This window comes from Dermacentor silvarum, chromosome 4, assembly GCF_013339745.2.
Source record: "Dermacentor silvarum isolate Dsil-2018 chromosome 4, BIME_Dsil_1.4, whole genome shotgun sequence".
Classification (NCBI taxonomy): Eukaryota; Metazoa; Arthropoda; class Arachnida; order Ixodida; family Ixodidae; genus Dermacentor; species Dermacentor silvarum.
In genome coordinates this window covers 229,993,403-230,228,273 of record NC_051157.2, presented here as the reverse complement: position 1 = coordinate 230,228,273, position 234,871 = coordinate 229,993,403, and the positions used below count along the sequence as shown (strand labels likewise).

The window sequence follows — 234,871 nt, the reverse complement described above, 5'->3', positions numbered from 1 at the left end:
GATGTCCCTTGCAGGACGCCTATTGTCAGCCTATCCCAGGAAGATTTTCAAGGGCAAATGGTAACATACAAAGAATTGTTACAGTATTTACCCAATTCTACTGTGCACCTTTCTTCCCAAGCAAATTCGTCCGTAAATTGCCTTGGGCAGTACAATTCAATGCGAAACCAAAACCATGTTTGCGGCGTTCAACCATCAGAGCAAGCCTAGTCAGACACTGCCATCACAAGATGGCGGCCATGGATAGAGACAAAATGAGTTTTCTCGCATGGCATAATGACGACAACACGCTGCTCTCAGTCTGATTACGAAAGCACATTCAATAGACAAGTTATTTTAAATGTTCATTTAGCAGCAACGAGTTGTGTCATTTGTTCTTGGCGCAGGACAAAGTAGCTAATGGCGTGGGCTACAAATTTTGTGATTGTTGCAGAGTCACTTGATAAATGCAGACTATCAAGCGCGTTGTACGAAGGCCGGCAAGTTGTGGCTCTTAATAGACAAGGATGAAGGGCTGTCTGAAAGTGAAGACAGTGCACATTAGGTAAATAAATTTCCATTTTGTGAATGTAAAGTTTGCTGGTTTGTCTTTCTTTATTGCCAGAATTGGAGGCATGCTACGATTTTCTTGCTTATATATCAGGTGCGCGCTTGATTTGCATTTTGTTTAGGAGCAGTAACGTCATTTTTTAACGTCAGTTCTACCTTACCGCAAGGTTATACTTTGGATTAATAAAAAGTGGGTGAGCGTTTGAGTCTGGGGCGTTTTAGAATCGGGGCAATTACTGCCAAACGCAAACTAAGCAGCAAAAGCACAGTGCACACGAAGCTATCGGCACACGTGTCCCCCATCACAGATTGCTTTCAAGATAAGGCCTACTCAGCCACGCCATATGCAGCAGCCGCCAGAGTTGAATGCCCCCTTCCCCCCCGGTGCCTTGCGCGCGACGGAAAACAGCTCACTTCCTCTCTTGTGCACGAGATTGAGCCGCCATCATAAGTCCACCGTCGCCTGCTTTCACTCGCATATACAGCATACGGTGCGTGGGGATGCTTTTATCGCCCTTGGACTTTATACGAAATATCACGGCGATGCTGACTTCACCAGAGTGGCAAGATGGGCTTGTTGGTTCATCATGAAGGCTGTATTTCAGCGCTTAGTAAGGACGAGGACAAAGAAGGAGACGTACGGACACACATGCGCTACTCACAACAATGAAGTTTATTGCCTTGACCACGCTGAACAATATAGTGCCATGGAAGTACGTCACCGACCACGTGAGCCACATTGCTCGCGGGGAGCAGGGTGACAAAAAAAACAGGGCGTGCAAACAGCAATGAAAATTTACTTGTACATGCGCAAAAAAGCAAGTTCCTTGTCACTCAACGCTAGGGAAGTCTTACTAATACAAGAGTCACCATGATAGTTTATCTGCTCAGATAAACTATGATTTATCATAGTTTATCTGAGCAGATAACTATCATGGTGACTATCTATCATGGTGACTCTATCTATCTGCTCAGATAAACTATGATTTATCATAGTTTATCTGAGCAGATAAACTATCATGGTGACTCTTGTATTAGTAAGACTTCCCTAGCGTTGAGTGACAAGGAACTTGCTTTTTTGCGCATGTACAAGTAAATTTTCATTGCTGTTTGCACGCCCTGTTTTTTTGTCACCCTGCTCCCCGCGAGCAATGTGGCTCACGTGGTCGGTGACGTACTTCCATGGCACTATATTGTTCAGCGTGGTCAAGGCAATAAACTTCATTGTTGTGAGTAGCGCATGTGTGTCCGTACGTCTCCTTCTTTGTCCTCGTCCTTACTAAGCGCTGAAATACAGCCTTCATGCTGACTTCACGGCGATGCTGAATTCGGGATGTCAGAAAGAAATTATGGCAAAGCGCATCACAGGAAAAGAATAATGGTGATAAAGTTAAGCTGGTTTTTGATAAGTTAAGCATTAACGGTGATATGTTTGGATGGGATAATGCAAACTACAAACGATATAAAATCCCGAAGTACAATAAATGACACCAGAATGAGACCAGTCCGGCATTCAAAATCCTTAACATAAATTGTCGAAGCGTCGTCAATAAAGCTGCAAAACATGAGGGCATGCTTTTCTCACATGATGCAGACGTTGCCATGCTTACGGAGATGTGGTTGAGCAGTGAAATATTTGACAGTGAATTTGTTCCTAAGGGCTATAAGGTCTTTCGGTGTGACCGCGACAGAAGAGGTGGAGGAGTGGCCATTTTGTATAACTTGGCAATACAACTTTTTAGAATGCCCGATGCGCAAGATATTGAAGCTGTCTTTTGCAAAGCATACATCAACAAGGTCCGCTTCATCCTTGGCGTTTTTTATAGGCCTCCAAACTCTTCTGCTGTGATACTTGAAAACTTTAGGGAATATATGCACTGCCATGTAAAATCGGATGACAGAATACTACTTGCAGGGGACTTTAATTTACCAAACATCGATTGGCACACCTTTTCATTGTATTCTGCCCACAGTGTTGATAACACAATCTTTGATATTGTATTCACGTTTGACTTGCTGCAAATGGTAAATAATTTCACGAGAGTACAAGGAGCCGTAGGCTCAATTCTAGACTTATTTTTTGTAAGTGGTACTATCTGAAATGCGATAACCTGTGAAGTCACAAATGGGATTTCGGATCACAAAGCTGTCCTGTTGAGCTTGTCAAATGTCTACCCTGATCGCCAAAGCTGTGTTCACTTATTTCCCAATTTTTCTCGTGCTGATGATGAATCTATTCTAGATATGCTTGCATTCTACTTCGATTACTTCAGAAACAGCACTTGTAATATAAATGAGTTATGGCTTTCCTTTAGGGAAATTGTCTCTGAATGTGTTCACCGTTTTGTTCCCAAAATTGCAAAACCCTCTGTGCACCGTAACCCATGGATTTCTCGTGAGACGCGCTTACAGCGAAGGCTTAAAAGGTTAAAAACGAAATCAAGAACAAACGTAACTTTAAAATCTATTGTGGAAGACACTTCTGAACAACTAAAACAGAAAATAATTTGCGACAAAGAAAAATATTACGGAACGATTCTGCCTTCATTTATTAAAACATCTCCCGAGAGATTCTGGCGCCAAATCACACCTAAATCTTCTTCCACCAGTGGTTTCATGATAGACGGCAAATGTGTAAGTGATGAGACTGTCGTTTGTTCTGCTTTTAACAAATTTTTCCAGTCGGTATTTACCAAAGATAATGGTTGCCTTCCCAACTTTTCTACATCGCTTCCTGCTATATCTGAGGTTGTTATTTCTGAGAGCGGTGTTTTTAATTTGCTCTTGAACGATGATACTAAAAAGCCACCAGGACCAGATAATATACCAAATGCGTTTTTAAAGCGTTATGCAGAATGGTGTGCTAAGTACCTGTATGTCATATTCACCAGATCATTACGCGATGGTTCCCTACCGGATGACTGGAGGACGACCGAAATCAAACCTTTGCATAAATCCGGGAAAAAAACACACATAGAGAATTACCGACCAGTATCTCTTACATCTACATCATGCAAAATTTTAGAGCATATAATTCATAAACATATAATAGGTTTCTTAGAAGAGCACAAGGTACTTACAGATGTCCACCATGGTTTCAGACATAGGTTTTCTACATGTACTCAATTAGTTGAGACTGTGCACGATCTCACTCAGGCGATTGATGAAGGGAAGCAAACAGATATTGTGTTCATGGATTTTCGCAAAGCATTTGACAAGGTGTCACATAACAAATTAATGCATAAATTAGGGTATTATATAAAAAATGACCAGTTACTTACTTGGATCAGAGCCTACCTTACTAACAGACACCAGTTCGTCACCTTAAACAATACTTCTTCTAACAATGCGGAGGTTGGGTCTGGCGTCCCCCAGGGATCTGTTTTGGGACCACTTTTTTTTTCATTATTTATTAATGACATTGTAGCAGATCTTTCAGTTTCCGTGAAACTTTACGCAGATGACTGTATTTTGTATGAAAAGATATCTTCTGTTGATGATCAGGTGCATCTAAATAATGCCATGGCAAAGGTCGTTGCTTGGTGCGAACAATGGCAAATGTCTATTAATTTTGAAAAAAACTGTTTTTATTAGAATCACACATAAGAAAAAACCTCTTCAATTTGCATATAGTGTTGACAACATATCTCTATTAGAGGTAACAGAGTACAAATATTTGGGGCTATGGATAACCAATGAGCTTTCCTGGACGAAGCACATAGATACTGTTATTGCAAATTCTTTGCGTAAACTGTTTTTCTTGAGGCGTTCACTAAAATCATCTACGTTTATTGCAAATTCTTTGCGTAAACTGTTTTTCTTGAGGCGTTCACTAAAATCATCTACGTCTAGTGTTCGTTTATTGGCGTACAATTTCTACATTCGTCCGTTGTTGGAATATGCCGTAATTATTTGGGACCCATTCACTTTAACCAATATTAAAAAACTGGAACGTGTACAGCATAAGGTAGTTAGGTTTGTTTTTAATTCATATGGCCGTGCGTCTGTTAGTGAGCTCGTAAGACGCAGTGGATTACCCCCGGTGACTGTGTGCAACCGTATCTGCCGATTAAAGTTCCTCTTTCAACTTGTAAACGGCCATTATAACATTAACACTTCCAAGTTCTTCACTTACTTATCAGGCTATAACACAAGACGAAGGCACGCTTTATCAATAACCCCCTTGAATGCACGGAATAACGTTTTCAAATATTCTTTTTTTCCTAGGACAATAACAGGCTGGAATAATCTTAATTCTGAGATTGTTACGCAGAATTCCTTATCAATGTTTGAAAAATGCTTGCAAATGTTATGAATTTATGTGAGTTATTTGCTTGTATATTCACTTGTATGTTTTTTTTTGTATTCTTCACCAGTGTTTGAAAAATGCCTGCATATTTGATGAATTTTGTATGTGTTTACATGCTTCCATATTTCTATGTATAGCCACCCTGCTATGATCTGATTTCAGATCGCAGTATCTATAAATAAAATAAAAAATAAATAAAAAAACACCGCCTTGGAGTTCCCACCCTGGCTTGCCGGAATGTCATAGATTTTGACGGCAGCTGCTCGAGCCTAGTTGATGTTTTATCTTGAAAGATAGATTTATTCTAAAGGAGCCAAAGTGCGAACTTGACAAATTTCAAAACCTTTTACCGGCCGAAATACGAAAAAGTACTTTGAAATCCTTGACCTCATGCTGGCGCTCCTATTTCGGCGCAAGATTTAAAAAGGGACTGTGACCTACATTTGCTCATCTAACTCTTTCCTTACCGTTCCCACCCATTGGGCATTGTTAGCCTGCTATCGATGGTTTGAAACGTTGCTTTCGAGACCTTGCGCACTGCTCACGGACACACTGCGCTATCGGACGTGAAGGAGGAGAACTGTATTTCAGTTTTCTAAGCAGTTCACTCTTTTCGCACGAGGTGGTGATTTTTGAACGTGGTCCGAAGTTTCGTGATCGTTGAAGTAAAAAGCAAAAATGACCGCCCGTTATCGATGGTATGAAACACCGCTTTTGAGACCTTCCCCACCGCTCACAGACACACTGCGCCATCGGACATAAAGGAGAACAATAATTTTGTTTTCTAAGCAGTCTGCTTTTTTTCCGCCAGGCGGTAATTTTTGAACGTGCTCTGAAGTTTTGTGATTATCAAAGTAGATAGCAAAAATTGTCGCCTCCAAAACCGGCGCGCATGCTCTGAAAGATCGCTTCTCGTGATTCCGCTGCATCTGCGGCTGATTTGATCGATGAATCTTGCAGCAGCGAGTCTGAGGATGCTGCTTTTTCAGAGGACTTTGACTCTGAGAGCGACGAAAATGCAAACCAGCCCGGAACATCGGCAGCCGCATCCTGGCATGCTCAACTGTAGGGCTTGCAGTTAAATATTTGCAGCAGAATACCCGTTGAATGAAAAATTTTGATTTTTTTTTTCGGAAATAGTGCCTATTAGATGGCAATACATTTTGTATATCTCATAATTTTCGTTACACTTTTTTTTTGGTAGATACCAAGTATGTCTTTACAAACGATGTTCAATTTTATCCCACAATCTTGATTTTGGCAATTTATATCTTTTTATGAAATACATCTCGCTAATAAAACTTTTATGTGTGAAAAGTGCATTCATTTTGCTTTTTGCTTATGTACAGTTGAACCCACTTATATCAACAATATTCAAGTGCCACGAAAATTCTATTGTTATAACCAATAATTGTTATAACTGGGTTGCATGAAAAAAATGGGGAATGGCAGAGCTGTTGTGAGAAAACTACATTGGCTGGGGGAGGCCTCTCCCCACCACCTTCCTCCATCCGGCTGCCGATTGTGTTGACTCGTTTCACTCTGCTTCCTGCGCGCTCTGATTGCGTGTAACAAGTCGCGGCGTTCAAGAATGGCACTGCTATAATAAAACCTCGTTATTTTAGATTTCGCGGCACCAAAAAAATGTTCGAATTAACCGAATGTCAAATTATCGAGGGATCAAGAAAACAATAAACAGATGTTTTTTACGTCAACACGCTTTTACCTAACACATGAATCAGCAGAATCCTGTTTCTATTTTGCACAAAAGCACTGCGGAAGCTGCAATTCTTGTCATCTCGTGACTGATTAGCGCTCGCAGTGGCAAAAGCCTCGCGACTTCCGTCACAGCGCGGCTGCGGTGTGTGTCTTCATCTGAGACACGCTTTTCACTACCGCACACACATCCCGATTATTTTTTTGTCCGTGTCGCCATGCCGCCGCCCATCGTGATAGACGGTGCTCTTCATCCTCGACAGCTTTGCACTGAGTGAAAACGAAACTATTGTTTGCCGCATCCGCGGCCGCTGTCGATGCGATCATGGATGGTGACTACTCAGCTATGCAGGCATGTGGGCAACGCACGTACCGAGTCAAAACCAAACTACTGTTTGCCGCAACCGCTGTGGACGAAATCGCAGCCGCTATTGACGTGATCATGGATGGTGACTACGCAGTCACGAAGACACGTGGTGCTATGTGCGGCGGTAAACGCAAGAACAAAGGCTTTAAAGGCACAGATAGGCACAAAGCATTCCATTGTTGCTGTCATTCCAGTACGATTATTGCGCAGTGTTGCCAACCAATTTTTGGAAAATACCCTATGTCATAGTCAAAATTACCCTACTTTACCCTACACAATTTTTTTATTGCCCTACATTTTACCCTACGCCTAAAATAACACAAGTGTGATAAGAAAAAGGTACATACTATGCTTTACAGTACGACGTGATTGACGTGCGGTGGCGCTGAAGTCGGTAGCGACTGTCATCGAAATAGCTAGCAAAAAAAGCGCATATCAAAAGCGAGCGTACGCGCCTTAGAGCACATCGTCACCCAGAAGTGGAAGGGGCACAGAGATTAAAGTCTTTATTGAGCAAGAGATTGCGGTGTGGCTTGCTAGTATGGTGTGGGTTGTTGTGTTGCATATAGAAAGTGGCCAGAACAAAAACAAAATGTCGCAAATCAAAGTAATCAACACAATACCACAGGATCGGCGCTCCCTGCGGTGCCGTCGCAGACAACAGCTGTGATTCTGACTGCTCCTAAACTGCATATAGGAAAATTATTGAAAGATGGGCTAAGTGGTTTGGATTCCTGATGTAAAAGACAGTGCAAGAAAACCAGGTACAGTACAGTCTTTTCAGACTCCTGTTAATTTTCCCATAGCATTCCATGTATACGCATACCGCTTACAGTGCAGCCGCGTGAGACGAAATACCGGTTACAATGCGGCTTCCGCGGGAAAATGGCCGACAAGGGCGGCAGCGAGCACGCATCTCAACAAGGTGCGTGCTGCTGGCCGGCGTATGCATTATTCACTGCAATCAAACTCGTTAATTCGGACTTATTTGGCCGCACATCGGTTAATTCTGACTACTTTCGGGGCTCGGTGAGCGAGGAGCGACGCAAATGTGCAACACAAAAGAGCAAGAACGGCGCTAGCGACCAACCGAAACGAAGCGGCGGAGTCCGCATCGCCACAGCCATCAGTTAAAATCTTACGTGAATGACAGCAACGCCGGAACACTTCGAGCCTTGTGTCTTTAAAGCCTGTATTCTTGCGTTTACCGCTGCGCATAACACTGCGTTGGCCGCGGGCTTTCGTAACTGCGTAGTCGTCATCCACGATCGCGTCGATAGCGGCCGCGGTTTTCTGCGCAGCGGTTGCGGCGAACAGTAGTTTCGTTTTTACTCGGTACGCGCGTCGGCCGTGTGCCTAAAAAGCTGCGTAGTCGCCATCGATGATTGCATAGATAGCGACTGCGGTTTCGACTGCAGTTGTTGCAGTGAATGGTAGTTAATTCGACCAGACTTGGTGCGTGCGTCGGGCGCGTGCCTTCAGCACCGCAAAGCCGCCATTCATAATCGCGTCGATAGCAGTCAAGTTTTTTTTCCGCAGCGGTTGCGGCAAACAGTTGTTTCGTTTTGACTCGGTGCAAAGCTGTCGAGCTTGAAGAGCACCGGCTACATCGCGATTATGTTTTCGCCAGCTCACTGGTGAAAACGTAATCGCGATGTGCGCGCGATAGTACAAAGCGTGTCTACATGCTTGGTCTACATGTGTTGCACACATGCAGGGCTTGAAAATCATTATATTGGTTATAGTGCGGTACCGCTTATAGTGCATATATTCGCGACTCCAGCGACTTACGTTATAAGCGGTCTACACTGTACCAAGGGAAGATCCAGACAATAAAATGCAGTTGCGAGCTTAGCAGCCCGTCTTGATCTTTGCCCAACGTTTGCTTGCACTGTATTTTACACCATTAACTGTATATAGGCATTTTGGTGGCGAATGCCTATATACATTTAGAACAAAAGGCTGTTTTTTTATTCAACATGTGATGTTTAATTAGGATGTTTATTTTACATTTCGATGGTACATAATCAGTAATGTTAAATATTTAGTACATTTTCTTGCAATTAAGTTGCAGATGCTGCGCTTCCATGCTCATGTTGACGCAGTTGCGACCCCTGGCTGCAAATGCCAATTTCACTACCAGAACGGCGTTCAGGTTTACGGTGCCCAACCTATTCCGCTTCTTGGTTTTCACGTCGCTCAGGTTTTAAAAAATTCTCCCTGCAGCGGCGTTAGTGTGGCAACGCTAGTATGAGCTGGGCAAGGGCGGCAGTGTTTTGAAGTTCAATGTTGTCCCCGAAACTTTTCAGTTCCCCGATGTCTGCCCAGAAAGATGCGGTTGACTTCGCCTCTAGGGCCGAGTTTTCGTCCTTCCTTAAGTACGAGGGCAGCATTCTCCACTCCTGCCCAACTTCGTTTGCAGCAGCTGATTGTAGCAAGCTGATTGTAGAGGATAAGATCTCGCTTCATAGAAGGCGCTCATACACGTGGCACGAGAAGGTAATAATGTGGGCCGGCCCCCCTTTTCTGTTGCCGCTCAACCATGTGCGACCGACTGTCGCAACCGCCCGCCGACCAGTGCTCTCGATGCTTGGGGCCGAGTGACAAGTTTTTGGATAGCAGGAAAATGCGCGACGCTACAAGCGCGCACCAACAATTATAGTGGGGAATGCCCCCATTCACTGCGGCCGGCCGGTCCTATGGTCAATGCTTAACATGATTAACTGGTAATGCGAGCATCAGTTAAACGCTAGAACTGATGGCCGTCGCAAAATTCAAAAGCCTCTCCGCACGCAACCAACGTATAGGAGATGGCGGAGAGAAAAAAAAGAAACGTACTAGCACAGAGATATGTGTGACGTCTGATCTTTCGGCTCTGCCCTATGCTGGTGAGATGGGAATTAAAACAGTACTAATTTTATTCAAAGAAAGATTTTGTTTTCAGATCTCTTTAGAAGTGTCGAAAATAGCACCCTCGGAGATGTCGCGTCGATCGGCTAGTTTTTAATATCACTCGTTAAGTGTTCATTTTTCGCTAATCGATGACGAGCAAAAAGTGGAAATTACCCTATGTCTGGTAAAAAAATCGTATTACTGCCCTACTACCCTACGCTGCCCCAAAAAATTCCGAAAAGACCCTACAAGTAGGGTAATTACCCTACGTTTGGCAACACTATTGCGTCGCACATTTGCGGCGTTCCGCTAGCCCAGCACTATCAGCGCAGTTGGTGCGGTCCATTTGTGTTTCGTAGGGTGGTGCGGCATAGAGCTATGGGTGCAGTCCATTCGTGTTTGGAGAGGTGGAAGTGCAACGGAACAGAGGCACGCGAGGCTGGTGATACGGAGAAGGATTTAAAAAAGCGTGCAAAGGCTCAAATTTCTTTTCTTTTTTCTTTTCAAGGAGTTTGCATTGCATTCCCTTTCGGCACAGACACCCAGTAGCCAGACTTTGTTATAATCGATAATGCAGCATGGGGGCATTGTAGAAAGCGGGTTATTTCACCATAGAAAACATACAAAAGTTGATGGTACAACAGCTTCTCATTGTTATAACCGATATTATTGTTAAAACCAGTATCGTTATAAGTGGGTTCAACTGTATTACTGTATTTACTCGAAAATAGGTCGAGCACAAATATCGGTCGACCTCTATATATATTGTGCTCTCTGAGAAATTAGAAAAAATAAAGAAAAATACCGAATAGTAGATTTCAAATTGAATATCGAATTGAATCAAGAAAAAAAAGCCGAATATCATATTGAATATCAGAAAATTTAACGCAAGCTTTTATGCTTCCAAATTTTGTACAAAAAAGCACAGTGCTGCACATGCTCAGGAGGCTCATCACATTACTTGATAAGAACCTTGCTAGCTGTCAGCAACTTAGCTACCTATGAAGCAAGATTCATAGTGTATAATCTACTGTTAATAAAGGGTACACTAAATTAGTATGCCAGCAGTGAATACAACCAAGTTCGTATCCGAAAGTCTGAAAAATATATTAAATCGATGGACTGTCTTGCAAGTGCTTTTGTCACCTCTGAAGCTGAAGAAATAGAGAAGTTGTCCGAATACCAATGGGGTTTTCAGTTTAATAGTGGGCCATACTGTGCTTAAATCAGTAAGAAGAAAGCTTGGCATAGGACAAGGCAAGATGTGTGCACTGAAAGATAAGCATGGTAATATCATCAGCAATTTCGATGACATAGTAAAAGCAGTGGAAGAATTCTATACTGACCTGTACAGTGCCCAAAACAGCCAAGCTACTTTCATTCAAAATAGTGATGAACCAGATACAGAGGCTCCTTCTATAACTAGCGCTGAAGTTAGAAGGGCCTTGAAAGACATGACCAGGGGAAAAGCTGCTGGAGAAGATGGAATAACAGTAGATTTAATCAAAGATGGAGGAGATATCATGCTTGAAAAGCTTGCGGCCCTTTATACGCAATGCCTCACAACTTCATGTGTACCAGAGAGCTGGAAGAACGCCAACATTATACTAATCCATAAGAAGGTAGACGTTAAAGAACTGAAGAATTATAGACCCATTAGCTTGCTTTCAGTATTGTATAAAATATTCACCAAGATAATTTCCAATAGAATCAGGGCAACACTTTGCTTCAGCCAACCAAGAGAACAGGCTGGCTTCAGGAAGGGATATTCTACGATGGATCATATCCATGTCATAAATCAGGTAATCGAGAAATCTGCGGAGTACAATCAACCTCTCTACATGGCTTTCATAGATTATGAAAAGGCATTTGATTCCGTAGAGATACCAGCAGTCATAGAGGCATTGCGTAATGAAGGAGTACAGGAGGCATACGTGAATATCTTAGCAAACATCTACAAGGATTCCACAGCCACCTTGGTTCTCCACAAGAAAAGTAGAAAGTTACCTATCAAGAAAGGAGTCAGGCAAGGAGACACAATCTCTCCAATGCTATTCACTGCATGCTTAGAAGAAGTATTCAAGCTTTTAGACTGGGAAGGCTTAGGAGTGAGGATCAACGGCGAATATCTCAGCAACCTTCGGTTTGCAGATGACATTGTCCTATTCAGCAACAATGGAGACGAATTACAACAAATGATTGAGGACCTTAATCGAGAAAGTGTAAGAATTGGGTTGAAGATGAATATGCAGAAGACAAAGATAATGTTCAATAGCCTGGCAAGGGAACAAGAATTCAGGATCGCCAGTCAGCCTCTAGAGTCTGTAAAGGAGTACATTTATCTAGGTCAATTACTCACAGGGGACCCTGATCACGAGAAAGAAATTTACAGAAGAATAAAATTGGGTTGGGGTGCATACGGCAGGCATTACCAAATCCTGACTGGGAGCTTACCACTGTCGTTGAGAGCGGTGTGGATCAGAGAACAAACGGGGATAGCTGATATTCTAGTTGACATTAAGCGGAAGAAATGAAGCTGGGCAGGCCATGTAATGCGTAGGATGGATAACCGGTGGACCATTAGGGTTACAGAATGGATACCAAGAGAAGGGAAGCGCAGTCGAGGTCGGCAGAAAACCAGATGGGATGATGAAGTTAGGAAATTGCGCAAGTTAGAATACGCTAGCGCAAGACAGGGGTAATTGGAGATCGCAGGGAGAGGCCTTCGTCCTGCAGTGGACATATAGGCTGATGATGATGATGATGACTGTGCTTAATGGCAACCTACTATTGCTTAAAAAGTATTGCTTTCCAGTTTTCTTCCAGGAAACACGAGAGTTTTTCCATCTTTATGGCAGGTGGCTTCTGTGGGTGATTGTCAGCTTATTATAAGGCCAATCTGTGGGACAGACAAAATTGGGGAATGCACATCAGGTCTCACCGCACAACTTTGCGTGGTCATTGGCACTGCACACACGTAGTTGTCGGCGCCGACGGTAAAGAGTTCTCAAATCGGGAGGCCCAAGGCAAGTTCGTGCGACATCCCCGATTTAAAATCGAATATTCCAGTATTCGCACACCCCTAAACCAGCGGCCTAACCCCCTTTGAGCATTCCATCGTTGTCACCATTAGAACACCCTCTCATTTAGTTTTCATTGTGGGTGGGTGTTTAATAATGGTGGGCAAGGAAAAAAAAAATCACCAACAGATACAATACTCCCTAATGCGAAATTTGGCACAGCTCTATATGTGTTTTCATTTCACGATATATTCGGTGGCGCTGACAATCGGTCTCGTGCGGCGCATTGCAGACGGAGCGAAGTGTGGCGCAATTGCCTCGCTAGTCGGGAGATCGTCAGAAGCAGTGCGTGAGTGACGTGTGGGTGCGATTCACAGCAGCCACCGTAGACAGACCTCCCTGGCGACGCGCGCCAGATGGGTCTGTCTGCGTAGCCATCTCGTAGCCATTGTCGCCGCCATGTGCGTCTTGCGCGGCACTACGCTTTTCTTCTCACGCTTTTGCCATACCCTCCCTCTGCTTTCTGCCTCATGCTTCTGCTGCATCCTCCTCCTCCGCTATCCTCCTCGCACTCTCTTCACTCTTGCCACTTTTTTTATTAGCCGTTGTGCTCCACGTTTGCTCTTTCATCTGCTGCGCTTGTTCGCTTGGTTACGCCAACGCTCAACACAGGAACGGGTGCCTATGAATTGAGCTCCAAAACAGTCCTGACAAAGACAAGTCCCCTTGTTGGCTCCAGAGACATTCCTTGTCACAAGCAGAGGAGTGCTCACTAGCATCTTTCACTGCTGTTACACCTGCATGACCATTGCAAATGATGCCAAAAAGAATGTCCACTGAAATTATGCATATGGCAGTAGTCATGTTTTTCTTTGCAGTAGGGGCCAGCTTTTGGAGGCAAGGCTATATATAGGGAGCACAAAGGTGATTGATGCACGTGTGTTGTCTGTCAACCTTGTGCTGTCTTCAGCCATGCATCTGTATTCCAGCAATTGCAGTTTTTGTTACTGATAAGATGGACTGAGTTCCGGTGTGTGTTTGTGTGCAGACTGCTCTTTTGGACGGACTGGGGCGACGTGCCCAAGATTGAACGGGCCAGCATGGACGGTAACCTGACCACCCGGAAAGTCATCGTGCGTGAGGACATCTTCTGGCCCAATGGGCTCACCGTGGACTACGAGGCACGGAGGTCAGCCATTGCTACTCATATTGGCGCTGCGCTGCCCCAATCCACAACCACTAGACAGCTGCCGTGCATGCTGTGTAACCTAGATAAAACGAAATCACAATCAGCAGAGCTCCCACTCCTGCGTCAAATGCGCCAGATTGCGCCATACGAGATTTCCTGCGCCATCCTGATAAAAATACATGATTTTGCGCCGAAGTGCGCCAAAATTAACGACTGCGCATTACGTGTGGCCCGCAGACGTTCATAGCGCGCATGACTAAAGTGGCTTCATAAATCAAACTTCACGTTATCTATACGTTGGCGACCGATAATTCGGGCTCGATGGCGACCGCCTAAAAGTCCAAATAATTGGGAGTAGGAAATATTCAAATTCGCCAGAAAATAACTGAATTTATTCCGCCAGTGGCTAAAAAAGACATTATTCTCGGTTGACCACTTTCTGGGACACGTTCACTTTCGTGGGATTTTGCGTCACTAGCGTCAGCGTCTGCATACTTGGTAGTGCGCCAGGAATGCTATCATCCGTTGACGTGTCCAGTGCTAGTCGCGCGAAATGTCTTGAAAGTGAAAGTATGCCGGAAAGGGATCGTCCAAACATAAAGCCGAAGTTTGTCAACGCGGTCCTGCTCGCCCGTAAGCTTGCCTACGATCTGGTCAGTCCGTATCTCTACCATTGTTATGCTGTCGCCACAAAAAGATGAAAGTACAATTAATGCATGCACCGAATCTTCAACCTTTGGCAACAGGACCCCAATTTGTAGCGATGTCTTTTCTGCTGTCGCTCCTTGCGATTCGTCAGTGGTATAAAAGCTGCGCTCTGCCTGCATTATATGGGCAGAGAACAGTAGATGAAAAGGGCAGCATGTTGAATCGAGCGGAATCCGTCGCTACAAAGTCGCCGCGCAAGAGTGGACCGTGTTGGCAGAGACATCAAGGGTGTAGTCGGTGCCGCTTAAACAACTTGAGTTGCCGCGACCATGTCGCTAGTTCACCCGTCAACGAATAAACGCTGGACGCACGGAGCCAACCCGAATGGCTTGCTGAAGTTCGCTTCCGCGACGGTTTGGGCGCGGTCGGTGCTTGATTAACTAGGCTTTGCTAGATTCGGTTTCCAGGTGGTGTCGGCGACATGGCCGACCTCCATGCTACGGCGATGCCAGCGACGTATCAACTGCAAAATATTGCTATTCCGGCTCAACTCGGTGGTCAAATTAGCGCGCAGTTGTGCAGTCGGAGTCCGAATTATATACAGTCAAGTCCCACTACAACGAAATTCACGGGACACGCGAAAAATTTAGTTGTGGAGGAACTTCGTTGACGCATAATTAGTATGTATATACATACGCCAAACGGCAAAGCCGCGAACAAAACCGAAACCATCGTCCGGGAAATCTTCGCGATGGCGTCAGGGCAAAGGTTGAGGCGTATCGAAGGCGGTCAATAAAGTGTCAACTTCACGAGAGAATGCATTTCGCGCCGCTGTTAAAGCATTTCTCGAACATTGCGGCCGACGCCCAACCCAACGCGCGTGCCTGGCCGACCGCGAAACACTCATTTTGTGGCACATGCACCTTAACAATGAATCGGTTTGAATTATCACAATTTCATTGCATATTTATGACGAAGTCAGCAAACTTGGCAAGCTTGCGCGTACCGGAAGTTTAATTTCCAGAAGTCGGTCAGCCTGGATTTCTTAAGCTTCACGGCAAGCAAAGCTGTTACGCGAGTCTCTCAGTCCGTTAAAAAAGCCATCGCAATGTCATTGTCGTGGGCTCTGATAACATTTAAGACGAGGTCAAAAGGATCGATTACTTTCAAAGCAGTCGCCGGAGTCGGTGTGTCTAGCGGGTTGTCATTTTCCCCACACGACGAGACGTTGGCATCATGTTGACAACAGTGGCTGCGGCGCGGCCGCCGTATCTTGAAAGCAATCTGCGCCGTGCACAAAGTGCGCACCCGGGCGGGCCTCATCGTCAAAGCGATCTGCGATGTGGGCAAAGTGCAGCTAGTGCCGGTAGAGTCAGTGTGCGCTGTGCTTTCGACATTTATTTGGTGTTGAAGCGAGAGACGGCATGGAGGTCAATTCGCTCGCTGCTGTTGCCGCGCCTTCTCGAGAATTCTAGCGTGTTGACACACCGAGTTTCCGCGGTCATCGAGTGCAATGTTTTTATGTTTACCTGTGCGCGCTTGACACCGTGCTTGGTAATTTAGTTCGTAAGCGAATGTTTACAAGTTTATACGGCCGATAACACTACGATCCTTAGTTCATATAGCTGTCTACTTGTCTGCTATCGCAATCGATGCTTCGCCTTTCTGGTGAAACTGCGAAATTTTCTCCTTCCACTTTCTGCCTTGGCAATCACATGTGCCTTCTCGAGAGAGCGAAATTTTCGCTTCTTCGTTGGCGTAATAGCCATTTCGACTGGACACACACCACGAAAAAGGGCAGCAATTGTGGTGACCACGCAGGCGCGTGATGACCACGCGTGGCTATGAATTGCAGTGGCGTAAATCGGTACTTTTAACTTGATTTCGTTCGCGAAAACCTCGTTCAAGCAGACATACGATCGTCACAGTTTTGGAAGGACCTTCTAATTTGACTACTTGGCAGTTCCAACTTCAATTCAATCCCAGTTTCGTTCTCGAAAAGTTCGTTGAAGCGGAAATACCGAATAAAACGCCTTCGTTTTGGAGAGATTTTTTTTCTATTACTTTCTATGGGCAGCAGACGGGCAATTGTAAAATCTTCGTTGTAGCGGAAATTTCGTTGTTGCGGCATTCGTTGTCGAGGGTTTCGACTGTAGCATACCTTAGGGTGTCTGAAATTTCGGTCGTATTTGTACTTTAGATTTATGGGCCAGTGATGGTGCCTCAAAGTAGTCCGAATAATCGTGCTTGTTTGAATTGCTGGAGTCGAAATAATCGGTCGACGCCAGCAGGGGTGCAACAGCTGCGCCAGTTGCGCCATTTTGATACAATTTCGTATTTTTGCGCCTAGCTGCGCCAAAACCGTGATATATGTCGAAATTCCGTCACGCTGCGCCAAAACGCCCGACCAGCCACGAAATTTCTCGGTTGCAATGACATTGCGATGCTCTTTTAAAGGGCAACTCCGGCGATTTTTCGATGTCTACGGATGTCGATGAAATTCGCTGGGTCTGTTCCTCTGAATACCTCCGTCATCTCCTAAAAAAAGCAGGCTTGAGAGTTGCTCAGTTTTTTTTACAAATGAATTTAATTTATTGCCTCGAGCACCCTACCTTACCCCCTCCTCAGTTATAGGCCACATTGTGCATGACGTCAGGAATGGTCCACGCAGAGCATGCCGGGATCATGCAGACGACAGCGACAAGAGCGTGCAGGAGATGGCAGGAGTTGACGATCGTGAGCTAGTGCTTGGCGTGAGATGTTGCTGTCGCGAGAAGTTGCATTCCCTGTGGACGGGCAAGTGATGCGGGGTGGCAAGCGGTGTTGCGTTGTTCGCTGCACTAACTTCAGCCCTCGCCTTCCGCAAACACAGTTTGAGCCGATGCCGATCGCGTTCAGCCGAGGTTAAGCCTATCACAGTGGCCGAGTTCGTGCGTCTGCTGCTGGCGGACTAGACCCACTGATATGAAGCTAATTAAGCTATTAGGATGAGGAAAGCTGCTTCTGTAGTTCAGTTTTGACCATACGGATTTGAAATAAACCATTCCTCATTTCATACAGTGCACACGCAAAAAGCTAAAGCGACAACACGTCGCGCAATCAACATCAGTATATGTTGCCGTTCTCGAATGCGGCCAGTCGCACTCGCCGGCGCTTCCCTAAATGAAATGTGACTACGCAAATCCATGGGTGTATTATTACCTATTGTTATGCTGACTCATTATTTAGCTTACGAGGTGCACTGTTTGCCTCGTATCCCAAGTGGGCAGCAAGCGGAGGCCCCTTCGATACAGCATGCGTAAACAACCGTCTCGTTCAGCTGCCAACGATGTCATACTTCATAACATCGGCGTTTCTGCGAGAAAACTATACATTCTATAAATGAACGATCATACGAGCAATGTCCCAATCTATGTCTACTTTACAGAACACTAATTGTGTGCATGAAGAGAATACGATCGAAGAATGATAAGCAGGCTGCACAACGCTTCCCTACTACGGTCTCCCGCTCGCTGTTTCCGAAGGTGTGTGGTCGCACGTATCAGCTCGACCCAGAGTGATGTAACGGTGCCTACATGCACAAAATCTACGTGTTTTGATATGTTCTGACATTAATTGATGTCACTGATGAGCGGCTATCTCAAGCGAACGACGTACGAGTGGTCGCTGTACCTGCCGATGTAAACAAATGCACCGGTCGGTGCTTTGGACTGTTAGCGGCGTTCTTGTGGGATACAAATGCGGAAAGTCGTGCTCCACATCTTACAGTGAGCATGCGAAGCGGTTTCATGAGAGGGGTAAAACACCTAAAATACCAAGCAGCACGTATATCAGTGGTTAGGGCTACCCTTGGTCTTCATGTCGCAGCGCGTTATGTTGCGCATGGGTGCTGGCTCTAGTGGTGGCTCTAGTGGTGGAGAACGGCGATTCGTGGCTATTGAATTCTTCTGAATCATAACTGTCACTGTTTGACAGATACGAATAGGTGGTGCAACTTACATGCAATGTCACCCGAAGGTCCGGCGCGGTCTCGAATAAGCTGAGCGTCTGCTCTTCGCCGGTTTCGTTCACCCCGCGGGCGAGACCGGCATGCGTTGCGCGCCTTCCCCGCCGGTGATACATTCGTGACGTCACACGCAGAGGTTCGCTTGGCTGCTTGCTCAGGTTTCGGTTTCGTTTTTGCGCTTTTTTGGATATTTAAAATTATTTTCCAATTTGCAGAACAATTCTCCTATCAGGTGAGTCACAGGAGGGTCTCAGGAACCTAAATATTTTATTAGCTCGACATGGTCAAAAAATCGCCGGAGTTGCCCTTTAACGGACTGTGGGACTCGCGTAACGCCTTTGCTTGCCGTGAAGCGTAAGAAATCCAGGCTTACCGACTTCTGGAAATAAAACTTCCGGTAATCGCAAGCTTGCCAAGCTTGCCGACTTTGTCATAAATATGCAATGAGATTGAGATAATTCAAACTGCTTCATTGCAACGGTGCATGTGCCGCGAAGCGAGTGTTTCGCGATAGGCCGGGCATGTGCTTTGAGTTAGGCGTCGGCCGCAATGCACGAAAAAGGCTGTAACTGCAGCGTGAAATGCATTCTCTCGTAAAGTTGACACTTCATTTACCGCCTTTAGTACGTCTCAACCGTTGCCCCTCCGCCACCGCAAAGATTTCCTAGATGATGGTTTCGGTTTCGTTCGCGGATTTCGTTCGCTATATTACACTGTACCCGTATTTTGCGGGCTGTAACTCGCACCTTTGTAAAGGTTGCACCCTCTTAAAAACATAAGTCGTACTGGTGTACAAGACGCACCTGTTCTTTCGGTATACAATTTTAAAAAATTAGTCACGTTTCACTCCGTAAACGCGGGTCACGTGCAAGCGTATGGGTGTCATTCCTACATAATTGCGATAGCAATGATAAGGCACATCAGGTGCATTACTGCAAGCTAGGTCGCCGCGATGTTCCGTATAAAGTCCAAAGGCGATAACATTGTCTTCGTGCGCCATATGCCTTATGTGCGAGTGAAAGCGTGCGACGGTGAGCCGAATCGCGCACAGAGGAAAGCGGGATGGTATTGCGGGAGGGTATCGCGGGCGGGAGGGGGGTTGCTGCTCCGTCCTCGCACGCGTGCGGGAACTCGATAGCGCGCACAGAACCCATAGCAATTAAGTGGCAGAGGAGGTCAACCCAGCGTGCTTTGCGTGTCCCATGATTTTCGTTGTAGCGGTACTCGACCATGTGTGTGTGTGTGTGTATATATATATAACACAAGACGTGGGATGCCATCCTCCGTACGTGACCTTCGCATACAACACGGCCGTCCAAGAAACGACGCACATGGCGCCGTTCAACCTGGTCTACGGAAGGAACCCGGCAACGACGCTTGACGCCATGCTACCAGACGTCGCTGACGAAGAAAATCTCGACGTTGCCACTTATTTGCAGCGTGCCGAAGAAGGTCGACAGCTCGCCCGCCTGCGCATCAAGAACCAGCAGAGGACCGACAGCCGACACTACAATCTACGACGACGCTACGTCGAGTACCAGCCCGACGACCGTGTTTGGGTCTGGACTCCGATACGCCGACGAGGACTTAGCGAGAAACTGTTGCCTCGCTATTTCGGACCATATAAGATAATCCGACGTATTGGCGCACTGGACTATGAGGTCGTGCCAGACGGCATTTCGCAATCACAGCGGCGCCGGGCACGACCAGAAGTCATCCATGTGGTGTGTCTTAAACCTTTCTAGACCCGCTGACGACGTTAGGTACTTTGTTACTTTGTTTCTTTTTTTGTTTTTTTGTTTATTACGCATGGTTTTGTTTTCGCTTTCGTGTTTGTAGCATCGGGACGATGCTTTTTTAAGGGGACGGTATTGACACATATACATGTTTTTCTTTCACCGGTGGCCGCTTTCCAGCGGCTAACAAATTTTGAACGTTATCGCTCTGCGCAGGACGTGCCTGTATCGGAAGTTTCTAAAACGTTAACGATGCTTCTTTCCGTTGCCTGTTTTCACCCACGCTTATGTTATCTGATTGTATGACCGACGCGAATCGTCTAGAACTTTCTGGAAGACACGCGGGCATCAGGGATTAATCTGGAATCTTCGATGACTCAGGTATAAAAGCCGACGCGCTTCGCCGCTGATCAGATTTTCGACGATCGCCGACTGTGTTCGCCGCTATCGTTGTGCTTTGAGTGTAGCTTGCTTTTGTGGGCACTGGTTCGCCCAATAAACAACCAGTTTCGTCATACACAGTTTTGCGACTGTTTTCTCTACCGTCACTACTACGTGACAATATATATATATATATATATATATATACACACACACACACACACACACACACACACACACACACACACACACACACATGGTATATATATATATATATATATATATATATATATATATAGTCGACTCTCATTACAATGGACCCTGATAATCCGAAAAAAAAAATGATGTTTTATCCGAAGTCCATAGTATCCGAAACTGGAGGCCACCGCCGAAATACCAAAAGATTGTCAAACAGTCGCTGCATGTTTCGACTACCACCGGAACGTCTCAACACGTCGTCAGAAAAAAAACCGATAGGGAACCACTCACGAAGAAATGCATGTGTACTTTCCACATGTTTGGCGGAAAAAGTTGTGTGCAGTGCACTGCTGGGGCGCGATCGAGGTCGTTGTTCGGAGCATGCGTTCAATTTCGCCAGGCGCGGCATAAATCAACCGTGCACGGTGAAACTGAACGCGCGCTCCAAACAGCGATCTCCGATCGTGCCCCTGCACTCACCTACGCTGCTGATGTGAATTACCGTATATATTCCCAGAAATTCAATGCAAAGTTGGGTGGTGTGTTTAATTATGCAGGGTAAATTTTAGGGTGTTTTATGAGTAAGCGTTCTTTGTGAAACTGCTCTAAATTTGGAATTTACTGCTCCAAAACAGAGGTTTTTTGTCCTCGTAACCTGCTCCAAATTTGGATTTTCCTGCTCCAAAAATTGCTCCAAATCCTATTTTGGCTGTTGCACCACTGCGCCAGTTGTGAATCGGCCTGTTGCTGAACAGAGGCTTCAGCTTTATAAGGAAAAACAGACCGTTGAAAAGTACCTGGTGTTGTCTGAAGCAATGACTGAGCGTTACGAGGGGCTCATCAATGCTGGCCTGGCTCAGAAAAGCTTTGATAACATTGAGTCTGGCCAGGTGTTTCTGACTGATGCTAGAGCCTTGTTGAAAACATAACAAAGTGTCAGCTGTCAATGAAAAAAAAAATCATACGATGTAAAAGACATCTGAGCAACTTCACTCAACCTGAAATAAACTAATTACAGCACACTGTGTGAACGGGTTTGTTGTCTTCATTTAAATTAAAGGCAAACTCGTGTATTTAGAGGCATCTTCTTCGTTCTGGGGGTTTTACATGCCAAAACCAGTACTGATTATGAGGCACGCCGTAGTGGAGGGCTCTGGATTAATTTTGACCACCTGGGGTTCTTTAACGTGCACTACAACGCAAGCACACTGGCGTTTTTGCATTTAACCTTCATTGACATGCGGCCGCCGTGGCCGGGATTCGATCCCGCGACCTCATGCTCAGCTCTTAGCTGACTGAGCCACCCCGACGGGTATATTTAGAGGCAGATCAACATTATTTTACAGCAAGCAAATACTTTCTGGAATAACGCTTGTCAATTTTAAGTGTTTGAAATAGCTTAGGACGTGTCTAGCAGCTGGCATTTATTAGCTCCAAAGTGCTCCGAAATCTGTATCTGGGTGCTTCAAACTGCTCCAAATTTAAGATTTTGCTGCTCTGAAAATTGCTCCAAATCTCAATAAATCAGTGGCACCACTGGGTAAGCATAGAAAGGCTTATGCATTTAAAATAAAAACATACCAGAGATATACTAGCTCCGTTTCGCAGTACTGCAATTTTAAAGTGCAAAAAAAAAAAAAAACTGCGTAAGGCTTTGCGGTAGCACTTAGACTTAGGAAAGGCATCCTCGAGTTGCTTCACACATTGCATGAGCCGATTGTTCCCGCCGCTGCACTCTGCTTTATTTCACATCAAGCGAAGCATGTTTCTTGTTTCGGCTGTTGTTGGCACCTCTCGAGACCCTTCGTCGTCGTTGCCATCATCGTCACCGTTGCCTCTGTTTGTAGCCTTCTCAGCGATCTCGGTGTCATTAAATTCACCTGTCACCGGTACATCCTGCTTGCATAGCGCGTACTTGTGCTGCGTGCGTTGCATAAAGCGAACAAAAACTGCGTCAAGCGTGCTATTTTGCAGGACCTGCCTTTCCGCACGCATGTGCGCAAGTCCCTCCCGTCACATGACGTGGCACATGGTTGCTTGACCTAGTTATGCCGCTAGGTTCCGACGTCAGGTTAGGGGAAAGCATCCGTTTTGTTGTAGGCGCGGCCGCCTCGCGTGAAGCTTGTTCAAATGGTCCGGCGGTGGAGTTTTTTGTTCCACTGTCAGTCAAGATTTCTAGGTATCCGCAACTTGTCCAAAAATACTTAGCACGTATGGGAAATGGTTCGGTGCCACGGAGAATTTCGACTTAGCTAATTTTTCAAGATACGCGAGTTCGAGTTGACGAGGTATTACTGCATATTGCCACTGCTGACATGCGTCATGGCCTGTCCTGCAGTCAGCTCCTCCTTTGCTCTTCCCTTCATTGAAGAGCAGCGCTTTACCCAGTGACCCAAGTCAGCTTGAAAGGAAGTAACAATGCATTCGAATGAAAATGTCAAGTGCTTTAAAGAATGTCTAGTGAGCGTGCAGGCTTTCGCCTGCATCCTCTTTAGCATGTGCTAAAGTGACTGTCAACTTTTTCTGAATACAGCAGGGTAAGTGTGGTATTGCGCACTGAGAGTGGTTTAGTGAGACAACATTTGATAGAGGCTTAACTGAGGTTTTGATGCAGGATCTACTGGGTGGATGCAAAGCTGAAGCTGATCTCATCCATGGACTATGACGGTGAAAACCGCGCAGTCGTCATCCATGGCTCCCTGTCGCTGCCCTTTGCCTTGACGGTAGGTGCCTGGAATGTGGAAGGCATGTTACGAATAATTTTGCTTGAATAATACAATTTGCATATAGAAAGTGTACTACAGTCGAATCTCGTTAATTCGAACACGCTTAATTCGAACTGCCGCTTTATTCGAACTGACGCTCTGGTCCCGTCAAAGTTATGTGTATTTCAATGGGCGAAAACGCTCGGTAATTCGAACGCGAAAGCATTTGCGACAATTAATTCGAACATACTGCGGACCGACAATGCTCTCAGCAGCGAGCCGAATAACGCGGCGGCGCCTCCGACCGGCATTGCACCGACACCGCCATAGAGCAAAAGCTTAGGAGAGACCTCATCATGCAGCGGCGGAGGCCCAGTCCGGCCAACGAACTGCCCTCGCCGGCAAACGCTTGCTTCCCGATAACAGCAGAAAACGAAACTTCAGGGAGCGGCCTAAGGGTACGGCCACGCTAGCGGTAAAAACGCACGGCAACGCATGATGCCACGGGCGGCAAAAGCGGCAGGAATCGGGAGTTTTGCAGCGTGCCGCGCGATATGGGTTCGAGACCCATTTCTGCGGCAAATGCCACGTGCCGCGAGATGAAGAACCAATCAAGAGCGACGAGGGTGTCACCTTTACTTGGGAGTGTGGAGAGTTGCGTGCATGCGCTACTCTCGATGGAGGAGAGACACGACCGGCGGCACAGCAAACGAGGATTTTTAATATGTACAGGGATGGTGATCTCACGCGGCACACAACACTAAAACCGAAAGTCAAAACTAAAGGCATGCGAAACTAGACATAACTCAACAAAAAATACTTGCTCAATACAAAATACAAAACTCTGGCTAAATGCCAAGACTACCCGAAAATAATCTATCTCTGTCTAGGAGCCTAACTCCGTCTTAGAGTTTCTACGTCAGTCTGAGCGCTGACTCGTCAAAGTCTGACCACCTTGGCCCCGGCCTAACTGCGTCGTGAACAAAACGTGATTGTCTCTTACGGATCGTCGTCTCGAAGTTCTAGTCGCACACGTGTCGGGCTCGTCGGAAGCGTTGAGAGTGCCGTAGGTGCCGACGCCTCGCGTTGTCTCTTTATCGGCGGTGAGCTCGTCGGCTCGTCGGCGATGGCGTTCGGCGTTGCTTAGGCCCACCTGCCTAGGCCTAGCGTCGGGGTGCGTCGCAACTTCTTCAGGAGTGCCGACGTGGCGTCCCGAGGAGAATCAAACGTGCCGGTCTGCCGCAGAAGGGGGATCCTCTCTGGGGTGCCTGGTCCTGCCGAGAGAAGCTGCAGCCCGTCCAGGAGCCTCGCCCGAACTTGCCGAGGTCGACGGCCACACCTTGGACGGCCAGCGTCACGGACTCAACCAGACCCCCAAGTCTCCCGTCGCCAGAACGTAGCTGGAGATGCGACCTTCCTGACCCGGTGCCACGTTGAAACTCAACGGACAGCGCCGTTCATCCCTCGACTATGCCTCGGTTCGTGCGCCTCGCGCGCTCGCGCCGTTCGGAACGCTCCGCCAACTTCTTCGTCCTCTTCTTTGCCACGGGTGACCTCTTAAATGTGACAGAGGGTGACGTCATGGAGCCATCACAACCGGACCGCCGCCGGTCCGCGCCGGGTTTTGAATCGACGATCGTCGTCTCTCGCATGAAACAACGAGCGCTTGCGGTGTTGCTCGTGCATTCGGAGAGCGCGGGAGATCTTATCGCGCTGCCGCGTGGCGAGGCGCGCGTGCCACAGTGGCCTCACGGCAAGGCGTTGACGCGCGCGTTTTTTGCCGCTAGCGTGGCCGTACCCTAAGCTGGCGCCGGGCCGGCTGGACCGGCGGCGTCGGCACCCACGCCGGCAAACGCTCGCTTCCCGATAACGGCAGAAAATGAAACTTCAAGGAAGCTAATCTGCGCCGAACCAGCTGTACCGGCGGTGCCAGCGGGTACGCACGGAGACAGTCGAAGGTGAGGGAGCTGCGAGGGAGTTGAGAAAGAGAGTGAGGGGAGCCACCAAAGCCACTGCCGTCGAAGCGGTGGAGTTGCCGGTGGAGTTGCCGAGGCCAAATCCACTTTCCTGCCGCCCTCCTCCCTCACCTGCGACGGTCTCCGCGCGCGCGTGCGCCCGTCGCCATGTCGGCGCCGTCCGCTCCCTGAAGTTTCGTTTTCTGCCGTTATCGGAAACCGAGCGTTGGCCGGCGTGGGCGCAACTTGCTATGCGCTTGCGTGCCGCGAAATTTCACGACTCGCTCCGTTCATTCATCGTGCTATGGTGCTCGAATACTTTAAAAATACATCCTTCCGTTAATTCGAACTTCTTTTAATTCGAACAAATTTTCGGGCCCCTTCGAGTTCGAATTATCGAGATTCGACTGTATTTGGTTGCTCGAATGTTGAGTACATTTGCCTATAAAGCATAATGTTTCTTTTTGTTTGTTTTTCACATTCCTTGCTGTGAACACTTTCTGTATTGCTTGAGGCAGACACCTGAACTATTCCAAAGTTCAAGTGCGTGTAAACAACACGATCCAGAAAGTGCAACCGTGTGGCATCCCCGCGAGCACGGAGGTTCCATTTCTCCGCGCGAGTAGCTGGTACCGCCGCAGAAAGAAGGAAGAGACGTGACCCCGTTGCTAGGCGACACTTGTCTGGGCAGAGCATGCGCTTGCAGAACTTGATGCGTCATTGCCTCCACAATAAAAAAACAGAAAGAAAAAAGAAGTTTCCTCTCTAACACTCTCCCTACCTCCTCCTTGAACTGTTGTTGCTGTTGCGGGTGAGCATGGAGGCAAGCGCAACAGCTCCTGCAATGCTTTTGCGGGGGGTCGCGTCTAATAATGACGTCCAGAGGGCATTGTTGCGTCCCCCAGGGAGCTTCAGAAGGCATTTTGCCATCCTTCAGGGCGCGTCAGAGGGCATTAGAGAGGTTTAGCTTGTCCGGTAATCGGGTAAACGTGGGTGGACTGGGTGTTGGGGCGTTGTAGCGGAACCGTAAACGTGAGCGGCCTGTATGGTGCTGCCACCTGGTAGCAGCACCATACAGGCCGCTCTCGTTTACGGTTCCGCCACAACGCCCGCTCTACCCGCGTTTACCATATTGCCGGACAAGCTAAACCTCTCTATTGTGGCTCCGCTCTACCGAAATATCGCTGACGTCTCCTATCGCGTCTCCCGCTTCTACCTCCGTCCCCTCTGGACTTGCATGTTAGTTGAAAGGTAAGGGCTGCAGTTTCTGCAGTGCTTTTAAAGGGGTTCACAGATAATTACAGCTGTCAAGAGGTTAATGTGGCGACACCCAGAGAGCTCCAGAAGGCATTGTGCACATGCCACGCGATGAAAATGTTCAAACGAGTTTCTCGCGTCGACTTTCTGCTCCGTGGCGCTCCTGCAATATATATATACACGCCCTGAACCACCCCCGACGTGGCGTGCAAGGAAACAGCAGCAGCAGCAGCGCAAAAGTCGAAGGAAGTGGCAAAGAAAGCTTCGCTTTAAAGAAGTCTCCTCTCTGCATTTTTTTCCTCCGTTATCTGCACGAATGCGCCGCGGCGTCGGCTGTCGTCTACTAGCCTATTGTTCTGGCTGCTGTAAAAGATACATGCAAATCAAGGAATCCCGAGATTTCGAAATATTAGTTTGTACTAATGGGGCGTTGTTAATGTGACATGGAAACTGAGTAATGATTGGTTCGCTGAAAAGTTTGGTATTCTGAAGTTTGTAGCACTGAAATATTTTTGCATTGAAACTACAGTTGAAGCCACTTATAACGATCCTAGATATAACAATCTATTGGTTATAACGACCACATTTCAGTGCAGTTACGATTTTCTGCCCCTCCCTATGGAAACTGCTTACAGATATAACAAACTTTTTATAAATAGCCGTAGTGCTACAAAGAACGCTTTCCCGGGCACGGTAAAAAGAAGGCCTATGCGAAATACCAAAGCACAGAAGCGCGACCAAACTGGGCACACGGCAGCGCATGCCCCGCTTCAGTCCAACCGTGATGATGACGCGGCCTTCGAGATGAGTGAGCGACTGCGTTGCACAAATTTCAGAAGTCATGAAGAAGGTCACGCGTGGTCACACATTTTCAGGGCACGCCTCCAGGGTGGAGGCATACCAAGTGCAGTGCAAACAGCATGGTGCGGGGTGTGTATGCTGATGCGGTATCGAATGCCATGACAGCGTCACTCTCGTTTTTGCGCAATTGTCCATGTGGCACCATGTGCATTATAGGTGCTATTCTCGACACGCATGCGGCCGCCATTATCCGCCATCTTGGCTGTCTTATTGTCTGTCCAGAGGTCACGCAATTTGCGTTTTTATCAGAATGACGAAACATGACGTGGAGCTGCAGATATTATCGACTAATACTGACTAACGCTGCACCACATGCTGCACCCGAGATTTGTGACAATCTCGGAGGCCACGCAGTGCTGCCAGCTCTTGCGGCACACCGCAGGGAGAGGGAGAAGTGAGTGCACGGTCTGAGTGTGACCCACGAGATTGCGCTGGGGAGGACTCTGAGAACAGGTCCAGCTGCAGCTGCTTTCGTGGCGCACCGTAGAGAAAGAAGTTAATGCAGTACTTTTTCGCAGCTGCGCATAGCTGCCTTGCATGGTGTGTCTCCCCCCCCTCCGAGATTGCACTGGGGAAATCTCGGAGGCTACGCCTAGCTAGGCCAGCCTGCGCAGTGCACTGTGCAGAAGTGATGACATTCATTTTTCGCACTGGCGCGTGTAGCCGCGCCGTGTGGCACAGCTCGTGCAGCCAAGCACGCACAAGAGCAGGTCAGTGGAGAAGTGCGATAATAAGCTGCAGTTTGTGCGCAGGTGTGCAGCTATGCACGGCAGTGAGAAAGACCAGTGTTGCTTGATGATGTATTCGACGTGGGGTCGCAGGAATGGGTTGAACTGCTGCGGCGAACGAGTGCCGAACCCCACGGAAAGTTATGTACTTGGTGCGCAACGGTTGGGCATTTTTTGGTTTCGGAGATGAATTTAGTTCGTTAAATCCATTCGCAGAACAATTTCACTTCGTTAAGACGAGGTTGTAAATACATGGATCGCTATAAGAATTTCCAGGGGAGTTTAATTTACTTTGTTATATCCATTATTTTGTTATATTCTGTTGCGTTATAACAAGGATCGAGTGTATTTGGAATGACCATCTATGTCTTTCCACCATGGGAACAATGGCCACTCAAGTGTTCCCGTCAACGTGGCCCTTCGCAGCCCGAGTAGTGAGAACGCTGCACCACATGCTGCCGTCATGCAATGATGCAAAGAATTAGTGGTTACTGTGCCGTTATCAGGATATCACAGTTAAGCGGCACTTCGTTTATATGTTGCTGATTGCTGATAATGGTTCCCTGTGATGTCTCGAATAACGCATTTTAACAGCGAAGCTGTTCTAGCTTATCGTAAAAAGTGCCGCTTGCTCCCGCAAAACCTCACCGAGCTATGATGTTACTGCGTTGCCTAGCAACCACCTCGCAGAGCGGCATGTGTCTCGCCTCCTCTCCGTGCCATGCATATGTTGCCTTGACATGGGACGTTAAGGAGAGTGAAGGAGAGCATGCTCGGGAGAGGGAAATAGAAAATGAGAGTGAGAGAGAGAAAGAAATTATAGCAGCTGTGGGGTCTCACACATGCTCTTGGGACAAAGGAGCGACAACACATGTGGGGATGCGCGACTCTCACGTGTCTCCTGTGGTCCGGCTTCACCGCGCGGCTGGGTGCCGGAGGCGGTCGTAGTGGTCGCGGCGCGTTGCGAGAGATGGCGCGAGTGTCGCGATGCTAACGCCACCGAACGGCAGAGTGACTTGGGAGAAAAAGGTCGAAGGCGCTCTCTCTTTGGCTGGGGATCGGTGGCCAACACGCACGAACGCTTCGCGCGTGCGCTGGCCCGCTTCGTGCGACCGTCGCGCGAGGCTAAGAGCAGGACACCGGTATGGACGAACACGGATCGTTCGAGCGCCACCGTTCGCGTGACTGTACACGTGAACGACTAGGCGATGGTGTTATAGCAAGGGGCGAACGTATTCGCTCGCTATCGGGTCGCGGTGAGTCGGACTTCCTTGATTTGTCGCGCGCCCGTGTGAATGTTCAATTGGTTGTAATTCGGCTAGTGTGCATTAGTGTATGAAAGGTGCAAAAAATGCCCTTTTGATTGTTTGCACTACTGTGTTGTCTTTCCTTTGTCCCAAGAGCATGTGTGAGACCCCACACACAGTAGTGCAAACAGTCAAAAGGGCATTTATTGCACCTTTCATACACTAATGCATGCTACCCGAATTACTACGCATAGAACATTCACATGGGCGCGCGACAAATCAAAGAAGTCAGACTCACCGTGACCGGATAGCGAGCGAATATGTTCGCCCCATGCTATGACACCATCGCCTAATTGTTCAAGTGTACCGTCACGCGAAGGGTGGCACATTCGAACGATCCGGGTTCGTCCATACCGGTGCCCTGCTCTTAGCCACGCGAGACGGTCTTGCGAAGTGTGGATCGGCGCACGCGTGGGACGTCCGCATCGCTCACCGACCCCAACCCGAAGAGGAACAGCCTTCTCCTTTTTGCACCCGCATAACCCCCCTGCCGTCCGGTGGCGCTAGCAGCGCAAAGCACTACACTAGCGCCATCTCTCGTAGTACGCTGCAACTCCGGCGCCATAAAGCTACGCGGCGAATCCAGATTACAGGACACGGGAGCCATGCGGGCAAAACAACATCAGGGGACGCGTGAGAGTCGCGCATCCCCACATCCCCCCCAACCTTAAATCACTGCATACTCCGGCGAAACATGTCAACACTGTATAACATCAATGCGTGCTTCGCGAACAAGAGGTAGTACATGCAGCAGTGGCCACACTGAGGACTCACGCGCTTTCCGTAACATGCGAGCCGACATTGTCTCAGGGTTTCACCGCTGGCGTCCGTTGGTCACAGCACCAGCTCGCAGATTCTACGGCACGACTCCAGCCTAGGACTCCGGAAACGGCGACGCAGAAGTCGGCATGAGCAAGCGTCGCTCCAGCCGACGCGCCCTGCTGGCGAGAGCCGCAGTAGTCGTCGGTGACTGCCGGCTATTTTCCCAGCCGCCGAGGGTTGCGAGCCGGACATCCGGGCCACCGAAGTCGCTGCGCCGAACTGGCCACGGGCATCTCCATCGCCTGTGGTAGCTCGATTGTAGTCCGGGTCAGCAGTGCAGACGATGTGCAGGTGACAGCAAACCAGGGGTGACTCTGCTCAAGCTGCGTACACTCCAATGCACTCGACATACAATATAGTAGTGCAAGGGAGAGGAATTCGGCATACGCATCGCCCACGTGGTATGATGTTCAATTCGGCTAGCAGAATCTCGGGCGGCATTTCAGATGCTAAGTTCACGTGAACAAAGCTTACTTTCTTGAGTCGAACGAGTAATTTCAATTCGTGCGAGGCGAACTAATGAGGAAAGCAATGTGCGACACCTCAACAGCACGGTCCACCAGGTTGTGTCCCTCAACGTGCGACAGGCGGCTTTGTAAAGTCTTAGGCCTAATGCGTCGCTACTTTGACAACAACCGGCATTCCCCCCCAAAAAGAAAACATCACCCAAAATGGGCACAACAGGCAGCCGCGAAGAGACGTTAGCTCTGTGAGGTGGTCCTAACCCTGCTCGGTGCACACAGCATCCGAGTTGACGGCGCCCACCGTCCCAGACAGTGTTGGAGTGCCCGGTGCCAGGCCGCAATACCAGTCGGCCCCGAACGGCACCCGTGGCTCACGGCCACCTGGCTCCCAAAGCCGCGACTTCCAAAGTCAAAGAGATAGAAGAAGCTATTTACATAAGAAATTCGGACCACGCACGAGGCTTCCGTACGCACTCGATTCAGGCTTGCCAATACTTCGCGGGCGCTATGCCTCGTTATTCCAAGATGCAGACCACGTGGCTCTCGTACCGACGAGTGTTCTTCGAAACACTCGCGAAAAGGCTTAGCATGTTGAAAAGTTCAAACATGCTACAGCAACCGTCGCCTTGCTCAAGAAAGCACACCGCCGACGCTAGCGATCAAAATCCACGCTAAGAATACGCTTCGGTTCAAACAAAGGTTGTCTCGAAACCGAGCAAAACTCAAAATTATCGTCCGATGTCCCAAGAGGTCCACGTTGGGCAGCCAGATGTGGGGTCTTACACATGCTCTTGGGACAAAGGAACGACAACACAGTGCTGTAATGCAGTGATTTGGGCTTGTTGGTATGACATCGTGAGGCTTATAGCGCATGAAAAAGACAAGGACGAAGAAAGAGGTAACACACACAGGCCCTAACGAAGGAAGAGGTGACACACACAGGCACAGTAACCGCGACCGGATTGCGAGCGAATATGTTCGCCCCATGCTATGACACCATCGCCTACCGTAAAATTCCGAGCAAGCGCCCCTACCTATGCAAGAGCCCCCCCCCCCCCCCCCGCCCCTAACTTCACTGCCAACGTCAAATTTTCGCGCCGTTCCGGGAAAGCGCCTCCCCCCAACCTGCTCCTCACCAACACTGGCCTGCCACATCCAGTCCACGAAAATAATGGCAAATTCGGCAAATTGCTCCGGTGCGCATCGCGGTGCCCCAATGAGCCATTTCATTGAATCATGGTCGCACCCGGCGCCCCTAAAGTCCCTAGATATTTTTTTCCAGGGACTTTAGACGCCCCAGTGGGCACACTCGCGCATTGGGGCGAACTGCGGCTGGCGGTCTGTAGTTCACGGACCGCCGGCCGACGGCGAGATCTGCCTCTCACACGGCACAGAGGATTTCCCTGTGGCACAGCAGTGTGACCACTCGGCGACAGAGGAGTTCTCGCGGCTATGCTGTGGCGTCGCCGCTGCTAATCACTCGCCACCGATATCGTCGCTAGGCCTTTTCCAGTTCATTTCGAATCTGTAGCAGACGGCGCTTCAGAATGAACCGCCGACACTCCCAAGCAGAAATATTTTGTTACCGTCGTTGCCGCTTTACCCTCTCCTCGCAATAATTTCATACGATGGAGAAAACATGCTGATATTTGCAGTGCCACCAGCTGCGATGAGAGCATGGCCGAGCCGCAGTTCGCTGTCCGCCGTCGGTAGCCATGCACTGCAGCTGAGCTTGACTTGTATCGGAACTCTCATTAGTGCGAAACGTTTCACCATGGGCATGGTTATTAATAAAGTGAACATTACGCGTCACTTTACTCTTGCGGACATAATTTTGCCTGGAGTAGAAGCTCCATAACCAATGTGCGTTTCGCCGGTTGCGGCGACGCGTTGGCGCAACGTCAATGCGCTCTTTCTGTAGTTCTTTCGGTGGTTCTGAGAGTGATAAACACGAGTAACAAAACTTAAAAGTTCATGTTCAATAAAATTTTAATGCGATTCCCACTGCGCTTCTTTTTTTTTTTTTGGCGGGAAAATTTTGTCGTTGCCATCTTGAATTTTAGTGCCGTTCTGGGATAGCGCCCCCCTAACTTTGCCGATAATTTCGACTTGCTTGAGGGGGGGCGCTTGCTCGGAATTTTACGGTAGTCGTTCACGTGTACGGTCACGCGAGCGGTGGTACGTGCGAATGATCCTTGTTCGTCCATACCGGTGCCCTGCTCCTAGCCACGCGAGACGGTCTCGCGAAGCGTGCATCGGCGCACGCGTGGGACGTCCGCATCGCTCACCGACCCCAACCCGAAGAGGAACAACAGCCTTCTCCCTTTTGCGCCCAATTTGGTATTTGCACAACCTTAGATTACAGAATTCTTTTTAAGAAGAAGCTTTAGCTCAGGCCCAACTTTGATGCCGCCTATTCAAATACATGTAAAACGAAGAAACAATTTTTTGAGATAACCATTGGGCTGATTTTAATTAAGTTTGGTGCATTTGAGGGGAAAATATAAATTGTAGTGACTGTCGGTAGTGGAATTTTGATTTAGGGCCAGAACTTTTTAAAAGGAATTTTCGAAAATTGGCAAGGTTGCCAATAGAAGAAAGGAGTTTACAAATTCGTAACTCTGGACCAAGAACAAATATCGCAGTTCTGTAAACTGCATCCCTTAGAACATCCAAAGTGCACAAATTTGATATACATGAATTTGTTACATTGTTTACAAAGATTTTGCAACAGTCCTACTGACATATTACAGCTTAGACCACTTATAATGTAACCGTTAACAGTGCAGAACTGGCTACAACGCAGCCTTTTCTGACTGACTCCCATTTACCCTCCCATAGAACTCCATGTATACGCATACTGCTCACAGTGCAGCTGTGAAAGAGAAATGCCGGTTTTACTGCGGCTTCCATGGGAAAATCCCGCCGACAAGCGCAGTAGCGAGCACGCTTCTCAACGAGGTAAGCCGGCCGATGGGAGGGGAGAGCAACGAGGGTGATGCGGAGGAGGAGCATGAGATGCAGAGCGAGGAACCCCCCCGCCCCTCAAGTGAGATGCTAGGCATAGCGCGCAACAACGTTTGGGGCCAACGGTGGTGATGGACAGGCTATTTGGATGGTGACGTGCAACCCATGTGGTGCAAACTTGATGCAGTTGTCATGAGCCAAGGCAAGACATAATCGCAGCCACGGCAGACCGAGAAAGAATGAGAGTTTTCAGTGCATATTGCACGAGGAGCAATTGCACCTGTCATCATAAGAGGTCTTAGAATTACTGCCGACTCTACTTCGAGTACTGTAAAACCTTGTTAATTCGGATTTCACGGGGAAAAAAAATTTCTGAATTAACTGAATGTCGAATTATCAAAGGTTTTAAAAAACAAACAAATGCTTACCACGTCAACACGCGTTTATTTACTGAGTGGATCAGCAAATGCTGTTTCTGTTTTGCATAAAAGCAGTGCGGAAGCTGCGATTCCCATCTTGGTTGCTCAGTGGCTATGGTGTTGGGCTGCTGAGCACGAGGTCGCGGGATCGAATCCCGATCACGGCGGCTGCATTTCGATGGGGGTGAAATGCGAGAACTCCCGTGTACTTAGATTTAGGTGCACGTTATAGAACCCCAGGTGGTCCAAATTTGTGGAGTCCCCCCACTACGGCATGCCTCATAATCAGATCGTGGTTTTGGCACGTAAAACCCCATAATATTTTTTAAATCTTGGGACTGATAAGTGCTCGCAGCGGTGAAGGCCTGCGACTTCCTTCGCAGCACGGACGCGGCACATGTCTTCATATGAGATACGCTTTTCACTACCGCACGCACATCCAGATTATTGTTTCACCAGTGAGCAGGTTGCCATCCAATCGTCTGTCCATCTCAATTTAGACGGTGCTCTTCATCCTCGACATATTTGCACTGAGTCAAAGTGAAGCTACTGTTTGCCGCAACCGCTGCGGACGAAACCTGCGGCCGCTGTCGACGTCATGATGGATGTCGATTATGCATTTTTGAAGGCACGCGGACACGCATGTAAAGCCCATCCATACAACTAGAGTTTTGCGGCGCTGGTTGGTGAAACTCTAGTTGTAGGGGCTTTAGACGTGTGCACCGAGTCAAAATAAAACTGCTGTCTGCCGCAACCGCTGCGGATGAAACTGTGGTGGCTATTGACGACGCGATCATGGATGGCGACTATGCAGTGTTATGCGCGGCAATAAATGCAAGACTAAAGGTTTTAAAGGCACAATTAGGCACAAAGCGTTCTGGCGTTGCTGTCATTTACGTATTACATATGATTTTCACTGACTGTGGCAATGCGGACTCCGCCACTCAGTTTCGGTTAAGTGTTAATGCCGTCTTTGCTCTTTTGCGTCGCACATTTGCAGCGCTCGCCAAGCTACCGTACTAGAACCAAATGTGTTGCGCTGGTTCGTGCATTTTTCACCTATCTTAAAACTGGAGAAATGTGTATGAAGGTTATTTACGGCCTCCGAGATTTATGTACAAAAGCTTAGGTGCGCTGTTCGTGTTTGGAAGCTGGCTGGCGACAAACTGCTGGCGGATTTATTATGCAGCTCGTGTGTTTCACTTACGTACTCTAATGTGCTTTTTGACAGTCGGGCATGATGGAGGCTCCTTGGATTGAGCGCACCTCGTGTTCACCGTCTTAAAAGCTTTGCGAGCACACAGACGGAGACGGAGTGAAGAAACAACAGGCGCTGGTGACAGTGTCCTTCGCTCGGTCCCTGTCTGTGTGTGCTGTCACCCCCTTAGAATGCTTTACAAACTAGCCCACCAAGCCATCCTTGTGAATTTCAGGGAATATTTATCAGCAGCTCACGGAACCCCAAGGAGGGGCCTGTGGAACTCCTTGAGAACTCACGGTCTACGGGTACGAACATATTAAGGGCGAGCTTCCTGCGACGGCATGCTGCTCGACAACCCTGCTGGCTAGGCCTAACCAGCGCGCCTCGTCAGCGACCAAAGTTGCGCTTTGGTGTCAAGTCAACGAAATGTGTTGCAATGGCTGTATGGCACATGTAAAGCGGAGAAACGCCACCTTAATAACGAAACTGTTCACTCATGTAACGTCCAACTAAATGCACCAGGAAACCGAGCAGGGAATAGTGGGTTGTCCATCCATGCTAAACACACCTCATGAGTTTATGTGGAAACACTTCCAAGACTATGTCTATTCTCAGCACATACAAGGCAACTAAACGCCCATTTTTTTTAGTTTGAATTTCACGGAGAAAAGTATTTAAAGAAAAAACATTCTTGGGACTTTTCTGAAGAAGGATATAGACATTTTTGTGCGTTGCTGTCAGATGTTCTTGGATTATTGATAAAGCATTGTTTTCAAGGTACCATTTTCTTTGATTTCTTTATGTGTCTTCACTGGCTTTCTAGCCAGTGGGAACAAGCAAGTAATAAGAGGAACAACTTTTGGGATTCTTAATAAAGGCTTATGCTGTCTACAGGGGCTTGCCTGAAGGGATGAGATTTCTCTTGGAGAGAAGGCAGATGAGCGGTCAAAACATTTCGCAGCTAGCTAAAGGAGACAAGTGGACGAGAAAAATTGTTTAGTCGTAAATATAGTGTATTGCCTCATGCTTCCTCACATATTGCATAGTGAGGTGGTCCAGGTAAAAGCATAAAATGCAGCACGCTCATTCGTCAAGAACAACATTAGTTAAAACCCTTTGAGGCAAGCGAATAAATTGTGACCCTGCTGTGCTGACCTCGTGCAGGTTGTGGGTGACACCTTGTACTGGACAGACTGGCAGCTGCGGGCAGTGCTGTCATGTTCCAAGCAGACCGGTGGCCAGAAGCGCACGGTGCTTGTTGGGGAGCTGGACCCCATGGACATCCAGGCCTACAGCCCTGTGCGCCAACCCAAGGGTAGGTTGGCGACAACTGTGCTGTCCTTATGGCAGTATCACTGAGCCAGAACCTTGCAGGTGAGGGCTCCCAGTGCAGCTACAACAACGGTGGCTGCTCGCACCTGTGCCTGGTGTCGTCCGAGGCCCCCTTTTACAGCTGTGCCTGCCCGACGGGTGTGCGACTGCTCAACGACTCGCGCACCTGTGCCAAAGGTGCGCCTTTACTTGCATTCAGGCTGGCTTACACGGGACAAAGAGGCAGGGCGGAGGCTACATGGGGCCAAGTGGAGAGAGTGTCTATGTTGGCAGTGACACCCGCCTCCTGAAATTATGGGTTCGCAGCAGTGAAATATTAACGCGATAGCGTTTAGGGCCCCGTGTTGCAGAAAATCCGGCGTCGGCATTGGTGCCCACGGCCGAGAAAATCATCCCCAACCACGTTTAGGTATGCCATACCATTCTATCATTAATGTTGCTCATACATTCTTGGCAAAGCTATTCCTCGGGATTTTGAGAATGACAATCCACAAACAAATATCATGAAACAACACCCAGAGCGCATGCCTTTTATGTTAAATCTTCTCAGAGTGAAGTATTAAAAGTACAAAACAAAAACGGAAACCTGAAAATTATGCAGATTTTTTTTGGCGGGGTTGTGCACTATCTCCGGGATTGGCCCAAGCAAGAGGCCGCGTTTCCACCAGAAAGCTTGCCTACGTACATAGCGTTCGCTGCCAGTGTTTGCCAGTAACCATTACGGCTGCTTAAGCTGCAGTTGTCGGGAACCATGAGTAGCAACCGGGGATCTTTGAATGCTATCGCGTTCCTCTCTTAAAAGCGAAGCTTAAGCGTCCTCCCAATTTTTTCTATCCCAGCTATTAATGAACTAATTTGAAAAATCTTGCCGTAGAACATCCCTAGATGGCACGTAACAACTTCCAGCATATAACCAAAAGTTGCTATGTGGCCTTGTGAGGGGCCCTTTAAAGTGAAGTCAGAAGCACTAATGCTCAAAAGGCTTTATTCGCATGTCCAAGGATTCCGCGCGCGAAGTGCTTGGTCGTTAAGTCCATAGCGCTGATGCTGGGATTGCTTAGCCGTGCCTCTGAGACGTCCAGTAAATAGGGATTGGCCACACTTGGACCACTGTGATCTCGATACTTGTCGAGATCACAGTGGTCGCGTCGGGAGTTCGTGAGGTTCAAAGGCCAGACGACGCCAATGCGGAGCGAGCGCCAGACCAGTGGCGAAGCGTGCTGTAGTCTCCAGATTTGCTTTTCGTGTACTTCTATGGAGGAGAAGTGGCATATTTGAAGATGGAAAAAAAATGCGCTGTCCAACGAGATGGTGGCACTTTGTTGCCCTGTACTGGAGATATTTTTGGCTTTGTGATCTCTGCGAAATATTTTGCCACCTTGGCTGATACAACAAATTTTTTAGAGCACTTCTACGTAGTGTTCAGTGTAGATATTTGGAATCAGATGGAAAAAGAGGAAACTATTTTCAAAATATAGATTTTTGGCCATTTCTCACGCTGCGAAAGCCGCATCACCCCTTAACCTCTCTGCTTTACGTTAAGGGTTTTCTCTGTAACTAGTGACCACAGCCGTCTTCACTGCAGGTGCAGAACAGATCCTACTTCTGGCACGTCGCAAGGATCTGCGGCGCATCTCTCTGGACACACTGGACTACACAGATGTGGTGTTGCCTCTGCGAGGCCTGAAACATGCCATTGCACTGGATTATGACCCCGTAGAGGGCCGCGTTTACTGGACGGATGACGAGCTGTGCCTGATCCAGCGGGCATTTCTCAATGGCACAGGCCAGGAGGCCGTTGTTACGCTGGAAGTGCAGCACCCCGATGGCCTGGCCGTTGATGTAGTGGCACGCAACCTCTACTGGACGGACACGGGTACTGACCGCATAGAGGTGGCCCGACTCAATGGCACTGCCCGCAAGGTCCTCATTGCCGAGGGCCTCGCTGAGCCTCGAGCCATTGTGCTTGACCCTCCGCAGGGGTGAGTCGGCTGGAACGAACTAAAATACTTGCCATGATTGTTCGCTAATTACTTAGGCTTGGTTTGCACGAGTGTATTTTTGACATGTTTAAACGCCGACACCATTTAGCCCATAGTTGCTGCTGCCAAAGAGGACTAATATACACTAGAACCTTGTTCTAACGAAACGGGATATAACCAAGTAAATGCAATTGCCCTTGAAATTTCCTTAGACATCTGTGTATTTAAAATCTCCTTTTAACCAACTAAAATTGTTCTGCATTGGATATATCGAACTACATTCATCTAGGAAGCAAGAAATACCGACGGCGACGGTTGTGCACCGAGCATATCGCTTTCTGCCAGGCTTGGCACTCGTCGGGTGCAGCAGTTAACATTGCTGCGTCAAGTAGCTGCCCGCACGGTGGCCACGCACAAGCAGTGCTTTTCATCATATTGCACCTCTCTTGCGCTGTGGTGCAGCGAAGCTAGGTGCGCAGGCGTGCCTGCCTAGGTAGCAATCTCGTAGGCTGCCACGCCTAAGCTGTGCTGCACCACATGTCGATGATGATGCTTGCGCGCATTGTGTTAAAAGCCAGTTCCTCCACTTCTCTCTCTCACTGCGGTGTTCTACACTGGCTGATGCAGCAAGGCATGACCTCCGAGATTGTGTCAGTGCAATCTCGGAGGCCACAAGCCGACCAAACCAAGCTGGCGCGCTCATTCAGCAGGGCCGCGAGAAGGCAGCGAATCAGATGGTTTCACTTTTACGGGCCGAACGCGTCCTCATATATGGCCAACAGTGTTTCTGGCGCTGTTGCCAAGCTCTGTCGTCCATATACTTCGATGGGTTCGTGAAATCTTGCGAAAGTGAAACTAGGTATCGCCGAAAGTCATGGAGGTCGCCCAAGAGTACTACCCCAGTTGCGTAGCCGGTGCACCATATTCTGTGCCACGTGCTGCTCAAACACAATTGACTTGGTTCGCATTGCAGCATGCTAGCGGTTTCCTTGCACCTTATCGCTTTTCACCGATTTCACGACAATATGAATGAGCCAAGTGTAAAGCGGAAGCAAAACACCATCACATTGGAGCAGAAGGAGGCTATCATAAAGCCTGTCGCGTCAGGTGCTAAAAAGTTTCACCAAATTAGTACTTGCCTCTCTGGCAACTTCGGGGTACACTTGCACTCTTTGCAATGCAAGGCAAGATTAGAGCATAGGAAAGACTTGAAACTGTTGCTGTGCTGGCTCAGCCTAGTGTTAATGAAGTGACCTGTTTGGCCGGGCCTGCCAGGGGAATGCAGTACACAGCACTGTGTGGCAGGCCCACATAGGCCAAGGGCAGTGCAGTAATAAGGCATTTTGTTTTGTAGCGGCACACATGTTTGGACTAGCAATGGCAGAACAAGAAATTTAGTAATTGTGTGAGTACAGTATAGACCACATATAACGTAACCGCTTATAGTGCAGGACCGGATATAATACGGTCTTTTCAGACTCCCGTTAATTTTCCCATAGCACTCTATGTACAGTAGAACCTCGTTCATACGTTTTCAAAGAATACGTGAAAAATAAACGTACGATCCGGGAAAACGTACGATCCGAATTCGTAAAAATTGAAGCTGACAAGCCCATATTGAGGTGCAAAGGCAGAAAACATTTATTTCTTGCAAAACATAGTTAAAGTCGAATCTCGTTAATTCGAACTGACGCTGTGTTAAAGTTATGTGTATTCCAATGGGCGAGAACGCTCGGTAATTTGAACGCGAAAGCATTTGTGGCGGTTAATTCGAACATAACCACGCACCGACAATGCTCTCAGCAGCATGCCAAATCACGTGGAGGCACCTCCGACTGGCAATGCTCTGACACCGCCATAAAGCAAAAGCTTATAAGAGACCCCTCAACGCCGTGCGGAGAAATAAAAAAAGAAAAAAAATACCGCGGCGAAAATGTCCTCTCTCAAATGGTAAGGTCGCCGTTTCAGCGTCGCGCCGGAACACGCGTGTATGCGCCGACGTCTCGGCCAACGCAGCAGCTGCGGCGCAGAGGGAAGCAACGCGGAGGGCCAGTCTGGCCAACAAAACTGCCCATGCCGGCCAACGCTCGCTTCAACGGCAGAAAACGAAACTTAGGGGTGCGGGTTAAGCTGGCGTTGGGCCGGCGGGCACGCACGGAGAGTTGAAGGTGAGGGAGCTACAAGGGAGTTGAGAGGGAGGGCGAGGGGAGCCACCGAAGCGACGGGGTTGCCGAGGCCAAATGCGCTTCCCTGCCGCCCTCCTCCCTCGCCTTCGATGCTGTCGCCGCGCGCGCGGCCCGCTCCCTGAAGTTTTGTTCACTGTCGTTATCGGGATGCGAGAGAGAGATTGTGGTTGTGAAGAGGAAGAGGCGCTATCGGGATGCAAGTGTTGGCCGGCGTGGGCAGTTCCGTGGCCCTTGCTCGCTATGTGCTTGCGCGCCGTGATATTTCACGACTCACACCATTCGTACGTAGCGCTATGGTGCACACATATGTCAAAAATAAGTCCTTTTAATTCGATCAAATTTTTGGGCCCCTTCGAGTTCGAATTATCGACATTCGACTATATTATTACGATAGCATCGAAAGATGTTGAAGAGACGAGCCGCCGCGCGAAAGACAATGAAGTGTGTCTGTGCTTTGGTGCGAGCGAGTGTGGGCCTGGCTGTCTGGCTTCAGTGTAAATAGCCTGTAAATAGCCTCTTTCGTCAGTGTCCTTCCACACGTAACATTCTGGTGGAGGTTAGCGATCCCCGTCCTCACCACGGAACTCTGAAGTGGTCGGTAAATCGAGCTTGTCACCATGCCCCCCAGGTGACGAGACCGCCTCTGCAACGGCTTCGGCTCGCCCGACTACGCCTATCGTCACGGTTGCCCAACATCGCGACCCTGGTGTGTTCTCTGGCCTGGAGGGACAGGATGTTGACGAGTGGATCAAGCTCTATGAACACGCCAGTGCTAATAACAGGTGGGACCCAACGATTATGCTCGCCAATGTCATCTTTTATCTCGGCGGCACCCCACGCGTGTGGCACCAAACGCATGACGATGAGTTCACCAGTTGGGACACTTTCAAAGAACAGCTTCGGGACCTGTTCGGCGACCCTCTTGGGCGCAAGGTTGCCGCGAGGAAGGCTCTTGCGTCTCGTGTGCAGACCTCTACAGAGCCGTATGTTTCATACATCCTCGACGTCTTGGCTCTATGCCGCAAAGCTGACGATACTATGTCCGAAGCAGATAAAGTGGCCCATGTGCTAAAAGGAATTGCCGACGACGCTTTCAATTTGCTTGTTTTCGGCAACGTCTCGACTGTCGACGCCATCATAAAAGAATGCCGTCTCTTTGAACACGCTAAGAGCCACCGTATCACACCCCACATCACGCGGCTACCCAACACTGCTGCTACGTCGACATGTGAGGGTCGACCGCGTCAGGCCACCACCTGTGACGACGTGACCCGTATTGTTCGTCGCGAGCTCGAGGCTGCCTGTTCCTCAGCTTTCTCCGCGACGCCTCCTGATCCGCCAGCTACCATGATTGCGATGATTCAGGCCGTCGTCAGACAGGAATTTGAAAACATGGGTCTGAACTCCGTGTGTTCAATGTCTCCACCTAGCGTTCCCCAGTTCTCTAGTGGCCCTCCTTGCCCTCGCTAGTCCCTTTCTGCCTCATCTCGCCGTAACCCGTCCGAATGGCGTACCCCTGATGACAGGCCGATCTGCTTCCACTGCTGTCGCATCGGCCACGTCGCTCGTCACTGCCGCAACCGATGGCCACCTCCTCCTGGGACATACGCCGCCGCTTATCCCCGCACCTTCGGACCTTCTGTTCCCTATGCCTCCCGCCATGAACCCACTGTCGCTGATGCCCCTGCTCCGAACCTTCGCTACAGCCGCTCGCCCTCACCTCGACGCCACCAGTCTCGTTCGCCCCAACCCCGTCGATTTTCGTCGCCGCCTATCGCCTCCCGGATGCCGCCGGAAAACTAGACACTGCAGCTTCTGGAGGTGAAGCTGCGTTGTCGACCCTGCCCTCAAATCCTCTGCTCACGTTGCCTACGAACCAAAACCTTCTTGACGTTGACGTCGACGGCTATCCTGTCACTGCACTGATCGATACAGGGGCCCATATTTCAGTTATGAATGCTGCCTTCCGACGACGACTCAGAAAGCTCCTCACCCCAGCGTCGGCACGCGTCGTCCGCGTCGCGGATGGCGGTACTGTCCCTATCGTCGGCATGTGTACGGCACGTGTCAGCATCGCCGGCCGCCACACTCCTGTCCTCTTCACCGTGCTTGCTCATTGCCCCCACGACCTAATTCTCGGACTCGATTTTCTTTCTGCACATTCTGCTCTTATTGACTGCTCTGCCAGCATCCTTCGCCTTGAGTTGCCGATTCTCGCAGAACCTGCTGATGAACCCCAATGCCGCTTACGCCCCAAAGGCTTTATTCGCCTACCACCAAAGTCAATAGCCTATATTGAACTGTTGTCTTCCCCACCTGTTCCTGATGGCGAGTACCTCGTCACTCCTCTGCCCGACATTCCACTACAGTATGACGTCACCGTGCCTCACAGTATTCTTACCATTACTAATAACTGCACTCGCATGCCTATCTTCAACTTTGGATTCGCAAAACAAATTCTCCCGCAAGGTATTTGCCTTGCCAACGTTGACTGCCTCGGCGACCATCAAGTGGCAGCTTTATCAACCGATGGTTCTTCCGAGCTTGGCGTTCCCCTCGCGCCAGCCTCGGGCACCGATCCCAACATAAAGAAAATGGTTGCGGCGGACCTGTCCTCTACTCAGGCTGAAGACCTTTCTAAAGTCTTATCGGCCTACAGAGATATTTTCGACTTCGACGATCGCCCTTTAGGCCAGACGCTCGCGGTCAAGCATCGGATTCTTACTGGCGATGCTACGCCTATTCACCGACGACCATATCGCGTTTCTGCGTCGGAACGCCGGGTAATTCAAAATGAAGTAACCAAAATGCTAGATAAAGACATCATTGAGCCTTCTTCGAGTCCCTGGGCGTCACCTGTGGTGTTGGTTAAGAAGAAGGACGGCACGTGGCGCTTCTGTGTAGACTACCGTCATTTGAACAAAATTACTAAGAAGGACGTCTACCCGCTCCCACGAATCGACGACGCCCTTGACTGCCTTCACGGTTCCAGCTATTTTTCTTCTATTGATCTTCGCTCTGGATACTGGCAGATTGCTGTCGACGACATGGACAGAGAAAAAACCGCGTTCGTAACACCTGATGGCCTATACCAATTTAAAGTAATGATGTTTGGGTTATGCAATGCCCCGGCCGCCTTTGAGCGTATGATGGACTCCTTGCTCCAAGGTTTTAAATGGTCAACGTGTCTCTGTTACCTCGACGACGTCATCGTCTTCTCGCCGACGTTCGACTCTCACCTTGAGCGTCTAACAGCTATACTTGATGTATTTCGAAAGGCGAAGCTGCAACTCAACTCGTCCAAATGTCGTTTTGGCCGCCGCCAAATTACTGTTCTGGGCCATCTCGTCGACGCTTCCGGAGTGCAGCCTGATCCCGACAAAACTCGCGCCGTCCGAGACTTTCCGGTTCCGAAGACAGCTGCAGACGTTCGCAGTTTTGTTGGGCTATGCTCGTACTTTCGTCGTTTTGTTCAGGATTTCGCGGCAATTGCTAGACCCCTCACTAATCTTCTGAAGAAAGGCGTACAATTTTCGTGGGGTACTTCAGAAGCCACCGCCTTCTCTCGTCTCGTCACTCTTCTCACATCACCGCCCATTCTCGCCCACTTCGACCCTGATGTCCCTACAGAATTGCGTACAGATGCCAGCGGTCATGGTGTAGGTGCCGTCTTAGCCCAGCGTCAACGTGGCCAGGATCGCGTTATTGCTTACGCAAGCCGCCTCCTATCACCATCGGAGCGCAACTATTCCATTACGGAAAGAGAATGCCTTGCTGTTGTCTGGGCAGTTGCGAAGTTCCGCCCTTACCTTTACGGTCGCCCTTTCTCTGTCGTCACTGACCATCATGCTCTCTGCTGGCTCTCATCGCTAAAAGATCCTACAGGCCGGCTTGGTCGATGGGCTTTGCGGCTACAAGAATTTTCATATTCCGTGGTGTACAAGTCTGGCCGCCTGCACCAAGACGCTGACAGCTTGTCGCGTTACCCTGTTGACGACTCTGACTCCTCCAATACTGACAGTGCTGCTTCCGTTTTCTCAGTATCCCAGCTCCTTCATTTCGCCGACGAGCAACGTCGTGATGCCTACACCAGAGCACTCATCGACCGTTTGGAACACTCTCCGGCCGATACTACTCTATGCCTCTTCGTACTCCGCGACGGTACTCTATACCATCGTAACCTTCATCCGGACGGCTCCGAGTTCCTACTTGTAGTCCCTAAACACCTCCGCTCAACCGTTCTAGACGAGCTTCACGACGCCCCAACGGCAGGACACCTCGGCGTCTCTCGAACCTATGAACGAGTACGTCGCCGTTTTTTCTGGCCGGGTCTTGCCCGTTCCGTACGGCGTTACGTCGCCGCTTGTGAACTTTGCCAACGACGCAAGAAGCCTTCCCAGCTCCCCGCTGGTTACCTGCAGCCGCTCGACATCCCTGCCGAGCCCTTTCATCGTGTTGGCTTAGACCTTCTCGGCCCCTTTCCGGAATCTACATCAGGAAACAAGTGGATTGCCGTCGCTGCGGACTACGCGACCCGCTACACCGTCACACGCGCTCTTCCGACCAGTTGCGGTACTGACGTCGCGGACTTCCTCCTACACGATATCATTTTGATGCATGGTGCTCCGCGTCAAATGCTCATCGACCGTGGCCGTACGTTCTTGTCCAAAGTCATTGACGACATCATGCGTGCCTGCTCAATACAGCACAAAATTACCACCTCCTACCACCCACAAACGAACGGCCTCACTGAGCGTTTGAACCGCACGCTTACGGACATGCTATCGAAGTACGTTTCCGCCGACCACCGTGACTGGGACCTGGCTCTACCTTACATTACCTTTGCATACAACTCTTCCCGTCTCGAAACTGCTGGCTTTTCCCCGTTTTACCTCTTGTATGGCCGAGAACCGACGTTACCACTAGACACTGTGCTTCCGTCCCCCAAAGCTTCAACTAGCGATTATGCCCGTGATGCAATCGCCCGTGCTGACCATGCTCGCCAACTTGCGCGTGCTCGTCTGCAAGTGTCTCAAGAAAAACAGAAAGAGCGCTACGACCTCCGTCACCGTGATGTGCATTTTGCGCCCGGCACCCTCGTGTTGCTTTGGTCACCATCGCATAAAGTTGGCCTTTGTGAAAAACTGCTCTCCTGTTACACAGGCCCATATCGCGTGCTCCGCCAAGTGACCGATGTCACCTACGAAATCGTTCTAGCCACGCCCACTACGTCCTCCGCTGTGACAACCAGTGATATTGTCCACGTCGCCCGGCTCAAACCCTACACCTCTCCAAGCACCTTGGATATTTAACAGCACCGTGACGGCGCTTTTGCCGCCGGGGGGGTAGTATTACGATAGCATCGAAAGATGTTGAAGAGACGAGCCGCCGCGCGAAAGACGATGAAGTGTGTCTGTGCTTTGGTGTGAGCGAGTGTGGGCCTGGCTGTCTGGCTTCAGTGTAAATAGCCTGTAAATAGCCTCTTTCGTCTGTGTCCTTCCACACGTAACAATATTTTCTGCTGGTGCGTCACACCCTTGGACAGGAACAACTCCTTTTGTGCACATTGCAGACCCTTGTCCGCATTTTCATTGTCTTTCGTGCGAAAGAAGCTTTGTAAGGCTTCCAGGCCAGCAAAGGCTTCGGCGAAGGTAGCCGGTGGGCGCAAGCCTTCGTTCTCGCCGCCGTCTTCAGGCGCCTCGTCCACCACCACCTCCGCTACGATCTCGCCAAGTCGTAGTCCGCCTGTTTTCGCTGCTTAGTAGTTCGTGTTGAAGTGAGGGGCGAGGTAGCGCAAAGGTCAATTCGCTCGCCGCTGCTGCCGCGCTTCATCACTTTGGGCGAACGAGCAATGCGGAGAAGTCGCGGAGGGGGGGGTGGGGTGGGGGGGGCGGATGGAGCACTGCGAGAAGTCGCGCGGCGGCTGTTTGCCACTTAGGGCTTCACAAGCACATGAGAGCGGCCTTTTTTGCACACCTGAATGATAATTTTTCACTGCAGAACGTATCATACCACCGCAGTTTGCCGCAATGCTGAACGCTGCTGCCGAATAATCGTATTTTATTGCGATAGCAATTATATGGACACTCAAAAGCAGATTTCTGTCGTCGGCGTCGCCGTCGCCGTGAGGTTCCGTATGACGTCAATGGAGATGAAATCGTCGCCGCGCGCCGAACGCTGTATGTGCGAGTGAAAGGGCGCGAGGGACGCGCGCTTTCACGGGGAGTGAACGCACGGCGGAGAACAAACGCGCGTTCTGCGCTGTGCTCCCTTAAGGGCTGCAGAAGCAGGCGTCTCTTTCCTCCTCTACAATCACCATATATGTAGAGCAAACGTGCCTTCTTCCAACGCGCGAAAGGCCGTGGGGGAGAGGAGGGGTGGGAGAGGGAAGGGAGGCGATGTTTAGCTGCGGCACCAAGTGCCTATTTATATCAGAGGCTCCGGCAACAGTCACCAACGCCGAACGCATTTTGAGCGAACGCGGGCAAAACGCCGACGGCGTCGACAACAGTTCTGCGTGTTGCCGGTGCTGCTGCATGTCCAAGTTTATACAGCTGATAAAGCTGCTATCATTACTCCGTATAGCTCTCTTCAAATTTGCTGTCGCAATTGATGCTTCGCCTTTCAGGTGAAACTGCGACTTTTTTTTTCGGGAACATATTAACCGGAACATATTAACACATTCTTCTATGGGGTTATGTTTATTTTTCGCAATTGCGAATGTAGGAGCCGAGAAATCGTATTAAGCGGGAACTTATCAGCGAGGTTCTACTGTATACGCATATTGCTTATAGTGCAGTTGTGGGACACGAAATACCGTTTGCAGTGTGGCTGCCTGGAAGTTTGGCAGTCAACCTAGACAGCAAATGCTCTCCTCAAGCCACAAATACCGTGTTTACTTGAATCTAACGCGCACTTTTTTTCAGATAAAACGGGTCCAAAAATTGCATGCGCATTAGAATCGAGTACGACCCTAAATCTGCGTTACCATATAGCCGTCGGCATTTGTAAATGGCCGCCTCGCACGTGTGTTGAGCCTAGCTACTCTAGCGTAGCTACCGTAGCTTCCTCCGTGTGCTGCAGTGCAGTGCTTAGGCAGTAGTCTACCGTCTGTCTTCACATTCTCTATCAGCATGAAGTACCAAGTTTATCATGATGCCGCATTTAAAAGGAAAGTGATCGTGTGTTTGGAGACGTACGGAAATCAGGCCGCACCACAAGTGTTTGGACAATGTGAAACTTGCGTTCGGGACTGGCGGAAACAGAAGGAGAGGATTTTCACCAGCAGAGCAATGCGGAACGGTTTCAGTGGACCGAAACAGGACGATCGTTGGCGATACGATCGCCTTGGCCCTATCTTGAAAGCAATCTGCGACGGGGAAAGTCCGCCGTGCGCCGTGTTTTCGCCGCTTATAGGTTGCGTTGAAGCAAGAGGCATGATAGCACGGAGGTCAATTGGCTCGCCGTGCTTTGTCACTCGAGCGTTTTGACAGCTCGTTTCCGCGGTCAACGAGCGAGATGTGTTCATGTTTGCTTGTGCGCGCGTGACACCGTGCTTGTTAATTTATTTAGTAAGCGAATACGGAACCTAAAGCACCATGACAGCGGCGGCAGAAATGCGCCTGGAGTGTCCATTGTCGCAATAAAATAGTTGTTTTGGTTTAGTGCATTACTGCTTATAGTGTGGATATTCGCGACTCCGGCAACTTACGTTATAAGCGGACTACACTCTACATTAACGAAGAGAGTTGGGCTAGTTGGTGTTGATTCAATTGCTGTGACATAGTTACTAGGCGCAAACAAAGCTACCGTAAATGAGGTTGGATAGGACCGAGCGCTGGACTTCAACTGACAAATTTTATTCAGATAATAATGCAAAGAGACCATCGTACGTTCAAATAAATGCACAGACAGTGCCATCGATCGGCCATGCTTCTCAAAGAACGCCGACAAAACAGTGGTGTGCTCATAACCATTGCCTTATGAATAGGTACAGCTGCAACGGAAAAATTTTACCACAAGTGACCGCTGACCCGAGCTGTTGCAGCACGCGCTTTTGGGCTAACAATGGCAGAAGAAATTTGCTGATTGAGTGCAGTGGCTTGAATCACTGCGACAACAGGTGAAACACGCACAGTGAATTATAATAAGTCATTGATGGACCATGCTTCTCATAGAATGCTGATAAAACAGGGGTGTGCTCATAACCACTGCCTTCGGAACAGGTACAGTTGCAAAGGATAAAGATTCGTACAAGTGACATTGTTGTGTGTCAGTGTTGTAGTTTAGTCTGCTTGAAATTTCATGATGGTCGAGGCCCACAGGGGCATTTTTCATTTGCCTGTGACACAGCTTGATGTGTATCACACGTCACAGCAATGCTGCCCAAATGCTAGCCGAATTCACTTTGCAAGTTTCGCTGACTACAGCACTTGCTGCCCACAGACTTCAACGCTGCTTAGAATGGATTGCCAACCAGGCCAGTCACACGCCTTCCATTTGAATGCTGCTTCTGAGGCCTTCAGTCTAGCCCATGTACATGATCTCAGGCCCGATCACCGATGAGTCACTCGTACGAACATATGAGCATAGTGGCAAACTTCTCGTGGTGATTTGTCGCTGGCCACCAAGCTAGACAGCAGTGAATTTTCATCACAGCCACACTGCTGCTAAGCATAACAAGCGCTGCTTTGTCACTTGTCAGCAGCCAAAGAAATGGTTTGGTGCGAAGTCAAAGCTATTCGCAACGCCCATATGGCTCTCGGAAAGCCAAGAAACCACCTCGCAAATGAAAGCGAGTGCAGAGGACAACCTTGAATGGCACCAAATTTGTTCACAGGCACCATTTTACCGATGTCGTGCGCGTGAATCATGTCTGGAAAATTGAGTGAGACACTGTACAGCGTTGAAGACTTGGGTCGCCTATGTGCACTGGTTCAGTAGAGAAAGTAATGGTGCTGCAGGCATGTCAAGCAGGTCCGAAAAACTGGTTGGCAACTGTAAGCAGGTTCTTTATCCTTGGATTGTCTTCGTCTGAGCCATCTCAATGGTAATGTGACTTGCGTATCTAAACCAAATCGTCTATTTTACTTGTTTTAGAATTTCTATTGGTTTGTATTGAATACTGAAATCGGAGCCTGTCATCAAGCTACACTGACTAATCCACATGCTCGTGCTCTCAGTGACAGTTTCTGCAGAGTAATGAAAGTTATGAGGCATGCAATATCTTGCTCGTGTGAGGTGGTGACCAAGTGGTACAGTCGAATCTCGTTAATTTGAACACGCTTAATTCGAAATTCCGGTTTATTCGAACTGACGCTATGGTCCCGTCAAAGTTATGTGTATTCCAATGGGCGAAAACGGCCGGTAATTCGAACGCAAAAGCATTTGCGATGGTTAATTCGAACATACCGCGCACCGACATTGCTCTGAGCAGTGCGCCAAATCACGTGGCGGCGCTGCCGACCGGCATTGCTCCGACACCGCCGTAGAGCAAAAGGTTAGGGGAGACCCCTCAACGCCGCGCGGAGAAAAAAAAGATAGAGAGAGAAAATGGCAAGGGTCACCGTTCCTACGTCGCGCCGGAACATGCGTGCTGACGTCTCAGCCAACGCTGCGTTTGCGGCGCAGAGGGAAGCAACGGCAAAGGCCCAGTCCGGCCAACGAAACTGCCCACGCAGGCCAATGCTCGCTTCAAAGGCAGAAAACGAAACTTCAGGTAGCGGGCTAAGCTGGTGCCGGGCTGGCGGGAGCGGCGGCACCGGCACGGTGGCGAGCGCGCACGGAGACAGTCGAAGGTGAGGGAGTTGAGAGGGAGGGCGAGGGGAGCCACCGAAGTGACGGGGTTGCCGAGGCCAAATGCACTTTTCGTTTTCTGCCGTTATCGGAAAGCGAACGTTGGTGGACGTGGGCAGTTTCATGGCCCTTGCTCGCTATGTGCTTGCGCGCCACAATATTTCACCACTCGCACCGTTCGTACGTCGTGCTATGGTGCACGAATACGTCAAAAATAAGTCCTCCTTTTAATTTGAACTACTTTTAATTTGAACAGATTGTCGGGCCCCTTCGAGTTGGAATTATTGAGATTCGACTGTATCATATGGCCTCTCTGACCAGGTGGATGTATTGGACTGACTGGGGCCAGTCGGCCAAGATTGAGCGGGCTGCCCTGGATGGGAGTGATCGGCGTGTGCTGGTCTCCACTGACCTGGGCTGGCCCAATGGCCTTGCACTGGATGCACGGGATGGCCGGCTGTACTGGGCAGACGCACGTACCGACCGCATCGAGAGCACCCGCCTGGATGGGTCCGACCGGAGGGTGCTGCTCGACAACCAGCTGCCACATGTCTTTGGCTTCACACTGCTTGGTGAGGCTGCGTTCTGCTATTTCAGCTTAAGTAAATTCATGTGGTCTTGATAGCCTTTCTTTTTCTCACTACGCACTGAAGAATACATTGTTGTAGTCACGAGGGCATCCCAAGAAATGCATTTCTATCACTTGCTGTCAAGTCACTGGGGAGCAGCAGGGCAATGGAAATGGATTGTCACAGTGTGATGAGTAACTAGTGATGCAAACAGAACTATTTGAGCTGGAGTGCTAGCTGTTTAGCAACTGCGCCTATCCGCCAGGATCACAAGCTTGAGAACTGCTAGGACAGGCAATAGTGGTGTGCTAAGGTTATATAAAGCCAGCTGCTGCGCTGTTTGCTATTGCATTCATTGTTTTCTCATTAACCAATGCCTGGACCACCTACAGCATCGTTGTGTTTAAGGGGGCACGCAGCACATAAAGATAGAAAATCACCCCACAAATCGTATTGTCAGTTTCGTCATTTTCGCACTCCGCGACCCTTCTGCACAGAGCTACAAATTTAGGCTTCGAAATTCCATCTATTTCCCATCTTATAACAATCAACAATAACAACCCCGACCACACGCAGACCTTTAAATTGAGGTCTAAAATTGCCCTTTTTCTGGCACCAGCTAATCGGAAACTATGCACTCCCCACAAGGGCCATTTTGGTATTGTTTGAAAGCTTGCATCTCCAGCTTTCCCCACAGAACTCTCGCTTGCCGGAAAAAAAAAAAAAAAAAAAAAAACACACATTCCGCAGCTAGCTTCTGCGGCTGTGAACATCCCAGCCAAATTTTGCAGTTGTGTGTGACCCATAGAGTTGGGTCGCACACAACTGCCAAACGCGAAGTTACCTTTTTCTCAAACACCCTCTTTTCCCACAGAGGCATTCTCCTCACCCATTTCGAAGCTGCCGGCATATGTTGCATATGGTATTGGCCGATAGCTGACATAGTCAAGAAGGGCGTCTGGATCCGTGCTTCCTTTTGCTGTTGCTGTGTACAGTTGAACCCATATATATAGAACTCTAAAAAAAGCGTGAATTAGTTTGATATATTGTATAATTCTGTGGATTGCGCAGACCAACTGTATAGGCTGTGGTCGTCCGATTGCTCTGGCCATCGTACAATGATACGGAAGAAATTGGTAATTCGTTTGGTGAATGACCAATTGTGCATCTGCTCACTCCATTCCAGGGTTTAATCTAGCCTTCCCTTAGTGAGGCGAGAAATTGTCATGACATGCTAAATGATCTTAAGCACCCTTGCTGGCTAATGCATGCCACGCAACATAACACAGAAGCCTAACTTTTACAAAATGTTTGGCACATACTTGATGAACTGGTATTAGAATCATTTACCGTGGCAGCCCATTGTCTACAACAATTTTCATCAACAGGAGACCTATGAAAACTTAACCCACCACGAAGCAGCTTGCCGGCATACTACGTTTCCATCTCTTTTAAAATTGTGATCCGTGTACGCACCCGAAAAAACCCAGCGTCAACTGAGATAGGATCACCAGATCTGCAGCAGAGTGCCTACAGTGCGAAAATCATTCCCGACGACAGCGCCACTGCATCTTCGTGATGTAGTGTCGTGGTGTAGGCAGGGTTCGCACAGCCCCTTGAAATCCTTGAATATCCTTGATATTGACAGTATAAGTTCAAGGGCCCTTGAAACTACTTGAATACCCGTGGGCTCCTTGTAATCCTTCAAAATCCCGTGGGATTTGTTCCGCTACAGGAAATTAACGATGTACCTCCGCAAGTCATGCTGATATTTAAGGCCCTTTCGCTTACGAATGCCCATGAAAACAAGCTGTGTTGACTAAAGGGCAACATCAGGAAGTTTCGGTTTTAAATCTCGCAGCCCCTACGTCGTCTGGCAACGTGATGCATCTTGGAAATCCAATCCAATGCGAGACATGTCGCTCGCTCGGCTTGCGTATAGTGCCTAGAATATACTCTAGTGTGCCGTCCACCGAGAGTCTCCAACGCGGGACGGTGGCGCGGGCTGTGATGCCTGCCGCCGCGGGCCACCAGACGGCGATGCCTGTCGGCACCATGCTAAATCCTGCGGTGTTCGACTTGCGTTCGTTTGCGATGCGTTGATTGCTACGCGTCGATTGCAATGCTTAGTTCATTTCTCGCCTTGCTGCCGCTTTCGTTGCAGTCTTTTCTTATTGTGAGTGGGTCTTTTGCATCTATGTGTGCACTCGTCTGTCTAAAGAAACTTTGAACAGGTCGCAAAACCGCGATTTCCCAGAGATGCGGAAAGAAACGGCTCATCTCATTACCCAGTGCGTCCGCAGACCCCGAACGTATTGCGGATTGGGACAAGAACATAAAAGGCAGATTGCCGGGCAAATGGGGAGACTCGCGTCGTGTCTTGCCTGAAGTCCGCCCATGTCTCAGCATGGTCCGGCACAGTCTCGAAGTGCAGCGCACCAAGCGGCCGGCGGCGGCAGGCATCACACTCGGTGCTACCGCGACACCCGCTATCGGCACACTAGTATGTGTCTTTTAGGTACTATAGTCGGGCCGTTTGTCGGCCTCGTGCGCACCATTTCAGTGAAGTTCGCGTTTGCGTTGTGTGTTTACTTTGACAAGATGCCAGGCGGGAAGTGCAAGTTTCAGCCTGCGTGGCTGCAACATACGGACTATCGTCACTGGGTGAGACCGGAACCAAGCGATCCTTATCGAGCAATGTGCGCATTATGTCAGAAGACGGTCGACATTGCAACGATGGGGGAATCTGCCTTGAAGAGCCACCAGAAAGGCGAAAGGTGACGAAGTTTCCGTCGAACAGCCAAAGAAAAAGAAGCGGAGATAACAGCTCTTGAAAGAGAAATTAATGCGAAAATAGGGCTCCTTTCCTAAGTCATGTGAGGAAATAAAATTACGCTAACACTCCTTGAATTCTGCCTTTTTGCATCCTTGAAATCCTTGAAATGTCCTTGAATTTCCAGCCAAATATTGTGTACGAACCCTGTGTAGGTCTATACAGTCCTGCCTCAACAATTCAATCCCAGTTTATTTATTTGAAAATTCAGTTAACTTGTAGAATTCGTGCAGTCCCATATTTTACAATGCGAATTATACAGTCAAATCACGTTAATTCGAAGATGCTTAATTCGAACTGCCGGTTTATTCGAACTGACGCTGTGGTCCCGTCAAAGTTATGTGTATTTCAATGGGCGAAAACGCTCGGTAATTCGAACGCGAAAGCATTTGCTACAGTTCATTTGAACATACCGCGGACCGACAATGCTCTCAGCAGTGTGCCAAATAACGCGGCGGCGCCTCCGACCGGCATTGCTCCGACACCGCCATAGAGCAAAAGCTTAGGAGAGACCCCTTAATGCAGCAGCGGAGGCCCAGTCCGCCAACGAAACTTCCCACGCCGGCAAACGCTCGCTTCCCGATAACGGCAGAAAGCGAAACTTCAGGGAGTGGGCTAATCTGTGCCGGGCCGGCTGTACCAGCGGCTGGCGCGCACGGAGACAGTCGAAGGTGAGGGAGCTGCGAGGGAGTTGAGAGAGAGGGCGAGGGGAGCCTCCAAAGCCCCTGCCGCAGAAGCGGCGGAGTTGCCGAGGCCAAATCGGCTTCCCTGCCGTCCTCCTCCCTCACCTTCGACGGTCTCCGCGTGCACCCGCCCGTCGCCATGGTGGTGCCGTCCGCTCCCAGAAGTTTCGTTTTCTGCCATTATCGGGAACCAAGCGTTGGCCGGCGTAGACGGTTAAGCTTGCTATGCGCTTGCGCGCCACGATATTTCACGACTCACACTGTTTGTGCATCGTGCTATAGTGCTAGAATACTTCAAAAATACCTCATTCCTTAAATTCGAACTTCTTTTAATTCTAACAAAAATTTCGGGCCCCTTCGAGTTCGAATTATTGAGATTCGACTGTACTGGATAGTTAGAAAAGCCTGCGCGCATCCAACCAGTTAATTCAAAGTTTCCAGTCGAGGCCTCTACTGGCATGCTGCAATGTGCTTCCAGCTCTGCACATCTGAAAGGCAGTGTCATAAATGTGGTATGTGGCCATGACGTGCTTCCGGCTCCTGCAATTGCTTCCACCGCATGCAAGAACAGGTAAGGAAGCTAAACCGAACACGCCGGAAAGCAGTGGTGGGCACATCATCGATGGTCATGAAAGGGCTACCACTGACGTGCTAACAAAGTGAAGGCGAAGACAACAAAGCAAAGGTTGAGGATAAGACAGGAGAGGGGGGCATTGCTGCCCCAGGTGCAGCTTTTGGCGTTGAGAAAAAAAAGTCGCAGTTCCTCCCAAAAGGCGAAGCATCAATTGCAATAGCAAATTAGTAGAGAGAGCTATACACAGTAAGGGTAGTAGTTTTATAGCTCTGTATCGGCTGTATTAACTTGGACACATTCGGTTACTAACTGAATTAACAAGCATGGTGTCAGCACGCACAAGCAAACATGTATAGATCACACTTGATGACCGCAGACGACCACTGTCAAAAAAATGCTGGCGTGAGCAAGCGCGGCGGTAGCAGCGAGTTAAGGTTCGTGCGGTCTATTGCTTCAATGGAAACTGAGCAGCGAAAGCACAGCGCATACAAAGGTAGGAGCACGAGCCGTGTGCAGGTCGCTTTCAAGATACGGTGCGCACGATCGCCTGCAGCCGCGCAAAGTAGAATTACGCAGTTGCTGGCATAGTAGAAGCCGCAGCCCCCTCCTTCCCGCACTGCCTTCCAGCTTTCCTCCTTGCGCGTGCATGATTGAGTCTTCAGTTACCCTTGCACCCGGTCGCAAGATGCGCTGTGGGTGCTGCAGCACAACGTCGCCTCCATCCCTCCCTTTCATCCCACCACGGCCTTTCGCGCTACGGAAGATGTCGCATTTGCTCTCCGCCGTGCGTTTGCTCTCCGTGAAAACGCCCGTCCCACACGTGCTTTCACTCGCACATACAGCATATGGCATGCGGCGACGATTTCAGCGCCCTTGGACTTTATACGGAACCTTACGGCGGTGGCGACGGCAGAAATCCGCTTGAAGTGTCCATATAATTGCTATCGCAATAAAAAAAAAAATGCGCTACAATCCACGCTGTGAAGATGGTTGGCCAGCGAAGCTGTGGTATCACTTGATCCGATGGACCAATTTGACGTAGCCTTGAACTGGGTCCTGCCAAGCCTGAGCACGACGTCATTGTGCATATTCACATTGCTGTTTCTTTCGTCGCTCATCATATTCGCGCTGCTCTTCGGCAGTCCTAGCTATGCGTGGCCTTTCCATAGCACTATCAGAACACAAATGTCACTTCCTGCTTTGTATGCTACAGATGCCCCTTCCCAGCAATTGCAGCTTATGCAACCGTAATCTTTACCAGGAAACACTTGCAATGAACGCTATGTGCGAAGACGAGCTCTTGTTTTTCTTTCCCCTGCACGGCTGGCGCCGCCACTGTGCGGCTGCTTCCGTGGCCTAGTTGTAGAGCGCCCGCTTTGTTTGCGGGAGGTGGTGGGTTGATTTCCACCACCGCCGGGCACCCACTGCTTCAAATGAGTACAACTGTACCCCAGCCTGGCATTCTGCTTCCTTTAGGTGTTATACCCCTGTCACACTGGACGATTTAATGTCATTCGAACTGAATGGCATTAGCCTCGAATGACATTATTCAGCTGCTACACAGCGATATTTAATGCCATTCGAATCGAATGACTTCCGCAATCAAATGAGTTCGAAAAACTCATTCGGCTTCGCACTCGAAGCGAATGTGTACTCTCTGCCCCAGAGAAAAGGTAAAATTACATTGAGCATTCATAATTTGAGAAGTGTTTATGTAAAAAAGGCAATTATTTTGTGTGTTTTAAGGCATCTGTAATTTTAATGAGAGAAAAGCTGTAGGGCAGGCTATCACAAAGTGTTTTTACTCTCCACCTCCTGGCTGCAGTCGCTTTACGAGTTGGCCGTACTGTAAACAAACGGGCGCCTGTGTGCACGCACAAAGCAAGGTACATAGCAACTATCCGCTTCATCTTGTGGGGTCTCACACGTGCTCTTGGGACAAAGGAACGACAACACAGTTGCGCAAACAATCAAAAGGGCATTTATTGCACCTTTCATACACTAATACATGATAGCCGAATTACTACCCATAGAACATTCATATGGGCACGCGACAAATCAAGGAAGTTCGACTCACCGTGACCAGATAGCGAGCGAATATGTTTGCCCCATGCTATGACACCATCGCCTAGTCGTTCACATGTACGGTCACGCGAACAGTGGCGTGTTCGAATGATCCGTGTTCGTCCATACCGGCGCCCTGCTCCTAGCCACGCGAGACGGTCTCGCGAAGCGTGGATCGGTCTCGCGAAGCGTGGAGCGTGGATCGTGGACGTCCACATCGTTCACAGATCCCAACCCGAAGAGAGAGTGCCTTCGACCTTTTGCTCGCAAGTCACCCCGCCGTTCGGTGGCGTTAGCATCGCAACACTCTCGCCATATCTTGCAAAGCGCCGCAACCACTACGACCGCCGCCGGCGCTTAGCCACGCAGAGAAGCCGGACTACAGGAGACGCGAGCTATGCGGGGAAAACAACATTAGGTGACGCGGGAGAGTCGCGCATCTCCACATCTCCCGAACCTTAAATCACTACACATACTCCGGCAAAACATGTTACAAGGTCTGTCAACGCGCGCATCGCGAACAGTACATGCGACAGTGGCCATGCCGAGGAAATGTCCACACGTTATCCACAACATGCGAGCCGACATTGTCTCTGGGGTTCACCGCTGGCGTCCGTTGGTCACAGCACCATCTCTGCAGATTCGATGGCACGCCTCCAGCCCAGGACTCTGAAAATGGCGACGCAGAAGTCGGCACGAGCAAGTGTCGCTCGCGCCAACGCACCCTGCCGGTGAGAGCCGCTGCAGCCGTTGGTGACTGCCGGCTCTTTTCCCAGCCGCCGAGGGTTGCGAGCCGGACACACGCGGCCGCCGAAATCGCTGCGCTGAACCGGCCACAGGCATCTGCATCGCCTGGGGTAGCTCGATTGTAGTCAGGGGCAGCAGTGCTGACGATGTGCAGGTGACAGCAAACCAGGGGTGACTCTGCTCAAGCTGCGTACACTCCAATGCACTCGACAAACAATATAGTAATGCAAGGGAGAGGAATTCTGCATGCGCATCGCCCACGTGGTACGATGTTCAATTCGGCTAGCAAAATTTCAGGCAGAATTTCAGATGCTAAGTTCACGTGAACAAAGCTCGCTTTCTTGAATTGAACGAGTAATTTGAATTTGTGCGAGGCTAACTAGAATGAAGGAAGCAAAGTGCGACACCTCAACACCACGGTCCACCAGGTTGTGTCCCTCCACGTGCGACAGGTGGCTTTGTAAAGCCTTAGGCCTTATGCGTCGCTACCCTGACAACAACCGGCATCCAAAAAAAAAAAAAAACATCACCCAAAATGGGCACAACAGGCAGCCGCAAGGAGACGTTGGCTCTGTGAGGTGCTCCTACCCCGCTCGGTACACACAGCATTCGAGTTGACGGCGCCCACCGTCTCAGACGGTGTCGGAGCACCCGGTGGCAGGCTGCAATACCAGTCAGCCCGTAGCGGCACCCGTGGGATGTGGCCACCCGGCTCTCTGAGCCGCGACTTCCGAAATCAAAGATATAGAAGAAGCTGTTTACATAAGAAATTTGGACCACCCACGAGGCTTCCGTACTCACTCGCTTCAGGCTTGCCAGTGCTTCGCGGGCGCTAGGCCACGCTTTCCCACGATGCAGAACACATGGCTCTCGAGCCGACGAGTGTACTTCAAAACACTCGCGAAAAGGCTTAGCATGTTGAAAAGGTCAAACAATCTACAGCAACCGTCGCCTCGCTCAATAAAATCACGCCGCCGACGCTGGCGATCAAAATCCACGCTAAGAATACGCTTCGGTTCAAACAAAGGTTGTCTCGAACCGAGCAAAACTCAAAATTATCGTCCGATGCCCCAAGAGGTCCACGTTGGGCAGTCAGATGTGGGGTCTCACACATGCTCTTGGGACAAAGGAACGACAGCACAGTAGTACAAACAGTCAAAAGAGCGTTTATTGCACCTTTCATACACTAATGCATGCTGGCCGAATTACTATGCATAGAACATTCACATAGGTGCACCGACAAGTGAAGGAAGTCACTGCGACCGGATAGCAAGCGAATATGTTCGCCCCATGCTATGAAACCATCGCCTAGTCGTTCACGCGTACGGTCACGCGAACGGTGCCGCGTTCGAACGATCCGTGTTCGTCCATACCGTGCCCTGCTCCTAGCCACGCGAGACGGTCTCGCAAAGCGTGGTTTGGCACACACGCGGGACGTCCGCATCGCTCACCGATCCCAACAAGAGAGAGCGCCTTCGACCTTTTGCTCCCAAGTCACCCCGCCGTTCGGTGGCGTTTGCGTCGCGACACTCTCGACATCTCTCGCAATGCGCCGCAACCACTATGACCGCCGCCAGCGCTTAGTCACGTGGAGAAGCCGGACTACAGGAGACGCGAGCTATGCAGGGAAAACAACATTAGGGTACGCGTGAGAGTCGCGCATCCGTACAACCTGCTAAAACTGAGCGTCGTCGTTCAGCACCGCCATGTCAGTCCTATCGTTTGTGTTCAATATATCGGCTATGGCTACTAAGCTGGCTAAGCCTTGTCTTGGCTTATTGTGGCCAGACATGCTGAAATAGAAGTTTAAATGCGTGTTGTTTCAGTGAAATGACACCTCATATTTATTTTTAAATGAATAGATTGACTTTTCAAACACTCATTAATGCCTTGTACTGTTCTTGCCAATTGTATTGGAAATATCGCTATTGATATCATGACCAATTGACATTATTTTTTTCTGCGTAGCACCACCACGGGTTGAATGGCATTTGCTGCTCTGAATGTCATTCGAATCTGATGACATTAATATGCCCAGTGTGACAGGGGTATAATACCCCTGTCACACGACAGATCTAATGTCTTTTCCAACGAATGACATTTGTTGGGGTTTTTTGTCATTTTCACCGTGTGCTGTCACACAGCGAGAACTAATGTCATTTGAAAATGATGACAATGACGATAGTAAAAAAAGAGACGCAATAATAGCGTCATACCTAATTTTGTGATATGATTATTTTCTAGTATGCTAAACTCCGTTGCAATGAGTGACCCTCCCTTTCACACCGTTTTTTTTTTTTATCACTAACTCGTCGACACTGGCAACTGAGTCAAGTCAAGCCAAGCCGAAGATCAGGCAAACAACATGTTGGAAAGCATGACGGGCACTACCGCTACGGTGGCTAGAACTACCACTGTGTCTGCTGAAGAAGCACGAGAACGGCAGTTGTGTGTAATCGCTGCTTTGATTTGCATGCAGGCCAGACATCGCAACGACGAAAGGAAGCTGAACCTCGAGTTGGAAGCGCAAGAAGCGATTTCGAGGGAGTACGAAGAGTGGCTGTGCGCAAACTCATTCACATAGCTGAGTGTGTGGGTTTCCCCTTCGGACCACTGAGCGCAGCTCGTAATGTCCACATCACAGTCTTATTGGTTTGGTGTCATCGCAAAACATGCACGTGTTTAACCAAGTGGCTCCTGCGAAGTGCGCGCTGCTGGCTACGGCTGGCATGAACTAACACGACTGCCACAGTGCCACAGCCAAAGCCAAAGACGGCCGCCTAGTCACTGGATTGAGAGTAGCTTTCGGCAATTATGCACTGTGGTGTACTTAAATGCCATGGAAGTAAAACATTATGCAATAAAAGTTGACAAAACAAGAGTTATTTTTGTTAAACAATAAAAAAACATGCACTGTTTGCGAAGCTGATTGGTAGGCTCCTGGTGTTGACACTACACATTTGGTTCCAAAACGAATGCGAATGAGTTCGGCGAACTTATTCGTTTGCAAATGTCATTTTCAACTAATGCCATTACATTTTCCCGTGTGACAGCAAACGAATGACATTACGAGCGAATGTCATTCGGTGGAACTGACATTAGATCTGACGTGTGACAGGGGTATTACATGCTTAGGAAAGGAGCCTGCGCCCTGAATTCCCGTCGAAACCCTCGTGAGCACAAAAAAAAAGAAGGAAAGGCCGTTTGGGCCGCTCCCATGGGAATAGGGTGAGCTTTCTTTGATTTCCCATGTGGCGCCCCAAGTGCACCTATTGAGGTGGGGATGGCTTCGGGTTGTTGACAGACACATCTTTCCAAGCGTTGAGATCCCATAATGGCCGAGGACCAGGCCGGGAGCGCGCTTGTACCTATTTTACCGGTAGCTACCCGGCGAATTACTTTCAATAGTTCTGCCCCGTGGCTACATAAATTGCAGGATTGCTCATAATGAGTCAGAAATAGCCATGCAAGCAATAAATCTCTAGAGTAGCCAACATCCCAGTTGAGCCAGTGAAGCGTCGTGCAATGCATGCCAAAGGCCACAGTCGAGCATGACAGCTGACCTTATGGCTTTCTGCAGGGCCCTACATATACTGGACAGACTGGCAGGGCCGCTCAATTGAGAGGTTGCACAAGCGTACGGGTGAGCGGCAGGTAATCCTGGACCAGCTGCCGGACCTGATGGGCCTGAAGGCAGTAAGCGTGCATGCCCGGCCGGGCGAGAACGAGTGTAGCCGGGCCAACGGCGGCTGCTCCCACCTGTGCCTGCAACGGCCCCAAGGCCGCGTGTGCGCCTGCCCGACGGGGCTGGAGCTGCGTGCCGACCTGCGTGGCTGCACGGCAGCCGAGGCCTTTCTGCTGTATGCGCAGCACAGTGACATCCGGCGCATCTCACTGCAGTCACGCCGCACCGACCAGATTCCATTGGCTGGGGTCCGTGAGGCAGCTGCCCTCGACTATGACGGCAATGACGGGCGCCTGTACTGGTCAGACACGGCACTCAAGGTGAGTACCCGTACATGGTTGAAATTGAAATTAGTCAACCTGTTACCAACTTGCTTGATTGCACCTAATATTACAGCAAACACATTCAAGTCATTATGAAGCACAGAGTAACTTAGATTAAGAGCTGTTTTTTTTTTGTTTTTTTTTTAGGAGGGGGGGGGGGGGGAATGGGCGTTCTTTTGCGGCAGCGGACAATGGGACCAGTGTCACAGTGGAGTACAATGCAGTAATACCTCTGTCACCCTGGATGTTTTAAGGGGGGACGCGGCTTTCGCATCGCGAAAAATGGCAAAAAAATTGATTTTTTTTGAAAATCACATTCTCAGTTTCTGTAACTCTTATTCTATCTGATTCCGAAATATCATCACTGAAAACCTAGTAGAAGTGCTCTAAAGAAATTGTTGTATCTGCCAAGGTGCCGAAAAATTGCGCGGAAATTGCGAAAGAACGGCGTTTTTCAAGCCACGATATCTCCGAAACGGCGCAGCGAGCGCCGCCATCTTGGTTTCGTTGGAAAGCTCATTTCTCCGTCTTCAAATCTGCCGCTTCAGCTATCTCCTCCATACAGAAACAAGCACACAAAAAGCAAATGATTGAAGGTCGTGCCGGAGCCAACGATTGGCCGCGCTCGCCACGTGACTCCAGCGCGGTTCACCATTGGTCCGGTGCTCGCTCCGTGATGGTGTCGTCTGCTCCGCTTGTTGGGGTCTCCTCGCGAGCTCCGGGCAGTTTCCGTAATCTCGACGAGTGCGTGGACATCGCAGTAGCATGGCCGATCCCGCTTTTTGTGGACATCTCAGACCCGCGGCTAAGCATTCCGAGCATCGGTGACGCGGACTTCGCGACCGAGCTTCGGGCACGGAATGCTCCGACACGCAGCTAAGCCTCTCGCGCGTAGGCGTCTCCGACTCGGCGATGAAGCACATCGCACGCGCACTTCTCGGATCCTTGCCTAAGCATTTCGTGCGTTGGTGCCTCCGACTGTGCGACTAAGCAAATCGTGCGTCAACTCGTCGAGCCCGCGGCTACGCATTTCGCGCATCGGCACATCGCTCAACAAGTGTCGACTCCTCGGATCCGCGGCTACGCACTTTGCGCGTCGGCACCTCGACCGTCGAATCCTCGAGCCCGCGGCTAGGCATTACGCGTGTCGGCACATCACTCATGGAGTGTCGACACCTCGGGCGTCTATTCCTCGGACCCGCGGCTAGGCATTTCGCGCGTCGGCACCTCGGACTGCGCGACTAAGCTCGTCGAGCATCTATTCCGCGGAGCCGCGACCAGGCATTTCGCACATCGGCACCTCGGACCCGCGACTTGGCACATCGCGCGCCGACTCTATTATCGTAATGCCACGATATCTCGTAACCATACAAAGAGAATCTCATCATGAGCTCTGTTCACTAGGCCACTTGGGCTAGCACAGACAACTGGCTGCAGAAGTGAGGCATGATACAAAAGTACAGGCTGGAAAGTACCTAGCAGCTGCATTGCTGCCTATCTATCAGTGGCTCCCCTAACCTCCATAGCCATTGTCAATGGAAGATGATTCAGAAGGCTGCTGAGAGCCTTCATTCAGTAACATGGTCGATTATACCAAAAGAAAACAATGCCTCACTGACTGCACTAAAGACTGCTATCAATGAGGCAGTCTGCAGGTACAACGCTAGAACTACTGTATATTTATGCCCACATAGTTCTGCACCTCATTTGGTTTGAAACCCAGGCACCATGCTCTTTGTAGAGCAGCGGTAAAGAATGCCATACAAACACGAAAAAGGCAGAACGAAGGCTCAGCAGACCAGAGGCCACATGTCCGAGAAGCCCCACATCACAAAACACATCAAAGATTACAACTTTGGTGCGTTTTAGAGAACTGAAGAGAAGGTGCAACTTTGAGAGCCGTTTTCTCAAAAGTGTTTTTTCGCCTTTCTGCTCAGTTTCTGGAGCTGATTGCTTCGTTACCGTTTAGCCTATTTTGATTCTGTTTTTTTTTTGTCACGTTCCTTGGACTACAGTGCAGGTCGAGACAGTCTCGCATTCTTATCTTGACCTTTTATAAATTTATGGCGTGGCTATTCGTTCACCCCGAAAGTGTGCTTGGTGCGAAGGTAACTTGAAAAATGACTTTCTAAAAAATTTGTGTTGTGAAAAAAAAAGTAAGACTGTCACGACCTTCAGCACGCATTCAGCTATGCAATCAATACTCAACGAGCCTTCCATCATGTTTTTTAAGCTCCCCAGGCCCTCCAGAAAGTTCAAGAGAGAAAAATTCTGCTCAATAAAATGTTCTCAAGGTATCACTCTGAAACTTTTATGGAAGTATCAGGGAGACATTCTAAACATTTGTGCCAATTTTCATCAAAATCCATGAAGAAGTCAGGAAGTTGATTTTCAAAGCCACGTCCCCCCTTAATGTCATTAGAATCTAATGGTATTAGCATCGAGTGGCACCGAATGGCAGAATCGAATGAGTTTAAGGTACTCATTGTGCTTCGCACTCAAAGCGAATGTATACTCTTTACCCCATAGACAAAGGAAAACAACACATAGGGCGTTTGTGATTTGAGAAGTGTGCATTAAAGAGATGATTATTTTTGCATGTTTTTGGCATTTATTTTAACAAGAAATAAACTGTACGGCAGGCTGTCACAAAATGCGGTGATAGGCTTGCGAGTCGGCCTAGTTGGAACAGATCCATTTTTGAAAAACTTTTTGTGCGCCAAACAAACAAGGACGAAGAAAAGGAGCAACACAAGGACAAGCACTTTCTAACATCTGGTTTTATTTTCGAAGATCGGTTTGCTTGAAAACCCACAGATCTGCGTGATCCAGTGAACAGAACAAATCAATAGCGCATATAACAACACTTGTGATAAGGATGCCACGGATCAGCGCGACCCGGTCAACATAAAAAGCAATGCGCATAAAACAAGCACTTAAGACGAAAATGCATTAAAGATATGATGACAGGAGCGAATTCTCTTTATCTAGTAATGAAACAGAAGGATGACTGACACATTTTTCCTTTAGTTTTGCAATCCAGTGCGCTTCCACAATTTCCCTCGCGGTTTGATTTCAATGCCTGAACAATATGCCAGTGCTTCTAAGACAAGGTAAGCACGCATGTTCTTGCATACTAGGGCGACCTTTCAGACTGGTCAAGTGTTCCCTTAGTCTCGTGTTAATGCATCTCGCAGTCTGCCCTACGTACACATGACAACATGTCATAGGAATCTGATACATACCATTCTACGCGGTTCTTACGCGGATGTTTAATACTACATTCTTTCTTTGCATCATCCTTACTTTTTAACTTACTTTCTATCCTAGAACACACACTACCTATTTTGTTTTTAGCCGAAAACACCACTTTTACTTTGTAAACTCCCAGCCACCTTTTCAAGTCTGTGTGAAAGGCCATGCACATATGGAATCACTTAAACCTTGGAAGCTAAATCTTTCTGCCTCTGATTTTTTGTGCATAGTTCTTTATCCTGTTTAAGTTTTTCCATTAGTCTAGCGCATGACAGCGAGCGGGTACCCAGCCTTTCCCAACCGATCAACTTGCTCAAGAAACGCAATGTTTACAGTGTGGTAATTAACATGACTTCAACAACGCAGACTGGAAACACGAAATGACTATACCATTCTTCACAAGCCTAGAATGGTTTAAGGCATAGTTCATTAGCGGTTTTCCAGCTCGGGGCGAGAATGACCAACACACATGTTCCGGTAGAAATTCTAACTTGACATCTAGAAACTGTAGCTTATTATCTACTGGTACTTCAGAAGTGAATGTCAAGCCTTTGCCCAGAGAATTAAAGGCTTTTACTACCCTATTTATGAAAACATCTTTGTCTACATGACAGCCCAAAATCAAGTAGTCGTCTACATATCTGTATACCTTATATACTACACCTTCTAACTCTTTTGCCAGCTCTCTGTCTATGCTTCCCAGAAAAATGCTACTAAGGATGGGAGCTACCTTCGACCCGATGCACACACCCCCTGCCTGTATATACGTTTCATCACATAATCCTACGTGTGTATTCGCTAAATAAAAATGCAGAAGTTCAAGAAAGGATTCAACAGCTGTGCCGCACGTATTGCAGAATGACACCTCGTCGTTCTCATTTGTGATGCAATCATTAACACTGCACATTAGGGGCCCATGCGGCAAGGAATAATGTGCTATTGTGGCAAGCGAATAATGCGCTATCATGTGCTATTGATTCGTTCTGTTGACTGGATCGCGCAGATCTGTGGGTTTTTAAACAAATGGGTCTTCGAAAATAAAACCACTTGTTAGAAAGCGCTCCTCCTTGTGTTGCTCCTTTTTTTCATCCTTGTTTCTTTTGCGCACAAAAAGTTTTTTAAAAAGATAGGCGCAGCACGAGGTGGGAATCAGAGGTGAAATTTGTTATTTTTGTAGTAGAGCAATGAAATATGGCAAGCTTATTATAAGGAAGTGCGCTGAATGACTAAGTACTTTGTTTCATTTAGATATCTCCAGTAGTTTTGACATTATAAATTTTTATTTGCATCATTGTTGTACCAAAGTTGCAGAAAGCCTGGCTTGACAAAAAAAAACGTGGTAGAAGTTGCTCTTTTATTTTAGCCATAGAAGTGGTTCATGCAGTGGCATTCTCAAAATATTTTTATCACCCCGATTTCTTTTTTTTACACAAAACATTACATCCATGTATGTATAATGCAGTTATCGTTATTTCAAATTAGCTAAAGAGTAAAAAAATGAGGTAGTAATTCAAAAACATAGGAATGTCACTGTGTAGAGAATTTACTAAGGAATACAATGCAACAGACCTCATGAAAATCAATCAAGCCACAGTCGTGCTGTGCTTTCTGCAAGCAGGACAGTTCGGCCGACTATTCGTTCGGTGAATCTTCGGTTATCACAGCGTAGCTCGTCGACGGCTGGGGCTCGCTCACAGGCTGCGTGTCCGTGTCGCACGATGCATCAGAAACTGAGTACACCGTCTTTGCCGACGATGGTGACCTTTGACCTGCGTCACCTCCAACGATGCAATCTTGGCTGCTGATTCGCGCAGCCGTTACGCCGAGGCGTGGGAGCCTCCGTTGGCGTGTCTTCCGTCAACTACGTTATAGGTTCTGATGGCATAGGGTGATTGTTGGCTTCCTGCTGGAGTCACACGTTGCAAGATAGCGTGGCACGTAAACCACGGTGCAAGGTGACCCGTTCAGTCGGGTGCTCCTCCCCTTCTCCGGCCAGTTGCCGTATTTTTCTCGCCATAGGAGGCTTGCGCTTCCGTATTCCGACTGCGTGCTTCGTCCAAAATTTCTTCTCAAACGAACAACGATCCATCACTAACCTGGGAGCTCTCAGAAACCCGAATTCTGCGTGTCAAGCCGGCGTGGTTTGCGAAGCAGACAAAAACTGTTTCCATCTTGCCCGTTGCCACAGCTGCAACCAATGGGGAGACTGCCGACTCGATTGGCTGCCGTGCCTTTCAGCACGGCAGCCAATCGGAGGCCCACTTTCATCGGAGGGGCCCGTGTGGCTACCTCCAGCAGAACCGCGCTTTTTTAGGGGCGAAGCTCCTTAGGGTGTGGGTCTGTCCCTCCTCTGTAGTATGTAGTAGTAGTAGTCGTCGTAGTAGGTAGCCACGTCTACTTTTATGAAAAAAAAATTCCGAAAGTTGTGTCCGTAGCGCGGAATCGAACCAGGGACCCCTCGCTTCCGAACGCGCGGCGCTAGCCACTACGCCACGAAGCGCACATGGACACACGCACCACGATGACAATGAAAACCCAACTTTAACGGAAGACTGCGCGTTTCTAACGCGTTTGTGCTAGCGCGTTACGGCCCGTGTAAGAAGCTGGTGTAAGACGCTGTGGCCTCTCCGCCTTACCCCCGTATTCATAAACGCTCCTCGACTTGAACTTGACTTGTTACCGCCTTGGGCAGCGCGTTCGAAACGCGTTGAAGGCGGTGGCAAGTCAAGTTCAAGTCGAGGAGCGTTTATGAATGCGGGGGTTATACTCTCTCAGCAGTCATGTGATGGCGTCGGCAAACGCGGTGCAAGTTCCGGCATGTGTAAATGGCTGCGTAAGACGCTGTGGCCTCTCCCCCTTACTAGAGAGTACTGCACGTTTCTAACGCGTTTGTGCTAGCGTCCCCTTAAGCGGGAGATGGTGCAATTATAATGAAGGGCGCTGTTATAAAATAGGAATGACGTCACATATGGCGCGTGTCATTGGTGGAAGTCAATCGTTCGATTTAGTGGGGCGAGACTGGGCGAATTACACGGAAGATTCACGGTTTACCGATGATTCCCTCCGGAGCTTCGCCCACTCATCATCATTCACCCCGTGGATATGCGGTGTTTTTTTTTTTGTGTTTGTTACAAGATGGCGACGACCGACGAAATTAGAAGGGGAACAGGGAAACTTTGACCTTCCGAACTATACCAAGATGGCGGCGCTCGGTGGCGGGAAAGACTAAATATGGCTCTGTGAACTGTGGTGATTTTGCGTTATTGAAAGCTGTTTTCTTGCCCTGCGCATAGACCAATTAATTTTTTTCAGACACTTTTAGTGGGTTTTCAGACAAACTATTTTGATATATCGTAAATTAGGCGTTGCAGATAGCGAAACGCGTGGTTTCTAAAAATAGATTTTTCTCGCGATTTTCACTATCTTCGCACTTCGATTCTCAGATACCCATGGCTGCTTGGTCTACATGCTTTGCATATGTGCAGGCCTTGAATATCATTGTTTTGGTTATAGTGCAGTACCACTCATAGTGCGGATATTCGAGACTTCTGCGACTTACGTTATAAGCAGTGTTATAAGTACCGAAAATTATTCTGCAACAAATGGATCACTGTTTCAGTCACTTTCTGCCTACCATGTCCTACTTTAAAGTGCAGGTTTTTCCTTTTTTTTTCTTCTTTTTTTAATTCACGCTATTGGCATTGCGACCAAATGAGAATAATTTTCTGAACAATTGAATCCAAGTTTACGTTCAGTGACCACTCCCAAAAATGTTTAAGTTATTCATCAGGAAAGCTTTCTAGCCCATCATTCATTTATGGCTTGAAGACTTGCTTCGTTATAATTGCGGATTACTTCATGCTTTGAAATGATGGTAGCATAATGAACCCAGGTGAAAACTTTAGTGATAACATGCAGCGGAGAATTTGTCAGTACAAGGTATCGAGTAGGAGTTGACAAAGGTTACCACACTGGTGAATCGTGGGTACATTGCCGTTTATGAATGTTTTCTCAATAAGAACATTCATGGAACATGAAAACGTGTCTATAAGGCATTGTGGTTAGACAGGATGTCACTACCAGCGTCCGATAACTGTGTAGTATGTAAACGCAATGGCGTATACCGGACACACTAAACTCTCTAATGTGCCGGCCAGTTGCATTCATTGTAGTCTCGCGAGCAATGACAGTCATTGTGCGCAGCGCATCAGCCGTGCTTTCCTTAACGGGAGCCAGCTGGAGACAATTGTTGAGTTTGGACTGGAGCTGCCGGAGAGCCTGGCGGTGGACTGGGTGGGCCGCAACCTGTACTGGGCTGACCTTGGCCTCAAGCGCATCGAGGTGTCACGGCTAGACGGCCGGGCACGCCGGGTGCTGCTGTGGCGAGGCCTTGACGACCCCCGGGCGCTTGCGCTGGAGCCCAACCACCGGTGGATGTTCTGGAGTGACTGGGGCAAGGGGCGTCGCATTGAGCGGGCTGCCCTAGATGGCAGCCAGCGCATGCGCCTGCCCACTCAGGTCGGTCACAGTGCTTAGCAGTACAACACGTTTTGTGGGCTGGATGGCCTAAGTTGGACTGTTTTTTGTGCAATATACGTAGGGTCCTTCGTTTTCGCTTAAAGCCCAGTAAATTCAAATTTTTGCATGCCAAATAAAATTTATGAAAATCAGATTAAACCCAATTTCTCCCTGAAGTTTGGCCCTTCTTAAAGGAAATAAATGCAGGTGTTACAAAAGTAATGAACACTTAGCATCATGTGAGCAAGTGGTCGAGGTATATCATGTTAGTAATACAGTAGCCGACGGATTTTTCGAATGCCAAAATATTGCTATTTCCGCTCAACTCGGCAGTGATATTAGCAGGCAGTCGTGCAGGCGGACTCCGAATTATATAGAATTTAGTACCTTAAGGTGTCCGAAATTTCTGCCGTACGTATACTTTAAGTTTATTGGCCAGTGATGGTGCCTCAAAGTAGTCCGAATAATCGAGCTTGTTTGAATTCCTGGTGTCGAAATAATTGGTCGACGCCAGTTGAGAATCGGCCAGTTGATGAACAGAGGCTTCAGCTTCACGAGGAAAAACAGATCGTTGAAGAGTACCTGGTGTCTGAAGCAATGAGTGAGCCTTACGAGGGGCTTATCAAGGCTGGCCTGGCTCAGAAAAGCATTGATGACATTGAGTCTGGCCAGGTGTTTCTGACTGATGCTAGAGCCTTGCTGAAAACATAACAAACTGTCAGCTGTCACTGAAAAAATCATACGACGTAGAAGGCAACATCTGAGCAGCCTCACTCAACTTGCAATAAACTATAACTACATACGGCAGGCATACGGCAGGCATTGCCAAATCCTGACTGGGAGCTTACCACTGTCGCTGAAAAGAAAAGTGTACAATCATTGCATTCCACCGGTGCTAACATATGGGGCAGAAACTTGGAGGTTAACAAAGAAGCTCGAGAACAAGTTAAGGACCGCACAAAGAGCGATGGAACGAAAAATCTTAGGACTAACGTTAAGAGACAGGAAGAGAGCAGTGTGGATCAGAGAACAAACGGGGATAGCCGATATTCTAGTTGACATTAAGTGCAAGAAATGGAGCTGGGCAGGCCATGTAATGTGTAGGATGGATAACCGGTGGACCATTAGGGTTACAGAATGGATGCCAAGAGAAGGGAAGTGCAGTCGAGGTCGGCAGAAAACCAGATGGGATGATGAAGTTAGGAAATTTGCAGGCGCAAGTTGGAATACGCTAGCGCAAGAAAGGGGTAATTGGAGATCGCAGGGAGAGGCCTTTGTCCTGCAGTGGACATAAAATATTGGCTGATGATGATGATAACTACAGCACACTGTGTGAACAGGTTTGTTGTCTTCATTTAAATTAAAGGGAAACTCGTGTATTTAGAGGCAAAGCAACATTGTTTTACAGCATGTAAATACTTTCCGAAGTAACGCTTGTCAATTTTAAGTGTTTCAAATAGCTTAGGACGTGTCCAGCAGCTGCGATTTATTAGCTCCAAAGTGCTCTGAAATCTGTATCTGGATGCTCCAAACTGCTCCAAAATTAAGATTTTCCTGCTCCAAAAATTGCTCCAAATCTCAGTTCGTCAGTGGCACCACTGCAATCGGCAACAGCTGTACGAGCAGGAAATACGTCATGGTGGCCATGTTGTAAGTTCACTATCACTGGTGACGGTTGTCCGGGCGTCGCAACTCGAGAATTGCACGTCTGCGCACATGAGACTTTGCCGATTTTGTGCCTGTGCATGTAGAACAAGAAAAATAGTACGCACTAACCGTTTGGTGGGCAATGAGCCACTATGGCTTAAGCGGTCAGCCAATACATGGGGTTCAATGGGGGCTGGGTGGGGGAATCTTCGTGACTACGTTTAAACTGCAGTTACGCATTAAGCGGGTACGTATTGACACGTATACATGTTTATCTTTCACCGGTGGCCGCTTTCCACCGGCTAACAAATGTTAAACGTTATCGCTCGGCGCAGGACGCGCTTGTATCGGAAGTTTCTAGAACGTTATCGATGCTTCTTTCCATTGCCTGTTTTCACCGACGCTTCTGTTATCTGATTGCATGACTGAGGCGAATTGTCTAGAACTTTCTGGAAGACAGGCGGGCATCAGGGATTAATCTAGAACCTCCGATGACTCAGGTATAAAAGCCGACGCGTTTCGCCGCTGATCAGATTTTCGACGATCGCCGACTGTGTTCGCCGCTATCGTTGTGCTTTGAGTGTAGCTTGCTTTTGTGGGCACAGGTTCGCCCAATAAACAACCAGTTTCGTCATACACAGTTTTGCGACTGTTTTATTTACCGTCACTACTACGTGACATCTGGTGGAGGTGCTAGTTCGTTCATGCACCGAACGCCCCCGCAAAGCCGCGACCCAAGCCCCAAACCGGAGGACGAGACCAACGTCGCCAAGGACCAGCGAGCTAGCCGTAGGCAGCAAGGACTTGTGCCGGAGTTCGGACTTCTTCCCGAAAAGACCCCGCAATCAAGGCCAAGTCAACGACCAGAATGGCAGCACCAGCGTCCCCCATCCTGCTGCAGCAACCCCGGGAGCCACCGACTTTTCGTGGATCATCGGCTGAAGACCCTGAAACCTGGCTGGAGACATATGAGAGGACCGTGACGTTCAACAAATGGAGCGACGACGACAAGCTGCGCCATGTTTATTTTTCATTGGATGATGCTGCTCGGACCTGGTTTGAGAACAGAGAGACCACCCTGGTGACGTGGGACCTATTTCGTGAGAACTTCGTGAGGACCTTCACGAATGTCGTGCGAAAAGAAAGGGCCGAAGTTTTATTAGAAACCAGAGTGCAATTGCCCAACGAGAACATCGCGATCTTCATGGAGGAGATGACTCGCCTCTTCCGCCACGCCGACCCCGATATGTCTGAGGAAAAGAAAGTTCGGTTCTTGATGCGGGGTGTCAAAGAGCAAATATTCGTCGGATTGATGCGCAACCCGCCCAAGAGTGTCGCCGAATTTCTTTCCGAGGCCACAACGATCGAGAAGACGCTTGAAATGCGCGCCAGGCAATACAACCGCCGTGCCCTGACCAACTACGCCGATGCTCAAGCACTAGGCGCCGACGACCTGCGCGAGACCATCCGAGCAGTCGTTCGCGAGGAGCTGCAGAAGCTCTTTCCCGGGTCGCAGCCTCAAGTGGCATCTATCGCCGACGTCGTCAAAGAAGAAGTTCAGCGCTCACTTGGAAATCCCGATGTGCAGCCGCAATCGCCACAACCCCAGCCGGAAGCGCTGACCTACGCCGCCGCTGCCCGTCGTCAAGGCCCCCCTTCACGCTCGCACCAGGGCGCCGTAACGCCGCAGTTCCGTTGTCCACCGCCGCCGCCGCCGCCAGCACGCCCGCCCGTCGCCCAGCGTAGCTACCCAAGAAAGACAGATATTTGGCGCGCCCCCGACCACCGCCCGCTCTGCTATCACTGCGGGGAAGCCGGACATGTCTACCGCCGATGCCCATACCGCGAGATGGGCCTACGAGGGTTCACCGTCAACGCCCCGCGTCCACAGCTTGGCGAGCGACCACGTGACATTGCCGACTACCTCGCCGGAGCCCAGTGGCAACCACGACGACCCTCACGCTCGCCGTCACCGGGCCGCTACGTCTCGCCGCATCGCCGTCAGTACACCGGTCCCACCCGGGGCCGATCTCCGAGCCCTTACCCGGGAAACTAAAGGCAGCAACCGATGGAGGTGCGGTTGCTGTACGACGCAATGCCGAAGATCCTCCGCCGCCGCCGACGACGACGACGATTCGCGAATCATCACGACGAGATATCAGCATGCCGCCTAGCAACAGCCTTGACAGCACTTCGCCGCAGAAAGAAGACCGTCCGACGCAACGTAGCAGGAGCAGAGCAAGCCGACGCAGCCGTGATCCGACGCCACGAATTAACCGCAACGCCAGACGCCGGTCTACCGATCTAGACGTGCTCATCGATGGCCATAACGTCACCGCTCTCGTCGACACTGGAGCCGGCTATTCCGTCTTCAGTGGCGCGTTCGCCGTTAAGTTGAAGAAGGTGAAAACAGCCTGGCAAGGACCCGATATCCGGACAGCGGGAGGCCACCTAATAACGCCGACTGGAATCTGCACAGCGCGAGTCACGGTAAACAACCGCACTTACCCGGCGAGCTTCGTAATCCTGCAGCACTGCTCCAGGGATGTCATCCTAGGCATGGACTTTCTAAATCAACACGGTGCAGTCATCGACTTAAGGTCCAAGTCAATAACGCTTTCAACGCACAGCGCGATACCACCGGCTACAAGCATAAGTTACCATGCCTTGAATGTGCTTGAAGAACAAGTCACCGTTCCGCCTCGCTCCAGCGTAATGATTTCCGTCGGTACCGAAGTGCCTGCAGACATGGAGGGCGTCATCGAGGGCGATCATCACTTACTGCTCTACCGTGAAATTTGCGTCGCTAGAGGCATAGCTCAGCTACGTGCAGGGAAAGCAACGGTGATGCTCACGAACTTCAGCCCCGAATACAAGCACATTAACAAAGGCACCACGGTCGCCTACATCGACGAAATAGTACAAGCCAGCAGTGCTTTCGTCTTCACGGATTCCAGTGCACCCGCAACGACGACTATAATACCTGAACCAACTTTCGACGTCAATCAGAACCTTCCCAGGCATAAGAAAGAACAACTAAAAGCTCTGCTCCTGCAATACAAGGATTGCTTCTCGTCGTCGTCAAAAGTTCGACAAACCCCTGTCGCCAAGCACCGCATCATAACCGACGAAAATGTCCGCCCACTGCGTCAGAGCCCGTACCGAGTTTCGGCGCGCGAATGCGAGGCCATAAGGCAACAAGTCGACGAAATGCTACGCGACGACATCATCCAGCCGTCCAAGAGTCCGTGGGCGTCCCCCGTGGTGTTAGTGAAGAAGAAGGATGGAACCTTACGTTTCTGCGTCGATTATCGTCGCCTCAACAAGATCACGAAGAAGGACGTATACCCCCTCCCACGGATTGACGATGCCTTGGATCGACTATACAACGCAAACTATTTTTCGTCGATGGACCTCAAAACCGGCTACTGGCAAATCGAAGTCGACGAGAGGGACCGCGAGAAGACGGCCTTTATAACACCAGACGGACTGTTCGAGTTCAAGATCATGCCGTTTGGTCTTTGCTCGGCACCTGCGACTTTCCAACGCGTCATGGATACAGTACTGGCAGGCTTGAAGTGGCAGACTTGCCTCGTCTATTTGGACGACGTCGTTGTGTTTGCCTCAAGCTTCGAAGAACACCTGCGGCGCCTTGAAACAGTTCTTCAAGCAATCAAAACCTCCGGACTCACGTTAAAGCCAGAAAAGTGCCACTTCGCATATGAGGAGCTCTTGGGCCACGTCATCAACAAGTCTGGAGTGCGCCCCGACCCTCAGAAAACTGCGGCCATCTCCAACTTTCCTCTGCCCGCTGACAAGAAGGCAGTGCGTAGATTTCTTGGACTGTGCGCCTATTACAGGCGCTTCGTCAAGGATTTTTCACGGATCGCAGAGCCACTGACGTATCTCACGAAGGCTGACGTCGAGTTCAAGTGGGAGACGCCGCAACTCGAAGCATTTGAAGAACTGAAGCGACGCCTGCAATCGCCGCCAATACTTGCGCATTTCGACGAAAACGCCGATACCGAGGTCCACACCGACGCAAGCAGCGTAGGACTCGGCGCCGTGCTTGTGCAGAGGACTCATGGACTAGAAAGGGTTGTAAGTTACGCTAGCCGGTCGCTATCGAAGGCGGAAGCAAATTATTCCACAACAGAAAAGGAGTGCCTCGCCATCATCTGGGCTACATCAAAGTTTGGCCCCTACCTCTATGGCAGGCCCTTTAAAGTTGTGAGCGACCACCACGCCTTGTGTTGGCTAGCTAACTTGAAGGATCCTTCAGGTCGCCTCGCACGATGGAGTCTGAGACTTCAAGAATTCGACATCACTGTCGTTTACAAGTCCGGGCGAAAGCACTCTGACGCCGACTGCTTGTCTCGCGCCCCCGTCGAACCGCCGCCACAGGACGACTAGGATGACGATACTTTCTTGGGACCAATCAGTGCCGACGAATTCGCTGAACAACAGCGAGCCGACCCGGAACTAAGGAGCCTTGTAGACTACCTGGAAGGCAAGACCGTCATTGTGCCGAAGGTGTTCAGGCGAGGATTGGCGTCGTTTTTCTTGCAAAACGACATTCTCCTTAAGAAGAACTTCTCGCCTCTCCGAGCCAACTACCTCCTCGTGGTACCCTCAGCATTGCGTCCAGAGGTTCTGCAAGCTCTCCATGACGACACAACGGCTGGACATCTCGGTTTTTCACGCACTCTCGCGAGGATACAAGAAAAATACTACTGGCCTCGCCTCTCTGCCGACGTCGCCCATTACGTAAGGACATGCCGAGACTGTCAGCGACGCAAAACACCGCCGACAAGGCCAGCCGGACTTCTACAGCCAATCGAGCCACCTCGCCGACCGTTCCAGCAGATCGGGATGGACTTACTGGGGCCTTTTCTGACGTCGACGTCCGGGAATAAATGGATCGTCGTCGCTACGGACTACCTCACCCGCTACGGCAAAACAAAAGCCTTGCCCAAAGGCAGTGCTGCCGAGGTAGCCCGATTCTTCGTTGAGAACATTCTCCTGCGTCACAGTGCCCCAGAAGTCCTCATCACCGACAGAGGCACGGCCTTTACGGCAGAACTAACTCAAGCCATCCTGCGGTACAGCCAGACAAGCCATCGCTGCACCACCGCCTACCACCCGCAGACGAATGGCCTCACCGAGCGCCTAAATAAGACCATCGCCGACATGCTGGCAATGTACGTCGACGTCGAACACAAGACGTGGGATGCCATCCTTCCGTACGTGGCCTTCGCATACAACACGGCCCGTGTTGTATGCGAAGGTCACGTACGTGCATACAACACATGGCGCCGTTCAACCTGGTCTACGGAAGGAACCCGGCAACGACGCTTGACGCCATGCTACCGGACGTCGCTGACGAAGAAAATCTCGACGTTGCCACCTATTTGCAGCGTGCCGAAGAAGGTCGACAGCTCGCCCGCCTGCGCAACAAGAACCAGCAGAGAACCGACAGCCGACACTACAATCTTCGACGACGCTACGTCGAGTGCCAGCCCGGAGACCGTGTTTGGGTCTGGACTCCGATACGCCGACGAGGACTTAGCGAGAAACTCTTACGTCACTATTTCGGACCATATAAGATCATCCGACGTATTGGCGCACTGGACTATGAGGTCGTGCCAGACGGCATTTCGCAATCACAGCGGTGCCGCGCACGACCCGAAGTCATCCATGTGGTGCGTCTTAAGCCTTTTTACGCCCGCTGACGAACTTAGGTACTTTGTTAGTTTATTTTTTTTTCTTTATTACGCGTGGTTTTGTTTACGCTTTCACATTTGTTTGTAGCATCGGGACGATGCTTTTTAAGGGGAGGGTATTGACACGTATACATGTTTATCTTTCACTGGTGGCCGCTTTCCACCGGCTAACAAATGTTAAACGTTATCGCTCGGCGCAGGACGCGCCTGTATCGGAAGTTTCTAGAACGTTATCGATGCTTCTTTCCATTGCCTGTTTTCACCGATGCTTCTGTTATCTGATTGCATGACTGAGGCGAATTGTCTAGAACTTTCAGGAAAACACGCGGGCATCAGGGATTAATCTAGAACCTCCGATGACTCAGGTATAAAAGCCGACGCGTTTCGCCGCTGATCAGATTTTCGACGATCGCCGACTGTGTTCGCCGCTATCGTTGTGCTTTGAGTGTAGCTTGCTTTTGTGGGCACAGGTTCGCCCAATAAACAACCAGTTTCGTCATACACAGTTTTGCGACTGTTTTATTTACCGTCACTACTACGTGACAGTATTAACGAGGTTTGACTGTCCTTATTCTGTATATTAATCGATGTCCCAGTTTCACCCTCTCGGGTGAAACTGGGACTTTTTTGTTCATCGCAACTTTAGTGTTTTGGGAGTAAATCTGGAGCGATAGTACATACGATAAGCGTTTATTTTTCAAATTTTTGTGCAGAACCTGCATATAACGAAATCCTCTTTATAAAGAAGTTTTTGGGAAATTAGTCAATTTCATTATATCCAGGTTTAACTGTACAAAGAAAAAGGGGGGGGGGGGGTGAAGGCACACCAGACCAGAAGCCACATGTCCTAGAAGCCCCACATCACAAAACACACCAAAGACTACAAATTTGGTGCCTTTTAGAGATCTGAAGAGGAGGTGAAACCTTGAGAGCCGTTTTCTAAAAACATTTCTTTCTTTCTTTCCCCCCTTTCTGCTGTTTCTGGAGCTGATTTCTTTGTTACTGTTTAGCCTATTTTGACAGTTTAAAAAACTTTTTTTAAAGCAAGACTCTCACGATCTTCAGCATGCATTTGGCTATGCAGTCAATACTCCACGAGCTTTCCATCGTGTTTTTAGGCTCCCCAGGCCCTCCAGAAAGCTCAAGAGAGAAAAATTCTGCTCAATAAAATGTTCTGAAGGTATCACGCCGAAATTTTATGAAAGTATCAGGGAGACATTCTAAACATGTGTGCCAATTCTCATCAAAATCCACGAAGAAATAAGGAAGTTGATTTTCAAAGCCCTTGTTGGGGTCTGGCCGTGCACCGATACATTAACCCCAAGGAAGGAAACTTCTTTCTGGCGAAAGCAGTGTGCCCGACTGTGCCTTCGAGACCTTCCAGAATTGTTGAAATTTGCTTCCGAAAAAAAAAAAAATCTGGTGCTGATGTGATACCGCAGGGCATCCGATGAAACCACTAGCGCCCAAACAGCGTGGTGAACGTTGTGAGCTCTTGCGATTCTTCCGCAAGCTTGACTTGATAAAAACCAAGCGTTGCATCCAATTTTCTGAATATCTTCGCATCTCCAAGAAGGCCAATGACTTAGTCTACTGTCGACAGATCATAGTGTTTCCACAAGACGACTTTGTTCTACTTTTTGAGGTTGACACACCGTCCGTGGCCCTTGAAAGCTTTTGGGACACCCACTAGACCTGCGCACCATTGCGTTGGTTTGTGTACCTTGTGTACCATTCCCTCTTGTTCCAGCTTCTGAAGCTCTGCCTTCTCGGAGTGGAATGCTTCATGGCACGCTGAGGGAAAACGGACTTGCATCCAGTTGAAGGTTTATCTTGTACTCCTGTGAAAGAGTGCAGAGTCCTCTAAACAGAGTGTTGGACAGCTTGGCAGAGACCTTGTCTACGAACTTCACAACTTCCAGAACACACAGCACCGGAAAGCCCAGTAACAGCACTGCGACATGCAAAAATAGACTTGCCTTTCCATAGCAAAGTCGCAGTGAAGGATCCCAGGATGTTGAGTGGCGGTTTGCCCGGTCCTGAGAGGATGCTGTCAACTGTGTCGAGGGCTTGTGAAGGATCCCAGGATGTTGAGTGGCTGTTTGCCCGGTCCTGAGAGGATGCTGTCAACTTTGTCGAGGGCTTGTGGGAGGTATGGGAAGGTATCTGAAGCGGCAGAAACCTCTGCACCCGAGTCGACTTTGAAGACTTCTGTGTAGTCAACGGTGATTTCAACGAACTTGGCAATGGGCCGATCCGTGAACTGTGTGGGGATTGAGGGAGGCGCCGGCGCCATTGCGCGGTCTTTACCTGTTCTGCCGTCCCTTGCCTTTCCCCGTCCGCTCCCAACTGGTTCTAGCGGTGGTGCTCCACTCGCGGTGGTTTGCGGTGAAGGCGGGGCACTGACGTCACGGCGGCCGGTTTTCGGCTGCTAGCGGCGGAGCGTGGCTCTCTTATCTCCGGGACCGGCGCAGGGTACGTAAATGCTTTCTTCTCATCCGCCGACACCTTTGTGACTAGGACTGGAGCTCGCGCACGGTGCCTTTGCCCGTGCGGGGAGCGCGTACTTTGTGCTGATCCTTTCCCGAAGCTAAGCCGACGAGCGGTGTCTAGTGCTCGCGCGAGGCCGTACCACGTCGAGCCGCTCTTGCCGAAAGCCCTAGCCGGAGGAGATTGCCCGAGCTCTCGTGAGTTGACCCATTGGTTATCGGCAGAGCAGTAGCACAGCCGCCGGGACTTTTTTAGCGGGGTGTCCCAGCTTGAGCCTGTGCTCTCGTAGCAACGTGCTATAGGCGCCTGTTATTGTATTTCTGCCCTGGTGCGGGACCCCTTTGGTTCCCCGCCGCGCGGGCTATTGTGCAGTGCTGGTGCCGACGGATTCAATAAGCGGTTTCCGTTTACTCAGGGCTTTACTGTGTTTTTGCGTGCGTCGCTCGGTAGCCCCTTGCGGTCTCTGAGCTTGCACGTGAGCGGTGCTGGAGGCGACGGCTGACGCGGCCCTGTGGCTCGCTAAGCTCGAACCCGCGGTGGTTGGTCTCCTGTGAGACACCCAAGACCTCACAATTGTATCCAGCCGGATTGCGGATACTTTATCCTACCTTGCTTTCAGAGCCCACAAAGATCAGCAAAATAGCGTTCTTAAACAGGCAAAGCTCTATAGGCTCACTTTTGTCGGGGTCAGTGTATGCGTACGCGGTATCATCATCAGCATTGGCTCGAGCGTCGTCGTCTTCTGCAGCTGGCTCGTTGGCGCCCCTCAGGTTGCGCTCATGCTCATGCTTGGCACGCACTCATGCCACTCCTCCAACGTTCGTTGTCGTCTTCTGCCACAGCTGGCACTGTTGCCACTCATCATTCCAGCATTCACTTCTCTTCTGTCGTCGTAATTGGGAGGCCGTGTTTACGGGGATATGAGCCATTGCTTAAGGGGTATGAGGACAGATTTAATTTGGAAGCAATTTAATTTAGAAGAATCGGAAGTGGCAAACGCGGGCGAATGCTGCTAAACACGCTGTTGAGAAAACTCGAGACATTGAACGCAAGCGACAACAGCGATGAGCAGAGAATCGTACAACGCAATAGAAGGAAAAGTTGCACAAAAGGGAAGGAAAAGTACAAGGAAAGGGAAGGACAAGTTGTATGAAAGGGAAGGAAAAATAGTTGGTCAGGTACACACACGACAAGCTTCGCGTACCGTCATTTTCTCGACAGGGGAAGGGCCGGGGATTTTTTCTTACAGTAGTTGCACTGCAAGTTGCGCATGCTGGGCACTCGGAGCGAGTTTGTCGGTTGCAACCGCAGAAATCGCACAAATTCTGGCTAGCAGCTCTCTGCCTTGCTGGCGTCACCTTGGCATGTCTATCACGTCTCGGCTGGAACCAACGGTGCTTGGCCACATCGAGATTCAGTGCTAGGTGCACTGTTGTGTGTGCCCCAAGCTTACTCTTCTGTTTTTCAGTGCCTTCCGCTTGCCTCGCTTGATTCCATGCCTCCCTGAGGCTCAGCTGAGGGTACCTGTAGAGCTTATTGGCAGGCAAGGAATTCCGCAGTCCCACTAGGAATCGGTCGCGGACAAGGTGTTCTTCAACTTGAGCGGAAGGGTAGTTGCACCTTTTGCACAGTTTGCAGAGTTCCGCATAGTAGCTGTCCGCCGTTTCACCCAGTTGCTAGACTCCTCGATGAAACTGCACTGACTTGTAAACTTCATTGAGGCGATGGAAGAAATGTGCTGGGAACTAATTCACTACGACCGAGGTAGCCGTTCAGAGATGTATCTATGCCGAAAGTTGCAAGAAGCGGCCGAGCTTCTGGGCACATGCAATACAGCAAAGTACAAACTTTATCTACCGGTGCATGGGGAGGCATGAAGCAAACGCACTCCTCGAATTGGTTGAACCAGGTCAACCAGGAACTGGCATTTTCGAAGTCGAAACAATCAGGATGTCGCAAGGAAAGACTGGCCTATGATGTGGTTGCCGTTGCGGGCGCAGTGGCTGGTTGCAACGAATCGGTATGTGGAGCGGCCGTCTTCGCCAAGCACATGTGTCACAGCTGTCCCCGATTTGTCGTCGGCGCGAAGTCGATCGACGGGGTAGACAAGCCGGTTGGTCGTTCCGTACTCGAGCGAACACAGTGAAAAGAGTCAGAGTTGGGAGTAAACAAAAAAACAAGATATTTATCGGCTGATAAATGTACACAAATTAATAAAATAAAATAATAATAAAAAAAACACAAGACAGACTTACACACCTGAACTTATTATAACACAATGATGAAGACAAATAAATACGAACTATAAGGATGTTTATTGGATGGCACTCGAAGCAGCGCAAGGGCGACTGTCCAAAAAGCGCAGCACGGACTCTCAGCACGAGCGGCGTTTGAGAGCTGAAGGAAACGACCCACTAGAAGGTACTGGCGAGGGAGACCCGCTTCAAGGCGCTGGAGCGAACGACCCACTACAGAGTTCCAACGCTTCACTACAGAACAATTAACAGTAAATATCAAAATGAAACAGTGCGAGGATCAAATACACAAGAATACACTTAACAGTATTTCACTAAAGCAAAGTTCAAAAGAAGTCAAAGTTCAAAAGAAAACAAACGATGTCATACGCGTGGCCGGGCAGCAGCAGCAAGTCCATAACCGTGAAGTCGATGCACAAAGCTTTCCCGAAGAATGCTCGCGGTTCCGATCTTGTCGAGGTGGATGCGAATTGCTGGGCTGGATTTCCCGGGAGTCTAGATCTGACGACTTCCCTCAAGCAGGTTGAGCTAACTTGAGGTGAACTACTGTGAGCTTCGTTGCAGACGCTGGTTTGACGTCTCGTACGTCAACAAGTTCCTCGGAGTTCCGACGTGGCCAGGCGGCCCAGGCGATACTGGACGGCACTAGCCCCCCAACGGCTTCTCAGCAGCGCATAGGTTCAGCTTCTTGACTAATCAGCAGGGCCCAAAACCTGCGCTTAAATAGCCTCTCCTTTCCCTAGTTCCCTATGTAGGGAAACTGCCGGTATGTAGAGTTCTCCAAATTCACGGCTCCTAGCTCCCAAAAGTCTTGGCCGCGCCCTTTTCACCATAGACGAAAAATGGCCGATTCTCCTCTCTCCCAAGGTCAAGGGCCAAGGTCGAGCCCTGTCACGTGCTCTACCACGCGGACGCGCACGCACACCTCGGTGTTCGTATTCAGCGTGTCGCGTCTCGAATCAAGATGGCACCCCGTGAGGCCACGGCACTTTTGAGACCCGTAATTCGGCTTGTCGATGTCGAGTAAATTATACGCTGCACAGTCGGGAGCCCACGTTTTTGACGCCCGTAATTCGACGTGTCGTTAATCAGCGTCCAAACCACTCGAAAATATGCTGCTCCGTGACAACATGATAGCTGCCGAGTGCGGCGGCTATGACTTTGAGGCAACTGACTTGCATGTAGCAGGCCAGCTGGCGATGGTGAGCATTGGCGAGGCAGACGAGGGCAACTACATAGTTGCTGGCTGGAGAATTATGCTTCGTAAATGGTGGATGAAGGTGCTGCCCTCACAGTTGCTGACGGGAGGGGCCTTGTTTATTTCTGACACCATGTTGTGCTCGCTACAAGCCAGATGCATGACTCACAGCAGCGTAGGCTGAGCCAAACACAACACACCCAGCATACACCAACCTTATATGCAAGACACAACCAGTATATACACCGCTCGCAGCACAGGGTTGCTAGACGCCTGTGTTGGTTGAGGTGCTGCGCCCTCTACAATGACGTGTGTTCAACGCATTCGCTTTCCCCAAAGTTCTGCCGAGACATGCTGCCACTAAAGAGATTTTGAGTCACCTAGGGGCCAGGCATGTGAGTGCTGACTGGACAAGTTTGAATTATTCAGCGAAGGCCAATTTTAAGATCGAAATAGCAGAAGCTTAGGCCCATAGAAATGCATGTGTGCTGGCTGGGACCGTCGGTAGGGTCGAAATAAATGAAAAATTGAATTAGCCGGAGTTGAATTAATGGAAGTTTAATGTATTCGAAAATACCGGAAATTTGTGCAAGCCTACTCACTGGTAATATCTGAGGCAGGCTAAAGTAGATAACTAAATAAAAAAAGTGTTTTGTCTTGATAACAGTGCTAAGTTTACTAGCCTCCTTTTTGCACGTGCTATAGCTCGGCCGAACCTCTGTATTTCCTCTGTTGTTCAAAAACAATTAGAACAACAGTGAGCTGCTAGTACGCCTCTTTCTTTCCCTTCGTGAGGTTGAGAATATTCAGGTGTAGCATCAGGTGCGTGAGTTCATAGTAACCGGCAAGGGAAAAAAAAACAATGTTTGAACTGTTGCTCCTGAGCAACACTGGCCATCAAAGGGCTTATTATATATTCCAGGTGGGACGTGTGAACAGTCTCACCATTGACCATGCCGAACAACGCCTGTACTGGACCGACATTGATGCCAACCACATTGAGTCCTGCGACATGGCTGGTGAGTGCCCTGTATCTTGTATAGGGCAATCGGCTTGCAGTGCTGTATTACTTGTTGTTAGTCTGTGCTGCTTTCACCTGTATGTGACATCACATACAGCACCGTGTCTAGTTAGGGAAAGCCTCTGTGGTGATCATGCCTTGATATTGATACACCTCAAAGCAACAGACAGAGCTTTAATGTTTGATTACATGTTCGTGTATTGAATTTGTGTTGTGCAATATCATCTCTTATGTACCCTATGCACAATCGTAGTACAATGAAGAAAAAGAGATGCCATAGTGTAAGACTGTGAAATAATTTTGCCCACGTGGGACTTGTTATGCGCACCCAAACTTTTGCATGTTGGAACGTTGGTTGGCTCAGAGCAGCAGACACTGCCAACCTGTTGCTGCTGACGCAGGCGAGCGTCGCCGAGTGGCCGTTCCAGCTGCAGCAACTCAACGGCCCTTTGGGTTGACCCAGTACCAAGAGTACCTGTACTGGACTGACCTGGAAGGGAAAAGCATTGAGCGTGCCCTCAAGAGCACAGGTGCCAACCGCAGCCGCCTGCTAGGCCAGCTGAAGTACATCGACGACCTGCTGGTGTTCCACACCTCCCGTCAAGCTGGTCAGTTGGTTACCCTGGTTGCCCTATTCTAATGCGTACCCAGCTTTCGCAGGCTTAAGTGAGAAAGTGCACCTTCATGTAACATGCCGCTGGTTTATTTTAAAAAATGTAGCATGCCTCCCATGTTCACTATTGGAGAAAAGGGAGACGTGCAGGAGTTACCTTCACAGAGGAGTGAGCGAGTGAGTGAAATAACTTTATTTAGGTCCAGAGAAGACGCAAGGGAGACCCCGCGTCACCCGGCTAGTCCCACGTAGAGAACTTCTTTTTAATGTGCTTTCATAATGAAAGCGGCGCGTCATGGTCGCCATTTGCGCTTCGTTGGCCACAGCTACCAAGCACACAGGGGTGGTATTCTTGAGCAATCACATGTAGAATACTACCATCACTTTAACAAGGCTCTGCATCAGACACGACAACGTACGTGTCCGGCAGCGTTACTGGCACTATGCCAGAAATGCTAAGGCAGATTACACCAACACATCCAGTGCCGAGTCGTATGAAAACTCGCGAAAGTGATAGTATCTTCAAAAGTTCTTGGCTGAAAATACCACTCAAGATCGTCGTTGAGCGCAAGAACAGCAACCTTCACAGAACATACTCCAAGGTATATATGTACACATGGTAGCGAAACTCCCATTGAAGCGTCCTGCAATGGCGGCTTGATGATGATGATTTAGTGGCATCCCTTTTGAAACGGGGTGGTGCCAAATATTCACCTAGCCTGCTTGATTTAATCAGGTATGCTATACATGTTTTCCTTTCTAGCATTTTTATATACATTCTTTTAATCCTCCCCCCCCCCCCCCTCCTCGCTTTCTTCAAAACTTCTCTACCTTGTACCGCTACCTATGCCTATAACAGATCTGGTCTGCACGCTGATTGCCAATCCTCCAATACTGTAAATGTCTGTTGTCTCGACTGCTGACCGGTTGATGCTTCCGTCTACCGTAAAAACCCGCGTATAATACGGACCCGCATATAATACGAGGTGTTATTTGGGGATAGCAATAACGAAAAAAAAGTTTTCACCCGCATATAGTGCGAGCGAGGAAAACCCACAGAAAGCATTGACAATCTAATTCTCGTTAATTCGAACACGCTTAATTCGAACTGACGCTGTGGTCCCGCCAAAGTTATGTGTATTGCTATGGGCAAAAGCGCCCGGTAATTTGAACGCGAAAGCATTTGTGATGGTTAATTCGAACATACGGCGCACCGACAATGCCCTGAGCAGCGCTCCAAATCACGCGGCGGCGCCTCCGACCAGCATTGCTCCGACACCGCCATAGAGCAAAAGCTTAGGATAGACCCCTCAACACCACGCGGAGAAAAAGAAAACGAAAAAAAAAAAAAAACGCGCGGCGGCAATTTCACTCTCAAATTGCAAGGTCGCCGTTTCACCTTCGCGCCGGAACACGCTTGTACAAGCCGACGTCTCGGCTAACTTCCCGATAACGACAGAAAACGAAACTTCAGGGAAAGGGCTAAGTTGGCGCCGCGCCTCGTATTATACGCGGGTTTTTACGGTATTTAAAGGGCCCCTAAGCCACCCAGAGGTTGAAATTTGTTGTGGTGTTGCAGTTGTGCACGAGTCTACAACGAACACGTAGCTGCGAGAATTTTTCGAAATGGTGCTGCAATAGCAGAGTTGCGCCATTGATCGTGATGGCATTCTGAACTCGATGCGTGTGTTTACTTGAAATCGTTAAAAAATATCGGAGGTGGTTTAGGGGCCCTTTAAATCCAAGCGCTTCTGGAAGGCGTACGTTACCCACGGGTCTCACTGGGTCAATCCCTTCGCATTGCATTAGGATGTACTGAGTGGTCTCCAGATTTTTGCTGCAGCGTACACATGCCTCATCTAGTTGCGAATATTTGCTCTGGTCATGTCCTTACTATAGTGAACTAGAATACTCTCCTAGAGCATGCCCTCCCGCGCCTACGAGCACGGGAGGGCTTGCTCGTAGGCGTAGAAGCCACCAGATGGCGCCACTACAACTTTTTTCAGCAGTACCATCGCTGTTGCTTCGGGTGCTTGTGTGTATTTCTTCGAGTCGTTGTTCTGGAGTGGTGCACTTTTACACCTTTAATAAAGAAACCTACATGCTACGAACTTTTTTTTCTCACCTCTCCCTTTTGAGCAGTTAGGCAATGAAAATCATCTGTTACCAAGCAAGAGCGATGCCAGATGGTTTTCATCGTTTTGCTTGTGGATGTCAGTTGTTTAGATGCACATCCTATAGGTAGATTTTATTAACCTGCGATTCATCTGTCAGTGTGACTACGTGTGGTCTTCTTTTAAAAGTTGACTGCCACTTTAGCATAAAAATAGGAAATAAAGAAATAAGACTTAAAGATTTGATAAATTCTTAGAATTGTGGTTCAAAGGCTTAGAAAAATGCGCACACGGGAATATTTCGCAAGTCTCAAAATTTCCTGCTCTTACACTATTTCTTAAGTGTCCATAGCATAATCGAACTGCGTAGGTGAGCGCTCTCAAGAAAACTGTGTGGGTGTGCGCCCATCAGAAAAGCAAAACGTGTGATAAACTTCTCCTAATCCTTCATCTTATCGCCAACCAGAGGCAATTAGTTTTTGCAGTCTCCAAAAAAGGAAACGCATGCACGGCGGTATCCTTTGCGGCGGTATCCTTTGCGTGCGCACCCCTGTGAGCTGTAAGCAAGCGAGTAACAGGTGGTCACCCTTTGAGAGATTAGTAATGAGATAGCCATCAGTTTTGCGAGCACAAGAAGCCGAAGCGGCAGGAAGCTGCCGTGCGCCAATGCGCGAGCGGTAGGTAGTAGACGCACCAGAGCAAAAAAAAAAAAAAAAACGTACAACGAAACTCGGAAGGGAGAGGTGGGAGAAAAAAAATTCTTGTATTCCCGCATACTGGCAGCACATGCCATGCAAAAAAAAGTAGGAAATTGGCGCGCTTTTTAAACGTACAGACGGCGCCATAGATATACGGCATCGACCATTTGGGACTTGTTAGCGGCGCCATATATTTACGTCATTGACCCTGAAAGGGTTAATTTGATTCATTATTATAATTGATATATTGTTATACAGTAGAACCCCGCTGATGCGTTTTTCACGGGACCGTAAAAAAACCAAAAAAAATACGTGGGAGCCGGGAAACGCAAGAGACGAGAAATAGGAAAAATTGAGCAATGGCGAGTAGCGTTGAACTGCGCACAATAATATTTTAATTCTTACATGTGAAAAAAAGTTGTACTTTCACCCGAAAGCCAAAGCATCGATTGCGATAGCAAATTAGTAGATAGCTATACAATGTAAGGACAGTAGTTTTATCATCCGTATAAAGTCGTAAACATTCGCTTATTAAGTATACAGTCGACGTCCGATTTCCCGGACGCCCGAAATTCCGGACATGCCTGATTTCCCGGACTCATCTGTGGCACCGTCAAGTTCCCCATAGAGTCAATGTATTAAAAAGTCCGAAATTCCGGACGCTTATAGCCTTCGCCATCCGATTTCCCGGACTTTTTACTGTTAACCGCCGACCGAAAGTCACTACCGACGCCGCCATTTTGGCTGTTTTCATATCCTCGAACCCATCATACTCGCATCGCAGGTGTGGCCAGCAGCACCGCCGCACCGCGCCGCGGCTGCCGTAACCTCGAAACCGCACGTGTCAATCCGTTGCCAGCCGTAGCTTAGCCAAGCCAAACCTCACTGTGTTCGTTCGCGTGTTGTTTTGTCAGCTCTGCCAGCTCTGCGGTCGTGTCTGCGGTTGATCGTTTGCTGCTGCGCGCTATCTTCAGTGATCACGTTTCCCGACCTTCAGCATCCACCGAGTTCCTAGCTGTTTCGTGCTGCGCTTTTCGTCGAGCGGATTCGCCGTTTACAGCGATGGCACCGACTGCTCCTTCGTCTTCGTCCGCGCCTTCGAACGAACTGCCAACCGCGAACTGCCCTCCGTGGACGAACTGCCATCCGCGGACGTTGCCTTCGACGATCTGCGCGCTGCCGGCGTGTCGATTCCAGCCGGGATAACCTTTGAGGGCTTCGCCGACGCTGACAAAGACCTCGAGCTATGTGCGGAGTTGACCGATGACGAAATCATTCGTCAAGTTACGGAGGATTCCGACGACTCCGACACCGAGAACAAAGAGCCAGCTCCTACACAGCCAACGAGCTCGGAGTTGACGCGAGCACTGATGACACTGTCATCGGTGTACAGCGGCAACACGACGTTGACTGAAATTGAGGCAGACATGATCGCGGGCAAGCGGACCGTGCAAAATAAAATAAGCGACTTCTTTGCGCCCAAGTGCTGACCTATGAGGTAGCGCCGGCCACGTCGTATTTTTTTTTTTTTTTAACGGCTCTTTTCAGAGCCACCTAAACGATGCATTGGCTGAATAGCAATGAGAATCTTGTACTCCGGCCGTGACCCTCTCCGTCAGCGAAAAATACCTACCAAAAAGGTACGTTTTCACGTGCATTCGTTTTTCCGGACTGCCCGATTTCCCGGACGTTTTCGCGGTCCCTTGAGGGTCCGGGAAATCGGACGTCGACTGTATTAACAAGCATGGTGTCAGCGTTGTTACGTTCGGCGACCAGCGGGAGGCTAAAAAGCCGTCCCGCCGGGAAAAGATCAGCGGCGCCACCATGTCTCTACACCTTACAAAGAGTACGTGTCTCGACACTATAGGAAGAGGAGACTCTTGGAAAAGTAGACGCGTTCTCACGGCCGCTCGACAGACCAGCTGGCCCATTCCAGGAACAGAGGCGTCAGTTCAAGTCAGGTGCGAAGCCACCTGTCCACGAGTTTCCCCTCCTTTATATGGGGAAGCGAGCAGTAGTGTGCCCGAGGGGACTTCTCCGAATGTGGTCGGGCAACGAAGGCGCCGGGGGATTATGCGCACCCTCGCCCTCTACGCAGACCATCGGTGACTTTCGACGCTCCGATTGGAGGATGGTGGGACCGCAGCTTGGACAGAGGGGTTTTAAGGGAGACTTTGGGGGTCATCGAGAGTGCTCTCCCATCTGCCGAGTGGTCTCCGATCTGCCGAGTGCTCTCCCATCGGCCCCGAGATGTAGCCAGTGCTTCGATGTAGTATGCTCCGACCCAGTCAAGCTAGACTGATGAGACGTACCGTCTCGTTCTCATACTCGTGATGTAAATAGTGTAAATAAACCCAATACTCTCCGTTCTCAATGAGAACATGTTCCTGCCTTCAAGTCCGTCCTCAAAACCAACAACTGGTAGCAGCGGCTGCGTAGGCAAGACCCGCAGTTTGACGTCGAACTCGGATAGACCACGACACCCCAAACCCAACAGCGTCCACAGGCAAACGTAAACACATCACACTCGATGAGCGCGGACACGCACTGTCAAACGCTTGCGTGAGGAAGCGCCGCTGCAGCAGCGAGCGAAGTGACCTCCGTGCTGTTGTCTATTGCCTCAACGCAAACTGAGCACCGAGAACACACAGCACGCACAAAGCTACGAGCCGGCGATGCACCTATACTGTCGAGACTTCCCTCAACATGGATCGCTTTCAAGATACGGCCCGCGTGCCGCCGCACAGTATGCAGTGCATGCTAGAGTAGAACGCCGCTCGCTATCCCTCCCTCCCCTTCCCCCCTTGCTCCCTCGCCGGTGCCTCGAGCGCAACGGCAGAAGCGCTCCCTTCCTGCTTTTCTTTCTTGCGCGTGCAAATTTAGATGCGGTCGTTGGCTCCCCTCGCACACTTTCACTCGCACATACAGCATACGGCGCGCGGCGATGGAGTTATTGCCCTTGGACTTTACATGGAACATCTATGCGCCAGAAATAATTTTAGGGCCCCAACGCGTCATAGACACCATCTTTAGATAGCAAATACGGATCCAAGAGCCACGTCGATAATGCTGCTTCGCCTTCCTTCTGCCTTGACCACACCTCGGTTAGCGAGCCTCGAGCGCTCGCACCGTTCAGAACGCTCCGTGATGTTCATCGTCTTCTTTTTCGTGTACCGCCGGCGTCCGAATCATGACATGGGCTCCTGTTTTGAAGAGTTTTTTGCTTCAAAAAAACTGCTTGCTCCCGATCTGTGGGGGGGGGGGGGGGGGGCTTTCGAGTGATGACTGTGACTTTGCGTAGTGACATCGGTGCTGGTTCTTGTGAAGTCTTGATGCACCACACAACACCACACTGTTGCGCACAATTCACCAGATGCACTGTTCACCGCGTTCACTTTATGCACATTTCACCATGTAATGCACTTCACTCAACTCTTCGCAACGTTCACTAGTTTAATGTTCTGAAACACTCTACATGAATAAACTTTGCATCTAAACATATTTTACAATATTTTACAATGCATAGGTAGTGTTTGAGTGCTTTTCTCTCTATACACATTTCCGAACACTACAGTCTTCCGCATGCCATTCCTAAACGGTACAGTGGAACCTCGATGATACGAATCTCACGGGGTCACGAAAAATATTCGTATTAGCCGAAATTCGTATCATCGAAACACAATTAAAACTAGCTAAATTAAAGAGTCAGAGGTGAACTCACTCAGGCACATGCACGTAAAAAGCATTTACAGTATAGATCACTTACAACGTAACTGTTTATAGTGAAGAACTGGCTACAATGCGGCCTTTTCCGACTCCCGTTTACCCTCCCATAGAACTCCATGTATACGCATACCGCTTACAGTGCAGCCGCGTTAGACGAAATACTGGTTATAATGCGGCTTCCGCGGTAAAATATCGCCGACAAGGGCGGTAGCGAGCACGCTTCTCAACGAGGTGCGCCCACCGATGGAAGAGGAGATGAACGAGGGCGATGCGGAGGAGGAGCATGAGACGTGGAGCATGAGTCCAAGGGCGATAAAATCGTCGCTGCGCGCCGTATGTGCCAGTAAAAGCGCGTGGGGGATGCGCGCCTTCACAGAGAGCGAACGCACAGCGGAGAGAAAACGCGACTTCCGTGGCGCGAGAGGCCATGGGGGTAAGGGAGGGGGGGCGTGGCGACGCTGTGCTACGTCACCAAATGCGTATCTTGCAACCGAGCGCAAGGGTAACTGGCGAGGCAATCTCCCACGTGAAAGGAGCAAAGCGGAAAGGTAGCGTGGGAGGGACGGAGTGGGTGGGGGGGGGGGGGGGAAAGCCGGAAGGTAGCGCGGGAGGGAGGGAGTGGGGGGGGGGGGGGGCTTTTACTCTGCCAACAAATGCGTTCTTGTACTTTGCGCCTGTGCCGGCTGTCGGTGTTGTCGCGCGCACCGTGTCTTGAAAGCTATCTCCACACGGCTCTGACCTTTGTATGCGCCCTGCTTACGCCTAAAGCCGCTCAGTTTCCGTTGAAGCGATAGACCGCACGAGCCTTCGCTTGCTGCGGCGGCCGCGCGTGGGGAAGAGCGGCCGCCGCAGCGAGCGAAGAGACAAAAGGAAAAAGCGCAAAAGCAACAAAAGCGCCGCCGCTTCAAACTCTTCGCGCCCAGTCGCGGCTTCCGCGCTGTCCAGCGCCGCGTCCGCACCTCCGTACCAAAACACAAAGGGAAAACGCGCGTGACTACTCGCTGTTCTCTTTCGCGGCCGTCGGTGGGGCGGCGTTTATTCGTATCAACCGACGCGGGTCGAAAATCGATTCGTAACAACCGTTCTCTAGCACGTTGCAAAGTAATGGGGCTCGGCCGGTTCCTCAGAAAAATTTGTATCATCCGGAAATTCGTATTAGCCGTGATCGTATCATCGAGATTCCACTGTATTTCTTTTGTATCCTACCGGTTAAACTTGTTCACTTTTTCCTTTGTTTCCTAAGCTCCCATGCATGCCTACTTTATTTCAGCTTCCTTCTCTCTCCTACTCTGGCACATTTCTCACGCAGCTGGGAATGTCTCTGCCTTAACTTTAACTTCTTTTTCTTTCTCATCGACCAGCCCATCTTAGCCAGCACACGCATTTTCTTACGCCGTCTTGCTTTCAACATCCTGTGCATGCTTATCCTACCCTTACACCTTCCGTTCAAGTTCTTCCTACCCTTACTAGTTGCCCCTTTTAGACAACTCGGGAACCCATCACCTTTCTCATTGCTCTCGAGGTTTACTCGCACATCATTTCTGATGCTTGGTTATCCCTGACCCAGGCTTCAATCACTAACGCTCTGTCGTCCCAAGGTGGCGCTACTTTTCCTTCTACTACCTTCTGCTTCTCGTTTACGCAAACCTCAATCTGTATATCAGCCTTCCGCTCATCTTGGTCACTATGCTTCAAGGACTCCTCAGTGGGGCGCTTCTCCACTAAGACGTCACGGGCGCAATCTAATCTGCTTGTGTCTTCTGACATCCCTCCGCTGTCAGGCTGCTCTACTTCGCTAACATGCCTGCTTTCCATCTTTTTGTCTGCCTCATCCTCTTTCATTTTTGATGTCTGTGCTCTCTCATTTAGCATCTTGATTTTTCTCTCTAGGAACTGTTTCCTTCGTATTGTGACGTCACAGTAAGGGCGGACCTTTATTGAGCCCGAGAGACGACACGGCGAAGAAGGGCGGCGTCCACAACCAGCCTGAACAGCCTTCAACACAGTCCACGCTGATGATGATGCGCCTGCACGCGCGATGAAGATGAGGGGCACACGCATGATGATGATAATGTACAGATGATGAAGAAGTGCACAATAAATGCCCACACTAATTTCCCTCGCGCGAAAGCGGCCATTCTGGCCGCTGCCTAAAGGTACGGGGAACGCCGCGTGAAGGGCTTCATACGAGAAACGTGGACCACTTCGGTAGAGCGGCAACAGAGGTCAGTTGAGGAAACAACAGGGTTCACTCGATAATTAACTGGAGAAGTCATTTCCAGGACCGTGTAGGGGCCAATAAACTGACACTGAAACTTCTCGCACAACCCAGGAGTGCAAACTGGTGTCGAGAGCAGCACTTCATTGCCAGGCTGGTTAAATACTACGCGATGATATGCATCATAATGATCCTTGCGGTCCCGCTGTCTGGCTGCGGTGTTGACGCGGGCATGCTGGCGACAATGGACGAGGCGGGAAAAATATTCTTCGCAGGAAGATCGAGATGGACTGACAGGGGCACAGAAGAAAGAAACATCATCGCGAAAGGAACTGGGTGAACGGCCATAAACAAGGTAGAAAGGCGAGTAACCGGTTGTGCGTTGAACGGCGGTGTTATACGCGAAGGTGAGGACTGGCAAAATTGTGTCCCAGTTTCTGTGATCGGGTTGAATATAGGCGGCTATTATGTCAGAGAGTGTACGATGAAACCGCTCAGTCAGGCCGTTAGTCTGAGGATGATAACTTGATGTAGTCTTGTGAGTGGTGCCAGAGGCTTTGAGCGCTTCGCCTACTAGTTGGGAAAGGAATGTCTATCCGCGGTCGCTTAGAAGGACACGAGGGGCGCCATGGCGCAGGATGATGGATTGAAGAATAAAGGCAGCGACTTCGGAAGTCGATGTTGAACTTACACAGGCTGTTTCGGCATAGCGCGTCAGGTGGTCGATGGCTGTCACTATCCATCGACTACCGGTGGGAGTCATGGGAAGTGGCCCATAGAGGTCGATGCCAACAGCCTCAAATGGTTCCGCAGAACATGAGACTGGTAGTAGTTGTCCGGCAGGAGCTGATGTTGGACGTTTGCGACGCTGACAAATGGCGCAGGAAGCGACGTATCTAGCAACACTGGTAGACAGGCCAGGCCAGTAGAAGCGACTTCTTATGCGGTCGTAAGTTTTCTGGATGCCAAGGTGGCCAGCAGTCAAATCGTCATGAAAGGCCTGAAGGACATGCGCACGAAGGCAACGAGGTAGCATGGGCAACCAGCGTCGTCCATCAGGATGGTGGATGTGGCGGTACAGCACGGAGTTTTCAAGCTTAAATTGTGTTAGCTGTCGACGAAGCCGGGCGTTAGGCGGGCGCGAGGCTCCACGAAGGTGGTCTATAATACGACGACAGTACGTGTCAGCGAGTTGTTGAGACGACAATGATTCATGGTCGTGCGAAGTGAGATGATCAAGAGCGGCGAAGGCCAAAACCGCCGTAGAAGAGACGTCAGTGAGTGCGTCACTGGAGGCGGTGGCGGAACCATTGATGAGCGGGCAGTGAGAAAGAGCGTCTGCGTCTTGGTGCTTCTTACCAGACTTGTAGATGATTTCAAAGTCATATTCTTGCAGACGAAGAATCCAGCGTCCAAGGCGCCCTGACAAGTTGTTGAGCGTGGAAAGCCAGCATAAGGAGTGGTGATCCGTCACTATGGTAAAATGGCAACTGTGGAGATAAGGGCGAAATTTCTGGATGGACAAAACGACAGCGAGGCACTCCTGCTCGGTGATGGTATAGTTCTTCTCGGCAGGTGTGAGCACATGGCTGGCATACGCAATGACTCTCTCACGCGAAGAGTTGTCTCGCTGGAGGAGCACAGCACCGATGCCATGGCTGCTAGCATCCGTGTGCAAGAGTGTGGGAGCAGTCTCATCAAAATGACACAGGACAGGTTCAGATGTGAGGGCGCCCTTTAGCTGGTCATAGGCAGATTCACATTCAGGTGACCACACGAAGGGAGCACCGGAACGAAGTAAGTAGTGTAAAGGTTCAGCTATAAAGGCGAAATCGCGAATAAATCGGCGAAAATAGGAAGTGATGCCGAGGAAACTGCGTAGGTCCTTGGTTTTTTCTGGACGAGGAAAGTGAAGCACCGCCGAAGTCTTGTCAGGATCAGGTCGAATACCATCCTTGCTTACAATATGACCCAAGACCTTGATCATCTTGCTTGCAAAATGACACTTTTTAGTGTTGAGCTGAAGACCAGCGTTGGCTATGCACGTAAGAACCTCGTCGAGACGTTGCAGGTGCTGTGCAAATGTCGACGAGAAAATAATGATATCATCCAGATAGCACAAGCAGGTCTTCCACTTCAGGCCACGCAGAACGGTGTCGATCATGCGCTCAAAAGTTGCGGGAGCATTGCAGAGGCCGAAGGGCATGACGTTGAACTCGTAAAGATCATCTGGGGTTGCAAACGCTGTTTTTTCTTTGTCGGGTTCGTGCATCGGAATTTGCCAGTAACCTGAACGCAGATCAAGACTGGAGAAGTACTCGGCACCTTGCAGGGAATCGAGGGTATCGTCAATGCGAGGCATGGGGTACACGTCCTTGTGCGTGATCTTGTTGAGCGCTCGGTAATCTACACAGAAACGCATGGAGCCATCTTTTTTTCGGACCAAAATAATGGGAGACGACCAAGGGCTAGCAGAGGGGCGAATTATTTCACGTTGTAGCATGTCGGCGACGTTTTGCTCAATAATTTTGCGCTCAGCTAGAGACATGTGATACGGCCGGCGACGCACGATGGATCTACCGTCTGAATCCGATGCACTGTGACGGTCGTCTGTCCCAATGTCGAAGAATGGGCGTCACATGAACCTTCATGCTTCTTCAACAAGGCAAGGAGCGCTTGCGTCTGCGAAGGGGTCAAGTCCGAGCTGATTAGAGCAGCAAGAGCGGAGGTAGAGGCAGAATGTCCAGCAGGAGGGATTTCAGAGGGAGCAGCCTTGAGGGGAACGACAGAGAGAGACTCTGAATCAGCAACGCAAGCCAAAGTGGTGCCTTTAGGAATTAGAATTTTCTCAGATGTTGTGTTCCTTGCTTCGAGAAGTGTAGAACCATTATCAAACATAACTAGGCCTGAAACAATGGCTATCCCTTTTGTGAGCCAACGCGCACAAGGTTTGGCACATCGCCATGGTTGATGGCGTCAGACGTGATGGTCAGAATTTGCTGACAGCCTGGAGGTAGTTCAGTATCTTTTGCAACGAGTAGACGAAGTGGCTGGTACGGTTCATAGCCAAGCGAATAGTCGGTGTCGGTCATATGTACGACACCTTGCCCACAACATATAGCAGCATAAGCAGAGGCAAGAAAATCCCATCCTAAAATGAGCTGGTGGGAGCAGGGCGACAGCACAGCAAATTTATATGTAGTGGACGATACCATCGATGGATACACGCACTGTACAAAATGCGGAAGGGCGGATTGTTTTCCCTTGAGCTACAACAAGCGCGGGTCCATCATAAGGCGTCGTAACTTTCCTGAGACGCCTACACAAATCGGAATGCATAACAGATAAAGTTGCACCGGTGTCCACCAAAGCTTCAACGTGCACACCTTCAACAAACACGGACATCATATTACAAGGGCGCGCTGGAGGAATTTTAGTGCTGTCGGTGAATGCAGTTTTTCCTCCGAAAACTGCATTACTTAGTTTTCCGGGCGGCGGTCAGAGGTGAAAGAGGCAGGCCGAAGCGGTGATGAGGAGCGGCGGAAGGGCGAAGGTGATCGGGCGTCTGGTGGTACGGTAACCATTCGGCGTCTCGGTCGTTGCGGCCGGAGATGGGGAACGGCGCGAAGGGGAAGCGTAAAGACGGCTTTGGTAAGAGGCCCCACCAGAATATGCATCGCGTTCACACAGGTCGTACCCGCGACGCTCATCTTGTTGGCGCTTGCGGAAAAAACGTGATATATGGCTGCGATCTTCATCGTGGAAGTCGGTGGCTTTGATCACCGCATCGTCAGAGTCGGGAGCACATACGATGTGGTTGCGATGTACGATGTACATCTTCGATGTACGATGTGTAGGACTCGCCGGAGTGTTGTTTGCGAGCATCCAGAGTTTTCTTCGCAAGGGCGGATGGAACCGCCGGCGTGCCAAAAACTTGCCGAAGCTGCTGCTTGAAGTTCGTCCAATCGGTGAAATCAATCTCATGGTTGAAAAACCAGGTCTTTGCCATACCGGTCAGGTAGAACGAGACATGGCGGAGCTTGTGGGGATCATCCCACTGATTAGCAGAGCTTACGCGCTCGTAATCATCCAGCCAGTCCTCAGCATCTTCACCGCGAAGACCAGCGAAGAGATGGGGATCACGCTGGTGGCCGCTGATGATCACAGAAGATGCGGCTTGTGGAGACGGAATGGTTAGGGTAGAAGCGCCAGGCTGCTCGTCCTGCGACATGGTGACGGAAAGTGGGCACAAGGGGCGACCCTAACGAAGCTCCAGGGAGTAGGCCAGGGGCGTAGAGGACGGGGAACCAAGAAGCACCTCCACCACTTGTGACGTCACAGTAAGGGCGGACCTTTATTGAGCCCGATAGACGACGCGGCAAAGAAGGGCGGAATCCACAACCAGCCTGAACAGCTTTCAACACAGTCCACGCTGATGATGATGCGCCCGCACGCGCGATGAAGATGAGGGGCACACGCATGATGATGATAATGTACAGATGATGAAGAAGTGCACAATAAATGCCCACAGTATGCCTTCTTAGCTGCAGCGAGTTCCGCTAATCTGGCCGCCTCACCTACTAGACACTGGTTTAAGGCGCTAGCCCACTCATTCCTTGCCCAGCCTTGCCCGACGGCTATTCTCTCAAAGCGATGCAAATACGCATCTAAATCATCTCTACGCTCATTACACGGAGCCATCAATTTCCTGGGGCAAATCTGTTTTAGCCTGGGCGAAGTCGAGTCGGATGACGCCGACCTGGGTGAAATCGACCTCTCGTGAGACCTGGCGTTCATCTCTGCCAACTTTAGCTTCAATTCTAAAATTTCCTTCTCCCTTTTGTGCTGTTAGCGTGCTCGTTCGTGCTCCTCACATGCTCGTTCGTGTTTGTTTTCTTTCTCTTGTCGAGTGTACTCGAAAAACGTCGTCGTCTCGTCCTTTGGCAGGTTTAAATCCTTCGCTACCGTCGCCAAGCGTTCCCACTCCCTCTTTGCATCTCCCGAGTATCGGTGACTGGGCCGTATCCTGGCAAGCTCGCCAATTTTTGTCACCTACTCTTTGAGAGCCGTAGGGTTGCGCACAGGCATTACCCTCGAGGGAGGAGAGATACGACTGGCAGCACAGCAAACAAGGATTTAATATGTACAAGGACGGTAAAAGCATGAAGCATGCAAAACTAAAGCCATAATTTAACAAAGATGCTCGCTCAATGTAAAATACACAACTCGGACTAACTACAAACTACTAACAAACAACACTCCCTCTCGGTTTCGGAGTCTAGCTCCGTCTTAAAGTCTCGAAGTGAGTCCTAGCCCTGACTCATCAAAGCCTGGCCACCCTAGCCCCGGCCTAACTGCGTCACAAAGCAGAAATGTGGGCTCTTAGGGACCGTCGGTTTGAAGATCTTGTCGTTGAGTCTACGTCGTGCTCGTTTGGAGTGTTGCTGGTGCCACAAGTGCCGACGATTCGCGGTTCCGTTGACCTGACCGAATACGTGACTGGTGCCCTGGTAGCCGCCGCTGACGTGTCACTTGCCTGGTTAGGCTTGGCGAAGCGTTCTTTGCCCTGCGTCGATCGGCATGGCGGCCCGATGTCCCGGTGATTATCGGTTGATCGGGCTCGGCCGAGGAAGAGGGATTCTGGAGAAGAGGACCGGAACCACCATGAACAGCAGCAGCTAGTCCCAGGAGCTTCGCCCGGACGTCTCCGAGGTCTACAGCCACGCCTGGGCCTTGCCAGCGTCACGAGATTCGTGGTCGGGCTCTCCGCTCTCCCGTCGTCAGAGCATAGCTGATGAAGCGACCTTCCAGCCCAAGAGCCACGTCGATAATGCTGCTTCGCCTTGTTTCTGCCTCGACCACACCTCGGTTCGCGAGCCTCGAGCGCTCGCGCCGTTTGGAACGCTCCGCGATCTTCGTCGTCTTCTTTTTCGTGTACCGCTGGCGTCCAACTCATGACACATAGGTGTCGCCCCCGGCACTTTGGGTGGCCAATGTCATCGTCAAGCCACCAAGCCAAGCGACATAAAAAGTCAAAATGGCCGCTTGGGCCGGCGCGGGGTGGCAGTTCGCAACGTATGATGCGGGAACGGTCCCACAGTTGCAACACAACAGCGGGGTTACCAATGCATTGGGTTCTGTGGGAGCTGTGCCGGGAGCGGCCGAAAACAGCCGGGAAAACGCAGCACCCGGGAACGTAACAGCGGGGTTCTGCTGTGGTATCGTTATAAGTGGACTGCACTGTAGCACCTTGTCGTGTCTGACGGAAGGACACCGCAACGGTGGAGCGAAAACGATACGGCTTTATTTAGCCATCAACTTAACAGCGACGGGTGAACTGCCCTGTTCAATGTTACAGGAATGAAAAGCACACACCAGCTTGAATGCCGGCACTTTTAAGCACAACCAAATAGTGATAACGCTGTGCCGCCACCACAGCGCATGCCTAGCTGTGACGCTTTATCGCCTAGGCGCGCGACATATCATCTCCCCCACACTTGTTTATTTTCCCGTAGTAGGATTAGGTGTCGTAGCGGTAGGGAGGTCTGCGCTGACGTAGTGGGTAGCGGTGACCCTGCTCGGCGGCTTCCATGGGTGTCGACGGCTGTTTTACAGGCTCGGTGGTGCTGCTAGCGCTTGTGCTAGCTGCGATGTGGTCTTCATCATGGAAGTCGGTGGCTTTGATCACCGCATCGTCAGAGTCAGGAGCACATACGATGTGGTTGCGATAACGCACCCACTCACACACACCCCGAGGGGTCACAACACTAACACGATACGACACTGGGCCAGTGCGGGCAAGAACGGTAGCACTGAACCACCTTGGTCCGTGGCAAAAATTGCGGTAACGCACGGTCTCCTTCGCTGAACGTAGTTGCACGGTGCCTGACGCGACTGGTGTCCTGAAACTGTTTGCGGGCGATCCGCACCTCAACGGAGGGTCTGGCGAGGTCTAGCCTAGTCCTGAGGCGCCTCTCCAACAGCAAAAGAGAGGGTGCCTCTGCAGTAGTCACTTGCGGAGTGTTGCGGTACAAGAGGAGGAAGTCTGCGAGCTCCGACGATGATGTGGGTCGGCTGGACTTCCGAAGTGCACCCTTCAGCGTCTGGATGAACATTCTGCCAGACCGTTGCTGCTGGGATGATACGGAGCTGTTCTCACGTGTCTGGTCCCTACTTGCTGCAGGTACTCCTGGAAATCAGCAGAAGTGAACTGAGTGCCGTTGTCAGACACTAAAGTCTCGGAGAATCTGAATCTGCAAAACAGTTCATGTAGGGATGAAATGGTTGCTTCAGTGGTGGTTGTCCGCATTGGAAACACTTCTGGCCATTTTGAATGTGCATCAACCACCACAAGGTACGTTACTCCGTTCATCGGGCCAGCAAAATCGACATGCAACCGTTGCCAAGGGCGCGTAGGCCATGCCCAAGGGTGTAAGGGCACTTTAGGTGGCAGATTGCGATTAGACGCGCAAGCGGTGCAAGATGCGGTGAAACGCTCTATGTCGCTATCGATATTAGGCCACCAAACGTAGCTCCTTGCTAGTACTTTGGTGCGAGCAACACCTGGTGACTGACCTTGGTGCAACTCGTCCAAAATGAACCTGCGGAATTTTTCGGGAACAAGTACGTGCATTCCCTGCATAAGTGCATCCTCGATGTATGGACAGTTGTAGTCTTCTATGAAAGAACGGTTTGATCTCATCCGGGACACTACGCGGCCAGCCTGACAGGATATGATGGGTCACAGTATGCAAAGTGGCATCACGTGAAGTTTCACGAGCAATATCATTGCTGTTGATCAACATAGTGTCAAAGTGTAGGTCATAGAAAGATTCTTCCTGCTCTTCAACCGTCGACTGTGTTATTGGCAGCTTAGACAAGCAATTTGCATCAGCGTTCTGTGCAGAAGGCCGGAACATTAATGAAAAAGAATAGGCTGATAAACCAACTGCCCATTGTTGTAGTCTTGCGGCGGCAATTGCTGGTATGCCAGTCTTCGGACCAAAAATTGTAGCCAACGCTTGTGGTCCGTGAGCAAAACAAAATGTCTTGCATACAAGAATGCAAGAATGCAAGGTTCACTCGTATGTAATGGAATTTTTTAATGCCGAACACAAGAGCCAAGGCTTCTTTTTCTAATTGACTATAGCCTTTCTCAGCACGACTCAAGGTGCGTGAGGCATAGGCTATTGGCCTTATCTGACCATCGGGAAAAAATGTGCGACAACACTGCAGCTACCCCGTAGGCGGACGCATCACAGGGGCAGGCCTGGATCATAGTGTGCCAAGATCAGAGCTGACGAAAACGGCTGCTTGATGTACTGAAAGGCGTGATCGCAAGCCTTGTTCCAATCACAGGCAACGTCTTTCTGCAAAAACCTGTTTGGGGAAAAGAACAGTGCATAAGTTTGGAATGAACTTTCCATAGTAGTTGATGAGGCCCAGCAGTGATTGAAGTTGGTGCTTATCAGTTGGCGCCGGTGCATTGGTTATCGTGGCCAGTTTTTCGTCCGTTCGGTGGATGCTGTGTTTGTTGATTACATGGCCCAGATAAGTCAGCTCGTCACGAAAAAATTCGCACTTCGAATACCTGACGCGAATTCCACGTTCTGACAGTCTTCTGAGAACTGCGTCAAGGTTCTGCAAGTGTTCTTCCCTTGAGCGACCTGTAATTAGGATATCGTCAATGTAGCAAAACACAAAGTTGAGGCCCTTCAAGACATTATCCATTATTTTCTGGAATATTGCGGGTGCCGAAGCAATTCCAAAGGGTAGGCGATTTACGACCCTTGTGGGTATTAAGCGTAAGTTACTGTTTTGACTCTTGATTCATTTCTACTTGCTGGTACGCCCTGTTAAGATCAATTTTTGAAAATTGCTGTCCGCCAGCGAGGGCTGCAAACAGCTCGTCGGGCTTGGGTAACGGGTAATGTTCTACGTCAAGTATGGGGTTCAGTGTCAGCTTATAATCGCCGCATACTCTTATTGACCCGTCCCGCTTCAAAACTGGCACCATCGGAGTGGCGTACTCACCACTCATTACTGGTGTTAAGATGCCCATCTGTTCTTGTCTAGACAACTCTTGCCCAACTGTACTTTTTAGAGAAAACGGAACGCTTCGAGCTTTGAAAAATTGTGGTGTCTTGCCGTCTTTGAAAACAAGAGTTGCCTTCTCACCTCGGATGGTGCCTAGCTCATTCTTGAAGAGGTCCTTATGGCGGTCAAGCAAGGATTTTAGCTTGGGAAGTCGTTGAGCACTTGGTGATCTCTCACACTGTAGCTGTTGCAGGCCGCGAACTTGACTCCAATCGACGCGCACTTGCTGAAGCCAGTTGTGCCTGAACAGCGCTGGACCGCTCTGGAGAAGCACGTACAGCGGCAAGCGCTGGCACTGATCGTTATGCTCAACTTTAAGAAAGCAAACACCGCATGGCTTCACAGGTAACACCGCATGGCTTCACAGGTTCACTCGTATGTCCTGAGCGTCAACTTAGTTTCCTTCCGAGGTACTGTCGAAAAAGTGAGCGGAACTGACCCAGGGAGACATTACCGAAACGGCAGCTCCCGTATCAAGCTCCATTTGCAAGGAAACACTCTCGACAATTAGGCTGAGCATGATGGGGTCTCCTGTCTCTACCTTTTTCGTTGCAACACTTTGCAAGGGTGGTTCTGACGGTTGTATGATTAGAACATTCTGTACTGCTCGCTTTCGCTTCGGCTGCAATTTTCCTTGCCACCTTAGGCAGGCTTTCTGAATGTGCCCTTTCCTGTTGTAGAAAAAAACAAGTCGCATTGACTTGCGGACAGGCATTGGCAGTGTGAGTTGAGTTACAGCGGAAGCATTTCGTTGTTCCCCTGGTAGGCCAACTGATGCACCCCGAACTCGCTTTCAGGCTTCGAATGAGCAGCTGTTGCGTTAGCGAGCGCAGCTTCCAAAGCTGTTGCGCGGTGAACGGTGTCGGGATACGGGGGGCATGCCCACGGCTCCCTGCCTCGGCACACCGAACCCAACGGTTGGCGCATGCCTGCCCATCAACCGCGGTCCGGTACAAGCTCGAGGAAACAATAGACGACAACCACGTGTACACTCAGAAAGCATTTATTACGACTGCAACTAACACTTCGAGCAGGCCAGCTAGCTATAGTTGACATCGCTGAGGGTTCCCTCGAAGAGAATAATACACTAGGTAAAGAAGGGCTTCCGACTTACCAACTGGAGAATACGGGGGTCCGAGGCGTTTGCCGCGGCAAGAACGTGGTTGACTAACCACGTGCGGGAATACGGGAGCGGCGGCGGATACTTCCGCCATCGCCGCTTGCTGGGGACCAAAGAGACCCGGGCGATGTCAGCAGGATCTCACGTGACTCACCCGGTGGCGCTGATAGCGCTTGCGATTCCCGTGCGCCGCCCACGGAAGGAAAGTTTCCCCTCTCCCAACTCTCCCAGGCGCGCATGCGCGCTTGCGTCTGCCGCGACGTTCGCTGCGCGTGCGGCGGTCATGGGACCCAAGGGTTCCCACCACGGCTCGATGAAACATTAGGTTCTGGTCTTCTGAAAACAAGTGTCTTTGAATGTCGACTTTGAGCAAACCACAGACAAGTCTGTCTCGAAGCGACTCGTCAAGAAGTGTACCAAACTCGCATGTTTGCGCCAATGCCCGAAACTCCGCCACATACTGTGGTATCGTTTCATGTTCCGTCTGCCCTTGGCGATGAAACTTCACTCGCTCCCCTATGACTGACCGTTCAGGGGCCAAATGCTTGCGTAGCAGCTCGCACAAGCTTTCCAGGGACTTAGAGGACGGCTTATCTGGAGCGGCGAGCGACTTGAGGAGCGAATACGTCTGTGGACCCAATATGCTGATGAATGCGTCTAGCTTCCGCTCCTCCGGGACATTATTGGCTCGAAGGTACGCGTGCACGCGCTCTTCGTAGCTAGTCTAATCGCTCGTAAAATTGTCGAAATGTACTACTTGCCCCAGCTGCAGACTTGTGGTCGCCTTCGCCATACTGTCCCAACCGGCTGCTTCTTGGCTGTCTGTGTGTAATCCGTCAGCAAGGGAATTCCGTTGCTGTCAGGCAGGAGCTTGTTCCTTGCTTGCACCATCCCACCCTCGTCGCCATTCTATGTCGTGTCTGACGGAAGGACAGCGCAACGGTGGAGCGAAAACAATACGGCTTTATTTAGCCATCAACTTAACAGCGACGGGCGAACTGCCCGATTCAATGTTACAGGAATGAAAAGCACACGCCAGCTTAAATGCCAGCGCTTTTAAGCACAACGAAAGAGTGATAACGCTGCACCGCCACCACAGCGCATGCCTAGTTGTGACACCTTATCGCCTAGGCGTGCAACATATCACACCTATTGCTCCGAATGAAAAAAACAAAAAACAAAATGATATTCACACAAGTCTCCTTTTTTGTCTCAACAACAGCTTGCAAGTTCTGTCATCTGAATAGCTTTCTGTCATCTAAATAGATGTCATCTCGATAGATGCAGGCTTGCATCTTTACCAGCCACACAAATTAACATGCATAGCTGTATAATGTATGTTTTTTTTTCTGCTCAAAAGCTGTCGCAGGAGTCCAAAAGGGTAGCATGACTTGTGAATGACGTCTTTCTAGTTTTGCATGCGAAAACCTAACGAAGCTGGCAGTGCATACTTGACAGTTGACGTTCCCAATGCACGTGAAAACTTGCTCATTGTTTCGGCAGCAGAGGCTAGCTTTGCGACTCCTGAAATGCCTGTTGTTCAAAGATCAGTGTGGCTGCACCATGACAGCTAACATTCATGGTGATATCACCGAGCCGCATGTAGTAATGGTGAGACAGTGCCAGCGCTCTCTTTTGTCCACTGAATGATGGGCAGATGGGTGATTTATGAATTCCGGAGGCTAGAAGCACTGAGAGTGTGCTGCTCTTCTTCTTCAGGCTGGAACCAGTGTGCGGTGTACAACGGGGGCTGCTCCCACCTATGCTTGGGCGTGCCGGGCATCCGGGGCTACCAGTGCGCATGCCCTACCCACCACCCTCTGGGGCCCAACAACCGCACCTGTCAGCGTGAGTGTGGCTCCTTTTTTTGCAGAGTGTCCACCCAACACCACACAAGACGGCACCCTGGTGCTGCTGTCCTTCCACCAGCCTTCCTTTTTCACTTGTACCCTTGGCTCAGATATCCATGAGGTTGGCCATCCTGTCTAGTGCCGGCAACCTAGTGCTGTCCTACTTATCATCATCAGCCTATTTTTATGTCCACTGCAGGACAAAGGCCTCTCCCTGCAATCTCCAATTACCCCTGTCTTGCGCTAGCTGATTCCAACTTGCGCCTGCAAATTGTTGCACCTAGTTTCAGCCGTCCTCGACTGCTCTTCCCTTCTCTTGGTGCCCATTCTCTAACTCCAATGGTCCACCTGTTATCCTTCCTACGCATTACATGGCCTGCCCAGCTCTATTTTTTCCTCTTAATTTCAACTAGAATACGAGCTATCCCCGTTTGTTCTCTGATCCACACCGCTCTCTTCCCATCTCTTAACGTAAGGCCTAACATTTTTCGTTCCATCGCTCTTTGTGCAGTCCTTAACTTGTTCTCGGGCTTCTTTGTTAACCTCCAAGTTTCTGCCCCATATGTTAGCAGCAGTAGAATGCAGTGATTGTACTTTTCTTTTTAACGACAGTGGTAAGCTCCCAGTCAGGATTTGGCAATGCCTGCCGTATGCACTCCAACCCAAATTTATTCTATAAATTTGCTTGTCATGATCAGGGTCCTCTGTGAGCAATTGACCTAGATAAATGTACTCCTTTACAGGCTCTAGAGTCTGACTGGTAATCCTGAATTCTTGTTTCTTTACCAGAGGCTATTGAGCATTATCTTTGTCTTCTGCATAATAATCTTCAACCCTACTCATTACACTTTCTTGGTTAAGTTACTCAATCATTTTTTTAATTGGTCCCCATGGTTGCTCAACAGGACAATGTCATCTGCAACCCGAAGGTTGCTGAGGTATTGACCGTTGATCCTCACAAGAGATTTAGTATGCGTCCTGTACTCCTTGGTTATGCAACGTCTTTATGACTGCTGGTATTGCTACTGAATCAAATGCCTTTGCATAATCTATGAAAGCCATATACAGTATACACCACTTTTAACGTAACCGCTTATATTGCAGGACAGGATATAATACGGTCTTTTCAGAGTCCCATTAATTTTCCCATAGCAATGTATGTATGCGCGTATCGCTTAGAGTGAAGTTGCAGGGGACGAAATACCAGTTACAGTGCGGCTGCCTGGGAGTATCGAAGTCAGCTGAGACTGCGAACACTCCCCTCAAACGGGCACCAGAATTCTTCGTGCATCATTGCATGATGCATGAACGGTGCGAGTCGTGAAATATCGTGGCTCGCAAGCGCAAAGCAAGCGAGGGCCACGAAACTGCCCACACTGGCCACCGCTTGCTTCCCAATAATGGCAGTAAACGAAACTTCAAGGAGCGGGCGGCACCGGCATGGCGACAGGCGCACTCGGAGACCCTGGAAGGTGAGGGAGGAGGGCGGCAGGGAAGCGGATTCGGCCTCGGCAACTCCGCCGCTTTGGTGGCTCCCCTCCCTCTCAACTCCCTCGTAGCTCCCTCACCTTCGACTGTCACCGTGCGCGCCCGCCGCCGTGCCGGCGCCACCACTCCAGCCAGCCCATCGCCAGCTGACTGAAGTTTCGTTTTCTGCCGTTATCGGGAAGCGGGTGTTTGCCGGCGTGGGGGGGGCAGTTTCATTGGCCGGAGTGGGACAGCTAACGCTGGTTCCCTCTGCGCCGCAGCCGCAGTGTGCAAGGTCAACACGTGACTAGAAAGTAGAGGAAGCATAAAGGAGAAGGGTTCACTGCCATTTTCTACACGTGGCTACGGTAGCGCTGCTGAGACGTCAGCATGTCTCAGCAGCGCTACCAGAATGCAGAATCGCAATGCAGAATCGGCGGCCTTGCCATTTGAGAGAGGGTAATATTTCGCTGCATTTTTTTTTCTTTTTTTTTTTGGTTTTGTTCGCGAGCGACATTGAAGGGTCTCTCCTAAGCTTTTTCACTATGGCGGTGCTGGAGCAATGCCGGTCGGAGGCGCCACCGCGTGATTTGGCGCGCTGCTGAGAGCATTGTCGGTGCGTGGTATGTTTGAATTAACCGTCGCAAATGATTTCGCATTCGAATTACCTGGCGTTTTTGCCCATTGGAATACACATAACTTTGACGGGACTACAGCGTCAGTTCAATTAAATCGGAAGTTCTAATTAAGCTTGTTCGAATTAACAAGATTCGACTGTAAATTGAATGCAATTCGAGGAATGCAGCCGCATTCCTTGACTGTCGCATATGCGTGGCGGCTCGGTGCACATGCTATGCATATGACTCAGGGTTCGTAGCGGTCCTTGAAACCCTTGAAAACCCTGATATAAAAAATAGCATTTTCAAGGCCTTGAAAACCCTTAATTATTTTGAAGTCCTTAAATATACTTGAATTTCGTCAATAGGCTTTCATTCAGCCGGTTTTTAGTGGATGCCTCTTGAACGCCTGGCAGCTACGTTCTCGAGCCAACCAAAGCATCCAATCCAATCCGTTTCTGTAGCCTCAATGCAGTAGTGTGGTTACACAACGCGTTGGGTTACAGTGGCGGCAACGACCGCAGCTAAGCCTACCTTCGATATGGGAAAGCATGGTGCGCGAATAATCGCTGTCGCGTCTTTCGTAGGTGCAATATGCCGGGAAAGTGCAATTTCCCGCAGTTGTGGTTAAGCAGTGCTGCTTATAGGGAGTGGATTTCTCCGGATACGTCAAACTTTCATCGGGCAAAGTGCAAGTCATGCGGGAAAACTTTCGATGTATTATCAATGGGTGAGTTGGCCCTCAAAAGTCATGTGAAGAGCCCAAAACACATTGTGAACAGGAGAGCAACTATGGCGCATAGTACCATGCGGAGCTACTTGACGGCAACTGTTCATGAGCAACGCATCGAGCCAGCTCCATCAACGTCGTCGGACGTGAGCAGCCTGTGCAAAGCGCACGAGTGTGTGACCGACGCGGAGATACAGTGTAGACCGCTTATAACGTAAGCAAATGTGCGACGCAGAAGAGCAAGAACGGTGCTAGCGTCCAACCGAAACGAAGCGGCGGAGTCCGCATCGCCACAGCCATCAGTTGAAATCGTACGTGAATGACAGCAACACCGGAACGCTTCGAGCCTATTTGTCTCTTTAAAGCCTGTGTTCTTGCGCTTACTGCCGCGAATAACATTGCGTTGGCCGCGGGCTTTCGTAACTGTGTATTCGTCATCCACGAGCACGTCAATAGCGGCCGCAGTTTTCTCCGCAGCGTTTGCGACGAACAGTAGTTTCGTTTTTACTCGGTACGCGCGTTGGCCGCGTGCCTAAAAAACTGCGTAGTCGCCATCAATGATGGCATAGATAGCGACCACGGTTTCGACTGCAGGTGTTGCAGTGAATGGTAGTTAATTCGTCCAGACTCGGTGCGTGCGTCGGGCGCGTGCCTTCAGCACCGCAAAGTCGCCGTTCATAATCACGTCGACAGCGGTCACGGTTTTTTCCGCACCGGTTGCGGCAAACAGTTGTTTGGTTTTGACTCGGTGCAAAGCTCTCGAGCTTGAAGAGCACCAGCGACATCGCGATTATGTTTTCGCCAGCTCACTGGCGAAAATGTAATCGCGATGTGCGCGTGCGCGATAGTACAAAGCGTGTCTACATGCCTGGTCTACATGTTTTGCATACGTGCAGGGCTTGAAAATAGTTGTTTTGGTTATAGTGTGGTACGTTATAAGCGGTCTACACTGTAGTGCGGTACCGCTTATAGTGCGGGTATTCGTGGCTCCGGGGACTTAAGTTATAAGCGGTCTACACTGTAGAGAGGTTTATTGCACTCTGCAGATTTCTTGATTGCCTGATTGATGACATGGATGTGATTCATTGTAGAATATCCCTTCCTGAAGCCGGCCTGTTCTCTTGGTTGACTGAAGTCAAGTATTGCCCTGATTCTATTGGAAATTATCTTGGTGAATATTTTATGCAATACTGAAAGTAAGCTTATGGGCCTATAAACCTTTAATTCTCTAACAGTCCTACTTATGGTGCTTCACATATCCCCTTATTCTTTCTCTCAAGAGGTGTGGCGAAGGTGCATTTGCACACATATCTATTTTCTCTAGTAGGATAAGTTTTCACTATTTTTTTAGCGTTGTATTCTTGCTTTCCCCATGATGGATTCCTCACTCAAGTTGGCCGGATCAGGGGGGATGCCCACGGTGCTATGCCTCGGCACACCGAGCCCCGTAGTTGGTCCACGCCTGCCCATCAACTGCGGTCCGCTACAAGCTCGAAGAAACAATAGATGACAAACACGTGTACACTTGGAAAGCATTTATTACGACTGCAACGAACACTTCAAGCAGGATAGCTAGCTATAGTCGACGTCACTGAGGATTCCCTCAAAGAGAATAATACGCTAGGTAAAGAAGGGCTCTTCCAACTTATCAACTGGGGATACGGGTGGCCACAGTGATTGCCGCGGCAAAAATGCTGTCGACTAATCACATGCGGGAAAACAGGAGCGGAGGCGGAGACTTCCACACTCACTGCTTGCTGGTGACAATAGAGGGATGTGTCAGAGGGATCTCACGTGACACACCCAGTGGCGCTGATAGTGCTTGCGATTCCCATGCGCCACCCACAAAAGGCAGGTTTCCTCTCATCCCAACCTGCTTGGCGCATGCGACGGTCATAGGACTCGAGGATTCCCACAAAGTGCAGGAGCACCCACACCTCTCTCAACCAAGATGTTAACCGAAACAAAAATACCGGTTCGGTTCGGGTTCAATGCACTTTGATTTTTTTTCTGGGTCAGTTCCGGTTCCAAGAAAAACATAACAGTTCACGGCGCAGACCATTTTATCCTGCCCCATGGCAATATGTTGCATAGTACTGTGGAACCTCGATTATACGTCCCCCGGTTATGCAACGACCTGCATTTTACGACGACTTGGCTTGATCTGTGGAATCTCACACGTCCTGTTGGGACAAAGGAATGACAACACAGTAGTGCAAGCAATCAAAAGGGCATTTATTGCACCTTTCATACACTAATACACGCTAGCCGAATTACTATGCATAGAACATTCACATGGGCACGCGACAAATCAAGGAAGTCCGACTCACCGCGACCGGATAGCGAGCGAACATGTTCGCCCCATGCTGTGACACCATCGCCTAGTCGTTCAACGGTCACGTGAATGGTGGCATGTTCGAACGCTCCGTGTTCGTCCATGCCAGGGCCCTGCTCCTAGCCATGCGAGACGGTCTCGCGAAGCGTGGGTCGGCGCAGGCGCGGGACATCCCCGTACCGCTCACCGACCCCAACCCGAAAAGGAACAGCCTTCTCCCTTTTTCGCCCAAGTAACCCTGCCATTAGGTGGTGTCAGCTGCGCAACACTAGTGCCATCTCCCGCAATACGCCGCAACCACACCGACCGTTTAGCCACGCATCGAAGCCAGATTACAGGAGACGGGAGCCATGTGGAGAAAACATCAGGGGATGCGTGAGAGTCGCTCATCCCCACAAGTTTCCTATAATTACTAGAGGTAACTCTTGCGTTGCGACCATTCAGCCACCATGGGGATGATGGGTAGTACATGGATTTGTTTCATCCTCGTGCTTGGAGCTTCAGACGTTCTGGCTTCGTTTATTACGCTTTATCGGGGCCTAAATTAGACTAAATGTTAAAGCAATTCGTACAGTCAAACCTCGATATAACGAAGTTGTACTTGCATCGAAAAACTTCATTATATCGAGAATTTCGTTATATCGAGGTTTTATTAATTCAATAGAGCTAAGATGGGGAAATAAGAATAGTTGGTTACATCGAGAATTTCGTTAAATCGAGGTTCATTGTATCGATGTTTGACTGTACTTGTTTTAATGCAGAAGGTAATAAGACTCTGCAAGCATTCATGATCGCTACTAATTGCAGTGGTTCCGTTTGTCCGTGGCGTAATGGTTTCAATATTGGGCTTCTGTGCTGTAGGTCTTGTGTCCGAATCCTTTTTAACAATTTTTATGTAATTATTTATAACGCAGTACTTTCTTAAAACTGATCACTTGGGAAAGTCATGAAGCATTTAAAGCCAGAAGGACTCATGTTCATGTTCTACCAATGTTCACAAATTCATGTTCTACCCATGATTCCCATGCTGGCTGAGCTGCACTGCTTGCAGCTGCCATAGACAGTAGCGCCGTAGTTCCCTCTAGTAATTGTATGCAATTCTATAGCGCAGACAGGTGCTGCTGGGCATGGCCTCCGAGATCTCCCCGGCACAGTTTTGGATGTCATGCACATGCCTGCACGGCTACACGTGGCAATGCGAAAAATTAGTGCATTCACTTTTTTTTTTTTTCAGCGTAGCACGCAGGCAGCCGCAGCTGGGCTTGGCCTCCGTGATTTCCCCTACGCTATCTCGGGGCTCGCGCCCAGACCGTGCTTGCACCTGGCTGCCTGTAGCAGATTTCGCATGCTGCTGTAGTCTGTTGTCAAACTGTAGTCTGTTGTCGAACTGAGCATTGCTTTTTAGCCTACGCCGCCGGTGCGTCACGTAACGGGTAGCTGGCCTACGCGACCGGGGCGTCATACGGAGGCTTAGCGGGTCCACGCCGTCACCCGAGCAGACTTGACGAGGGTTGCTTTGTTCGTGAAGAGTACGAGGTCGAAAGGTAGGGTAAACGGAACAGGGGGTTTATTTACATAGGAAAGGAAAACTTATTTACATTACAAAGGAATACTCATACTGGCCGGGGTACAGAGCGCAGTACATCGTAGCATGTCAGTGCTACTACATCTGAGTAGACTTCATTGTTCTGGGAAAGCACTATCTGCATGTCAGAGCAGATGGGAGAGCACTCCAGATGAGCCGCAAAAGTCTGCTTAAATGGCTTTTGTGCTCCGTAGATCCCTAGGCCAGGGAAACCTGCGGTCACACCTTCCTCCAACCGAAGCGTCCAAAGTCGCCGAAGGCTCTGCCTTGAGGACGAGGGTGCGCATACATTCCGGCACCTTTATTGACGAAACACGACCAGAGAAGTACCCGCCTTGGGCACACACGGCTCACTGCCCCAGAGAAAGGTGGGGACACTTGTTGATCGGAAGGTTCACACTTGTCTCAATCTGGTGAGCCTTGGTTGCCGGGATGGCCCAGCCATTCGCGGGTTCTTCTGTTGAATGGCCTTGGCGGCTAGCTGCATCCGTGGGGAAGCGTCGCAGAATGCCCTTTTCTAAGGGTTTCTTGGTCTCAGCGTCATGGTTGGTGGCCGGGTGACATCCAGCAACCACGTATTCTTTGGAATGTGTCTTGCCATGGTGTCGCCGCTGGTCTTTCCCGTGGGACGTATTTTCAGCTTCCCACGGGAAAGACCAGCGGCGACACCATTCGTTGCAGGAAATCAGAAGTGGCTCGAAGGTCACTGCCCCCGCTTCTAGATCGTAACACTGCGTACAGCCACGGTTACCGCTCCCTGAGGAGGTGATGGTATTCCGTTGCAACCGCAGTGTTATGGTCACATTAAGTCATGCATGCAGCCGAACTCATTACCGCTAATACCGACCCAGTAAGCGTCCCAGCAGAGTGAAAGTGAGTGCTTAGCAGCTGACCTGCTGCACACAAATTGCACGGAGAGATCGGCAGCACGCAGCACATCAGGTATTACATTTCAGTGAAGTGGTTCCGGTTTTCTAAGTCACAGACTACTATACGAAAGCACACTTATGCGTCCAGGAAAGCCGGACGAGTAGGCTGCTGATTTACTTGTCAAAGTTTCGAAATGCTCCTTTGGTATCACTACTTTGGTGTATTATTGCCTTTGTGCTTTCACACGGTTGTGCAAGTGAGCCGAATGTTTTTCAGCACTTCGAAAAAAATTAAGAAAAAAACTTCGTAGTGCATATCTTGGCTTACGTTTACTGCAGCGTCACATTTATTTCTTTGGTGGTAGCGGCAGCACACAAGAGGAGATCCAAATTTCTACTTGGCAGTTAGGGTGTACCACCGTTTAGTGCACAGCTATGCCGTGTTACCGCCAATTATGCATTAACGAAGTTTCACTGTACAGGGCCCTGAATATTTCGTGGCACCTGTTCGAAAAAAGATTTTGCGCTCACCGCTGCACTGTTCTTGCTCAAATTTTGCAGAACCATCGCTTTTTGAGGTCGACTTCGTTTAGTATTGCACTTACAACAGTTAATTGCCTGGCATTTAAGAAAAAAGTGCAAATTTGCCTTCATTTATGGGGATGCGAGCTGCTGTAGCGACGGCGCTAGCATAAACTTGTTGTGGCCTGCCGGCAGCTGCAGAGAAGCCGGTCAGGGACATTTGCCACATGTTCCAGGAGTGGGCAACACGCGGCAAACGCCCGTGATGCGGCCCGATTTTCGCCCGTCTCCGCACACACGATCACTTTCCTTTTAAATGCGGCATCATGATAAACTTGGTACTTCATGCTGATAGAGCAGACGCAGAGAACGTGAAGACAGACGGTAGACTATGACTATTGACTAAGCACTGTACTGCAGCACGCGGAGGAAGCTACGGTAGCTAGGCTAGAGTAGCTAGGCTCAACACGCGTGCGAGGCAGCCATTTTGAGTAAATACGGTATTCGTTAGAAAGCGGCACTGTAGTGGCATCGCTTGTTTGGTGCCATTACGATAATGCCACGCTGCGCGCCGATGCTACACCACACCGATACTACCGATATTAGACAGGTTAAAATGGCGACGTCCCTCCTGTACTTCAGTTGGCTACTGGCGCGGCTAGTAGCGGCTGCGATACTGACTTTTCTAGATGGCGCTAACTGTGCACCTTATTTATCAGTGTCAGTTAAAAACTGGCGCATTTTTTAAAATCCTCAAATCTAAGCCGACCCTAGAGTTTCGTATATGATTATTTGAAAAAAAGTATCGGCCTAGATTCGAATAAACACAGTGTGTATATACGTACGCCAAACGGCAAAATACTGAATAAAACGCCTTCGTTATGGAGAGACTTTTTTTGTATTACTTTCTATGGGCAGCTGACGGGAAATCGTAAAATCTTCGATGTGGCAGAAATATTGTTGTAGCTGCATTCCGTTGTAGGGGGATCCGAGTGTATCTATAATTGTGCTGATCCAAAAACTATATGTGGAATAAAAGCCGTGGTTATGTGCAGGCCCACCCAGCTTCCTGCTGTTCAGCCAGAAGTTCAGCATCAGCCGGCTTGGCTTAGATGCAGAAGATTCCCCAGATGTGATGCTGCCCATTCAAGGCCTGAAGAACATTCGTGCCCTGGAATTTGACCCCGTTTCAGATTTCCTCTACTGGATAGATGGCAAGTCACACGTCATCCGCCGAAGCCGGGACAATGGAACTCAGGTGAATCTCAATCATCACAAAACTGGCAACCACTGGAGCAGGCTTTTCCAAGTGTCTGTTTACAGATGAATTCTTGTGATAAGGAGTGGATGGTTGGTTGAAACTTTTCAGCATTACTTTTCTTCCATTGAGCAGTTTGTACTACATCCAGGAAGGTTTACATTTGGGCAAATTGGTGTGGATCCATGATGAAGGTAGCACAAAACGAAGACGGACAAGAATGGACAGCACAAGCGCTTACTCGCCACTAACCGTTTATGTGCAGTCATATGCAATATGAGCTGCAACACAGTGCCCCCGTGTTTAAAATGGGCCTAACACTGCAGGCCACACTGACATAGGATTAATTGAACTAACCAGCGTTACAATTACTGGCATTTATTACACCGTTTTTTCATATGTCAGCGCCGCAGTGCAGTCTTGGAGTGTTTTTGAACAGGAGCTCATATTGCACGTGATTGTACATCTGTTGTATCAGCACTCATAATGGAACATATCATGTTACCTGCAAAAGTAGCTTTGTGGCTATGACGTTGTGCTTCTAAGCTCGAGGTCACGAACGCTCGTATACTTGCATTTAGTTGCATGTTAATGCGGGGCACACAGGTGTCTCGGTGCAATTGGTTTCTTGAAAATCGCATTGTCAGTTTCTGTAACTATTTTTCTATCTGGTTTTGAAATAACCTTCACTGAAAAGCACGTACAAGTGCTCTAAAAAATTTTTACCAGGCATTTTGCAGAAATCACAGAAAAACTGCGTTTTTCAAGCCACAGTATTCTCCGGAATGGAGCAACCGAGCTCTTGGTCGTTTCAGCTATCTCCTCCACGCAGAAACAAGCGCACAAAATGCAAATGATTGAAGGTCATTCCGAAGTAACCGATTGGCCCATGCGACGCCAGCACCCTTCGCCATTGGTTCGGCGCTGTTGGATTTGGGAGTTGTGGTCTTGAAGTCTGGCATCACACTGAGTGTTGCACTCTAGATTGCGCTGCCGCTGCATCTCAAAAGGGTAGCGCGCCTATGCCATCGCCCGTACCTTTCTCGACGAGGGTTGCTAACTTGGTGATGAATACGAGGTCGGGAGGTTGGAGGAACGAAACTGGGCGTTTATTCACATGGGAGAAATAGGGCAAACTTATTTACAGAGAAAGACATACTTGTACTGGCAGAAGTAGAGCACAGTACCAGGGGCGAAGCCAGGGGGGGGGGGGGCTGATGGGGCTCCAGCTCCCTCCCCCCCCCCCCCTCAAGTTTTTTCATGCTGGCATGCACCGCCGACCAAAACAACCACCAGCGCCGCGAACCACTCTAGATTTTGTCTACAATGTCTTTTTCACGCTCGAAAAGAGATCTCAGCACGAACATTGCGAACTCAAGCTGGATTTTGTGGCAACGCCCTTGCGCAAACCTGGAGTTACATAACGCAGGGAGCCCCGTCCGAGCACAAACTTTCAAGGACTTTTCGATAGCGAGCAGGCGTGTTGCGGCATCTCGCTGTGACTGCGGAATCTACGGAGCGTGTGGATATCAATTGCGAAATTTAATGGGTATAAATTTCTCATAAACTTTTGACGCGAAAGGTGCACTGACATTTCCAAAGGTGTGCTTTAGATTTTCAATTCTGGAACTTTATGGGTTTAATGTTCTTATAAATTTGGGCCAACATGCGTGCACTGGAGCCTTCGTGTCCAATCTTTTCCAGAAATGGAAGCATGCGCTCGCAATCTTCCACATACACGAAAATACTAATTATCGCCGTGACTGTCAGCTGGAAGCTATTTAGGAAGTGCACCCAATCTGATCGATCAGCTGGACCAGGGCAGGCGAAGTAAAATAAGAGAAAACAGAAGAAAGTAAACGGCCTATTATTGAGGCAGTTCTTTTTTGCCGGTGGCAAGGTCTGCCTCTCCATGGCCATAGGGACATTGGTCCTATGGATTTATGCAAAGCCCCAACTGAAAATAATGGTATTATGAGAACGCTTCTTCGCATGCGAGCTGATTGTGGAGATACATATCTGAAGAACCATTTGGAAAGTTGCCCCAGTAATGCCTCGTATTTAAAGCCAGATGTACAACACCAAATTATAGAAATTCGTGGTGAAATTATCAAAGAAAGCCCAGATGCAAAAGTAAACGCTGCAGGTTGCTTCTGCATACTTGCTGACGAAACGATGGATATTGCTGGAATCGAACAGCTTACTGTTCGTGCAAGGTGCCTAAACAAGGATGCCAAAAACATTGAAGGAGTGGTTTTAGGTTTTAGAACCGGAATAGATGCCCTCTCTCATTGCGACTGGAGGTTCTATGTAAATGTGTAAAAACTGCAGCAGATTCTAGTCACCCTTCCAGTGACCACTGCCAGAGCAAAGAGAATATTTTTTAACATGAGATTAGTAAAAATACTACTTCCGCTCTACAATGTCTGAGGAACTCATGGTTAGGCTGGCGCTTCTACACTCCCACAGAGACGTCGGCATCAACGTGTCTGAAATCATTGACCGCTTTGGTAAACTTCCCCGCTGAGTGAAGTTTGTCCTTTAGATAGCGAAGCAGGAAAAATCAATGCAAGTAAAAAGTTATCTTCCTTCAGGTCCATAAACACGTAATTATGACAACGTATGACTGTTCAAGAGCTTTTAAAACCTCCGAAAATTTTGCCGTTTATTCTAACAGTTAGCATCATGGTCAAAATTATTATGCAAATACGAAAATTACGAGGACCTCAATAAACAATCTTGACCGACCTTGCTCATTGAAAGCCCAGCCTATGAGGCGTTTCCAACAAACTCACTCGGATATTGGGTAGTTAAACTTACCGCATCATCTGTGGCTTTCGTTTGGCCTTTTCTTTCCTATTTAGCTACCTGCTTTTTTGAACTGCAGCAATACCCTTCTTTAATTTTGGGTGCAGAATATTTGTTGCTGCTCTGCAGGCAGCTAAATTACACATTTTCGTACTGATTTCTGCATTATTCCTCCATTATTCTACCCATAAGGTGCTGTCGCGACCGCTGCATGGCCCAAGTACATATCAGGATTTCTGCGATCATAGTTTTGTTCTTGCCTGGATCGTCTGTCTTTCTGTGCATAAAGTTTACTATCTGTGACTGCGCAACATGTTTATTTGTCTTGTTTGACGCATTATATACAGTGACGTTTGCTTAAATACATAGATTTATTGGAGACTTATACGTATGTTTAAATGTCTTGTTAGGTTTTGTGTATACAAGCAGTGAACCTTGTTTCCAGTGATACTTTTTTGCACTTTATCAAGTTGTATCTTCGCATTTGTATATTCCATTCTATCTTTGCATTTCTAATGTACATTTTGCAGATGAAGAAGAACGTAAACTTTATTTTCAAATCAATGAGATTCGAGTCCAGCGTCCTTTTAGTAGGTCTGGGCAACCGTCGTGGACGCGGTTCCGAGACCTTGTCTCAAAGCGCTTCAGTGCATAGCGTTCAATATTTTGCAGAACTCCTGCTTTTTATGTGTACTCACTCTTGCGACTATAATCTCGGTGTAATCACAATACACGACCGGTAACAGCTGCTCCTGCGCAATCAATTGCGACAAAAGACAGCGTCATTGAAGTTTTTCCCTGGCCGTTGCATATGTGCAAAAATGTAAACAAGGTTCTTGAATGACAAAGATTCATCAAAATATTTGTCCTGAACTTGTTCATTTCATGGCCTTTATGTTTTTCATATCAGCTGCATGCACTGCTTTACTGGTTTTGAACTGATATAGTTCTAAAGTTCGTGTGATATTTTCTTTACTTATTAAATAGACAAAAAAAAAATTGCGGAAGCATTGGATATCAGCTATTTCTGCCACAATTTTTGGGACATACAAATATATTCTTTTATGAAAAAAATACATATTTTACTTGACAGTGCATAGCGTTCAATAATTCGTTTGCAGAATCTAATATACAATGGCATTGGCAATGGCAATGCAGGTATTATTCATGTATTTGATCCCTCGACAAATTCTATAAGGAGGAGGCCACACTGCAACGTGAGCCCTCCCCCCCCCCCCCCCCGAACAAAATTTCTGGCTACGCCACTGCACAGTACATATCAACATTGTAGCCCACAGCTACATCGTTCTCGTAGCATGAGCTACTTGTCAGAGCACACTACGTTGTCCTGGAAGAGCACACACAACACACTCGGGATGTCTCATAAAGACGTGTCATCTCCGCAAGATCACTCGTTAGGGAAATGGGTAATGGCCAGTGCTTCGTATTGGCGCAGCACTTCCCCTTTGAAAAGGAGAAGGTTGACACAAAGCACACTTGCACGAGCACACGCGCCGCCCCCAATCTGATCCTGGAAAGGGGGAAGCAAACACACCAGACAGTGTTTCATTGAAAACCGGGAAGAGGTCATTGATCCAAGCTCGCCAGAAGCCACTCCGGGTCCTGGCGTCATTTACCGAAGCCTTCTATCATCCCGTTCTCACACCGACCTCCACCAATTTGCCATCACTGTCGGCATCTGAGTGTCCACATTGATTTGGTATAATGTTGTTTGATGTTGGTACCACAATGACCCCAGCCTCAGCTGTTCGGCGAATACAACAAACATAACAACGCTTGCTCTATAGCGGCATCGTCCGCTCTTCACCTCGTGAGCTCTCGACATCTCAACCATCGTAATCTCGATGAGTGTCAAAACGGCCGCTCTGCGGACATCGCAGAAGTGTTGTCGATCCCTCCATTTGTGGACATCTCAGACCAGCGTCTCAGCATTCCGAGCTTTGGTGATGCAAGCTATACAACCAAGCTTTTTACGCAGAGTCTTCGGTCATGCTGCTAAGCCTTTCGAGCAACAGTGTTTGGGAATTCACAACCTAGCATTTTGCACATCGTGTGCGGACTCCTTAGAGACCTGCAGCTAAGCATTTTGCGCATCGGCACCTCGAACTGTGCAACTAAAGACATTGAGCGTCATCTCTTCAGACCCGCGGCTAAGCATTTTGTGCGTCGACACCTTGGACTGTGCACACATCAAGTGTCGACTCCTCCGACTCTTTGCAAGACATTTGGCACAGCGGCATTTCAGACTGTGTGGCTAAGCACATTGAGTGTCGACTCCTCGGACCAGTGGCTAAGCACTTGGCGCATCGACACCTCAGACTATGCGACTAAACAGATCGAGCGTCGACTCCTTGGACCCACAGCTAGGCATTTCGCTCATCCACACCTCTGTATGCGACTAAGCAAATTGATTGTTGACTCGTCAGCCCCACGGCTAGGCATTTTGCACATCTACACCTCGGCCTGTGCGACTAAGCACATTTAGTGTCGCTCCAGAGATAATGTGGATTGAAAAACACAGTTATTTCGTGACTTCCACGAAATTTACGCACCCCCCAAATAAGAGAAAGTTATATGTCTGTGTGAAAGCATGAAGTGCGCGGTACTGTGTAAAGGAATTTTTTTTTTTGGTCATGGAAAACGGGTGCGCGTTATAATCGAGGGCGCGTTAGAATCGAGGAAATACGGTAAGACCCCAGAATTTCATTTTGGTTTAATTGACTTATTTTTTAGTGAAGGATTGGAACGGTACAGTGGATCGTCCTCTTCAGCGCTTCGCTTGGGAATGCCGCTCGTCCTTGGAGTCCATGCCTGCCTGGACTGTCGCCGCTGTGCTGCTCCTAGTTTGTACAGCCGCCACCCGTTGCACACAATTGACATAATCCTTCCATACAAGCCGGATGCATCTGCGTGTGCGCCTATTTCTGCCACTGCCCGACATGTCGAAGAGTGTCACGATCTTCCACGGGCCTTCAAATGACCAAGAGCGCCAGAAGAACATTCGCGGTGACACCACTTCTGCGCCCACATTCCTCCCTGAAGCGTTTGTGTGACTCTCGGTCCCTTCCACTGCACCTGATCTCTCTTCGAAACTACTGCCCAAGTATGAAGGCTCCTTCCGTGTCGTCGAACGCACATCTCTGGTCAACTACGTGATCGAACCAGTTGAACCGTCTTTTCGGACATGCGTCGTCGTGGACGAGACATTGTCAACATCGAGCGCCTCAAGACCTATTATGACCCACTCATAGTGACGAGCTGTAAGGTCACTGGGTGGCTCCCTTTTTGTTCCCGGGGGTAATTGTAGTGAAGGATTGGAACGGTATAGTGGGTCGTCCTCTTTAGCACTTTGCTCGGAAACGCCGCTCGTGCTCGGAGTTCGTGCGGATTGAGTTTGTGGGGATTGAGGGTTGCGCCGGCGCCATTGCGCCGCTTCACCTGTTCTGCTGTCACCCACCTTTTCCCCGTCCTGCTTCCAACCGGTTTCCGCGGTGGCGCTCCACTCGCGGTGGTTTGCGGTGAGGTCGGGGCGCTCACGTCATTACGCGGCCGCGTCGGCTGCGAGTTACTGAGCGTGGCTATCTTATCTCAGGGACTGGCGCAAGGTACGTACATGCTTTCCTCACGTCCGCCGACACCTTTGTGACTAGGGGCGCGATCTTGTACGCGTTCCAAAATGGAACGGAGGCGTTTCGTTCCATCGAGCCGCACACGATTGGTCAATTTGAACGTCGCGGTTGAAATTGACCAATCGTGTGCGGCTCGATGGAACGGAACGCCTCCGTTCCATTTTGGAACGCGTACAAGATCGCGCCCTAGGACTTGAGCTCGCGCAGGGTGCTTTTGCCCGGGCAGGGAGCGCGTACTTTGTGCTGATCCTTTCCCGACGCTAAGCCGACGAGCGGTGTCTAGTGCTCGCGCGAGGTCGTGCCACGCTGAGCCGCACTTGCCGAAAGCCCAAGCCGAAGGAGATTGCCTGAGCTCTCGTTAGTTGACCCATTGGTTATCGGCAGAGCAAGTAGCACAGCCGCCGGGACTTTTTTAGCGGCATGTCCCAGCTTGAGCCTGTGCTCTCGTAGCGACGTGCTATAGGCGCCTGTTATTGTATTTCCGCTCTGGTGCGGGACCCCTTTGGTTCCCCGCCGCGCGGGCTATTGTGCAGTGCTGGTGCCGACGGATTCAATAAACGGTTTCCGTCTACTCGGGGCTTTACTGTGTTTTTGCGTGCGTCGCTCGGTAGCCCCTTGTGGCCTCTGAGCTTGCACGTGAGCGGTGCTGGAGGCGACGGCTGACGCGGCCCTGTGGCTCGCTAAGCTCGAACCCACGGTGGTTGGTCTCCTGTGAGACACCAAGAAACCACAAGTTCTATCAAATAAACACCTTAACAATTTATTTATTTATAGTTTAGAATCTTTATGTCTCGGCTGAAGACGTGGGTCTTGTGCCGGGGCTGTGCTGTCAAGGAAGTTGTGAGGCCTTTGCTGCTGCAAGCTCTAATTACAGTTGAACACCCTTACAACAAACACCTCTACAGGGAAATGACCTATCTAACGAAGGTTTTAACGAAGGTGGTTGTGTAAAGCGAACGCCGCGACGAAACGGGTGAATAAGGACCTTTCGTTCATGGCAGCTTTGCATACATGGGGCGATCGTGGGAGAAGGGAAAAGTGCCATCAGAAAGCATGCTTCGTTTGGGGTCTCTTCAATTGTTAAATGTTTACAGTTGCAGACAAACTGTAACTGTAAACATTTATTATTAATGATTATAATTTAAGGTATGGCACAGCACATTTCTTCTATTTCTGAAAAATAACGCCGTGCAAATTTGACCATGCCGACAACTGATGCAGGGCGTGCAGACGCAAAGCCGCATTAAACCACATTGGCGTCAAAACGACAATACACAAGTAGTGGTCCAGCATAATGAACACTTCAGCCAACATGTCAGTGGCTGTAGTGGCTGACCAGCGGGCACTGGTCCGTTGGGCATAGGACGTGGCAGTAGCTATTTCTCCTAAGGCAGAAGGGTTTCTGTATCTCACCCACTATGCGATGCGCCGTCTGAGGGAATGACAGTGCCAACGTTCTCGTAAGGTACGGACAATGGCGCACAACAACGCCTCGAGCAAACACGTGTCGCTGTACGCTGTGTACTATACTTAGACAAACGCAAGTAGTGCATGCAAGGTAACATTTAACACTGTCGTATGCCACCAAAAGCACCTACAAATACCATCAATGAACACAAACGGCACGGAAAGTTGTCGGGATGAGGGGGGCATGCGCATGGCGCCATGCCTCGGCACACCAAGCCCCGCGGTTGGCGCACGCCTGTTCATCAACCGTGGTCTGGTACAAGCTCGAAGAAACAATAGTTGACAACCACGTGTACACTCGGGAAGCATCTATTACGATTGCCACTAACACTTAGAGCAGGCCAGCTAGCTATAGTTGACGTCACTGAGGGTTCCCTCAAAGAGAATAATACTCTAGGTAAAGAAGGGCTTATGACTTGCGACTTACCAGCTGGGGATACGGGCGGCCATGGCGATTGCCATGGCAAAAATGCAGTCCACTAATCACATGCGGGAAAACAGGAGCGGAAACAGAGACCAAAGAGACTTGGGCTATGTCAGAGGGATCTCGCGTGACACACCCGGTGGCACTGATAATGCTTGCGATTCCCGTGCGCCACCCGCGAAAGGAAGGTTTCCTCTCTTCCCAACCTGCTTGGTGCACGCGTGCCCGACGCGACGTTCGCCACGCGTGCGACAGTCATGGGACCCGAGGATTCCCACAAAGTTTCGCTTACATCAATGCCCACAGTGCGTGGGATCTGCATATTTTACATCGACGAGTCTAAACCGAGACGTCCTGATGGAAATGCTCTTGAACACAGTGTGCCAACATCCGATTCTGTACAACCAGACGGACCTTGAATACAGTCAACGTCCAATTTTTAGGACTTCCTAGGGCCGCAAGAATGTCAAAAAAAAAAAAAAAAAATTGGGCAGTCCGAAAAAATGACTGCAGGCCTTTTACTACAAGGGCTCAAATCACCACAGGCACGTCTAAAATAACTCTGAAGACCTGCCAGTACACTTATTAGGTGTATTGGTGCTTGTACTGTACAGAAGTGGGGGGGGGGGGGTTCTTGTGTGTAATCAAAGAATACATCCTGTGACAGTGGCCCCCTTCTAATTTTGGTACGCTTCATCGTGTAACACCGCTGTTTAACGTCGCAGCCAACATTTGGGAACTGGCATTGTATAACTCGTAACCCTTGCCGTGCTTTCTACACTTCAAAGCCATCGGCAAGTATGACAAAGCCGGAGTTGGCGCCATTGCTGACATCGATGATTTCTTTCAATGATATACACGGCACCGTACTGCAGGAAGCTTGGTAGCAAACTTCGAAGCATTAGAAGGCCTAGTGTTGCCACGACGGCTATTGTTGCCAGCGGCATGCAAGAGTGGTTCTAGGTTGCAGCTTAATCCAAATAGCGACGGTGGCTTTGATCAATGATATTCCGGAACTGTGGTCATGGCAAGAAGTCCGGAAAATCGGACAGCAAAGAGTTTTAGTGTCCAAAGTTTCAGACGTTCTTATAGATTGGATTTATGGAGTACGAGGAGGTGCCGCGAAGGCGTGCGAAATTGTGTGCATGTCCGAAAAGTCAGGCGTTCGAAAAATCGGTTGTTGACTGTACAAGTACGTGGAGACAACACCCAGTACCTCATTCTCCTTGTCCTTTGACACCATAACTGAAGGGCGCGCACCAACATGATTATGATCACAGTGTCAACGACGTCGTCATTATCGCCTGGCATGCGTTAAGAACGAAGAACGTAAGTGCAGCTTCGATTCATCAGCAGACAGAGGAAAAAAAGTGCACATCTCGCACCTACATGCAGAGAGGGGAGGCGCGATTCTCTCCTGTGATTGCCACATGCGTTTTCCCTTTAGTGTGGCTGGGGCTCAAGAAAGAGCTCAGTGAAAGGAACAGTGTCAGTGCTAGGAGGATGAAGCCATGCTGTGGCTTGCTTGCATTAGAGGGGTTCTCATCGAAATCCCACAGGTTGCCACAGCATATATATTTTTTTGCTGCTGGCACATTACAATGGAGTGATGTTAATTCAGGTGACAGCCATGGCTGCCAGTGTGGGGGCCCACCCGTACGCTCTGGCCCTGGACCCGTATGCGCGGCAGCTGTTCTGGAGCTGCAGCCAAGGCAACCTGATCAACATCAGCTCACTGGACGGCGGGCGCCCGCTGGGCATCTTGCTGGCGTCAGGCGATGACCGCCCAAGACACCTTGCCTTGCACCCACAGCTGGGGTAAGCCACCCTTTTGGTCTCATTCTGCCAGAGTGCAGGCAGTTGTAGGAAAATGCCGCTCACAAGAACATCGGATTGATCAATTTTCTATGGTGCAGCAGGCAAAATGTCAGTGAGCATAGTGCAGGCAATAGTTCGTGTCACCTAATAGATCGACTGTGTAAACGAAAACGAAAAGAAAAAATTTTTTACTACAGTGCAAAGCAACAGAGCCTGCATATCTACATCACTCGCAGCTTTAGCAGCATCACTGTTAGGCTTTGGCTTCCAGCTGGTTCGTTCCATTAAAAAAAGGTTCGGCCGAAGCTGAGCGTGAAGCTAGTGCTTGCCCACTGGCCACTATCTTGCTTGTCATTGTTTTTAGTGGGAATTTGTCAGTGTTTTCCGTTCAAATGAATTTTTATTGGCATGTATCGTATAGTGAATCATACGAATTGGTACATACGAAAGTGGTACAAAACTCTCGGGACATGTGAGAAACAGGAGGGAGACATTTCATCTCTGACAGAGCATGTCCTCAACAGTGTGTCCTTGTGCTAATACAGAAAGTTAAAAACAACAAGAAAGGCATCCTTGTCACCGAAATAATGCATGATGCCTTCAAGCTTCTAGGATAACATGGTAGCAACACCAAGAGTCCCTGTGATAGCTGTACCGAATACAGCAACACCGTGCTGTACCTAAAAGGGGCAGCTGAAATAGCCAGAAATATTTCCTGACTATGCCACTGGCTACAGGCACCGACTTCACACAGCTTCTATTCCTCTTGGGCAGATGTCATGCGCGAAGACCCTTCCTACCATAAAAGGACCTATCGTCCATTCCCTGCCGAAAAACGAGGCACTTTCCTGGCTTTTAAACCACAAGTTTCTACAGCCATTGAGTGCCACAAACGCTGTATGTCGCGAATTCGCGACATATTGTAGCCAAAGCAGTCATGCAAAAATTAACTGCATTCTCAAGCTCCCCACATACCCGTCAAATCTCTCGGATGTGAACAATACAAATAAAGTATGGGAAGCATGAACCAACTTTCTTTGTGTTCACAAAACCCGTAGAAAATAGTTGGCGTTGCATGTGACGCCAAATAGTGTAAACCAGTTTTCTGCTATTGTTCCTAGCTGGCATCACATGTCAGCGCTGGAAAACATCGTTTGTTGGGAATGCGTGACAACCTGCAGTTGAGCCGGAAAACATACTCCCAGGGCATAGGCTGCATTTATTCAGTATGTCGCGAATTCGTGACAACGGGTGCTAAAAAATCAAGAAAAGGAAAGCCGTATATCGAATTGAATACGAAATACCCCAAAATTTTTCACCAATTTTGGGCAAGAAAATATGGTGCTGCACATGCTTCGGAGTCTCCTGGCATTGCATAACAAGAATGTTGCTAGCTATCAGTAATTTGGATGCATCAAGATACACAGTACGACCAATACTCTCATTATTATAGGGAACACCAAATTAGTCTGCCAGCACTGACAGGAGAAGGATGAACATGTTGTCTGCATACTTGTAATACCTTCCACACACATATTTTAACTTTAAATACATTATTCTGCAACTGCATCCCTCAAACCACACTGTAGCCATTTGCTTCTTCGCCATTCTCTCTGTGAGTGCAATTACTTGAGGAACAAGCAAGCATGCATAATGGTATAGTTGAGGTAGAACGTAGTGAATATGTGGGTTTTTGATATGTTAATGTTATTGACGGGCAAAGAACCGCATTATGTAAAAGTTTGGAAACAAGTAGTAAAACACGGTAACTGATACGAACAGTGATGGGTTGTATGTTTAGTAATCCATAAGCATATGAAACTGTGTCTCCTTTTTGTATAAAAGGAAGAGCACGTAGTTCTGTGTTCTGTGCTAGCTACTTTAAGGGGTTTCAGCGTTGTCTGGTAGGTTAATCCATAAATTGCTATAGCATATGTAATGTGTAAATGTATGAAAGAATAATATAATGTTAACAATGTTCTTAACAGGAAAATGTAACATAACCTGTAAATCTTGTGTTGTTTCATGAACATGTGTGTGCCATGAAAGCTGTGCGTCCATCGAAAAATTTTGTATTGTTGACATTTTCTAGTGATGCGTTATTCATTACAAACGAGTTATTAGATGTAAAATGAGTGTTTTTAGGAGTTACTTTTAGTGGTGTTAGTGAGAAGCTTATTTTCATGAAGCCTTGTTGTAGCTTTGTCGTATAGTTCACTTTCGATTCTCGCTGCTATAAATATGTTAGTATCTTTTGCTCAAAGGACACATTCTTCAGATTGAATGGATGGTTGATCATTGATGTAATTTAAGAACAAAAATGGCCCTAGAATAGATCCTTGTGGAACACCACTATTTGTTGTACATTGTGATGATGACACACCGTTTACATGTACATATTGCTCTCTATTAGTTATATAGTTAGACAAGAGCATTAGCACCCACCCACGTATTCCGTAGTGTTCTAATTTGGTTGGCAATATGTCATGGTTAAGCATATCGAATGCTTTCATGATGTCAACAAAAATACCTATTGTAAGTACTTTATTTTGTATACTATTTAATTTTTTGTAACAATATTAAGTAGAGCATGTTCTGTTGATTTTCTTGGTTTTATAGCCGTATTGCTCAGGTGTGTATAAAGTATGTTTCTCAAAAACATTATTGAGTCTACGATACAATGCTCTCTTGACAACTTTGGCGAATGTTGACAGAATGGCAATTGGCCGGTAATTTGCGAGCTTCATCTTTGCTACCTTTTTTAAACACTGGAATTATTTTATCATCCTTTAATTTCAAAGGAAACCTACCAGTTTCAAAAATGTAATTGATAACATGTGTTAAGGGTTGAGGTAAAAGTGTGGATAAGTTCTTTATAGGTTCAACTGACATGCCGTCATCACCAATTGACTTCGTGTTTTTTAGTCCAAGAATTATTTTTTTAATTTAGTCGTCAGTTGCAGGGTGAAGGAAAAATGAATGCAGATTTCTTGCGCTAGCAACGCAACAACAAGTACACTTGTTGTTGCAAGAAATTGCGTTGTTGGTACGGTCGAATCTCGATAATTCAAACTCGAAGGGGCCTGAAAATTGCTTTGAATTAAAGAAAGCTAATTGAATGGAGGACTTACCTGCAGTGGTGCATGTGGACAGAGCTAACACATGAGTGGGAAGTTCCAGAAGGTTTATTCACACGTATTTAGAAATGGCAGGACACCCGTCCAAGGGCGATAACACCGTTGCCATGCGCCGTATGCTGTATGTGCGAGTGAAAGTGTGCGAGGGGAGCCGACGACTACGACTGAATTTTGCATGCACAAGGGAGGAAGCGCGCTGTCTTTCGCTGCATGCGAGGCACCGGGGGGATTCTACTTCAGTGGCTACTGCGTACGGTGCAGCCGCCCTATCTTGAAAGCAATCTGTGATGTGGACAGAGTGCGCCGAGTGCTGGTAGCTTCGTATACGCTGTGCTTTTGACGCTTAGTTCGCGTCGCAGCGAGAGGCAGCACTAAGGTCAATTCGCTCGCTGCTGCTGTCGCGCTTTGTCACTCCAGCGTTTTGACAGCGAGTTTCCGCGGTTATCAAGTGAGGTGTGTTCATGTTTGCTGGTGCCTGATTGACACCTTGCTTGCTAATTTAGTTGGTAAGCGAATGTTTACAAGCTTATACGGCCGAAAATACTATCATGAGCCTATATTTATGTCCACTGCAGGACGAAGGCCTCTCACTGTGATCTCCAATTACCCCTGTCTTGCGCTAGCTGATTCCAACTTGCGCCTGCAAATTTCCTAACTTCATCACCCCACCTAGTTTTCTGCCATCCTCGACTGCGCTTCCCTTCTCTTGGTATCCTTTCTGTAACTCTAGTGGTCCACCGGTTATCCTTCCTACTGATTACATGACCTGCCCAGCTCCATTTTTTCCGCTTAATGTCAACTAGAATATTGGCTATCCCCGTTTGTTCTCAGATCCACACCGCTCTCTTCCTGTCTATTAACGTTAGTCCTAAGATTTTTCGTTCCATCGCTCTTTGTGCGGTCCTTAACTTGTTCTCGAGCTTCTTTGTTAACCTCCAAGTTTCTGCCCCATATGTTAGCACCGTTAGGATGCAATGATTGTACACTTTTCTTTTCAACGACAGTGGTAATCTCCCAGTCAGGATTTGGTAATGCCTGCCGTATGCACTCCAGCCCAATTTTATTCTTCTATAAATTTCTTTCTCATAATCAGGGTCAGGGTCCCCTGTGAGTATTGACCTAGATAAACGGACTCTTTTACAGACTCTAGAGGCTGATTGGCAATCCTGAATTCTTGTTCCCTTGCCAGGTTATTGAACATTATCTTTGTCTTCTCCATATTCCATATGTCTGCGCGAGAACGGCAGAGCCTCATTTCAACTATTCAGCGAGTAACTAAACGACCAATGTCTGACGAGATTGTCTTAGGTCCTTGGCCTGACGCCAACAGCACAGCTGTGGTCATCGAAGCGACGGTAGCCTTCCTTCAAGCCACTGGACTCCATGCACGGCTATTGACCCTTTTCGCGGCGCTCCCGTGGGCGCTGCCATGTTTGATCACGTGGTGACGCGTCCATTGCTTGCCTCAGCCGCCTCCGTTACCTCCGCGTTTACAATGCAAGCGCGTGACGCCGGCGCGGCGCAGCAAACCGCTGTTTCGAAGCCTATCGTAGACGGTATCTGCGTGCACGACACGGAGCTTTGGCTACAGCTTAGAGGACATGCAAGTGCTTTCAGAGCTCATACGCCTTGTCCAAACGGCGTGAGCAGCGTATACGGCGCTTGTACTAAAAGCGGGGCTAGAAATGTATTCCAAGCTGTCTAAACTTTCCGCTTCTGAATTAAATCGGGATCAGTGTGCTCTGCGTTCTTTATTTGGCAAACATTTTGTACCAGCGGCTTGTCATATTTCTGACTCAGTAAAGTTCCTCGGTGCGGCCACTATCTGATTGTTTATTTTCAGCGTAATCACTCGCGGGTGTGCTCTGTTGCGATAAATTTGTTCTTGCTGTGCACAAAGCTTGGAATTTAGATGATCTGTACTTTGCGGCAGCTCGTAGCAAAGACATATTATCGCTAGTCCCTCGCTTACTCTGTGGACCAGTCACGAAACATTCAGCTTCCAACATTCGTGTCTTGTCGGTGTAGTCGCCGTCACTCATGCTTCGGCACATTGATTCAAGTGTGCGCCTATTCACTCACACGTTAGCGATAGGGTGGGCGTAAATTTTCGTGCGAGTAAGAGTGGATGTGTGTAGATAGCGTGCGGGAAACTTACTATGCCAGTAAGTGGGACTACTTCATTTTGTAACGAGCGGTACTCACTCCAAAGTGCCAACGTTCCGCAGTTGAAGTCCTTTCTTTGGAAGTTAGCTATACAGCGCAGGCGGATGAATTATATTTTTTTATCCTTGAGGAAATCCGTGCATCGCGAAGGGCGGCAACACAGGCAGTCCTTATGTAGCAGCGGCGACACAGGTTGATTCCATTCATTAATATGTGAATCACTATTTTTGCTGTGAACTACCGCACACGTCTTCCCTTTATCGTTACACATTTTGCAGCATGAATTGGGCACAGTGCATTAGCGCACACCCAGTTGCATTTTCGACAGCTGATCGCACAGTAGCAGGGTAGAAGCAGTAATGGTTTCGTATTCGTGCGCATTCGCTGAGGCAACGTATGGTGCGCGGCCGAAAGCGCCATCTCGTTCCTGTAGAGCAAACTGCTCCGCAAAAAGGGTCAATAGTATGAACTCAACGGGATGGACATGTACATACGCACCTCCTAATCTTATCATCATCATTCATCGCTCTTTTTATCCCCTCCCCCCTTCCCCAGTGTAGAGTAGCAGGCCAGAGCAAACTAACGCTCAAGCCGACCTCTCTGCCTTTCTTCAAATAAATCTCTCTCTCTCTTCTCCATATTAATCTTCAACCCTACTCTTAAACTTTCTCGGTTAAGGTTATGATTATTTATTATTTATTAATTCTGTAAGCCTTGACAGGCTCTTACAGGAGTGGGAACAAAAAATAAAAAGTACATATTGCAAAGAATACATAAAAAAATGAAGAAAAAAAAAGCTTGCAGTACAGACTAACAGGAAAGGGTACACATTAGACACTGAGTTCGGAATAAAAACTCCAAGCGGCATACACAGTAAAAGCATACACTAAGAAGACTTGTGATCAGCATGCACATAAAAAACATACACTCCATGAGCAGTGCTTTTTTTTTTTTTTTCTACAACGGCGCAACTTGTTGATCAAGAAATTTTTCAATCTTGACAGAAAATGCGTTAATAGATTCTGAGGACACAATGTCGCGTGACACTTTATTCCATAATTCTATGACTGATGGAAAGAAAGAATACTTGAATGTATTACAGCGGGAGATAAATGGCTTGATACTCTTGTCGTGGTTTGTTCTGGCTGAGCGCTGGTATGGTGGTTTTAGGTACTCGTGTTTGCTTATATTAATGTTGTCATGATAAAGAAGGTAAAGAAACATTAAAGCAGCAATGCGTCGGCGAATCGCCAAAGTTTGAATGTTTGCCCTGTTGCGTAGTGCGGTCATGCTGACGTCACGCGAGTACTGCGAATGCACAAACCGAAGAGCTTTATTTTGAATTCCCTCCAGTTGATTAAGAAGGTAGATTTGGTGCGGATTTCAGATAATACTGCCGTATTCAAGGATTGGCCTTACAAGGGCCTTATAACTTGCTAGCCTAACTTTGGAAGGTGCCAGTGCAAGTTTCCTGCGAAGGTATCCCAGCTGTCTATATGCTTTTGTGCACGTCTGTTTAATGTGAACATCCCATTTTAATGTGTTTGTGATGGTAACACCCAAGTATTTAACTGTATCGGCCTCTGTTACATGTAATCTCATTAGATGATACGCAAATTTTAAGGGTACCTTTTTTCGAGTTACAGTAAAACCCCGATGATACGAACCCGGCTGGTACGAATTTCGGTGTGATACGAATTCGTAACATTCCCCGGCCGAAATACATTGCTCGCAATACGAAAAAAATCGGCTCTTCTGAACGTGTTGCCGCGCCGCTACGGATCATACGAACGCGTGAGCAACAGCGGCGGCAGCCGAGCCAGCGGGGCCACCGGCACAGACAAGCCGGCACAGCGAGATCTGGGCGGGATCCATAGTCGCCAAGCAACCGACTACGTCACGCGGCTGCGCAATCTCTCATTGATCCCCACGTCGAGCGGACCGGACCACATCACAGCCTATCCGATGCATAGCGCGAAATTAGACGAGGACCAATGCTGCAACGACGACCGCGGCGCAGCCCGGACGGCCAAAACGCTCCCTGCACTCGACTTGCTCAGGCGTTCAGTGGCGTGCGAAAACATTCCCAAGAACACGTGCGCGCACTTATACGCCTTTCAGAAGGCGATCGTTGATGATTTGGACAAGAAGAAAACGTCCCGTTGATACGTTTTTCAAGGGACCGCGAAAAAAAAAAAGAAAAAAAAAAGCCGCATTCGCCCGAAAGGTGAAGCAATGGAAACGCAGCAGCAGCAGCGAGCGAATTGACCTTTGGGCTGTCTCTCGCTTCAACGCGAACTAAACGTCGAAGGCACAGCGCATGCAAGCTACTGGCACTAGGCGCACTTCGTCAACATCGCAGATCATTTTGACGATAAGGTCCGCGCGGGCGCGCACTATGCGCATGTCGCAGATCGCTTTCAGGATACGGCAGTAACGGCACCCGCGCGGGTGCGTCGTATCTGCAACGTGCCGGTCGCTTGTTGCAACGCATCGGTCGCTTGTTGCAATGTACAAGCTGGTTGCACCGATAAATTTACGTGACCGCCACATTCAAACGCAACGTAACATGCCGGTACATTATAGATTGGCGAAGTAACACGGGGAACGCTCGGTTATTCAAACGCGAAAGCATTTGCGATGGTTAATTCGAACATATCGCGCACCGACAATGCTCTCAGCAGCGCGCCAAATCACGTGGCGGCTCCTCCGAACGGCATTGCTCCGACACCGCCAGAGAGCAAAAGCTTATGCAAGACCCCTCAACGCCGCGCGGAGAAAGAAAAAGAAAGAACCGGGGCGGCGTCACGCCAAGGTCGCCATTTCTGCGTGGCGCTGGAACACGCGTGTACGTGCCGACGTCTCAGCCAACGCTGCGGCTGCAGCGCGGAGGGAGCGGAGGGAAGCAACGGCGGAAGCCCAGCTGCCCAGTTCGGCTAACGCTCGCTTCAACAGCAGAAACCGAAACTTCAGGGAGCGGGCTAAGCGGCGCCGGGCTGGCGGGAGCGGCGGACACGCACGGAGACAGTCTAAGGTGAGGGGGCTACGAGGGTGTTGAGAGGAAGGGCGAGGGACTACTACTAAGTGGTTCATTCGGAAAGGAAGGGGTTGGCGCTATCTTCTGCAGCCCTTGAGGGAGCACGGCTCAGCGCCCAAACCACTTCCCTGCTGCCCTCCTCCCTCACCTGCGACGGTCCCCGCACGCGCCCTGTCGCCTCTTCCTCTTCACAACCACAATCTCTCTCTCTCTCGCCGTGCCGGCGCCGCCCGCTCCCTGAAGTTTCCTTTTCTGCCGTTATCGCGAAGCAGGCGCAGGCAGTTTCGTGGCCCTCGCTCGATATGTGCTTGCGCACCGCGATATTTCACGAACCGCACCGTTCGTACGTCGTGCTATGGTGCACGAATATTTCAAAAACAAATCCTTTTAATTTGCACAAATTTTTGGGCCCCTTCGAGTTCTAATTATCGAGATTCGACTATACATCGAAGTCAATGGGATTTAGGTCGGGACCGCGAAAACGCAGCAGCGAAAAACGCAGTCGGGAAAACGCAGCAGCGAGGAAGGTATCAATGGGATTCCACTATTAGAAATCTTTTCTGGTAAAAATAAATTCATTTTTCTTGGTAGTGTGTATGTTTTGATGATACGAATATTTCACGCGACCCCGCGAGATTCGTATCACCGAGGCTTTACTGTATACACATGGATGAAGTTTTTGCTACGTTAATTTCCATACCTCATTCTTGACACTATCTGGCAATGTTTGTTAAGGAGGAATTACGTTGTATCTGGTTGTTAATCGTGCGTACTGTAGTGTAGATGACGCAGTCATCTGCAAATAGCCTTACTGTTACATCAGGTTCAACATGAGAATGAATGTCGTTAACAAATATTAGGGAAAGAATTGGACCGAGCACAGACCCTTGTAGAACACCGGAGTAGACATCTAACTCTTCAGATTCAGTGTCATTTATTTTAACATACTGACTGCGGTTTGAGAGATAAGCGGCTATCCAGTGTACTATGTTAGTGTTACTCCCGATATTCTTAAGCCTGTCAATTGATTTTGGATGGGGCACCCTGTCAAAAGCTTTGGAAAAGTCTATGAATATTGCGTGAGCTTGAAGTCTCGAGTTAATTACTGTAGCAAGGTCATGTGTTATTTCGAGGAGTTGAGTTCCGGTAGAAAGACTTTTGCGAAACCCGTGTTGTTTGGGGTAAAGTAGATTGTTATCTTCTAAGTAGGTGGTAATTGCTTTGCTAATAATATGCTCCATCATTTTACAACACCAACTAGTGAGTGAAATCGGCCTGTAAGTGTTTACCAGTAACTTATTAGTACCTCCTTTGTGAATCGGGAGGACCTTGGCATAGAGCCAGGCCATCGGAAGGGTGGCTGTTTGAAGCGACGCTACAAAAATTGCCTGCAAGAAAGGAGTTATCTGTTCTGCGTAATGCCGAAGAAAAACGTTTGAAAGATTGTCAGGACCTGGAGATATTTTAACGTCAATCTGTGGCAATAAATTAAGTATTCCTTCTTGAGTTACGACTACTTCACACATTGATAACGGAGGATCCGTCATAGTTTCACTTTCTGTAAGTGCAGGGGTACGTGTAAAAACGGACTGAAAGTATCTGTTAAATGTGTTGGCGACAGTATGAGCTTCACCAGTTATAATTCCATTTACGTCGATCTGAGTCATGTGGTTCTCGGGCCTGGACTTTTGTGGGTACTGTGTCATAAAATTTATTAGTGTCATTGAAAAGAAAACACCTCTTGCCTTCCGTAGCTCACCAGAAAGTCGGCGAATATCTTCAGGATTAAGTTTTTTCTTCCGCATCCTTTGTAGTTTTCTTTTTAGGTGGATCACCGCGTTTTGTACCTTTCAGTCGCATGGGAACGAACATTCCCTCACAATATGTTATTATGTCTTTCAGTTTAAGCAATAGATTATTCACAGTACCTTAACTTTCAATGGAAAAGGTTTCTAACGCTACTTCAAGGTGTCGATGATGCTGACATCGTGAGCTCTATTTTAGTTTTTAACAGCTACACGTGATTCAGGAACTGGTCCGCTAGCGCCGATAGTAACTGTTAGCAGCAGCAGTTTATGATCTGATATGCCCTCTTCGAGTGTGATGTCGGCTGCTAGATGATTAGAGACAAATGCAAGGTCTAGTATTGAAAATGTTTGCCCTTGAATGCGTGTTGGCTCTGTGACAAGCTGAGATAACGAAAAACTAAACGCTATGTTCAAAAGCAGTTCAGAACTACTAACATCTCTACTACTGGCTGTCAACGTGCTCCAATCAATAGTCGCGAGGTTAAAATCACCATTAAGAATTAGCTTAGTACGATTTTTCAACCTGCCACAAAGGAAATCATGAATTTTCATTATGTAGTCGTCAGACGCATTTGGTTTCCTATAAATACCACCAATCAGAACGGGTAACTCCTGGACATATACAGTGCACCACACACTTTATGATCTGGAATACCTTGCTCTTTGCGAAAAGGTAAGCCCTGCCGTACTGCTATGGCGACTCCACCCCCGCGCCTGTCGCGGTCGGAGCAAAGAAGAAAATAAGAGGGAGGAACTATCATGAATATCAGCGTGCAGCCATGTTTCCGTTATGACGGCAATGTCAGGAGAGTAAATTAGCAAGATATCTTCAAATTTTTCAGCTTTATTAACAATGCTCCTTGCATTAAAATATACTAAAGAAAGTGAATTTACAACTCCCGCTCGTCATGCGTTGTTAGCACTGGACTTCCCGGCGTCGTCGCGACGTACGTTGTTCAAAGGTAACCTTCATTTCTGTACGTCATTCCATAGATACAGTTGATCGTTCACTTTAAGCTTATCAAAAAGAAGTGTTACCTTTTCACCAGCATCACGTTCTGCTTTGGATGACTGCCAAAGTTTCCTGCATATGTCACATACTGAGGCCGAGAAGTCTTCTGATATAGATATCGAGCTATTTTTAAGCTTCTTGCAGTTACGAAGAACGGTCATTTTTTTCGTTGAAGTTGTAAAACCTTATTATTACAGGCCCTGTGCTCTTCTCCTTTTTTTTTTTTCCAATACGGTGTACACGCTCGACTGATCTCGGTTCTGCACCGAGTTTGTCTTTGAATACACCGTTAACTACCGCTTGTTATAGATCTTTGCTATTTTCACCGCTTTTGTCTTCCAACCCGTAAATAATAATGTTATTCCTACGGCTTCTGTTTTCCATGTCGTCTATTTTCTTGCTCAGGCTCTTGATATCTTTGCTCATTGCGGTGACCTGCTGTTCACACTGCTCCAGCTTTTCATGATATTGTTTAAGCGATGCAAGAGTAACTTCAATTTCTGTCAATCTAGATTGAGCGCCATGCAATCCCTCTTCTAAAGTGCGCTGCGAAGTTTGAATTTCCGTAACCCCTTTTAAGATCTCGTCGAGCGTGTCTAGGCCTGGATTTTCCTCGATGTCACCACTAAGCAACAACAGCAAGCAGACAATGCGGAAGCACTTGCAAACACAACACAAAATATACTCAGGGCCTGGTAGCACCACGAAATAAATAGCATCACTTTTGTGACACTTAGAAAATGGATATTTCTTTCTAACCTGTACGAGAAGAAGAAAGTGGTTTTTCATGGCGTCTTTGACGGTGCCACCAAGCCCACTGAAGAGGGCCTGCGCTCGCTGCGGCCTTTTGTACGCTTCGTCTGATGTCGCAGCTGTCACTGGTTGGCCAAAGGAACGGCGCAGGTGCAGTGTTGTGATCGTCCTGGATGCTTGATCCACGGGCGGCAAAATTGTCGTTGTCAGCCGTGTTGATAGCCCAGTGGGGTGCTGCTCATGATGATGCAGGATAGCCAGCGTTCCGGAATCATGGTGCCGAACAATCGAAGACCGGTCACAGTTCCGAGTGGTCCCTGTCAGTCCGAGCAGCGTCTGTACGAGAAGAAGAAAGTGGTTTTTCATGGCGTCCTTGACGGTGCCACCAAGCCCACTCAATCATTTGCTCTAATTTCTCCCCATTGTTGCTGAATAAGACATTGTCATCTGCAAACCAAAGGTTGCTGAGATATTCGCCGTTGATCCTCACTGCTAAGCTCTTCTCAGTCTAAGAGCTTGAATACCTCTAAGCATGCAGTGAATAGCATTGGAGAGATTGTGTCTCCTGGCCTGGACCCCTTTCTTGATAGGTATCTTTCAACTTCTTTTGTGGAGAACCAAGGTTGCTCTACAATCCTTGTAGATATTTGCCAAGATATTCACTTCATCGCTTCTAACTTCATCGCTAGTTAGAGTGTAGAATTCAGTATAGAATTATTCCGCTGCTTTTACGATGCCATCGAGATTGCTGATGATACAGTTAAACCTGCTTATAACGAACCTCCATATAACGAATTCCTGGATATAACGAAGTTTTTCGATTCCCCGCCGTTACTCCATAGAAGCACATGTATTTCAGACCTCTAAGTAACGAAGTGACAGCGGGAGACCCCCTCGATATAACGAATTTTCCCCTCCGACCACCTAGAGATTTCGCCCCAAATTTTTGTCATTTTTGCGCGAGCAGCAACCGGAAGCACCTTCCCCGCCGCGACGGAATGCGAAGCGAGCGCATGTGTGCGTGCATGCGTGTGCGAGGCGGCCCTGCATCCCTTGACCCGGCGATCTTGCCGCCGCGGGCGTGACCTTTCCCCCTCCCTTCATTCAAATCTGATCCTGCCGCTTGCTGCAGCTGGCCTAGCCCGCCAAGCCGGCACTCTCTTCTTTTCCAGCTGATGTTGCCGACGCGCTGGTACACGCTGTGGCACATCAGACTCGATGAGCGCGGACACGCTGTCAAACGCTGGCGGCGTTAGAAGCGCCGCTGGAGGAGCGGGCGAAGTGACCTTCGTGCTGTTGTCTATCGCTTCAACGCAAACTGAGCGCCGAGAACACACAGCACGCAGAAAGCTGCGAGCCGCCTACGCACCTACACTGCTAGACTCTGCCCCAACGCAGATCGCTTTCAAGATACGGCCTGCGCGACCGCGCGCCGCCCCGCTATCCCTCCCCCCTCGCTCCCTCGCCGGTGCCTCGAGCGCAACGGCAGAAGGCGCAAGGTAAATACATCTGGTAGCAAAGCTTCCATAGAACCACATACGTTCAAAACATGGTTGCTTACCGGCGGTTCATGGGGCTTAGCGCCATCTGTGTGAGGAGGGAACACTTCCGGCGGAAGAAAAAATAATTTGACGTCATATCCGTCAAAAACAGAAGTGACGTCATTTTGTTGTCATAGGCGCGAAATTTGTTTTCAGAGGCCTGCCATTAGAGCTGTATATTCAAATGCCCCGCCAATTGACTTCATGGGCGTTCTGAGTTTTCAGCGTGAAAAGCGATGCCGGAAAAGATCAGCCGTACGGGTGTCGAAATCGCATCGCTGCACAGAACATCATACTTTCTTTGGAGGCCGACGAACGCTTTGGGCGTAGATTGCGTAGAGTGCTCGTCCTTTTGTCAGACGCAAGCCCGTCGGCCAGCGCTGTTGCACGAAAACAACTAAAGTAAACAAGTACTTATCTGACGGTCGCAACTCACTACTTTTGACTGCACAGGTTAGGAAACAATAAAACTACCCGTGTCACCTAATTCAGACAAACGTCGACATGCAGCACAACACATGTGAGGGGGGGCGTATTGTAACAGGTGAACTTTACGAGCGCGCCTTTCCACGCACTCCAATAGTTGCATGGCATTGCAAGTGATAGCAGCGTCAACGCCCGCCGCTATCGATGGGCGCTCTCATGGTGGGCCCTGAAAAAAGGTATTTATTGATAATGATCTAGTAAAATACAGTTGTATCCTTTCTCGCCATGCGTATATAAAATGAATTAGGAATTTTATTTTCGTTGAATGAATCTAACTGCGTCTCGCTTTAATTTAAAAACGCTTTTTTCTTTCCCAGTGTTTATTCCCTCCAAACATAGTAGCGCTTCAATCGCTGCTCCCATAACCACCCTTGCTGATGTCGGTGACTATTAGTTCAGAACCGCTTTTCGCCCGAAGCTTCACGACCTATGTGGATCGACCTTGGAAGGCGCGCTTCCTCCCTGCTTTTCTTGCGCGCGCGAGATTTAGATGCGGTCGTCGGCTCCCCTCGCACATTTTCACTCGCACATACAACATACGGCGCGCGGCGACTGCGTTATCGCCCTTGGACTTTAGGGTACAGCCACGCTAGCGGCAAAAATGCGCGTCATGCCGCGCGCGGCAAAAGCGGCAGGAATCGGGGGTCTTGCGGGCGCGAAATGGGTTCTGTGGCAAATGCCGCGTGGCGCGAGATGAAGAACCAATCAAGAGCGACGAGGGTGACGTCACGGTGCCATCACAACTTTAATCACAACCGGAACGCCGCCGGTCCGCGCTGGGTTTTCAATCGACGATCGTCGTGTCTCGCATGAAACAACGAGCGCTCGCGGTGTTGCTCGCCGGTTCGGAGAGCGCGGGAGGTCTTATCGCGCTGCCGCGCGGCGTGAAGCGCGTGCCACGGTGGCCTCGCGGCAAAGCGCTGACGCGCGGCAACTTGGCGCTCGCTGCATGCCGCGTGCGTTTTTTGCAGCTAGCGTGGCTGTACCCTTATATACAGAATATCTGAGCCAAAACCAATTTTAGGGCCACAACGTGTCATGGACACCATCTTTATATAGCAAATACGGATCTCAAGGGCCATACTTTTGCTGGCGGAAACCGAAAATACGTCATAGTTGTCGCCCCCGGCACTTTGGGCGGCCAATGCCATCGTCAAGCCACCAAGCCAAGCGACATGAAAAGTCAAAATGGCCGCTCGGGCTGGCGCGGGGTGGCAGTTCGCAACGTATGATGCCGGAACGGTTCCACAGTTGCGACGCAACAGCGGGGTTACCAATGCATTGAGTTCTAAGGGACCTGTGCCGGGACCGGTCGAAAACGACGCAACAGCCGGGAAAACGCAGCCCCCGGGAACGTAACAGGGAGGCTCTACTGTAACACTATACGACGCTACGACGTCATCGTGACGCTCACTCTTCGTTTCCGATGCCTCGCGCTTGTGCGAAACGACACGCGTCCACGCATCCGGTACCTGGTGTGACATTCCGAGGATGAGTGCTTCGACGAAAACGGAAAACGGGTGCGCGTTACAATTGAGGGCGCGTTAGAATCGAGTAAATACGGTAAACGTTTATTTTTCGAATTTTCGTGCCGAACCTGCATATAACGAAATCCTCTTTATAACAAAGTTTTTCGGGAATTTGTCAATTTCGTTATATCCAGGTTTAACTGTATCTAGTTTTAACTGTATTAGCCTGCTTATCTTTCAGTGCATACATATTGCCTTGTCCTATGCTAAGTTTTCTTCTCACTGATTTCATAGTGCGTCCATATTTTACTGCTTCGTCAATTTTTTCCACGTTATAATTTCGGATATCCCTTACTTTCTTCTTGTTTATCAGTTTCGACAGTTCAGCGAATTCTATCTGATATCTCGAGTTTGACACTTTCACGTTTTGCCGTTTCTTTATTAGGTCCTTTGTTACTCTGGAGAGCTTGCCTACTGGTTGCCTTGGTGCCTTACCTCCTACTTCGATCAATTGCTGCTTCTGAGATCAGCCTAGTTACGGTTTCATTCATTACCTCTATGTTGTCTTCATCTTCCTGCTTTAAAGCTGCATATTTATTTGCGAGCACCAGCCTGAATTGGTCTGTTTTTACCCTTACTGCGACTAGGTTGGCCTGTTTCTTCTTGACTAATTTTATTCTTTCTCTCTTCAAATTGACAGAAATCCTAGACCTCACTAACGTATGGTCACTGCACTTTACCCTTCCTAACACTTCTACATCCTTCACTATGCTGGGATGGGCACAGAGTATGAAATCTATTTCATTCCTTGTTTTTCCATTTGGGCTTTTCCAGGTCTACTTCCAGTTGCTGCGCTTCCTGAAGAAGGTATTCATGATTCGGACCGTATTCCTTTCCGCGAACTCTACCAACATCTCTCCTCTTGCATTCCTAGAATGCAAGAGGAGAGAACCTCCGCCGTGAGGTTCCCTATAGATAAAATCTGCGCCGCGTGCTGTATGCCTGAGCAGAAGCGTGCGGGGACGCGCGCTATCACGGAGAGCGAACGGACTCAATCTTCCACGCGCAAGCAAGGAAGCGGGAAGCCAGCGCCGGAGGGAGCGGGGGGGGGGGGGGGGGGGGCGCACTTCCACTCTGCCAACAACTGCGCTCGTCGCTCGCTCGCACCGTCTCTTATCTCCACACGGCTCTGACCTTTATGCGCCGTGCATTCGCCGCTCAGTTTCCGTTGAAGCGATAGACCGCACGTACCTTCGCCGCTGCGGCGTATCCGCTTGCTGCCAGAGTTTTGACGGTCGTTGTCTGCAGTCATTCAGTGTGATCTATTCATGTTTGTTTGTGCGCGCTCACACCACGCTTGTTCATTCAGTTGGCAATAGTCGGGCCACATTTTCCAACGCACGCTACACATGCAATGCTGCCCGGATCGGCAGTGCAGCGCTACAGGTGTGTCCCTTCGCACGCGCTGCCCACGGGAAGCGCTTCTCATCAACACCACCGTTTCACACATGCCTTCTCGTGGTCATCGAGTCTCTCTTCATGTCGGTCTACTTACGCCGCAGCACACCTGCTTACTTAATCAGCTCATGTTTACTACAATTCATATTGCTACCAAAGCCGCTCACCTTACTTCGTATGACATTGCTGTGTTGCTATCGCATTCATTGCTTCGCCCTTAGGGCGAAACTGTGACATTTTTTTGATTAGTCGGATTTGATATTACAAAAACTGGCAAATGATCAGTAATGTCACATGAGATGGTGCCTGTTACAAGCATAGGTAATGGATGACTAGTTATAATGTGGTCAAGTATACTTTGTCGCGCATGCTTGTTATACGAGTGGCAGATGTTATTAGTTGCTGCAACAGGCCTTTGCAAGCGAGTAAATCAGTATGAAAATTATTAGTGGAGTTGTTTTGAGCGACGTGAAATATTGATATCGCCGAATAAAATGACACGAGTGTTAGGTTTAATGTAGGTCTCGAGTAGCTTGCCGAGTTCTTGCAAAGAATGTTATGTTTTGTTAAGTGGTGACCTGTATATGACACCTATAAGTGTTTTTGTTTTTTAGTCTTTTGTGGTAGCAAGCCTTTTGTGGTACGATCGGTTTGAATTTCCAGAAACAAAGTTTCACATGTCTGACATAATGGCAATGTCACATCTGACAGAATAAGATATTGATGCGAGAGGTATGGGGATAGATACCCCGCACCTCCACCAGTGTCACGGTGCAAGCTGGTATTGTCGTATTACAAAACCAGCTTGTTTTAGTAATGGAGCATAGAGAAGTCCTCTTTGTCTTCTAATCTCTCCGAGGCCGAGCCGAAGCTGTGTGCACCTGATCTGACAAGTTCGCTCTGTTTGACATTTCAAGTTGGTAGCCTGGTATAGGATAAGGAACGTCAGAGCAGTTACTGAGGCAAGCTTCAGATAGTGCAATCACGTGGAACACATGCTTTAGAGATGTGTTCAAGTGAAGGAGTTAGTCGTAGTGCTTATGCAGGCTGCGAATGTTTAGATGAAGTGACAGATCGAATTATGTCTGCATTTATTGATTAAATTGCTCAACTTCAAGCTGTTCAAGAGCCATGACGCTTCACACAGTGCTTGCTTCAGTAGTGAAATTATTCAGGGACCACTTATTGCTCTCGTAAGAAAAAGCACAAGTTGACACTCGTTCGTATTTTGTGTACATGGCTCGCTACATACTTTCTGGCTTTGATCTTGCGCTGCTTCGTCCACTGATGATTTTTTTTATGTGGATCATCAGAGTCCACTATTAATTTTTTTTCTTCTAATTTCAGTGCTTCAGAGAACAGCGATTTATTTTTCGGGCTCAGGTGATCATTGAAGAACACTTGTGTGTACTCTTTGCTGCTCCCAAAGTCTTTTGTAGTTAAGCAAGCCTTGCGAGCTTTCTTTTCGAATTCAGTTAACGAGCTAACTTCCAGTATAACTACCAGTTAATTCAGTTAGTAGAGTAAACTATTCAGCATTATGTGAGCGTCTCTGTTCTTTAACTACCATAAAAACCCGCGTATAATACGAGTTCTTTTTTTCTAAATTTTACCATGTAAAATTACTGCCTCGTATTATATGCGGATCCCAAAGTTTTCAGCCTAAAATTTGCAGTTTCGGTTTAGTTTCTGCTCAGTGCTATCATCATCAAGATTCATAGCGGAGGATGCGTCATCTTGCGGCGGTGTCGGTAGGCTGCTTTCAACGGGCACCATTTTGACCACGCTAAGAATCGGCACGTTCGCTAGTCTATCTTGCACGATGTCGGGACCACGAAAGCGGTACCCAACTGCCTTTAAAAGGAAAGTTATTTTAGCTGCCGAGACCATCGGAAATTGCGCCGCACGGCGGCACTTCGGCGTAACCGAAAGCAGCGTTCGCGGCTGGGATGACATCCCAGTTGCAACCGCTGGACGTTTGCATTAACAACCCTTTTAAAGACCGGATCAAGTGTGCTACCAAGAGTGGATGAGGTCGGGAGACCCGGAAGTAACGGCTACCGGACGGCTGAAAAGGGCCTCTCCAGCGGTGCTTTGTAGCTGGATTGCGGATGTATGGGCTAGCATCCCCGAGGAGCTCGTCAGTCCTTTTAAGAAATGCGGCATCATCAACGCACTTGACGGCACTGAAGATGACTTTCTGTGGGAAGATATCTCCGACAAGGGGCTATTGGGAGACAGTGCCAGTGAAACGGACGAGGACTGAACATTAACTTTCTGTGAGTTTTGCTCACTCGCATTATATGCGGAGAAAACATTTTTTTTCATTTGTGCTATCGCCAAATAACACCTTGTATTATTGTAGGCTGGTCTGTATTATACGCAGGTTTTACGGTATAGATCTACAGGAAAATGTCAATAAACAATTTGACAGTTTCAGCAATGCGATGAGAAATGCAGTAGCATAATCGTCAAACACGTTAGAAAAAGATATAACATTCCTATCTGTCCTTGGATGACAAGTGAACTGCAAAAAATAAAGATAAGGGCTTTTGGTACACTAAGGTAAAGTCACATAGGGGTTATGAATATTATGAACAAAAATTTTGTACCGCTCATAATATAGTAAATAGCGCTATACGTATGCTTGAAGAAGAGTATTACATATATTGAATAGTCCATAATTTTGCTAATTCAAATGCTACGTGGCACATTATCAACTCGGTAGTCAGGCCATCGGTTAGAGAATATGCAATGCCAGACTTGAATATGTTAAGAATATCTATGGAATCCTTAATAATGTTGCTTAATTCATACTTCTGTACGATTGGTCAAACAATATGTCGCTCTTCTATTACTTACCTTGAAAGGACAACGAGGTGGTTTGGTTTTGTGGACATTACAGCGGAAGAGATAGTTGTCCACAGTTAATGACATGGCATTCAAACACTCTACTGGGCATTACGGTATGTCCAAATTGGTCTTAACTCTTTCCTTACCATGGCACTAGGCATCGATCACCGGTGACCGTCACCGGTGACCGAAGTTTTTGAGCGCCTATTTTAAAAGCGCTGCACTCCTGGACTCGTAGCGCCATCTCGGTGATTGTATACAAGTAGAGTTTCCGTTTCTGCGCGGTTCACATTTTTACCGTGGGGCGGAGATTTTTAAAGGGCTCCGTGGCGTATGCCACCGCCCGATTTAAAGGGTTCAGCCTCATCCATCCATCCATCCATCCGCGAGCTCAAAAGTTGAGGCGCCCTTGATCGGTATGATGGCGTCAACATCCGGTACCGTGCGCGCTCGAAAGAAAGCAGTTTCGCTTGATCCCGACGATCCTAGAAGCGATCTTTTGGACTTTTAGAGCAATGACGACTCTGACATCGATGTCGCGTCGTCGTAGTTTAGTTTGCATGAGGAAAGTTCAGCAGATCAGCCGGGAACATCAGCTGTTACCCGCCGGCAAGTTTCATTTTCCTCTCCCATTTTGTTTATTGATATCCACAGCCCTGTTTGTATCCAAACTAATATTTTCTTTAATTATGGTGTGTCCACTTCATTTGGACATGATGTGCTGCCACCAGTTTCGGCCCCAGAGAGACCTTGGGATGACACTCCATAGGGTTCCGAAGCGGCTGGCAAGAGCTCTCGATTTTTTTCGCCTGTCCTTTACGGCGGAGGTCGTTCATGCTATATATAAACACCAACTAATATGCACGGACGCATATCCCTGACAAACCGACGTAGAGAACTTAATTCTCTGAAGATACAGTAGAACCCCGCTGATACATTTTTCACGGGACCGGGAAACAGGAAAAATTGAGAAATGGGAGTAGTGTTGAACTGCACACAATATTTTAATTCTTACATGTGAAAAAAAGTCGTAGTTTCGTCCGACAGCCGAAGTATCGATTGCGACAGCAAATTAGTAGACAGCTATACAAAGTAAGAATAGTAGTTTTATCATCCGTATAAACTTGTAAACATTCGCTTATTAACTATATTAACAAGCATGGTGTTAGCGCCCACAGGCAAACATGGAACACATCACACTCGATGAGCGCGGACACGCGATGTGAAACGCTAGCGTGAAGAATTTAAGCGCTGCTGCAGAAGCGAGCGAAGTGACCTTCGTGCTGTTGTCTATCGCTTCAACTCAAACTGAGCGCCGAGAACACACAGCACGCACAAAGCTACGAGCCGCCGACGCACCTACACTGCGTAGACTCTGCCCCCAAGCAGATCGCTTTCAAGATACGGCGCAGAGTACAACGCGCAGAGTACAACGCCGCCCGCTATCCCTCCCCCCTCGCTCCCTCGCCGGTGCCTCGAGCGCAACGGAAGAAGGCGCGCTTCCTCCCTGCTTTTCTTTCGCGCGCAAGATTTAGAGGAGGTCGTCGGCTCCCCTCGCACTCGCACATACAGCATACGGCGGGCGGCGACGGCGTTATCGCCCTTGGACTTTAATGTACGAGCCAAAACCAATTTTAGGGCCGCAACGCGTGGCAGACACCATCTTTAGATAGCGAATACAAATCTCAAGGGCCATACTTTTGCTGGCGGAAACCAAAAATACGTCATAAGTGTCGCCCCCGGCACTTTGGGCGGCCAATGCCATCGTCAAGCAACCAAGCCAAGCGACATGAAAAGTGAAAATGGCCACTAGGGCCGGCACGGGGTGGCAGTTCGCAACGTATGATGCGGGAACGGTTCCACAGTTGCGACCTAACAGCGGGGTTACCAATGCATTGGGTTCTATGGGAGCTGTGCCGAGACCGTGTGACGTAACAACCGGGAAAACGCAGCACCCGGGAACGTAACAGCGCGGTTCTTCTGTTTAAGTCTATCATTAGGAAAGTTTGCCGTGAATTTCATTAATTTGTGTTTGGTCATTTTTATTACATATTTTGTAATTACTGGTTCTTTTCCGAAATTTACTTTTGAAATGTGCGTTTAGTGCTCGTGTTTTGTGTATAATATTATGCTGTAAATGAACCTTTTTCTTGAAAAAAAAAATTGTAAGTAGGACCAACCAAGAACTTGAATGTTTCACTATGCGTGATGTAATTTTTCTTAACTCATAGAGTACTTTATCTATGGGTATAATCCTTTAGAGAAATGTTGCCAAGGGATACAGCAACAACTTGTATTTGGAATTTCTCTAAAAAATTTTTTTGCCAGCGATGCTACTTCTTAGCAAAATTTTTCTTGAAAATTTTTGGGGATTTCTTTGTTTAAAACTTTTTTATGCAAATAACATTTTTTGTATTTTTTAAAAATAAATATCATTTGAAAGCAGGTTCATTTATTATCACTTTTATATACTGCATGACACTAAACTTATTGGCTGTTGCACAAAAAATTACTAACTCAAACATACAAAATACAGCCAATTTCCCGTGGTAAGGAAAGAGTTAAAGCATTGTATTGATAGCATTGTATAGTGCAAGCCATAGAAAAAATATTCAATCTCTCTCTACTGATACTTAACCAGACCTATTAAATATCGTCGAAGTTATTCCTGTTTATGAAAATGGGGACCATAATTTGTTAGAAAGCTACTTATATGTTAGAAAACTACCTCTACTGTTAGAAAACTACCTACAGGGGTGTGCCAATTGCGCCATTTTGATACAAACGCAGATTCCTGCGTCAAACACAGACCGAAATTGTGCCACGCTGCGCCTGAACACCTCCTGCCGCCAGTGGCCGCGAGCAGCGAGCGGATATGTTCTTTGAAAAAGAGTGCGGCTGTTCACATTCCGCAGACCGCGTGACATCGCTTCCCACACAGGTCTCGTGATTTTCATGCTTTTAACGCAGGCCTTTTCGGCGCTTCCGGCAAGTGGCCGGCGCGCGGCGGCCACTCTCGGCTGTTGTCACTGCTGTCGGAACCACCAGGGCGGCTGTATTTAGAGTGTAGTAAATACTGTTGAGTGGGCCAAGCGGCGCGGCGTTCCCTAGCTGAGGCGCAAAATAACGAAAAGCAGGCCCAGGTCACTGCGAGGGAACTAGATATTAAGGAGGTGCACGCTGCCGCGGGTTCAGCGGGCGGCCGTCTTTTCCCCAGGGCCAGAATATTGTAAAAATATTCCTATCTGTTTTTATGCCCACATCGGCGAGGTCTCAGACATTTTGACATATCGCGAAGGGCTAATGGCGGATTTGGAATAAAAAGTTGCAGTTTCGCCCGAAAGGTGAACCATCGATTGCAATAGTAAATTTGTAGACAGCTATACGAAGTAAGCATAGTAGTTTTATCGGCCAAACTTGTAAGCATTTGCTTACTAACTAAATTAACAGGCATGGTGTCACGCGCGCACAAGCAAGCATGAACACGTCTCACTCGATGACCGCCGAAACTGGCTGCCTAAACGCTGGAGTGAGGAAGCGCGGCAGCAGCAGCGAGAGAATTGACCCAAGTGCTGACCTAAGTGCTGCCTGTTGCTTCAATGCCAGCGAAGTGGCGAAAACACGGCGTGCACAAAGCTATGAGCACTAGCACTAGATCTGTCCCCATCACAGATCGCTTCCAAGATAGGGCGCGCTGCCGCCGGAGAACGCCCCCTTACCTCCCCTCCCTCCACGGTGCCTTGCCCGCGACCTAAGATGGCGCGCTTCATTGCTGATTTCCCCCTTGCGCGCGCGAGATTGAGCCGCCATGGTTGGCTCACCGTCGCACTCTTTCACTCGCGCATACAGCATACGGCGTGCGGCGACGATGTTATCGCCCCTGGACTTTAAAGGGACACTAAAGAGAAACAGGAAGTTCAGCTGGAATAAAAGAGGGACCTTCAGGAATGCATGCCGTTTTTGTTGGGTGCAAAAATATGAGTTATTAGCGGAGAAATTCGTAAACAAAGACCAAATATCTCTTCCTCAATTTCTCTCACCCCAGATTTGGCGCTGAAGCAGTGTCGTCACAGATTGCATTGCTCTCAGCGAATCAGAATGCGCCATGATACGTCACCGCTTGCGTAAACGGCCGAGGCGCTGGGCTGGATGCATCATGGCTGCATGCATGGTCGCTGCGTTTGCGTTCGCCGCGATGGATACCGTAGCTGCCGCTGAACCTTGCAACGAAGAGCACGCCAGGAAAGCAGGACTGCATTTCATCGATATTCAGTGAAACGGAGCGCGAAATGATCCTCTGTGTTCGAGCGGTAGGTGTTTCCGCGTGCGATGGCGGTGAGCCGCCGGCCGCGCCGGCGGAATGCAGAGCTTCGTTTTCGTCGACGGGAGGCGAAGCGTCCGGTCCGCCAGGCGACGATGTTCCTGACAGAACAAGCGTAGAAAGTTGTGCACGTACTCGGTATGGTTATTTCGTGGCTTTATTTAATGACATTCAGCACTCACCAAGCCGCCAGTTTGCTGCTGCAGGGGCACCGGTAGGAGGTTTGATGAAGGCCGCATTGAGGGAACAGCTGCTCGAGAAAGGACTGGCCTCTGAGGCACGCCAAGATACTTTCCGAGGGCAAGATTATACACATAATGCGAGGGCGAGAAATGCAGAGAGCACACCATCGGTTTCTCTGGCTCTTTTGCCGTTTTATCATCGGCAGAGCACTGAGCCATTGCGAACGCCATGGAGCCGGGGCTCTCCGAGCGACGCCACATGAAAGGACACAATCGAGTCAACACAGCCGCTGCCCCTGATCAAGCGCCTTGGGCCATTTATACAGCCCTCAACACTACACACACGAGGCATTTTCTGGCTGTTTCCCGCGAAGTCAACGTTTTTCGAGCCATGCAACACGCAACCAAACACCGTAGAACGGAACAGGCGCGCGCGACGATGCATTGACCAAAAACGAAACTACGAAACTATCACGGCCGCGTGTATCACCATGCCTTCTTATTTATTTAATTTTATGCTAAACTTGTACTTCCTCGCTTGAAACGATTTAAAAAGTTGGCAAATGCTGTTTATGCACGTTTAAGGTGTATTTCATTCTGCACTTTATTAACAGCCATAAATCGCTCTCGACCAATCGCGACCGGCCTGCGTTTGTAATCTCCGACGTCACGACACGTAGTGCGGGAATTTCGAAGGGGCGTCAGCACCTATTCTTCAGTTTTTCGCCATTTTCTCGCTTATTAAACATCTGTTTGCAGTAAGAATGGTATGGCTGTGATCGTGAAAGGATAATCTACCATTTAAGCTCAACTTCCGGTTTCTCTTTAGTGTCCCTTTAAACTGAACATCGCGGCGACGACCACGGCAGAAATACGACTGGAGTGTCCATATAATTGACATCGCAATAAATACAGATTGGAATAGTTTTACGTTATGCCAACCCCGGGTTGATTGCGTCTTTTTGGGTCTGCGGTGACATATGGTGACCCAGAAGTTATGTTGGTGTGTCGATTGAACCGCATAATTTGAGAACATTTTCCGCTATCATAAGGAGCGTCAGCGCGGGAATATATAGTTTGATTGTAGTTCCACCAATGTTTTCGGCTTCACAGGAAAACAAACGCCGTGCCGCCGCTCAACCCACTCTTCCATATTCTAGTACGCTGTAGGTACAAAACGTGCTTCTACTACGCGCTTTGTGTTGCTTTATTCTCTGTTTCATCGTGGTTTCGAAGTATGCTGTCATATTCCATTATTCCAACTAAATACAGATTGGCGTGCTCTAAACGGCTCCAAAATGAAATTTACCCTGCTCCAAGTTGCTCAAATTTCTGCTCCAAACTGCTCCAAAACGCAATTTTACTTGCTCCAAAATGACTTTGGGCAGTTCCACCCCTGTACCTACAGTGGAACCTCGATTATACGTCCCCCGGTTATGCTACGACCTGCATTTTACGACGAATTGGTTTGGTCCCGGCAAAACCCGCAAAGAAATAATGTATTAAAAACCTTGATTATACGACAAAATTTTGCGCCGACCCTGCGTCGTACGATGCCTGAGGCAATCACTTTTGTAGGTAGTTTCACTTTCTCGAAATTCCGCGTGACTTGGCACTGACATCCCCAACAAGTGTTTCTCGCGCTGTCCTAAGCTCGCAATCAGCGCCAAGAGAGCTGTCGGCCATAGGCTTTGAGGGGTTCTGTGCCAGGACGAGCCGAGTCTCGCGAAAGCGATACTATCTCCAAAAGTGATCTCCCGAGAATCAAGTATATTCCGTGTCGTAAAGTTTGTTTGCGATTTAAGTACTTTTTAAAAGACCGCACAGCCATTTCATTCAGGGTCAGTACCAGGCCACTTCAAGTTCCCCAGAGCCTTTCCGACTGGCCTCGCATTTAAAGAGGGCCTGCCGCCGGTACTGCCATCCGGAAATCGTTGACGTCGATATACCGAGCCACGGCAGACTTTACCAGCTTCTCGGCCATGAAAATCCGTTTCTCGAAGCGGCTGTCATACCGAATGCGCTGCGTCGCCATAACGCCGCGAATGAACGGAGTCTAACTGCAAAAGGCCGTAGGGTATTGCAGCATCACAAGCATAGCGAAAACAGCATCCATTCCACCCAAAAACAACCTATGACTTCGGTTGACTTGTCTATGGATTGGATCGAGACATAAAGTTACAGGTTGCCAACATAACGCTAAAAATAATGGGATTTAGAATATTTGTTTTAACATGGTGAATTTCGCCGTTATTCGAATGTAACGCGAGGGTCGAGTTCAAGCAACGAAAATTATGAAAAAAACCTCTCGTTACAATTGAATAAATGCGGCCACATTTCGATGGAGGCGAAATGCAAAAACGCCCGTGTGCTTGCGTTGTAGTGCACGTTAAAGAACCCCAGGTGGTCAAAATTCATCCGGAGCCCTCCACTACGGTGTGCCTCATAATCGGAACTGGTTTTGGCACGTAAAACCCCAGAAAGAAGGTAATCTTTTTATAATTTAATCTGGGGCGCGATCTTGTATGCATTCCAAAATGGAACGGAGGCGGTCCGTTCCATCGAGCCGCACACGATTGGTCAATTTGATCGTCGCGGTTCAAATTGACCAATCGTGTGCGGCTCGCGGTTCAAATTGACCAATCATGTGCGGCTCAATGGAACAGACCGCTTCCGTTCAATTTTGGAACACGTACAAGGTCGCGCCCCTGCCTTCCTTAGAGCAGTGCAGGTTTGTGCCGCGGGCTTCAGGCGGTCTGTATCCGTTTCTTTGGGCAAGACTACGTTGTTGCTTATATTCTTAGTTTTTTTATGATATGACGGTTTTGTGCGGTCTCCTCAAAGTTGTGTAATCGGGGTTTTTGAAAAACTTATTGCCAAACGCATCACTTTATTTCTTGAACTTGAATCCATCTTTAATATTGCCATCACAGATTTCGAACTAAAAGATAGACAAATATAGCAATATTAGCTTTGTGCGACTACATAAACTCCCACCTGAACAACAACAAAATGGTCCTAAGCATTTTCCTATATGTGCGAAAAGCGTTTGACGCTGTGGATCATGACATACAGCTGAATAAATTAGAATGCTATGGCTTTTGAGGTCTAACCCTTCAATTTTTCTGCAGCTGTCTCAGTAACAGAAAACAACTAGTAGTTTCCATTGCAGAAGGAAATCGGACGTTTCTGACATTGTTACAGGTGTCCCATAAGGCTCAGTACTGGGGCCAATATTCTTTTCTTTATTTGTAAACAATCTTCCTGATGCCTTAAACGACTTATCTGCTGTAATGTATGCAGACGACACTGTTTTACTTTGTGCGCTTGATTCCTTGGACAAAACATTACAATTAGCTAACAATGAACTACTGAGTGTCAAACAGTGGTTTACGTCAAATAAGCTAACTCTGAACATCAAGGAAATGGAATATATTATCTTCACTTCTTCGTGGAAAGCACCCTTAAGAGAATGTCATTCGCTTTTTCTTAACCATAATGTACTTGAGCGGGTAAGTTCGATTCTATACTTGGGTGTCACACTAAATGAACATCTTGATTGGAAGCCTGATATTGCATCACTCTGTAAAAAATTAAGCAAAGCTTGTCTTATTCTGTACAAATGCCCTTATTACTTGGACACTGCCACTGTGAAAGCAATTTATTTTAGCATATTCCATAGCTATCAATCCTACTGTATTGCATCTTGTGGTCACACATACGTTTCATATGTAGAACCTACTGTACTACTGATTTTCAGAAAAGGGCATTGTAACTTATGATTATTTCTTTTGATATGATATGATTAACTTATGACTTTTTCTGATTAGAGTTCTAATTTAAAGTTTAAATATACTGCCTTTTAATTTATTACTGAATTTTAGGACAACAATAAGTACTCATAATAGCATAACCACCTGTCGAGTTCATCAGATTTTTTATACTGCAGAAGCAATACATGCAGCATACTTAGAGAGACCCTGGACCACTTTGTATCCACGTCGAGAAATGCATTTGAAGTTAAATTGACTATTTCGAAAATACTGTGCCACAAAAAGTACTTCAGTGCGTTCAGCAGAAGCGGAGTTATTGGCAATCGTGTTAGCTGTTCCTTCTTCAATGACTTGCACTGCGAAGGCAGAGCAGGGCATGCCCACAACGCTCCGTCTACTGAACCTCACCGTGGCGCAACGTTCAAATTTGATTTTAGATGCTTCCGATGACACCACTATTTCCGATTTTGGCGCCTATGACACACCAAATGTCGTTGTCCGCAAGTGCGCTCAGCCAGCGAACACATCGTAGCACCCCGCGGCGGCCGCGGTATCTACGCTACGTAGCAGACCGCAGCTACGTGCAACTGCAGAGTGTATGCGCAGTGTTTGCTTTGTGCACGACAGGGCTTGAGTACCCGCTCAAGCTCATAAGCTCCAGTCTGACCATGCTACTTGGTGCAGACTGGCTTTGTCCTGGACCAGCTTGACCGACAGATAGTAGCCACATCAAACTTGCGCATTTTGAAGTGCTGTCAATACTTAGCAAAGTCTGCCAAGGCGTCTAACCAGGAGCGGCCAGCAATGAGCGAGCGCTGGGCCGGTATTTTGTAGCGATGCCTTATGACTTATTCTATACTAGTCTCCACTGCCACTCATCATCCACTGCTCACGGCCGGCTGATCCCGTTGATAAAGCGAACGGACCGTCGCTCTGACCACTGACAAAGCACGATAAGTGCAAAAAGGCATTAGCACCGGAAAGGAATCGGTACAAAATACCGGCCCTGGCAAGCATGCGTGTGATCTGACCTTAGGTTTCACGTGGTTATAGGCTAGTTGAGTGTTCAAACTAGTCAAAATTGGTGAGACCCGACGGCTACGACATCGATAAGCTGGGTGCCCAAAGTTTTAATTCCTACGCGCTGCAGCCGAACGTGAGCAGACAATAGTTGGCTTCTTCTGGAAGTACCTAATTATTATCGAAATTCGAAAGCACATACTGCGTCAATAAATGTACACAGTAACAGCTGGAAGAAGCGCGCGCACTGATCCAAACACCCTTCTTGATTGATATCGGCTATCGGCCAATAGCAGCCGCACATGGCCATGTGCATGGGCATGTGCTAGCGTACTCCTCTACCGATATTTGAGCAGCATGTGATACCACTCGAAGCATTTTTCTGAGTGCAGGCCAGGGTTGTTACTGCAGGTTTTGCTGCTGCAGTCAGCGCCGACCACTTTTGGTCACTCTGGGTGGCTTGGGCACTTGCGCTCCTGCTGACGTGGTAGCCGACTTTGACGCCGCCAGATGCACAAGGCTGCCATAAAGAACCATGTACGATCGCGCGCGTATAGTATTATAGTTAACGCAAGTCGAAGTATCATGACGATGCACTTCACATTGCTTTCGTGCTGACCACGCTTACTGCAACAGTGAACCTCTACTAAAGACGTCGAGTATTCGAAGGGGTATGCGTTAATAATGGAAGACTTCACTCACCTGTTCGGACCGATTAGGTCGCAGACGTCAGTTGTAAACTTGTCTGCATGGGCAGGCACTCGCTTAATTTCACAAGTGAGACGAGTGAGGCGCATCCAAAGGGCCTGGACACGATGGTACTACCTCGTTGAAAAACCAGCGAGCTTTTTAAAGTCCTCTACATTTCCAAAGTTGTGCGCATGAAATCCACAACGGACACAATGGTGCTTCGCTTGGTTCTCATATCTCGGATTCTCCACCTGCTCAAACGCAAAGGTGCCTCCTGCTAACGCTCACAAGACATCGCTATAGACGGCGCAGTGGCAGTGCGCTAAGCTTAGGGTTCTGGCAAGACTCAGAGGAGAAGGCAGCGGCGCATGCGCAGAGTACAAGTCTTAAACGCGCGGTCACTTTATCGATAAAGTGTGCGCTTTGAAAAAGGAGGGGGTGGGGGGACAAGCGCGGCGCGTATCTGCTAGTTTGTAGTGACTGCGGCTGTCCGTGCGCCTGGGGAGTACTACATACGCGGGTCGCGCGCTTTATTTTGGCGGTAATCTGCGCGCGGTATCTTGAAAGCGATCTGCAGACGGCTAATACCTTTGTACGCGCTGTGTTTTTGCCGCTCAGTTTCCGTTGAAGCGATAGACAGTACAAAGATCACTGCTTGCTGCTGCTGGTGTCGCACTTTCATATGCCAGCGTTTTGACGGTTAGTGTCAGAGGTCATCGAGTGTGCTGTGTTCATGTTTGCTTGGGCGCGCTGACAACATGTTTGATAATTCAGTTAGTAAGCAAATATTTGCAAGTTTATACGGCCGATAAAACTACTATCTTTACTTCATATAGCTGTCTACTAATTTTCTATTGCAATCGATGCTTCGCCGTTCGGGCGACACTGCGCCTCTTTCTTTTTTTCTTCTTTTTACGTTAAGTGCGAGTATAAGCGCTGCTGCGCATGGCGGCTATTGATTCTGATTGCGAGTGAATCCGGCTTAGCCTCACTTCGGTTACTGAGTAAATTATTTTTATTTATCGACCGCTGCAGGCATGTGGGGATGTTTCCATCCCTAATAAATGTTGTAAATTATTAGAACAGTTTTTGGTTGCTTTTTTTTTCGCGAGTCGTTAGCATTGCCTACTGGAAACAGTAGCAATACTCAGACACACAACATTCATGTGCATTTCACACGCCGCTGATAAAAGACTCTGCTGAAGGGGCCACTGAAGACTGCAGGTTTTTCTTTTTCAGGGTCAAAAAAAGCACGCAAAGCAATTTGAAGAGAGGTGAACGTTCTTCTTTTGGGGGTTTTACGTGCCAAAACCAGTTCTGATTATGAGACACGCCATAGTGGAGGGCTCCGGATTAATTTTGATCACCTGGGGTTGTTTAACGTGCAGTAAAACGCAAGCACACGGGCCTTTTTTGCATTTTGCCTCCATCAAAATACGGCCGCCGCAGCCGGGATTCGATCCCGCGATCTCGTGTTCAGCAGCGCAACGCCTTAGCTGACTGAGCCACCGGCGGGTGAGAAGTGAACATCATCATCATCATCAGCCTATATTTTATGTCCATTGCAGGACGAAGGCCTCTCCCTGCGATCTCCAATTATTTCTGTATTCCAAGCGTATTCCAACTTGCAGGCGCAAGTACGAATACGCTAGCGCAAGGCAGGGGTAATTGGAGGTGAACATAGAGCAACGTATTCATTCTCCAGGCATAACCTATCCTTACAATTAGAAATAATTGTTACTTGGCTATATCCTTATCTTTAAAAAATTAACAAACTTATTCCTGTGTATACCCGCCGTGGTTGCTCAGTGGCTATGGTATTGGGCTGCTGAGCACGAGGTCGCGGTATCGAATCTTGGCCACGGCGGCCGCATTTCGATGGGGGCGAAATGCGAAAACACCCGTGTACTTAGATTTAGGTGCACGTTAAAGAACCCCAGGTGGTCCAAATTTCCGGAGTCCCCCACTACGGCGTGCCTCATAATCAGAACTGGTTTTGGCACGTAAAACCCCATAACTTAACTTATTCCTGTGTATATATTTAAATATATTGTATGTGTGTGTATAGTGTTCACAGTCGAAATGTAAAAAAAAAAAAATAACCTTGAAGTGAGAAAAATGCTTATGAGGTAGCCGCCGCTGGCGCTTCTAATGCGCTTGTCGTCCTATGGTCAGGATTTGCAGAAATGAAGCGAAAGTGTGAATGTAAAGCCGTGCACGTCCGCGCTGATGCAGTAAGCTTTCAGCCACAATGAAATTTTTAGTGAAACGTTGAGGCAACTCTAGAGAAACCGCAAATGATGTGGGCAACAGAACTCTGGTGATGACAGTTTGGCGAGAAATGGAGGGGGGGGGGGGGGGGGGCAGGCTTCGGAGAGCCCGAGAGCCCCCCCGTAGTCGGCGCCTATGTGTACCACCGTAAAATGCACGCGGTGAAAAAGTGGTCAAGCTTCTCAGCGAACCATGTGAATGTGCGGTTCCGCGCTCTGGTATCCAGAAGCCGTGCTGAACATTGTGGTGCACCCTAGTGCAAAAAGAAGTAAACTTCAACAAGCAAAGTTTACCGAACCCTCAAGAGATGGTGCATCATGTATACAAAGAATGTGCACGAATCGCAGTGAGAAGAACCGCGAAATTTAACCCCCAAACACCCTTGTCGGGCGGTGCCCGAGAGCGGACTGCTACGGCCGTGTTGCTTTGTCGGGAACGGACCGCAAAGGGTTAATTTTCGACAGCTTTGCACTGAGTCAAAGTAAAACTACTGCTTGCCGCCGCGGACGAAACCGCAGCCGCTATCGATGCGATCATGGACGGCGACCTTGCGGTTCAGAAGGCAGGTGGCCGACGCACTCACCAAGTCAAAACGAAACTACCGTTCACTGCAAGAAGTGCGGACGAAACCGCGTTCGCTATCGCTACCATGGTTGGCGACTACGCAGTTGTGAAGGCACGCAGCCATGGCACGCAGCCGACGCGCACATCGAGTGAAAACGAAACTACTGTTTGCCGCAACCGCTGCAGACGAAACTGCGGTGGTTATCGACGCGATCATGGATGGCAACTACGCACTTATGAAGGCACGCGCTAACGCAGTGTTATTATGCGTGGCGATAAACGCAAGATTAAAGTGTTTAAGGGCACAATTAGGCACGACGTGCTCCGGCGTTGCCATCAATCACGTGCCGTGCACGATTGCCGCCGAGGACCATTGCGATGCGGACTGTGCCGCTTCGTTTCGGTTGGATGCTAGCGCCGTTCTTGCTCTTCTGCGGCGCGTATTTGCTATGTTCCGCGCTTTTTTTTTTCATTTTTTAATTCCTCCAACGTCAGTGCGCACGCAATCGGCACCTACGCTATTTACAAATGGGAGAAGTGTGCATGATGGTAAATTACGGATTCCGAGATTTAAGTGCCAAAGCTTAGGCGCGCTGCCCGTTTTCGGAGGTTGGGTGGCTATAAGCTGCTTGCGAATTAATTGCGCAGTTCGCATGTTGCCGTTACGCGCTGTGATGTGCTTTTTGACACTCGGGCATGAGTAATGTAGATTCTGTGGATCGAGTGCACCTCGTTTTCGCCGTTTTAGCCACTTGGTTAGCGCGGGACCGCGGAAAATTTATCAGTGGCTCGCGGAACCCACTTTGAGAACCCATGGTTTAGGGTATTCATTTCTTTGGGGCATTTGTCAGCTTTTGTCACTTCTAGTGTAAGTTCCTTTCTGTTGTAGGTTTGTCGTAGCCATTACTAGAAGCACCCTGCATTTTATTTATATAAATGGATCACGTATGATTTATTTATACTATGCCGTCTTGCTGTTGTGATTGTGAATACCAACTAGAATGGATCCTAACTAGCCTTGAGCTCCAGATGAAGAATACAATATTTTCTGTGTACTCTCCCCCCATTTGAGTAAATTTGTGTGAAATGTGCAGGGTACTGGTGTGGAGCAACCTCGTGAACCCAGCCCTGATTGAGCGCTCTTTTGTGGACGGTTCCGCACGCCAGACACTTGTGTCGGGAGAGCTTCGGCAGCCCGGGGCCCTCACAATGGACTGCGCCGAGGAGCGCCTCTACTGGTCCGACCTTGAGTTGCGACGGGTTGAACATGTGCAGCTCAACGGGGAGCAAAGGTCAGTCATTGCCAGCGAGAAAACCAGGGGCGTTGTGTTAGAAATTCTGAAATGTTAAGTAGGGTCCACCGAAAATGTGGCACTATGTTTAGTGCCAACGTTTTGCCAGGCATGCATTTTCCTTTTTTGCAAGTGGCCGCTTTGACAGAATTACCACTGTTATGTTATCACTCTTCGCAATTTTATGTCGAGACAGGCATGCCTGATCAAGTTGCATAAGCAACACACTTGAGCACCAACGGTGGCTTTGAGGTGTATAATTAAACAAGTACAGTTAAACCTCAATATAACAAAGTTGACAAATCGGCAGATTAATGTTATAGCGAAACTTCCTTATATTGAAATTCAACCTTTTATGTGAGTAAATATAGGCGCCGACAAAGTTTTCTTAAACGGAAGTAGCCGCAAAAGTTTCCAAGCTGTCGGGCAATCGGAAAGAATGAATTTCAGATTTTAAGAAACATATTAGTTTGTTGAATTTGAGTCAGCAACCAAACATACGATTTCATGCTATGTCAACAATATCTTAACATCAGTGGTACAAAGGGAAGCCTGCGATATTTTCATGTCCAATACGCCTCCACGGCTGATGGTGACGCCGCCCACAGTTCGACAACGCTATCATGAAAAGCGCAGGCAGAGGGGAGCGAATGGTTTGTCTTTCTCTTACTTCGTCTCTCAGAAACGTGAGATTACACAACTTATAGGACTGAACGCGCAGGAAGACAGTGCACATGAAGCCATGACCATCTCAATACACCCAAACTTTGCACGCGCCACAGTTTACCTCATATCAGTGCAGCCGTGTATGCGCGCTCACCTGCCACCCACTCCCCCCTTGTTCGCTTGATCACCTTACCACTCACTCCTCTCTCCGTCCCTTCTCTCTTGCTCGCATCAAGCCACCATCCTTCTCGGCTCACCCTCGCACGCTTTCCCTCAATAAAGTTGTTGTTCTTCCCTCACAACCACAGCTTATGGTGTGCGGGACGCAATATGTTCATGTCGCATTTGCACTTGATACGGAAAATGACAGCAAGAGGGTCTTGCTCAGCTTTGCCAAATTGATCATTTTGCGCTGCCTAGGAGGAAAACTTGTTCACTTGTGGGCTTAAAGCTTAAAGGAGTCCTGAATCACCCCTTGGGCTTGGTGAAAAAACATAGTCCACAGATAGCACACGCTGCTGTGAATATCTCAGCCAAGTTTTGCAGTTGTGCATGGCGCGTGGAGCTCGCAAGCAGAGCGCAAAGTCACCTTTCTCTCAAACGCTTTTTTCAGCAGAAGCTTGCTCCTTACTTTCTTCTGGATGCTTTATTTCATAATAAAGTGGATTCCCATACGCAGCTGCTATTGGCCAATAGCTGACGTGACTCAAGAGGGGTGTATGGATAAGATCAGTGGTCTTCTTCCAACTCTTACTCTATATACGAGGTCTGTTAAAAAAGTATCCGAGGCCGAAGAAAAGAAACTGGCACAACTGGAGCGTTGGAAGCCTAATCACATTCAAAGTAGTCTCCTTGGGACTCCACACACTTCTCCCAGCGGTGCTGCCATTGTTGGAAGCATTCCGAGAAGGCCTCTTTTGGAATGGAGTTTAGCTCAGCTGTCGTTGCAGCCATAATGTCCTCTCTTGTCTGAAATTGCGCTCCTTTCAATGGCCTCTTGATTTTAAGAAACAGCCAGAAGTTGCAGGGGGCCATATCAGGAGAGTAAGAAGCTTGTTAAACTCCAAGAGTCTCGTTTTTCGCCAAAAAAGTCTGAATCAAGTGCAAGGAATGTGCAGGAGGATTGTCGTGATGGATGCGCCAATTTTCTGTTGACCACAACTCCCGTCTCTTGCGCCGCACAGTATCACGTAGGCGACGGAGGACATCGCTGTAGTACTCTTTGGTGATTGTTTGACCCTGTGGTGCATACTCGTGGTGTACCACCACACCACGGGAGTCAAAGAAAGCAGTCAGCATCACTTTGACGTTGCTGCGCACTTGGCGGACCTTCTTTGGTATTGGTGACATGCAATGCTTCCACTGTGACGACTGGGACTTGGTTTCCGGGTCATACCCTTATACCCAAGACTCGTCACCAGTGATTATAGTGTTCATGAAGTCGGGGTCACTGTTTGTGGAATCCAGCATGTCCTGTGAGACTTCAACACGAAGTTGCTTTTGCTCCACCGTGAGCATCTTGGGCACGAATTTCGCTGCAACTCTTTTCATGGCGAAGTCTTTGGTCATAATGGAATGTGCAGAAAAAGTGCTGATGCCTACCTCTTCCGTAATTTCTCGGATAGTGGATCACCACAGCGTTCGCTTCGGCAATGACCTGGTCATTTCGGCATGTTGATGGCCGACCGGAGCGTGGCTCGTTCTCCACCGATGTGCGGCCGTCTTTAAACCAGTTGTACCACTCCTTAATCTGTGTGCTGCTCATAGCATCGTCACCGAAAGCCATCTGAATCTTCCGAATGGTTTCCACTTGGCTGTCGCCGAGTTTCTGGCAAAATTTGATGCAGTAGCGCTCCTCCAGTCGCTCCGTCATTTTCCTTGCAATAAAAAAAAAAACGATAAGAGCACCACGCACTACCTCACTCAAACGCTGCGTCCCAGCGACCGATGCTATCGGCAGGTGGGAAAAAATTCGAGCAACGAAGGTTCAAGGTCAGCTGATGCAAGCGCGCTTGTTTCCTATCCATCAAGTGCTTCGCAAAAAAAAAAAAAAAAAAAAAAAGGTCGGATACTTTTCTAACAGACCTCGTATTTAGTGACCAAGATCAATAAGCAGGCTGAAGTAAGCAAAAATGTGCTTTCGATTTGCAATACTAATTACGTACTTCCGGAGGAAGCTGACTATCGACTGTTCGCTCTCAGCCGGGGCTGCCCGCATGAATTAAACTTTGGCCACCCTGCTTATCGGTATCGTAGCCGTCGGGTTTAGCTAATTGTGATGAGTTTTCAATACTTAACTAGTCTCGAACAACGCGAAACTTGAGGTCAGGCCACGCGCATGCTTGCCAATGCGTGCTTACTGCTGGCCGCTCCTTGTTAGATGCCTTGGCAGACTAATTGATAGGGCTTCAAAAATGCACAAGTTGGATGTGGCTACTATCTGTCAGTCAAGTTGGTGAAGGACAAAGCTGGTCAACACCACGTAGCATGGTCAGACGAGCATTTGAGCGTGAGCACGCACTCAGGCCCTTTCATGCACAAAGCAACGATGCGCATTCGCACTACAGTTGCATGTAGCTGTGGTCTGGTACGTAGCGTAAATGCTGAGGCCGTCGCGGGGTGCCACCAAGTGACTAAGCGCACACTGTGTTTCGCTGAGAACAACCGCGTTTGGCTTCTACGTTTAGTGCGTCGTAGGTGCCAAAATCGGAAGTAGTGGCGTCTACGTTAACTCTGCTTCTACTGAACACATTTAAGTACTTTTTTGCAGCAAAGTGTTTCTGAAATAGCCTAAATAGCCTATTTTAACTTCAAATGCCTTTCTCCACTTCGATAAAAAGTGGTTCACGGCCCTTTGAATATTTTTTTTTACAATAATGCATGCTTCACATGTAGCAAATGTGCAGCTTATCTATGTTTTGACTGTAAGAGAGATTTTGATCATCCTCAAACAGCGTGCTCAGATTTCTTCTTCCATAGGTGCTTTTCTGAACATTGATGAATTCTGCCATATTGTCAAATTTTATAATGGCTGTATTTTGAAACAATCAGAGTTGCGGAGAGAGCTGGTACAGCCTCTCTGATTAGCTCAAAATGCTGCCATTTTTTTATTTATTCGGTATACCTACATCTCCTGTATGGCATTATCGTAGGGAAGTTAAATACAGGGGGTCACAATGGAAAAATATTGCTACACGCGTGAGGTATTTCGTTGTTTGAACGAGGCGCGCGGGTGCCATCACTCGAGAAAAGAAGAGGAAGAACGAGCTGGGCTCAAGCTGTGAACCTAACCGGTCAGCGCTGCAACCGCTGTTGTAAATACAACCTGTAAATAGTTGGTAGTCTTACTGACTCGTCCTTCGCGTAACAATATTTAGCAATATCAAAAGAATGCATCAGTCAGTGCAACATCAGTTAAGCCCTGAAATTTGCAATAGCGGAAGACAAACTAACAAAGTACAGTAACATCTACACAAGGGGGAAAAAGAAAGAAAGGAAACAAAAAGAAACAGTGCACACAGTAGCGTATGTTCAGAAATGAATAACATCAAAGAATATGGCTCTCAATAGCATTTTCAATACTAGATGCTGCCATCACTTCATTAGGGGGCTCATTCCAATCTTTAATCATGTTAGGAAAAATGAATATTTAAACACAGTGGTACGGCACTGATAGACAAGGGGGAAAAAGAAAAAAAAAGAAACAGTGCACACAGTAGCGTATGAATGAATATTTCAAGGTCAATGAAGTTTCAAGGTCGCTCTAATTTTGTTAGCGTGGTCCCTCCCAGATGAAACGTAATACGGCTCCTTAATGATTTTGTCAATACCAGTTTTACTTTTGTATATACATATTGTTATTTCAATCTTAGGATTTTCCTGGGTGAAGAGAGAGTTTTCCAACCCAACCCTTCCTGTATTCTGGATCCTCTGACAGTAAAGTTATAATTTCCTGTTACAAAGCGTGCTGCTTGCTTCTGGATGCGTTCTATTTTGTCCGTGAGGTTTTTAGTGTACGGATCCCTGGTGACACATGCATATTCTAGAATAGGCCTAACGTTAGTTAAATACAAGGTTACCTTCAGTGATAAAGGAGAATGCTTAAAATTTTGTCGGAAAAAGAGAAGAAGACTGTAAGCTTTCGGGCTAATTTAGTTAACATGATTAGACCAGTCAAGCGTTTCAGAAAACGTAACTCCGAGGTAGTTAACATGCTCAGTGGTACTGATTGCAATATTATTTATGCAGTAGGAACTGGGGAATTTTTTCTTTTTCTTTGTAAACTGTAAATGGTAACATTTACCAGTATTTACAGTCATCTGCCACAGGTTGCACCAGATCGACACTTTTTCAAGGTCGCCCTGCAAGACAGACATATCGGCATGGCATTTCACTGGACGATACATGACACAGTCGTCGGCCTACAGTCTAATTGTTGATTTAAGGCCTACTACTAAATCGTTAATATAAAAAGTGGCCCAAGTGCAGAGCCTTGAGGCACTCCTGATAGCACGTGCATTGGAGCTGATGTCACCCCCTTAAGAATAACTTGCTGTTTGCACAGGTGTAAATAATCCTTTATCCAGCCGAGAATATGTTCAGGAATGCCTAGAAATGATAATTTTAAGCAAAGCAGATTGTGCGGGACAACATCAAATGCTTTCCGCAGATCTAGGAAGAGTGCATCTATTTGTTCACCATGGTTCAGGCTGAGTGCGAGTGCAATGTCATGCGTGAATTCGGTTAGTTGTGTTACGCACGAAAAACCGGAGCGGAACCCATGTTGAGCTGAGGTGAAAAAGTTATTTGCTTGAAAATGCTTCATCAGATTAGAGTACAGAACATGTTCGAGCGTCTTACAGCAAACGGAAGTTAAAGATACCGGCCTGTAATTGCCTACGTGTGTACGATCACCTGTAAATATCCGAGTCACGTTGGCTGTCTTCCAATCTTCGGATAGCTTTTGAATATCTCTTTACTAAGTTACTAAGAAAGGCGCTGTCTTGAAAAGTGTTTCAAAATATGATTAGAAATTCCATCTGGTTCATGAGGTGAATGCGGGTTCAGATTAAACAACAAAGCCTCCACTCCTTCCTCGCCCACGGCAATGTTTTCCATTTCCGGTAATCGGGTCGGTGTGTCAGAAATTGCAATGCTACAAGGCTTTGTAAAAACTGAATGAAAATACGTGTTAAAAACTTGTCTTTTTCTTTTGTCTTCTTTAATTATGTTACCATCATTTGCGATGGCCGGAACGCCAGTGTCATCCTTCTTGTTGCTCTTGATATACCTCTTTGGGATTCGTTTTCAGTTTATCTGCTAAGGCTGATAAGACATGCATTCTTTGCAACCTTCAATTCGCTTTGAAGTTTTGTGCTGATATCCCTTAGCTCTATGTATAAGCTAGGGTTTTTTGTCTTGCAGTATATTTTGTAAGTTCGGGACTTTTTCTGAATTGTTGAATCCAAGGTTTATCTTTGCGGCGCTTAGCCGAAACAACTTTATACAGAACAAAATTTGAGGTCAATGAAAGCAGTTTATCCCTGAATATGACCCACAGACTGTCGACGCTACTAAATGAACTATAATGCACAAATATAGGCATGAAGTCATTAAGCTCATTAGAGATAGCCTTATAATTACCACTTTCATAAAAAAATACCTTTCTTCGGTAAATTCTATTTTTCTGCAACAAATAGTGCCTGCAACTACTTCATTATCACTAATCCCTGGTACTGGTGCAATAAAGTCTATGATATCTCTCTGGTTACTAAAGACCAAGTCTAACACATTTCCGTCTGCACATCCAAAACGAGTAGGAAAATCAACGAACTGGAAGAGCCCATAGGTCATTATTAGCTCGCAAAAGGCAGACTGAAACAATGACCTATTATTCTGCACAGGACATAGATCACGCCATTCAACATCTGGCATGCTAAAATCACCACCAACCGTTTCAGACGACTGGGCTGAGAGTGACCTTGAAAGGCTGATGATTAGCTCAACAGTGTTCAAATAGAGTGGTCTGTAGAAAGAACCGACAATAAAGGTGTTTCCATCTGAAAAACGTAGCCTGCACCATACAGATTCTGACGTATCGTCAGCTGGAAGTAATGGTGCGCTTTCAATTGTGTCCCGAACTAGAATAAGCAACCCCCCTCCCTGCACATTTTGGTCCTTTCTATATGCAACATCATCATCATCAGCCTATATTTAAGTCCACTGCAGAACGAAGGCCTCTCCCTGCGATCTCCAATTACCCCTGTCTTGCGCTAGCATAGTCCAACTTGCGCCTGCAAATTTCCTAACTTCATCATCCCACCTGGTTTTCTGTCGTCCTCGACTGCACTTCCCTTCTCTTGGTATCCATTCTGTAACCCTAATGGTCCACCGGTTATCCATCCTACGCATTACATGGCCTGCCCAGCTCCATTTCTTCCACTTAACGTCAATTAGAATATCGGCTATCCCCGTTTGTTCTCTTATCCACACCGCTCTCTTCCTGTCTCTTAACGATACTCCCAAGATTTTTCGTTCCATCGCTCTTTGTGTGGTCCTGGTCCTTAACTTGTTCACGAGCTTCTTTGTTAACTTCCAAGTTTCTGCCCCATATGTTAGCACCGGTAGAATGCAGTGATTGTACACTTTTCTTTTCAACGACATTGGTAAGCTCCCAGTCAGGATTTGGCAATGCCTGCCGTATGCACTCCAACCCAATTTTATTCTTCTACAAATTTCTTTCTCATGATCAGGGTCCCCTGTGAGTAATTGACCCAGATAAACGTACTCCTTTACAGGCTCTAGAGGCTGACTGGCGATTCTGAATTCTTGTTCCCTTGCCAGGCTATTGAACATTATCTTTGTCTTCTGGATATTCACCTTCAACCCAATTCTTACACTTTCTCGATTAAGGTCCTCAATCATTTGTTGTAATTCGTCTCCATTGTTGCTGAATAGGACAATGTCATCTGCAAACCGAAGGTTGCTTAGATATTTGCCGTTGATCTTCACTCCTAATCCTTCCCAGTCTAAGAGCTTGAATACTTCTTCTAAGCATGCAGTGAATAGCATTGGAGAGATTGTGTCTCCTTGCCTGACGCCTTTCTTGATAGGTATCTTTCTACTTTTCTTGTGGAGAACCAAGGTAGCTGTGGAATCCTTGTAGATATTTGCTAAGATATTCACGTATGCCTCCTGTACCCCTTGATCATGCAATGCCTCTATGACTGCTGGTATCTCTACTGAATCAAATGCCTTTTCATAATCTATGGAAGCCATATAGAGAGGTTGATTGTACTCCGCAGATTTCTATGACATAGATATGATCCATTGTAGAATATACCTTCCTGAAGCCAGCCTGTTTCTCTTGGTTGGCTGAAGTCAAGTGTTGCCCTGATTCTATTGGAAATTATCTTGGTGAATATTTTATACAATACTGAAAGCAAGCTAATGGGTCTGTAATTCTTCAATTCTTTAACGTCTCCCTTCTTATGGATAAGTATAATGTTGGCGTTCTTCCAGCTCTCTGGTACACTTGAAGTTGTGAGGCGTTGCGTATAAAGGGCCGCAAGCTTTTCAAGCGTTATCTCCCCTCCATCTTTGATTAAATATACTGTTATTCCATCTTCTCCAGCAGCTTTTTCCCTGGTCATGTCTTTCAAGGCCCTTCTAACTTTATCGCTAGTTATAGAAGGAGCCTCTGTATCCAGTTCATCACTATTTCGAATGAAAGTAGCTTGGCTGTTTTGGGCACTGTACAGGTCAGTATTCCGATGCTTTAACTATGTCATCGAAATTGCTGATGATATTACCATGCTTATCTTTCTGTGCAAATATCTTGCCTTGTCCTATGCCAAGGTTTCTTCTTACTGATTTCATGCTGCGTCCATATTTTACGGCTTCCTCAATATTTCCCACGTTATAATTTCGAATATCCCTTACTTTCTTCTTGTTGATAAGTTTTGACAGTTCAGCGAATTCTATCTGATCTCTTGAGTTGGACACTTTCATGTTTTGCCGTTTCTTTATTAGGTCCTTTGTTTCTTGGGAGAGCTTACCTACTGGTTGCCTTGGTGCCTTACCTCCCACCTCAATTGCTTGCTTCTGAGACCAACCTAGTTACGGTTTCATTCATTAACTCTGTGTTATCTTCTTCTTCCTGTTCTAAAGGTGCATATTTGTTTGCGAGCGCCAGCCTGAATTGGTCTGCTTTTACCCTTACTGCGTCTAGGTTGGCCTGTTTCCTCTTCACTAATTTCATTCTTGCTCTCTTCAAATTGAGAGAAATGCTAGACCTCACTAACCTATGGTCACTGCACTTTACCTTACCTAACACTTCTACATTCTATACGCATATGCAACATAGTCAGATGGAAAAACCTCAGAATGTGCAATGTCAGGGTCTAGCCAGGATTCGGTGGCGATAACAATGTCAGGGTCTGATATCGATATAAGGCCTGCAAAATCAGCAGTTTTATTCTTTAGGCTTCGGCAGTTGAAGACAATAAAATAAAGTTGTACAGGTCTATTTCTAGTAAATCGGGAAGAAGGCTGTGTTGTTTGCTATTAGGTACATTCTCGAACATAACCACTATAGCCGTAAAAAATATACGTTTTCCCACCCATCACCTGCTTGTTATACCTAAGTGTGTACTTCTTTTTTTGTTCCAGTGCATATGTGCGTAGAGAATTTGTTGCCTGACAAACATGTGTTGAATAATCTTCGCTTATTGAAAAGTTAGCTCCCTTAAGCTTAGAGGCAGTGGTGAAGACCCTTTGCTTATCTTTGAAAGCAGTGAACTTCACAATTACAGGCCCTATTTTGATAACTGCATGTCGGCCAATCCTGTGCTATAGCGGAGGGGTTAATTTCTATTTCCAGAGTTTCCGCAGAAAGCAAAATCACGTTGGACTTGGACTCATTGTATGTTTCTTTTTCGGTGTCATCCAAACCAAAGAAAAGTAAATTATTTCTACGTGACCTGTTTTCAATGTCGTCGTGTTTTGCCAATACATTGCGCACGGTATCAGCCAGATTAGTGTTTTGTGCCCGGAAACCTTACCAAATTCACTCTCAAATTTAACAATTTATTTTCTTGTCATTGATAATTTTCTTTCTCCGATTGCCCAATTATTGGGAAACTTCTTTGGCCCCTTCCACGTAAGGAAAATCCATTGGCGACTATGCTTGTTTGCATAAAAGATTGTACTTGAATATAACGAAGCAAATTGCCTCTTTTACCTATTTGGTTATGTCGAGGTGCAGCTTTCTACAAAACAAAAATAGTGACGAATTCTGTTGTGCAGGAAAGTGCTGCTGTCCAACGTGCAGGCCAACGCGTTGGCCGTGTCGGGCGACCAGTTATTCATCCTGGACCGTACCGACCAATGCATCCTGCGTGCCCACAAGCTGAGTGGTGCAGATGTGCGGCCACTGCAAGTGCGCCGCCCACAGCTGACCGCGCTGCTGGCTGTGCGACGGTCGGCAATGGCAGCTACGCACCCATGTGTGGGTCATCGCTGCTCACACTTGTGCCGCGCGGTGCGGGGCCGTGCTCAGTGTGCCTGCCCGCCGGGACTAGTGCTGCGCGGGGGTGAGTGTGTGGCTGCGGCCCGCTGCAATGCCGAGCGCGAGTTCAGCTGCGCCGCAGGTGGCTGTGTTGCCCTGGAGGCCCGCTGTGACGGCGCCGCCGACTGTGCTGATCGCTCAGACGAGCGCGACTGCCCACCTGGCTGCGCACCAGGCACCGAGTTTCGCTGCCGCGATGGCGGCTGCGTGCCCAAGCCGCGGCTGTGCGATGGCACGGCAGACTGCGTTGACGAGTCGGACGAACTGTGTTGTGGCGCCGACCGCTTCGCCTGCCACTCACGCGACCAGTGCATCGACCGGTCGCGTGTGTGTGACCGACGGCCCGACTGCGCCGACCACTCGGACGAGCTCGTGTGCGAAGCTGTGAGCAGCGCCGGCCGCACGGCCACCACCACCGTAGTGCTGCTCATCGTGTTCGGCTCACTGACGGTGCTACTGGCCATTGGCCTGTGCTGCTATCAACAACGCACGCGTGCCGCCCCTGCGGTAGCGGTTGCACCACATGCCGCCGCCTATCGCATGCTGCCTTACCCAAAGCCGCCCGCGGCACCGCCTCCATCGAGCACTGCGTCTAGCAACGGCTACCCACGTGAGACACTCAACCCGCCGCCCAGCCCGGCCACACTTTACGGTGGCCCCACGCCGTGCTCGACGGACGTGTGCGACGACAGCGAGCCGTGCCCGTGCCGCTTCCGGTGTGACGACTCTCTCTACGACTCCGACCCCAATCCGCCACCACCAACGCCGCGCAGTCGCGGCTGCGTATCTGACGCCAGCTGCCCGCCATCGCCGCTCAATGAGCGGGCCTTCTGCCACCCGCCACCACCGTCACCTGTGCCCGAGTCTGACTACTAAGTGTAAATAGCGTGTACAGTGATTGACACCAGTGCTCAGGGCAGTGTACAGGACATCTTATTCATTTTTGTACAAAGTTGTTCATTCCATGTTTTTGAGTAAATGATCACAAGCTGTCGTGAGATTCTTAACAAAAAAAAAAAATTGGCTCCACATGCATCACTCTTGAAAACTTCTTGGAGCCTGGACGGATATTAAATGACAGCACACATTCCCAGCACTTTTGGACATGAGCAAGGATCACACAAGTCCAAGGCAGTGATCTAGAACAAGACTTTCAGTCAATGGCCCGAGGAAAAAGCACGGGCACCATAAAAGCAACAAGAGCAACAAGAACAAGAGCTAGTAAAGTTGTCTCATCAATCTTATTGCAGGTCCAGCAAGGGAATGCTATCATTAAATAATAAGCACTGTAATTAATACAGTTAAACCTCAATATAACAAAGTATTCAACTTTTTATAACTTCTCAACCATAGAACAATATGTATTTATAACCTCAATATAACATGCTTATACACAATTTCAATAAAACGAAATTTTAGTGCCGTCGCAATGAAATACAGAGACAATAAATGGAAACTTCCGCAGACGCAGAGGGTTGAATTACAGGCGCTCCCACGACATGGAAGCGGAGCTGCATCATGTTCCGTATAATGTTCAAGTGCGATGACTCCAACCCCAAACCTTGGTACCAATGCGATGCGCATCTTCAGCACTCACCGATTCTCAAATTCAACAAAATCAGTTTCTTTTTTTTTACTCATTCAATTCTGAATTCGGAAAATATTGCCAGCCCCTTCCGTGTAAAAAAAAATTTCCTGCCGACTGTAAATATGGCATAAAAAATCGAATTACATTTATCCCAAAATTTCAATATAACAAACCAAATTGCAGATTTTACTAGACTTTGTTATATCAAGATTGAACTGTACAAATGTCTCGTAAGGGCATCACAGCTGGTTGCAGAAAACTTCAGTATACAAGTATTCAACGAAGAACACAGTATGAAACGTGATCATCATGAGGGACATTCATAAAGTTGGTACAAATTTTGAGCATGTGCATACAATGGGCATCAAAATGAGCGCACGTCTCTCTAGCTTTAGTGGTATGTAAAAATTGCATTTTATGTACCATGCTAGGGCATCAAAACAGAATGGGCAACGAAGAGCTGTTTGAAGGACGAGCAGCAATTCACTTTCTGCATTTCAAGGGATACATCCTAGCTGCAAATGGAGCAGTGCACTGCACATGTGTGTCTGAGCTACCAACCACAAGTTATCTGCCGCAGATCTGAATGATTGCACTCTTGCAAGAACGGACATGCTCTGCATTCATATATATGGAGAGAGCGAGAGACAAAAGAGAATAATAAATTTGTGAACTGTGACTATTTCATTCAAAAGTTTCAAATACAGTGGAATCTCGTTGGTATGATTCTGCATAATACGTTTATTGGGATATGTTTATTTTTATTTTCCTGATAATACGATTTTCAGATGATATGCTTTATTTTCGAGCTCCCGTGAAGATCGTAACAACGAGATTCCACTGTATCCACGCACCCCTACCAACAATGAAGGGAGGTCCTGCGTCACAGTAAAATGCAGATTGGCACAGCAGCCTTCACAAGGTCAGCTCTAATCATGAAATGCAAAAAAAGAACGACAAGCCAATAAATGCACGTGGTTTGGTAAAAATTTTTTTTTGACTGACCCAAATTTGGTGCAGTGCATTTGTATGCAAACCTACTTATGCCATATTGGTAAGGCTATTAAAAAGTGTGAGACCAAGTTTACACCAGTATAACTAGGCCAGGGCTCTTTTTAAAAAAAACATGGTGGTACATGATGCCAGAAGGTGACAGTAACAACATTGAGACACAAATGGAAGCTTGCATTTATGTTCGTGAAAGCAGAAATGACGATGGAAACGAAAGTGCACCCTTGTCAACCTACTAAGCCAACGTAACATCTGTGATAAATTACTACACCACAATTTGCGATTGGCTGAACAAAGGAAACAATATTATCAACCCTTTCTTCAACCTGCATTTTTCAGGAAATGTGTTCATGCAAGTGTAGAATCAGCGCTAAGTGGCACTCCGATGGCCATTTTTAATTTTGATAAAAAAATTATATTCTGCCACCCCAGTGCCGAGGGCAAGGAAATCAATGTCAGTACTGCGAGAAAAAAGAAGTTTTGTCTTCACGAAAAGGATACACAAGTGCCAGGTCAGTCAGAAGCGCATACACATTTTGGCTATATCCTAAAGAAAAATTGTTGTGGCTATGGCTCTAAGAATATTTAATGTCAGACTGCGAGTCAATATAACCGAGTCCAGCTTATCGCCATAGAGTATCACTGCTACAACTCTGACAAGAAAAAAAAAAAAAATTGCATAATATTTGCAAAAGCTCAGACTTCTTTCTCCACATCTATACAGAGCACAGATTTCAAATTTTGCCAGTCTGTTGTCATTAAAGTCGTTAAAATTAGAGGCAAATATACTTGTCTTCATTGGCAGGAAAAATCCACAAGCGCTCAAGTTTCAGTGTGTCACTAAATTAGCTTCACATTAAGAATCTCTTTAAAAAAAGGCAAATTCCAATTCTCTTTAAAATTTCACGATTTAAGTGAATTGACAAGCACTAACACAATGTGGAAAAATATGTTAGATTATTTCTTTGGTTGCAAAAATGCGATAGAATAAATGCTACCGCCACATAAAATGGGTTCATGCGTGTACTTGTTGGCTTCCTTTCACTTATGAAACGAAAATGCTCCAGGATGGTACAGAAAGCAGGAATTGATTAAACAAAGCTTGAAGTGAAAACAAAAGCAAAGGCTGTGCATGGGTGCATCGTCACAAGGTGTTGAGAGGACTTGCTGTAGATATGGGGCTTCAAAGCGCATCTCTTGCATGCAGTTCATAAAGAACTGAGTGGATAGGATTCATGAACAATTTTCTCGGTCAAGTGCAGGGTTGCAACTTGATCAGCGAGGCAGAACTTTTAGTACCTGAGTGAACCAACGCCACACTAGGCTGCACATTGCGAAATGGCAAGCATAGACTTGGTGAGCGGAACAGGTGTTACATTTACAGTGCCCCGTTCTGCATGTAGACTCGGCCATTCTTCCCTCTCACAGCTAGTTTATGCACATCCACAACCAAGCATGGGACAGACCGATTCCCCAGTCTTTGTTTGGAGTTCTCTTGCAGGTCATTTTTTTGGAGATGAATCAAGGTCATGTTCGGCAGTTTTTGTTGAGCATTTATACCAAATCTGGCTGAGGCAACAGCACGTCGGAAGTTTGATCGCAAAAATTTTTTCTCTTTACCATGGCCCTCGGCCAGCAAAACAGAACTTTTCAGTCGCCGGACATGCCTGGCCAAACTTATGTGAACACACGCTGTACAGTATCCAAAAAAAGTTTTCCAAAACAAGCATAGAATCGTTTTTAAATGTATTCTTGCGGGGGCAGTAAAGTTTGGAGTAACGGGCCAAACAAGCCACAAACTCAACCACAATTCGCTATGCATGATTTGCACTTGCATAGCAAGCTTTTTCACAGGTGGTCAATAGGCAATGCAACAGCATGTTCAACCTGCCTCGACAAGTTCCATGAAGCTGACATGAAGCACATTCAAGAATAACACAATGGGCACAAGCTTTCCATCTTGGGCCACAGCAGCTCCCAAGGGCAGCACTTATACCTGTGCCACACGGGCACAAAAAATGGCATTCAACTGTTAACCCTGCAGCTTTTTAATTACATTTTTTTCAACAAGGCTGCCACACGTCCAAATTTAATGGCATTTGACATGATGATGTCAATGACAGTGTCTTCTGAAGTGGCCAATCTTGGGATGCTAATTAAAAAATAAATATGTGTTTACAAGTTTAATCCACTTCAACTAATAGCAAAATGTAAATATAAGCATACTATAGCGTCGTTAGCATGAGGTCTATTAGAATGCTGCAACCAACCATTAAAACTTGAGCTGTTGCATGTGGAGTCCGAAGCCCACAAGCAAACTGGCACCTGCCGCGTCGAAGTTATAATGGCGACCTGAGGAAGTTTGCCAAGTCTGATAGGAATGTTGCAGTTAAAGTTTATGTATAAATTATTTTTCTTTTTTCACGATAGAGGCTGTGTCAATACTTGAATTAATATTGTACTACGCAAGGTATGGCATTGAAGAGTATGCCTTTTTCGGTCGAATGAGTTCCGGCGAACAGATGCAAAAATGAATGACATTAAGTTTGTCCACGTGGCATAAAGTAAATGGCTTTAAAGCATTAACAAGTTTCTGTGCCCATTACAGTAGGCATTGGCTGGTGGACATGCTCCACCTTGTGGCAGCCGCAATCGTAACTGCTAAATGCTGCCATTGCGAGACGGGAGGTTTGCCTCACAAGCACTGACCCTGGGCTTCCTTATATGTGCTTTCCGCAAGAACTGCTTGCACCAGCAGCATTGTGCCAGCTTGACAAGCAGGAAGCCAGAGCACAACTGCTGACAAAAGATGCAGCTCAGTTTTCTTACTCAAGCAGAAAACTGACCACTGTTCCTCAAGCGCAGTGCTTGTGTAATACCTCTTTGCACCCGTAACAAAGTGGGTGCTAAGATGCTCACCTGCCTCGGCTGTGGCTCATCATAAATAAAAGGCACGCCACCGACCGAGGTAAAATATTTTAAAAGAGATGCTTTGTCTCCCCCATGGGCTGATGGAATTCTGTCGAAGCACAAGGAATACCAAAGGTGAGCTGAAACATCCTGTGTCGGTGCTGTGTATTTGTGTGAGCTCTCGATCTAACAGGTAGTTAAAGGGCGCTTTGCTCGGACCGACCCTGCTGTTTCCATCGCCTGCCTACCCTGGTGTTGGCAAGTGTCCTCCGGGTCCATTTGCATGACATGCAGTTTGGCCTGGTGCACTACAGAGCTTGTTTGCTGGTTTATAAGAGATTCAAACCTCTCTGAGATGCATATCAACGAAGACTGGAATGATTAAACATGTCACCGGATGCTCCACTCGAGTGCCAGCTCAGCACAAATTGATGCAGCATACTGAGCCCTAGATGCGTGCGGCCACCGTGGTGAGTAGCTCACGGGTCCCGTGCCAGCCACAATGCCAATGGTAGCAGCAGCAGGAGGGGCATTGTGGGTATCCTGCCATGTGCACTGTTGCACCAGTAGTAGAACTCGCAGAAGCAGTACTCCACAGACGTGTAGTAGTCCCTGCAAGAGCAGTTGACACCTGTCACAGTGCCACTTCGTCTTGGGGCAATGTAGACTTCTGTTAACTCAACCCTGACGGGCCCAATGCAATTCATAACATTATTTGGCACGTTGAATTAAACAATATGCAAAAAGAAACGCCAGAACATACTGCTGATTCATTTGGCAGCATTAGCCCTATTCTAACACTTTCCCGAATAAAATGCCCGCCTGCTCTCTATGTGTCCAAAGCAGAAATCTAATTTAGATATCAAGCTTTTAAACTAAGTATAAATCTAACGCACACCCGATTTTTTTAGCAAGACAAAGCATAAAACTAACGTAGTGACAGCATTAGGGCTCCTAAACAAAGCAGAAATCTAACCCGCACCCAATTTTTTAGCAAGAAGAATGGGCAGGGATCCAATATGCATTGCGCAGTGGCGGCTGGTTTCCTAAAGTTAGCTTCGCCGCACGGTATTAAAGTCAGCTTCGCCGCCAGTACAGTAGTGTCATGCGACAAAGCATACAAACCCTCGACAAAAGCGGTTTTTGGTGCGATTTTCATGGAAAAAGGAGCACATTAAAATCGGGTAAATAGCATAATCAGACATTGAGACCTACTGTTATTGCTTTAACATCTTCCTAGGGCAGGCCGAAAATAGGCCTTTTCGACTGTCCGCTAAGCTCTGCCAGAAAAGGTGTTGCTATTGGTCAGGCTGGTCAAGTTCGAATTATCCGGAGAAGGCCAGCATTGAAATAACGAAAGCTTGCGCCCAAACAAATGTATGGGTGCCAGCTGAGACCTTTGGTCATAATCCAATTTAAGTAAAAAATTGAATTAACCAGACTCAAAGTAATGCAAGTCTACTATATTGGCATAAATTCAAATGCCAACCATTTTAAGACTACCTCCAATGCATTCTTTCCGTTTCCAGTTTCACCAGCATTTGTAGCAGTGGCTCAATTCAGCCTCCAAAACATACACTAGGGCCTACACTCCATTCTTCGACACGGCTACCGAGCGCTTTCCTTCCATGCAGTAATTGCACATAAAAGGTATTCATTGCTGTTAGCGTTTCAATTATGCTGACAGCATAATAGGCCAGATCTGGTTGGCATAGAACCCAGAAGCAGATGTAGGTCTCTTTCAGACCCCATATTAGAAGAAAAAAATGAAAATGTCCCACCGTTTCAGCTCGAGTTCCTTAATGTTATTGTCAACATAGACAGCCAGCTTTGGGCTCTCGGCTGCAGGCCGGCAGCCCTCGTAAGTGTCTGCCGGGATGTCGTGCCGATACGCCTCCAGATTGGACAGACAGTCCCGTGTGTACAATACCTCCGCTGCAAAAGAACATTCACAGAGGGTAAGATTCAAAGAAAACTATTGTTTCCTTACCAAACAGTGTTTTCAACAAAAGTTGAAGGGGCAGCCAAAATTATTTTTTATGGCCATTGTCTGCCCTCACAGCCAACAGTGCATTGTGAAAGGGGTATTGCTGAGAGTTACCACTGAATGAGCCGATGTAAAATGACATATAATGCACTGCTGTAGGACCCCCCCCCCCCCCCCCCTGCAGAAGATTTAACAAGTTTTATCAGTCTTGCATGAGCATGCCAGCAAAGCACTGCAAGCTCCAACGACGTACAATGCTCATTGCTGTATGCAAGCCAGATGCTATTATATTATAACAAAAATTTTTAAGTTTGAATTGTTTGGTTTGTGTGAGCTTTGAAAATTGCATGCTGTTTTGTGCTGGTACATGTTAATTTGTTGTGCTTGGTTTTTATATATTGCTATACTCCACTCCTCTCTATAAACCTCTGTGCACCTTGAGGGTAAAATGAATGAATAAATCAATCACTCAATCAAAATGTGCATATCTTCAGTGGTGTCCGGGAACAAGTGTTGCTCGAAACCACAGGCTCATTATCCTTCTCTGACATGTTGACAAAGCGTTGATAAATTAAACAATTGCTGAGAACATGAGAGCATAGGCCGTCATTTGTTTTCATTCTATATTCTTATCATTCGTCGCACCAAGTGACTGATTCCGGCAATGACAGCAGTGACAGCTTATCTGAGCCAATCGCGAAAGGAGAAAATAATGAGAAACAAAATGGATCACTATAAAATATGTGCTCCCAGGACGCTTTAAAAGACCCCTTGACTGTGTATGTGCAGTGATTTATTGTGGCTGCGGTGAGACACCGCAGCACATACAGAAGTATCATTCCACCACATGCCATGCTGTTCTTGTTTCATACCAAGGCGGAGCCGTATTGGGCGCACAGGATGCAGGGGACATCAGGGAGTCGGCAGCACTGGTACTGTGTGGTGGCTAGGCGAGGCAGCAGCACAGTGTGTGAAAAGAAACACATACCCAGTGCATTTATGGCACAGCTCGATAAAGAGTTGGCTTGCTCTCCTCAAGGAACCTATGTGACGTGGGTTCGATTCCGCCCAGCATTGGAGAAAGGATCCTCTTATCATTGTAGGATGGCACACGCCCCGTGAACCAAGTTGGCATCAAAGAGGTTCAGTGAAGACCAACATAGACCGATTTGCACTTTTGATGACAACGGTGCTATTTTGATCAATCATACAAGGGCAAGCGAATGGTTCTCTTTCCGAAACCGCACCCCTCTCAGAATGCAAGACCACTAAGGTTTGCATACGTTTTCTCAGTCCAGCTACAATGAACCTCTCTATGCATTGGCTAACGAACCCTAGCCAAGCTAAAACTAAATTACCACGCTGTCTTGTTTGTGATGCATGTGGAGATGGAAGCACGTGGAATAATGCCAAAACACAACTGCAAATTTACTGAAGAGCGTGGAAAAGAGTTTTTCTTCCCATAAACAAAAACGTGGAATAAATGTTGAATCTCGTTTCTACCTCTTACACCTCCCCACCTCCTCCCCCCCCTTTCGTGCCGCTTTGGAGTCAAAGGAATCTTGTCACGTTACGTTAGAGTCTTAGACTCAAATACACTACCATATTTTCCAGGCTATAAGTCACACACCCTTCAAAACGGCACATTGTCAAAAAGAAAAGTATATAAGTCGCACTGGTGTATAAGACGCAGCTTTTCATTTGGCAAGCAATCTTAAAATATTAGTGACGTTTCACTCCGTCAACGCGGGTCACGCGCAAGCGTATGGGTGCCATTCCTATATAATTGCAATAGCAATGATATGGCCACTCCAGGCGCATTTCTGCAGTCGTGGTCGCCGCGATGTTCCATATTGACCCTTTTCGCAGCGATCTCCTGGGTGCTGCCATGTTCGATCACGTGGTGACGCGTCCATTGCTTGCCTCAGCAGCTCAGTTGCCTACGTGTTTACAATGGATGTACACGATGCCCGGTGCGGATCAGGAAACCTCTGTTTCGGGAGATATCATAGATGCTGACTGGTTGGAGGACACGAAGCTTTGGCCATAGCTTCAAAGGATAGGTAAAAGTGCTTTCGGAGCTCATTAAGCTTTGTCCAAATGGCGCGAGCAGCGTATATGGTGCTTGTTCTAAAAGCGAGCTAGGCTAAAATTGTATTCCAAGTTATCCGAACTTTCCGCTTATGAACAGAATCAAGATCAGTGTGTTTTGCTCTTCGTTCTTTATTTGGCAAATACTTTGAAACAGCGGCTTGTCACGTTTATGAGTCAGTAAAGTTTGTCGGTGCGGTCACTCTGATTATTTTCCGCCTAATAGCTTGCGGGTTTGCTCAGTTGCAATAGATTTGTTCTTGGTGCACACAAAGCTTGGAACGTAGCTGTTCTGTACTTTGTAATAAGCTTGTAGCAAATATCTATTATCGCTATTGACATGTGTGCTTGTTTATCTTTCACCGTTGACCACTTTTCACTGGCTAACAAATGTTAAACGTTATCGCTCGGCGCAGGACGCGCCTGCATGTATCGGAAGTTTCTCAAACGTTATCGATGCTTCTATCCGTTGTCTGTTGTCACCGGCGCTTATGTAATCTGATTGTATGTGGGAATCCTCGGGTCCCATAACTGCCGCACAGGCACCGAACGTCGCGTCAAGCGCATGCGTGCCAGGGAGAGTTGGGAGAGGGGAAACTTCCTTCCCCGGGCGGCGCGCGGGAATCGCAAGCGCTATCAGCGCCACCGGGTGGGTCATGTGAGATCCCGCTGATATCGCCCGGGTCTCTTTGGTCCCCAGCAAGCGGCGATGGCGGAAGTCTCCGCCGCCGCTCCCGTATTCCCGCACGTGGTTAGTCAACCGCGTTCTTGCCGCGGCAAACGCCCCCCCCCCCCCCCCCCCGTATTTTCCAGTTGGTAAGTCGGAAGCCCTTCTTTACCTAGTGTATTATTCTCTTCGAGGGAACCCTCAGCGATGTCAACTATAGCTAGCTGGCCTGCTCGAAGTGTTAGTTGCAGTCGTAATAAATGCTTTCCGAGTGTACACGTGGTTGTCGTCTATTGTTTCCTCGGGCTTGTACCGGACCACGGTTGATGCGCAGGCTTGCGCCAACCGCGGGGCTCGGTGTGTCGAGGCAGAGGGCCGTTGGCATCCCCCCCTTATCCCGACATGTATGAGCGACGCGAATTGTCTAGTACTTTCTGGAAGACATGCGGGCACCAGGGATTACTTTGGAACCTTCGATGACTCATGTACAAAAGCCGACGTCGCCCATTACGTAAAGACATGCCGAGACTGTCAGCGGTGTTTTGCATCGCTGACAAGGCCAGCCGGACTTCTACAGCCGATCGAACCACCTCGCCGACCGTTCCAGCAGATCGGGATGAACTTACCGGGGCCTTTCCCGACGTGGACGTCCGGAAATGGATCGTCGTAGCTACAGACTACCTCACCGGCTACGCCGAAACAAAAGCCTTGCCCAAAGGCAGTGCCGCCGAGGTAGCCCGATACTTCGTTGAAAACATCCTCCTGCGTCACGGTGCCCCAGAAGTCCTCATCACCGACAGAAGTACGGCCTTTACGGCAGATCTAACTGAAGCGATCCTGCGATACAGTCAGACAAGCCATCGCCGGACCACCATTAGACATCCCGCAGACAAATGGCCTCACTGAGCACCTAAATAAGACTATCGCCGACATGCTGGCAATGTACGTCAACGTCGAACACAAGACGTGGGGTGCCATCCTTCCGTACGTGACCTTCGCATACAACACGGCCGTGCAAGAAACAACGCACATGGCGCGTTCAACCTGGTCTACGGAAGGAACCCGGCAACGTCGCTTGATGCCATGCTACCGGACGTCACCGGCAAAGAAAATCTCGACGTTGCCAGCTATTTGCAGCGTGCCGAAGAAGGTCGACAGCTCGCCCACCTGTGCATCAAGAACCAGCAGAGGACCGATAGCCGACACTACAATCTTCGATGACGCTACGTCGAGTACGAGCCCGGTGACCGTGTTTGGGTCTGGACTCCGATACCCGACGAGGACTTAGTGAGAAACTGTTACGATATTTCGAATCCTACAATATCATCCGACGTATTTGCACACTGGATTACGAGGTCGGGCTAGACGGCATTTCGCAATCACAGTGGCGCCGCGCACGACCTGAAGTCATCCACGTTGTGCGTCTTAAGCCTTTCTACGCCCGCTGACGAACTTAGCAGCTTTCTTGCTTTGTTGTTTTTTCTTTATTACGCGTGCTTTTGTTTTCGCTTTTGTGTCTGTTTGTAGCATCGGGACGATGTTTCTTTAAGGGGACGGTATTGACACATGTACTTGTTTATCTTTCACCGGTGACCGCTTTTCAGTGGCTAACAAATGTTAAACGTTATCGCTCACCGCAGGAAGCGCCTGCATGTATCGGAAGTTTCTCGAATGTTATCGATGCTTCTATCCGTTATCACTGACGCTTAGGTAAACTGATTGTATGAGCGACGCGAATTGTCTAGTACTTTCTGGAAGACACGCGGGCACCAGGGATTACTCTGGAACCTTCGATGACTCATGTATCAAAGCCGATGCGTTTCGCCACTGATCAGATTTCCATGATCGCCGACTGTGTTCGCCGCTATCGTTCTGCTTCGAGTGCAACTTGCTTTTATGGGCACAGGTTCACCCAATAAAAAGTCCGTTCCATTATTTATAGTTTTTCGACTGTTTTCCCCCCCTTCACCGTCACTACAACGTGACACTATTAACCCCGCTTACCGTCACGAAAAATTCAGCTTCGACCATTCGTGTGCTGTCGATGTAGTCGCTAACACCCATGCTTTGGCGCACTTGAATTCAAGTGTGCGCCCGCTCACATATTCTTAACACATTGGCGATAGATCTTGCTTTGTGTAAGTTTGCGTGCGAGTTGAGTTAAATGTTGTTACGTCTCAACCTGGGCCAGAGTATACCTTGGACGTTTACCATGAGGCAGTCCCCTTCATCAGCATCGCCCAGACGGCGACAGTGGTTGACACCGACGGTGAAAGCTGACAAGCGTCCCAAATCGGGAGTGTGCACCTTTGGATGTTGCCACGAGGACGCGCCTTTCATCAGCGCCGCCCAAACGGCGACCGCGCCCGACACCGGCCATGATGAGTTAACCGGATTGAGGCGAGAGGCCAACTTCCAGGAATTGCTACCGTGGGAGCGACAACGATCTCGGTTTCCCAGAAAACCACGCAGTCGCAGCAAAAGGCGACCGCGAGGATACAACAGTAGAGGAGGAGTTGGGTGAACACGACAGCCCCTCTGATTGGCCGCACCAAGGTCAGCAGATTCCCCAGTCGAGTCTCCTAGGGAAGACGAAGGGATTAAAAGCGGAGACCGGTGGTGCAGTGGAGAGAAGGGGGTTGACGTGACCTTATACGAACTCAGACATTGAATGTGCTCCTGAGGGAGTGGGCTTCCGTACCCGGAGCCAGTGTACATAATGTAAATTAAATCAGTTTTCCAATTTCCTACAACCGGATATACTCCTCAATGGGCTTGGTGGATTCTTGGCCCAAATTCCACCGAGAGCCGCAACAATGTGCACAGATAATTTGCACAAAACCTACTATGCCAGGAAGCGGTGCTACTCCCTTTGCCACTGTGCAACGAGCGGTGTTCACTCTTGCCGACGTTCCGTGGTTGAAGTCCTTTATTGGAGCTTGGTGATACAATGCTTGCGGATGATTGATTTTTTTTTATCCAAAGGAAAGCCATGCATCGAGAAAGGCCGGCAACACAGGCTGTCCGTATGTAGCAATGGTCCCTGAATTTGGTCACACATATTCATTTCATTCCTTAATATGCCAGTCACTATTTTTTCAGCAAGCTACTGCACACGTCTTCAATCCACCGCTCCACATTTTGCATCATGACTGGAGCACAGTGCGTGAGCGAAAACCCAGTTACATTTCCGACAGCTGATCGCACAGAAACAGGGCAGAAACGGTAATGGTTTCGTATTCGTGTCCTTTCTCTGAGGCAACGTGCGGCACGCTGCCGAAAGCGCCATCTCGTTTCTCGAGAACAAAATACTCCACGAAAAGGGTTAGTAAAGTCCAAGGGCAATAACATGGTCCCCGCGCACCGTAATTTGCACGTGCAAGTGAAAGCGTGCGAGGGTGAGCCGAATCGCGCACAAGGGAGGAAAGCAGGAAGGCAGTGAGGGAGGGGGTGGCTTAGTTTACGCAGCAGCGCACACTGTATCTTGAAAGCGATCTGCAGATGTGACGACTTTGTGGTGGTCGGCCTGCCACCACTTGCGTTGCTGCTTAGTCCTCGGACGGCGCTCAGGAACTCAATCCTGAGAAGAATGTGGTACCTCGATAGTGAGCACAGAACCTGTAGCAATTAAGTGGCAGAGGAGGTCAACCCAGCGCACTTCGCATGACCATAGCCTCCAATCCATTTTGACGGCAATTTTTCCGAGAAAAAAAAAATGTACATAAGTCACACCGTTCTATAAGACTAGAACTTACGACAGTGACTCCAACCAAGTAAAGGTATTTATGAGCCTGACGTTTCGGAGCCAATTCGGCTCCTTCTTCAGGTGGTATTCTTCGGAGGTGGCGGTGTGCAGCTTTTAAAAGGTCCATCGTAAGAAAGGAGGAGAGGGGAGACACTTGACAGAGCACCTGTTCTTGACAGACGGAAATCGCGAAAGGGTGGGGTGGCTGCGGCATTGCTAGTGAGCTGGGATGACTGATGCTGGGGGGCGCTTTACCCGCGGGAAAGTCGTTGAAGGGAGGCAGGGGAGCGAGATGTTTTGGTGTTGGTGATCTAGAGCGGGGATCTTCTTTTCGCCTTGTCTCCAAGGCCATGAACATACACAGTGGGTAGTATGCCCTTCACGCAGTTTATATTACCCGCCATATTCTGAATGTGCCATGACTCTAGTAGCAGCCTTTTTCAGCAGTTTGTCTCTGTTTGAAGGATTTGGGTTTCTTGGAAAGCAATTTTGTGGTCAGCGTCTTCAGAATGTTCGGTGACGGCGCTGCGTATTTGGTTGAATATCCTGACGTCATTCTCATGTTGTCTGATTTTTTTCTTTGAGATTTTTGGTTTCCCTGATGTACAATGCCGGACGGTCGGCACAGCTGATTTTATAGACGACCCCCCCCCCCCCCCCCGCCCTTGAACTTCTTATTTTTTTTTCAAAACTATGTAGATAGCCTGGATTTTATCTACTTTAACCTCAGGATATTGGAAGGTGTCACTGCAGTTAATTGATGAGCCTCACGCCATGTCAGCCTGCGTTCTGCTTCATGCACGTGCAATGGCACGCCCGTGAACCCTTGTTAGGGTTTTGTCGAGGACTTGCAATGGAATGACTTTATCATATAACTCGTGGCATATCTTCATACTTGTCCCATTAGACATCAACGCACGTGCATGATCGTACCTGCCCGCAGATCATACTGGACTCAGTGTTTTGGAGCAGCTCTGATACAATTCGAGGCATTTTTACGGTTTTGACGCAGCTTGGCACAATTTACAAATGTAGCACTTTGGTGCAGATGTACCGCCCCTGCCTGGTATACTCATACAGTCTGCTACCTTGACCACAGCCACTAAGGATTGCAGTAGTGCTAGTACTATCATTGTGATTTACTAGTGCACTATATCACATCCCTGTTTCCATGAAAGTGGTGAGTCATTTCCACCTTGCTGACAACCCACATAGCCCTTACCCCACATGGCATCTCTGCTGCATTAGCATGCAACTTCGGGTTGCCATTCGGGACCAAGTGCATCATAACAAAAACAGTGATGTCAAGAGCAGAAAGATGCGCGTCCACACAAAGCTCAGAATGGAAGGCACTGAAAAGGCACGCTTCTTAATGAAAGCTCTACCAGATGATGACACATCAGGCCAATGTCAAACACTTAAAACTGCATTCATAGCACATAATGCAAATATATGCCCTGAAGGTCTGCCCACTCATGTTATGTCTGGTGACCACTACTTTCTGTGCATAACGAATGAATGTCATGAGACTTGCAATAAATTAGCTTCATTCTCTGATTAGGCCAAATTATCCAATCACAGTACTTCCCATGCAAAAAAGTGCATGAACCTGGTAAGCCCATGATGGCACAACTTACAGCCTTTGCGTTCGATGATCTTGACACACTTGTCATCATCTCGGGGGCACGTGATGGCATGGTGAATGAGCCAGTTCACCTCATCCTTGCAGCCTGGCTGGTTGCTAATGCATGAATAGCACCACATTTCCGCTGCTCCTGCAATGTCAAGAACAATGCAGGTATTGCCATTATGACAATGCTACAGACTAGGGCACTTTAAAGGTCTTCTGAATGTTTGGGCATCCTCGTCAGCACTTTCCAGCAGTGCCAACTTTTTTGGTTTGTTATCTGCTCCAGCCGCTGTTTCCATGATTTCTAACCAACTGTCAACAATGCGTTTTTGCTTAATTAATCATATCACCTGCCCCAAGATTTTTCAGGTGGGCCACAGGAAATTTGTCCTTGGCCCTCTTCCTTTTCTTGCCCTATATATTACCTTTTTCCATACAATCTAACACCTGCCTATTCACGGATGATGACATTATCATCCTGTACACAACACCTCAGATCCTTCAATCTTACAATCTGACGCATAACTGTATCCAGTACAGGTGTGAAAAGTGTTTGATGTGCTTGAGCCAGACGCAAATGTACACCATCAGCAACTCAAATGTTCGTCCTCTTGAAGCTTTCAAATACCTCATCATCAACCTCACATATAATTTGTCTTGGTTATCTCATATAACATACATTATGAACAAAGCCATTGGGTTCTTGGATGCTTAAAACAAAGCTTCCTCAGTTATAATTTTAGCTCGTTCAACTCTAATTTGCTTTAAGCTAGCCAGTGCTATTTGGGATCTGTACCAGTGTAACCATATTAATATGCTCGTGGTCATTTAGAATTGTGCATTTAGATTTGTTTACACGGATTATTTTGGTCTCACCAGTGTCTCTGCTCTTACATCTAGGGCTAATCTGAAATCCTTGCCTTAACAGCATCAGGTTTCCGGCCTCCGTATACGTAAAATAAAGGAAATTCAAGCCAGGACGACCCGGAGCAAGACGAACTGGGTAGTTTTTTGTCATCTTTTATTGCATCTCGAGATTTGCCGTTCGCCCTTCTCTTTTAATGCTATCGCGTTCCACTCTTAAAGGGTCCCTGAAATCGGACAAATTTTGTAGACGCGTAGGGTACACAGACAGTAAAACATTCGCACCACAACTCACGTGAAGTGTCTCATATTAAGAGAGCTACGGACGATTACAAGTTATCCTCCTCCATAGCCATGCTTTTTCTCCTCAACTCGCTCGCCGAGCGATCGGGGTGAAGCTCCGCCTTCACTGGCTCTACATCATGACGTGATGTTGTGTTGTCTATTTCCGGTTGTCTTGGAGCCAGTGCAAGAAGCCTCTGCAACCTTTCCGCCAGCCGCCTGGCAGTCGATCCCAAGCAAGAGCTTCGAAGTAGCGTGCGTTGGGGGAATTCTGTCACATTGCCGAGCGTATCGAGTATTCCGGTAACCACAGTTGAGCTGGGAATTTTGACGGATGGGCAGAGGCGTAAATTAAAGCCCCTCCATACTACCATATTGCTGTGATGAAGGAGCTTCAGTGCATACGTACGTGAGCGGCCTGATTGTTCTGCATGGTCCAGCCACCTGGTGGCGCAGAGCTTAACCAGCCAAACAAATAGCTAATATTGCTGTAACCAAGTGTAAAACATTTCAAACATCTAGAAAAACAATGTGTTTACGATTACACTTCTGCCAAAAATTTACGCCAGCAGCAAAGTAGAATACACTTGATTACTGCTATGCTAGTTCTGTGTTTGATTGAGCTCTGTGCCACCAGGTGGCTGCACCGTCCAGGCCGTTCACGCTTGCGCCTCCACTCATCCCATAAAATGCGCCCAGACACAGTCAGCTTGCGCTTGCGTTTACCCGAATACCGGACACGCAAAACACTATTGTGGTATATAGTAATCCTTTGGTGTGAAGTGACAACCGCAAATGCGCAGATGCTCATGCCCATTGCATACCGACAAGCGCTGAAGCCACTTCGCTCGCATGTTTGCCTTGCAGAGGGACATGATGTCGCAGCTTGACATGTCGCTGATCGCTACGGCTGCAGCCCACAACGCAAGGGCAAACCATGGTGCTGGCGAAAAGACAGATCGAGACCAACGCAGACCGCGCAGCTCGCGTCAACACGGAGCACGTTGCGACACCAGCAGACGACACTTGATGTGTGCCAGAAGTGCTGTCCTTTTGCATTCTCTTTCTGTTACTTTCCTTTTATAGAAAAAAATGAACTAACATTTCAACTATTACAAACAACATTTGTTCACCATAATGTTGGAAAAATTATCGATGACGAGTCCTGGGCAGCCAATCGGTTAGCTCGCCCTACTTACGTCATATGGCCAAATCACGTCACCTAGTCAGGGCCGGATGAAAGTTCAGCCGATTGGCGTGCGGCGATCGGTAGCGATGTGCCGTTTTAAAACCTTATAATTACACGTTTTCCACGGAGCACTCAGATGCGTCAATTAATGATCACAAGGTCCTACCCTAACGACTCAGTACGTTTATACAAGATCGTCAAAATCGTTTCAGGGTCCTTTTAAAGGCAAAGCTTGAGCGTATTTTAATTTTTATGCTTGCGCCGTCGCGGCAGCAGCTCGCATTCCCATAAGTAAAGGGAAATGTGCCTTTTTTTCTTAAAAACCAGGCAACTAACTGCGGCAAGTGTTACACTGAACGACGTGTACTCCAACATGCGATCCTTCTGCAAAATTTTAGCAGGAACAGTGCAGCAGTGAGCGCAAAACTTTTTTTTTTTTCGAACATACGTAATATGCAGCACGCTGTACTCAATTAAGCGAACGTCGATCGTGTCACATGTGCGTTTTCGATCGCGATCGAGTCATATCGGGGTCGATTTTCGCGATCGCGATTGGCTTCTGTGAGCAAGCTCTGGAAGGAAGCCAATCGCTGTCGAGAAATTCCATCCCGATGGGCCACGAGAGCGATCGAAAGTGCACTGAGACCCCCCCACCCACTTCAACCGGAAAAATATCGCTGGCCACTCGAAAATCCGGACCACATACGCGCGGATGAACTATCTTTTCGGAACGGTCTCGAATCGAAATCAAGGGCAACTTTGAGAAGACAATCAAATGTGCTAGCAGTGCTCAGACAGTGGAGTAAACGGACTGTGGCGACTCCGCGCCCATACCAAAAGGAATGTGTGGATGGCGCGACAAAACGCGTACGAGACGCGACGACCGCGGCGTCCCACTTACCGACATGGCACATGCCCAACAGCACGACGCCTAAATTCACTAGCACCATCTTCATCACGGCAGATTGGGACCGATCACAACAAGCATAGCCGGAACGGTTGCGTTGGCCTGCCTCTGTTGCGCGTAAAACTCGTCAAACGGCACGCCTCGGAACAATCATCCGGGCGGATGCTTAGAGCTAGCGGCAGATGGCGGCACGGTCGGCTTGTCGCGCAAATATGAGGGCGTTGGCCGGCACATGTCTATGTCTAGCCAGCGCTGTCGTAGCTCAAATGGAGCTGTGGATGTCCACTAGCGCACGCATCGCAGCCTGTAAGCGGAGCTATGCTAATAAGCCGTTCACAAGTGACCAGCCGACCGATTAAAGCAGCACCGTCACGATACGTTCCACTGAACGCAGGTCTTATTTTAACTTGCATTTGTCACTGCCGCGTTGCTTTATCTAGGGACCTTGCTAGCACGCTGCAGCCTGCATGGCTAGTTTCTTTTTCTTGAGTGCGCTTGCTTTTAGTTTCAAACTGCTCTCCCGAAACCTATTTCAAGGTGTTTTCTAGAGAGAAATTTTGTCACGAACAGGGTAAGGTAATTTTTGGGTTTCAAAATTTTTACAATGAAAATAGCAGATATGAGATCATACGCATGGCGACAACATAAACGACAAACTTGGTTAGCCAACCTCCATGCAGCCAACTTTCGCGACGAATTTCACGTGACAAAATTCCAGCGCGAAGCGCCGTTGCGAATTCGTCACACTACACTCCATCCAACCAAGAGCCGGCGAACGCCGCCGACCATGAAAGCGACGTTGGCGAATGAAAGCAGAAGGCAAAACAGCGCCTAAATTAATGCTTTCACACGTAAAATAAGGCACCTGACCTGAAAAAGTGCGTACAATAAGTGTTCGCTGTTAGCCGGAACCTATTTACGCTTGATTGTTAATTGTTTGTTCTTTTTTTTGTGTGTGTGTGAATATGCGGCACGTCGGTTTTTCGCCGAAACGTATCCCTCGTCTATCACCCTGTGTTCGTTTACGGCTCTCTCCTCTCGCGCTCAGCTGCGTTTTTCTCCCGTCAGCTCCAGCCTTCGAGCCTACCCTGCCATCGAGGAAACATGGAAAGCTATTAGACTGTTTTAGTATAGCGTATGCAACTAATAGCGTATGCTAAGCAGCGCACGTTTATTAGATTTAGTTGGCCTGCGAGATCTTCCGATCTCAGAGGCCATATGCCATCGTCGCGCCTATCTCTCAACTTCACCGATAGGTGGCGCTGACATATCTCGAATATAATAGCCATGGCTAGGTGGCGTATGCCACCGCCCGATTTAAAGGGTTCAGCCTCATCCATCCATCCATCCTATGTGGAATTACAATACTGTGGGATTACAATAGGTACGAAGTGGTGAGAGGGATTTGGAAAGAGGTGATGGTCCCTAGTTTGATTTTCGGCAGTGCGGTCCTGTGCATGAGATCAGAGGTTCGAGCAAGGTTGGAAGTAGAGTGTACTAGAATACGGTCGAGTGGGACGAGCGGCTGGGGCGGCGCATGCTTTGCAGAGAGGCGCCCGACGTGGAAAAATACTGTGGCGGCGCTGCGATCGAACTGGATTGGGCCGCATCAAGGTCGCGCCGTTGGAAACTGCTGGCGATACAGCTCGGCAGGGTCATTCTCACTACTTCGCGCGCTGGTATTTGCGTTCAGATCGCTTAAATGGTGTTCATAATTGCATATGACATGTATTTATGCCTTAAGAATAAATTCCTTTCTTTCTATTTTTTATTTTATTTTATTTTTCAATGCATTGCGGCCGCAGTGTCGGCTTTCATTCTACTATGTTATTGTACGGTTAATTCCCTTTGGAGAACAAATGTTTTTCGCGTTCTTCAAGCAGCTTGTATCTCTCGTGCGTACTGTTGCGCATATAGTTTTCCATCAGTAGGTCTTGCGAAAAGCAGATGAAGTCTAATGTGAACACAGTACAAGAGAGCAGCGGGCAGCGTTGGCAGCGTGTCTCAAGCAGAGCGGCTCAGGCAATCTCGAGCTCGCGCTTCCCGGATGACTGGCGATGTGGCTGCATTGCCGGGCATTCGTCTTCACTACAATCACCCCCCATCGGAAAAGGAGCCATCCTAGCGACTCATGGTGAACATAGAATCAAGGGGTCGTAATACGGCTTCAGGCGTTGTACGTGGACGGTTTCACGACCACGACAGCGTTGGTCCGTAGGTGGCGTGACAGGCTCGACAATATAGTTCACAGGCGATGTCTGCGCTACAACACGGTAGGGTCCTTGATATTTTGATACAAGCTTGGAAGAGAGGCCAGCAGGAACGGCAGGAACCCAAAGCCACACAAGGGAGTCCGGAAGAAAGTGACAATGCGTGTGATCATCGTCACGTCGAGATTTTTGTTGCCATTGGTCGACGGCTGTAAAGGAACGGGCGAGTTGACGGCATTCCTCGGCGCGGCGGGCAACTTCAGAGATGGGTGTACATTCGGATGAATCGGGTCTGTACGGAAGAATTGTGTCGAGTAGTCGAAGGTTCGCGGCCGTACAAGAGGAAGAATGGGGAAAAGTTTGTGGTCGCCTGTGGTGCAGTGTTGTAGGCGAACGTGATTTATGGCAGAATGAGGTCCCAATCAGTGTGATCAGAGGCGACGTATTTGGAGAGCATGTCGCCAAGGGTGCGGTTAAATCTTTCCGTCAGACCGTTAGTTTGAGGATGGTAGGCGGTGGTGGTGCGATGAACGATGCGACATTCAGTAAGGAGCGCGTTTACGACTTCGGAGAGGAACACACGTCCTCTATCGCTCAAAAGTTCGCGAGGTGCACCGTGACGGAGAATAAAGTTTTTCAGTAGGAAGGATGCGATATCACGAGCTGTGGCAGCAGGCAGAGCGGCTGTTTCTGCGTATCGCGTCAAGTGGTCGATGGCGACGACTATCCAGCGGTTTCCGGAAGCCGTGCTCGGAAGGGGTCCATACAGGTCAATCCCAATGCGATCGAAGGGCCGGGCAGGACACGGGATTGGCTGTAGTGGACCAGAGACATGCTGAGAAGGAACTTTGCGGCGTTGGCACTGAGGGCACGACCGAATTTACTTGCACACAAAGGTGTACATGCCACGCCAATAAAACCTGGAGCGAAGCCGGGTGTACGTCTTGAAGACACCCGCGTGTGCACACTGCGGGTCAGTGTGGAAGGCAGAACATATTTCACCTCGAAGATGTCGCGGTATGACGAGCAACCACTTGCGGACGTCGGAGACGTAATTCCGGCGATAGAGAAGTCCATCCCGCATTTCGAAGTGCGAAGCTTGACGGCGCAAAGCTCGAGAAGGTGGAGGAACAGTCGACGGGTTAGAAAGGAAGCGGATAAGAGCACTAATCCAGGCATCCTTGCGTTGCTCCGAAGCCATGTCGCAGCCTACTGGGAACGAAAGTACGTGGTCAACGGCAGAGAGGCAGGCATCGCTTACGGTTGACACGGGCGAACGGGAAAGCGCGTCGGCGTCGGTGTGGCGGCGGCCAGACCTGTAGACAACGCGCACGTCGAAATCTTGCAACCGCAAAGCCCAGCGAGCTAATCGACCTGAGGGGTCCTTCAATGTGGACAGCCAACAAAGTGCATGGTGGTCTGTAATTACGTCAAAGGGGCGGCCATAGAGGTAGGGTCGAAATTTACCAAGTGCCCAGATTATGGCCAAACATTCTTTCTCCGTAACGGAATAATTTGTCTCTGCTTTGGTGAGGGTGCGGCTTGCGTATGCAACGACGTACTCGTCGAACCCAGATTTGCGCTGCGCGAGCACAGCGCCGAGCCCAACACCGCTGGCGTCAGTGTGTACTTCGATCGGAGCACTTGGGTCGAAGTGACGCAGTATAGGCGGCGATGTTAATAGACGACGCAACTCTTGGAAGGCATCGTCACAGGCAGGGGACCAGGCGTAATTGTTCAAGTCGCTCCGTAGAAGCTGATTCAAGGGAGCGGTGATGGACGCAAAATTCCGAATGAAGCGGCGAAAGTAAGAGCAGAGGCCAAGGAAGCTGCGAAGTTCTCGTACGGAGGAAGGTTTGGGAAAATCAGCAACTGCACGGAGCTTGGCGGCGTCAGGAAGAATACCGTGTTTAGATACGACATGGCCAAGGATGGTGAGCTGACTTGCGCCAAAGTGGCATTTCTTCAGGTTGAGCTGAAGGCCGGCGGCAGTTAGGCACTGTAACACTTCCTCCAGTCGACAGAGATGGGTGGGAAAATCGGGCGAAAAAATAACCACATCATCTAAGTAGCACAGGCACGTTTTCCACTTGAGACCACGCAACAGGTTGTCCATCATACGCTCAAATGTGGCTGGGGCGTTGCAAAGCCCGAAAGGCATGACACGAAATTCATATAGGCCATATGGTGTTACAAAGGCCGTTTTAGGTTGGTCTTCGGGTGCCATGGGGACTTGCCAATAGCCGCTACGTAAGTCGATAGAAGAGAAGAACTCCGCGCCTTGGAGACAGTCAAGGGCGTCGTCAATTCTCGGAAGAGGGTAAACATCTTTACGAGTTATTTTGTTAAGACGACGGTAATCGACACAGAATCGAATCGATCCGTCCTTCTTCTTAACAAGAACAACGGGAGATGCCCAGGGGCTATCCGAAGGCTGAATGACGCCGCGCTTCAGCATGTCAGCTACTTGGTCATCGATGACACGGCGCTCTGTCGCGGATACACGATAGGGTCTTTGTCGCAGTGGCGCACTAGTACCCGTGTCGATGCGATGACAAACAGTTGACTTGCGGCCCAAGGGAACATGCTGGCAGTCGAAAGACGAACGGAACTTGTCGAGAAGGCGTAGAAGCTGGGCGCGTTGGGAAACAGTCAACGTGTCGGCGATGGAGCTATGGAGAACATCGGGCGAAGTCGGCTCCTGCGCGGGGTTACAGGTCATTCCGGCGACCTCATGAGTGGCGGTGGAACCAGTTGGCATGTCAATGATGGCAGCAGGGTCGACACACTGGACGCGGCCAACGCATTCCCCACGAAGCAAAGTGAGAGGACAGGACAATTGGTTGGAGACGAGCAGTCTGCTGATGCCGGCATGAACGTCCAAAACAGCGAAAGGCAGCGGGGAACATTTGCGACGAGCGAAAATGGCGGATGGCGTAAAAAGTGCGCAGGCATCAGCAACAAGGTTGCATGACACCGTGGCTAGGGCAGAAGAGTGCGGTGGAATGGTAACGTCTTCGTCAACAAAAACTTTATCGTCAGGTTCACGAGCGTCAAGGAACGGGGCGTCGCACAGCGTTTGAAATTCCACCTCAGCACGAGAACAGTCGATGACGGCCTTATTAGCGGAAAGGAAGTCCCAGCCCAAAATAAGATCATGGGAACAAGAACACAGCACCAAAAATTCGACGATGTAGAGGAGGCCGTTGATCACAACACGAGCAGTACACGCAGCTGCAGGCGTGATGCGGTCTGCGCTGGCAGTACGAAGGGATACGTTTGATAGTGGCGTCGTAACTTTCCTGAGCGAACGGCAAAGTGTGGCACTAATAACCGAAACTGCGGCACCAGTGTCAACGAGGGCGAGTGCAGCGACGCCGTCCACATATACATCAATAATATTAGTCGGAGAAGGGAGAGGCCTTGGTCTGTTCGTGGGTGACGCAGTTCTCGCCTCTGGAACTGCGGCGATTAGTTTTCCCGTTCCGGCGTAGAAGGACGACGACGCATCGGTGAAAGCGAGCGACGTCGGGGCGATGGCGAACGGCGATCAACAAGAGGGCGGTGGTCCGAGTAAGAAGACATCTGGCCAGGGTTCTGAGGCACGGAGGACGACGGGTATGGTGAACCGTATAGTTCGGTGTCGAAGCTACTGCGGTAGGATGTTGGGCGGAGACGGCAAAATCGTGCAATGTGGCCAGGTAGACCACATGCAAAACATATTGGGCGGTTGTCAGGAGTGCGCCATTGTCCACTGCTGTGTGGGTACCGCGGCTGAACGAAGTGAGGGGCTGGACGCAGTGGCACGGCTGATGGGAATGGCGCAAAGGTCTGAGGTGGTGGCCGTGCGAGAGCCTCGGCATAGCTAAGAGGTGCAGTCACCTCGGGAAAAGCAACGGGAGTCGGCACCGGTGGAGTCTCGCGGGCAGAAGGGAGAGCTGCGCAAACTTGCTCTTGGATGACCTGGCGAAGGTTGGCCGGCAAAGACGAGGGTGGTGACGTGGCTGAGGACAGCAGCGAAAGCTGGCGAGCGACCTCAGCACGGACGAACTCTTTAATTTGGCAAAGCAGGGAGTCCATGTCAGGAGCCACGGCCACGCTCGCGAGGCTTTCATCGGACACAGGTGGGCGCCGTGTGAGAAGACGCTGCCTGCAGAGCTCGTCGAAACTCTGGCAAAGCTCAATGACCTGAGAAACTGTGTCAGGGCTTTTTGACAGCAGCATATGAAAGGCATCGTCGGAAATGCCCTTCATGATGTGACGTACCTTGTCCCCCTCCGCCATCGACGGGTTGACACGCCGGCAGAGGTCGACGATGTCCTCTATGTAGCTGGTGAACGTTTCACCAGTTTGCTGGGATCGGCTGCGCAGGCGTTGTTCAGCGCGAAGCTTGCGCACGCCAGGGCGGCCGAAAACGTCTGCAATGCTGGTTTTGAAGCGAGCCCATGTGCGGAGATCGGCTTCGTGGTTTCGAAACCACAGCTTGGCGACGCCCGACAGATAGAACATCGCGTTGTTGAGCTTCTGGGTGTCGTCCCATTTGTTAGTGTTGCTGGCGCGTTCATACGATTCCAGCCAATCTTCAACGTCTTTCTCATCGGTGCCGCAGAAGATGTCAGGATCCCGCTGTCGCTGGGCACCGGCACATACAATGGCTGGAGTAACCGGTGGGGATGTCGGGCTGGGGTCGTCAGGCATGACGGACGGCAGAGTTCGGGTGCGTAATTCCAGGTTGGGGGAAACCGCAGAACCTCCACCAGAATCTAATGTGAACACAGTACAAGAGAGCAGCGGGCAGCGTTGGCAGCGTGTCTCAAGCAGAGCGGCTCAGGCAATCTCGAGCTCGCGCTTCCCGGATGACTGGCGATGTGGCTGCATTGCCGGGCATTCGTCTTCACTACAGAAGAAACATATGTAACCTTCTTGATTGCCGCTTCAAACAAGTAAAGCATATCTGCCCCGTCCGGCGCCTGTACTCAGATTTACGGGAAGCATTGTTATAAATTTTAAAAAAGAAGAAAGAGTAAACTGCAGCGCAACATCCCATTCAAGTTTCCGCGGTCATTTATTGCAGTCGGACCGCGATCGAGGTCCGAAAATGGTTTTAGTTAGTCATTCTATATGCTAATATTTCGCCGTAAGCCGTACGTGGAATTTTTTTGCCAGTCGATACCTCAAAAAAGAAAAAAAAAGAAGAGAAAGAAAACCTGCGCGGTAGCCTAATTAGTGGCTATATAGTGGATACGGCGTTGCGCTGCTAAACTGGAGCTCGCGGGTTCAATACAGGTTGCGGAATTCGATGGGAACGAAATGGAAAAAGACTCGTGCACTTTTATTTAGGTGCACGTTAAAGAACCCAGGTGGTGAAAACTAAACCGGGTGCATTATAATGATATCGTAGTTTTGTCACGTAAAACCAAAGAATTTGTTTAAATAAAAAAAGACAGAAAAGTAGGTGGCTGCGTTCTTCGGCTTTTTTCTAGGGGTAAAATAAATCATTCTCCAGTCTGATTTCCGAGAAAAACAAGTTACGCGCTTATCCTAAATTTCATACATAAATGTAATGCCGTTCCCAAATGTATGACCGCTCAACTCAGCAGCTTGTACATTATAAACGGCTGCTTTCAGTTATTCGGTGCACTATCATAACGATCATAATTAAACAATTAAAGGAAACGTGTGCTTCACATACACGTAGAGATGTGCAGATCTGTTGCGTTCGTTGAAGAAGATTGTGATGCAGAGTGACTGCAGACGGTTCTTCAATTGGGGGACAACCCCATTAAGGGGAAAGCCCAATCGAGGACAAAGCCGTTTGTCGTGAAAATACACACAAACTTTTAATGAAACTAGAAACGAAAATTAACCCATAAACCAAACACACAACGATAACATGAAAACATGTAGCTAGAACGCTCATGATATGAGGCAAGTTCGGGCAGGCTGCGGGTGTGCGTATGCACTACAGTCTTGACGCGGCGAAGCGGAGACGAGACGACGAGAGAAGCGTTGTTGGTCTCACCAAAAGGTCGCTGTATCGGACCGGCTACCAGAGCGTGGAAGCTCTGGCTCGGAGGGAGAAGACAGGCGGCTCGGCAGCACGGGTTGACGGCGGCGGCGTCCTGGCCGGGCAGCTGGTCGTAGAGCTCGGGCCCGTAGCCCGACAGCTCTCGTTCTGCCCACGGGCGCAGACGCTCACCGGCCTCGGGCAGCAGCAGTTGACAATCGGGCAGGGTGGCGATGCCCGGGAAGGCAGGCGGCTTGGCAGCAGGGGTTGACGGCGGCGGCGTCCTGGCCGGGCAGCTTGTCGTGGAGCTCGGGCCCGTAGCCCGACAGCTCTCGTCCTGCCCACGGGCACAGACGCTTGCCGGCCTCGGGCAGCAGTTCTCGAACGGATGGAGTGGCAGCGCCCAGGAACGGGTTGGCAGGAGGCCCCGGCCGGGTGAAGTCCTGGTGGCTCGGGTCCGGAACCCGACGGCCGTCTCCAACTCCCGATCCGGTGGCCGACCTTGTCCTGGTGCCGCTTCTGGAACTCCTCCCCCTACTGCCAGCGCGGCTCCTTTTTCTGCTGCTCTGGTCGACTCGTCGATTTCTCATTGGCTGCTCGAGGCTCCGTGTTCTTTTTTGATTGGATTGGCTTTTTTTTTCTTTTGATTTCTTTTCTTGTGCCACGTGTTCACGCGCTGGCCGCTCTTCGGCGTCGTCGTTTTCGGCGCGGCGCGGTAGAGCGGCGCGCGCTCTCCTTGTCGTCTGCTTCTTGTTTGAAATGCACCGCACCTTGTCGCACACCACAAATATCACTGTCTCCTACCGCCGCGCCGTGTCGCGCACTACACATCACATAAGCCCCTTTTGGGACAAGTTTTTCCACAGGAAAAACTGTGGCTAGTGCGCGGCACAATTCACCCATATGTTTAAAACACAACACTCATTGGGCGTTCACTGTTCAGCCGGGAAAGTTCGCTGAGCATACACAGCATAAAACTCACAAAAAAAAAAACACTTCAAATAATTCAAAGTTGCAGATGAAGTCCTCTATCCACTACAAATATGTTTCTGTCCAAGGTCAAAATCCTGATATGGCAACCGGCTAATCATCAGTTTCTTAAGTTATTGCGTCCCAGGTGAGACGAACCGCACGCCTCTTCTGCGTTTGAGATGATAGCACGGGAGCCGTTTTGCAGTGACATTGGAAATGCATACATGAAGGGCCCTGATAGATCTGGCGAAGGTGCTTAGCTGATTCGAACAAAAGCTGGGCCTCATTGGCACTAAACGAAATGTGCTGTGTATTTATGCACTCAGCCATCATATATATTATCAGGAACACTTTATGCACACTAACATGTCGCTTGGACCCATCGCAAAAACATCCACACGGCACCTCAGTGGAAAGTCTTTCTGCTTCTGTTGACATCAGAGAGGACCGATTTGCTACCCCATTACACAAACAGGAAGACAAAGTTGCTTTGCTAACATCTATGAGTTTACTCTGCGAGATATCCCCACTGTGTTCCTCAGTGGAATCCCTTAGAGATGTCTCTAACTCCGCAAGTAAGCTATCACGCCAAACTTGCCAATATATGCCATCATCAGGTGCTGACTCGATTGGTAACTTGCTTCGCAAGTCATAGGTCTCTTTCTTTGAGTCTTTACTAGACTCTTCGCCAAGGAGCTCTGTATTGGTCTCCTGGTCGAGCACCTCTCTACTCACGTCCATTTTACATTGGCCTATGTGGCCTTCCAGGTTGCAGGCAGGTGAACTTATCCTCATTTCAGGTGAGCTATTTGAGTGGTCCTCAACCATATTGAGGCCACTTACCACCATTATAGGCGGTACACCGGAAGGGCGGTTGAGCGTCTGATTGCTCGCCTCATACCCTTCGAGGCCATTGGCAATGCGAACTTTTGCCCAGTCCTTCGGGCTTTGTAGAGGTATCTGTGCCTCTTTATCTGATGTGCTTTTACTAGCACAGGCTCGCATGCGTACCTCCTTGGTGATCTTGTCCTCTTCGAGGTCATTCTCCATGCGCACCATTGCCCAGCCTGTCGGGCTTTCTGACGGCATTCGTGCCTCTTTATTCAATGTGCTTTTATTAGCACAGATGCGCATGGGTGCCTCGATTTCATTGGTAGTTGCCTGCTGCCTGCTCTCAGAGCTATCCTCAGCCTCCTTGAGGTTAACGTCGGGACCTACACTGGTCCGTTTCCTGCCTATTTCTCTGCTGCCCTCTTGTTCAGTGCCTTTTTCTAACAAACACCCGTGAAGGTGTTCGGGGCACTCACTAGACAGAGATTTCGAACTGCCGAGTCTGGAGCCCGCGTCAAACGCTTGCTCAATAGAGCTTGCATACGACTCCAGCTCGCAAATCTCTCTCAGTGAGCGTGCCCTCTCAGCCTCCGCGACCCTCAGACGCAACTGCAAAACACGTGCCTCACGCTCAATCTCTTCTCTTTTAGCTTCTCGCTCCGCAGCGCGTTCTTCTCGCGCTCGCGCCTGCCGCTCGGCGAACCACGCTTTTAGCTCTGCTCCCTCAAGCCCCATGCGTTCCGCTAAAGCTAACAGCTCTCGCGTGCTAGCCATGGTTTGCAGCCGTTAGAATTAACGAAAAAAAAAAATCCAAACGAACGGCTTTGTCCTGTCGCGCGGACGCCAATTTGTGATGCAGAGTGACTGCAGACGGTTCTTCAATTGGGGGACAACCCCATTAAGGGGAAAGCCCAATCGAGGACAAAGCCGTTTGTCGTGAAAAATACACACAAACTTTTAATGAAACTAGAAACGAAAATTAACCCATAAACCAAACACACAACGATAACATGAAAACATGTAGCTAGAACGCTCATGATATGAGGCAAGTTCGGGCAGGGTGCGGGTGTGCGTATGCACTACAGTCTTGACGCGGCGAAGCGGAGACGAGACGACGAGAGAAGCGTTGTTGGTCTCACCAAAAGGTCGCTGTATCGGACCGGCTACCAGAGCGTGGAAGCTCTGGCTCGGAGGGAGAAGACAGGCGGCTCGGCAGCACGGGTTGACGGCGGCGGCGTCCTGGCCGGGCAGCTGGTCGTAGAGCTCGGGCCCGTAGCCCGACAGCTCTCGTTCTGCCCACGGGCGCAGACGCTCACCGGCCTCGGGCAGCAGCAGTTGACAATCGGGCAGGGTGGCGATGCCCGGGAAGGCAGGCGGCTTGGCAGCAGGGGTTGACGGCGGCGGCGTCCTGTCCGGGCAGCTGGTCGTAGAGCTCGGGCCCGTAGCCCGACAGCTCTCGTTCTGCCCACGGGCGCAGACGCTCACCGGCCTCGGGCAGCAGCAGTTGACAATCGGGCAGGGTGGCGATGCCCGGGAAGGCAGGCGGCTTGGCAGCAGGGGTTGACGGCGGCGGCGTCCTGGCCGGGCAGCTGGTCGTGGAGCTCGGGCCCGTAGCCCGACAGCTCTCGTCCTGCCCACGGGCACAGACGCTTGCCGGCCTCGGGCAGCAGTTCTCGAACGGATGGAGTGGCAGCGCCCAGGAATGGGTTGGCAGGAGGCCCCGGCCGGGTGAAGTCCTGGTGGCTCGGGTCCGGAACCCGACGGCCGTCTCCAACTCCCGATCCGGTGGCCGACCTTGTCCTGGTGCCGCTTCTGGAACTCCTCCCCCTACTGCCAGCGCGGCTCCTTTTTCTGCTGCTCTGGTCGACTCGTCGATTTCTCATTGGCTGCTCGAGGCTCCGTGTTCTTTTTTGATTGGATTGGCTTTTTTTTTCTTTTGATTTCTTTTCTTGTGCCACGTGTTCACGCGCTGGCCGCTCTTCGGCGTCGTCGTTTTCGGCGCGGCGCGGTAGAGCGGCGCGCGCTCTCCTTGTCGTCTGCTTCTTGTTTGAAATGCACCGCACCTTGTCGCACACCACAAATATCACTGTCTCCTACCGCCGCGCCGTGTCGCGCACTACACATCACAAAGATAAGGGTGGTACCACATGGGGCACCCAGTTTTATTTTAATGGGTTGCAAACATGATGAGACTGTAAAAAAAAGTTTTCCTTGGCTGAATCAAGTTAGCAGATTTACAGGCTGCCCCAAAACGGGGCGTTTATATTGAATGACAGCTAGGAACTTGTAAAGCAGGACTTATTAACACCCATTCGTTAATTCTCTCAGGAACTGCGCCTCTATGCAACATATATATATATAAAAGATGTTTTGCCTGCTATCAATATTATTTCTGCGAGTGAGAGTTTTATGTGCAGTATTCCCTAATAAGTGTTACTGCATACACGTGCGCTTATTCCGGTCGGGAGTTCTCGCTTTTTCAATTCGTGCATTTAGAATATTTGTTATTTTTTCCCTTACATATATATCGTGAACATATATGTCTATGTACCCTTTGATTTAATTATCTAGAAATACATTGGTCATTCTTCGCACCACGCAGTTAATAAACCTAGTTTATTTCACTCCAATGCTGTTTTCTTCGATGAATGTCCCTGATCAACATCCACCAACAAGAAGCGTGCGTAATATGACACGATATTAATAATAACATTTTCGTACGTAGCTTCATGGTGCAGAGACACCAGTTACGTTTAGAAGACAGTGGTAAAAACAGCAGTTCACCTGGCTAAAACTACATTGGTACCGGCCGTCAAGAGTCACGGGCGCACCAAAGCAATTAAACATTTAAAAAATGTACTGCACAGACGTTCTCCGAGAAAAACTGGGCGTCCGCCAGCGTTCGCGTAGCGAACGCGCGCTCGCTAGCAGACGACGCACTTGACAACGACAGCAAAATTGAAGACATCGCGTTGTATAATCCATGTCTCAAATATATATGTTTGGTAAAATGGTGTGAAGATAAATTTGCAGCTGAAATACAGCACTATTTTAAGAGCTACTATGCGCAATTGGCCTCGGCGCCTGCAACGAAAGTACGTTGAATATGCCGCGGAGCACGTCTCCGCCCCAATCCAGCTCGCTCGCAGCGCCCTCGCACTATTTTTCCACACGCGGCGCCTCAGCCGGAGAGCGCCGTTCGGCCCACTCGACCATTGTCTAGTACACTCTAGTTGGAAGTTACGCAGCGAGGGGTAGGTAGACTGGCTCTGGGAGCACACGGAAATACACCAAATCAGGGGGTACAGGGTGGCGATGGACGTCATTCGAGGGCAGGGAAGCCAGCAGCAAGATAGAATTTGAGGAGCGATTGAGAGAAATGGCAGAAAAGCGGTGGGCAAGGAGAGTTTTCAGTTATTTGTACATGAGGAATGTTGATACAAAATGGAGGAAGCTGACCAGAAAACTGTCAATCAAATATATGGACTGCAGGAGGGGTGCAAACCAGGAAACAGCGGTTAAGAAAAAGGTTAAGGAAACAGAGAGGGGTCTGTGGAAAACAGGGATGCAGACGAAATCAGCACTGGGAACATACCGAACTTTCAAGCAAGAAATTGCCAAAGAAAATATCTACGATAATTCTAGGGGAAGCTCTTTGTTGTTTGAAGCCAGGACGGGAGTATTGCGGACTAAGATGTACCGAGTTAAGTACTAAGGTATAGACACGTTGTGCTGTGCCTGTGGAGAAGAAGAGGAAACGGCTGAACACCTCACACTTTTCTGCAAAGGGCTTAACCCTACAGTGCAAGGCAACGGGGCAGATTTTTTCAAAGCATTGCGGTTTAGGGACAGTGAAGGCAAAATAGACTTTAAGCGGGTAGAAATAACCAAACAGAGGTTAGCTGATTGGTGGATAAAATCAAGGCATGGGTGAAACTTCACCCACCACAAAGTACAAAATGTGTTAAGAGTCATGGCTAGGTGGCGCATGCCACCGCCCGGTTGAAAGGGTTCAGCCTCATCCATCCATCCATCCATCCATCCATCCATCCATCCATCCATCCATCCATCCATAGACAGTGTAATCCAAAAAAATCGAAAATGACAGTGTAATCCAAAAGGATTTGTGGGACATACTGGGCACTCTAGAGGTGGAAGATGGAGTAAGAAACCTTTTAAAAGATATCTATAAAAGTAAAAAGGTGCTTATAAAATGGGAAAACAAGGTATCTGGGCCTATAGAGATACAGCAGGGGCTTAGGCAGGGGTGCCCTCTGTCACCTCTAATGTTCATGCTGTATTTACAAGGATTAGAGAAAAAATTAGAGAGGAGCGGACTTGGCTTCAACCTTTCCTATTTCAAGCAAGGAGAATGGATTAAACAGTCATTACCAGGACTGATGTATGCGGATGACATTGTACTTATGGCTGACAGCAAGGAAGACTTGCAGAGATTAATGGACATATGTGGTAAAGAGGGAGATAGGTTAGGTATGAAGTTTAGTAAAGAAAAATCGGCAGTCATGACTTTTAATGATAATCAGGGCAGCGAGCATAGGATACAAGAGGTTACGCTGGAGGTGGTGGATAAGTACAAATATCTTGGAGTGTGGATAAACAATGGGGCTGAGTACCTAACGGAACATGAAAAATATGTGACGGCTAAAGGTAGCAGAAATGCAGCTGTGATGAAAAATAGGGCACTGTGGAATTACAATAGATACGAAGTGGTGAGAGGGATTTGGAAAGGGGTGATGGTCCCTAGTTTGACTTTCGGCAATGCGGTCCTGTGCATGAGATCAGAGGTTCGAGCAATGTTGGAAGTTAGGCAGCGAGGGGTAGGTAGACTGGCTCTGGGAGCACACGGAAATACACCAAATCAGGGGGTACAGGGTGACATGGGATGCACGTCATTCGAGGGCAGGGAAGCCAGCAGCAAGATAGAATTTGAGGAGCGATTGAGAGAAATGGCAGAAAAGCGGTGGGCAAGGAGAGTTTTCAGTTATTTGTACATGAGGAATGTTGACACAAAATGGAGGAAGCTGACCAGAAAACTGTCAATCAAATATTTGGACTGCAGGAGGGGTGCAAACCAGAAAACAGCGGTTAAGAAAAAGGTTAAGGAAACAGAGAGGGGTCTGTGGAAAACAGGGATGCAGACGAAATCAGCACTGGGAACATACCGAACTTTCAATCAAGAAATTGCCAAAGAAAATATCTACGATAATTCTAGGGGAAGCTCTTTGTTGTTTGAAGCCAGGACGGGAGTATTGCGGACTAAGATGTACCGAGTCAAGTACCAAGGCATAGACACGTTGTGCTGTGCGTGTGGAGAAGAAGAGGAAACGGCTGAACACCTCATACTTTTCTGTAAAGGGCTTAACCCTACAGTGCAAGGCAACGGGGCTGATTTTTTCAAAACATTGGGGTTTAGGGACAGTGAAGGCAAAATAGACTTTAAGCGGGTAGAGATAACCAAACAGAGGTTATCTGATTGGTGGATAAAATCAAGGCAGGGGTGAAATTTCACCCACCACAAAGTAAAAAATATGTTAATAGTCATGGCTAGGTGGCGTATGCCACCGCCCGGTTTAAAGGGTTCAGCCTCATCCATCCATCCATCCATCCATCCATCCATCCATCCATCCATCCATGGTAGGGTGCCTCGATGCCCAGTGCCGCCGTCCAGGGTGGAGACAACCCCGCTGGCGCCGCCATATTGAGTCACACGAGCTAAGACTCAGCTACGCTTGCGTACATAAATAGTGTTACTCGCGGCGCACTTCCAAGTGCTTTGCCTTGATGAGGATTTTTTATCGGTATCGCATCTGCACATCTTTATAACCAATAGCCGTTAACGCGTCGAAGGTCCAAGACGTACATGTATGGCGCCGGGAACATGCCCCAAGTTGCCTAATTCAATTTACATTTAACATGCCGTGTGTATGTTTGAAATACGCACTATTTTTTTTTGCGCTTCGATGCTTGGTATATAAAGTTTGCGACCCCCTGTGTGTGTTGAAATTTTTCTTTTTCGCTGTTGTATTTTGGTTTACACGTCACGCCTCCTTTACGATAGCCAGCCTCTCGCGCACGGCGGTTAGTTTCCCTTGCGTTGCGCGTGCTCTTCGCGTTCGTTGCAATTATTTGACGATATCTACGCGCAATTTTGCTTTTTTTTTGCGCACAAAACTGTGTGCTGACAGGATTAAGCTGGTGTAAAAATAACTGCGATGTGAAAATAAGGTTTAGTTAGTGCTGTAAAGAAAAATGTAACGTAACTTGTCTGTGTCAATCTTGCGTAGTACACACAAGGAACCAAACGATGCACAAAATACATTTACTTATAATGTCTAGTACAATCAATCATGAAAGAGATATGTTCATGAAAAATCATATGTACTGTGTGGCGCCTGAAGGTTATGTTGAAAGACGAGATAAAAAAAAATTCGCAAGGTAGGCTCGACACACAATTCCGGATAGTGAGAGTTTTTTTTAAATTTATTCATTACATGGGGGGGGGGGGGGTTCAAGTGAGTACATCAACCTTATTACACACAATATAAATCGAAAACAAGAATGCAAACAAGAAAACGCAACCACGGGTAATATTAATCAAGATATCCAGCCAGAATACATCAGCTAACATCGAATACGTCGCATCAGCCAAACACATCGATTGCGAGTACAGAACATTTTATAAATAACCATTAGAACACTGATAACTACATTGAAAAAATAAACAGCACTGCATACATATCGCGTACAAAAACCGTAAATGAAACTAAGACAGTCAAATACAGATTAGCAATGTTTTTCACTTCGAAAATATAGTCCATGATGATGTAGGGCTGTTGACTTTAACAGACGGCGCCCATCCTGTCGATTTCCCTCGTACTGGTCCTCTTCAAAGTGTTTCTAAGTACAAGTAAAACAACAAAAGTGATTATTGATATGAAAAGTTGCCTTGTAAATACAGAGAACCCATTACAGTGCTTAAAATAAGTTTTCGCAGAAGTAATGCTGTATTACCTCGCTTCACACGTTTCGAAGAAATTCATTGCCTACAACAGACACCATGCCAGAAAGCGCGGAAACATTTTGGTCCCATGATGCCCCTTAACTCTACGACACCTGGGCATACCGTGCACAGGCATTTAAAGACCGTCACAGTACCCACTACGATCGGGAATGAGCACGAATGGCCATCGGCTTACGAGCACCACGCTACAAATATATTCGTCTAAAAAATCAGCTATATAACGTAACAACCTGAGATCCGCAAGATATCTGGTGAGAATAGAGAAAATCACAATGTTTTGCTTGCCACGTACACAACAGCCGCTCTCCCCAGAAGAAGCACTGCGTTCTTTAGTGCCAAATAACCAGTAGCGAAAAAAGAAACTGAGGGGGAAAAAAAAGAAACAAGAGACACACGATGTGTGCTTCCCGTGAAAAAGTAAAATAGGTGGTTTACATGACGATTTGTAGCTAATGTAAGGCTATTTCGCGGCGAAGCATTTTCGTCAGTTCTTAAAATAAGGGTACTACTCGCATAGACTGCGCTGATCAAAACGGCAAAAGCCTATGCGACGCGCGCTCGCAAACCATAGGCTACTCAGCATCGGTGCAGTGCTTAGTTCGTGAGCGAACGTAGGTACGTGAGCGAGGATCAGAGAATACTTTCTTATTTATGAAAAACACGATGCGATAGTCTAAACTTTCTTGACACTTACCTCGCAAATGTAGGAGTTATCCGTTGCCTTCCAGTGATACCGCTTTACTTGGGCTTCCCATCTCTTCCTTCGCTCTGGGTCCCGGGGGAAGCGTAAACAACGAAGCCCTTTACGCGTCGATCCGGTGCACTTGGGTACACAACAGCCCGTCATGTCGACTCGATGCACTTGACAAGCTTGTCATTCATGCGGCTGAACACTGTCCAGCAAGTAGAAGCGTCAGCGAAGCATCCGCGCGCACTGTATCTCGAACTAAGCACCGGCACCAAGCACTCGCAACCGCTCGCTGTGATTCAAGATGGCGTCGCAGCGAAAAGCGGCGGCGCAGGTACAGTGTACTAGAAGGGGGCAGTGGGCTTAGTCAGCCGCTCCTCTGACGCAGTAAGCGTCGCATCCAAGAGGTGGCGCCACTGGCGGCTTCAAAAAAGCCGTTTGAAGCCGACGGGAGTGGACGTGTCGAGTCGAGGTGCCATTTCAGCGCAGCAGGAGCAGCGTACCAAAGAGATAAGTTTTGTTATTTTATATTTCACTTTTTGGTTTTTTTAGGAGGGTTAGCTTAGCCAAGCAATCTTTATAAATTATTTTAAGGCTTTCTCACTTTCTTGGTCTTCTCGCTTAGATAAAAGTAGGTAAAAAAATTTTTTCCCACATCTACGCCTTGTTAGTACGAGATGATGGTTGGTACTAGGGGGAACCCACGCGTGCGTTGTTCTGAGTGCGAGCGTTCCTACGCGCTGGAAGAAACGCGGTTTAAGTCAGCACGCGAAGCGAATGGTGCAGATTTTATCTGTAGGATGTGTGTGCTAGGGTCGCGGCTAGACCGCCTAGAGCAAGACAAAGATAAGTTAGCTAAGCGGGTTGGAAAGCTAGAAAAGGAACTTGAAATCGAGCAGAAGCGGAGGAAGGAGGCAGAAGAAAAGCTAGCTAACGCAGAAATCCAGCTGAGCGCCACCATTCTGCAAAGCAATGATGAACGCATCGAGGCGAGCACCGCGAACGGAGCTGGCTCCGATGCGAGTGCAGAGACAGCCGAACCCGCCACGCCGGGAAGCAGTGGCGGAAACGTCAGTGATAATCACGAAGGGGATACCACTGACGCGGCCGGGGAAGAAAACAAAGCCAAGGGCAAGGATAAGAAAGGAGGGGAGGGCATTGTGACTTCGGGGGCAGCTTTCGGCGGTGAGGGGGAAGGAAAGCGTCGAGTTGTCTTTGTTGGGGATTCCAACATGCGTAAAGTAGAACCGGCGATAGCAGAGAGGGTAGGGGCAGACGAACGAGTCCAGGTTAGCGCGCTTCCCGGAAAGCCGATTAGAGAGGTGATAGCGAAGGCCAAGGAACGCATGTGGTACACAATGGAGGAGAGACACCTAGTGGTGATAATGGGCGGAGTGATTGACGTACTGAACGGACGAGGAGCAGGAATCACAAAGCAAATAGCCAAAGGGGTCACCGACCTGCGGAATGTTTCAAAAGAAGTACAAATCGCGGTGTGCACGGTGCCAGAGGTTGAAAGGCAGGGTTATAAAATTGAAAGGGCAGTTCTTGCAGTAAACAGGGAAATTTGGACTCTAGCTAAAGCAATGAATTTTACGGTCATTGACATCAACCGAGAAGTGCACCGAGCAGGCCGCGAAGGCGCTTTTGTGCGTGACGGGATACATTTTAGTGAAAGTGTAGCAACACCGGTCGGAAGTCGATTCGCGGCACGAGCTGTAGCTTTTTTAGGCGGGCCCCAGGCAATCAGGAAGCAGGATTGAGTATTGAACATAGCGAAACACCAGTAAAGGGCAGAATTAGGCGACCAGGAGTCAGGAAAAGACGCAGAAAGGATAAGAATAGAGAAGGTAAAATTTGCTACATTAACATGCAGGGTGGTCGTAAGCAGGAAAAATGGCTGGAAATTCAAACGCAACTGAATGATGAAGCGATTAGCGTGTACGCCTTGACCGAAACGCATCTACGAGATTTGGAGCAGCCGCCTGTTATTGACAACTTTGTATGGGAAGGGTGCAACAGAATGACCGGGTCAAGGAAAGGCGGAGGCGTAGGCGTACTAATTAGGCGAGGTCTGAAGTGGCGAAGGGTAAACGAGACGTGTAAAGAGCATTTATGGATTAGTGGTACATGGCAAGGTAAAAAGACGTGGCTGGGAGTAGCTTACCTATGGACAGGTAGTGATAGCAGGGAAAAAAAAATAAGGAATCGGTCGATTGCATTAGAAGCGATATTAATGAGTTCAGTAACTCGGGCCAGGTGATATTAGTGGGAGATATGAACGCACACATGGACGATTTAGACGGATATACTGATTACAACGGCTCTCTAGTGCTGGATTTGTGTGATGAACAGAACCTTATAGTAGTTAACAGGGAGAATAAGTGTCATGGACAGGTAACGTGGCAATGCGGAAACAGGCAGTCATGTATCGACTACGCCTTAGTCTCAGAAATGGTCTACGAACAACTGGAACAAATGATAATAGACGAAAATGGAAAAAATAGCCTGGGAAGCGATCATAGACGTTTAGCATTAAAGTTTGAGAGAGATACCAGCGCAGAACATGAACCAATAGCCTCAGAGTTTTTAAAAATGAATGACGAGCAAATAACAGAGATCGCAAACAACATAGAGAAGAAAATTGAGGCTTTTCCTACAGCAGTCTGGGAATATAAGGAACTGGTGGAGGTTATGCAGCATGAAATAAGGCGGACACGGCAATACAATTGTTGGATTGGAAAGAGGAAACCACGTAAGTGGTGGAACAAGGAAATTAAACAAACTATAGAAGAGCGTAAAGAGGCATCTAGGGTTCATCGAGAAGCCAAAAAGTTGGGATTACAAGAAGAAGAGGTGCTCCTTAGATGGAATACATACAGAGAAAAGAAAAGGGTTGCGAGTGAGCTCGTGCAAGAGAAAATTAATTGCGCAAGTGAACGTTGGGTGCATAACATTCACAAAAGAGACAAAGGCGCCCCAAAAAGTCATTACCAGGACTGATGTATGCGGATGACATTGTACTTATGGCTGACAGCAAGGAAGACTTGCAGAGATTAATGGACATCTGTGGTAAAGAGGGAGATAGCTTATGTGTGAAGTTTAGTAAAGACAAATCGGCAGTCATGACTTTTAATGATAATCAGGGCAGCGAGCATAGGATACAGGAGGTTACGCTGTAGGTGGTGGATAAGTACAAATATCTTGGAGTGTGGATAAACAATGGGGCTGAGTACCTAACGGAACATGAAAAATATGTGACGGCTAAAGGTAGCAGAAATGCAGCTGTGATGAAAAATAGGGCACTGTCGAATTACAATAGGTACGAAGTGGTGAGAGGGATTTGGAAAGGGGTGATGGTCCCTAGTTTGACTTTCGGCAATGCGGTCCTGTGCATGAGATCAGAGGTTCGAGTAAGGTTGGAAGTTAAACAGCGAGGGGTAGGTAGACTGGCTCTGGGAGCAAACGGAAATACACCAAATCAGGGGTTACAGGGTGACATGATATGGGCGTCATTTGAGGGCAGGGAAGCCAGCAGCAAGGTAGAATTTGAGGAGCGATTGAGAGAAATGGCAGAAAAGCGGTGGGCAAGGAGAGTTTTCAGTTATTTGTACATGAGGAATGTTGATACAAAATGGAGGAAGCTGACCAGAAAACTGTCAATGAAATATTTGGACTGCAGGAGGGGTGCAAACCAGGAAACAGCGGTTAAGAAAAAGGTTAAGGAAACAGAGAGGGGTCTGTTGAAAACAGGGATGCAGACGAAATCAGCACTGGGAACATACCGAACTTTCAATCAAGAAATTGCCAAAGAAAATATCTACGATAATTCTAGGGGAAGCTCTTTGTTGTTTGAAGCCAGGACGGGATTATTGCGGACTAAGATGTACCGAGTCAAGTACCAAGGTATAGACACGTTGTGCTGTGCGTGTGGAGAAGAAGAGGAAACGGCTGAACACCTCATACTTTTCTGTAAGAGGCTTAACCCTACAGTGCAAGGCAACGGGGCTGATTTTTTCAAAGCATTGGGGTTTAGGGACAGTGAAGGCAAAGTAGACTTTAAGCGGGTAGAAATAACCAAACAGAGGTTATCTGATTGGTGGATAAAATTAAGGCAGGGGTGAAATTTCACCCACCACAAAGTACAAAATCCATCCATCCATCCATCCATCCATCCATCCATCCATCCATCCATCCATCCATCCATCCATCCATCCATCCATCCATCCATCCATCCATCCATCCATCCATCCATCCATCCATCCATCCATCCATCCATCCATCCATCCATCCATCCATCCATCCATCCATCCATCCATCGGTTTTCCTCGTTAGGCTTCGTGTCGTTTGAAACGAGAAGCGATCTCGAAAACTCCACAAGGTTATCCATAATACACTGCCATCGAAGCGGTCTGAAACTAAGCGAAAGGCGTTTACGCAGTTACTTGCTACGAACGAAGCGAATTCTACAAAAGCCACGCCAAATTCAATTCGAAGCGGGCAGCGGGGACCGCCGCCATGTTTCACGTACGTGGCTTGCGAGAAGGCTCTTGTCTCTTAATGTAGAGAGCCGCCCATATGCCGCACCTACGCGATGCTTCAGCTCGCCTTTTTCTCGGGTGTTCCAGTGAACTACACCCTGCAAACTTCAATCAAACGTCTTTCCAAAACACGGCGGTACGCAAGGCATCATGTTGCGGGTATGCATGGGCAGAGCATCATCGGGAAGCGAAGCCTCAAAATACATGGAGTACACAAAACAAGCAGTGACCAAATAATATTCACTAGAACATTGAGGCAGAACAACCAACACGGAGGAGAACCAGCGCTGGAAAGCAAGCGTTTGAAACGAAGGCAGGAAAGAGCCGAACAGTAGCCAAGCGTCAACAACCAAAACTCCCGTCGATGGGCGACCGACGGAAGTCAACCTCGGTGCTATGGTCCGATTGGTCCACGCTCTCCGCCGCGCGCGACGACTTTCTGCGGCGGCGGTTCGCTAGGCGGCGAATATCTGGAAGGAGTGGATCGGCAGCGAACAGCCTGTTTTTGGCCGTCGTTCAGCGGGCGGCTGTCGCCGAGCTGCGGCCGCCGAAACTTCGTCGCTTTTTCGCTCCAAGGAGGAGGAGGAAAAAAACTGTCAGCCCTTCCACTGGGGTGGAGATGGTAGACCAGCGAAGCTGTATTATGGTGGGAATTATGTATTGCCACGCGCCTTCAAAGGGGGCTAACGACGTTTATTTATGAGCAGCTGGGCTCTGGAGAAAATGGCGGCCAGAGCTAACCATCGAGCGGGGCGGTTAGCACGCGCACTTCGTTCTTCTTGCGCCTCTGCGCTTGCCCTATTCCCACTACTACAGGTGACAGTATTTCCAATTAGGACTATTAAGATGTGATGGTGTAATTGGTTATTTGAACTATTAAAGAATGAGAAATATATATGAACTGGTGGTTTTCATTTATTTAGTGACCACAGGGACCGTGGCCTTATGGTCGCTACGGTACACCGCCATAGCGTGTACGGCAAAGGTTGGCACGTTCTTCATAAACACGCCACCAACGCCGCGCGCGTTCGGTGCGAACGCGGGCAAAACGCCGCAACCGTCGACAACATTCTGCGCGTTGTTTGTGGGACCGCCCACAACCGCCGTCAAAGCACTGGCTACGTGACGGAGCGGCTAAACGCCGTTGTCGACGGAGAGGTGGGAGTAGTAGTAGTAGTAGGTTGAGGAAAAGAGTCGGCGGCCGAGGCCGGCAGGGCTGCGCGCATGCGCAGCAGTGGGAGAGTAGTAGTAGTGATTTTTATGCCAAGGACACGCAGCTTCTAGGACGGCTCTAATTTCTCTTTCCCTCTCCCTTCCTGTTCCAATAGGCCTTCGAGCCATCCTACAATAAATACATTTTTATCATCATTTAAGAAAAATGACGCCTTTTTCTGCTGCCCAATAGGGAGCACAGCGCAGCGTCAGTGGGAGAGCGGGCACGCACACGCACAGCCTAGGGCGCCTCGATACCCCCCTTGCTAACCGCTCCCCTTCCACTGGGAATTAGCGTTTGCTCTTCGCCGTGCGTTCGCTCCCCGTGAAAGTGCGCGTCCCTCGCCCTCGCGTGCTTTCACTCGCACATAAGTCGCGTTTGCTCTCCGCCGTGCGTTCGCTCCCCGTGAAAGCCCGTGTCCCTCGCCCTCGCGTGCTTTCACTCGCACATACAGCATACGGCCAATGAGAGATTTTTTTTCTATTGCTTTTAACAGCTTTTTCTATAGCCTTTAACAGCTTCGCTCTAAAAACTTTATTAAATAGGTAAAAGGTTTAACGGCAGGTCTGGGTGGGGCGCTCATTCCAGGGCTCCACTGGCTCTAGCGGCTCGCTGAGCTTGGTCCAGGAGGGCCAGTTGGCTCCCCCGGTCCTCACTTGCGAGCAGTGCCTCCAACTGCCGTACGAAGTCTGTCAGCCTTAGAAGGGGTGAGTAGATATCTCTCGGCCTAGCCATTCAGTCCCATGTTATGTGAGCCAGTGTGGGTTTTGCTGCACACCACGGGCGGGTTGAAGTTGAAATTTATTTGCATCATCACAATGCGGGAATGCTCGGGCAAAAAGTGAAAATCAATTCACTTGAGAAGCGCCCGAGCCCCCATATACAAGACATACAAAAAGGGCTACAATAAACGCTAACAAGGCATTTTAACTGTTTATCATTGCAGGTCAACCTCTAGTGTTATACAGTGTAATATAATACGAACAGCGTGACAATAATTATAAATACATAAAAAACACTAACAGCAGTGGAAAAAAAAAGTACTGACATCATGGAATGAAATACTCTCGTATGTTATGTATGCTGCACATTTCCACATGAATGTCCTGGAAAATTTGTCTGTTTAACAGAACTGCAAGTGCATGACGTCACATTTGCCGCCCATGCTGAGTACGACAAAATGGCATGTGCCAATACTCTTTACTGCGGAATGGATATACAATGGTATTCGTTTTCAGCGATGATATGCTAAGAAATGCATGCTCGCAGTTATATAGAGATCTTTTGTATCTCATGCATAGAAAATACTCGTAAAGTTTGGGCACGGGAACAATTTTAAACTGACGAAACAGTTCGGCAGTGTGTGCATTGTAATCAGCACTAGCGATATGACTTAACGCCTTTTTATTGCGATAGAAATTATATGGACACTTCAACCGGATTTCTGCCGTCGTCGTCGCCGTGAGGTTCTGTATAGATTCCAAGGGCGATAAAATCGTCGCCGCGCGCCGTATGCGCGAGCGAAAGCGCGCGGGGGACGCGCGGACGCGCGCTATCACGGAGAGCGAACGCACGGCGGAAAGCAAACGCGACCGTCGCGCGAAAGGCCGTGGGGGTATGGGAGGGAGGGAGGCGGGGCGGCGCTGTGCTCCGGCACCAAAAATTTAAAGAACGAAACATAGCATGTGCTCAATCAGGTGAGGACAGACTAGTTAGTGCAGTGGCTCCACTTGCACAAAGCGAGTGGGAAAGGGCAGAGAAGAGGGTTCCTAGTAGCACGCCAACAGGTCCTGATGGCATCCCAATTATGTTAATAAAGACATTGGGCCCAAAATCTAAGAAAGCATTAAGAGAGGCAGTGAGCAAATGATAATGGACGGTAAAGCCCCCGACGGGTGGAGACTGAGCAGGATGAGCATGATATATAAGGGAAAGGGGGACAAAGCCGACGTAAACAACTACCGTCCCATAACGGTGACGTCAGTGGTTTACAGGGTGGTGATGCAGATTATAAAGGACAGACTACAGGCATGGGTGGAGAGCGAGGAGGTGCTGGGGGAACTACAAAAGGGGTTCCGGAAACAAAGAAGGTTAGAAGATAATCTGTTCTCATTGACGCAGTGTATTGAAATAGCAGAAAAGAAACACAGGCCCCTATGGCTCGCATTTCTGGATATCAAGGGAGCCTATGACAGTGTAATCCAGAAGGATTTGTAGGACATACTGGACACTCTAGATGTGGAAGATGGAGTAAGTAATCTTTTAAAAGATATCTATAAAAGTAACAAGGTGCTTATAAAATGGGAAAAGAAGGTATCTGGGCCTATAGAGATACAGCAGGGGCTTAGGCAGGGGTGCCCCCTGTCACCTCTCTTGTTCATGCTGTATTTACAAGGATTAGAGAAAAAATTAGAGAGGAGCGGACTTGGCTTCCACCTTTCCTTTTTCAAGCAAGGAGAATGGATTAAACACTCATTACCAGGACTGATGTACGCGGATGACATTGTACTTATGGCTGACAGCAAGGGAGACTTGCAGAGATTAATGGACATCTGTGGTAAAGAGGGAGATAGCTTAGGTTTGAAGTTTAGTAAAGAAAAATCGGCAGTCATGACTTTTAATGATAATCAGGGCAGCGAGCATAGGATAGAGGAGGTGACGCTGGAGGTGGTGGATAAGTACAAATATCTCGGAGTGTGGATAAACAATGGGGCTGAGTACGTAACGGAACATGAAAAATATGTAACGGCTAAATGTAGCAGAAATGCAGCTGTGATGAAAAATAGGGCACTGTGGAATTACAATAGGTACGAAGTGGTGAGAGGGATTTGGAAAGGGGTGATGGTCCCTAGTTTGACTTTCGGCAATGCGGTCCTGTGCATGAGATCAGAGGTTCGAGCAAGGTTGGAAGTTAAGCAGCGAGGGTTAGGTAGACTTGCTCTGGGAGCACACGGAAATACACCAAATCAGGGGGTACAGGGTGACATGGGATGGACGTAATTTGAGGGCCGGGAAGCCAGCAGCAAGATAGAATTTGAGGAGCGATTGAGAGAAATTGCAGAAAAGCGGTGGGCAAGGAGAGTTTTCAGTTATTTGTACATGAGGAATGTTGACACAAAATGGAGAAAGCTGACCAGAAAATTGTCAATCAAATATTTGGACTGCAGGAGGGGTGCAAACCACGAAACAGCGGTTAAGAAAAAGGTTAAAGAGAGAGGGGTCTGTGGAAAACAGGAATGCAGACGAAATCAGCACTGGGAACATACAGAACTTTCAAGCAAGAAATTTCCAAAGAAAATATCTACGATAATTCTAGGGGAAGCTCTGTTGTTTGAAGCCAGGACGGGAGTATTGCGGACTAAGATGTACCGAGTCAAGTACCAAGGTATAGAAACGTTGTGCGGTGCGTGTGGAGAAGAAGAGGAAACGGCTGAATACCTCATACTTTTCTGTAAAGGGCTTAACCCTACAGTGCAAAGCAACGGGGCTGATTTTTTCAAAGCATTGGGGTTTAGGGACAGTGAAGGCAAAATAGGCTTTAAGCGGGTAGAAATAACCAAACGGAGGTTATCTGATTGGTGGATAAAATCAAGGCAGGGGTGAAATTTCACCCACCACAAAGTACAAAGAGCGGAGCAAGAGGACGTGGCAGGGGTGTTTGGGAGCCGGGAAAACTGTGGGACGACGCGGCGGCTTTTGGCTACCTCGAAGCGGCGGCATTCTTTGACGATGGTTTCGACAGTAGAAACGTCATGATAGACGAGCAAATTGAAGGCGTCGTCCGCGATGCCTTTTAGGATATGGCCCACCTTGTCAACCTCGGTCATGTGCTCGTCGACTTTGCGGCAAAGCGAGAGCACTTCCTGTATGTAGGCGACATACGATTCTGTCGACGACTGGACACGGGAAGCAAGCTCTTGTCGCGCAGCCTGTTGGCGACCTGACGGGTTGCCAAATAGGTCGCGAAGCCTCTCTTTGAAAGTGTCCCAGCTGGATATCTCAACCTCATGGTTGCGAAACCAGACATGCGGTGTCCCGTCCAGATAAAATAGCACATTGGCAAGCATGATGGTAGGGTCCCAGTGGTGGCTTCGGCTAACACGCTCATACATGCTGAGCCAGTCGTCGACGTCAACGCCATTTTGGGTGGAGAATGTCCCAGGATCACGGAGACTAGGAACCGTAGCGTACGTTGTGGTTGGCGCCGCAGGTGTAGGTGGCGACGAGGTGTTTCCATCGGAAGCCATGGCTGAGAAGACGACGGTGCGGCCGCTTCGGAGCTCCGTGGCGAGGACGGGGAACGTTCCACCTCCACCAGAATGTTACGCGAAGGACGAGTCAGTAAGACTACCAACTATTTACAGGTTGTATTTACAACAGCGGCTGCAGCGCTGACCGGTTAGACTCACAGCGCGAGCCCAGCTCCTTTCTCTTCTTTTCTCGAGTGATGGCGCCCGCGCGCATCGTTCAAACAACCAAATACCACACGCGCGTAGCAATATGATAATAGTCATGGCTAAGTGGCGTATGCCACCACCCGATTTAAAGGGTTAAGCCTCATCCATCCATCCATCCATCCATCCATCCATCCATCCATCCATCCATCCATCCATCCATCCATCCATCCATCCATCCATCCATCCATCCATCCATCCATCCATCCATCCATCCATCCATCCATCCATCCATCCATCCATCCATCCATCCATCCATCCATCCATCCATCCATCCATCCATCCATCCATCCATCCATCCATCCATCCATCCATCCATCCATCCATCCAAAGGCGTATCTTGCCACTCAATCTCCCACGCGAAAGCAAGAAAGCGGGAAGGCAGCGCGGGAAGGAGAGGGGGGGGGGCTTCTCTGCACAACTCCTCTGCACTTTGCCCTGCGTTGGGGGTCGCCCGCACCGTCTTGTACCTCCACACGGCTCTGACATTTGTATGCGTTGTGCATTCGCCGCTCAGTTTCCGTTGAAGCGATAGACCGCGCGAGCCTTCGCCCGCTGTGGCGGCTGCGCTTGCTGCCAGCGTTTTGACAGTCGTTGTCTGCGGTCATTCAGTGTGATCTATTCATGTTTGCTTGTGCGCGCTGACACCATTATTGTTAATTCAGTTAGTAAGCGAATGTGTCCAAGTTTATGCAGCCGATAAAACCACCAACCGTACTCCGAATAGCTCTCTACTAATTTGCTATCGCAATCGATGCTTCGCCTTTCGGGCGAAATTGCGACATTTTTTCTAACGATATAAATCTCTCTCTCTCAGGACTGCTAATTTGACTTTCCGACACCTGGGCCTCGCCCTTCTGTTTGCCTTTGACCTTGTCAGCCCAGGAGTCAGCGCCTCCACGAGACAAGAAGCGCACCTGCGGCCCCCTGGAGCGGTAGCGACTCCTGCTTCTGCTTGGTCTTCGATGTCTTGATGACGCACTTTGCCGGGAGCGGGAGCGGCTGCGCGAGCGAGAGCGCCCCCTGGATGTGGGGTGACCACGCGCCAGCTGCGGCTCCTCTTCAGCCACCTCTGCCTTCGTGCGCTCTTCTCTCGCGCGCTCCTGACGTCTCACACGTACCACGTATGTAATTAAGTACCGCTGTTTGCACACCTTGTCAGCCATTTTATGCAAGCCACCACACAACTTGCACTTCGGCTCACACACATGCGATGCACTTGGGTTACGCAAACCGCAGCTCCCACATTCCGTAGTTGCAGGCGCCGGGCAGACGTCCGCTCGATGACCAATCCTGTCACAAGTGTGGCATACATCAACTTGTTTGCGGTATAGAAAATAGCGCACCAAAGTAGGTCCGTATCTCACATAGTTCGGCACACGAAGTCCGTCGAATACGATTATAACTGATCCAGAATTCTTGATTCTCTTGACACCGAGCGCGAGCGGGTTGTGGTCGTTCAAAATGTTTCTCTCAAGTGCTGCAGGCCAATCGGCAATGTCCACATTTCTAATAACCCCCTTGCCCGTATCGCTAGGAGCAGTTTCATAGGCGTTGACTTCATAGGCCTTACCAGCCACGGTAATAGATTTGATGTGCACATATCTTTCTGCGTTTTCTCTAAGCGGGGTGCTGGCCACCAAAATGTTTTGAATAACGTTTGGACAAATTACAGCATCCATCGTTTGCTCCAGACTTAGTCCTGTCACCTCGGTGATTGCTTTGCCCACTGAAGTGGGACCACTTTTCTCCAAATTCAAGCCGCCTCTGGGGCGCAGCACAATTTTGATATGCTCCTGGGGCATGGGAGGCATGCGCGAAGTCTTTACTACCCGATACATAATGTTAGAAAACGGACAACATGCGTTCACCTGCCTCGCGCCATTGTGGTATCCTTGCTGAGAGGCAGTGGCGCACCGACGGGGGGTGTTTTGGAGGGTTGTAAACCCCCCCCCCCCCACCCCTGAGGTCGAGTTAACCCCCAATTTTGCTTAACCCCTTTTCTTTCCTTGCGCCTTTGAGTACTGCAACTAAGATGTAAGACGCGCAATCGTCTGCACACTCGCAAACTTGCGCAAAAAGCGCATTTTTTCACAATTTCACGTGAAGAAATTGAAATTAGTGCTGTTTAGATGGTATTGGCCAACTAAGGCAAACTGTAACCCCCCCACCCCCTGGCAGAGATCCTGGGTGCGCTACTGCTGAGAGGTCGGGTTAGAAGGGGAGACCCGGCCAGCCTTTTTCGCTCTTCTGCTGGAGACCATCTTCCAGCCCACTTCCTCGTCGAAATCTTCTACTTGCATAGAAGCCGCCGCCATATCAGCCGTCGAAGGGCGCTCCGCCCCACCGGCGAATAGGGTGCCTCGATGCCCAGCGCCGCTTTCAGGGTGGGGACACCCACGCTTTTCGGCGCCATCTTGGTTCTTTCTAATACGAAGGCTCTGGGCGTGTGGCGGCTGCAGATTAACCATTGGGCAGAAAGAAACGGCGGCGGGCGTGCCAAGGGCGATACCGACGCGATGTAAATGCACATTTTCTGCTTTACCGTCTGATAAACAGTTTGCTTGCATAGAGTGCTCGTTTCAAAAGAGGTTGTCAGACACTTTTCGCGTGTATCGCAACCTGAAGGTAGCACGATTTGTTTGCGAGGTTACCCCCTTTTTTATTTACTCATTTCACGGGTAAACGACCCACAAATGTTACTGGAATTGTACGGTTGATGAAATGTCAAGTTTGAAGCTCTTTTAAGAGTAATCTTGCTTCTTAGGGTTTTCCCGTCATATTTATGAAACCGGAAGAAAACTTTGGAGACGTCGCGTGAGCAGGCCTGCAGCAGTTCAGGTGCCTGCTGAAGAAGTAAAATTCATTGATAACAGTTTTCAACACTCAAACACAATTTATTTACAAAAGTAAGCAATAACTAATCCACTTTATAAACTCTCAGCAAGGTTATCTGGTTAAAATGTGGTTGCTCCTCTGCACGCTCGTACCTGCTACAGTCTTGCTAGCATAACACTCAGCTGGTTTTTCAGGAGTGTTAAGCCATCGCAGATAGATGCGTGGACACAAATCGCTCGAGAAGTTTTTCAATCACATCTTTGTACTGATAACATGGGTTTTCTGGCAAGGTTACATTCTTTCCAATAATTTCTTCAGTGCTTTCAATGGTGTTTCTCAGACAGCTCAGATCTTGAGTTTCAGCAAAAGACTTGAGAATACCCTCACATTAAAAAACAAAGTCTAGAATTTGTCTGCTTGCACAAATTAAAGTTTGCCACCTTCGACATATTCATTTAGTTGAGCAAGGTGGTGTTTCTGTCCAGGTTCTTCAGCCGCTAGCATGTAAATGCATACAGAGCAGTGTTCCACAGTGCGGATAATCGGCTTTAACAAAAAGCCTGCCAAGTGAGCGAAGAGAAGAAACTTCCTCTAAGTCGAGAATGAAGTCGCTTCTCTCATCACTCTCTTCCGACTGAGTGATGCTTTGTGCTTGTTTAAGTTTTGCTGAGAAAAAATCGACCAGGTAGGTACTGTTATCGATTGCGTATCCAGGAAACGAGTTTGCAAGTGCCCCAATACTTTTAGCTACAAAAAAGGTCAATTCACAAACGTCTAGAATAAACCTACGCCGTTGCAACAAATCAAACACGGCGATCACACCGTACTGCAGCCTTATAATCACTAGAAAAGGCACGCCAACATATACAAGCAACTTCTCTGTGAAACTTGAAAGGATTACAAAGGGGCATTATCCTAAAAAAAATCATGATCCTCACTCGCTTATCTTCGTTGTGTCTGTCGGTACCCAGCTGTCACGTTTTACTTGCGCTGCACTTTTCTTCCTTGTTCAACGTCGCGGGGGTAACAAAATACACGCAGCTCTTTCGCGGTCGATCCCGTGCACAGAGCGACAAAGCAGCCCGTCATGTTTCGTTAACAAGCACGAACATCACAAGGGACTACACAAAACACGAGCTCTCGCACCACAACGCCACAAATAAAGCAAATGGAGCGCGCGTTCGTTCAGCTCGACAGCCGGCGCGAAAGAACCAACATGGCGCCGAAAAGCCCGAGCGGCGGCGCGGGGCGGTTCAAAGCATGAAGGAAGAAAAAATTTAACTCCATGGTTCAAAGGCTGTCCCCATCCTGTAAAGCGGCGCTGGCATCAAGGCGCCCTACCGGCGAAGAAGTCGTCGCCGCTTCGCCGCGCTAGGCCTGCCAGCCGTTAGGCCGAGCAGCCAAAGACAGGAATAGTTCGGCAAAAAAGTTCACACACCGACAAAAGCTTGGTATCCACAAAAGCGTCACAACTTCCCGCGTCGATAGAGATTAAAATCACAGCGATAAGAGAAGATTGTCCAGCCGAAAACATTAAAGAAGCGGGAACCGATCGTTCTACGTCCCAAAACCTCTTCGGCTTCTTCTTCCTTTCTCCTTTGCCTCTCGTGCTCAACAGTACCGAAATGACGGCGTAACGCACTCTTAGCTTTATTGTATTTTATGAAGTCTTCATCGGAAAGGCGAGCTAAGCAACAGGACACGTTACCGGGAAGTACTCCCAATAAACTAAATGACCAAAATTCATGGTCGAGCTCTATCTCTGTGCACACCTGCTCGAAAAAGGCCAGAAACGTTGAATGTTTTCACCTTCCTCAAAATTGCGCAGATTGAAACGTGCCTGTTGAACTCTAAGCCGCTGGATCTCCTGTCGCAATTCTTCCATCTGACTTTCATGCTCCTCATTTGTTTTCGCTGTTTCTATCCTCTCGCGCTCCTTCGCTTCCGCCCTTTCTCTCCTCTCGCGTTCCTGCTTTTCGTTCTCGCGACGTACCCTTTTCCAGGCATACGTGAGCTCATCTGCCTCGAAACCCACTTCGTCAATCGCTGTACGAATTTAGGGCTTTCTCAACTTATGTCTAATATCCATACCGAGCTCTGCTGCTAACAGCAAAAGCTCTTCTTTCTTTCACACTCTAATACCCGTGCCATACGGACAAAGTAAAGTGCACTTTGAGCGAGTGCACTTCAGCGCGCTGAGTGTCACTTTGACGGTGCGCTGCTACACGAGAAAAAAAAGTGTTCTTTCAAATTGATGGCCATGGCGACCGGGAGTCAGACGGGAAAGTATATGATTGTTAATGTAAAAATGTGTGCACGAAAACAGTTTATTATTGTTACATACAACATTTACCATCCACCTTTATGAGCTCCGGCAACGACGGCAACTTGACCAGCAACAGTCCAAACGACTCGATCCGCACAGTCATTATCCGGCGTGGTCGTAAACAGCCCGAAAGCGAGAGTGGTTGTTTTTGTTGTTCTTGTTGCTTTTCTGCGGTGTGGTACATTTTGTTATCTTGTAACGTTGGCAATTTAAAACACTGTTATTAAAATTACTCCTGACTCTTCTTTCAATATCATTTTATGTATCTTCTAAGATGTCATAGTCCCTCAATACTCAAAAGCTATTAAGGGACTATGGCATTGCTAACGAGGCTGCACACCTCGCCGCGACGAAGCGAGTTCGCCGAACCACTCGCCGGCGAGTGCGGTCTGCAGTGAGTGTCACTAAGCGTTCCCGTGTGGCAGCCTGCGAATGACAATAGCCGCGAAGTGCACTCGCTCAAAGTGCACTTTACTTTGCCCGTGTGGCACGGGTATAATATCCATGCTTTTCGAGAGCTGACTACAACTTCCCCTGTATTGACTGCAGACCCGGTGGCGATCAATCACAGCTAATTGCCTGGCAAAACCCTGTCCGTATCGTCCGGCAAAACGTAGTCGCTCAAGCACTCACCCAACCTCGAACTTGCGAAGGCCGTGTCTCCAGGAGCAACGTTCCCAGGTCCGCCGGTCCCAGATCGTGAGGACTGCCACCTTCTGCTGTTGTTCCTTCATGTTTTCTCGAGTCGTCAAAGACTCCACGGCGTTACTGCAACGATTGTGCCTCCCTGAGCCACAAAGACGAGTTCTGCGGATCCCAGATCCACAGAAGTCGCTCTTCCGTCCGCCATTTACCTCGAGCTCACGAAGGCCGTGTCTCCCGGAGCCACGTTCCCAGATCGTGAAGCCTGCCACCTTCTGCTGCGTTTCCTTGAGGTTTCTTCGAATCGTCAAAGACTCCACGGCGTTACTGCAACGATTGTGCCTCCCTGAGCCACAAAGACAAGTTCTGCGGATCCCAGTTCCACAGAAGTCGCTCTTCCATCCTCCGTTTACTTCGAGCTCGCGAAGGCCGTGTCTCCCGGAGCCACGTTCCCAGATCGTGAGGACTGCCACCTTCTGCTGTTGTTCCTTCCAGTTTCCTTGAGTCGTCAAAGACTCCAGGGCGTTACTGCAACGGTTGTGTCTCCCTGAGCCACAAAGAGAGCTTCTGCTAATCCCAGATCCGCAGAAGTCGCGCTTCCATCCGCCGTTTTCATCGAGCTCGCGAAGGCCGTGTCTCCTTGAGCCATGTTCCCAGCTCGTGAGGCCTGCCACCTTCTGCTGCTCTTCTTTGAAGTTTCCTGGAGTCGTGAAAGACTCCACGGTGTTGCTGCAACGATTTTGCCCCCCTGAGCCACGAAGACGAGCTCTGCTGATCCCAGAACCACAGAAGTCGCTCTTCCGTCCGCCGTTTACCTCGAGCTTGCGAAGGCCGTGCTTCCCGGAGCCACGTTCCAGGTCCGCCGATCAGATCGTGAGGACTGCCACCTTCTGCTTTTGTTCCTTCCAGTTTCTCGAGTCGTCAAAGACTCCACGGCGTTACTGCAACGGTTGTGCCTCCCTGAGCCACAAAGACGAGTTCTGGTGATCCCAGATCCACAGAAGTCGCTCTTCCGACCACCGTTTACCTCGAGTTCGCGAAGGCCGTGTCTCCCGGAGCCACGTTCCCAGATCGTGAAACCTGCCACCTTCTGCTGCTCTTCCTTGAAGTTTCCTCGAGTCGTCAAAGACTCCACGGAGTTACTGCAACGGCTGTGCCTCCCTGAGCCACGAAGACGAGCTCTGCTGATCCCAGATCCACAGAAGTCGCTCTTCGGTACGCCGTTTACCTCGAGCTCGCGAAGGCCGTGTCTCCCGGAGCCACGTTCCCAGATCGTGAGGCCTGCCAACTTCGGCTGCTCTTCCTTGAAGTTTCTTCGAGTCGTCAAAGACTCCACGGCGTTACTGCAACGGTTGTGTCTCCCTGCGCCACGAAGACGAGCTTCATCCTAGACGAGCTGTGATCCTACATCCACAGAGGTCGCTCTTCCGTCCGCCTTTTACCTCGAGCTCGCGAAGGCCGTGTCTCCCTGTCACAGCTGTCCCCGATTCGTCGTAGGCGCGAAGTCGATCGACGGGGTAGACAAGCTGGTTGGTCGTTCCGTACTCAAGCGAACACAGTGAAGAGAGTCAGAGTCGGGAGTAAACAAAAAACAAGATATTTATCGGCTGACAAATATACACGAATTATTAATTAAATTGCACTAGACAAACTAACACAACTGAACTTATATAACACAATGATGAAGAAAAATAAATACGAGCAATTAATAGTAGATATAAAAATGAAACAGTGCGAGGATCAAATACACAAGAATACACTTAACAGTATGTCACTAAAGCAAAGTTAAAAAGAAATCAAAGTTCAAATAAAAACAAACGATGTCATACGCGTGGCCGGGCAGCAGCAGCAAGTCCACCACCGTGAAGACGATGCACAAAGCTTTCCCGAAGAATGCTGGCGGTCCGGTCTTGTGGAGGTGGATCCGAATTGCTGAGCTGGGTTTCTCGGGAGTATAGATTTGACGTCTTCTCTCAAGCAGGTTGAGCTAACTTGAGGCGAACTACCGTGAGCTTCGTTGCAGACGCTGGTTTGACGTCTCGTACGTCAACAAGTTCCTCGGTGTTCCGACGTGGCCAGGCGGCCCAGGCGATACTGGACGGCACTAGCCCCCCCGACTTCTTGACTAATCAGCAGGGCCCAAAACCTGCGCTTAAATAGCCTCTCCTTTCCCTAGTTCCCTATGTAGGGAAACTGCCGGTATCTAGAGTTCTCCTAATTCACGGCTCTTAGCTCCCAACACTCTTGGCCGCGTCCTTTTCACCATGGACGAAAAACGGCAATTTCTCCTCTCTCCCAAGGTCAAGGGCCAAGGTCGAGCCCGGCACTACCACGTGGCCGTACACGCACACTTCGGGGTCCGTAATTGGCGTGTCGCGTCTCGAATCGAGATGCCGCCCGTGAGGCCACGACGCTTTTGACGCCCGTAATTCGGCGTGTCGCTAATCAGCGTCAAAACAACTCTCAAAAATATGTCGCTCCGTGGCAGTCGCTAATCGAAATTGTACGCCTCAGAGTGAGTGCACCACGTTGTTGGCGGCCGTTATTTGGCGTCAAAAACCCCTCGAACTCTCGAAAATATGGCGCTCCGTGACACTCCCGGAGCCCCGTTCCCAGATCGTGAGGCTTCCCACCTTCTGCTGCTCTTCCTTGAAGTTTCCTCGTGTCGTCAAAGACTCCATGGCATTACTGAAACGGTTATGCCTCCCTGAGCCACGAAGACAAGCTCTGCTGATCCCAGATCCGCAGAAGTCGCTCATCCCTCCGCCGTTTACCTCGAGCTTGCGAAGGCCTCGTCTCCCGGAGCCACGTTGCCAGGTCCGCCGATCCCAGATCTTGAGGACTGCCACCTTCTGCTGCTCTTTCGTGAAGTTTCCTCGAGTCGTCGAAGACTCCGCGGCGTTACTGCAACAGTTGTGCCTCCCTGAGCCATGAAGAAGAGTTCTGCCGATCCCAGATCAACAGAAGTCGCTCTTCCGTCCGCCGTTTACCTCGAGCTCGCGAAGGTCGTGTCTTCCGGAGCCACGTTCCAAGATCGTGAGGCCTGCCACCTTCTGCTGCTTTTCCTTGAAGTTTCCTCGAGTCGTCAAAGACTCCACGGCGTTACTACAACGGTTGTGCCTCCTTGAGCCACGAAGACGAGTTCTGATGATCCCAGATCCACAGAAGTCGCTCTTCCGTCCGCCATTTACCTCGAGTTCGCGAAGGTCGTGTCTTCCGGAGCCACGTTCCCAGATCGTGAGGCCTGCCACCTTCTGCTGCTCTTCCTTGAAGTTTCATCGAGTAGTCAATAACTGCATGCCGTTAGTGCAACGGCTGTGCCTCCCTGAGCCACAAAGACGATTTCTGCTGATCCCAGATCAACAAAAGTCGCTTTTCCGTCCGCCGTTTACCTCGAGCTCGCGAAGGCCGTGTCTCCCGGATCCACGTCCCCAGATCGTGAGGCCTGCTACCTTCTGCTGCTCTGAAGTTTCCTCGAGTCGTCAAAGACTCCACGGCGTTACTGCAACGGGTGTGCCTCCCTGAGCCACGAAGACGATTTCTGCTGATCCCAGATCAACAAAAGTCACTCTTCCGTCCGCCGTTTACCTCGAGCTGTCGAAGGCCGTGTCTTCCGGAGCCACGTTCGCAGATCGTGAAGCCTGCCACGTTCTGCTTCTCTTCCTTGAAGTTTCCTCGAGTTGTGAAAGACTCCACGGCGTTACTGCCACGGTTATGCCTCCCTGAGCCAGGAAGACGAGCTCTGCTGATCCAAGATCCACAGAAGTCGCTCTTCCGTACACCGTTTAACTCGAGCTCGCGAAAGCCGGGTCTTCCGGAGCCACGCTCCCAGATCGTGAAGCCTGCCACGTTCTTCTGCTCTTCCTTGAAGTTTCCCCGAGTCGTCAAAGACTCCACGGCATTACTGCAAAAGTTGCGCCTCCCTGAGCCATGAAGAAGAGTTCTGCTGATCCTAGATCAACAGAAGTCGCTCTTCCGTCCGCCGTTTACCTCGAGCTCGCGAAGGCCGTGTCTCCCGGATCCACGTCCCCAGATCGTGAAGCCCGCCACCTTCTGCTGCTCTTCCTTTTAGTTTCCTCGAATCGTCAAAGACTCCATGGCGTTACTGCAAGGGTTGTGCCTCCCTGAGCCACGAAGACGAGTTCTGCTGATCCCAGATCCACACAAGTCGCTCTTCCGTCCTCCGTTTACCTCGAGCTCGCAATGGCCGTTTTTCCCGGAGCCACGTTCCCAGATCGTGAGGACTGCCACCTTCTGCTGTTGTTCCGTCCAGTTTCCTCGAGTCGTCAAAGACTCCAGGGCGTTACTGCAACGGTTGTGCCTCCCTGAGCCACGAAGACGAGCTCTGCTGATCCCAGATCCACAGAAGTCGCTCTTCCGTCCGCCGTTTACCTCCAGCTCTCGAAGGCCGTGTTTTCCGGAGACACGTTCCCAGATCGTGAAGCCTGCCACGTTCTGCTGCTCTTCCTTGAAGTTTCCTCGAGTCGTCAAAGACTCCACGGCGTTACTGCAACGGTTGTGCCTCCCTGAGCCACGAAGACGAGCTCTGCTGATCCCAGATCCACAGAAGTCGCTCTTCCGTCCGCCGTTTACCTCGAGCTCGCGAAGGCCGTGTCTCCCGGATCCACATCCCCAGATCGTGAGGCCTCCCACCTTCTGCTGCTCTTGATTGAAGTTTTCTCGAGTCGTGAAAGACTCCACGGCATTACTGCAACGGTTGTGCCTCCCTGAGCCACGAAGACGAGCTCAGCTGATCCTAGATCCACAGAAGTCGCTCTTCCGTCCGCCGTTTACCTCGAGCTCGCGAAGGCCGTGTCTTCCGGAGCCACGTTCCCAGATCATGAGACCTGCCACCTTCTGCTGCTCTTCCTTGAAGTTTCCTCGAGTCGTGAAAGACTCCACGGCGTTACTGCAACGGTTGTGCCTCCTTGAGCCACGAAGACGAGTTCTGCTGATCCCAGATCCACAGACGTCGTTCTTCCGACCACCGTTTATCTCGAGCTCGCGAAGGCCGTGTCTCCTGGAGCCACGTCCCAGATCGTGAGGCCTGCCACCTTCTGCTGCTCTTCCTTGAAGTTTCCTCGAGTCGTGAAAGACTCCACGGCATTACTGCAGCGGTTGTGCCTCCCTGAGCCACGAAGACGAGCTCTGCTGATCCTAGATCCACAGAAGTCGCTCTTCCGTACGCCGTTTACCTCGAGCTCGCGAAGGCCGTGTCTTCCGGAGCCACGGTCCCAGATCGTGAGGCCTGCCACCTTCTGCTGCTCTTCCTTGAAGTTTCCTCGAGTCGTCAAGACTCCACGGCGTTACTGCAACGGTTGTGCCTCCTTGAGCCACGAAGACGAGTTCTGCTGATCCCAGATCCACAGACGTCGTTCTTCCGACCACCGTTTATCTCGAGCTCACGTAGGCCGTGTCTCCCGGAGCCACGTTCCCAGATCGTGAAGCCTCCCACCTTCGGCTGCTCTTGATTGAAGTTTCCTCGAGTCGTGAAAGACTCCACGGCATTACTGCAACGGTTGTGCCTCCCTGAGCCACGAAGACGAGCTCTGCTGATCCTAGATCCACAGAAGTCGCTCTTCCGTCCGCCGTTTACTACGAGCTCGCGAAGGCCGTGTCTACCGGAGCCACGTTCCCAGATCATGAGACCTGCCATCTTCTGCTGCTCTTCCTTGAAGTTTCCTTGAGTCGTGAAAGACTCCACGGCATTACTGCAGCGGTTGTGCCTCCCTGAGCCACGAAGACGAGCTCTGCTGATCCTAGATCCACAGAAGTCGCTCTTCCGTCCGCCGTTTACCTCGAGCTCGCGAAGGCCGTGTCTTCCGGAGCCACGTTCCCAGATCATGAGACCTGTCACCTTCTGCTGCTCTTCCTTGAAGTTTCCTTGTGTCGTCAAAGACTCCATGGCGTTACTGCAACGGTTGTGCCTCCCTGAGCAACGAAGATGAGTTCTGCGCATGCGAGATCCACAGAATCCGTTCTTCCATCCGCCGTTTACCTCGTGCTCGCGAAGACCGTGTCTCTCGGAGCCACTTTCCCAGATCGTGAGGTCTGCCACCTTCTGCTGCTCTTCCTTGAAGTTTCCTCGAGTCGTCGAAGACGCCACGGCCTTACTGCAACGGTTGTGCCTACCTGAGCCACAAAGACTACTTCTGCTGATCCCAGATCCCCAGAAGTCGCTCTTCCGTCCGGCGTTTACTTCGAGCTCGCGAAGGCCGTGTCTCCCGGACCCACGTTCCCAGGCCGTGAGTCCTGCCACCTTCTGCTGCTCTTCCTTGAAGTTTCCTCGAGTCGTGAAAAACTGCACGGCGTTACTGCAACGGTTGTGCCTCCCTGAGCTACGAAGACAAGTTCTGCTGATCTCAGATCCACAGAAGTCGCTCTTCCGTCCGCCGTTTACCTCGAGCTCACGAAGGCCGTGTCTCCCGGAGCTACGTTCCCAGATCGTGAGGGTGCCACCTTCTGCTGCTCTTACTTGAGGTTTCGTCGAGTCGTGAAAGACTCCACGGCATTTCTGCAACGGTTGTGCCTCCCTGAGCCACGAAGACGAGCTCCTGCTGATCCCAGATCCACAGAAGTCGCTCTTCCGTCCGCAGTTTACCGCCAGGTCTCGAAGGCTGTGTTTTCCGGAGCCACGTTCCCAGATCGTGAAGCCTGCCACGTTCTGCTGCTCTTCCTTGAAGTTTCCTCGAGTCGTGAAAGACTCCACGGCGTTATTGCAACGGTTATGCCTCCCTGAGCCACGAAGACGAGCTCTGCTGATCCCAGATCCACAGAAGTCGCTCTTCCGTCATCCGTTTACCTCGAGCTCGCGACGGCCGTGTTTCCAGGAGCCACGTTCCCAGATCGTGAGGACTGCCACCTTCTGCTGTTGTTCCATCCAGTTTCCTCGAGTTGTCAAAGACTCCAAGGCGTTATTGCAACGGTTGTGCCTCCCTGAGCCACAAAGACGAGTTCTGCTGATCCCAGATCCACAGAAGTCGCTCTTCCGTCCGCCGTTTACCTCGAGCTCGTGAAGTCCGTGTCTCCCGGATCCACGTCCCCAGATCGTGAGGCCTGCTACCTTCTCCTGCTCTTCCTCGAAGTTTCCTCGAGTCGTCAAAAACTCCACGGCGTTACTGCAACGGTTGTGCCTCCCTGAGCCACGAAGACGAGCTCTGCTGATCCCAGATCCACAGAAGTCGCTCTTCCGTCCGCCGTTTACTTCGAGCTCGCGAAGGCCGTGTCTCCCGGATCCACATCCCCAGATCGTGAGGCCTGCTACCTTCTGCTGCTCTTCGTTGAAGTTTCCTCGAGTCTTCAAAGACTCCACGGCATTACTGCAACGGTTATGCCTCCCTGAGCCACGAAGACGAGCTCTGCTCCTCCCAGATCCACAGAAGTCGCTCTTCCGACCGCCGTTTGTCTCGAGCTCGCGAAGGCCGTGTCTCCCGGAGGCACGTTCCGAGATCGTGAGGCCTGCCACCTTCTGCTGCTCTTCCTTGAAGTTTCCTCGAGTCGTGAAAGACTCCACGGCATTACTGCAACGGTTGTGCCTCCCTGAGCCACGAAGACGAGCTCTGCTGATCCTAGATCCACAGAAGTCGCTCTTCCGTCCGCCGTTTACCTCGAGCTCGCGAAGGCCATGTCTTCCGGAGTCACGTTCCCAGATCGTGAGGGCTGCCACCTTCTGCTGCTCTTCCTTGAAGTTTCCTTGAGTCGCCAAAGACTCCACGGCGTTACTGCAACGGGTGTGCCTACCTAAACCACAAAGACGAGTTCTGCTGATCCCAGATCCACAGAAGTCGCTCTACCGTCCGGCGTTTTATTCTTTATTCTTTATTCAAACAAAACTCGCAGCGCCATTGGCATTATTGCGAGGGGCATAATACAGAGAAAAACAAATCAACAGAGTTTTGGCTCACAACCTCAGCCGGTAACAGATTCCACTCCGATATGGTCCTCGGAAAGAAAGAAAACTTAAAAAGGTTAGTCCTGGGGGCATATTCCCGAACTTTGAACACATGGTCTCTTCGGGTGGATAAGTAATATGGAAGACGCAGATATGATGAGGCCTTGATTCCAGTTTGGTTATGATATATAGTGTAAAAAAGCTTGAGACGAAGATTCTTGCGGCGTTCGCTTAGAGGAGTACATCCTAGATTTCTTTTTAATTCCGTTGCACTATCAAACCGATTGTACCGCCCCAGGACATACCTTGCAGCGCTAGACTGATTGCGTTCCAACGCTTTTATTCGTACGGAATGGGACGGATCCCACACAGGGCAGGCGTACTCATGTAATGGCCTTACGTAGGCTTTGCATGCAGCCTCTTTGACGTGACTTCCCACGTGCTTGAGATTCCTTCGAAGGAAACCAAGCGAAGCTCCGGCCTTGCGCACAATGCAGTCAATGTGCTCGGACCATGATCCATCCTCAGATAATGTCACTCCGAGATACTTATACGAAGATTCCTGGCGAACAACTTGATTATCTAGATAGTAGCGATACCGCAGTTTATTAACTTTTTTGTGAAGCTGACATGCACGCATTTATTAAAGTTCAAATTCATTCTGTTTAAACTGCACCACATTTTGATACGATGTAGATCTTCCTGCATCTCTATGCAATCCGCCCCACTTTCCACATTATAGTACAGTGCACAATCATCAGCGAACAGACGTACAATGGACTTGATTTCATTAGAAATATCATTAATAAAAATAAGGAAGAGCAGAGGTCCGAGTACGGAACCCTGTGGAACCCCAGACGCTACATCAACACACGGAGAACATTTACCATTCAGAACAACTTGCTGTTTCCGTGATGTTAAATAGTCCATTATCCATTTTTTAACAGAGTTATCAATATTAATGTAAACAAGTTTCTGTATTAATAGCTGATGCGAGACAGTGTCAAAGGCCTTCTGAAAATCTAAAAATAAACAATCAATCTGTCCTCTACAATCGAGACTGGAGGCTATATCGTGGTAAAATTCGAGTAGCTGAGTTGTGCAAGAAAAACCTTTTCGAAATCCGTGCTGTTGAGTATTTAGCAATCCTAGTGATGTAATGTGCTTAATTAAGGCCGTATAAATAATGTGCTCGAAAGTCTTACAACACTGTGGGGTGAGAGATATAGGTCTATTATTACACACGTCTGCTTTGCTACCTTTTTTAAAAATTGGTACTACGTGCGCTAGCTTCCAGTCGTCAGGTAACTTGCCTTCACTGAGAGACTTGTTGAATATTACAAAAAGGTATTTAGCTACCTCTCGAGAGCAGTTTTTGAAAATTCTAGGAGATATACCATCCGGTCCTGTAGCTTTACATTCTTCTATGTTATCAAGAAGCTTTATTATACCTTCCATGGAAATTAATATAGGCTCCATTGCTGCGTATTTCTCTGGCGATGGTCGAAGCGAAATCGGAGGCTCCGCGGTGAATACAGATTTGAAGAAATCATTAAATACCTCGAGCTCGCGAAGGCCGTGTCTCCCCGATCCACGTTCAGAGATCTTGAGGCCTGCCACCTTCTGCTGCTCTTCCTTGAAGTTTCCTCGAGTCGTGAAAGACTCCACGGCATTACTGCAACGGTTGTGCCTCCCTGAGCCACGAAGACGAGCTCTGCTGATCCTAGATCCACAGAAGTCGCTCTTCCGTCCGCCGTTTACCTCGAGCTCGCGAAGGCCGTGTCTTCCGGAGCCACGTTCCCAGATCGTGAGGCCTGCCACCTTCTGCTGCTCTTCCTTGAAGTTTCCTCGAGTCGTCAAAGACTCCACGGCGTTACTGCAACGGTTGTGCCTACCTGAGCCACAAAGACGAGTTCTGCTGATCCCAGATCCCCAGAAGTCGCTCTTCCGTCAGGCGTTTACCTCGAGCTCGCGAAGGCCGTGTCTCCAGGATCCACGTTCCCAGGCCGTGAGTCCTGCCACCTTCTGCTGCTCTTCCTTGAAGTTTCCTCGAGTCGTGAAAGACTCCACGGCGTTACTGCAACGGTTGTGCCTCCCTGAGCTACGAAGACGAGCTCTGCTGATCCAAGATCTACAGAAGTCGCTCTTCCGTCCGCCGTTTACCTCGAGCTTGCGAAGGCCGTGTCTCCCGGAGCCATGTTCACAGATCGTGAGGCTTGCCACCTTCTGCTGCACTTCCTTGAAGTTTCCTCGAGTCGTCAAAGACTCCACGGTGTTACTGCAACCATTGTGCCTCCTTGAACCACGAAGGCGAGTTCTGCTGATCCAAGATCCACAGAAGTCGCTCTTCCGACCACCGTTTGTCTCGAGCTCGCGAAGGCCGTGTCTCCCGGAGGCACGTTCCGAGATCGTGAGGCCTGCCACCTTCTGCTGCTCTTCCTTGAAGTTTCCTCGAGTCGTGAAAGACTCCATGGCGTTACTGCAACGGTTATGCCTCCCTGAGCACGAAGACGAGCTCTCCTGATCCCAGATTAACAGAAGTCGCTCTTCCGTCCACCGTTTAACTCGAGCTCGCGAAAGCCGGGTGTTCCGGAGCCACATTCCCAGATCGTGAGGCCTGCCACCTTCTGTTGCTCTTCCTTGAAGTTTCCTCGAGTTGTGACAGATTCCACGGCGTTACTGCAACGGTTATACCTCCCTGAGCCACGAGGACGAGCACTGCTGATCCCAGATCCACAGAAGTCGCTCTTCCGTCCACCGTTTACCTCGAGCTCGCGAAGGCCGTGTCTTCTGGTGCCACCTTCCCAGATCGTGAGGCCTGCCACCTTCTGCTGCTCTTCCTTGAAGTTTCCTCGAGTCGTCAAGACTCCACGGCGTTACTGCAACGGTTGTGCCTCCTTGAGCCAGGAAGACGAGTTCTGCTGATCCCAGATCTACAGACGTCGTTCTTCCGACCGCCGTTTACCTCGAGCTCACGTAGGCCGTGTCTCCCGGAGCCACGTTCCCAGATCTTGAGGCCTGCCACCTTCTGCTGCTCTTGATTGAAGTTTCCTCGAGTCGTGAAAGACTCCACGGCATTACTGCAACGGTTGTGCCTCCCTGAGCCACGAAGACGAGCTCTGCTGATCCTAGATCCCCAGAAGTCGCTCTTCCGTCCGCCGTTTACCTCGAGCTCGCGAAGGCCGTGTCTTCCGGAGCCACGTTCCCAAATCATGAGACCTGCCACCTTCGGCTGCTCTTCCTTGAAGTTTCCTTGAGTCGTCAAAGACTCCATGGCGTTACTGCAACGGTTGTGCCTCCCTGAGCAACGAAGATGAGTTCTGCGGATGCGAGATCCACAGAAGCCGTTCTTCCGTCTGCCGTTTACCTCGTGCTCGCGAAGACCGTGTCTCTCGGAGCCACGTTCCCAGATCGTGAGGTCTGCCACCTTCTGCTGCTCTTCCTTGAAGTTTCCTCGAGTCGTCAAAGACTCCACGGCGTTACTGCAACGGTTGTACCTACCTGAGCCACAAAGACGGGTTCTGCTGATCCCAGATCCCCAGAAGTCGCTCTTCCGTCCGGCCTTTACCTCGAGCTCGCGAAGGCCGTGTTCCCGGATCCACGTTCCCAGGCCGTGAGTCCTAGCTGCCACCTTCTGCTGCTCTTCCTTCAAGTTTCCTCGAGTCGTGAAAGACTGCACGGCGTTACTGCAACGGTTGTGCCTCCCTGAGCTACGAAGACAAGCTCTGCTGATCTCAGATCCACAGAAGTCGCTCTTCCGTCCGCCGTTTACCTCGAGCTCACGAAGTCCATGTCTCCCGGAGCTACGTTCCCAGATCGTGAGGCGTGCCACCTTCTGCTGCTCTTATTTGAGGTTTCGTCGAGTCGTGAAAGACTCCACGGCATTACTGCAACGGTTGTGCCTCCCTGAGCCACGAAGACGAGCTCTGCTGATCCTAGATCCACAGAAGTCGCTCTTCCATGCGCCGTTTATCTCGAGCTCACGAAGGCCATGTCTTCCGGAGACACGTTCCCAGATCGTGAAGCCTGCCACCTTCTGCTGCTCTTCCTTGAAGTTTCCTCGAGTCGTCAAAGACTCCACGGCGTTACTGCAACAGGTGTACCTACCTAAACCACAAAGACGAGTTCTGCTGATCCCAGATCCACAGAAGTCGCTCTTCCGTCCACCGTTTAACTCGAGCTCGCGAATGCCGGTTCTTCCGGAGCCACGTTCCCACATCGTCAGGCCTGCCACCTTCTGCTGCTCTTCCTTGAAGTTTCCTCGAGTCGTGAAAAACTCCACGGCGTTACTGCAACGGTTATGCCTCCCTGAGCCACGAAGACGAGCTCTGCTGATCCTAGATCCACAGAAGTCGCTCTTCCATCCGCTGTTTACCTCGATCTCGCGAAGGCCGTGTCTCCCGGAGCCACGTTCCCAGATCGTGAAATCTGCCACCTTCTCCTGCTCTTCCTTGAAGTTTCCTCCAGTCGTCAAAGACTCCACGGCGTTACTGCAACGGTTGTGCATCCTTCAGCCACGAATACTGGTTCTGCTGATCCCAGATCCACAGAAGTCGCTCTTCCGTCCACCGTTTAACTCGTGCTCGCGAAGACCGTGTCTCTCGGAGCCACGTTCCCAGATCGTGAGGCCTGCCACCTTCTGCTGCTCTTCCTTGAAGTTTCCTCGAGTCGTGAAAGACTCCACGGCATTACTGCAACGGTTGTGCCTACCTGAGC

General features: G+C 48.9%; 2 protein-coding genes across 2 annotated transcripts; one reads left to right on the top strand and one right to left on the bottom strand.

Annotated features, from left to right (window-relative positions):
• Positions 1-13,785: 13,785 nt before the first annotated feature.
• Positions 13,786-170,622, top strand: LOC119451035 (low-density lipoprotein receptor-related protein 6; the record flags this gene model as incomplete). The annotated part of the gene is made up of 15 exons (XM_037714466.2): positions 13,786-14,042; positions 23,626-23,734; positions 36,862-37,012; positions 37,072-37,206; positions 38,615-39,011; positions 51,314-51,564; positions 62,043-62,467; positions 69,929-70,243; positions 84,479-84,575; positions 84,979-85,185; positions 105,882-106,010; positions 115,193-115,395; positions 125,366-125,562; positions 159,198-159,395; positions 169,368-170,622. Coding segments are annotated over 15 exons (4,209 nt in total), but the record flags the coding sequence as incomplete, so codon positions are not given.
• On the bottom strand, positions 170,547-188,657 carry LOC119451036 (uncharacterized). Its single transcript, XM_037714467.2, has 4 exons — positions 188,495-188,657; positions 185,266-185,403; positions 176,920-177,073; positions 170,547-175,750 (listed from the first exon to the last, which is right to left on the bottom strand). Exons 1-4 carry the CDS (start codon positions 188,547-188,549, stop codon positions 175,618-175,620), a joined length of 480 nt encoding a protein of 159 aa, XP_037570395.1. The 5' UTR covers positions 188,550-188,657; the 3' UTR covers positions 170,547-175,617.
• Positions 188,658-234,871: the final 46,214 nt, after the last annotated feature.

Excerpts from the sequence above, each read along its gene's own strand:
- LOC119451036 (XM_037714467.2), bottom strand. The coding sequence starts at position 188,549 with ATGAAGATGGTGCTAGTGAATTTAGGCGTCGTGCTGTTGGGCATGTGC. Across the intron at positions 185,404-188,494 it reads GTTGGGCATGTGCCATGTCG|GAGCAGCGGAAATGTGGTGC; the intron begins GTAAGTGGGACG and ends TTGACATTGCAG. Across the intron at positions 177,074-185,265 it reads GATCATCGAACGCAAAGGCT|CGGAGGTATTGTACACACGG; the intron begins GTAAGTTGTGCC and ends GTTCTTTTGCAG.